General features: G+C 35.6%; 2 protein-coding genes across 3 annotated transcripts; one reads left to right on the forward strand and one right to left on the reverse strand.

Moving 5' to 3' along the window:
• Positions 1 to 1,424: 1,424 nt before the first annotated feature.
• On the reverse strand, positions 1,425 to 141,004 carry yip2 (yippee interacting protein 2). Its single transcript, XM_090410759.1, has 11 exons — positions 140,707 to 141,004; positions 108,958 to 108,998; positions 81,110 to 81,276; positions 72,121 to 72,252; positions 67,548 to 67,664; positions 58,960 to 59,107; positions 40,265 to 40,440; positions 23,104 to 23,206; positions 20,052 to 20,149; positions 8,944 to 9,098; positions 1,425 to 1,778 (listed from the first exon to the last, which is right to left on the reverse strand). The coding sequence occupies exons 2-11, from the start codon at positions 108,974 to 108,976 to the stop codon at positions 1,694 to 1,696; spliced, it is 1,200 nt and encodes a 399-aa protein (XP_090266885.1). The 5' UTR covers positions 108,977 to 108,998; positions 140,707 to 141,004; the 3' UTR covers positions 1,425 to 1,693.
• Positions 141,005 to 153,774: 12,770 nt separating this feature from the next.
• On the forward strand, positions 153,775 to 199,843 carry LOC150095198 (nuclear receptor-binding factor 2-like). Of its 2 annotated transcripts, none has more exons than XM_090409914.1 (3): positions 153,775 to 154,101; positions 182,905 to 182,989; positions 199,120 to 199,843. In XM_090409914.1, the coding sequence occupies exons 1-3, from the start codon at positions 154,072 to 154,074 to the stop codon at positions 199,800 to 199,802; spliced, it is 798 nt and encodes a 265-aa protein (XP_090266040.1). In that variant the 5' UTR covers positions 153,775 to 154,071; the 3' UTR covers positions 199,803 to 199,843. The 2 variants fall into 2 exon arrangements, with proteins under 2 accessions (XP_090266040.1, XP_090266041.1); XM_090409915.1 differs by lacking the exon at positions 153,775 to 154,101 and adding an exon at positions 154,473 to 154,549.
• Positions 199,844 to 218,882: the final 19,039 nt, after the last annotated feature.

Here is a 218,882-nt window from a genome sequence, read left to right on the forward strand (position 1 = left end):
AAGCTAGAGACTTGAGGGTTACTGTAGACAGAATTAAGTTGGGGCCACATTACTCCCACATTACAAGACTTTGGGACTGCATCAAGATAGGGTCATCTGGATTCAGACAAGATGAGAATTGAAAATATCCAAGTCTATGCATAATTACATATGTGACAACAGCTTGAAGAAATGTGGTCTTCGAATGTTGAGAAATAAATGTACAAGAGAAGATATGATAGAAACACACAAGTTAAAAAGTGAATATTACAGTATAGACAAGTGAAATATTATAGCTAATGGCAGGCAGAATGAAAACTCAAGGTCATCACATCCCTGAAAGCTGAGTAAGGATGTGGTTGGGAAGCATGCAAAATTTAAGTTCTGGTATGTGGAATGAACTAATAATGGATATCATGAGTGAATCTTAACTTTCAAAGAAGGATGTGATATGCATTGTGGAAGAGACCCTCCCTTCAATGAGTCCTTGGACTGGGAAAAGGCATCTACAATAATACAAAGAATAAGCCAAGCTGGCATTGTAGGGAACCAGTTAAATGTATATAAAATAACAAATTGGCTAAAACACTAAACTAGCAATAAGACCACATACAATTTTAACTTATGGATTTGAGAGTTGGTATAGAAATAGTTGATCAATACCAAAGGCCACAACTATGTCTGATATGTCTGAGAAAACCAGCAGAGTGAACAGATAGCACCAATGGCAGAATCATATTAAAAATGAAGATATTAGAAAGCAAACTTGGTGATGTTAGCATTCATGAATGGGTGAGCACAGTTAGCCTAAGGTAGTATATAGTATAGTAGTCACTTAAAACAGAAATACCCAGAAGCTGGGAAAAAAAACTAAATAGATTGTTGTAGTTAGCAGTGCCTTAGAAAAATGAACAAGCAACCATATTGGAAATCAAAGAAGAAATACCATAATAGCACTACATCCTATTTTTAAATTTTGTATTGACCATAATAAAGGATAACTGCTTGTTGGGGGGCTACATCTCACTCCTCCTCCTCACCACTCATGCAAAAACAACTTGCTTCCCCCTCTATAACAAAGACGTCTGACAGCAAATTGCATTACAGGAATTTGCCTGCACCATATAGCACATTTTTTCACTTGCAAAATAACATTGGGTTGGATCTAGGTTATTGTTTAGTAGCATCCCAACAACTCCCCTCATGCCATTAGTCAAGGAAAATACATTTTCATGCAGACTGAAACAAGGAAATTTGTTCTATATAATTTATAACCAATCTTAAGGGGAAAAAAAAAAAGTGGGCTTTGTGAAAGTATTCTCCATTATTATTTTATTTTCATTTATTTTCCCTCTGCAGCATATAGTTATGTATGCTGCTCTATTATAACTTTCATAAAATAGAATTGAAACATTATCTTAATAGCAAGAACTAATTCATTAAAATTATTCAGAAATTTTTTCTTTGCACTTTATTATAAAATTATGAAAATCAAATCTCACATTATTCAACATGAATAAAAAAAGATGGTTGGAAGCATAATTATATACCCAATTGAGCTGGTATAGTAACCTCATAGTTGCATGATTATGAATATTTTTCACAATTTAACAGTATTGCCAAAATCTTTGGTTCATGATTCCAATCACAGTATTTGTATTGTGAAGACAGAATTATGTTATAAAAAGATCTTTCACTATAAATATATCCTTTTTCATTTAATATTTTCAATCATCACGGCAATGCCTTGTCCTCCACCAATACAAGCTGAACCAATAGCATACTTTCCTTTTCTACTCCTGCAAAATAAATCCAATATTTAAAAAAAAAAAACATAAAAATGATTTTAAATAATTTCATTAACTCATTTATTATTAAATAAAATTTGCCCTTTCAACAAATAATGCCTATGATATTTCCCAACTACTACAATGGAGATACCTTTTGAAGTTATTCATTACCTTAATGCAGATAAGAAATAATTAAATTTCTTATTCAACTAACTATAAATGGTTATGCTATGTTCGAGGACAACGCTGTATATTCTAAATTAACTGTTATGATTTTAACTACCAATATATACTTTAAAATTGTATTAATACATTTTTATAAGCATTTTTGTATGCACAGTTGAAATATTACACTAAACAGGAATATTTACAGATGTAACAAGCACTAATTCACTGCGTACATTATAAGAAGTTGTCACTTTCTACAATAATATAAATAATTTGTCATATTTCAAAACATTAAGAATGTGATAAATTTGCTTTCCAGATGTATCAAAATTAATTTAATTAGGACTGTTTATTTGACAAAGTTAACATGAAACATACTATGTTGCATGAATTACAGTTTATATTTTATTTTTGCAACTTCTTACCTACATAAGGTTGTAAGCTTATAGCACATTAGTAGTAAGCCAAGTATTTTTGTTCTTTTTTTCTTGTTTTTTTCATAATCTTCAAACCCTACCTTTAAAAGACTAAACATCGAACACTTCAGGCCTCTACTAAGCAAGGAGATGGTCTCACATCAGGTTCATCTTCCATCAAGAGACAATCCCAAACTCCATGCTTACTGCAGGATTAATCTGCAGCCTGTTGATAGGGCAGATATGCTAACTGCTTGGCCAACAAGGCTGCCAAAATTTGTTTACCATGCAGTACTAAATGAATATTATTATTATTATTGCACAGGCACCTCCATAGAGTCCTAAGACTCATCATGGGAGACCCAAACCATTAGCACAATATCTATCATAATGTTAAGTATGTTTCACATTATGACAAAGCACTTAAAACTGACTTAGGCAACCCATTCCATTCATTCATCCTATTCTTATCAGCCAAATTTTGCAACCCACAAACCCTCAATCTATCCTCATAGGAAGCAAACCACTCACCATCTTGGTCACTTGCCTTTGGATCCTCTCCACTACTTTCTCATCCCCAAGAAATCCAGGTGACCAGACCGTATAGTAATCCAGATGTGGTCGTATCAAAGTTTTATAAAGTGGAATGATAACTCCCTTATCTCTGCTTGTTAGCGTGTTCTTCAATAACCAAGTAATCCTATGAGCTAGTTTAGTAATGTGCCCTCTAAACTTCAACTCTATATACTACTACTACCCCACTGAATCCCTGGTTTCATCAATTTCCCAGAGTACAGTTCCCTCAATGTAGTATACAGCTTGTAATCTTTGTATCCCAAAATGATTAACTTTACACTTTTTCACATTAAATGGACATCAATTGTGTTCTGCCCATACTATCAGCCTATTCAAATCATCCTACAAGCTCTCTACATCACCTTGATTAACTACCCAACTCTGCATCAGCAAACAACTGAATATCTCCATTCAGATCATTTCCTATATCATTTATGTACAAATTAAACAGCAGTGGTCCATGCACAGAGTCCTGCAGTATACCACTAGTCACCTGCCTTCTCCTGGATTCTGCTCCTCCATATACTACATTTTGGTATCATACATCCATGAGCCACACTTTTATAGGAATTTCCATATCACCAGTTTCATATTCATCTCCATTTGTTGCAGTTTGCATAACAGGTCCATGTAGTATCACATCAAATGCTTTTGCAAAATTCAGCACTATCATCATGTAGCCATTCCCTTTATCCAACTCGGCTCTCTCCGTATTATAAAAAGTTAACAGATTACTAATGCATGACCCACCCCTTCACAAAGCTATGCTGCCCCTTATAGTATCATTCTTATCCACCCATTCCTGAATTCTCATTTCCAGTACTTTTACCACCACTCCCGAAATATTGATTGGTCTATAATTTGCTACCACAGACTTAGATCCACCTTTATGCAAAGGAATTATTTTGTCCTCCTTCCACTCTCTTGGAACTTTGCTAGAGCTGAGTCTTCAATTAAACAACCTGGACAAAGGCATTGCCAGTTCCCCTGCACATTCTCTTAAAATGCAAGCCAATATCCCATCCAATCCCACAGCTGTATTTGCATCCAGATTCGACAATTCATAGTATTCTAATTCATCACCCTCTGTTCTCACATCAGTCCCTGTCACCTCTGCCATAACAATCCCACAGCTGTATTTGCATCCAGATTCAACAATTCATAGTATTCTAATTCATCACCCTCTGTTCTCACATCAGTCCCTGTCACCTCTGCCATAATTTCTTCTCTTGGATGATATACTCTTGCAAAATGGTCACTCAGTAATTCAACAATGTTGTCCACTTCTGTTACCTCTCTACCATCTGCACTCATTAAAGTTATTCTTCTTCCTGCTTGCCATATAAAGAAAAAAACACTTTGGAATTTCCTTTTGCCTCTTCAGCTAATCTCTTTTCATAATCTGATTTTGCCTTCCTTACCATGCTGGTCACCTTCCTGATTCTTGTACTGTTCATGAGTTAGTTGGTCATGTTTTTCCTTATATATTCTCCACAATTTTTTTTTTTTAGCTCATGTTTAATGATACTACTCAACCATCTAACTCCTACCCAATGTAACCTCCTGACCTTGTGATACCTTGTACACAGTGTGATATTGCTTCCTCCAGATCTCTTCACTATCCCTCCCCCCCATGTACTGTGAACATCCTTCCTTTGCAAATCTTTATGCCATGGTACTGCTTCAAGCTGCCTCCTAAGTGTATCATAATCACCTACCTTATAGTTCATATAAAGAATAAAATCTTTAATTAGATGAGCTAAGACTAATTGTTTGACTCATCAATTACAGGAACTCTCAAACATCAAACAATATATGAAATTAAATGGCTTCTCAGAAAGGACTACAAACCTAACCTAAACAACAAGGGAAACAGTAAATACAGTTCTAATCCCATACATTTCTGGTGCTTCAGAACCAATTTGCAGAATTCTAAAGAAATATGATTTAGTAGCTACTTTTATACCCATCAATAAACTCTTAACTTATTTCCCCTCTTCAAAAGATAAATGCTCTCTGATATATACCAAGTTCCCTGTGACTGCCATCTATACTACTTTAGACAAACTGGACACTCAATAGAAAAAAGATTACAAGAACATCAATTATATATTTCACACAGGAAATCTGATAAATCTGGATTAGCTCAACAAGTAGACACAGACAACATCACTGTCGATACAAATTTGAACATTTATTTAAGGAGAGTGTTGAAGCCTTGCTTCACCTCCCGAACTTGAATCGGAATGACTGCCCATCATTATCAAAAATATGGGAAGTGATTAGAATAACGCATCATTTCTTTTTTTTTAAATACTGTTATGATTAATCTTTTCCTCAGAACATAATGTTATTGGAAATATAACATCATGCAGCTCACTATAGGCAACTCGTATAGGTAAATATGACCTCCCCCAATAGCTTCTGCCTTAGTATCACCACTCTGGGTCTACCTCCCACTGATGAAACCTCAATAAAGGTTGAAACCGGTCTGGGTAGTGATCCTTCCCTTAATGCATAGCAGTATACATGTCTGCATGGAGATGTGTTTTGTATTATGGGAGATACTGAGACAAGGAGTGATGAGAGCTTGGTCCACCTTTGCTATGAGTTGCCAAGGGATGTACCACCTTACCTCAGTCGTGAAGATATTTTCACACTTGGATAAAGGATTTAAACTACATTTATTATAGTCTAACCAAGTGCAAAATAAACTTCCAAAAAAAAAAAATAGTTACAGACAGGTCTTCTGATCCAAGTAATTATCTGTAAGTGTATAAATTCCATTTCCTTCCTGCCATGCAATCTTTCCTCCTTCCAATCTATGTCTCCAAAGTTGAAACCCCCATAATAATTACTCCCCTTGCACTTGTTGTATTAAAAAGCCTTTAGGCTCTAAATTGAATGATGTATTTATTAAATATTTTACATGTTACAACTTGCAGTAGTGTCAAACAGTTTGTCTTTGCTCATTTTTCATCAGTCAGTTATTATGTGCTCAAAATTTATATTTCTAGCTATTGTGTTTTCAACTGATATAGCTGCAAGTGATGACAAATGGAAGACTAAATAATTTTTGATTGATTTTAATTTTGAGATAAATCTTTCTGCAGATGAAAGTGTTACCGGGTTAGTAATAATTTATAAGTTATCATGACATTAAGGTAAATTTCAGGTAATTTTTTTACTAATTATACATATTTTTATACAATAAGCCGTTTATTTATTTTTTTTTATTCAAACACTTTTTAATAACAAGAAAGCTGATAGAACGTAAGCAATATCAAAACCACTTTAAATTACTCTGATCTAAAGCTCACAAAAAAAAAATATTACACAGAATGAGAACTTCTAATGCTGATCACAAGAATATACACATATAAAGCAGTGGTCATTATTACTATTATTAGACACCTCTAGGGAGTCCAAAGACTCATTGAGGGAGGGCATCTACTCTACAACTATCTCCACAAACTACAGTGAACCACATCTACACTAACGCCATCTACTGCCCACCACCACTAGTATTTTCACAGACAATCACAAACACCCAAGCCCATGGGGGGATTCGGACCCGCAGCCTTTTGGCTGGAGAGCGGATACGCTAACCACTCGGCCAACCAGGCCAGCAATCTAGACAAGTGATTGGCAACACTAATGTCAGTGTGAGAGCTCTTATTACATCATCACTGTTGCATTATCCCAACTCTAACCACCATTACAGAAATCTCAATTTAAAAATGCCTGTGCATATGCTTGGTAAAAAAAAAAATTATTCAATTTAATGCAATGGGATTTGTGAATTTTTCATATCTAGGGGAAGTGGCCAAGTTCATGGATGTTCCAGTCAGAAAAGGTTATATGCTGAACTACAAAGCAGGAAATTATGACAACTGAGGAATTCTCTCTCATAGTATTTAGTACTAGATGGAAAGGATATCAGCAGTGCATGGGAAGCATTTAAAAAATACTAAACTGATGCAATATGGGAACGTGTCATTAGAATTTGAAGAATAAAAAGGATAAGAGTGAAATGGATGTCAAGCTTATTAATTAGAGAATCTTAATAAAAAGATGTGGAAAGAATACTGTGTGCATGAGGATGATGTCAGTTATGAAAATTATAAAGAGTAGGCCAAAAGAGTTAATTATTATACAGAAAGCTAAGTATTAAAAGAAACTGGCTTTGCAAGTTAAAGATAACCCAAAAGAATTCTATCGTGATGCTACAAGTAAAAGAATGAATGTGAAAGAATAACTACTGAATGTAGATGGTATGCTAGTGACAAATACGCACTCATTGAACTAATGAGTAAAAGCAATCAACCTGGTGCATGAAACACTGAGCTCATTGCTATCTCTTCACTCCATGATAAAATTCAGGTGTATGAGGATTTGCACAAACTAAATAAAAATTCAACAATAGGGATTGATGGGATATCAGCCTGGATGCTAAAAGAGGGTTTGGCTGAACTATCTCATTTGATTAAACTATATAATTTGAGTCTCAAAACAAGGAAGATTTTACAGGAGTGGAAAAGAATGTAGGATAGTTCCAATGCACAAGGATAGTGCAAATTTATGTATCTAAATATCGACCTATCAATATCTCTGGAATGGTGAAGATTCTGAAAAAGTTTGTAAGAACTCGCATGCAGAAATGGGTGGAGAGAGAGAGCGAGAGAGAATCTATACTTTACAATGAATAGCATGGGTTTACTAGGGGAAGGTAATGTGTGAGCAACTTTCTCACGTTTTATAATAATGTTATGGCTGAGTTAGATAAGGGGAATGGATATACCATGATACTTTCAGATTTCGCTAAGCTTTTTTCAGGATGCAACATGGACATCTCTTGAATATACTGGTGGATATGAGATTGAATTATAATATATTAGTGCAGATAAGAAGATGGCTGACTGACAGATCAAAAAAGTGGTGTATCTGCAAGATTTGAGGTAACCAGTGGTGTACTATAGGGATCAGTCTTTGGACCATTGTTATTCAATCTTTGCATTAATAACATTAGCAAGGATTTGACAGGTGACATGTTTGTTTGTTTGCTGATGATGATGCAAAGACATTCAAGGTAATCAGGAATGCAAATGATATGCAAGCAATTGCAGAATGATTTGAACAGGCTAGAATTGTGGTGAAACTGGCTATCAGTTCAATGTTAGTAAATATAAAGATATGTATTTTGGTGTAGCGAGATATCTAATGACATATTATATCGATGGGATTATTTGAGCTATCCTCACTGAATTGTATTTGACTGCAAATACAACTCAGCAAGGATAATTGCTATGTAAAGAACATTGGCATGTAAACATAAGTCAATTTTGCTTCTTTACAAGGCCTTGATACATTCTCACCTGGTATGCTGTTTACATGGCGATGGTGAGTGCAAAGTAAAGTGTTAGACATTAGGACTGTGGAATAGATTATCAGGATGGATTGAGAATTTGTGGACTGCAAACACTACCAAACAGGAGAAAGATGGTAATATGATCAAAATAAACTTCTGAAAGGATTACACAGAATACCAGTAGACTGAATCTATCATTTTATAAAGGATGGAGGAGAGGATAGGAGACATCCATAGAAGTGGAGAATGAATGCAGTCAAGAAGGGGGGGGCTAGATTTCTCTCTCAGATTGGTGCATGATTAAGGAGCGCTTATCTTTGGAGGTCGTGAGTGCAGATGATATGTGGAGTCTCTCTCTCTCTTATAATATAATATTCTATACCAAGTATGGGCCCTGTGCGACTGCACATTATACACCCATGAAGCTGACCCCATGTCTTGTAACTAATGACCAACCCAATCAAGTCAGAATCAACTAGAAAGTGTGTGAAGAATGATGCAGAAAATATTCTCTCAACTAAGAGCCAATGATGACATGACATATCACTTCCTTAAAAATATTTCTGTATTAAGATGAAATGTAACAAAATTATGTGTTAGAGAATTATAAATCAACATGTTAAAAAATAAATTCATAACTACACACCTCAATTCATACACTAAATTTGATGTAATACGAGCTCCAGAAGCACCAACAGGATGTCCCAAGGCTATAGCACCACCATTTACATTAGTTTTTTCAGGATTCAATTCAAGTTCTTTTTCCACAGCTAGAAACTGAGCAGCAAAAGCTTCATTTACCTGTGTTAAAAAAAACACAAATTCAAATATATATTAAATTATTTAAAACAAGTATGGAGGAGAAAAAAATATTTCTCCTATGTAGGTGCGTAAGTGAAATATTCGTTCCAAATTTAATGGATCAAAATCTACAACATAATAGTCTATCAAGATCTGTGTGTTAAAGCTTAGGTGCTGGGAGGGCATCATTGTATGAGATTTGTTTAATGGAGTAAGAACAGCACTGGGAAAGGATTGAAGATATTTTAATTCTTCCAGTATTTCATCTCAGTCACAGCAGAGACATCTGCAAGGAGTGCAAACTAACACTTGTAACACACACACACACACACACACAAAGGCAACACAGTAGTAAATGAAACATGGATATAACAAAAGATGTAAGTAAAATGGTGTTATATTCACAATCTTTCATTTAGCATTATGTTGCCTTTGTGTGTGCTATAAGTGTTAGTTTGTACTTTCCGAAGATACCTCTGTGACAGATGAAATATCGGAGAAATTAAAAGTTTGTTTCTCAATGCTGTTCATACTCCATTAAACCACCACCACCACCATAAAATTATCAAGATCTACAATATAAATAAAAAATTCAATGCCTAATGGTTTAAGAATTTGAAATGCTGAATGGAACATTCTCTATCGAACTGAAATTTAAAAATGGTAGGGTAAGTATATAACATGTTGGCATTTAAATCATCACAGCTTCTGATTTGCCTTTATATATTTCCAATGGCCTAAAATGTATATAGTCACACATCCTGCATATAGAGAGAATCTCTAACAATTCCCACAAAATTGTGCTGTGCCACTGTTCATACAGTGACATAGCTTCTCCTCTTAACCAACATTATATTGCTTTGGTCACTCAAATTTAATTATTCAAGACAACAAAGGACTATGGAATGTTGGTTAAAGGAAGAGGCTAAATGAATGTAAATAAACAGCAAAGTTTGGTGGATAACCAGAAAAGGGGTGATATGAGAGAGATATTTAAGTTAGCCAAGGGGATTTTATCAAATTAATACAGAGGAGATTATAAACTGTGCAATGTAAAGAACAGGCCATCCCTGGAAGTTGGTGAGTAAATTTGTTGCTAGGTGGAACTCTCATGATGAGCCTGACTCCATGTGATTTATTTTTATATTTAATTAGTATATAATGATTCAATCGCCATGAGGCCTATATAGACAAGTACTGAACCATCTTATCATAATTAATTCCTTATCTGTCCACTGCTGGATGATGATCTCCATTTTTATCCACATTTCTCTGTGGCCCAGAAGCTCCAGTCATTTCCCATTGAATGATGTAGTTCATCTCTCCACCTTGATGGTCTGCCAGGTCTTCTTGAACCTCTCGTACTTGCCATTCTATACAAATTTTTGTCCAGCAGTTGTCTCCCTGTCTTGCGATGTATCCTGCAATTTTTTTTTTTTTATTTATTTCTTTAATGATGTCTTTTAACCATGTTTTTTTTTCTTTCCCTGATATCTATGCTTTTTATTTTATCTATTCTTTTTATATATCTAACATTGATCTTTTCATGTTTCTCTGTAGCTCCTAATTTATTTTCCAGTCTTCTTGTGATGATCCAAGTTTTTGTTCCATATGTCATAGCTGGTATGATATATTGTTCATATACTTTTCTTTTTAGACAGATATGATTTCTTTAAACATTTTATTGTATTTTCCAAATTGTCTCCATCCTTGGTTTATTCTTTATTGCTATTGATTTTAATGTAATTATGTTAGTCAATTGTGCTCACTAGCCAGTTTGGACAGTTTATCAGCAGTACTTACTATTTTGGCTAAATAACCCCCCATCCCCTGGAAATGGCATATTTCTAAGATTTTAATTTAGGATAAACATTTTAGGCTGTGTGAGAGAGGGAAAATTAAATTCTATAATATGTATGAAAAGAGATTAATTTTCATGGAGGTTTACTTAAAATCCTAATAAGCACTGTATATTATATGAAGTTGTAAAAATATTACTGAGATGTGAAAAAAAAAAAAGAAAAAAAAAACTAAAAGAAGCAAACAGATTGGTAGATGGTTAACAAATACTAAGAAATACTACTTGCAGTGATTCTGCCTTCAAAAATACTAATAGGGAATAAAATGCTGAGAGCCAAATTTAAATTTAGTGGTGAATTCAATGATTTAAACTGATTTAGCATTAAAGATCATTGCACACTTATGAGATTGTCTTAGTTTAGACAAATCCATCTAAAAATATAGTTCACTAAAGTGTTAAATTTAAGAATGTGTACATTTTCTCTCAACCTAGTGGTTAGTGGGAGAGCAATGCTACTTTACTAGGGAATTATTATAGAACAAGGTGGTTTCCTGTTGCCTTCCCTGTCCAACAGTATTCTATGTCTGTAGATCTGTAGGACTGGTTTTTGCCTGTTTTTTTGTACCTCAAAACAGGCAAACACCAGTCCCACAGATCTACAATTTTTTTGTTCAATGCAGCCAAACGGCTCCATTGAACCAACTAAGCTATGAAGACTCTTTGAATTAAGAATATGAATCTATTATTTGATACAGTTAACCTACTTATCCAACCCATCTTATAATTTTAAGTAGATCTCACTATTCAGTTAAGTAAATGTAACAATGTATGTAACTTCTCATACTTTCCTTCAAAGTATTTTTAGTAAATATGCCCAATGATAGTGCTTTGATTATTATGTTGAGCTTTTTCCAATGGATTATTTTATATTAATGGTAAACCAACTCATACCGTAAGGAATGTTATATCTTTCACATGCATATGTTTGCCAGCTTATTTGTCTATTCTGCAGGAGGGGAAAAAAGGAAGGGGGGAAGGAGGAGAAATCTGTCCCTTCAACACAAGACCAGCTAATTCAAAGTAGAAAAGGCTTAGAAAATGTTCAGTTCCTGATAAGATTTGAACCCAGGGATTTTGGGTTAAAATGTTTCTTAAATGTGTAATGGTAAAGTATGGAGCAAAAACAGTACTGAATAACTACAACAATATATGTTATGGAGTAAATGAGTTTATTAACAAAGAAATATATTTTACGCATGATATGTACATACACAAATATCGGTGGAATCTTGGCTGAATAAAGCATCAACAGTATATTACATGCTCGAAATATGCACCTTGTCATTTAAGACAGATTTTGTAGTGCATGCGAAGGTTCTCTGTCATCTTGAAGAACATGTGGACATATTGTGTAATTTTATCCCTTAGTTCATCAAGGTTTGCAGGAGGGTCATGGTGGAATACCCATTCCTTTAGCATATCCCAAATGCAAGCATCAAGTGATGTGAGATCAGAAGAACGTGGAGTATGGGAATTATGTGTGCAGCATCCATGCAGTCAGTATTTGAACTGACTGCATGGATGCTGCATCAGATATATCCTTTATCACCCAACCCAACTTATCACTAATCTTCCACTAGTTCATCAGTCTCAATCAGAGGCAGCAAAGTTTTCCTCCCAAACACTCGGGTTTTTCATCTCACAAAACATGCAAACCAGTTATAGAACATAGGCAATTTATAAACATAACACATTGGCTACATAACTTTTGTTGCTCCAACCATATATCCAAGACCATAAGTTAAATAATGATGGCCCAAGTAGCACACTACTGGTCACCTTCATTCTCTTAGATTCTTCACCTCCATACATCTCTTTTGATACTTGTCAGCAAGCAACAACTTACCTATCTGCATCAACTTTATTTTGCACACCCATTTACCCTTTTGGTGTGTATGACAACAATGCAAGTTGAATTCAGCCAAATGGTTTGGCAAGGTCTAGAAGTATTGTGGCATATCAGTTATCTAATTCTGCTATCACTATTATAAAGCATGAGCAGTTTGCTAAAGCAAGATCTACCTTTAACAAACCCATGCTTCTCTAATCAGCCTCTCCAAACCTTGCTGACTATGTAGATGCTGATTAGTTTATAATTTGCTGCATCAGTCCTAGATTCACTCTTGTAGAGTGGAATTATTTTGCTCTCCTTCTACTCTTTAGTAATTGTACATGTGATCAGACTAACAACCAAGGGCATTGCTGCCTTCCACATTCCTTCAGCACTTGTGCTAATATCTTATCAAATCTAACTGCTGTATTCAAATCAAGCTCTTGTAATAGCTTTAATCCTCTTCTACATCTATTTTTGCCTTTGTCCCTTCAACATCCAGACAGCTAATCAGTTTGGGAATGCATACATTACTGAAGTGAACACTTAATTATTTCTAGTGGGCCGCTTGCTTTCCTGTCATCTGAATTCACTAATGATATCTTTCCATGATCATTTTTACTTGCTACAGAACAATAAAAAACTCTCAAATTTCCTTTGGGCTGTTTGACTAACTTCTTTTCATAATCAAGTTTGACTTTTCTCACCATAGTCATCACTCCTGATCTGCTTTTATACTGCTCCTGAGCCTCATCATTGCTTTATACATTATCAAATCCATAACTCTTTTTATTATTATTATTTTACAGCTTCTAATTTAAAGTATTATTCATTCATTTAACTTCCATCATTTATTCTCCTACCTCTGGGGATACAGACAGATATTGCCTCCATCAAACATCCTTTGACTACTTCCCATGCTCTGCTAATTCCTCTACCACACAGGTTTCACATGCCAAGGCACTTCAAGCCTTCTATAGTCACCTGCTTTATAATTCCAGATAGGCAGCTTCTCAGAGCTTCTATATGCATTGTCACTTCCAAGATAGACTGCATGTTCACTCCAACTGGAGACACAATGATCGATTCATTTAAATACAGATTCTCAGATGTGACTAAATTGAATGCTCTTGTGCCATGAGTCCCTTTCATTGTATACTGCTTAAGGTAGTTATCCCTCAGTAATTCTATACAGTCATGCAGCCCTGCTTTGATACAACCACTCAGACAACTAGTTTCCTAGCAGTTCTCATTCGCTAAACATTTTTTCCAAGCTCCTGACACCAAAAATTTAAGTTTAATCCATCATGCAAGTACAAATCCTTTTGAACATCAAAGTCATCTCATACATTAGCATACTGCACACCATTTCTTCTACACAACATACTTGCTAACTTATGCAATTGCAGCTTTCCTCCTCGACTAACTTCTGTCATACCATATGGCAGAATACTTTTCTTTCAATATGATTCATTCCATAATAAATTTAGTTTAATCCTTCATCCCAGTGAGAGCAAACAAAGTTTGCACCTGAAAATATCTTCAGGACTGAATATAGTGTTGTACTGTCTTACCTGGGTAAGTAGTACAACACCAAGGCAACTCATAGCAAAGGTGGAGCAAGCTACCAACACTCCTATCCCAGTATCTCCCATAATGCAAAACACAACTCTTTGTGGATATGTATACTGTTATGCATTAAGGGATTGGCCACTACCCAGACTAGTTTCGACCTTTATTGAGGTCTCTTCAGTGGGAGCCAGGCCCAGAGTTGGAGATACCAGGCAGAAGCAGTAGCAAGGTCATCTTTACCTATAGGAGTTGCCAAAAGGTTTGCCACCTTTTTTTATATTAAATTACTCTGGATTTAGAGAAAGATGTTGAAAGTTTATTTTTCACTAGGTTAGACTATAATAAATTTAGTTTAATCCTTTATCCCAGTGAGATATCCTTTATCTCACTGGGATAAAGGATTAAACTAAATTTATTATAGTCTAACCTAGTGAAAAATAAACTTTCAACATGATTCATTCCAACTGACACCATTACCTCATCCACTTATTCTACTTACAACCACTCAGACACATCAGAAGTCTTTGTATCTAGGAAACACTTGTTGCTCACTCATTCAGCATATCTCTCTCTCTCTCTCTCTCTCTCTCTCTCTATATATATATATATATATATATATATATATTGTGATGTATGGTAATTGTGATTAGAGACATGCTGGATGAGTGAGCAACAAAAAGATGCAAAGACTTGGTATAACGCCTTCCTTTATTTCATGTGTTTTGTTTGCTTTGGTACTTTTCTCATAGTTTTCTAAGCACTTTCGAAGTTCATTCAATTCCTGTGTATTATGAAGTACTGGTAAACAAAATTTCTAAACTCACACTACACTCTTCAGTTTAACCTCTCAATTTCATATCACTCATACTGCTATTACCATCTTGTTCTAACACCTCCATTCTTGCTTGCAGTAGCTGTAGCGCATTCTGCCTAACATGCATTGTAACTTGCCATGACATCTTGAATGTTTCCTCTGAGATTTTGTTCAAAGTTTGAGTTACCAACTCTGTTCATAATGCTCAAACTACAAGTGCAAGTATCATTCAACAGACAATTTGCTTCACAGACTACTAAACTTCTCCCTTTTATTTTTTATATTCATGCTTCAGTAAATCAGTTTCTTAATCCAAACTAATCTACAGATCAGCAAAATATCTATAATCTTTGCAATGGATTATTGAAATTATACAGGTATATAAATACATAAAAATTATATATGCACACTAAGTTAAGCTACTGCTGTAAAACTAGCCTAAGGTACATTTATAAAATGTACCTTAAGCTAGTTTTAAAAAAGCTCATGGCTTTGTTGTTAAATAGCTGTAACTTATGTAAATATGACTGAAATATTGCCAAGGATCTCTGCTACTATGTTTGTAGTGGATTATAGTGCAGAAAATATTATAGCTCTTGAACTAACATACTTTAAAGATAAGAGAATCAACCAGAATGTGATCAAGAATATTTTTCCATGTGCAAATGTAATATTTCATAGATTCAATACAAATACAGGGTGATCAAAATTAAAGTATTCCTGTTTAAGGCCTTGTGGAGCACCATCCAGTGATCCAAATGTTGTGAAACTTTGCAGGAATAACTCTTTCTTTTAAGGTTACATGGTGATCAGCATTCATATTTACGAATTTAGGGACACAAAACACACGTGTTGAAATAATTATTTTACTTATTATTAATAAAATAACACTTGATGTTTTGACCCCTGTATTGAGGTCATCATCGCCACCTACTCAGTTCTTCCAAAAGCCATCAATCTGAACTTGAAAGAGAAAAACAACTTCCATTTTTAGACATCTTAATCAAAAAACAAATTGATGGCAGTATAAATCTATTGGTGTACAGAAAACCGACCAATACAGGTCACTACCTACATTTCAACTCCTCTCACCACATCTCACATAAACTCAGCGTTGTACACATGTTAAAGAAAAGAGCGATTTGCATCACAACGGACAACAAGACCCTTCAAGATGAGTTAAAATTTATTTCCAACAATCTGTACTTGAACGGCTATCCAAGAAGACTAGTCAATAAAGTCCTTTTCTCTGAACCACCACAAAGAGAACAAGAAGATATTCAATATATAAAAACAATTGCAATTCCATTTGTAAGTGGCATCTCCAACAAGCTCGCCAATCTCCTCAAACAACACAAAATAAGAGTAACATTTAAACCAATAGAATCTATTCGTAAACTACTAAGATCTCCAAAAGCCAACCATCCTCTCTATAAATATGCTGGAGTTTACAATATTCCATGCTCATGTGGCTCTAGTTACATCGGACAGACTTCAAGAAGCCTCGAAATCAGGCAAAAGGAGCACATGGGCTATGTCAAAAACAACAGACAGGACATTTCTGGCCTATCGTCTCATTTCTCTGCAACTAACCATGTCATCGAGTGGGACAAAAGCTGTTCCCCTTACATAGTGGAAGATTACCATTCAAGAATTTTCAAAGAAGCAGCCACAGTCACCCGTTCTACTGTCAACCTTAACAGAAATCAAGGCCTAATACTCCCAGAGATATGGAAAACCCTAATCAGAACCTTAAAAACAGAAGAAATGAACTTTAACACAAACTACAGAAAGTCCCTCAGCAACAGCTAGCTGATCTTGTACACGCGATACGTGTTTCACTCACGTTCGATACTATTTTATTTGTAATTATTCTAGTCAGTTTTTTATTCTTGTCAGTTTTGCAGTTATGCATAATTCTGAGATTGTTTAAACCTATATGCGAGTGCCCTGAAGATGCCAACAGATAAGTGTGGCGAAACTAGTTGGTTCAGTTAATAAAATTGATCAACACTTGATCGGTAAACCAAATATTATTATTTACTAATTTATGATCAAGAAAATAACCTTCATGATTCAGTATGTATAGTAACAAATGCTTGTTTTTCCAGGAAAATCAGATACATTAATTAAACAAAAGTAAATAATCTGTTATACGATCTTTTAGTTCCTCAAAAATACAAACCATGAATCCAACAAGTCAAAATTAACTTTATAATAAAATGCAGAACAATAATAAGGAGGAACTCTTATCTTGGTCCTGTATTTCACATACCAAATAATCAAAGTATATATATCACCTTATAAACAAAGCCACACAACAAAAAGGCCTGATTTTGTTTTATGAGCTCTTAATTTTTGATGTGGTATAATGATCAAACAAGAGATTGAAAGCTATATAAGTGAGAACTCTAACCAACCGTGTTTGTATTACTAATGCAGCCTGTTAGATCTATGAAAAGTTCAGACACCTTCAGATATGTTAAAAACTAACATCTCCATATTTTCAATCCATTCCATGCCTGGAAAGTCATAACACTATAAAAGGGCAACTTAATGACAGCTTAAAATGTCACTATCATTACTGACTAATTCATGATAAAATATTCCAAATAACCTATGAAAGTACAGATATCTGTTAAAAAATTTGTTATGTGATTTAATTTTTTGGATTGCAAATATAGATTTAGCTTAACATCTTGAAATACGTTCAAATCACCGAAATTAATTTCAGTTAAAAAAATAATTTGACCATTTTTGAATCTCTGAAATAAATCTTTAAGTGCTTTTGCTTCTCACAGTAACATATTTTTCTACAGAAACAGCTTTCAGTCACCAATAGTGAAATAACATGTTGATGCATATCAGTGTGACTTCGACACTACATTAGTTTTATGTAATATACAACAATGCAAAAATTACCATATGCAACATCTAGAGTAATTTTTAATTCTCTATCAGGTTCATGCCATTTCAATTATTTGATTTGTTGTCTCTTTACAAAGATATATATGTGTATATCACAAAGATATACAGATATTTGACTTAGTAAAAAATTAAGTCAAATGCTTAATTAATTTTTTACTAAAACTATTTCATAACATTAATATAATGGAATATGAAAATTTGTAAGAATTTACACAAAACTTTTATAGCACAAATCTTTAAAAAAAGTGCCATGTGTTATTGGTAAAAAAACTGCAAACTTTAAATGAAATCTTATCACTGAGTATCTTAGTAAGAAATAAACCATTCAAATAGTATTGCCAAAACCCAGTAAGTCAACAACTACTTCCCTGCACTCCATACAAACACTTTGAAAGGATTATACTCTCTGGAATTTCTCCATAAATAGAAGCCATCTTCCCCATTGCACAGGCTGGATTTAGACATAGCAGAAGCTGTTGCAACCAGATCTTAGTTCTTACAATCCATAGAAACTAGATACCAAACAGGTTTAAAAACAGGTACTGCCTTAAGCTAAGGCAGTACACCTGTTTACCTGTATGGAAGAAAGATTTATTGTATAAAGCAGCTACAGCAATCAATTGCTAAAAAAACCTAAAATTACTAGAACAAATGCTCTCCAATAGGAAAATAAAGGTTCATCTGAATTTGCAAAAAAAAGCAGAACATTTATGCTGCAAGATGGGTTATTACAAGGCCTATCCTTGCCCCAGCTCTCTTCAACCTATACACAAGTGACATCCCTCCAACAGCTAGTCAAAAGTTTATCTATGCTGATGACAGCAATTGTCACCCAAGACCTTGAGGAAACACTGAGAAAAGATCTGAACTCACTACAAAAACCACTTTGAACACTTAGGAAATAACTGAGTGCTATCTTCTAACCCCAGTAAAACTATTGTTTGAGCTTTTCATCTAAATAACCACAAGGTTCATGGAAAACTAAAAAAATAAACTTCTACAACAGGACTTTAATCCATGAAAATAACCCTTGCTACCTTGGTGTCACACTTGACTGTAGTCTAACATACCAAAAACATTTGGAAAAAAACTAAGTTCAAGATATCATCCAGGAAGAATATCATAAATAAGCTCATGGACAACTTGAGATTGTAATGACCTGACCTTTAAAACAGCAGCTCTGGCTCTAGTCTTCCTGGTGGCAGAGTATTGTTTGCCAGTTTGGAGCCAAAGTCACTATACATCTCTGGTACATTAAGATCTACTCCTCTCCCATGGTTGCCTGTTCTTTCCCATATCACTCCTCCATGCTTCAGAAGAGAAGCCTCCATTAAAGAAATAAAATCAGAAATAATGTGAACCTTCCTATGCATCAAGATCTCTCTCCCCTCTAGCTCACCATCTTACACTCCAGATCTCCTATCTGGCTTGTGTAAATACCAGATAATGGTCCCCAGGACTGGTGGAGAAGATTCCGAAATGAACTACAAACAAATACCTTATCACAGATCCAACTATCTATCAAACCACCAGGATTCAATCTACCTCAACATCTCTGAAACTAGCTAAATAGATGTAGGATGGAACAGGCTGCTGTGTTCACTTATTACATCTATGGAGAATTTCAAAGTCACCCTTTTGTGTGTGTATGATGCTGTGCAGACTGCATCATATCACTGATAACTGCCCCACACACTTCTTCGCTGAAGGCTTCGAGAACTTGCATTTACTCTCAGATAGTGCCATCAGTTGGTTAACTGAACTGTCAATCTGTATAGAGTTTTGCTCACTAATTTCTTCTATTTCTGCCTATACACTAAATAAATAAACTGATCAAAGATGCAAAAGTAAATGCGATTCATCTTACACTAAAAGAATTTCAAGGTGATCCAAATTCAGATATAATATTGCAATTATGTTTTCTGACTAGTGTTAAAAGAAACTCACATCAACCAGGTCAACATCCTGCAGCTTAATGCCAGTGTTATTGCACAATTTCCTTATTGCATTAACAGGACCAATACCCATTATAGTTGGATCACATCCTAAAAAAATAAAAAATTAAACAGTCACATTTTTCTTTAAAATATATTCACTTTAAGTGAAATTATCAGAATTCTCACAATATATTTTCTCTAATGAAGCTTTCCTTATATAGTGTTTAATACTGTAAATTAGAGATTAAGATCAACTGGAATTAATTGGAATCCCTGGAGCAACTTAAGCTATGAGGAAAATTACGTGTTCTCTGGCTGGTTTGCATGTTTTGCAGGAATAAGGGTATATGAACAATTTATAAAATTCTATAACTCCTTATTTTCATTTATGAGAAAGAAAATTAGATATGCTAACTATAAAAAAAATAAAAAAAAATAAGTGAAAATAACCCCTCTCCTTAAAAAAAACGTCATTTCTCTGAAAAGAATATTCAGAGAATGCTATAAACATCAATTTCTTGATATGTACCTTCAAGGGTATACAAGATAATATGACAGTGTGGCTTGATTATGTTTGTATCATTACTAATCCTTTCTCTACAAATGTCCTCCAAATTAGTCTATCATTTTCAGAACTCCAATATTGTGACATCTTATATTTCTGTCATATATGGCACTTATGACTGCATCAATAGATCTGGTTCTTAAGTTAAAGATGCTGAGAAATTATGTTCTTGGTTTCGTCTAAGTATAAACAAAGTTTGCACATGAAATAACTTCACGACTGGGCTACTTGCATATAAGGCTAATGACTTCACACCAGTTGCCTTAATATCCTTCAAAAACTTTCAACAACTAAGCTCTAATCCAGAGTATTTCAGTAATATGGTGTAATTTTCCTTCTAACAGGTGTGCAGATGTATTAAAAGGAAATAAAATCTTTAAATAAAATAATCACAAAATATGAAAATGTAAGAATATGAATTTTTACTAAATTTACAAGTCTTTGGCCTACAATAATGGCTGCATAATCATACCAAGAAAGCCAAAGTGAAATTAAATGTCATGCGACTTACATCTTTTTTTTTTTTCTTATCATTCATTAATGTACTTATTTATAGATACTCACAGTGCTAAAAAATTAAATTCATTAATACTGCTAAATAATACTTTAAATTTTCAAACATTCTGATGTTAGATGAATTTCACTACACAGCGTAGGACTACTGCTCGGCCTAAAGTGGCTTGAAAAAATTCTATATTTGGTCTCTAGAAAAAATGGTTCCTGGATTCTAATCTACAACACTAAAATGTACTACAAGTTTCCAACCTTTCAGAAGTGGAACAGTCCTTCACAATCATCATCAGATGATGATTGTGAAGTAGCTGCTGGAATAGGGAATTTTCTCATTAAGATGGAAGAGGCTCTTTTGTTGAGCATATGAATGATGTCTAATTTTTGCGAAACATGGCAGTGAAGACAAATGGAGGTAATGATAGGTGTGGGTTTGCTTGTGGTATACATTGTGTGAAATCATTTTTAATGATTAGAGATTTTCAATCTTCACTATTTCTGAAGTAAATTTAATTTTCTGGTAGAATAAGTTGATTGAGGTAAAACTGTTTAAATCAGTGACTGTTTCCAGATGATAAAAATATCAATCTATCCCCACCAGACTGAATGTTTTTAAAGTTTGTTAACATTAGCAGAGTCTGCTCCACTTCCCTTAAAGGCCATAACAAACATCCTACAAACATCCTGAGGTTTACAGAATTCCCTGCTTGTGTGGTCTTTATATATAGGAAATATCTCAAGTAGTTCTGAGATAAGACAGAATATCTTTCTGCCTCACATCAGAGAAAACAACTCTAGCTTAGCTTTTTATTTTTTCCAAACACACACACACACACACACACACACACACACACAATGACATTGATTGGAACAAGAGCTCTATGCCCTACTGAGAAAGCAATTTCATCTCTCAGAAAATAAAATTTAAAAAAAAAAATCTATCATGGTATGCTTAATCAAAACACTAAGAAATGATCCTGTGTGACATTTGGAAATCTCTGATATATTCCATTCATTCATTGCTCTCTGAGCAAAAAAAATCAAGCTCTCACATCTTTAGATCCTTTCAGACATCAGATTTCAATTTTTCAGCAAATCACCTACAAACAATGCTGGACAACAGCTGACTTGTACCATTTCTCATGTTTCCATTATTTATATTGTAATGGTTCCTTATAAGCAATGCTCAGTTTACAGTCACTGATTTTAAGTCTATTTTTTTTTTCTGTATTTACCCAGAAGAAGAAGAAGCCACAAGTGACACAACTAGTAGTTTATTTTATTTACTATAGTTATTTTGAGACCATTAAAACCCAGTTTTCTCTACTATATAATACTGTACTCAGTTATTTGCAATATGTTAAAGATATATGCAAACATAAGGAAACTGCATACAAGTTTCAAAAAATTAATTAAATCATATACAGTTTAATTTCAATAACAAACGAGCTCCTCATTCTCATTTCTTTAAATAGGAAATTTTAATCATCCTGGAATTTCTGACATTACCATCTCAAAACTAACACTTACTGATATCACATGAAAGATTGGTTAGCCAGAAATTCTCTCTATAGAAATGTTTTAATGTGGAAACAGTTTCAGATAATGAAAAATACAACTAGGTTAGGGAGATAAGAGATTAGGAAATCTCTTTTAGCCCTTTGCTAGCCTAATAAATAGTTTTTTTGGAGGAACTGAATAGTCTAGTTAGCCTACATCATTAGTATCAAACCATCTTGTGATTTACTGCATTTTTTATATGATATAACTATAGTGTCATTCATTGATATATTACAAATAAATAGATATAACATTAAGAACCTCTTGTTCCCCATAAGCAAAAGTTATACCTGTAATACAGAACTATTAGAGCCAAAAAAAAGTAGAATGTTCTTCATGCTCATTCAAGTTATTTCTAGTTAAATTAAAAGTAAGCTGGATAACAAACAAAAAAATAAATAAATCCTTCATTGAGAATAAAGCTCACCAACATAACTATATCCAACAATTCTTGCTAATGGTGTTAGGCTATATTTTTTCACAGCATCCTCGCTAGCCAATATTACTGAGCCTGCACCATCACAAATACCCTGAAAAAAAAAAAATTGATATATATATATACATACACACACACACGCACACATATTTATATGCTCCCACCCATGATAGGTTTATCTGTAAACCTATAATACATTAGTACTGTGAGTGGGCTAAGGATTATTTTTTTTATTTTTTATTTTTTGTTTACATAATCTCATATTAGGCAATGAATTTCATCACCCACCTAAAGACGATCACAAACATCATGCCCACAGCAGGATTCGAACCCAAGACCCTGCTGGTTAGAGATCAAGCTAACCACTCAGTCAACCAGGCTGGCATATGTGTGTGTTTGTATACAGCTGCCAGCCTCTTTTATCTCATTATATATATATATATATATGTATATATATATATTAAAGATACCAAGAAATTTTATAAACTTGGTTTTAATCCTTTTTTCCCAAGTAAGCAAGCAAACCAAGTTTGCGCATGAAGTATTTTCAGGTCTGAAGCAACTCATGGTAAAGGTGGCATAAGCTCGAGTTGCCTCAGACTTGAAAATACTTCAGGCACAAACTTGGCTTGTTTGCGTACTTTGGAAAAAAAAAAAAAGGATTAAAACCAAGTATATAAAATTTCTTGGTATCTTTAACGTATAGTACACCCAAGGTAAAAAACTTTCTACATCTTTCTCTCATTCTGACATTTTTATTTAATAAGGTCAAAGAACCTTGTTGCAACTCGTATAGGTAAATATAAGTTCTGCATTACTTCAACCTTGGTATCACCACCTCTGGTTCTGGCTCCCACTGATGAGACCTAAATAAAGGTTGAAACCGGTCTGGGTAGTGATCCTACCCATAATACATGTCCATATGGATATATGCTTTGTATTATGGGATACTTAGGCAAGTGATCAGAGCTTATGCCACCTTTACCACAAGTTGCCTCAGACCTGAAAATACTTCAGGTGCAAACTTTGTTTGCTTACTTGGGAAAAAAAGGATTAAAACCAAGTATATAAAATTTCAAGGTAAAAAACTTTCTACATTAGAGAGAAATACACACACACATAGTTTTAAATATTGACACATATACCATATCACCGAATAGCATAAATATCTTAAATCATAATTATTTATATAATTAAATATCCTTAAATTAAATCATAAATTAAATATCCTTAAACCAGGATATTTAATTATCTTAAATATCCTGGTTAGTATATTTAAGATAACTGTCTAGCATAAAGACCACAGATAACACATGGAGATTAGTAACTGTAAAAAAAAATAATTCATTAGTTTAATATAGACATCTAGAAAAACTATCAAGAGATTCAGTGGAATTAATCCATATTCAGACAGCAACAATTTCACTTAATGAAATTAAGTGAAATTGTTGCTAATTTTACACTTAATGCAAAATTACTGGCTAGACACACATCCGAACTGAAGTTGTCATTCAGAAACTCTGATGTACCAGGAACATCAGTGTAATAAAAGCAGATAAAGAAATTGCTATATTACAGATGCATTGCTGATGCACATTTATCACAAATGAACTTACTAGATTAAACATAGTACACTCCCAATGGAACCAATCACTAGATCAAAGGCCTTGCAACAAGCTTGGGGGGGGGGGGGGAATCACTAAATGCCTAACTTCCAAACACATGCAAGTTCCTAGTTTATGTGGCTCCAAAAATACAGACACCTCTGTATTCAATTATGGATGCTAGAGACTCATCTACCTCTAATCTGCCCAAATATTTGAAGCAAAAAACCAATTTCTTCATCATTAAGAAAACAATATTTATTATTAATGGCATTTGAAAACCTGGACACTAGAAATCTATTCAACCAATGTTCCCAGAAATCATTTGTTTTTTGTAAAAAACTATTCCAACCTGAAACAATTATTGTTTCAGGTTGGAATATTGATACATACACGGTACTTTTTTTTTTAGTCTGAGAACGAATGAATGCTACAAGCAGAAGGCTTGGCAAGGAGCTTGTTACATTCTCCAATACTAGCCAACTTCTTTATGGAGGCTGATTAACATGCATGCTCTAGTTAACTACCAACTGAAACCAAAAATACTGATATTGTAGGCACCTCCATAGTCTGAAGACTTATCACATAAGACCCATATCTATCATACCTTTTTGAACCCATTAAACAGAAAAGCACTTAAAACTGGCTCTTGCAACCCATTCCATTCATTCATTGCTCTGTGAGCAAAAAATCAAGCTCTCACATCCTTACTAACCATTCTTACTCAACTTTAGGAATGACCTCTTGTTTTGCCCCTCTAACCAAGTGCTGAAACATTTCCCTTGCATCAATCTTATAAAATCCTTTAAGTAACTAAAAACTTTCTATCATATTCCCTCTTTTTCATCTATCAACCAACTTCTGCAACCCAAAAACCCTCAATCTATCCTCAGAGGGAGCATTCTACAGACCACTCACCAGCTTGGTCACCGACCTCTGGATCATCTCCACTACTTCCTCATCTCCAAAAAATCCATGTGACCAGAATTGAGGACAGCAATCCAGGTGTGGATGCATCAAGGCCTTATAAAGAGGCATGACAACTTCCTATCTCTTCTGGTTAGTGTGTTCTTTCAATAGCTAAATAATTTTATAAGCTACCTTGGCAACCTTAGAAATATGCTCTCTAAACTAACTATTTACTACCATCCCACAAATTCCTAGCTGCATCATTTGCTGGAATACAGTTCCATCAATGTGGTACACAGCATATACATTCTAAATTGCCTAAATTTACATTTCTCCACATTAAACTGATACCCATTATCTTTTGACCATACTGACCGACTATTTAAATCACCTTGCAAGCTCTCCATCACCTTGATTAACTATTACTCTAACCAATTTTGCATCGTCAGCAAATAACTAAATATTTTTCAGATTATTTCCTGTATATGTACAAATTAAAGAGTAGTGATCCTAGCACCAAATCTTGCAGTTCGCCACTAATCATATACTTTCTCCTGGATTCTATTTCTCCATATACCATTTTTTGGTATCTGTCCACCCTCATATTCATATAACCAGTGCCATATCCATCCCCATTTGTTCTAATTTGTGTAACAGAGTTCCATGTGGTATTCGATCAAATGCCTTTGCAAAATTGTGTAGCCTTTATCCAACTCAGTAGTCACTATTATAAAAAGTTAGTGAATTACTAAGGCATGACCAATCCTTCACAAAGTCATATTTCTCTCAGAGTACTATATTCTTATCTACCATTCCTGAAGTCACTCATTCACCACCTTTTTCAGTACTTTTATTCCCCACTCCTGAGATATTGGTCTATAATCTGCTATTGCAGTCTCAGAACCTTCCTTATACAAAGCAATTATTTTGCCTTCTTTCCACTCCCTCAGGACTCTGCCAGAGCTGAGACAAATTAAATAGCCTAGTCAGAGGCATTCTCTCTCACTGGGCTCTTTAAGTCGATCCTATGGATAAAGATATTTATCTGGAGAGGATCCATTGAACAACTAAAATTATTTTATGTAAATAGTCTACATCCTCGCATATATTTTTATGTCTTGTACACTCTTGTAAAACACAAGTTGATATCCCATCAAATCCCACAGCTGTATTTACATTGAGATTCTGCAATATCCTAAGAACTGCTAATTCATCCACCTCTGTTCCCGCATCAGTCCCTGTCAAGTGTCACATCAGTAACCTCATTTGGATAATTTTTATATATGTATGTTGCTCCCACCCCATGAGATATTTGCAAACCTATTGCACATTTTGTATCCTGGGTGGGATAAGGATTTTTTTTTTTCTATTTTTATCAATTTTTTAAAGTTATTTTTTACAGTCCAGAAACGTGGAACTTTTTTCAGACCTCCAATAAGTGGGGCAGTGGTCTCAACACTGGGCAATGAAATTCATCTCCCACCTAAAAGATCATCACAAACATTTATGCCCACAGTGGGATTCGAACCCATAGCCTGTTGATTGGAAAAACGGGTATGCTAACCACTCATCCAACCATGCCAGTCATTCGGTAACTCAACTATTTTATCTGCTTTTGTTGTCTATTTAGTCACCTTGTCACCATATTGCCTCACTATATTGATAAATATCTTTATTATCTGGATAGTGACTGAACAACAAAGAATTTGAGTTATGTAAGCAATCTATATGCTACCATTGCAAGTCAAAACTGGAAAATAACAGATCCTTTCCATTTTAAATATCCTCCTCAGGAGATCTTTGAGGAAAACAGTCATTTATTCCACGTACAGAAAGCCAATGTATATCACATTATTTCTGTTATTCCACCACATCCAGCAAAAATAAGGGCTCATAAAAATTCTACGAGAAAGGGGCATATATTTCAAGTAACACAGAGAAGAGAAACCAAGAATTTAATCATTTCAGTTCTAATCCTACCACAAAACAGACAAATACAAACTATAAAAAACATCCTACAATATCCTCCCTATGGAAACCTCTAATAATTAGAACTTAGATTAAGAAGTGGTATCCCTTCTTTATATTCAACACATGATGAATAAAACAGATATTAAGACCAGAGAATAGCTTTCATTCTTCTGCAAGATTAAAATTTTTAAATACACTGAAACTTCCCCCCCCCTCCCCAATCTGCACCTTAAAAAATCTAAAAAATTAAAAAAATCTGTTGCTCTTGCAGAATGTGCTATGTCAGACAAATAGGTCAATTTGCATATCATAAGACACATCTGGTCTTGATTTTCAACTATACAACAAATAAAGATCAAGTACTTTGCCGACAATTTTGTCAGGAAATTCAAAGAAGCTTCCAAAATGTTATAACTCAATGTAACACAAATTAAGGCATTATCATACAAGCTGGTCCTCGTTTATTAAAAATCTTAAGTATGTTGATTCTCAGACTTGAGACATATCTCTTGAAAATGATTTTAATCTTGTTAATGTAACTACTTAATTTACTTACATAATTAACTTGCAATTAACAAACCTCCAACAATTCTAAACTAAATGACAAGTTAGGAAATATATGCACAATACAACTTTGCAGGTAAGTTTGCAGTATTATGTTATTTTATTTTTTTTATGTTATTTAGCAAAAAATGAAACACAATACAAGATTTTTGCAGAATGTAATTAAAATCGCCAAAATCCTGGTTTTACTATCTTTAATCACTTTGCATGCAGTGAAGTTACCAGAACAGTAGAAAATGTATAGGTGAACTAACTACAAACTTTCAAGAAATGAACAATTTGTATTTATGAATATTGTATGAACAAACAAATGTTCATTTAACAAACACTGCCCTGAACTCCCATGTTGGGAATGTTTTATGATGTGTGAAGTTCATGGATATTTTACAATTTGCAACAGACAATGCTGAGCATATCTACATACTTTATTTTTTTAGTACCCCTGAACTGATTTCAATAGAAAAAATTAAAATGGAATATGAAAATGGTGAATTGCTTACTTCTGTTGGTCATGTTTGTAATGTCCAACAGAAGCAGCAATTTTAAAATAAATTTATGATTATACTAGCAATGCAATCATCTCTATTCGATCTGTAATTGTTTCTAAAAAATGAAATATCATCAATGGATTTTGGATCAGAATAGAAAAAAAAATTGATTTTGCTACACTGCAAAGGCATTAAATAGAACAAGTCTGCTACAAATAAATATACAAAGAATTTTTTAAAAAAAAAACAATTGAGCACATTTTAGAAAAAAATCAACTACTTTCAAAATTATGCATTTTTACTATTTTTCTATTAAGATCATTTTTAATGCAAAGATGGTAAAAATTTGTTAACGTATTCTGAAATCATTTCAGAACACATTAACAAATTTTTACCATCTTTGCATTAAAAATTATCTTAATAGAAAGATAGTAAAAATGCATAATTTTGAAAGTAGTTGATTTTTTTCTAAAATGTGCTGTATTCGTTTTTTAAAAAAATTTCTTTGTGTATACAGTGGTATCTTGCTAATCTGAACTTCTTTAGTCCGAACCCTCCAGTAATCCAAACTGTGGTTTGAAAGAAAAAAAAGTTTTATTTATTACGTATTATTATTTTGTGTACTAATTTTTTTAATTTAATAATTATTATTTTAACTATTTATTTATTTTATTATTATTACAATACAGTATAACTATGGTGATACACAAAAAGAGAAATTCAAAACATGCATAATTTGGTTAAAAATATAAACCCAGATGTTGAAATTTCACAAACAGATGTTACGGAATGGATTACAGGTAGAACTGAAAGTGAATTCTAAATCAATCAAATGCTGAAATTATAAATATGACACTACAGAATTAGAAGATGATGAATTAGAAGGTGATGACAATGATAAAGAACTCGAAGAAAAAAAAGTAAAACACGAAGAGGCAGTTACAGATTTGATATCTGTACAGAATGGGCTAAGCAGAATGATACGCCATTCCACAAAATTTTATTGCTAATGCAGCTCTGAGAAGAAGCATTCGAAAAAAAGTTTAGCTTCCAAGAGGCAAAAGAAAATCAGTGACTTTTTTACAAAGAAATAAAAAAGACTTTTTTGTGTGTGTTATTTTGAAAGTGATATTTTTTACACAAATTAAGTTACATACTGAACTATGCAATTAAATCAGAATCCTCAACAATACATACAAACTAAATTTTTTACTAAAATAAACTTGTGTACTGTATTTATTTTTTAAGTTTTACATTACAGTATAGCAGCTTTTTTTCTATCAGTCACTTCATTTATTTATAGAATTAAATTGATGTATCATTAGAATCTGATTATTTTTGTCTTAAACACTAGTTGTTGTCTCTTGGAAGAAAATTCACTAATCCAAACGAGCTCAGTTTTTATTTGTTTGGATTAGCGAGATACCACTGTATTTGGTTTAATCCTTTATCCAAGTGTAAGCAAACGAGGTCTCATCAGTGGGAGCCAGACCAAGAGGTGGTGATACTAAGAAGTAATGCAGAAGCCATATCGCCATATACCAGTTGCCAAAAGGTGTCAACACCTTATTATTAAGATTCTCTGGATTAGAGATAGTTGATGTAAGTTTTTTCACTTGGTTATGCTATATGTCTGCAAGGAGATGTGCTTTGCATTATGGGCGATACTAAGCCAAGTGATCAGAACTTACTCCACCTTTACCACGAGTTGCCCCAGTCCTGAAAATACTTCAGGCGCAAACTTTGTTTGCTTACACCTGGATAAATGATTAAACCAAATATATAATTGGCAGCATAGCCAAGTGAAAAAACTTCCATCAATTATCTCTAATCAGAGAATCGTAATAATAAGGTGTTGACACCTTTTGGCAACTGGTTTATGGTGATATGACTTCTGCATTACTTCCACCTTAATATCACCACCACTGGGTCTGCCTCCCACTGATGAGACCTCAATAAAGGTCGAAACCGGTCTGGGTAGTGGCCCTTCCCTTAATGCAAGGTGGAATAATCAGAACTTATACCACCTTTACCATGAGTTGCCCCAGTCCTGAAAATACTTCAGGCGCAAACTTTGTTTGCTTACACTTGGATAAAGGATTAAACCAAATCAGGGCTGGTTTTATCATTAGGCGAACCTAGGCAATCTAAGACTTCAGAGCTTATGTTTGTGTGAGTATGACAAAATATATATAGAGAGAGAGACAATGTATAGGGGCACCTAGATTTTCTTTGCCTAGGAGCATCAGATACTCTTGAACCAGCCCTGAACCAAATATATAATTGGTAGCATAACAAGTGAAAAAAAACTTCCATCAACACATTAACAAATTTAATAGCATAACAAATTTAATAGCATATCTTATGAAAAAAATAAATTCAACTTATGAACATTCAATCTTACAAATTTCCAAGAATGCGTTATGTTCACAACTTGGAGTTCACCTGTATTTTGTTTTTCACTTAACAAAAACTGAAAATGATTGCTCAGCAATTTTTTTCTCATTATCAGATTCCTGATATGAATCATCAAGGAGTGTGTGTGTGTGATACTGTAATAGTACTACATGATCATGTGACATTATTACAAATATTATATCAACAATTTGGAGAAAAACAAGCTCAGTTGAAGACCAAATGTTTTCAAGATCAGATTTTCACTTCATGACACAATTTGAAAAATCATGGAAAGATAACAAGGATCTGTAATTAAGTTTTGCAGATCAGGAAAAGCATACATGATACTTATATAAATATTTGGAAACAGAGAGCCTTATCACCAGTCAACAAAATCCTATATCAACCTCCTATGCAGCCAGATGAACATGATAAACAAGATTTCAAAGGGACACTATAATGAATTTAGTTTAATCCTTTATCCAATTGTGAGCAAACAAAGTTTGCACCTGAAAGTATCTTGAGGACTGGGGTAAGGTGGTGAACCACCAGGCGACTCCTTGCAAAGGTGGAGAAAGCTACCATCACTCCTATCTCAGTATCTCCCATAATGCAAAACACATCTCCTTGCAGATATGTCTAATGTTATGCATTAAGGGAAGGGCCACTACCCAGACTAGTTTCGACCTTTATTGAGGTCTCTTCAGTGGGAGCCAGGCCCAAGTGGAGATACCAGCCAGAAGCGTTAGCAATGTTATCTCTACCTATAGGAGTTGCCAAATGGTGTGCCACCTTTTGGGAGATTTTATGGGAGACATTATGGGAGATACTGAGATAGGAGTGTTGGTAGCTTGCTCCACCTTTGCAAGGAGTCACCCTGGTGGTGCACCACCTTACCCCAGTCCTGAAGATACTTTCAGGTGCAAACTTTGTTTGCTCACACTTGGATAAAGGATTAAACTAAATTTATTATATTCTAACCACATGAAAAATAAATTTTCAAAGGGGCACTAATTCTCCCATATATATATATATATATATATATATGGGAGAATTAGTGCCTCTTTGAATACACACACACACACACAGTCTGTCACAGACATAACTTTAGTAGATTTCACAATTACTACATCAACAAAGTATAAAGATTGTCTTATACCCTTATCCCCCCCCCCCACCAAAATCTGTCCATCTGCAACTTAAGAAGCCTAGCAACTATCAGACAGACAGGCAGGCAAGGCAAGACAATCAAGTCCCAACATCTCAAATATGCATAGACAACAAGAGAAAGCATAAATCGCACATATGGCAATGGATACCAAAAATCAAGTAATGTGGCAACATACTAAGATTATCCACATAGATTATATTTTCTACTCAAGACCATTCAAGAGTCAGTTAAAATAATAAAACACTCTCAACAGTGCTACAAGAAACAAGGCATGACCTCTCTCATTAAACAACGAACACACACACACACACACAGATGCCAGCAGTACACAGAATGCCAACAACCATCAAATGTCCACATAGTGTAAGCAAGCAATCTGCTGTTATTTTTCTTTTCAAACAGTTTTCCATGATTGATAAATGTTTGTAACCTAATTTTTGTATTTTATTCACCTTTTGTCTTCTGGTAATATGAAATACAGAATTTCACGAAGCTAGTCAAAGGCCCTTAAGAAATAACTTTAGTATCAATTGTTTCATGTGGTGAAAATATCAGACCACAATTGCATTATGTTCACTTCTCACATAAGTTTATGTACTGAAAAACATACATATCAGAGAGTACTAACATACTAACTGATGTCACCTCAGAATGAATCTCTGCTTTAAAATATCCTCAAATGCAATTTGTCAAAATAGTGACAGCCATTCAATGCAACAGGAACATATTCAACATAAAAACTGACATCTTCACTCATTCCACATAAGGGTTATGTTGGTTTAGCCACTTTAAGAACCTCACAAAATAATAGAAGCACATATCTTTTTTTTTTTATAACTCCTGCCCATGAAAGAGTAAGGATTTTATTTTATATTTTTATTTTTTTTACATAATCTGGAAACCCTGCTCTAGAGATCCAACACAGAAGTTATTTCCAGCCACTTCAGGCCTCCAATAGGCAGGGCAGCGATCTCACAGTGGGTAATTAAATTCATCTCTCACCTAAAGACAATCACAAACGTACATCATGCCCACAACCTGAGACCTATTAGTATATACAGCCAGCCTGGATGGCCACTTGACTAACCAGGTCTATATATTTTTTATATATATAAAGAATTGAATGACTAGACCCGAGATTTAAGTAAAAAGGTTTTAATATAAAAACACGACTAGTTTCGGCTTATAACAGCCTTCATCAGGTGACATTATAAAAGGAAGAAAAAAGAAAAAAACACTGAAACACAGAAACTTAAATAAACTATGAACATCATAGAGAGAGTCTCTATACATAATTGACACTAAATCATTGTGGTTGTATTTAAAGCTGTTCTTTCTTTAAAAAACAGCTTTAAATACAACCACAACAATTTAGTGTCAATTATGTATAGAGACTCTCTATGATGTTCATAGTTTATTTAAGCTTCAGTGTTTTTTCTTTCTTTTATAATGTCACCTGATGAAGGCTGTTACAAGCCGAAACTAGTTGTGTTTTTATATTAAAACCTTTTTACTTAAATCTTGGTTCTAGTCATTGAATTCTTTATAAAAATATGTGTGTTAACCGAGTTAATGATCATTCTTTCATATATATATATATATATATATATATATATATATAAATTATTTTAAATGACTGATACCAAGAGATAAAGAGATGACATGGTTTATTTAAAAAGACACTACTAGTTTCGTTGAATGGATCAACTTCTTCAGGTATCACAATCAAAGAAATATACAAAAAATAACACAGACTTAAAAATTGCATTAACAGTACTAGTCCAAAAAAACAATAGTACATTTTGAAAACAGTAATGTGAGCTTTAGTTCCAAATAAAAGTTGACTACGTGCTGTCACGAGTGCACCAGTATTGAACAGAGGCAATGTGTGCATCAGAAAGATTGAAACTTAGGGAGTTATTTATATGGGAAGAACTAAGGCAATTTCCCTGGATTCGACAATCTTTCTTTAAAGTTCATCATAGCACACTTGAAAGAAAGATTGTCGAGTCCAGAGAAATTGCATTAGATTCTTCCCATATCAATAATCCCTAAGTTTCAATCTTTCTGACACACACATTGCCTCTGTTCAATACTGGCGCACTCGTGACAGCACATAGTCAGCTTTTATTTGGAATTCAAGTTCGCATTACTGTTTTCAAAATGTACTATACTACTATTTTTTTGGACTAGTACTGTTAATGCAATTTTTAAGTCTGTGTTATTTTTTGTATATTTCTTTGATTGTGATACCTGAAGAAGTTGATCCATTCAACAAAACTAGTAGTGTCTTTTTAAATAAACCATGTCATCTCTTTATCTCTTGGTATCAATCATTTAAAATAATTTATAATATTTTCTACCGAGTAAAAATGAATGTTCAGAATATATATATATATATATATATATACCTACCAAGTTTTCAATACCACAGCGAAGATGCTGTTGTCCCAGAGATTTCCACTTATATCACACCTTAGTAACCTATTGTATGAACTTTGTTCCATGGGCTTGTTAAGGATTAAAGAATCTGAAAATCTTACTCTAGAGACTAAGCCTAGTGTTTTTTTTTTTCAAACCATTTCAAGCCTCTGGTAGGTGGGGTAATAGTCTCGCACTGAACAATATACACAGTCTACTACCTGAAGATTGTATCATCCCTGTCACAATGGTACTCAAACCTATAGGCTGTTGATTGAAAAGTGCAGTGATATTCACCCACCCAACCAGGCTGGCACTCCTTCAGTGTAGCAGAGCAACACAACAAATCATGTTGAACCATCTATTTCACTGCTATCGAAATATCAGTTAATCTTTTAGTAATGTTCATAACATAACAGTCATGTTTACTTTCTCATTTTAAACTCCTTACCTGATTAGACAAGATCAGGTAAAGGAAGGTGAAATATGATCAAGTCCCAGATTCTCAAACAAGATTTCAGATTTCTCTTTTTGGCCCAACTACTCTTTCCTCAACTGACAAAAACTCATTGTCACTTGCCTGCTGCTCCTCACAGCCTTCAAAAAACTTGGACAATCTTTTGCTCTGAAAATGTCACCTTTGGACTTATGCAACTGCAAACTTTGTGCAAATCAAAATCTTCCCAATCTTATAATACAGCAAAAAAACTCGTGATGCTATCAAGAAGAGCAATTTGTCTAACTGATATTAGCTAACTCCTTGTCTCTTAGGTCCACTGTCTCACAGGATCAAAGAGACTGAAATTTAGCCATCTTGTCCCATCACTGAATAAGAAAGCATGAACATCTTTTCAGGGAGGAAAAAAAAAGTGTAAAATTTCATTACAGTACCTCAACGAGATTATCTTTCACATAAAAGCACAATCATGAAAAACAAAAGACAATGAGACAGATACAAAGGTGGTCTGAAAAGTTCTCAGCCTCGATCATAGATGGCAACACTATCAGCAAGAGATTTTTTTTCCCCTAAGTTGGTACATCTGTCATAAGCATCCATGTGAAATTGAAAGTCATTCTATCAAGTAGTTTGTTTTATACAGCTGTTTGAAACAAAAGTGTTATCTATATCCCTTGAAATGGATAAAATTGAGTAATTGAGTAAAATCGTGCGATTAAAAAAAAATTCTTTGTAAAAGAAGGTTTAACGCCCAAAGAAATTCATTCGAAGTTCATAAAAGTTTATGGGCACTCTTCAACTTCGTTTTCAACAATTAAGAAATGGGCTACCGAGTTTAAACGTGGCCATACCAGCCCTGAAGATAATTCACGTGAAGGATGTCCAAAAAGTGTAACAACACCAGAAATCATTCAAGTGCACGATATGGTATTGGATGACCGGCAAGTCAAAGTGAGTCAAATTGCTGAGACTATAGGCATTTCAAAAGAACGTGTAGGATATATTTTGCATGTAGAATTGCATATGAAAAAGCTTTGCACAAGATGGGTGCCATGCTTGTTCTCAGCAGATCAAAAATACATTCACATGAAAATCTCTGAACAGCGCTTGGAGCATTTTAACAAGAATAAAACTGATTTTTGCATCAATTTATTACTATGGATGAGACTTGGATTCACCATTACACACCAGAATCCAAACAGCAGTCAAAACAGTGGACAGAAGCTAGTGACATCGGTGTTTTGAGATGCTAAAAGCATTTTTTTTATTAATTATCTGGAAAAGGATAAAACAATAACCAAGAAATATTATTCCGATCTTTTAACCAGACTAGACGAAAAAATTTATGAGAAAAAACCCAGTTTGCAAAAGAAAAAAAATCATCTTTCATCAGAACAATGCACCTGCTTTACAAAAGTGTTTTGGCAATGGGAAAATTAATGGATCTATACTATGAATTGTTCGAACATTAACCCTATTCCCTAGATTTGAATCCTTCTGACTTCTATTACTTCCCAAAACTGTAACTCTTCCTTCCTCGCTGGTCAGCGTTTCGATTCAAATCAAGAGATGATTGCAGCTGCATAGGGGTATTTTGCAGATCTTGCTGAGAACCACTATAGAGACGGGATAATGGTGCTGGAGCATCACTGGGATAAATGTATTAGTCGTAAGGGAGATTATGTTGAAAAATAAAAAATCATTTTGAAACTATAAATTTGTTTTTTCATTGTTAGGGTGAGACCTTTCAGACCACCATATCATAATCTTTAAAATAATAAGTCTTTCTAAAAACTTTATTCATCATCATATTCCTGACTTATACCCTCAAGGGGTGTACAGGATATGATAGTACTACATGAAACATTTACATCATTACTAACTTTCTATCTACAATTTTCCTCCAAATAAGTCTGTTACCTGTCAAGACTCCAAAATTATCAGATCTCATATTTCCATCTTCTAAGGCACTTTTTACTGTATCAATACACCTATATCTAGGTCTTCCTATGGGTCTTTTTCCTGCCAATCTGGCAGAGGACACTTGTTTTGCTAATCTTAACTCGCCCATTCTGTTTAATTGACCATATCACCTGAGATTAGCTCTGCTAACGTATTCCTGGATGCTGACAATGTCGTTCATTCCCAATATCCTCGTTTTTAATATGATGTTGCCATTGATGTCATCTGTTCACCCCTCTAATCTTTCTCAGGACTCTCATATGTGGTCTCTAGTCTTTGGTCAAGTGTTTTATTTCTAACCCAGCTCTCAGATCTATAAGTTAAAGTTGGTTTAAACACTGTCTTGTATACAGCTAATTTAGTGTTTTGAGTAATTTCTCTCTTATTTCATATAAATTTATTCAGTTGACTTCCTACCATACCAGCTTTATTGATTCTGTTGTCTATTTCCATATTTAATTTACTATCATCACTCAAAATTGTGCCTAAGTAACTGAAATGTTTTACTTGTTCTATAAATAATCCATTCATAATGCAGTTGATATTCTCAATGCTTCTGCCTATTTTCATTGCCTTTGTCTTGTTACTGCTGACATTCATAATATATCTTTTACAACAGTTATTCAATTTAGTCAGGGAATCTTGCAGACTTGTAGCAGATTTATTTAGAAGTATAACATCATCCTCATAAAGCAAAGAGCTGACATTAACATCTCTAATTTTGATATCAGGTTTAATACCACATTCCTTCATAATGTGATCCATATAAATAATGAATAGCAGAGTGGATAATGTACATCCTTGTCTGACACCAGATTTAACATTAAACCATCTTCCTGTACTTCCTTCAATTCTAACTGCTGACTTACAATTCAAATAAAGACTAAGTATTGCTTGATATAATGTCCCATTGACACCATATAACTGTAGCGTATTGAATAGCTTCTCTCTTGGCACCTTGTCATATGCCTTCTCCAAATCGACAAAACTTAAATACAGATCTTTGTTATATTCCCATGATTTCTCAACTATTTGTTGTAAAGTGAAAATCTGATCCTGACAGCATCCATTTGCTTGAATCCAGCTTGTTCTTCACCAAGCTTCTCTTTCACAATCCTTCTAAACCGTTTCTCAATTATACTTACATACATCTTACCAGGAACACTCAGTAGAGAAATATCTTTGTAATTCTCACATTCAGTTTTATTTCCCTTTATATATATGGGTACTACGAGAGCTCTACTCCAATCTGAAATTCGCCCCTCTGTCTAGGCCTTCTGAACTGTGCAGTGCAGCCACTGTAAGACATTTATACCTCCGTACTTGAGCAATTCTGGTCAAACATCATTTAGTCCTGCTGTCTTTCCACATTTTAAGCCTTTGATGGCTTTTTTTCTACTTCAACTATGGATATGCATTCCTGACTGTATGCCTGTTGAGTGTTTTTTTTACCACTGTGCTATCACTGCTTGTTTCATTTAGCAATTTTTCATGGTAATTACTCCATACTTCAAGGATATCTTTTTCTCCCGTTTTCATGTCATCTTTATCATCTCTAACTCCTTGTATAGCACTCTGAGCTTCTTCAACAACCTCCAGAATATTTTGTCACCTTCTTAATATTTATTTTCTATGTTCTTACCAAAGTCTCCCATGACTTTTGTTTAGCTTTCTTACATTTGTCTCTGTATTCTCTAAGAGCACAAGTTGACTTATTTGCCAGGAACTTTTGATACGTTTTCTTCTTTTCCTTCACTGCTTCTTTAACTTCCTGTGTCCACCATGGAGTTCTGATTTTTCTATCCTTGCAGACACCCTCACCACATGCCTCTCTGGCTGAATCAATCAGTGTTTTCTTCAGGGATTGCCACTGAATCTCCATGGTTTGGTTCCTGTTCTCGAACTCTTTCATTTTTTCTTGAATAATGTTTGTGTATTTTAGTCTACAGTTCACATCTGAGAGCTGCTCAACTTTTATTCGTTTTAAAACTTTTTTACATGTTCTTCTTTTTAATATGAAATTCAATTTTATCCTGCTCAATACTAAATAGTGATCACTTCAAATTTCAAATCCTCTGTACATTCTAGTGTCTTGCACCAGTAGGAAAACATAACCATCAACAATAACATAGTCAACGAGAATTTTCTTATTCCTTATCTCTTCTCTTCATGCAAATTTGTGCACATTTTTATGCTGGAACGTGGTGTTAGTAATAACCAGTCCATGTCCTGAGCAGAAATCCAACAGGTATTTGCCATTATTATTAGCTTTGCTATTTTCACAAAAATATTTTTTGGAAAATTTGGAATGTCTGATAATAATTTCCTACTTTATTAACTTTCTACTCTATTACTTTCTTAATGATGATGCTGATGAAATATTTTTGACAATAATGAAGTGGTATATCATTCTACTACTTTCTTCTGTGTCATTATAAAAACATGAGTGGCAGCTGGTCAACATCCAAACACAGTCCAACTACAAACTCACTGAATTAGTTCCTATTTTATTCTAACACACCTCTATTCTGTGAACATGCCTTTCTTTTTGTTTGCTTAGTGTTCTCTCAAAACTACAACCCTAACTGTGCGGGTTGTTTCACCCATTCCCTCTTTTTTTAGTTCTAGCTGACATGTCACGTAAATTGACAGACAGGTTCTGCAACCTTACATTTGTAGAATTGATCTAAAAAAACAGTAAGCAAAATTTAAAAAAAATGAAATTGTTTCTCAGAAACTTATGTAAAGCATGAACTGCAACTACAAACTTCCATTTTCTTTCTCTCAGAAGTTTTTTTTTTTTTTATGAAATAAAGCATGTCATTTTAATTCAATTTAAACAAACCTTCATGGAAGGCCTATACGAAAAACTCACTTATATTGAATTAATGGGTAATGGAGATAATAATCCAGTTGTCAAAGTTAATTCTTTCATTCTGATATTGGTACAGATGCAAATATTTAGTTTAATGGCCAATGCAAATGTAAAGTTTAAAATTACAAGAAACTTACTATAGTAAGCTTGTTTAATGTTTTCTTGTAATCTTTTATAGTTTGTAAAATTAAATTTGCTTCTGTTTGCATAGTTGTTAAGTAGCAAGCTTGTGATTACTTCACTAGCTTCCAATTAGCAATTATTTAATTTGAAGACCTTGTTATGGTAAAAAAGACCCCTTTATCTGTTAGGGATAAAAATAAATCAACTTACTGATGCATTACCAGCTGTAACAGTTCCACCTTTCTTGAAAACAGGAGGAAGTTTGGCAAGCTTTTCCAATGTTGTATCTGGTTTTGGATGTTCATCAACATTCAATATCTCTTCTTTCCCTTTTACCTTCACAGTCACAGGAACCATTTCAGATTTAAATTTTCCAGATGCATCAGCTGAAAAAAAGACAAATAGAAAAAATCCACCTGAATAATTATAATAAAAGTATAATTCATCTTAACTATGATTTAAATTGTTCTTTTCAATTTTAGTAAAGATATGAAATAGTAAATTTCGTCAAAATCTATCCATCCAATCAGAGAAAATCTAAATAGATAGACAAAAATACTGCTGACAGAATTATCATGAAAATCAAGCTTCGTTTCCAAAATTATTTTCCAGTTAAACTCATTGTAAAGTCGCTCATTATCTTAATAACATATAAACTCTATAGATTACACAGGGAGTTTCTACAAAGACAAGATGTGTGCGTGCAGTGGCACACTCAGGATTTAATCTTGGAGGGGGCCGAACGCTCAGGATTCAAACTTGGGAGGGGCAGGCGAGTTGAGTAGATGATTTGTGAATACACACTACGCATCCATACGGCCTATGACTGAGCATCTGCAGTGATCGCTAAATCATAAGTAGTATAGAAATAGAAGACATAAAACAATATAAATTTAAAAAAATTAATTTTAATTAAGAAAATATTTTTGGAAAATTTTCTAGTGTTTTTCCCTTTTCTTTGGGGGTACCCTTGCCCCCCCCCCTCTGGGTGCACATCTGTGTGCTCAAAAAAAGACTGAACTTTTGCTATAAAGACTTTATTGCTTATTTTACACCATTTTAAGCACTGTCCCCCTTCAAAGTAGTCTCTTCTACTGGTGATACACCGTTCCCAACATTTCTTCCATTCCTGGAATGCTTCCTGGAACACACTTTGTGATCGTGTGCAGTTCTCTTATCGCATTTTCCTGAATCTCCTCTATTGTTTACAGATGACATTCTTTTAAAGTGGTTTTAAGTTTGGGAAACAGGAAAAGTCTGCTGGGCTAAGTCTGGAGAATAAGGTGGATGGGGCATAATGGATGTCAGGCACATTGTTGTGGTGCAACATTCAAGTCTGGTTTTCCCACAATTCAGACCTCTTTCTGTGCACAGCATCCCTCAAACATGCTAAAACTTCCTGGTACAATTCTTTGTTTAGCATATGACCTGTGCTACAAATTCATAATAGACAATGCCTTTCCAATCAAAAAAAATTTTACCAAGTTTGCAACAAAATTTCACACACATTCTTCAAGCTCTTTCATTGTCACTTTGTCATTAATCCGACAAACAGCTTGTGCACGTGCTCACTTCAGTGGATGTAACTTGATGACTAATGCTCATAGCAGAACAGGGCAAATGGTAGTTTGTTGTCAAAACCTGCCACTAGGTGCACTCAGTAGCCGGTTGGTGCGCTATTTAAAAAGTTCAGTCTTTTTTTGAACATGCCTCGTAATGTTCCAGTTATTTAAAAAGTTCAGTATTTTTTTGATCATGCCTTGTATGGTCCAGTTTTAATAGTGTTCTAGTTTTGCTGAATTAATGGCTAAGTACTAAACATAGTGATTCATATCCATGTGTTTTGACAAATACAATTAATACAAATATGTTCCAGTTTTAATAGTGTTCTAGTTTTGCTGAACCCTTATGCAACTTAAAGAAAGTAGGAAGCAAGGTGGTGTACACCATGGAAGCATATCTTTTTGTAGTAAATTTTATCAATTTCCAGTGCTACTTAAACTCAGTATGAATTTCAAATGAAATTTAAATTCAATTTAAATGCAGCTTTGCATGCACATCCGCAATAAGAGTGGTTCATGATCTTGAAAATGGGACTGTGTTGGACAATAAAATGATGAGGCAGAATGCCTATATTAGAGACAATAACAATATCAAGTTCTGAAAAATCTAAGACATCACTGTAAGGAACTGGGCTTTGGAAAATTTAGTTTGTTTTCAGTTACAGTTTTTTGAATTGCTTCTACAATGATTCAGTTGAGTACTGTGTGCTTGTTACAGTTGTAATTTGTGCTCTGCAGATGCTGGGTAGGAAACCAGCAAAATGTCTAGTTCAATAAATTATTTTATTTTAATAATAAATTATATTTCTTCTCTTGGTGTTGTTTATACTATGAAGCATTATTATGAATAACCGACAACACCTAAACCTATATATACATAAAATTTCTAAGATACTGTGAATGATTTCCACAAAACATGGGCATCAATAGAAACATCTGGGACTTGACTACATACAGCTAATGTAGTATTCATTATTCTTTATGAGCATTTCTTCACCCAAGCTCTGCCAAAGTAATTCCTACACATTTTAGATATGGTTGATAAGCTTCCATATTCTCCAAATCGCAGTCCATTTTTGTTTTGTCGAATTATAACAAAAGGATATACTTCCAGAAACAATCCTCATTATTCATGCAAAAGCAGTGAAAAATGTGAGCAGCAATTGTGAAAATTTTCACAAGATAACAGACAGTGCTAGGTGCAAATGGTGCCCCAAATTTTTTTTTTCTTGGCCTGCTGTGTTAACAAACACAATTATGTATGTCATATATTTTGGTGATAATATACAATTAAAAAAACCGACAAGCTTTTTAGAAATATCCCAACTACATTTACTAATGAAATCAAAATCATTTGTTTTATGATAATCCCATCTATGAAAGATGCTTAATATGATATGTGAAATATAACCAGTATAATATAACTATAATAATAAAAACTTTTTTTCTACCTACTATGTTCTATGGCAGGGGTTGGCAAACTAGAGCCTGTAAGACTGATCCAGCCTGCCAGATATTTTGTATAGTCTGCAAGCTAAGGATGATTTTTTTTAAAATGATGATTTTTTGAATTTCATGACAGAATGATGAAATTGCTGTTTCAGGATCCATAATAGCATTCAGCTGACAACCATTCCAATTCTTTGCATATTCTCAAATGCCACTTTCGCACAACGTGTAGTTGTAACAATGACAGTAAGCTGCACTTTCATTGCTGTGCATTGCCACCATTGCTGCTTGCACTCACAGTGCTAACTCATGGGGTTTTGAGTACAATTCATTTCTTAGTCACATGTATCATGAGATTATGCTGGTGAATATTGGTATATATTTGTTTATATTCAAATTTAGTAGCTCAGAAAAGAAATTTTCAAAGATGAAATATGCAAAATCTCATTACAGATCAGCCTTACCTGATGAGCACTGCAATCGATTCTGATTACTGAAAACTAACTTTCAACTTCAATTAAGTATAATTATGTCTCATAAAAAAAAGAATTAAATACTGTTCACTAATTTCTACAAAATTTACTTGCACAATTATAATCACTGTGTACAATATTCTGTATTTTGTTAGAAAACAAAATTTACACAATTTTTATTATTATCTTATATGTAAATATGTGATATCTTCAATTTTATCTCTTGGTCCACGAAATCTAAAATATTTCGTATCTGGTCTTTTTCAGAAAAAGTTTGCCAACCTCTGATCTATGGCATACTTCATCAGGAACAGTTATCAATTTAAAAACATATATTAGCAGAATATTTCCTGACACAAGCTAACATTAATGGAATGGTTGTTAAATTGAGGGTTCATATCATATGGAGATATACCACACTTTAATGATGAGCTGTGCTGCATAATGTTTCATCATAACCTAGTTCCTTGAATTTTAGGTCTTTTATATAAGCCAGTCAAAGATGGTTTTAATAAGACTTTGATTTTTATTTTACTGCAGTACAATGTTTTAAATAATGGCTTCAACACATGCAAGAGAAAACTACTCGTGTTCATAGAAACAGCATTACCTGCTGTAACCATGTTTTTTGGGTAATTAAATTACCCAAAAAACATGGTTACAATATTTATGATAATAACACAATAATTGTCATAAATAATGAAAGTAATATAACTTCTATTTTTGATTAATATTTAGCTCTTTTTAGTGCGAGATGAAACATAATTAGGCAATGACAACAAACCTGAATTTGTAAATATTTTGAAATGGAGTGGACAGTGATATTTTCACTGGAAAAGCACTGGTATCCAAATTTAGTTGAACTACACAGTTTTACTAACATTCAAAGATAAAAATTCACTTTTTACTGTTTAGTACTTCATGGGTCTTCCTCTTGCTTTTATTACAGCTTGGCATAGGCAGAGCATTGACAAAATTAATTTCCTGATGGATGCAACTGTCTTCATAGTTCAATACCTTATAATGGTTACTTGGAGCTCCTGAAGTGTTTTTGGCTTCTTGTGTATTTCAGTCTCCATTTGGTACCACAAATTCTCAATGAGGTGTTGAGATCTGGACTGTTTCCTGGCCATGGTAGTCACTGAATCAAAAATTTATTGAGCTACTCATTAACCTACAACAAAAACTAAAGCTTTTTAGGTACTAAACTCAATTCATATGGTACATTTTAGGGTTATAATAGCATTACTTACACTTTTTACCCTATGACAAAGAGTCATCTTGAAAGATGCAGTTTGTCGTTAATGTAAAGTGGTCTCTGATAGTAGGTAGCAATTCTTCTAATTTTCTAGTACACTTGTGCATTCACTGAACCTTTTGTAAAATGCAAGCAACCAACACCATGGTATGACATGTAGTCTCAGATGATCTGAGAATTTGACATCAGACAGTCAGGGTGGAATTTTTCCCCTAATCATCTTTGAACTGTCTATCTGCCATTGGTGTCCTGCAGGTTAACTTTTTTTCGCATCAGAAAAAAAATTACTCTTTTTCCTCATCAGGGGTACATTTGGCATGCACTTTGCACCATTTTAACCAAGCCAATCATTTTTTTTTTGGTTAAAAAAGGCTTCTTTTTAGGGTGCCTGGCTATCAGTCCCTGTTGAATAAGTCTTCCCCTTGACAGTTACAGAGCTTGCCACAATTCCTGTTTGTTCTTCCCAATCCCATTTCAGTTCTCTAGATGATGATTTTTGAGGAAGAACCGCTTTAGGACTTGATCTTAGCATGGTGTAGACAGTGGCTTTCTTCCTGTCCCCTTCATTTCAGCAGATTCGGTTTCCTTCACCTTCGACAACAACCATACCACAGTAGATTGACTATGGAACATCCTTTTAACTATTTCATGAAAAGAATAGCCTTCTCTATTCAAAGTTTGAATCACACTTTTTCTGCAAAGTGTTAATTGCGCATAACTAGCCATAGTGATCTCAGCATGAAAATGCAAAAACTGGCTCTTGCTGTCTATTGTATAAAAAATTATGACACAATAGCAACAACTATTATATTACACAGAAATCCATAGGAATGATAGATTGTGCATGCTCAGTGTACACAAGGCTTATAATAATACCTATTTTTTTTGTGAAGGATGATAATGTGAAGAGACATGAATATATCTGCCTGTAAAGGATGGCTTCCTGTAAACAGTAAATTCAATAATACCAGCAGAGTTACGATGTATAAAAGTATCTACAAAAGGGGAAACTGTTGTTAGATTCACATTCACTAGTGAACTTGATGCATATAAACAACGAGTTAATTTTATCCAGAAATTTACGTAGTTCTGTTTCAGAGTGCGTCCATGCAAAGATGTCATCCACGAAACATAGCCAAATGTGATGTTGAGGAGAAGTGGGTATTAGAAATTGGATCCTCTAAATGCTTCATGAAATAATCAGCCAAAGTAGGTGATATTGGATTACCCATCACAGTACCTCAATCTGCTAAATAATTTATTATGCCAAGTAAAATAACTGGTATTGATAATAACTTGAATCATTTGAAGATGTCATCAGGGAAATCTACTTGTAAAATGTAGTTTGTTGAAGTGGTATATTTGTAAACAGTGGAACTACATCAAAGGAAACCATCATTTCAGATTCTTGAAGATGAAGATTTTTAATTTTTTCTTTGAAGTTAAAACTCTTTTTGATATAAGTGGTAGTTAGTTGTTCCAGTAAAGTTTCATAGACATCTTGAAAGATATTTTGCCAAATAATAAGTAGGAGATCCTATGCAGTCAACTATTGGACATAATGGATAACCAGATTTGTGTACTTTAGGAATGCCATAAAATACATGGGGGATGAGCATGATGAATCCACAACTTTTCAATAAGGAAAATGTTTGATCTCACAATTTATTCAATTTGTTTTGATGGCTTTGGGTAGGATCCGTCAGTTAAATTATAAGTAGATCTATCCTGCAATAAAAGTTGTTACCAATTCTTCTGCTTCTCCTTGAATGAAGCTCATGACATATTAAGCAAAATATATAGAAGTAATAATAAATTCTATTTAGTTTTAAATGTGTAAAGCTGTTATTTAAAACATTATACTATGTTTAACAGCATGTCTATTAAATGTCTGGTATTTTACTGAGGACTATTGTGGTTACACTGGATCTAGTGCATGTGGATAATAAATACCACAGATGGATGACAGATCCCTCTCCTGCTTCAAAAAAAAAAGTGGTCTCATATTAAACAATAAAAATTATCTACAATTATATTAATAAACTCCAATGCTGCAGTAAAATTCAAATCTACAGGTGTGTTGGTTGGAAATAGGCAACTATCCAGTCAGCCAACAAGGTGCCATTGCTAGAAATTGTTTTTAAAATGAAAATAGATGTATATGTTTTTAAGGCTTTCCAAGCACAACACCCTTCTCTGATATGGCTATTATGTTTCAATATTAATATCAGATATATCAGTTGCAATTCAAATGAAGACTCTTTTCACATGATCATCTTAGTGGGAAAGGTAGCTCCACTAATTGTAAACAATGAGTGGAGCTACCTTTAGCGGCACTGATTTGATTAGTGTAGCTAAAAGTTAACTGCTATGAAAACATTTGACTGCAACTAGACCATTACTAATCTAGGAAAAATAAAGGTTGTAAACATCCATCAATACTCACTTCTAATTGAGTGCTATGATCATCCACATTTGAAATGCAGCAAGATAATCAGATACAAACTGAAAAAGTAAAACTTACTACATGTATAAATTATAAACCCTCCATAAAATGAAAAATACCACCTCCTGTTTGCTAGTGTCTGAAGTACACAAATTCCCAATCTGTATCCTATCCTGATATCTTTAACACTCTCCTTTGCACTCTCTCTCCACTGTATCAGAATCACAATGGAAACCAAGAGACCAGACCTGTACACAATAGTCCAAGTGAGGTCTTATCAAAGCCTTCTAAAGAGGCAAAGTGACATCCTTATCTTTATATGTCAAAGTTTGTTTCAGCATTGCAATTATCTTTTAAGTTATATTTGCAATCTTTGCTACATGGCCCCCTGAACTTCAACTTCCCATCTAGTAATACTCCAAGGGCCCTAGCCTCAGTTTCTTCTAGCATAATTCCACTAATATAATACGACATTGGATATCTAATCACACCAAAGTGAATCACATTTATTAACACTGGACAGCCATTTTCACATGCCCACAATTTCAGCCTATTCAAATCATTCTGGAAGTACTGCATATCAGCTGCATTCCTGATTACCCTACCCATTTTTAAATCAGCAAATAGCTGTAAGTTGCCTGTCAAATCCTTCCCAATGTCATTATTGCGGAAATTGAATAACAACGGACCAATGACCGATACTTGTTATACACTACTGGTTACCTTAATTTTGCACTCACTCCCCCCCCCCGTCTATATCAGTTTTTGATATCTTGTCAATCAGCCATCTTCTCCACACTAATATTTTATAAAACAATCAAATTTACGCAGCAGTCTTCCATACTGTATTCCGTCAAAAGTCTATAGCAAAATCCAAAAGTATCATGGTGTATTCAAACTAACATATAGAATGCAAGTTGCTCAAACATGACCTTCCCTTAGTAAACCTATGCCACCATCGCAAAGTAGATTCTCTGTCAACCCATTCTGAATGCAAGGTGTAAATAACTTTTCCAAAATCTTCATCACCATTCCAGAGATACTAATAGGTTAACAGTTGAATATATCACTCTTTGCATCACCTTTATAATGCAATGGGATTACCATACATTCTCTCCACTCGTTGAAATCTTCTCCATTCTGAAATTCAGTTATGTAACCTGGCCAAAGGAATAGTTAATTCAGCTGGATACTCTTTTAGCATCCATGCTAAAAGGTATTCAAGCTAAACACTTTTTTAGTATCTGTGCTGTCCCATCAGTCCCTACTGCTAAATTTCTATTCAGTTTGTGCAACAGCTCTAGCACTTCCTCCTCATACATGAGTTTCTCAATCCTGTGCAGCACAATGTGGCATACACCAGATTGATAGCTTTTAGCAAAGTGGACACGCATTACTTGAGTGTCCACTTTATTGGTCATCTTTAACTTGCAGAGCTGGTTTCTCTTCATATTCAGACTTCACTTTACATACAACAATTGCGACTCTTCTGGATCACTCCTTATAATTTCATAATTAATATCTTTATGCACATGGTATTCCTTCCATATCATCCTTTTCTTATGAATCTGTTCCTTAATAAGATTACACATCCATTTCACTCTTACCTTATTTATTCCTTAAACTATAGCAGGGGTGTTCAACCAATCGATCGCGGAGCGATTTTTGGTCACTCTCTTGTATTCCTCCTTACTAACAAATTTAATTAAAACTGAAAACATAATATTTTATTTATCATTATTTTGTATTATTTTTAATTCGCTTTAAGTGTATTGCTATTGTTTATTTATTTTTCGTTAAAATTGTCAAATCAGTAATTTTCTTATAAGTCCAGGTAAATGAATTAATTTGGATCAGTGGAAGTCAAACAGAGAGCTGAATGAATATGATTATAAGCAAAGTGTAAAAACTCGATTGTAGCTTAAATATTCCAAAGCACATTACATCGATTTTTTGCTTAGGTTAAGTCCTATGAGAATATTGTAAAAAAATAAACTTTGTTGGTCTCAGTATAGTTTGTATTAGATGTTTTTGTAAATAACTCTTTTGAAGCTAACTATATATACTGCTTTAATAAGAATATGTTAGAGTGTTAAAAACAAAGGCAATGTTTTTGTCGCCGAACTGTACATGGCGGCATTAGAAAGATTGTTATTGAAACTTCTATGTATGAGAAAGGCTTGCAGGCTCTAAGTGTAAACATCTCTGAAGTCAGTCAGAAAGAGTTCAAACAACTTTCCGATGGACAGCAACTTACAATCAAAAGAAAGCGGAGGAGAACAAAAGGCGTGCCGAACTTGAAACTTAAGATGAAAGACTCATACCGATTCTTTGGGGGTTACCAAACTTCATGCGAGGTCTGAGAGGAGGCCTAATAAAAAGCGACTGCAGCAAGCAGAAGGGGTCCCGGTTTCAGAATTGCTGTCAGAGAGGAGGCCGCCCAGTCCAGAGTCGCCATCAGAGAGACTGCCCAGATCCACGTTGCTTGAGAGAGGAGTTTCCTGCTTCCAGAAAGCAGCTTCTCAGTTCTAGACCGCAGACAAGGTTTCAAATTGCCGAAAGGAAGAGTTCCAATTGCCAGAGAAAAGTTTCCAGGCCATGTTAATGTCAGATATTCACCAGTGTGTTGTGTTTTCGTTACAATTTGATGAATCAAACGACTTCACTGATATTGCTCAGTTAATGGTATTTATTCGCATGGTATTTCCAGATTATTCAAGTAAAGAAGAACTTTTGAAAATTATACCAGTATTGGGAAGGACTAGGAGAGAAGACATTTTTTAGGCATTTGATGAATTTGTGAAACAACACAAACTTCTGCTTTTAAAATTTGTGTCTATTACTAATGATTGTGCTCCTGCAACGATAGGTAATAAATCAGGCTTCATTTCATTAAGTAAAAACGATGACAAATACCCAGATTTTTTAACGACCACTGTATTATTCACCACCAAGTACCGTGTAGTAAAAGATTAAACATAAAAGATGTTTTGGATATTACATTTAAAATTGTAAATTCTGTTCGAGGAAAAGCCCTGCAATGGTGGTTATTTAAATTACAGGTAGATGATGATAGGGAACTTCTGTTGTACAATAATGTTCACTGGCTCAGCAGAAGTCAATTTTTAGAAAGATTTCTTGTATTAATTAACAATATAAAAAATTTTCTTGATGAAAAAGGAGATATTTATCCACAATTGAGTAATAAAAGATGGTTGTTACACTTATCATTTTTAGTAGATTTCTGTACGAAATTAAGCAATTTAAATTTAGAGTTACAAGGTAGAGATAAAAATTTAATTGACCTGTTAAGTCAATAAAAACTTTCCAACAATACTTATTTTTATTAAAGAAAAATATAAATAACCGCAAATTTAGACATCTCCCATATTTATTAAAAATTTTTGAACAAAATCAAGAAATGCTTCGCTATGATTTAAAAGAATTTATTCGTGAAATAGAATTAGTTGAGGAAGAAATAAATTCAAGATTTAAAGATTTTAATAAAACTGAAATGATTGTATCCTTTATCAATAATCCATTTCAAGAAAACTTGAACATCACAGAAATTTCAAATAAAATTAGTGGGCTGTTTGATATAAACCAAGCTGAAGTAGAACTTGACATAATAAACATTCAGAATAGTTTACATTTAAAATCAATAAACAATGAAGTCATTTGGAAGTATGCACATGAAAAATTCAGAATATTAACTGATATTGCGCAAAAAATTCTGTTGTGTTTCGGATCGATATACTTGTCAGAATCCGCTTTTTCAAATATGACCATCATAAAAAATCAATTAAGAAATCAAATTACAAATGATCATTTGGATGATTGTCTGCGATTGGCTACTTCTTCATATCACCTTGACTATGAAAATATTGCGAGGTCCAAACAATGCCAAATTTCACATTAACTTTTTTTTTTTTTTTTTTAATCAACCAGCATTTCCTGTAACTTGTGAGTTTGTAATCAATCTGTTGTTTTTTCTAACTTTGATTTTCCAAAATAGAGACTTAAATATTTTATTCCAATATATTTGTTTTTTTTTTTGTTGTATTAAAATATTTGTTGTATTAAAATAATTAAAAGTGATAAATATTTTAAATACACAAATAAAGTTTTTAGTTGTGTATTTTTTTTTTGTTGTTTATTTGTGCGTAATCAGATATCAGGTTGGGGGAATTATGATCTATATAAGAGAGTAGATCACCGAATAACTTTTATAGAAAAGTAGCTCGCATAGTAAAAAAAAAAAAAAAAGGTTGAACACCACTGAACTATAAGGACACATTCTAATATTAGATCATTTAAGTATTTTTTTTAAACACTTCTCATGCACTGTCAATATTCTTCCCACCCAACAACTGATACCATGGTGCAGAACACAGCATACTTGTCCAGGACTGCCATTCCTTGGAATTTTTCCCAAGATCTAGGGAATTTACCTCCTACCTAGGGATTTTTAATAAAAAAAACTCTCAAAATCTTGAGAAATTTGAACAAAAGTTTGAATTTTTATATTTTTGTTATATTTTACTATTATATTCATGATTTTTTTTTTTTTTTTTTTTTGATAAATCTGATAAAACCGTTTTTGCTCTGTTCTGGTTTTGTTTTCTCTTTCTTATCACACAGGTTTTACATTGTTACATACATATAGCGCAACCTCTTGCAGTGTTATCGTAGAGATCCTTGTGCTAGTACAGTGTTTGACAAATTGTTTAAATTATCAATATTTTTACTTATTTTCATATTTATGGTACTTCCAATCCAACCATATGGAGCCATCAAAGAAAAAAAAAACAAATATGGTATTCTCAAGCATTTAAAGAAGATTGGTTAAAATATTCTTAATTAAAAGATTGGCTGCAGCAAGGCATGAACAGCAAAGATATCAGTTAATATAAGTGTTGTAATATTACATTTAAAAACACAAACAAATCTGCACTAATAAAGCATAAAGATTCAGCCAAACATAAAAGTAATTATCAGTCTGCTATGTCGACAGCTGTTATTACTCAATTTCTTAATAAGAAAGCATCAACAGAGGATAAATAATTAGCTAGGAGTGAGTTAATAATTGCTAGCTTGTTTTCTGAGCATAACGTCCCATTTTCTCATGTTGATCATTTTGTAACAATTTGTAAATGCGCATTTCCGTATAACCAAATTGCTGGAAAGTTGGCAATGAAGAAAATTTAACTTTCTTATGTTATTCAGGATGGAATATCATTCCATGAAAAGTCTCAACTTACCGAAATATGCAAGAATCAAAAATTTTCAATTATAATAGATGAGAGTACAGATATCTCCATCACTCAAATCTTGGCTGTTGTTGTAAGATGTTTTGATACAGATAAAAAAGATGTAGCTGATGCATTACTAGATATTGTGTGTGCAGAGAACGTAAGTACTAAAAGTTTTTACAGTGCTGTCAAAACTCTTCTGCTGGATCATGGCATTCCCCTTAGCAATATCATTGGGTTTGGTGGTGATAACTGTTCCTCCATGATGGGCGTTAACAGTGGATTTCAGAAACTGTTGAAAGATGACGTCCCATCTGTTTTTGTGATGGGTTGGTTTGTCATTCATTTGCTCTATGCACTAGTCATGCGGTCAGTGTTTTACCCTCATACTTAGAAGCTTTTCTAAAGGATTGAACCTCCTACTTCTCCCTGTCCTTCAGTGCTAAACAGCAAAGAGATTTTGTACTCATTCAAGAAGCTGCTGATATAGCTACTAAAATTCTCAAACTTGCACAAACCAGGTAGCTGTCGAGGGAAAAAGTGGTATCAACAATTTTAGAAAACAGTATGATGAATTAGTTCTATACTTTCATCAAAATGAACAAGGACAGATAAAATTGACAATGCCAAAAATATTTATGATACACTTACTGACTTTGGAACCAGACCAATGCTTTTTTTCCTTCAGTATATTCTTGAAAAAGTAAATACACTTAATATAGATTTTCAATCAGAGTATTTCAGGTTACACCAACTATTCCTAAATGTATCAACAGAATATCTCAATTTACTTAGCTGCTTCATTAAAGATGAGATTTTAAGAACAGCTAAATTATCAGAAATTGATCCAAGAAACCAAAACAACTATAAAAATGTCAATGATATTTACTTCGGTGGTAGAGCAATAGCGCACTTAATTAGAAACCCTTTCGAAGATAACTCTATTTTGTTGAGATTTAAAAATGATTGTTCAAAGGTTCTTGTGGAACTTAGTTCGCAAATAAAGAAAAGATTTGTCTTCGAAGAAGACAGCATTGTTGTAAAATTATGAATCTTGGACCCAAAAGTTGCTAGTGACCCTAGCCAGTCACCATCTACCATTATTCCTCTGGTTGCTCAATTCCCCTCACTTGTTGATGATATTAGGTTTCGCTTAAAAGAGGAGAGTGTGAGGAATCGTTTTAGGGAGAGAGTGTTAGAGAGGATTTCGGATGGACTGGAAAGTGTACAAGATTGGTGGAAACATAATTCAAAAGTAATCCTGAGCTGTGCAATCGAGGTGCTTGGTGAGACATCTGGAAAGATTAGAGAGCAGAAGGAGGGTTGGTGGTGAAATAATGATGTACAAGTGGCAGTGACAGCTAAGAGGAAGGCCATGGCATATCAAGATCTGTATGATCAATTAGAAACAAAGGAAGGACAGAGAAAAATTTACCAACTAGCGAAATGTAGAAATAAAGCAGCAAAGGACATCTTACATGTGAGGCAGATCAAAGATGCTGAAGGAAGAGTATTATGGAGGGATGTGGACATAAGAAACAGATGGAAAATATACTTTGAGGGACTTTTGAATGAGGAAAATGCAAGGACTCACAGAGGAGATGGGCAGCCTTCTGAGGGGATGGTGCAGAACATCAGTAGAATGGAAGTGACGGAGGCCATGAAGAGGATGAGGAATAGCGGTGGGCCCCGACAGAATTCCAGTGGAGGCATGGAAGGCACTGGGAGAAGAGGGAATTGACCTGCTGTGGGACCTGTTCATGAAAGTTTGCCAACAGGAAAATATACCCGAGGAATGGAGGGAGAGTACTCTTGTTCCCATCTACAAGGGTAAAGGGGATGCACAAGACTGTAAAAATTACAGAGGAATAAAGTTGATGTCCCACACAATGAAGATCCTAGAAAGGGTTCTTGATGGTAGATTGAGGGAGGTGGTGGAGATTGCAAAGGAACAATTTGGCTTCATGCCTGGTAGATCAACAACAGATGCTATCTTTGGGTTACGACAGATGATGGAAAAATATCGAGAGAAACAAAGGGAGCTACATCTGGTATTTAATGATCTGGAGAAAGCATACGATAGAGTGCCAAGGCAAGAAGTCTGGAGGTGTCTGAGGGAGAAGAAGGTGCCGGAGAAATATGTCAGGTTGGTGCGGGAAATGTACAGAAATGTGAAGACAAGTGTTCGGACCTGTTTGGGACAGACAGAAAGTTTTCAAGTAACAGTTGGCTTGCATCAAGGGTCAGCATTAAGTCCATTTCTGTTTAATATTGTGATGGAGGTGGTACCAGAGGAGGTGAGAGAAGATGCACCTTGGACAATGTTGTATGCAGATGACATCTTGCTGTGTGTAGATTCAAGAGAAGAAGCGGAAACTAAACTGGAAAGGTGGAGAAAAGTACTGGAAGAGAGAGGTATGAGACTGAGCAGAAGTAAGACGGAGTATATGTGTTGTGCAGTGGGCAGTGGCCAGGAGACAGATCTGGAGCTGGAAGGAAATGTCATCAGGAAGGTGAGAGACTTTAGATACTTAGGTTCAACAGTGGAAGAAGATGGAGGAGCTGAGAAGGAAGTGGGATGCAGGATACAAGCGGGTTGGAGGAACTGGAGGGAGATGGCTGGAGTGTTATGCGATAAGAGGGTGCCGATCAATCTGAATGGCAAAATTTATAGGACAGTAGTGAGGCCAGCTATGACATATGCTATAGAAACTGTGGCCCTGAGGAAAAATAACATCAGCAGGATGGAAGTAGCAGAGATGAGAATGCTTAGGTGGATGTGCGGTGTGACCAGAAAGGATCATCTGAGAAATGACTATGTCAGGGGGAACAGTGAAAGTTACGAACTTAGGAGCAAAAATACAGGAGGCAAGGTTGAGATGGTTTGGTCATGTGATGAGGAGGGAGGACGAATATGTGGGAAGGGTCATGCAGATGGATGTGCAAGGAAGGCGGAAGCGTGGGCGGCCAAAGAAGAGATGGAGGGGGGTTGGTAGAAGAGGACTTGAAGATGAAGAACTTGGATGTGATGACAGCCCAAGACAGGAAGGTGTGGAGGAGACTCATAACAAACAGTGACCCCACTTAAGTGGGAGAAGCTGTAGAAGAAGAAGAATTAGGTTAAATCAAATAGATGATGAGTGGAGAAGTTATTGTCTCGTGGCATCAGATCTACCAATTCCTAAAGATATTGGCATTTTTCAATATTGGCATTCTGACATAAAAGATGGCATGAATAATAATAAATATGGTTTTACTGTCATATTTTATGACAAATCTTACTATTCTGCTGCATTCATCTCCATGCGTGGAGCGAATTTTCTCACAAGTGAATTGTATAAAAACAAAATTAGCTAATTCATCAAAAACAGAAACTGTGAGAGACAGAATCCTAGCAAAGCAGTGCTTAGCGAGACAAAATGCAACGTGTACTCTTTGGGAGCCACCAAAAACATTAATCAAGGAGTTGGAAAAGTCACACAGTTCATAATAGATATAAAAATAGACTTAATACTGCAACAAAGGGAAGGTGATCAATTACCAGAAGATATTGGCAAAGAAGAAGAGGGAGGAAATGTCAATTAAAGTAAGTTAAGCATGTATTCTTCATATAATATAAACTTATGATTTTTTTTTAAATGAAAGTATACTTTGTTACAGGAAAAGAGAAAGAGAATTAATAAAAAAAAAAATGAGCAAATTTTAGTCATTTTTCTGTTCAGTTAGTAGGTAACTATTTAAATGTCAATTTTTTGTATTTTATATTATGTTTTTAATTCATGTGTAATGTTTTAATTAAACCATGTAGAAATATAAATTAATAAAGGCATATTTAAGAGCATATTTTGGATGTTTTAAATGTTTTTAGTGTATACTTGGACGCATATTTTGCACTTTTTTTACGACCTAAAAATCTGAGCCCTAGTTATTACTACCTGGGAATTTTTCCCTAATCTCTGGAATTTTTGAGGTCTAATCTGGGGAATTTCGAAAAATGTGAGTGGCAGCCCTGTACTTGTCAAAGTTGGTCATAATTTCTTGCTTTGCAGTTCAGCACCAATCTTTTCTGAATAGAAAAATCATAAATGTAGCTACTTCCAAAGTCATTACTACATAATCACTGTCACCAAGAGGTGGCAGAATAGTCACATCTTTAACTGAAACGCCTTGTGACACTATCATGCAATCGGTCTTATGGTACTTGAGTCTCACAACAGCTCAGTAATTCAGTTTCATTCTTCTCATGAGATTTCACAGGCCCCTCAATCAATGTTTGGATAATTAAAGTTCCCCATTATGATTACCTGCATCTAACTCATCTTTATTTAGTGATACATTTCTTTGTCACTAGCAACTGATCCACTAGATCTGTAACAACATCCCACTATGTATTTGATCTTATTAGACTCCACTTCACACCAGATGGCTTTAGACTCACCGTGAAATGAAGAACTGTTACTAGTATTGCGGTCATGAATCTCAATTCTAACTGGATTCAAGTCATCCAATATCATTAGCAGCACACTACCTCCTCCATCTTATCTATGCTTCCTAAAAATGCTGTACCCTTTACACTTGATAGCAGTTATGTCTGCTTCTGATAGCCAGATCTCACTGATGTCTACAATCTGAGGTCCTAACATATTGACGGCAACAAACAAACCTTTGTTTCTAATACTCCTAGCATTCGTATTCAGACATGTTACCTGCACACTTTATTTGTATACTCTTATCTGTAGACTGTGAGATGTACTTGGCACAACTTGCAGATCTGTTCTTATCATGCCTTACTTATGCAGATTAATAAATCATGCCAATTAATATCATCTGCATAAAATGCTGAGATTAACATCGCAATTTTGATATCAGGTTTAATGTCATTTACCTGTATAATGTGATCTACATAGATGAGTTAGAGTGGAGATAACTTGCACATGTTTGATGTGTCCAAACTGAACACACAAAATTGTTCTCTCCTCATAATTTCAATGACACCCATCATTAATGCAGTTACATAGCATTGTTGCTCTGATACACAGATACTCACGTTTTGCTAAGTCCTTGTTAGGTCTCATAAAAATAAAATTTAAATTAATAAAATAATCATACCAATTAATATCATCCGCATAAAATGTTGAGATTAACATCGCAATTTTGATATCAGGTTTAATGTCACTAACCTGTATAATGTGATCTACATAGATGAGTTAGAGTGGAGATAACTTGATCCTTATCTCATATCTAATTTGACAAACCATCTTAGCTTCCTGTCCCCACTCCAAATCTACCTGCTAATTTACAGTGCAAATGTAGAATATGTCCTACTTGATATAATGTTCCAATTTTGCCATATATGATTGTTTTGAACAGTTTTTTTGGCACTTCATATACCTTTACCAAATCTATGATACAGCTATAAAAACAGAAGAGAAGTAAAAAATCTGATGTGTTGCAGTTAATATCATGAATTATGCACAAGGAGTTTGACAATCATTGCTGATATCTTGTGAGTGATGGTGCATGTTTGTGTAATAAGTTACTATACATTTTATGTATAGTTCAAGTACTACACACTATATCATCTTGAAAGAAAATACAGTGGCACCTCAGTTGTTGAACATAATTCGTTCCTAAAGGCTGTTCGGAAACCGATTTGTTTGAAACCATTAACAGTTTTCCCATAAGAATTAATGTAAAATGGATTACTCCAATGATTGCTTATTTAAACCTTTATAAGAGTACTTCATGCATAAAATCGCACACAAAAACAATGAAAATGCATAAAATCTTACACAAAAAGAATAAACACAATAAATAGATAAAATATAGACGAAAATTGATCACCTCTTTATTTTTGAGTATTGTACAGATTGTTGATTTCGCCATACCGAACTGCATAGCAAGATCCGAGACACAAATGTCATTTTCATGTTTGGATACGATTTCTTTTTTCACCTCTATCATGGTTCTAACAACTTTTCTTTTCACTTTGCTGCTATCACTATACTTCTTCGGTCCCATACTGGCTTATTTAATAATAATTTATTAAAAAAAACCAACAAAACACAAAGAAAATCTAAAAAAGGCACTGCAAATTCGGGCAGGTGTCTGCACTGAGCGGGGGCTATGGCGTAACGCTCTCCCGCCACAATCTCAGCCTGCGGAGCACGTGTTTGCTGGTTTACCTGTTCGGGAACAGAGATTCTGTTCGGAAACCAGAGCGTTTTTTCTTCGGAAAATATGTTTGGGAACCGATTTGTTCGAGATGAGAGTCGTTCGACAACCGAGATTCCACAGTACTCTGTTCTGGTGAACTTCTTTCAGGCTAGAGTTTATTTTTATCTGCAAAAATTCAGATGTCTTTAGGCAATGTTTTATTCTAATGTAGGTGTCTAGCGTGTCTAGCATAAATCATTTATTTTATCACATATATACTCTAGAAGAAAACGAATTTCAAAATGTTACCTGCTTTCCATCTTTTCTGAGATCTAAGAGCAAATTCATCACATTGTTCTCGTGTTATATTATACTTCTCTGCCAAATTTTCAGCAGTGATAGCCATGGGCATGTTAATATGTGAATCATGCAAGGAATTCCATAATGCACATTCTATCTGGAAACAAAGAACCATAAGCGTTTTTGATAAGTTACTTAATCTGCCACCAAATAACTAACACAAACATAGCAATAAACACTTTCTCTTAAAATGAATAGAAGCTAGAACTTGGCAGGGCTAAATTCTTGAAATACTGAAAAGAGTAAATAAATTTTTTTAATTTCCCTCCTCCTTCAGCCTCACTTCACATTGTTTTAGTTATACACTGTCTTCCTTATTCAACTCATTTGAACATGATTGTCGCTAGTGTCTGGGGTGTCATGATTGTTCGCTAAAGTAGAGTGTTGCTAGTGAATGCAGCAGTATGTTTGAGCTGTGTGTTATATGTGGCTTTTTATCATATAAATATTGTGACTGTTTGGTGAATTTAGTGTGCTTGTAAATGTAGCAATTTTTTGTTTTTTCCTTAGAAAATTAGTTTTATATTTTGTGTTTTAAGTGTATTTAGTGTTTTATAACATATCTTTAAGATATTACAGTAAATATAGTTTACAATGGTGTCAATAATGCACAAGAAATGTAATGTTAAGAAGAATGGCAAAGTCGAGAACAAGAAGGCTTGCACCAGGCTAAGGAAGTTAAAGCAGATTATTAGACACAAAATGTAGTAATTACAAAAAATGGAGCAGTGTTTGAATGAACATATGGAGGAAAAGAAATTAATCAGCAAAATAAGTAACAACAATGCACTGAATCACATAAGTTTATGAGTAATGAAAATCAGCTAAGTAACATGGATAAAAAAGAAGAAGAATATCTGGTATGGTGACTTTATCATAAACATGCTGTTGATGAGAGGGTTATAACGTTTAAGTTTTCCCAGAGCAAAAATTAAAAATATAGCACATGCAATTCAAAAACAGAAAAGAAAAGTGAACGAGATTGTGATTGTATCAGGTACTAATGACTTAACCAGCAATAAGTTCAGTATGAGAGAGAATATGAAAGGGTTGTTGGAAGAAGCAAGTGAAGAGTGAGAAAGTGAAAATTGTAAGTATATTACCTTGATATGATAAAAATGAATTACAAAGAAGGACCACAGAAGCAAACAATTCAATGCATAGATGTGGAAGAAATGGATGTGGATTTTTGGATGTGTGGAGTGAGTTTGAGGGAAGATTGGATTTGTATAAAAGGGATGGCCCCTATACTTCAATGCATTTGGCATCAGGAGTCTTGAAAAACTAATAATTGGTATAAGCCCTAACAGAGAGAGTCAGAGAAACTAAATTATAATGGGAGAAATGGTGAGAATCTATGTATAAGAGCAACAATGTTATGTGACTGTGTTAATGACAAGAATGGGTATTATCATGGAAGTGATTATGAGGAGAGAGAACAATTTCAATTTTGTGTTCATCCAGTTCAGACCCATCAAACGAGAGCAAAGATGTCTGCATATACGAGTCACTAGAGAAGAACAAAGACCTGAAAGTTGTCTGTGTCATGCAGAATACAGAAAAGAGAATACAAGAAAAAACATGCAGGTAGCTCATTATCAGTATTATTATTAGCAAATGTACAGGTTTATCAAAATAATGGGAACATTTGCAAATTTTTCAGAGAATTTTTTTTTATTGATAAGCTGTAGACCCACCTCGGGCTGTTAGAACACCATAAATTCGACAGGGAATAGACTGATACAGCGTCATATAATCTGCCCACAGGTGAGAGAATCATAGCTGGCAGAGTGGCAAGAAGAATCAATTCATTTCGAAGGGAAGAAAAGAATAAGGGATATACAAATTTATCAACACACAAAATCACGTGCTTTATACATAAAATTTTTCCAAGTGTTATACAAGCAAAATAGTTACCACTTTAAACTCTAGTATGTCCATAAAAGAAAAGCTAATTTTCTGACGTAATAATAAACACCCATCTCACAAAATGAATTGATTACCCTATTATTGGAATGGATTCTGCTTCTTCTGCCATGCACAGACATGTCAAAGGTTCTCTCATCTGTGGTTGAACTATACACAAGATAATGGAATTTGGGATCATTCTTATGTATAGTTCAACTGTAAAATCTCTTATGGTGAAACAAAAAGAAAAAATTATTTTCACCTATATTGATTTTACAAATCCGAAAAAACACCCCAACTCAACATCACCAGAGTTAAAGATCAGTGCTATCAACATAAGAAGCCTGAATGGAAAGAAATGGAGCTAGCTGAGGAATTGGATAAGTACCAGATCGACATACAAAAAACCAGAGACTGGTTATTACTAACACAATGTTCCAACATAAAAACATGCACAAATTTACATGGAAAGAAGAGGCAAGGAATAAGAAAAGTCTCTTTTCTCTTCTGTTGAAGGAAAATTAAAGGATTCAATCCTCTGAAAAAGGGAAGCTTTGTCAGTACTGACACAAAGTTGAAGTCTCATGATGACGGTAAAGCTTGTGATTAGAAAATCGCAGATAGCAATACAGTTTATTGTGTACATCTGTAATACTGTGGAGCAGAAAGCAAATGGAGAAACTGCTGCTCTATTCTCTCCAGACTAATCACCATGGCGAGCAAATCTACACAAATGGCCCTGAGTTCCTGGCGTCCCTTAAATGGGACAAGGGTGCAAATCTGGGCTCAAAATGGTCTAAAACTAGGAATTTGGAATGTCAGAACCCTGTACGAAGCAGGTAAGCTAAGAAATGCTATTCAGGAAATGAAAAGACTTGAAATTGAGATTTTAGGAATGAGTGACGTTAGGTGGCCAGGATCAGGCAAAACTCAAATTAATGACATGCCAATGTACCACTCTGAAAGTAGTGAAAACAACCATCAAAATGGAATTGGAATAATATTAAACAAAGATGCCAATAAGTCACTGTTGAGATTCATCCTTTACTCAGATAGGATGATGTTATTAAAACTAAAAGGTCAACCACTAGATATTAATCTTATACAGGTCTATGCAGTAGGGACTGATGACAAGAGTGATACCGAGATCAAAGAATTTTATGACCAATTAAAAGAACTAATGAAAAACACAAAAAAACATGATATTAATATCGTCATGGGTGATTTCAATGCTAAAGTTGGGAAAGGTAGAAGTGGAGATATAGTTGGCGAACAAGAAATGAGAGAGAGAGAGGAGACCGTCTTATTCAATTCTGCCAAGAAGAGGAGCTAATAGTCACAAATACGTGGTTTAAGCTACCATCCTGAAGGCTATATACTTGGCAATCACCACAAGATAATAATACAAATATAGTCAAAAACCAAATTGATTACTTACTAATTAATCAACTATTTCAAAGTTCCATAAAGAGCACAAAAACCTATCCTAGTGCGGATATTGCTTCTGATCATAATCTACTGGTGACAGTGTTAAAAATTAGACTGAAAGCTAATACTTCAGAAACATCAACAAAAAAAGGCTTAATTTAGGAAAGTTAAAAAAACCAGAGATAAGAAACAAATTGAGTCAAATCAAGAGATAGCACTTATCAAGAATGATGACGTCATGAGGTTTGATGAATCATGGGACAAATTAAAATCTGTCTTCATAGAGAAATGTATCAATACCTTGTATCCTGATAGAGCAGTAAAAAAGAAAGATTGGATAACTGACGAAATTCTCTCTCTCATGGATCAACGCAGATCATATAAAAATCACAGTCCAACAAAATATAAAGAGGTTCAAAAAATTATTAAAGGCAAGATCAAAGAAGCAAAAGAAATCTGGATGAATGAAAAATGTAGAGAGATTGAAATTCTACAAGAAAAGCATGACAGTTTTAATCTACACAAAAAGCTGAAAGAGACCTCAGGTATATTTAAGAAAAAACAACTATGTGTCCTTTGAAACAAAAAGGGAGAAATAATATCTGAAAAAGATGACAAAATACAAGAATAGGTGAAATATGTAGAAGAACTCTTTTTCTGATAACAGACAGAACCCAGAAAATACTTATGAACAGATGGACAGTCCATGTATTCTAAGATCAGAGGTAGAATGTGCGCTGAACTCAGCTAAAAATGGTAAAGCCTTAGGCCAGGATAGAATACCAGCAGAAATAGTAAAGTTATTAGACAGTGACAACATTAATATATTAGCAAAGCTGTTTAATAAGATCTACGATATGGGCATAATCCATAATCCCTCAAGACTGGTTACAGTCGACCTTCATCATACTATCTACAAAAGCAAATGCGAAAACTTGTAATGATTATAGAATGATCAGCCTAATGAGTCACGTTCTCAAAATGTTCCTAAAAATAATTAAAAAAAGAATATACAGAAAATGTGATACCCAGTTTGGCTTTAGAAACAGTTTGGGAACAAGAGAGGCTCTTTTCTGCTCTCAAATATTATTCCAAAAATGTATGGATCAAAACAAGGAAGTATTCATTTACTTCATTGACTTTGAGGAAGCATTTGATAAAGTCCAACATACTAAAATGATTGGACTATTAAAGAGAATTGGATTAGATAGTAAAGACATCAGGATCATTCAAAACTTATATTGGAACAAAAGGCATCCGTTCAAGTTGATGACATTATTACAGACTCCAATTAACATCAAACAAGGAGTAAGGCTGTCACCTCTTCTTTTTAACATATACTCAGAAGCCATATTTCAAAAAATCTTAAAAGGAAGAGAGGAAGGGATTAATGTAAATGGTGAAATCATCAGTAACATCCGACATGCTGATGACACAACTCTCCTGGCTGACAATATTCAGGCTCTTCAAAATCTTCTGGAACCAGTGAATGAAGAGAGTGAAAAAATGGGATTAAAAATAAATATCACCAAAACTAAATTCATGGTCATAAGCAAGAAACCAATTCTTAATTCATCACTTTATTTAAATGGGAAATGAATAGAAAGCATGACAAAGTTTAATCTCGGATGCTGGTTAAATGAAGAATGCAATCCAGAAATGGAAATAAAAGTTAGAATTGAAATGGCAAGAAAAAAGTTTCTCCTGATGAAATCAACGCTGCGTAATCGCAACTTAAACTTAGAGCTTAGAGTATGCATGATTAAATGCTATCTATGGTTTATACTGCTGTACGGTGCAGAAACTTGGACCTTGAAGACAACATCAATAAAAAAAACTTGAAGCCTTTGAGATGTGGTTATACAGACAAATGTTAAAAATCCCATGGACAGCAAAAACATCCAATCAGGAAGTACTGGAACAAATGGGGAAATCGCATGAACTTTTAGATACCATAAAAAAGAAGGAAAACTGCATATCTTGGTCACTTACTTTGTAATGAAAAATATAAAATACTTAAATTGCTTATAAAGGGGAAGATATATGGAAGAAGAGGACAAGGAAGATGAAGAAAATCTTGGCTGGCAGACATCAGACAGTGGACTGGCATGAGCTCTGAGGGAATGCTTAGAGTGGATGAGGATAGCTGAAAATTTGCCAAGGTGGTTGCCAACCTCCGATAGGAGATGGCACTACAAAAAAAGGCAAAAACTGGTGAGATCTTTTCTGAACAATAAATACAAAATGTTATATTCAGGCAATGACAATCAAGGAAAAGAAGGAGTAGTCATAGTATTCAACACTAAATACGAGGCTAATCTTCTTGAATGGCAGGCAGTCTCAAGTAGCGTGATGTGGGCAAATATGAGAATGGGGAATGGGACAATGAGACTTATTTGTGCCTATGGTCCCACAGAAGGTTCTACTAAGGTAGAAGTGGAGGAATTTTTTGGGGCTTTAGAAAAGGCAATTGACACAATGAAAAAGGAAAAGTTGGTCCTTGTTGGGGATCTAAATAGCAGAGTAGGAAATGATTGTCAGACATACAAAAATATTTTGGGAAAATTTGGAGAAAAGAGCAAAGCTAATAATAATGGCAAATACCTTTTGGATTTCTGCTTAGGACATGGACTGGTTATTACTAACACAATGTTCCAACATAAAAATGTGCACAAATTTACATGGAGAGTAGGGGCAAGGAATAAGAAAAGTCTTATTGACTATGTTATTATTGTTGATAGTGATGTTTTCTCGTTGGTACAGGAGACTAATGTTCATAGAATTTGAAATTGGAAGTGATCACCATTTTGTCTTGAGCAGCATAAAAGTGAATTTCATACTGAAAAGAAGAACATGTAAGAAAGTTTTAAAGTGAATAAAAGTTGAGCAGCTCTCAGATGTAAACTGTAGACTAAAATACACAAACATTATTCAAGAAAAAATGAAAGAGTTTGAGAACAGAAACCAAACCTTGGAGAGTCAGTGGCAAATCCTGAAGAAAACGTTGATTGATTGATTCAGCCAGAGAGGCATGTGGTGAGGTTGTCTGCAAGGGTAGAAAAATCAGAACCCCATGGTTGACACAGGAAGTTAAAAAGGCAGTGAAGGAAAAGAAGAAAGCATATCAAAAGGCAAGAATCAAGAGAAGTTAATGTAGCTAATGATTAAAGTTACTTGTGAAGTAGGATATCACAGCCAAATGGGTTGTACAACAGAAGGAATGAGGTTGAAGATATGACAGGACAAGGTGATCGAATGTATATAAGTGAGGATGTAATGGGTACGAATGGTATCCAGAGATATGAATTCATGTATAAAGTACCCAATAGTTATAATTATTTGTAGAAATTTATAATTATCCGACAAACTAAATATCCCCTAATTGTTTAGAGCAGTATATTTCAGAATCCAATCCCATATTCTCCAATTTTTGCAACAGTCCTCCATGCTGTATCCCATTAAAAGCCTTAGCAAATTCTAAAAGCATCATGGTATACCCATTTTTATTGTCTAATTCAACAGTAACATTATTAGAGAATGTGAGTAGGCTGCTCAAATATAACCTTCCCTTAGTAAACCCATGACATTCATTGAAGAAGTATAGATTCTCTGTCAACCTATTTCTGTATGCAAGCCCTAATCAACTTTTCCAAAAAGTTGATTAGGGCTTGCATATTCAACTACCAAAAAGTTGATAGTTGGATATATTACTCTTTGCACCACCCTTGTGCAATAGAATTACCATTCATTCTTTCCACTCTTGTGGAATCTTCGCTGTTCTGAGACTTAAATTATATAGACTGGTGAAAGGAATAGCCAGTTCCGCTAAACATTCTTTTAGCATCCTTGCTGATATTCCATCAGTCCATATTGCCAAATTATCACTGTTTGTGGAACAGTTTAGTTATTCCTCATACACGAGTTTCTTCATCCAATGAAGAGGTAGCAGTGAGCTCAATGTTGCATATGCCAGGTTGATAACTTTTAGCAAAATGAGCACTCAAGTCAATCTCTTCTGCCTAATAGACAAGCTTAGGTGTTGATTATTCTATGGCATTACAATCCCAAATGTATTAAATTATACACTATGGACAAAATACTGTTACACATGTTATCTTAAAATCAACTCCTATATAACTGTAATAATTCTTTTGTACAACATTAGAGGGTGTCAAAATAGGACTTTAAACCTTTTGTCCATTGCTTCACTTACTGTCATGTGTTAATTGTAGCGTGCTATGAAGATCTGATTTCACATAACACATTTTTTATAATTTATTTAGTTTAGTTTTGTAATATGATTCAAATATGTTATGAATCTCTTCTGCACTTATCTGCATTAAATTCTTTCATATTCATTCTTTCTTTTACTTAGAGCATAACAAAAGAATTCTTTTGAGTTGCCTTTGACTGCATATGAAAAGAAACTGGCTCTGCCAGTTTCTTTTCATATGTTTTCAGTTTCTTTTCAAAAGAAACTGGCTCTGCCAGTTTCTTTTGATGTGCAGAGTTAGCTTACCATACAGCACTTACAAAGAGCATGCACATGGTATTCCTTCTCCATCTTTTTCATGAATCTCTTACTTAATTAGATTACACATCCATTATACTCCTATCCTATTTATTCTTACTCTAGGGATACATTCTGATAATGCATTAAGTATTTTTTAAATGCTTCCCATGCACTGTGATATCATTCCCATCCAAAAAAAACAAGCATAATCCTCAGTTGGTCATTCACTTGGAAAGTGGATAAGTTTATGAATGCAACATTCATGAACTTATTTATTAATTACTATTTACATAAACTTATCCTCTCTCCATTCATCCATTCTTGCTCTAGGGATATATATCCCTAATGTATCTAGGGGCGGGTGGGCATCCATCTCACTCACACACTTGTCTCAAATTTTCTTTTTATGCATGTTATCTATTTTTTTTTTAAATGTTAAATTAGTTCAAATAGCATAATCTATATTGCAAACTACAAATTCTCTATAAAATGGCTCTAGTTTATTGTAAATAAACCAGTTTACCTGTAAAAAACAACAACCTCTGAAAATATGAAAATGAATAAACACTGAGCTCTTCTATCATCACATAAGTAGAATTCAAACTCAGGCACTGATGAAATCACTACCAATTAAACAGTGAGAAATTACTGAAATACTTTATTCATTAAAAAAAAAATTAAAATTTACCTTTGGTTCACTACCAAAACGTACTCCAAATCTTGTTTCCCTCATAATAAATGGAGCCTGGCTCATGTTTTCTGTTCCTGCAGTTACTACTACTTCAGCTTCCCACAGACAGATTTCCTAAGTGCAACAAAGAAAAAAAAAAATTAATAAAAAGAAAATATTTATGAGTAGAACAATTATCCAATCCATTGGTAAGATTATCATTTTCATAAAAATATTCTTTATTTTCTTTATCAAATAACTGACATATGTTGAACGTGTAAAGTATGCTACATAAATTCAACAGTCTATTCCTGAAATCACTTAACCATAATTCAGCTACATTTACAATAATACTTCCAAAGACAATTTACCTTATGATTAACCCAGAAATCAAAATAAATTGTAATATCCTGCTAACAGTCTTCTTGTTCTTCAAACCCTGCTCATTAAAGTACTTTTAAATGCTTGTAAGATAGCTGCTCTCTTATCCACAATGCCAGCTTATTATTTCCACATTCTGTAAAAAAAATCTTTCCTAAGCTCGCCAACATAATAGTTCCCTTATCCATTTAAGAAATGGATAAGAGAACAAACATTATGACTTTGTTAAGGGAAGTTTTACCTTTGCTTAACAAAGTCATACTGTTTGCATAGTTTCATACTAATATCCACCCATATCACTCCTTCACTTGTTTCTGCTGAATAATAATAAATTCATTTTATCATATTGTTTCATCCTTGAAATTAGCATTTACTCCAACACTGAAATAAAAAGGTTACTGAATATCCCCCGTTCTAGTACCACCCCATTTAATTAGATTTAAATCCATCAGCCATAAGATTTACTTTTGCATAAAAATTTATATTCAGAGACCACTTATTATCTATTATAATCTTAAGTCTTATATAAAAAATTAGAAAAAATTATAAAAAAAAAAAAAAAATTCCAAAATGAGCCCACTGGTCTCTTTTTCTTTTTGGTTTCTGTATGTTACTTGGTTAGAAACACTCTTAGTCTAACTGTAAAACTTATGAATCCCCTTGATGCATATGTGCAACTAGACAGCTCACCATGGCTGCCACACTGTGAATCTGTGAAATAAGTGATAATTTGTAATAAACCAATTTACCTGTGATTATATCACAAGGCTTCCACTGAATTTGAGAGCCCTGTAATATAATGACCAGTTTCTACAGCTCATAGATTTTATTGTACACTACAACAGCTACTAATCTGTCTACTGTATGTTCCTGTCTGTTTTGCAGACTGAACCATACAAATAATCAGCAGTAACAGTAAATACAAAAATCAGTTTTTTTTTTTTTCTCCCCCCATTTGTCAGTTTACAGTGTATAAGAGAAGATGCAATTAGTTTTCTTAAATGCTGAGAATGGAAATCAGCATGACAGATGCTAAGAATTCCCTATGAAAATTTCATGTATTATTCCTTTATTGCATTCCTTTACTTTACTCAAATATCCAAGAAAAAGAAACATTTATCTCTGAGAAAGCAGGAAGTCAAACTGCAATTTCAGAGTGGCTACTTTTGTCAACATTATTTTCATTAGTGGTACTGTTGAGACAATAGTAAATACTGGTATGGTAGTACTAAAATTTCAGATGGGAATTTTACATTTTCAATAATTAAAACATTAATATCAGCCAAGTAACTATTCTAAGCTGCCACCAATTTCTTGCTTGCTCAGTAGTGTTGATCAACTTTTTCACAATATGAATATTTTTTTAATCGTTTTTTTGTTTCAATGAAATAGGAAAAACAGTTGACATAACTTTGATGAATCAAAACTGGATGATGAGCAGTACTTAGTGTTATTCTGGAATTACAGATGATGCCAATATATTATGTCCGTTAACTGTCTGTGTGTATTCAGATTTTCTGTTTTGTAGAATGAAAAACTTGAGATTCTGAGGTGTTAGCAGTGTCAAAATGTCTATGAGGAAATACAACATAAACACAAACCATATGCCAAATTTTGTGAAAAACTTGAATGAGGCAACATATCTGCAAAGAAAATAACTCCTTTTGCAGTAAAGGTTGAAATGGAACCGAAGCAATGTAAGAAACAACTACATTCCAAACTTAGTCAAAAACTGAATGAGGCAACATCTGCAGAGAAAACAACTTCCTTTACAACTTGTTTTAATTCGACTAAGCTGAAATTCTCATAAGAGCTGAAGAAACAGCATTGTGAGACAATGCTGAGTTTGCAAAGGAAGTGATGACAGTCCTTATAACTAATTAAATTGTACATGTTTTGGTCATAAAGTATAAAGAAGAAGTGCCACTTCGTCCGATTGTGGATGGCAGGTCCTCCCCAACGTACCTATTGGCTAAGCACCTAGCGAATTTACTTAAAGGAAAAATTAGACAAACAGAGTCCTACTTAAAAAATTCTCAACACTTTGTAGACAAACTAAAAAACATAAAAATTACACAAACAGACATAATGGCCAGCCTAGATGTAGTGTCCTTGTTCACGAATGTACCAGTAGAAGAAGTAATGAACATTATCAAAGATCTCTTTCCTGCAGATATCACAAAGATGTTCAAGCATTGCCTACAATCAAATTTTTTCAAAGTTAACAACAAGATATACAAACAATTAGAAGGCCTAGCCATGGGCAGCCCTCTGTCGCCACTATGTGCAGACCTTTTCATGGAGAAATTTGAAGATGAAATATTCACCAGCATTACTCCTAAACCTTCTATATGGTGGAGATATGTGGATGACATCTTCATCATATGGAAAGACAACTTAGAAAGCCTACATATGTTTGTTAACAGAATCAATGCACTCCACAATAAAATAAAATTTACTCTAGAAAATAACGAACAGCTACACTTCTTGGACTTACTAGTAAAAAGACAAGGTAACAGTATCAAACTATCCATTTACAAAAAACCAACAGACACTGGAAGATATCTACATTACTCTTCTAACCATCATAGGTCAGAGAAACACAGCATCATCCACATGCTAAGAAATCGAGCTAGAAAAATTATCTCTGACGAGGAAGAAGTTCAAACAGAACTGTCTCAAATAGCTACAACTCTATCACAAAATGGTTATCCTAGACACATCATCAACAAATTTCTATACAAAGATAACCAACAAGAAAGAACAGTCGCCCAGCAAATCTCAACAGCAGTCATCCCCTTTATAGGTTCAACTTCCACAAAAATTGCAAGATTGTTAAAAACACATAACATCAGGGTTGTATTTAAACCAACAAATAGCATAAGACAGGTCCTAAGATCTAAAGACAGTGTGCCATTTTATAAATATCCAGGTGTGTATAATATTCCATGCACGTGCGGTCTTTCCTACATTGGACAGACTTCGAGAAGCCTGGAAATAAGACAGACAGAACATGTAGGTGATGTTAATCACAATAGAACGATCACCTCAGGATTGGCACATCACTTTTCAACTTCGAACCACACTATAGACTGGAATAACAGCTCCATGCCCTACGTAGACGAGGATTACAGACATTGAGTATTTAAAGAAGCGGCAGTTGTACTACGTACGGGAAGTAACCTAAACAGAAATCAAGGGGCTAATCTGAACGATACCTGGAAAAATCTAATTAACTCCCTCAGTTCAACAGAGCTACAGTACGCAAATAATCATATTACGCGTTTGCATGTAACGCGTGTTCATGATGCCGAGTAGTTATGTCACGCGAACGTGTCACCCAGCTACCTAACAGGTACTAACGGTTCTTTGTATTTTTAAACCTTTTTTGCATTTACCTTTTTTTGTACTATGCAAGCCTTGAGAAAGCTAGTCAGTTACTAGCGAAACTGGTAGACAATTTGTAAGAGCTTAAGTACATTATAAATATTTATTATGTAACAATAAAGATTTATTGTTACATAGACCATATATTTATGGTCTATGTAACAATAAATCTTTATTTTGTAGTCCTTATAACTCTCCATTTTTTTTTTTTTTGCTTGCTTGGGGTTGAACTCAGAACAGTATGAACAATAATATTCTAGATTTGGCTGAAATTGGTTAAATAATGAAATAAAGTATCTGCAGATGAAACACCTTCCCCACAATCTTAATTTTAGTTTGATTAAGCTGATTTTTCAGATCTCAATGTAAGAAAATGGTATATTTCAAATATGGTCAAAACTGGCTGCATGTGGAACATAGAAAATGAAGAAAAACAATGCAGTTATGGTGTTTTTCAATATTTTCAAAGTGTTCTCTAGTTAAATAAGTTATTTCATAAATCCTTGCTCACATATGGCACTGAAGGCTGTGCAAGCCCTCGTATGTGAAGCTGATATAAAAATAAATAAAGTTGAAGGAAAAAAAAAAGATTTAACCCTTCAAATCTGATAGGCTTCTTGCTAGATACTTTTATTGATTAAAAGTGGTGGACTGATAATATACACCTTAAAAATGGAATTACAGTATATCAAATTTTCAGCTTAATTATTCTTTTTTATTCCAGTACTTAGCTCAAGAGTTACTGCCATGGCCCTAGAGATAATTTAAAAAGATTATTAAGATAGTGATTCCAAAGTACATTCTCATTAAATAACATTCATACCTGAGATCCTGAAACTATTGACTGAAACCCTGAGCCACAAAGTCTGTTCACTGTAAGACATGGAGTACGATGTGGAACACCACACTGCAGAGCTGCATGACGAGAAATGTAGATTCCATCCTTGGCAGAAGACTGTAATTATTCAAAATAACTAATGCTGGTAAGAGTTGCCCATAAATTAAAATGACACTTGGTACTCACTGAATTATTATTATACGAGGGTGGTCTAAAAAGTTCTCTGGTTAACAATGAAAAAACGAATTTATAATTCCAAAATTATTTTTATTTTTCAACAATCTCCATTAAGACTAATACATTTATTCCAGCGATGCTCCAGCACCATTATCCCGTCAATGTAGTGGTTCTCAGTAAGATCTGCAAAATACCTGTCTACAGCTGCAATCACCTCTCGATTCAAAGAAAAATGCTGACCAGCAAGGAAGAGTTTTAGTTTTGGGAAGAGACAGAAGTCAGAGGGAGCAAAATCTGGGGAATAGGGTGGATGTTCCAACAATTCATAGTGCAGATCCCTTAATTTTCCCATTGTCAAAACACTTTTGTGGGAAGGTGAATTGTCCTGATGAAAGATGATTTTTTCTTCTGCAAACTGGGTCTTTTCTCATGAATTTTTTCGTCTAGTCTTGTTAAAAGATCAGAATAATATTCTCCAGTTATTGTTTTACCCTTTTCAAGATAATTAATAATTAATTGATAAAAATAATTAATTAATAACTAAAAATGCCTTTAGCATCCCAAACCACCGATGCCATGACCTTTCCTGCTGATGGAACCGACTTTGTCTTCTTTGGTGCTGAACAACCGACTTCTGTCCACTGTTTTGACTGCTGTTTGGATTCTGGTGTGTGTGTAATAGTGAATCCAAGTCTCATCCATAGTAATACACTGACACACAAAATCAGTTTTATTCTTGTTAAAATACTCTAAGCACTGTTCAGAGATTTTCATGCGAGTGCATTTTTGATTATAAATGTATAAAAATGTAACAACACCCAATTTCTGGTGTTGTTACACTTTTAGACGTCCTTCATGTGGATCATCTTCAAGGCTGGTATGGTCACGTTTAAACTCGGCAGCCCATTTCTTAATTGTCGAAAACAAAGGATAAGAGTGCCCATAAACTTTTATGAACTTTGAATGAATTTCTTTTGGTGTTAAATCTTCTTTTACAAAGAATTTTATAGCAGCACAATACTCAATTTTATCCATTTCAAGGGATACAGTCAACACTTTTGCTTTAGACAGCTGTATAAAACAAACTACTTGATAGAGAATGACTTGCAATTTCACATGGATGCTTATGACAGATGTATCAACTTAGAAAAAAAAAATCTTGCCGATAGTGTTGCCACCTATGGTCAAAGCCTAGATCTTTTCAGACCACCCTTGTACATCAGTCTACATGATTCGCTCTCTCTCTCTCACTCTACATATATATATATGATTAAGATTAAGACAAAGATTAATAACAGCTGAAATGAAGTTTGAGAAAAACTGCAAAGTATACTCTATTTGATCACAAAAGAAATTATGAAAGAATTAAATCAGGAATCAGTAAGAGAAAAAATTAAAAAATATAAACATAAATGGATGGATCACGTTGAAAGAATGAAAACAGAAAGATTACCAAAACAAGCCTTAAATTACAAACCATTAGGGAAAAAAAAAAAACAGGATGTCCTCTTAAGAATTCAACAATGACTTCTGAGTCCGGAACAGGCCACTCTAGGCCTCAATCCTCGACAGGCATGACGATGATGATGTATGCATGTATGTATAGTTTATAGTAACTGTTTATAATAATTAGTGATTTAGTTTTCTCAAAAAAAAAATTTATATATATATATATAATTTTTTTTTTTTTTTTTTTGAGAAAACTAAATCACTAATTATTATAAACAGTTACTATAAACACTTGAAAAAAAATGGGATGGCAAATTACTGACATATATTAGCTGCTGGGATCAAGCAGTATATTTTCCAGAATGTATTTCAAGGTATGAAAGATTAAATAATAATAATAATTAAAGAATTTTAATAAGGTTCAAAACTTAAAAGCATAAATAAGAAACTGTGCTGTTAGGCACACTTCTATTAAAATATCATTTGATCTTTCATTTTTTTTTTTTTTTCAGTGGCAATCCCATGAAAACAAGAGTAAAAATATATAGCATACTGTGTCATAGATATCTAGAAAAAATTGAAAAACATAAGGCAACCTTTGCTAACAAAAAATGGCAAACAGCATTAATAATAAGATGAAAAAAAATATAACTCCAATAAAAAAAATTTTAGCATTGATGTAAAATGAAAAGTGGATATGTTCTTAAATTCATAACCACAATAAAAAAATAAAATAAAATAAAATGAACTGAATATCACAAAATATTAAAGAGAAGAGGTTATAATTTACAAGAAATTATATTATCTTCAATTCATGCAATGATAAGTTCAGGTGGAATGCTTTCCATTCTTGTCAATACTTAGGCAAAATTACCTGCTCAGTATACAAAAAAGCAGTTATGACGTTATTAAAGAACTATGTGCAGAATCTTTTTTTGCAATTAAAAAAAAAAAAGTGCTAAGTTGAAAACAAAAAAAATTAAAATACAAATTTTAGCATGTTTGCCTCAAGCTCTAGACAAACTGTCATTTTTACTTTCCCAAGATGCTGGAGATGCAACGAATCATTACTTGTGCTTGTCATGTATTTATTTTTGTTTTCTAAAAATATTCCGGGTGAATAACACTCTGCTAACAATAGAGTTTCTGTCTCATGAATTCCCAAAAATTTTCAAATCTTTTTTTTTTTTTGTCTCAAGCCACAGGAAAAGCAGCTTGAGACATTTATAATTATGAAACAGAAAAGAATCAAATTTATTATAATTTTTATATTATTATAAAGTTAAATATTTATCAATTGCGATGAATTTGTCATTCCTCATTTTATACATTATTTGTGTTTCTTTAAAACATCATTTCTATGACTAATGACTATGAATTGAGTATAATGAAACAGCCACATGTAAATAGGCATTTTATTACACTTAACTGGTCCTAGTCTGTTCAAAGAATGATCATATCACTAGTCAATGGACTTTCATGCTATTGCTGAAGTTATTTTTCCTCTTTTAAATTTGGATCACACTGATAACTTGATAAGAGAATTTTTATCTTATCAAGTTAAATTTATAATTTTAATTATTATCCGACTTCCATGAAGTCGAAGTACTCATTGTGGGAGGTCTATACTCTCATGCCAAAAGATTGAGCCCTGCTTCTCAATTCCACTGCTCATTACCTTCCTTATACAGCTTCCATTGATGGCCTCTAGTTCTACCTTTGTCTTCGTATATTCTATGAAATATCTTCTCCGCATTAATCTGGTAACAACACCACCCTCCTCACCAACTTATGTCTCACTCATATCCCCCCTTCTTCTATTCACAAGGCTCTATAAGATGCATTTCTTCAACCTCTCCTCATATCCAATATTAACTTGATAAACTTTCTCTGGACCTCCACCAATATATCTTCATTCCCCTGAAAACCAGGTGACCATATCTGTGCATAGTAGTCCATATGTGGCTTGATCAAAACCTTATACAAGAGAACCATAACCTCTTTGCTTCTGTATGTCAATGTCCTCATTATTGTCATAATCCATTGAAATGTTCTTACAATTTTTAGCAATCCCCTTGGTCGCCATTGCTAAAAGTCTCTGCCCACCATCACTCCCACTCTCATCTCCTCCACCTCCTTCAAAATTTCTTCATTAATTGTATATTCTGCATCCCAACCTTGCATACCAAATTTCAAGACCTTGCACTTTGTAACATTAAACTGATAGTTCCACATCATTTGCCCACTCACATAGTCTATTCATAACCTTCTGCAAGGCCACAATGTCTGCTCTAATTCTTTTAGCCCTTCTCAACTTTGCATTATTGGCAAATAGCTGCACATCTCCAGTTAAGCCAGTCCCAATCTCATTAACATACAAGTCAAACAATAATAGTCCAAAAACAGATCCCTGTGGCACTACACTAGTGATCTTCCTCTTTTGGGATACTATTTCTCCAGATACAACCTGCTGATATTGTCCAACAGCTAATCCGTTATCCAACTTACTAGTTTGTTATCTAATCCCATCTGTTTCAGTTTAGCTACCAGCTTGTCACATGGCAGTCTATCAAAGGTCTTTGAAATATCCAAGTACACCACCATATATGCATCTCCCTTATCAAGAGAGTTTGTCGCCTTGTTGTAATATGTAAGCAGATTACTGAAACATTACTTCCTCCTAACAAATCCATAGTGACAATCAAAGAATACTGCCATTATCAACCCACTTCTGAAGATGATGCAGCAGCATTGTAACAAGTGTATAACACTTCATGGGAAATATGCAGAATAATGTGTAAGTTACATGGTTCTACCGCAATTCCTTCATGGTGATTATCACAACTTCTCAGCCCCTCCTCATATCTCTCATCTTTATAGACATGCTCATGTGACTGGCTGCAACTCATGTGATCACTTCATGGTCACTTTCTCCAACTGGGAAAAGATTAGACACTCCATTCACAATCACATCCTTTGACAATATAACTAGATCTAAGACTCTTAAACCTTGTGTGTGTGCCCTCCATTACATACTGCCTAAGACTGTTGTCTCTTAAGAACTCGAGAAATTCATTCTCCTTATTCCCTAATGCTATCTCTTCATTCCAATCAATGTTGCCATAGTTGAAATCACCCATACAGATCACCCTTTGCTTGCTCACTAAGCCAAGTTGCCTATACATTTCTTTATCTCCATCTTCTACATTCCCTGGCCTGTAGCAATACCCCCACCAAATCTCATTCTATCAACCTCCACTTCACACCATACTGCTTCAAAATCACTGCCATTTTTTTCTCCTTGTATACCTTGCATGGACATAATTCTCATGCTATCATCAGCAACATGCTCCTATCCCCCTTCTTGCCTTTCCCATCTTCACAAAAAACATCATATCCCTTCGTTTCTGTTCCTGTCAAGATGTCATTCTCATCCAACCATGTTTCACTTATTCCAACTATTTTTAGGCACATAAACTCAATCAATGCAACAATTTCATCTCTCTTATTTCTGCCATTCCTGCCATTTATAAATAAACATAATTCATTTCTTGGTCTACAGCCAGTAGTCCTGTTCATGCTGTCCACAATTTCTCTTCACCTGCTCTTGTCATCTCATCTTTGGCCCCACATAGTCTCCCAGATTCTAACTCCCCATGTATTCCTGGCCATTCCATTCCATATGTGCATTCATTACCACTTTCAGAATCCATTTCCCCTTACACTATATCCCCCTGACCTCTCTGGCCTAGTGGTTTGCGTACCCACTCTCCAACCAACAGGTCATTGGTTCGGATCCCACCGTAGCATGGATGTTTGTGATTGCCTTACCTTGTGTACTGCTATAACCTTTGATATGGCACAGTATGATCTTTGCTGTCCTTGCACCATTAAAACTATAAATCATCATCCTTTGGCCCACCCTGTCCAACTTGCTTTCCTGTTTTCACATTCTCTTCTCCATTCACAACCACATCAATCTCATCTAGTCCACTCTCTTGCTCATTCAAATCATCTTTGACTTCCACTGATATCTTGTTTACATCACTCATTACACTTCCCTCCAACAGCAACCTTCCCAAATGACTCACTCTAAAACCAGATGAAGTTCACTTTTATACTGCTCTATTTTCCCCTCAAACTCATCCCACATTTTCACAAACTGCAGTCCTTTCTCTTGACATATTTCCATTAACATTCTATTTAAGATATTCTCTCTGCCATGACTCATCATTGTCATACCTGGGCAATGCACAAAATCTCTTCTCACCACACTGTTGTCTTTCACTCTCCTGATATCATATCTCACGTTTTTCTTATGCCCAACCAACTCATTTGTCACAACCACCCACTCCCTTGCAAGCTTACTTCTCATATCTAGTGCCTCAATGACCCTGTTCATTCTCCCTCCTGGAAACATACCTTGTGCATCCTCTTATCCACACACCATTTATGACAATCTCAAATAGTGCTATTCTTGAGTCATTCTCTACTTCTTTCTCTCCACTATCCTTTTTATTTTTTCGCACTCTTCCATTCATATCCACCATATGTCTAATTTCATTCTGTACATGCCTCATTTCTTCAACTCTTGCATTCTGGCAATCACTCCCACTATTGCTTTGTCAGTCGACTTTCTTCCATTTCCATCACATTGTCATACCTGGGCAATGCACAAAATCTCTTCTCACCACACTGTTGTCTTTCACTCTCCTGATATCCAATCTCACGTTCTTCTTATGCCCAACCAAATCATTTGTCCCAACTACCCACTCCCTTGCAAGCTTACTTCATCAGCTCTTGCTTCATCAGTAAGGTACACTTCTGCTTCCATAATTACCGTATTTGCTGGCATATAGGACGCACCCCCTTTTTTGTAAACATTTTTTAGGAAAAAAAACTTTATCACTGAATATTATAATGAATTTACAGTATTTCAAATATAAAGTAATAAGTATGTCTACTTCCAACAAATACCTAATCTAACTAGAAAAGAGTACCCACCTTTTAATCATCAAGACCCAGAAATTCATCTCCAGAGCTAAATGAAGAGACTTGAAACCTCTTCTAAATCAGAATCTGAGTCCTCAATACAACAAATTGTCCTCTGTACCATCCAGTGCATTACTAATTCCACACTTCTTAAATGATTTAACCACTGTCTCAGTTTTCACAGCATCCCATGAAGCTTTGACCCACTCACAAACTTGCGAAATGCTAGGCCTCTTCGTTCTTCCTGATGACGTAACCTCAAAATCTGAAGACTGCATCCAGCTGTTCTACTTCTCCTTCATTAATCCCTTAAATGGTTTATTAATACACACATCTAAATGTTGAAGCTGACTAGTTAGACCTCCTGGAATTACAGCTAACTGAGTTTTGAGTTTATTATTAACATCGTCTGTTCTGTGAGAACGAAACTTGTCCCATACAAGCATGGCAGACTTCTTCAACAGTCAAGGTGTCTAGACCAAATTTTATCTATCCATAACTTCATTACTCCTCCATCCATCCAGCCTTTTGATTGAACATGTACAAACACTCCTTTAAGCAGTTTTTCTTTGGGTAGCGTCTTCCTTTTAAAAATCAATAGTGGCGGCAATTTTGTCCCATCAGCACAGCAGGATAAAACAACCGTGTAGTGAGTTTTTTTGTGCCCCGAAGTTTCAATAGTAACACTTTTAGTGACCTTGGAATCTACAGTTTTTTGAGGGCACATCAAAAGTCAGCACCTCGTCCATGTTTCCTATTTGCGCAAGTTCAAAATTTTCTCGTTTCCTTGCGTTAATGAAGAATCGATGAAATTCAATAATTTTTTCTTCATATTCAGCTGGCATATTTTGTGATATTTTTGTTTTAGTCCACATACATAGCTGATTGTATGTGGACTAAAACAAATGAATCTTGAATATCATGATGTTGATCCAGTAAAGTTGGCGATCCCTCTGTTAGTGGCCATCACTTTCGCTTGATGAATAATCATTTTTGTAGACACTGAAAGTCCCACTTTTCTGTGGTCTAAAATCCAAGTATTCAGTTCTGCCTTAAGTTCTGGCCATTTTGCAGTTCCACTTTGTAGATTAACCTGAGAGTGGTGTTTTTCCTCCTCAGTTAAACTGGAGAGAAAAACACCACTCTCCACTCCCAAAACCGGCTAACTTGGCAATGTCTGAGAAAGATCCTTAAGCTTTTCATGTTGGCGACAAGAATCAGACCCAGGACACTCCTTTCCCAGGCAAAATTATACTAAAATTAACTAAACTGACAAAATTATTAGATTTAGTATTACTTCCATGCCTCTATGGAATCTGAAAACTCATCATTGGAGGTTGAACAGTCGCAAACACAAAACTATGCCTCGACTTGAAGACATTCAGCATTGGATCAAATTCCCACCTCCTATAGTAACATATTCCACTCTTTCACCACCTGTTATTGAGTATAGGAGTATTGAGTATGAGGACAGAGAAGCCTGTCAGATATATGGGAATATATCTGACAGGCTTCTCTGTCCTCATACTCAATACTCCAGAGTCCTGAGACAGTTATTTTCACACATCCTGACATTGCTTTCCCTAACTTAGCATAATCAGTGCAGCAATTGAAAAAGCATTGTTCAATATATTCATGTGTGTATGCACTCTTTCTAATGTTTCCATATCAGTAATATAGCCAGTGCATATAGAAATCCAAATGTGACCTGATTAGTGCCATACTTATGAGGGTTATTCACATTATGGCAGCAATTTTCTGGGTAACCCTTGCAACTTTTGCAATATGTTCCTTGAACTTCCGTTTCCCATCTGCCAAGATCCCCAGATTCCTCACCTCCTCAAACCAAGTTTCTCTAATATGACGATAAACCTCATCCAGTCTTCTCTGGCAAAATGCATTTGACTTTATATTCAGCAACACTGAAGTGATGACATCCCCATTCTTCAGTGCAAAGTAGTAATCTATTCAAATCCTCTTGCAGCTTCACATCAGAACTTCCTGACATAGCTCTCCCTAATTTAGCATAATCAGTGAAGCAACTGAAAAATCAAAATTTAAATCAAATTCAGAAAAATAATTGCTTAAAATTAAGTGATGGCCTGATTGAGCTTTTTACTATAACACCAAGTTCTACATAATGCTAGATAGTGGAAAGCATGATGCTGCAGGTACACAATGATTATCGGATACTAATCGACCTGCAACTTGCATTTATCACAATAGCAGCCCCACTAGCCTAATTTATAGTAATTCCAATGTAAACAAAATTAAACACAAGAATTGTATAAGTGAATAATATAAGCATTTCAAATATCAATGAAAATTACAAAATATTTTCTATACAAAAACTTACTGGATCAACATTTCCTACTATAAATGAGTCAATCTGCTCAGGCTTCAGTTTGGCATCTTCTATAGCTGCTTTGCAAGCAATTGCTGCTAAGTTTGTTGATGAGACATCTTTAAGCTTACCACCAAATGTTCCAAAAGGAGTTCTTTTAGCACCCACAATGAAAACACCTACAGTAAGCATTGTTCAGCATATTAATCTATTCCCAATATCTAAAATATATTCAGAACTATTTTATTAAAAAAATAAAATCTGAATAAAATATTTAAATCCTAAGTTTCCAAAGATTAATATTACCAAAAAAGAATTCTGATTATCCACAGCTGCAAAAATTTTGCATAGAAAGATTTTTAGTTTATGATCAAATAGAAAACACATGAAAACTCTCAGTTAACTGAATGATTATAACCAACAGACATGGTGTACAAAGATAGCTTTAATTCTGCTTACAACAAACACTGAATACACATCCAATATGAAAAATCACTGAAATAGCCTCTACTAAAATCATAATGAGTATTTCATTCAAAACTAATTTCCTTCAAATTCATAACACTGCTTTATTGTACAAACACTAGAAAAAAAATAATTTGAACTTGCTAATTAATATTTTGCTGGATTTAAAACCAACATCTTCAAAGCACAAATCAGAAGAGTGATAAAACACATTACTCAATTACACTGCTAAAGAAACAGTTCACAACTTAATGGAAAGAGGGACTAATACCCTATCAAGTTGCAATCTAGGGTTAAGATTAAAAAAAGTCTTTTTCTTTCTTTCTTAATCCTCTCCTCTTCTACCTATTTATGGTGTCACGGTACGTTCTTGCAACCGCGATCGTACTCGAGGATAAAGTGGTTGGCCCTATGCCTCCTGGTGTGTCCTATGTCTGTATATGCATGTGTTCACGGGGCTGGTTTGCCTGTTCTGGGGGATGAAAAACCAGAGTTTCTGGGTGAAACCCCCCCCCCACCTCCGTATGAGACCAGCTAACTCACTTTTCATCGAAAGAGACCAGTTAAAGGTTCCTCATGTCACTAAAAAAGTTTTTTTTTTTAGTGACATGAAGTAATTAGGATAAATGTGGTCTTAGAATGACTGTTGCCCAGGTCTTTGGAAAACTAATGAAGCCATATTTCTTGAGGGATTTCTTTGGAATCAATATTGGTTTCATAGCCAATATTGATTCCAAAATATTTTGGAAAATACCATATTTTTCCTTGTATAAAATAACCCCCATGTATAAGATGAACCCTACCTTTCAAACCCAAAATTAAGAAATCAATATTTTAAACATCTCCACTGTCTGATCATACACTCAATGGGAGGAGATTCAAACTGTCTCGCTGAAGCTTTATTTCCATGTTCTGTTGCATAATTGATGAATTTTAACTTGAATTTTGAAGAATATGACAATTGTTTTTTTATTTTCGGACATTTATGGGCTAGTGCTCAAAATATTGTTAACGCATTAACTTATCCCGCCAACGAGTTGAACGTAATGAATGCTTTCAGAGTTCTGATTGGTTTATTCAGATTCAGCCATTAATGATGTCAATCGACAAAGTTAACAAAGACTAGTGATTGGCAGAAGCCTGTTCGCAGAGACAAGGTACTGGCAGTTTCGTCATGACAACAGCAGGTTTCTCATGTTACCCCATGTATAAAACAACCCCAATTTTTGGTCTAACAATTTTAGAAAAAAGTATCGTCTTATACATGGAAAAATACAGTAATTTGTAATCCAAAAGTCATCCAAAAATTTGGGAGGTGAAGACGTTTACAATGTATGATTGTAGTGTTTTCAACAGCTTTTCTCTTGAAACTTTGTCATATGTTTTGCACATGACAAGATGCCAAGAGAATTATGTAAATAGGACTTTATATCAAGTACTACATAGCCTATATTGGAAGTCAGCAGTTCAAATTAAAGGCGGTAGAGAAAGATAGTTTGATGTCAAATCAGGTGTGATACAAGGGTACACAATCTATATGGATCACATTATGAAGAAAATGTTGTATTAGACTGATATCACAATTGGAGATTTTAATCTCAGCTCTTTACTTGATGCAGATAAATGTTATACTCCTGAGTAAACACATACAAGTCTGGCGAATTCTCTAAACTGAATAACTGCTGTAATAAATTTAGTGTGAAAATAGCCGGCCTGGTTGGCCAAGCGGTTAGCGTATCTGCTCTCCAAACAAAAGGCTGCGGGTTCAAATCCCGCCGTGAGCATGAATGGTTGTGATTGTCTGTGAAAATACTAGTGGTGGTGGGAGGTAGATGGCATTCGTGTAGATGATGAAGGTAATTGAGATTCGTTGTAGTTGGTGGATTCAGTGGTGGAGAACAGAGTTGTACAGTAGGTGCCCTCATTTAATGAGTCTTTGGACTCTCTGGAGGTGTCATGTAATAATAATAATAATAAATCAGCAACAATTAAAGGCAGGAACATTGAAAACATCAACTGCATCCTGAATGGGAAACCTATAAAACAAGTGAAACATTTCAGCTATTTAGGCACAATTTTTTTTTTTTTTTTTAACAAAGATGGCAAATTAAATATGGAAATACAAAATATACATACAACTGAACTCTGAACTGTCATCAAGGAGAAATAAATAAACCAAAGAGGTAAACAAGTATATCCCTTATCTGCAACTCTAATATTTACTCAAATGAAATAATAAAAAATTGGACCCAAAACCCATCAAGGCATTAAACTATCCTCTAATGTGAATTACCACTAGACATTAGTACTCCTTTTGCTGATAGTAATTACAGATTCTGACAAAAATTATTCTCAATCTAAAAGAAACAGCCAAAGATTTTGGAAATATAATCTCAACAGAAAAATTAAAACCAGTGGCTTTTACAGAAGGAAAATAAGAAAATTTTAGACAAGTTAATTCTTTTACATATTTAGGATGCCTTGTTTCATATGAAGATGAAAAGGAAAATATGAAAATTGCAAAAATACTTAAAAATAACAAGTGTAATAAATTCTGTGCTTAAACTTAGCCTGGTACAAAAACAGACTGGACTAAAAGTTTATGATACATTAGCTTTGCCAATGTCACTATACGGATGTTTTAGACAATAAAACAAAAAAAAAATATAAACTAATAGCAGCCAAAATGAAATTTATGCAGAAAAAGAAAAATACACCCTATTTGAACATAAAAGAAATGAAGAAAGAATTAAACTACAAACAAATATTAGAGAAAATGCAGTGAGATGGAGCATGTTAAAAGAATGCAAATGGAAAGATTATCTAGACAAGTTCATCGTAAACCATCAGGAAAAAAAGACCAGGTCATCCAAGAAACTTGCTAATGACTTCTGAGGCTAAATGGAGAGAAATTAGTCAAACACTACAATAGCTGTACACAAGACAGGGTTCAACTCAATTTTAACTTATGGATTTGAGAGAGCTAGGTTATAAAACATGTGATCAAAGATTGGAGACCATAGAGAAATTTCTGAGAAAAATTAGAGGAGTGAGGGATGGCATCAATGGCAGCAGCATATTAAAAAAGATATTAGGTAGGAGGAATGGTAAAATTCAGCAATGTGTGAACATAACTAATCTGAGATGGTACAGTCACTTAAACAGAATGGTAGAGGAAAGGTTAGTAAAACAAGTATTGCAGGATGGCAGGAAAAGAATAGTGAAACATAAGATCTGATATTACTTTTGAGAAAAACTTCTGACATGAAATTAAGAATTATCAACACATTTTCACAAGTATATTTAATATATTGCCAGATATTTCAGTTTCAAGATGAGCTATCATCAGTGGCATGATAGAAAACAGTCTTTTACAAGGTAGAATACAAAAAAATTGATCATTCAAAATTAGAACGAGCCACGTGATGTTACATTGCTAATCATGACATTATTTCACTGAAGAAAAGAAAACATCAGGACAAATAAATTACTTGTATAAATTTATGATATTATACAAAAAAGTTAATTTATAAAAGATATCATTAGACAGATATATCTAGAAGGTATTAATTTAAAAAAAAATGTTATATGTGTTATTCGGATCAAACTTTCCCATATTTTTGACATGGATATGCACTCATTCTGGTTCAAGTTAGGGTGTTGAAGTAAGGCCTTAGCACTCTCTGAATAGGCATTCAAATTTATATTGACATCTGTGTAGAAGGCAAGTTTTGAACTAGAGAATGCTGTGGCTTGTCTCTATTCCATGTTGTGCCAATCCAGACTTATCGGATCAGTTGTGAAGAATATAAGATTGATGTTCTTGCATTCTTTTTTTCTATAGAGCAGTGTTTCTCAAACTTCAAATATCTGCGTACCCCTTCTTAAATTTTCATTATTACCAAGTACCCCTAATTAATTAAAAATAAATTAATTAATTAAAAATTAATAAATTAATTTAAAATATTAATTAAAATTAAATATCTATTTTATTTGAATTTATATGTTCATGTAAACAAAAAATATGATTTATTTTTAAATTTTGGTACTCTAGAGATGTTAGGCGACACACTCATCAATTTCATTTGATCCAGATGTAATATCAATGTTTTCTTGTTGCTTACAGCTACTTGTATTTGCTATATTGCTCTTTGGGGGGAGGGGGGGGGGTATGAATCCAATCTTTAACCAATGATCCATACGTAAGAATTTGAAAGCTAAAAAAAAAAAAAAAAAATACTGTATTTACTCGATTATATAACTAATTTTTTTCCCAAAATTAAAGCTAAAAAATCGTTTTGCGAGATACGTGCGGGAATTTTCGGAAACTAAAGTTTTCAGAAAAAAACTGTAAATATGAAAATGGTGCGACTTACCAAGAAGCTCCTACTTGCTATCGCTACTTTTGGCATCGAGAACAGTTTCTTTGTGTGCATCGTCAAAGTCATTCTACCCAAATAGTGTCATCTTCTTTCCCATTATTTCAAGCAAAAATTAGCAGTAATTTACAAGACTTGAGATACGTAGAGCAGCGAAGAACTGCATATGATTGTTGCAGTATTAACAAAAGATCGCGTGAACCAAAGATAAATTAGCATTTCAACAGTTGAGTTAAAATGCTAATTCCCTTCAACCGAATTCCATAATATCTGAAACACATTCACTATATATTTCTTAGTTTTAACACATTAACGACAGGGGTGGTGTCAAGCAAAACCATATGTTCCACCAGCAACATATGGTTTTGCTTGGTCTATATATAGAGCAGTTTCTATATAAAGCAGTTTCTGTTGGAGAGGGGATGTGATTCATTAGTTAGTGCCATTTTATCCCGGTTGTCTCTAATTGCACTGTTTGTTGAAAAATATAATGACTCCTTTAATTATGCATAGCCGAAAATTCCCACGTACCCCCTAACGACCTTTCGGTACCACACTTTGAGAAACACTGCTATAGAGCATCTGGTTTGCCCAAAGTAAAAAAAATGGCAGTCACATGGAACTTGGTATATACCAGGAAGAGACATAGTTAAGAGTTCATCTTTAAAAGATGGGAAATAGGCAGATATTTTATTAATAGTAATATAATTGGCTGTTAGATCATATTTCTTCAGAATTCTTGAAATTGATTCTGAAATTCCGAAGATATATGGGATTCGAACGCGACACACAGATATATTGAATCCTATAAGCTGAACCAAAACTTTGTTGTTTTGGTTTGTAGGATTCAAACATATGTGTAGTCCTTTCAGAGAAACCATTTAATTTCATGTAATGTTTGATAATAGAAAGTTCTTTCTGTAACTGATGGGGAGTTGAACAATTAGTTCTAGCTTGTCATATTAAACAATTTATGATTCCTGTCTTTTGAGAAGGATGATTAGCAGATTGTTTGAGAATGTAATATCCAGTAAAAGTGGATTTTCTGTAAACAGATGTTAAATTACCTGATGGTGAGCAGAAGAGAAGGATGTCTAAAAAGGATACTTTGTTATCTTTTTCAATTTCCATGGTGAGCTTGAAACGAGAGTGTAAAGTATTGATTTTGGCTAAAAAGGAAGGTAAGGAATCTCTGTTGTGAGTCTAAACTACGAAAATGTCGTCTATATATATATCTAACCTAGAATGAAGGTTGTGGGTAATATAATTGAAAAAAGGATGTCTTTTAAATGCTCCAAATAAAAGTTGGCTAGAGCAGAGGAAAGAGGACTTCCCATGACAGTTCCTTTAATTTGATTGTAGAATTTGTTTCGACACAAGAAATATCTGGAGTGCATTAGGAATCCAAATAATTTTATGATATCTTGTGGGAAGATGTCAGTAAGTAATTCTAAAGTCTCTTTGAGAGGTACATTTGTGAATAGAGATTCTACATCGAAGCACACCATAAGATCAGTAGGTTGTAAGGAGACATTTTTTAATTTATTTAAGGAATCGGAAGAGTTTTTCAAAAACGAGCAAGATTTGTATGATTTCAATAAGTTCACTAGATATTTGGCTATGTGGTAAGTAGGTGAATCAATATAGTCTACAATAGGTTGGAGAGGAATGTCTGTCTTTTGGATTTTTGGTAGACCATAGAACCTAGGAAGTCTTGCAAAATGAATTTTTAACCTTTCTATGTTGTCTGCATCTAAACTTATAACTTCATCTAGAAGGGAATTTAATTTATTCAGTTGCCTGTTAGTGGGATCATGATCCAGTTCTTGGTATGTTGAGCAATCTTGTAGTAAAAGAGAAATTTTTCTTTTGTAATTTGAACAATCCATAATTACTGTTGCTTTTCCCTTGTCTTCTTTAGTGATGACAAGGTGACTGTTGCTTCTTAGGGAATGTAAAGCTTTCTTTTCAGATGGAGATATGTTAGATGGGGGGGAAACTTGTCTTTAAGTAGTATGGATGTAAGGAGAGTATTAGCCTTTTCACTAGAGAGGTGAGATAAGTTCTGTTTAATGTTAAAAGGAAATTAAATATGGAATCTTTTTAGGGACTATAGCAAATTCATGTCCTTTTGAAAGGATAAGTGTTTCACAATCCATTAAAGGGCATCTGGACACGTTAATAATTCAATTATCTGGAACATGGAAAGTCTTGATTTGTCTAGCAACAAGGACATCGAATTTACTGTTTAAATGTGAATTTTGTTTATTAAATGAACATTGCAGAGAGCGTTTAGCCACATTAAAACCTGCAGGAAAGTTGGGGTCTAAATTTGCAGAGATAAAAGTTTGGAGATCAGCAACCTGGCGAATGTTATTAGCAAGATCATGATTACAGACAAAAGACAAGCTGGTGTTCCTTTAGATATTATGACTTCCAGGTGATTTAATGGTTTCCTTTATCTTAGCAAAGTTTGGAATAATCTGAAGGTTGCGGCATTTTTTTTTAGAAAAATAATCCTAGCTCATAGCTTAATTTGTAGTACAGAGAGTTTACCTAGTTTACTGGTCTTTTTGGTAAAGCTTTCCCCTGTAGGAACAGAATTTTACTTTTGAGAGAAACTTGACATGAAATTAAGAATTATCAACACATTTTCACAAGTATATTTAATATACTGCCAGATATTTCAGTTTGAAAATAACAAACTATCATCAGTCTTTTACAAGGTAGAATACAAACAATTGATCATTCAAAATTATAATGAGCTGTGTGATGTTACATTGCTAATTATGATATCATTTCACTCAAGAATGGTAAACATAAGAGGACAAAAGAAATTACCTGTATAAAATTACAATATCATACAAAAAACTTAATTTATAAAAGATATCATTAGATAGATGTAGTATCTAGAAGGTATTAATTTTAAAAAAAAATTAATGTTATTCAGATCAAACTTTTCCATATTTATGACATGGATATGCAGTCATTCCGGTTCAAGTTAGGGCACTGAAGCAAGGCCTCAGCACTCCCTTTGAAGGCATTCGAATTTATATCAACATCTGTGTAGAAGCTGAGTTTTAGACCAGAGAATGTTGTGGTTTGTCTCTATTCTGTGTTGCACCAATCCAGACATATCAGTTTGTTGTGAAGAATATAAGACTGATGTTCTTGTATACTTTTTTCTATAGAGCATCTGGTTTCTCCAAAATAAGAAAGATGGCAGTCACATGGAACTTGGTATACACCAAGAACTGGATCATGACCCGTTGTAAAACTCGATGATGCAGCTTGGAAATGCCAAAGCGCTTTACACTGATTTTTACAGAGGTCTAGTCCCATGAGAATATTACAAAAATAACCTTGTTTGTCTCTATATGTTTTATGCTAAATATTAATTATTGTAAATAACCCTATGGGAATTGACTGTACTTACTGCTTTAACAAAAATTCTAGAATGTCAAAAACAAAGGCAATACTTTGCCACTGGAACTTTGTATAATAGTTCTATGTAAGGGCATAAGAAAGTTGTTTACAATTTAAGTGTATGAGAAAGTTGCTTACAAGCTCTGCATATAAACACCTTCAAAGTCAGTGTCTAAGAGATCGGTAAGCTTCAGACAAGTTTCTGCTTCCTGACAAAATAGAATTAAAGGAGGTGCACAGAGGAGAAGAAAGAATAGGTCGGTCTTAACAGAAGATCAACGAGTCGTGCCGAATTCTTCGGGGGTTACAACCCTTGGTGCAAGGTTCCCGAAGAACTTGAAATAAAAAGGGAATGAGCCAAACATCGGAGTGCGGCAGTCAGAGGCAAGTGGCAGTTATCGAGGTCAGCAGGTAGAGTTTTCGTCATCAGCAGTTACAGGCAGAAATACCAGGAGTAGGATCCAGAGGACCAGATGTTATGGCAAGCCCATGCCAGAGGAGAAAAATGGGAATGAAAGTAACCTCCCTATCGTTTAATTAATGTACTTTGATATTAATGTAAATAAATGTGTTTTATTTATATGTTAATAGAGTGCCGCCTGATCATTTAATTCACAATGCACTGTTCCTAAATAAACTCGGACTTGTGAGTGGGAAACAACTAAGGCATTAAAAGTGTAGTTTAAATACTTGAGAACCACGACTGTTTATGTAAACTTTAGTGAAGGATATGCTAGTGAGAGAGATCAACCGGACGTGTTCTGAGTCTTATGCCGATATAGAAATACTGGTGGCACAGTCTTAACAAATAAATTTTCCAGTGTTCAAAGGCATACGACTAGCAAATACGAAAGGTGGATAAACATTGTACGCAATAGAATAAGTAAGAAAGGTTACGAAAGCAAAAGAACAAAAGCAAAAGAGCACTGATAAATAGAATAAAGATATTAGAATAATGCACATTAGACCTCATTCGTTACACCACTAACAGGCAACTGAACAAATTAAATTCCCTTCTAGATGAAGTTATAAGTTTAGATGCAGACAACATAGAAAGGTTAAAAATTCATTTTGCAAGACTTCCTAGGTTCTATGGTCTACCAAAAATCCAAAAGACAGACATTCCTATGCAACCTATTGTAGACTATATTGATTCACCTACTTACCACATAGCCAAATATCTAGCGAACTTATTGAAATCATATATAGACAAATCTTGCTCGTTTTTGAAAAACTCTTCTGATTTCTTAAATAAATTAAAAAATGTCTCCTTACAACCTACTGATCTTATGGTGTGCTTCGATGTAGAATCTCTATTCACAAATGTACCTCTCAAAGAGACTTTAGAATTACTTACTGACATCTTCCCACAAGATATCATAAAATTATTTGGATTCCTAATGCACTCCAGATATTTCTTGTGTCAAAACAAAAATTCTACAATCAAATAAAAGGAACTGTCATGGGAAGTCCTCTTTCCCCTGCTCTAGACAACTTTTATTTGGAACATTTAGAAGACATCCTTTTTTCAACTATATTACCCACAACCTTCATTCTAGGTTAGATATATAGATGACATTTTCGCAGTTTAGACTCACAACATCCTTACCTTCCTTTTTAGCTAAAATCAATATTTTACACTCTCGTTTCAGGTTCACCATCATCATCTTCTTCTTCTTCTGCAGCTTCTCCGCTTAAGTGAGGTCACTGTTGATGATGAGTCTCCCCCACATCCTCCTGTCTTGGGCTGTCACCACATCCAAGTTCTCCATCCTCAAGTCCTCTTCTACCAGCTCCCTCCATCTCTTCTTTGGCAACCCACGCTTCCTCCTTCCTTGCAAATCCATCCGCATGACCCTTCTTCCCACATATTCGTCCTCCCTCCTCATGACATGACCAAACCATCTCAACCTTGCCTCCTGTATCTTCGCTCCTAAATTCATAACTTTCACTGTTCCCCTTACATAGTCATTTCTCAGACGATCCTTTCTGGTCACACCGCACATCCACCTAAGCATTCTCATCTCTGCTACTTCCATCCTGCTGATGTTATTTTTCCTCAGGGCCACAGTCTCTATAGCATACGTCATAGCTGGCCTCACTACTGTCCCATAGATTTTGCCATTCAGATTGATCGGCACCCTCTTATCACGTAACACTCCAGCCATCTCCCTCCAGTTCCTCCAACTTGCTTGTATCCTGCATCCCACTTCCTTCTCAGCTCCTCCATCATCTTCCACTGTTGAACCTAAATATCTAAAGTCCCTCACCTTCCTGATGACATTTCCTTTCAGCTCCATCTCCTGGCCGCCACCCACTGTGCAACACATATACTCTGTCTTACTTCTGCTCAGTCTCATACCTCTCTCTCCTAGTACTTTTCTCCATCTTTCCAGTTTAGTTCACTCTTCTTCTCTTGAATCTGCACACAGCAAGATGTCATCTGCATACAACATTGTCCAAGGCACATCTTCTCTCACCTCCTCCATCACAATGTTAAACACAAACGGACTTAATGCTGACCCTTGATGCAAGCCAACTGTTACTTGAAAACTTTCTGTCTGTCCCAGACAGGTCTGAACACTTGTCTTCACATTTCTGTACATCTCCCGCACCAACCTGACATATTTTTCCGGAGCATTCTTCTCCCTCAGACACCTCCAGACTTCTTGCCTTGGCACTTTATCGTATGCTTTCTCCAGATCAATAAATGCCAGATGTAGCTCCCGTTGTTTCTCTCGAAACTTTTCCATCATCTGCCATAACCCAAAAATAGCATCTGTTGATCTACCAGGCATGAAGCCAAATTGTTCCTTTGCAATCTCCACCTCCTTCCTCAATCTACCATCAAGAACCCTTTCTAGGATTTTCATTGTGTGGGACATCAACTTTATTCCTCTGTAATTTTTACAGTCTTGTGCATCCCCTTTACTCTTGTAGATGGGGAAAAGAGTACTCTCTCCCTCCATTCCTCAGGTATATTTTCCTGTTGGCAAACTTTCATGAACAGGTCCCACAACAGTCAATTCCCTCTTCCCCCAGTGCCTTCCATGCTTCCCCTGGAATCCTGTCGGGGCCCACCGATTTTCCATTCCTCATCCTCTTCATGGCCTCTGTCACTTCCACTCTACTGATGTTCTGCACCATCCCCTCAGAAGGCTGCCCATCTTCTCTGTGAGTCCTTGCATTTTCCTCATTCAAAAGTCCCTCAAAGTATATTCTCCATCTGTTTCTTATGTCCACATCCCTCCATAATACTCTTCCTTCAGCTTCTTTGATCTGCCTCACATGCACGATGTCCTTTGCTGCTTTATTTCTACATTTCGCTAGTTGGTAAATTTTTCTCTGTCCTTCCTTTGTTTCTAATTGATCATACAGATCTTGATATGCATGGCCTTTGCCTGTGCCACAACTCTCTTGGCTTCTTGCTTTCTCTCTCTGTACACCTCTATATCCTCTTCCACTCTTGACTCATCCCACTTCTGCTTTGCCTTCCTCTTAGCTGTCACTGCCACTTACACATTATTATTCCACCACCAACACTCCTTCTGCTCTCTAATCTTTCTAGATGTCTCACCAAGCACCTCGATTGCACAGCTCAGGATTACTTTTGAATTATGTTTCCACCAATCTTGTACACCTTCCAGTCCATCCGAAATCCTCTCTAACACCCCTCCCTAAAACGATTCCTCACACTCTCTTCTTTTAAGCAAAACTTAAATGTCTTCATCCCATGGCTTCCAGACGTCTTCCTTTTGACATTGAATGACTGCATATCCATGTCAAAAATATGGGCAAGTTTGATCCGAATAACACATTAATTTTTTTTTTAATTAATACCTACTAGATACATCTCTCTAATGATATCTTTTATAAATTAACTTTTTCGTATGATATCGTAAGTTTATAGAGGTAATTTATTTCAGCCCTCTTATGTTTACCTTTCTTCAGTGAAATGATATCATGATTAAAGATGTAATATCACGCGGCTTGTTCTAATTTTGAATGATCAATTGTTTGTATTCTACTTTGTAAAATACAGTTTCCTATCAAGCCACTGATGATAGTTTGTTATTTTCAAATTGAAATATCTGGCAATATATTAAATATACTTTTCTTGTGAAAACGTGTTGATAATTCTTAATAAGATCTGATAATATTGAAATATTGATGGATAATACATTATTTTCAAGGAAAATTGTCAATAGGAAGTTAGTAATATAAACTTTTCATGTAGTACTATCATAATATCCTGTACACCCTCCCGTAGAGAACAAATTGCAAATCTGGTGACATTTCTTCAAGTTGGATGTACATCAATTTCAAAATATTGTAATTTTGAAGTACATCAAAATTACAATATTTCTCTTAGCTTCAGCTTATTCAACAATAAGATGCAAAGTTTATTTTCAAGAAATGGCCATGTGAATTCTCCCCCCCCGCCAAAAAAAAAAGAAAAGTGAAGACACCATTGCTTGTTGTTTAGCTTGTAGTAGTGGTTCTAGGTTTTGCCACCAGTAAGCATACCTCAGACCACCATCTTCATCACAACAGAAGTTCAGTATACAGTTAGGATATATAAATGATTCTAAACTCATTTGAAATTTTTTGGAAACTCCACAAACTTTGTGGAAGGGAGGTTTCTTGACGATGTCTTCAATAAACATACAAAATATCATTTCATGATAACTAAATACTTAAGGAATTGACAGCATACACTAAAAATATAAATTAAATCAACTTTAATATATACTTTCTGATATTTCGGCAACATCACATTGCCATCTTCATGGGAACTTAAGATAAAGACACGTGCACGCAAGCACTACATAACAGCAAATGAGAAATGAAGCGAGGAAGCTACCATTTTCCTAAAGTCCTGATGGTGCCCCCAGCAGGCCATATTAGGTGTTCTTTGGGCTGAAGTTCTTCTGATATATGTTTCCCAAATTTGGGGCAGCCTCATTGCATCCAAATTTGTTAAGGTTTGCCATGTTCTTAAGTGCTGAGCTGATTCAATGAATAGTCTATCATATTTGAACTTGCTGCAGTGTATCACTGTGGCTTTCTTCCACCTTATTCTGTGGCGATCCAAGCTAAATTTCCTCCCGATATCTTAGCCCTATTTCAGTTCACAATGAACTCAGGAAATTTCGTTTGGCAGGAAAAATTCTACAAACAGATAGAGGGGACAGCCATGGGTTCACCACTTTCCCCACCCTTGGCCAACTTCTTTATGGAGACTTTTGAAGAGAAAGCCTTAAACTCTGCCCCACAAAAACCTACCATATGGCTTCGCTACTTTGATGATGTGTTCACTATTTGGCCACATGGCCCAGATACACTCCTCTCCTTCTTAACACACTTAAACAACCAACACCCTAGAATCAAGTTCACCCTGGAAAAAGAGAAAAACAATAGCCTCCCCTTCCTAGACACACTAGTCACCTGCCAACCTGGACATTTGGTTTTCTCAGTTTATAGAAAACCCACCCATATAGGCAGATATATTCACCAACAATCCCACCCACCCCCTCACAACAATATGGAGTTATTAAGACACTATTCAACAGGGCAAAACTAATCTATTCAAATGACTAAGCCCTAACAACTACTGAACTAAATCACATCCTTAACACTTTCTCAGCCAATGGCTATCCCCCCACCCCAAAAAAAAATACTAAAACAAGTTATCCACAACTCTCCCCCCCCCCCGCTTCATAAAAAAAAATTACTCTAAATCCATCACCATTCTCTACATCCGAGGCACCTCGGAAAAAATCAACAAAATCCTAAAAAAAACATGACTTCACCTCGTTACAGACCATATACATAGTATACATGGTCTGCAAGCCCAGTATACTCTGGGCTTGCAGACCATGCTCTGGATACTCGCCACAAAATAAGGTGGAAGAAAGCCACAGTAATACACCGCAGCAAGTTCAAATATGAAAGACTATTCATGGAATCAGCCTCAGCCCTTAGGAACATGCCAAACCTTAACAAATTTGGATGCATGAAACTGTCCCAAATTTGGAAAACATATATCAGAAGAACTTCAGCCCAAAGGCCTAGAACACCTAATATAGCCTGCCAGGGGCACCATCAGGACTTTAGGAAAATGGTAGCTTCCTCGCTTTGTTTCTCATTTGCTGTTATGTAGTACTTGCGTGCACGTGTCTTTATCTTAAGTTCCCATGAAGATGGCAACATGACGTTGCTGAAATATCGGAAAGTATATATTAAAGTTGATTTGATTTATATTTTTAGTGTACACTGTCAATTCCTTAAGTATTTAGTTATCATGTATAACCAGCATATAAGCCTTTCTACAAGAATTAAAACATCGTTTCATTTGGAGATGGTTCGATCCCACATCACTGATATTTTCAACAACAGGAGAGTGACTAAGCACAATTTTTTTTTCTCCTGCCAATATTCACATCAACTATGTGATGGATGGGTGATGACCTAATTATACTTGGTGACATTTGCTCAGCCAGTTTTAAATATACGAATTTACATATTACAATATAGTTTGCTGCAGCTAAACTTGTCTTCAATGAACTTCTGCAGTTGATATACTTTCAGCCTAAAAAAAAAGAAATTAATTACTGTATTGTGTTCTCTGTTAATGCTTTCATCATAAATGTGTTCCCACAGCTAATTCATCAAGATAACCAATTGGTTGTTACATGCTAGCCTGGTGTCATATGGATATCGCTGCTTTACAACCAACATGCACTGAATCAGAATTCTTCTTTGGCACAAGTGCATATGAAAATCTTTAGGTAATGAATGATTTTCACTACCTAGTGTGAGAGATCATCCCCTTGCTTAGCTGAAGGCCAGCTGAGACTTGAACACTTAGAGATACTGTCATTCAAAAGGATTTCTGGATTGTCAAAGCCACATCCCATGAAGAGTCCTTAAAATGCTATAAGTTTCCAATTTACAAAAAATATTAATCAGCCTAATTCAAGTCCTTAAGTCTAGAACATTGGTTAGAGAAGTTATATTTAAGTTTTTTTCTGAATTCAATATTCAAAATTTTGAATTTACAGTTCCTAAAAGATTCTCTGATCCCAGATCAAAACATGAAAAAAGTGATCAAATTACCACTGACAAATTACCAAAGAATTTTCAAAATGCTGCATTTGTTCAAAATGCTTTCATTTCATAAAAATTTAATATTCAACACAAATCCACTCATGCATTCTACTCATAAGATGCACCATTCCCATGTTATGAGACTTCTGAGCTAGCATATTGTTTCGATTAAGTTTGGAAGAAATAACAACAGTTCAACTTGCAAACAAAAAGATAAAACTGAAAAAACTGGGAAGGATATCGACAGTGCATTGGAAGGATCTAAAAAAAATACTTAAATGGTGTGATATCAGAATGTGTCCCTAGAGTTCGAAGAATAAATATAGTATGAGTGAAATTATTATTATTATTCAGGCTTCCATAGAGTCAAAAGACTCATTATGGGAGGTCCTTCATAGGAAACAAAGTCTATCATACCACTCCTTGAACTCACTGACCATTCCTGCTCTCACCACTCTATTAGGCAATGCATTTCACGGTTTAACCACCTCCATGCAAACAAACGACTCCCCACCCTCTTACTCACAGCTTCCTTTCATAACTTCCAGGGGTGGCCCCCTTGTCATCGCTCCTTCCCAATTTTCACCAAGCGAAAGAACTCCCCAGTGTCAACCCTGTAACTATCTCTCAACAGTTTAAAAGTCTCAATCATATCACCTCTCCCATCTACCAAACTCTGCAGTCCACATTCCCAATGGACATGTTATCTAATTAAGCAAGAGATTTATAAGAAAAAGATGATGTGGAAAGAATATTGTGTGCATAAGATGATAACAGTTATGATAATTATAAGCAGCAAACAAAGTTTGCACCTGAAGTATTTTCAGGACTGGTGCAACTCGTGGTAAAGGTGGTATGACTTCACCTCACTTGCCTTAGTACTTCAGGCACAAACTTTCTTTGCTTACACTTGGATAAAGAATTAAACCAAGTATATAATTTTTTGGTATCTTTAATTTATAGTATAACCAAGTGGAAAAACTTTCAACAACTACTATCTCTAATCGAGAATATTATAACAATAAGGTGTGATACATTTTGGCACCTCTTATCTGAAAATATGACTTCTGCATTACTTCAACCTTGGTAAAAATATGACTTCTACATTACCTCAGCTCTGAGTCTGGATCCCACTGATGAGACCTCAATAAAGGTTGAAACTGGTCCAGGTAGTGACCTTTCCCATAATTTTTGTGGAAAGGCTTAGACATTGGTTATGCATTTTCACTATATAATTTAAGGAAATTACAACGTACTAGGATATACATTAAAATAAATTTTAATATATTTCTATATTTTGACAACGTCACGTTGCCATTTTCAAGAACTTAAGTACAAGACACGTGCATGCAGGCACAACAAAACAGTAAGTGAGGAAGAAGTAGGAAGCTATTATTTCTCCTAAAGTCCTGATTGTGCCCCTCTAGTGGGCAATGTTGGTATTCTTGGGCGATTGGGCTGAAGGTCTTCTGATGTGGGTTTCCCAAATTTGAGGAAGTCTCATGCAGCCAAATTTCTTGAGGTTTGGATCATTTCTTAGGGCTGAAGCTGATTCCATGAAAGGCCTTTCATATCTGTATTTGCTACAGTGTATTATCCTGGCTTTCTTCCACCGTATTCTATGGCAGGTATCCAGCACATGGTCAGCAAGACCAGAGTGGCTGTATTGGTGAAATTCAGCCCAATTTCCCATAATGCATAGCATTACATACTCAGGTGCAAACTTTGTTTGCTTACACTTGGATAAATGATTAAACCAAGTATATACCGTATTTTTCCATGTATAAGACGATACTTTTTTCTAAAATTTTTAGACCAAAAATTGGGGATCATCTGATGCCAAATAAAGACAATAGGTGCAAAAAGAGTAATTGTAATGGAAGACTAATTATCCAAACATCGAATAGGTAGTAATAAAATATCATGAGAAGAATGAAACTGCATCTATTAAACTGTCACGAGAATACTTCGTCAAGCAGTACGTAAGAGAAGGAACTCAAGGTGAAAGAGGCAAGAGATTCATAAGAAATGACAGATGTGGAAGGAATACCATGTGCATCAGGATGATGTCTGCTATGAAAATTATAAGCAGAAAGACAGAAGAGTCACAACTGTTGTACGGAGAGCTAAGTCTGAGCTATGAAAACAAACTGGCTCTGAAAGCTAAGGACAACCCTAGAGAAGTCTATCATTATGCTGCAAGTAAAAGAAAGAATGAATATGATAAAATAACTAATGAATGCAGATGGCATGAGGGTGACAGATGCAGAAGAGATCGTTAAACTAACGAGCATTCATTTTGCTAAAAGCTATCGAACCTGGTGTAACATTGAGCTCACTGCTATCTCTTCATTGGATGAAGAAACACAGGTGTATGAGGGGGAAGTATTAGAGCTGTTGCACAATCCGAATAAGAATTCAGCAATAGGGACTGATAGAATATCAAAACATGCTAAAAGAGTATTTGCTGAACTGGCCATTCATTTGACTATGCTATATAATTTGAGTCTCAGAATAGGGAAGATTTCACAGGAGTGGATAGATGTATGGTAATCCCATTGCACAAGGGTGGTTCAAAGACTGGCGTATCCAACTATCACCCAATCAGTATCTTAGGAGTGGTTGTGAAGATTTGGAAAAGATGGTTAGGGCTCACATTCAGAAATGGGTCGACGGAGAATCTCAACTTTGCAATGAACAGCATGTGTTTACTAAGGGAAGGTCACGTTTTAGCAACTTGCTCGCATTGTATAATGATGATGTTACCAGTGAATTAGACAATGGGGAAATAAATACACTATGATGCTTTTGGATTTTGCTGAGGCAAATGACAGAATACAGCATGGAAGATTGTTGCATAAATTGGAGAATATGGGATTGGATTATAAACTATTGGCATAGATAACAGGATAGCTGATTAACAGATATCAAAAATGTATTATGGGGAGGGATGATATCAGAATTGTGGAATATTGATTATGAAGATAGATTGAGAATTTGTAGGCTGCAAACACCAGCAAACAGGGGTGATTGAGACTTGCAAACATCTGAAAGGGTTAAAAGCTATACAGAATTTCAGGAGATGGAATTTTTCATTTTATAAAGAGTAGGGAAAGGATGCAAGGGTATCCATGGAACTTGAGAATGAATGCTGTCAAGTACGGAGTCAGGACTACATTTTTCTCTCGTAGAGTAGTGCGTTGAAATGGATTGCCATTGGATGTTGTGTGTGCAAGTGGCATGAATGAATTCAAGAACAAATATGATAGCTAGTGCAAACAGTATGACCTCCCTCAATGAGTTCCTATTTGCTTTTATTCATTCTTCATCCTTCCTTTAATTCTTCGTATCTGATCGTTTAATGCTATTTGCCAGATGAGTCTGCATATTCCATTATCTGTTTGATTTTCTTCATTTACTAAAAACTGTAACTAAGCAGCTAAGGCATATTTTGTTCTATAGATTCACAACATGCAGAACTTGATCAGTTAACAGTTCAAGTATATTTTTAAACTGGCTTGCTATCTCTGACTATAATCAAATGGTATAAAATCATATTCCCTAATGAGTCATCTTGCTAAAAAAAATTAAATCAGGAATTTTGTAGATATTTGCAGTAATATAGATATTTGCCAACCTTGTTAGTATGTGATTGTCTTCAGGTTGGAGATGAATTTCATCACCCAGTGTGTGACCAATGTCCTGCTTATTGGAGTGGATCGTGTAAAAGAATTTTCTATCTTTCCTTTACATACAAGAGAATACTTTATCTAAGCACGTATAATAACCCTAAAATCAATTTTTATCTCAAGCAACTCCGAATTACTCAGTCGTGGCGATTACTTCACTTATGTCACAGATGTTCGATTTCTTTTTATGAGACAGTGAATTGGCTAACAAAGATCAGGCAAGCTATTAACAAAACCAAACATATAATAAATTTAGTTTAATCCCTTATCCAAGTGTAAGCAAACAAAGTGCAACCATATACACTGAAGTATATGGTTGCACTGAAGACTGAGGCAACTCATGGTAAAGGTGGTTAAAGCTCTCATCACTACTTGTCTTAGTATCCCATACAAAGCACATCTCTCTCTGCAAGGAGAGATGTGCTTTCCCATAATGCAAAGCATATCTCTCCTTGCAGACATGTATATTGCTATGCATTAAGGGAAGGGCTACTACCTAGACTGGTTTTGACCATTATTGAGGTCTCGTCAGTGGGAGCCAGACCCACCTCTGGGTGGTACTAAGGTACTTCCACCTTAGTGATACTAAGGTGGAAGTAATGGAGAAATCATATTTAACTATATGAGTTCCAAAACGTGTCTCACCTTATTATTAAATTACTCTGGATTTAGAGAAAGATGTTGGTAATTTTTTTCACTTGGTTAGACTATAATAAATTTCGTTTAATCCTTTATCCAAGTGTAAGCAAACAAAGTTTGGGCCTGAAGTATCTTCAGGACTGAGGCAACTCGTGGTAAACGTGGACAACGCTCTCATCACAACTTGCCTTAGTATCTCATATTTACCTATCGTATAGGTAAATATGACTTCTCCATTACTTCCATCTTAGTATCGCAACCTCTGGGTCTGGCTCCCACTGACGAGACCTCAATAAAGGTCGAAACCGGTCTGGGTAGTGGTCCTTACCTTAATGCATAGCATTATACATGTCTGCAAGGAGATGTGCTTTGCATTATGGGAGATACTAAGACAAGTAGTGATGACGACTTTGTCCAATTTTACGAGTTGCCTCAGTCCTGAAGATACTTCAGGTGCAAACTTTGTTTGCTTATGCTTGGGTAAAGGATTCTTCTTCTTCTGCAGCTTCTTCCACTTAAGTGGGGTCACTGTTGATGATGAGTCTCCTCCACATCCTCCTCTCTTGAGCTGTCACCACATCCAAGTTCTCCATCCTCAAGTCCTCTTCTACCAGCTCCCTCCCTCTCTTCTTTGGCTACCCACGCTTCCTCATTCCTTGCAAATCAATCTGCATGACCCTCTTCCCACATATATGTCCTCCCTCCTCATGACATGACCAAACCATCTCAGCCTTGCCTCCTGTATCTTTGCTCCTAAGTTCGTAACTTTCACTGTTCCCCCTTACAATGTTCCCCCATTTCTCAGATGATCCTTTCTGGTCACACCGCACATCCACCTAAGCATTCTCATCTCTGCTACTTCCATCCTGCTGATGTTATTTTTCCTCAGGGCCAGAGTTTCTATAGCATACATCATAGCTGACCTCACTACTGTCCTATAGATTTTGCCTTTCAGATTGATCGGCACCCTCTTATCGCATAACACTCCAGCCATCTCCTTCCAGTTCCTCCAACTCGCTTGCATCCTGTATCTCACTTCCTTCTCAGCTCCTCCATCTTCTTCCACTGTTGAACCTAAGTATCTGAAGTCCCTCACCTTCCTGATGACATTTCCTTCCAGCTCCAGTAAAGGATAAAAGGATATCTTGGGTAAAAGATTAAACTAAATTTATTATAGTCTAACCAAGTGAAAAAACTTCCAACAAAAACCAAACATGTTTATTTTAATTTAGACAATTTATATACAAAAGTTATGAGACATATCACATGTCTGATTCTCCATACATTCATTAAAACAACTCTCCTAAAGCATTAGACAAAGCGATTATTTACACTCAACTTATTAGACACGTGGATAGACTTTAGCACACATAACCTTACTCTCATTATAAATAATAAAAGGCAAAATTATACTATACATGTTCTAAGCATTATATAACGCAAGCACTATTCAAGATTACAATATTCTATTACACACATTCAAACTGACTTTCAGCTTTCTGACCTCTTCAACACACATTTAAGTTAAACATGTCAACATCTATAATAAATTTAGTTTAATCCTTTATCCAAGTATGAGCAAACAAAGTTTGCACCTGAAAATATCTTCAGGACTGGGGTAAGGTAGTACAACATCGGGCAACTCGTAGCAAAGGTGGATCAAGCTAACATCACTCCTATCTCAGTATCTCCCATAATGCAAAACACATCTCCTTGCGGATACGTATAATGTTATGCATTAAGGGAATTCGAAACTAGTCTGCTACTACCGAGACTAGTTTCGACCTTTATTGAGATCTCTTCAGTGGGAGCCAGGCCCAGAAGTGGAGATACCAGGCAGAAGCAATGGTGAGGTCATCTTTACCTATAAGGAGTTGCCAAAAGGTGCCACCTTTTTATTAAATTACTCTGGATTTAGAGAAAGATGTTGAAAGTTTATTTTTCACTTGGTTAGACTATAATAAATTTAGTTTAATCCTTTATCCAAGTGTGAGCAAACAAGTGTGGGTGTTGTATTATCTTACCCTGGTCCTGAAGATATTTTCAGGTGCAAACTTTGTTTGCTCACATTTGGATAAAGGATTAAACTAAATTTATTATAGTCTAACAAATTGAAAAATAAACTTTCAACACTATTAACATGTATCGTCTGTACACACTATTTAGGCTATTAACATAAAGCGATTTACTTACAACCTCAATATTTCGTTATACAGTCCTGAATTCAAAAGGGTGAAGGGTGAATTCCGCTAGCTCCTTTCTTAAACTTGCGATCAGGCACTATTCGATGGTAGTCGTCTGGCAATTTCCTCCCTTGTAACAGCACTGCATTTTTTCGTCGATGTCAGTAACTGGATTGGCTGCAACAAATCAGCATGCACATGGATCGATACGCTCATCGAAGAATTTCACGGAAGGCTACCTTGAAATATGGCCTTTTCTACCAGCGAATTTCCCACGATCACCAGAACTACTGCTCGCGGGACCGCGACTCTTCCCCTCCTCAAAACGTTTGCCACGGGAACAAAAAATGAGAGAGAGAGAGAGAGAGCTTTCACCCCTCAATCTCCACCTTTTATATCATTTGCCATCTCTTGGCCTTCCTTTCGAAACTTCCCGGATTTACTGGAGGCTCCCTTACGTCACCCACGCTTACGTTAGGTTTAGGCGGTAAAACTCATAATCTGGTGACAATTGAGATTGTTGTTGACCTTCAGTTTACTAGCCTAATCCCATCTGATCTTTTTAGTTACAATTGCTTGTGGTTCTACATTCAGTTATTCTAACATTATATTACAAAATTTATTACATTACAGTACGTTACATACACTTTTAATTAAAAGTATTTTATGGCCTATGTAAAATCAATATAGGTGAAAAATATTTCTATTTTTCATCACAAGAGATTTTACAAAGGCCTATCCTTTCTCAAAAAAAAATCATACTTAAGGTTTATTTTTTATTTTTATTTTTTTACACCTTACCACCTTGCTCTCTGGAGATGAGCATGATTTATTTCAGTTTTCTAGTCTTTCCTTGATCTCAAGATGTATCGCATTTGACAGAAAATAGTCTCTATTTTCATCATTTAACTTATTTCTTCTCTCTCTTGGTATATGAGGGGAATTCCTAATTCTGACATCCTGGAAGTCATGAACCCCGATATGTTATGTTTAGGGATATGTTATTCCCTCCATCCAGGTTGTTGGCGCATCCTCTTTCATAATTCTTCCTCCGGTGTACAGGACTTCTCACTCCATCATTATTCTGCCTGGAGTCTCTCACACTCTGATCCCTAGAGCAGTCAGCATTTTTGCAGTAGGGATTTTTTTTTGTACAATCTCCATTACCTCTAGATTTATTTCGGATGGGATGTCTTCTTTCCCCCAGCACCCTTTCCAAGGAGTTGTAACAAGAGGTTGTAACAGTGCCTTGCCCCCAAAGTTAGATTTCTTTTGGCACAAGTGACAGGCGGACACATAAGTGGCAATGTTGCCTCTCATACATTTCCAAAGATGCCTGTCGCTTACTCGTTGCCATGTTCGACTAGATCCTTGATGTCCTACCAGGTCCGAGTCATGGAAGGTGTAAAGTACCCATGGTATCATGACTGCAGGGACAAGGATTTTGTCTTTCCACTTCCCTACAACGTCCTGTATGGACAACAATAATCCATCTCTATCAATGTGTAATATCTTGAGGAATAAATACTCTTCAGAAAGCGTTTCACCTCTCTTTATTCTATCATACACATCCTTCCACACAGGGTCCACTTTCTGAGCCTCAATAATAAGGGGTTTTATTATTGAGGAGGCTTATTCCTATTTCTCTCTATATCTGTCTTTGTCTTATTGACAAAGACAGTATTTTCCTCTCTCAGAGGGTTTTCTTCCTCTTGGTCCGAGTCTAAGGATCTTGACAAGTAGTCAGCAACTACATTTTTTTTCCAGGGATGTACTTCATGTCAATATTGTACTCCTGCAGCTTTAGTGTCCATCTAATGATTCTCTGGTTCTTATCTCTCATTGACGACAAGAAAGTTAGGGGTTGGTGGTCTGATCTCAGGACGATATGCTGCCCCGGTAGCAAATATTTAAGTTTTCTAAGGGAGAACACTATCGCTAATGCTTCCTTCTCAATGACAGAATAATTTATTTCTGAGGATGAACGCTTCCTACTGATAATAACTATTGGTCGGAAGTCATCCCCTTCTTTCTGCTCCAGCACAGAGGCTATGGTGTCATAAGAGGCATCAGCAGGGGAAAAACGTTTCCCCGAACCTAGGATAGGCAAGTACCGGAGACTTAGTCAGGGCAAGGTTTAAAGAATTATATGCACTCTGCTACTCATCTCCCCATCTAAACTTTATCCCTTTTTTTTTTTTCTGTTAACTTAACTATAAGTTCCATCAACGATGAACAATTCGGAATGAACTTCCTATAGAAGTTTATCATCCTGATATATCGACGAACTTGCCTTACAGTCCTTGGGACTCTGGCCTGACTTTATGACCCAAGTACTCTACCTCTCTCAGGAAGAAATGACACTTCTAGCATTTTAATAAGAGTTTTGCTCTGTCTAACTTTGTCAAGACACACACTAGAATCTCCTTGTGCATTGTTATATCCATTGAGTATATTAGCAGATCATCCTGAAAGCAGATTACTCCCTTCTCTAGTATGTCAGAAAGAACAATGTTCATTAGCGATTGGAAAGACATGGCGAAGTTTCTCTTGCTTTGAGGAAGTCTACAAAGTTGATATTTTTGCCACCTTATCGTAAAAGCAAAGTACTTCCTGTCTTCCTTTCTTAGGTGGATTTGAAAATAGCCTGAGTTTAGATGTAGTTTAGAAAAGTATTTAGCACCCTCTAGACCTATCAACAGCTCCTCAATTTTACATAGGGGAAAGTCTATTGGTTTTGTGACCTTGTTCATTTCCCTTAGATCCAACATGAATCTCAAACTCCCATTGGGCTTTTCCACTAATATAAATGGACTGTTCCATTGACAGTTTGATCTCTCAATGATCCCTGCCTTCTCATAGTCCTGCAATAGTTTCTGCAGTTGCTCCATGTGTTTCATGGGTGTTTTATACTGCTTCACATGGACAGGGGAAGTCTAGGTGATTTGGACAGCATGCTCAATTAGGTCTGTGCAGGACACAGAGGTGATTTCTTCTGTAAAGACCACTGGGAAGTGTTGGAAGACCATGGAGAAAAATTCCACCATTTCCTTCTTTTCATCCACTGAAGTGGCCAGGCTAGTGGCACTATTTAGCATGGTTTTCTTCCAATTGCAATTTTCCTTGTCGGATTTCATCACTTCAACCTCTAGAGTCTCACTCATTCCTCTTCTTTCCTGAGACCCTCCTTCCTCAGCATTAAGGCTCAGCTGGTGTTCTATCCCACAAAGAGAGATTGTGCCCTCAGCAAAGTTGCATGTGAACTGATATCTTTCCAAAAAATTGAGGCCTAGGATCACCTGATCGCTTGTATCCGAGGCTTCAGGAAGGACAATCAGCTCATGTGATAGACTTACAGGAAAGCAAGGTATAGTGAGAATTATATTTACTTTTGTTCAAGTGGAAAGCTCGGTCTTTGCTATCCCTGTTATTCTAATTGGACTTGCTAATTTTGTAATGTCATTCGAGTCTAGACTCTCTACTTTTGAATACAGTGTCCAAGAAATAACGGAAATGCAAGCTCCTGTATCAAATAGAACCTCACAGGGAAAATTTTCGATTTGGCTTTGCACAATTGTTAGGGGAATTTTAAGCCTTCTCTTTACCGGTGCCACACTTTGCAGTTTATATGATTCAAGCTCTTCTGCACAGGCATGAATTCCCGGCATCTCAGGGTGTGCAACAAGGTTAACGAGCATATGCTTCATTTCTGAACTAATTTCAACCATCTCCCCTTTAAATTTTCTATTTCTTGTCCTGTTCTCATCTCTCACTATTTTGTCAGAATAACTACCAGGGGTGCTTTTCATTCTATGCTTCTTTAACATGTCAGATATATGATCCAGTTTTTCCAGCACTCCTTTTTGATGAATCGCTACCTCTAATTTAATTAGGCTCCTTAACTGTTCAGGATTGACAAGTCCTTCAGATTTTAAAGTAGGGTCCTCAGTTAGACCTCTAGATCCAACGTAATTGGAATCCCCTTTATTCTTTGCATATTGGGACCAGGGTTTATAATTTTCTCCTCAGTCCTTAAGTTATCCTTAGAGGAACTGACTCGTTCCATAAGGCACACTTGTCTTAGGGGCAGAAGAATGATAAATTTCTCCCAGCCTCCTCTCCTTCTCTTTGGCCAATTTGTAACACTCATCCAGATTCTTGGCCTGCCTTTTGTATGCTACTTCTCTCAGTTCATTTCTTAAACCTGACTTAAATTACTGGAGTACCAACCAGTTCAGATGAGGCTTTTCATTATCTGACACTCCGAAGCCACTGGCTACATTTAATAACTTACTATAGAATTCCAACAAGCTCTCATTGCTCTCTTGTATGTATTTGCATAACCTCGACAGGGTTGGACTCACATTTCTAACCTTCGAAATATTAAGTTATCAATGAATCCTTAAATATATATTCCAAGGTATTTCAAAGTATGGGGGGGAAAATAAAGAAAATCCTCTGCTTTGCCGACCAGTTATGCCATAAGTTAAACAGAATCAACATCTATCGTCTATGCACACTATCTAGGCTATTAACATAAAGCAATTTACTTACAAGCTCAATATTTCATTGTACAGTTCTGAATCCAAAAGGATTAAAAGTGAATTCCACTGGTTCCTTTTTTAAACTTGCGATCAGGTACTATCCGACGTTAGTCATCTGGCAATTTCTTCCCTTGTAACAGCACTGCATTTTTTCATCAGTCAGTAACTGGATTGGCTGCGACAAATCAGCACACACGTGGATTGATACACTCGAAGAATTTCACGGAAGTCTACCTTGAAATACGGCCTTTTCTACCAGCGAATTCCCCATGATCTCCAGAATGCTCGCAGGACCGCGACTCTTCCCCTCCTCAAAAAGCTTGCCACAGGAACAAAAAATAAGATAGAGAGAGCTTTCACTCCTCATTCTCCGCCTTTTATATCATTTGCCGTCCCGTGGCCTTCCTTCCAAAACTTCTCGGATTTACTGGAGGCTCCCTTACGTCACCTATGCTTACGTTAGGTTTAGGCAGCATAAATATATAATCCGGTGACCTTGGAAACTGTTATCGACCTTCAGTTTACTAGCCTAATCATGTGTGATCTTTTTAGTTACAACTGCTTCTGGTTCTACATTCAGTTATTCTAACATTATATTACAAAATTTATTACATTACAGTGGGTTATATACACTTTTAATCATAAGTATTTTATGGCCCATGTAAAATCGATATAGGATACAAGAGATTTTACACTGTGTTTGATCTCTAGTCTAGAGTTCCCAGATTATACAAAAATAAAAATACAAAAAATTATAAAATTAATAAAAATCCTTTTAAATGTGATCTCACTCATGAAAGGTTGCAAATCTGAAAAAAGTAAAACTTTAGCATAATAAATTATACGTAAATGAAAAAAAACATTTCATCACAGATTATAGCTATTTCTTCCTTAACGCCTAAATAAATTGTTTAACATATATACCTACAAAGATGACACCTTTTAAAAAAAAGCCAATGACAACTGAGACCAATGGTTCCTCCACTATCAGATCACACCTGGTGTTCATCCACGGATGACAGTTTTTATTGCATTGTTTATATTTTATTATCAGAATGTATGTTTCAATGTCAATTAATACAAACTAAATTTTTCAGCAATTCCCAAATTAATTAATTGGCAGACAGAGAGAGATAAAACTAGGCGTCGAGTCAAAAACCGTCAATTAGCCACATTCATTATTGGATCCTGCCATCTGTTTCATTGGCATGACCCTATTGAAATATCATTCAAATTTAAAGATCCCAAACTGTAAATATTTCTTAGAATTTATTTCTATAAATAATATTCCAGGTTCTTTTTCTTTTTTTTTTTGGATGTCACAGCTGCTCTATACAACATAACATACAACTATTAAATATATACAGACACAAACACACACACACACACACAAAAAAAAAAATTTATAAACAAATACTAGCTCACCTCTTACAAGAGCTGCCATATCATATAAACTAAAGGACCACCTAAAAAAAATAATAATAATAATATATAAATGTTTAAATAACAGAATAATAGATTTACACGTGTATTTGAGATAATGCATACTTAAGAAATAATAACAAACCATTTCTGAAATCAAGTTGTGAAAAATTCTTAATGAAGCATTATAAAATTTAATAATGCTTCATTAGGCACTTGAATAATATCAAACTGTACTTTTATACAATTATAAGTCTACAAACATGATCTATATTTGGTCATGCTGTAATGAGGTGATTTTCAATATTCCATTCCAAACTCAAAACAAATTTTATCTTTTTTTTTTTTGGTCTTAGTTTCAATGACTAGGTGGAAAATATTTATTGGCAAAATGATTCAAAATAACAACTCCTCTCTTAATGAACAAAAATTAATGACTACTGGAATTAATTATGTATTAGAAGTGGCAAAAATGCACTAGACAGGAGTGATTCATATATAATGGTATGCTGTATTTAGATTTTACAAAGGCCTTTCACAGATTACCACATAAGTTGGTAATTAAACTGAAACCAATGGGGTAAAATATCAGTGTATCGGATTGGAGATTGGCTGTCTGATGCTCAGTCGATTGAGTATAGGTGAGCAGTATGCTGGATAGTAACAAGTAGCATGTCCTTTTTGGGGAAGCTACTGCTTAACTTGTATGCCAGATTAATGTTGCAAAGCTGAGGAGAACTATGATGAGTAGATTTTGTGGTGTTACACAGGAGGATTTCAATACTGAGTGAATGGGAAATGGCAGTTTTAAAATTTGGAAAGCTAGGATGGGATACATGAAGGTGGCTTAAAAAGTTCTCGGCCTCGACCATAAATGGCAATGCTGTCGGCAAGATTTATTTTTTCCAAGTTGGTACATCTGTCATAAGCATCCATCTGAAACGGCAAGTCATTCTATCAATTAGTTTGTTTTATACAGCTGTCTGAAGCAAAAGTGTTGTCTGTATCCTTGAAATGGATAAAATTGAGTATCATGCGGTTATAAAATTCTTTGTAAAAGAAGGTTTAATGGCAAAAGAAATTCATTCAAAGTTCATATAAGTTTATGGGCACTCTTCTCCTTCGTTTTGGACAATTAAGAAATGGGTTGCCGAGTTTAAACATGGCCTTACCAGCCTTGAAGATGATCCACATGAAGGACATTCAAAAAGTGTAACAACACCAGAAATCATTCATCAAGGGCATGCTATGGTATTGCATGACCAGCAAGCCAAAGTGCATGAAATTGCTGAGACTATAGGCATTTCAAAAGAACATATATTTTGCATGTAGAATTGCATATGAAAAAGCTTTGCGCAAGATGGGTGCGTGCTTGCTCGCAGCAGATCAAAAACACACTCGCATGAAAATCTCTGAACAGTTCTTAGAGCGTTTTAATAAGAATAATTTTATTGTTAAAATAAAATTTTAACAATAAAATAATGAGACTTGGACTCACCATTACACACCAGAATCCAAACAGCAGTCAAAACAGTGGACAGAAGTTGGTTGTTCAGCGCCAAAGAAGACAAAGTCGGTTTCATCAGTAGGAAATTACTATTATTATTATGACACCTCCAGGGAGTCCCAAGACTCATCGAGGGACGGCACCTACTCTACAACTCTGCCTCTGCTCTACAGTTCATTCTAACCGAAACTACACAAATGCCATCTATCTCCCACCACCACCACCACTAGTATTTCCACAGACAATTACAAACATCCATGCCCACAGCAGGATTCAAATCCGCAGCCTTTTGGCTGGAGAGCTGATACGCTAACCATTCGGCCAGCAAGGAAAGGTCATGGCATCGGTGTTCTGGGGTGATAAAGGCATTTTTTTTTTTATTAATTATCTTGAAAAGAGTAAAACAATAACCGGGAATATTATTCCAATCTTTTAAACCAGACCACACAAAAAAATTCGTGAGAAAAAAATCGGTTTGCAGAAGAAAAAAATCATCTTTCATCAGGACAATGCACCTGCCCTCAAAGGTGTTTTGGCAATAGGAAAATTAAGGGATCTGCACTATGAGTTGTTGGAACATCCACCCTATTCCCCAGATTTGGCTCCCTCTGACTTCTATCTCTTTTCAAAACTAAAACTCTTCTTCGCTGGTCAGCAATTTTCTTTGAATCAAGAGGTGATTGCAGCTGTAGAAGGGGGTATTTCACAGATCTTACTGAGAACCACTACAGGGATGGAATAATGGCACTGGAGCATCGCTGGAATAAATGTATTAGTCTTCAGGGGGATTATGTTGAAAAATAAAAATTATTTTTCAACATTATTATTAAAATACAATAATAAAAATAATAAAAATTAATAAAAATAAAAATAATAAAAATTTAAAAAAATAATAAAAATATTAAAAATTATTATTCTCTCAGGAGGGGGGTACCCTGTAATCCCTAGAGAGCACATCCCCTGGGTGGTAGATAAGGGAGTCCACCATGTGTGTGGGTGTACGTGCGTACATGCGTGTGTGTATGTATGGTGGGGTGGTCCGAATATACTTAATAAGGACTCGTGGACCAAAAGGGCCATAAGGGCAATCATCTTGATTGTAAGGGAAGTGGCACTCCCATGAATCCCTAGCTGGATCTATCCTCTCCTTCTCCTACTTTGAGGAAGATCCACTTACTTTAATCTTTCCTATAAGGCCTTATCAGCCAACTCTTCTTATTTTATGACCCTTATGCTATAGAGTACTCGAGGGCCATAGGGTCTTTTCATTTCTGACCTTACAACTATGCCCTCTCTATAATCCTTCTATAATCTACTCTCCCCCCCCCTTCAATATACCCTATTCCTCCGATGGGCTTAAATTCGGAAGAAGGCTAGTTCAGAAGCCTTAAGGTAGCAGCCCTACCACTGAACTATTCCATCGTCAGGCTAGTCCAATGATATGGAGAACATAATTCTACTTGTACGCTGACAGAAAAAGATAATCGGATTGAATCTATGGAAAACGAGCCCTGGAATGGAAATGGTAAAACAAAAATGGAAATGACAAAATATAATATACATAGCAAACTGGAATGTAAGAGGAATAGCATATAAAGAAATAGAATTAGACCAACTATTAAATGAAAGAAATTTTAAAATAGCAGTAATCACTGAAACAAAAATGAAATTAAAAGGAACTATGAGAACCGAAAATTTTAATGTGATATACAGGGGAGTCGACAGAGACCAAAGAGCACAAGCAGGAGTCGTGATTTGGATTAATAACTCCCTTTCAAAACAGTTAAAACATTATAAATTATGGAATGAAAGATTAATAGAAACTAGAATAAAAATAGATAGAGGCTATTTAACAATAATTGGTTTATATGCCCCAGAAGAAGGAAGAGAACAGAAAAATATTGATTTTTATAATCAGCTACAAAACATATATAATAAAATAAATAAAAACGATTACGTAATTTTAGTAGGAGACTTAAATGCAAGAACTGGAAACACGAAAATTAATAATAATATAGGAATACGTGGAGAACATACTCGAAACAGGAATGGTAAAAAATTGATTGACTTTGTAGTTTATAATAACCTAAAAATAATGAATTCCTTCTATAAACATAAAGACATACATAAATATACTTGGGCAGCAAGAGGATGGAAATCAATATTAGATTATTTTTATATTACATGAAGAGACATCAAAATTTTCACTAGATGTTACAGTTCACAGAGGATATGAAATAAGCAGTGACCACTTCCTTGTTAAAATAAAATTAAGATTACCACCGAAATGACTACAAGTAATAAGAACAGAAAGAAAGTTTGAAACATTTCTTTATAAAACTAGACTATTGAATGACACAAATGTACAATGGCTATATAAACAAAGAATTAACCAATATCTAGATAAAATAAAACAAAATGAAGAAATAGAATGGCTTAATATAAAAAACGATACTAAATGCAGCAGCAAATGAAAGTTTAGGAAAGACCAAGAAATACAATAAAAAGAAAAAACTGAAGATCTGGGATGATACAATCAAAGAAATAATCAAAAAGAATCCTATCACAAATGGTTAAGAAGTAAAAGATTAGAAGATGAAATAGAATATAAAAGAATAAGAGCCATAGCTAAAAGAGAAGTCAGAAAAAGACAGAGAATCATGGAACAAATTTGTTTCTAATTTAGAACATGAGTTATATAAAATAAGACCCAATGTATATAAGATTTTGAAACACCTCAATGCAGATACCAAAGAAAACAAAATTAAACACAGAATTGAAATTAGAAGAATTTCTAAATTACTACACAGAATTGTGGACAGACGAATATTTTAAAAAAGACAACTGGCAAACAATTAACGAAAATGAAAAGGAAATAACTAAAGAAGAATTAGAAATCAGCCTGAAAGAAACAAGAAACGGAAAATCACCTGGAGAAGATAAGCTAGGTTCAGAACTATATAAATACACAGGAACAAGATTCAGAGAAAGACTTATTATTTTTAAATAAAATTTATTCAACTGGTATTTCCCCAATAGAATGGAAAAAGCAATTGTGATTCAATGATTCAATAATAGAGGATTCAATGATTCGTAGAATAAAAACCGGAGATGTCTTTAAAGAATGTTGGCAGGGAGGTATGGTAGAGAGTATAACCAGAGCTGTAAAGAGAGGTGTAGTGTAGATGAAAGGGTTTTAATGGTAGGACAAATGATTTGGGAAAAAGCATAAATCGTGTGGTAAGTGATTTAAGGGAGATGTTAGAGATTGCTAGATTTAATTTTTTTATTATTATTATTATTATTATCCAGGTCTCCATTTAATCAAAACACTCATCGTGGGAGGTCGTTTTTAGAAACACAAAGTTTATCATACCACTCCTTAAACCCACTGACCGTTCCCGCTCCAACCACTCTCTCAGCAAGGCATTCCAAGGTTCAACGACCCTCCACACAAAGAAACCACTCATCACCCTCTTACGCGCAGCCTCCTTTTGTAACTTCCAGGGATGGCCCCTTGTCATCGCTCCTTCCCGCATTCCACCAAATGAAAGAACTCTCCAATGTCTACCCTGTAACTGCTTCTCAACAGTTTAAAAGGGTCGATCATATCACCTCTCCATCTATCCACCAAACTCTGCAGTCCACATTCCCTCAGTCGATCCTCATAACTAATAATGTACAGTCCTGAAACCATCTTTGTTATCCGCCTCTCTACTCTTTCCAGTCAATTTATCCCCTTCAAATCCTGAGAACCAAATCTGAGAACAATAGTCTAAGTGTGGTCTGATCAGGGTCTCATACAATGGAATGATAACTCTTATCTCTACAGGTCACCATCCTTCTCAGTATTGCAGCAATCCTCTGGGTTACCTTCATCACCTTTGCAATATGCTCCCTGAATTTCAGTTTTCTATCAATCATCACCCCCAGATCTCTTGTCTACCTACTTCCTCCAGTATAGCTCCTCTCATCGATGGATTCCAAACTTCAAGACTTTACATTTTGCTGCATTAAACTGACATCCTCATTCATTTGCCCATCTGTCTAGTTTATTCAAATCCTCTTGCAGGGCTGCCACATCTGCACTATTACTGATAACCCTTCCCAGCTCCACATCATCTACAAACAACTGAATGTCCCCTTGCAATCCATTGACAATATCATTGATATAAAGGTTGAACAATACAGGTCCCAGTACTGAACCCTGAGGAAAACCCCATTTGTAACCTTCTGCTTCCTTGATATTGCCCCACCATACACAGCTCTCTGATACCTATCAGTCAGCCAATCCTGAATCCATTCGACTAACCCTACATTTAAACCCATGTGCTGCAACTTAAATATCAGCTTATCATGTGGCACCCCTGTCAAACGCCTTTGCAAAATCCAAAAAAATGGCAGTATATGCCTTTCCCTTCATCAACTGCTCTTGTCACTTTATTATAAAAGGCAACCATATTACTAAAGCAAGAGCACCCCTTAACAAATCCATGTTGATTCTCAGATAACATTACCCTCATCTGCCCAACGCTGTATACAGTCCCCACTAATTTCTCCAAGACCTTAACAACTACTGATGACATACAAACAGGCCTATAATTAGACACTTCCAGTCTGTACCGCCACTATGCAATGGCACTATCTTACTTCCATTCCCTGGGTACCTTTCCTGCAGCCAGACTTTTATTGAAAAGCCAGGTCAACAGAGCTGTCAGTTCTTTAATACATTCTCTCAAAACCCATGGTGAAATATCATCCAGTCCAACAGCTTTACTGGTATCCAGAATACTCAGTATTTGGATCATACTATCCTCTTGCACCTCTAAACCTGCCCTATCCCTCTAGTATGAAAACTTTTTTATTGGAGTATTCCAGGGTGAAATACTCCAATAAAGTGCTCATTGAACAACTCCACTATGTCCTCTGCATCAGTCACTCTATTCCCATTTTTATTCCACAATGTCATTCTTCCACAATCGTTTCTCTGCCTACTGGCCACATAGCTAAAAATTTTCCTAGGATTTTCTTTGGATCTTAGTGCCAATCTCGTCTCATATTCCTATTCTGCCTTCCTCACCATTCTGGTCACTCTCCTGGCCTACATCTTATATTCTTCGTGTATCTGTCCTCCACCCCTCTCCTTATATCTCTTCCATAATCCCTTTTTCAACTGCAGTTCCTGTTTGATATCGTTTGTGCACTTTACACCAAATTGTGTCCACTTCTTCACCCGTGGAATACAGCTTACTATAGCTGCTAACAAATAAACTTTCACAATTTAAGAGTATTAAGATTATCAGTGTACTGCCCAGATATGATAGTCGAGAAATGAGAAGGAGGGCATTGATGATGAATGAAATGTTAGCTAGGATGTGTAGGAAAAGAGGGGGTGGGATATGTGAATACATGGGAGCAATTTTATGGAAGAAAATAATTATATGCTGAAGATGGTCTGCATTTGAATAAGTACAGGAGTAAGCTTTTACAGAAGTTACTGTTTAATGAACATATGGGAGTTTTAGACCAGGGAAAAGAGAGTTATTAGAAGAGGAGGGTGAGAGGATGGTTGTCAGAAATAATGACAGGAAAGTAGAGTTAGCTGTAAATAGTACTAAGGTCAATAATGACTGTGATATGGGGAATCATTGTACTCAGAATTTTAACGGTATTCAGAGTGGGCTAATTCACACACCGTGTGATTATGGGGGAAAAGGAGTATTGCAGTTTATGTATACTAATGCCTGAAGTATTTGGAATAAGTGTGAATTTTTTGTCATTACTTAGTTCTACTTGGCCAAAAATTATAGGAATTAGTGAGACTTGGTTAACTAAGAATGATTTAGTCATATGGATTGAATGTAAGGGATATAGTATCCTCAGAAAGGATAGAGAGGACAGAATGGGGGATGAGTTTTACTAATGACAGATGAAATGTTAAAGCCAAAAATGGTAGAAGTTCCTCAAGGTGACAGGCATGTAGATGATAGTTCATTTGAGGCTGTTTGGTGTGAGATAGAAATCAACAGGATGAAATATGTAATTGGTTGCTGCTATAATCCAAGGGGTATAAGGGAGAATATAGATGGTATGCATTATCAAATTAGTAAGATGAGTGAAGGTCGAGTAATTATTATGGGGGATTTTAACTTAGGGGACATAGATTGGGAGAAGGAATGGTCTCAAGGAACAAAGGAAATGTACATATAGTGTATACAGTTGTTAAGAGATATAACTACCTGAGACAGCATGTAATGGAAGGGACAAGAGATTCTAGAGTGTTAGATCTGGTCATAACATTGGAGAACATATCAATAAGTAATTTAATTACGCTGTCTCCACTTGGGAAAGCGATCATGTGGTCTTGACCTGGGAGATTGTAAGATGCAGTGGCGCACTCAGGGAGAGGTCCAAATGGCCTTGCCCTCCCCCTCCCAAAAAAAAGAAAAAAAACACTAGAAAATTTTCCAAAAATCTTTTCCTAATTAAAATTCATTCTTTTTTTAATTTATGTTGCGACGTGTCTTCTATTTCTATACTACTTATGAATTAGCAATCATTGCAGATGCTCAGTCATTGGTCATATGCGATGCGTAGTGTGTATTCTCAAATCTTCTATTCAACTCCCCCCCAAGATTAAATCCTGATGTGCCACTGGTAAGATGTGCTGAATATTCTGTTAAGAATGAGTATATGTGGAATTACAAGGCTGGTGATTATGACAAGCTGAGAATTCAGCTTTCAAAAGTGCTATGGCATGAGAATTTAAAGGGAGAGATGTTGATGGTGCATGGGAGATTATCTTGGAGTATTTAATTAAATACTCCATGATAGAGGAGGAATCAAGTAAGAATAAGATGGATGAATATTATTAAGCGAGAACTGCAGATAGAGAGAAAGCTGTGGTATAAAAGAAAAAGGTGATGAGCACCATGAGCAGTACAAGATACAGGCAAGAAGAGTAACCTGCATGGTAAGGAAGGCCTAAGCTAATTATGAGAGGAAGTTAGCTGATGAGTCCAAAAAAATCCTAAGGAGTTCTTTTGCTATGTGGCAAGTAAAAGCAGGAATAACTTTGGAAGGATGACTTTAAAAAGTGTTGATGGTAAAGAAATTACAGAAGCTAATCAAATAGTTGAGTTGCTTAGTCATCATTTTGCAAAAGCGTACCATCTTGGTTGTGATACTGCAGTGCTGAATGTGTCATTGACTGATAAGAGTCTAATGATAGAAGAATCTGAGGTGCTTAGTATATTACAGATCCTTAATGCTAACACTGCCATTGGCATATCGTCCCATGTTTTAAAGGAATGTGCAAGAGAATTAGCACCTCCCCTAACTTGGCTGTTTAATTTAAGCCTCAGTTCTGGTAAGTCCCAACTGAGTGGAAAATTATTCCACTACATAAGGGGGCTCCAGGACTGAGGAAGCAAATTATAGACCAATCAATATATTGGGAGTGGTGGTTAAGATTCTGGAAAAATTGATAAAAATTAGAATTCAGGACTGGGTGGACACCAATATGATACTTCATAAGGGGCAACATAGTTTTGTGAAAAGTAGATCTTGCCTTATCAATTTGCTCACTTTCTATAATGAAGTAACAATAGAGTTGGATAAAGGAAATCCTTTTACAGTGATCCTGGTGGACTTTGCAAAGGCATCTGACAAGATTCCGCATGGAACTCTTCTGCATACATTGGAGCAAATGGGTATGGATCGAGGCTAGTGGATAGATATCAAAGAGTGGTTTATGGTGGAGTGGAGTCCAGTAGAAGGCAGGTGAGTAGTGGTGTGCCTTAAGGCTCAGTCCTCTATTATTTAATTCATACATCAATGATATTGGGAATACTTTGAAAGGAGATATCCACTTGTTTGCTGATGATGCAAAACTGAGAAGAGCGATAGTTAATTCAGATGATGTGGATATCTCACAGAATGACTTAAATAGGCTGATGGTTTGGGCTAAACTAAATGGCTACCAGTTTAATGTGGCCAAGTGTAAGATGATGCACTTCAGAAGGATGAGATTGCATGTTGTTTACTATATTAATGGAACTGAACTACAAGAAGTTGATGAGGCTAAGGACTTGGGAGTTATTGTGGACAGAAAACTTAAGTTGAGAGCATATTGCAAAGGTTGCCAAAACTTCACATCAGATTACATGGTTATTGAAGAACACACTGACAAGCAGGGATAAGGAAGTGATTGGCCCACTTTATAAGGCATTAATAAGACCTCATTTGAACTATTGTGCACAGATCTGGTCACCTGGATTTCGTGGTGATGTGGAAACGGTGAAGAGGATTCAGAGGCGGGTTACTAAAATTGTTGCAGGCCTGTGGGATATCTCCTACGAGGATAGATTGAAGATCTGTGGGCTTCAAAAACTAGTTGATAGACGTAGGAGAGGAGATATGATAGAGACATATAAATTATTAAAAGAGTTTTATAGGCTTAAATAAAAGAGCCAATAGGCTTCACTTTGGCGATGTAACATTGTTTAAATTAAGGGGATATTAAATCCCACATTATTTCAGAACCTCAAAGATCGGAATCAAAGAGTTTCATGCCGAATATAGTAAACTATAAAAGTTTCGGTGGATGGTAGCGTAAGCTAAAGCACATAGTTCAACACTAAGGCAACTCGTTGCAAAGGTGGGTAAAGTTTTGATCACTATTCTTAGTATTACCCATAATGTAAACCAGGAGATGTGTTTTACATTATGGGTAATACTAAGAATAGTGATCAGAACTTTACCCACCTTTGCAACGATTGCCCTATGGTTTTATGGGATTGATACTGATAACTTTTTTTTAAGGCCAGTGCAGGAAAGGAGAGAATGAGGGGTCATCCCTGGAGATTGTGTAAGAATGTGGTTAACAAGGGTGTTAGGACTAGATATTTGCTTGGAGGGTTGTAAATGGGTGGAATGCATTGCCAGAGGTGGTTGTGAATGCTTCATCCGTGAATGAGTTTAAGGGGAGGTATGACAGGTTGTGTGAATAACGGTATGTCAATGTTGGGTCTCCTGCGATGAGTCTTTTGACTCTGTGGAGGCACCTTATATATAATAATAATATATAATAATATTTAGGATTATAACATCATCTATATTAAGAAATGAGATCAAAATCTATTTTGTTACTAGGTTGAATGCTTCTCTCCTTCAATGTTATTTTCCTTTTAAATGAACAGTCTGATGATGATAATTAAAAGATTTAGAATCACTTAAAATTTATCAAATACTTACAATTTTGGTTTTAATAAAACTATTTAAAAAAAAAATTGGCAAAACCAAATTATGTTTTACAATTGTGATAAATTATGTCACAATACAAGAATGCAATTAGAAAATGCCCCATTTTATGATTGCTTATAATTTTCCTTGTTTGTCTCCACTTTCTCAAATGTTAATTTAGTTTTCATGTTTATTTCACAAATTCCAAAATATAGATTTAATCCATTTCTTTTAAGTACTTTTATTCTACCAATTTTCTAATTTTATTTAAAAAATAAAAGTTTATATCATTTGTTCTTGTTGATAATGAAATATTTTAATTGCAATTACTATAAGGAAATGGTATATATGGTGAAAAAATACCAATTTATCCCATAATTACTGCTAATAACAGTAATGACTAAGATTTCAACAGACAATGTTGATTGTGTTTGAAGCAATCAAATCTAAAATCTACACCAGGTCAGCCAATAAAGTACAAAAGAAAATTTTTATGTCTGCTCTTGTACCTCATTGGCTGACGTGAATGCTAGCAAAAGAGAGAACTGCACGTTTGTAATCTAGAATAGCATATCACTTTATATTAATGAGGGAATGCTTAGCTCTAATACGTCTTCAGCCTTGCAAAAACTAATCAAAATTATTATCAACATCTGTTCTCCGTGGAGTCAGATTCATCGTGGGAGGTACAATATCACACACAAGCTCATCCAACCATACTTTAAAATGATTCAGTGTCTTCGTTCACAATACAAACAATGCATTCCACTCACCAATCACTCTCCATGCAAAGAACTTGCTCCTCCACTGCTCACACCAACCTTATCCAGTTTCCAGAAATGGCCTCTTGTTCTACTCCCCCCCTACCATTCTACGAAAGATTTCTTCCATGATAACCTGGTAACAATCCCTGACTGACTTATGTCTCAATCATATCTTCCCCCTTCCCTCCTTCTATTCACAAGGCTTTGCAATTTACATTTTTTCAATCTGTCTTCATATCCCACATTCCAAAGACCACTGACTACATTTGTGATTCTTCTCTGGACACTAACATATCCTCATCAAGAAAACCTGGTGACCAAATCTGTACACAATAATCCATATGAGGCCTGATCAAGGCCTTATACAATGGAATCATTACCTCTATTTCTGCACGTCAAGGTTCTCTGTATCACTGCAATTATCCAATGAGACTACACCAAAACTTGTCCTATGTGGCCCCTGAATTTCAGGTCCTTGTCCACTACCACTGCTAGAATCATCTCCTCTACCTCCTTTAAAGTTTCCCTACAAACTGTATACTTTCCATCCCATTTCTGCAACATCTTGGAACAATTTCCAGCCTCACAAACTGGTCTCCTCTAACCACACCAAACCTCGAATCCTTAGGTACTAAAACATTATCAAGTGGGATGACCTCAGGACCTACAACTCTTCCTTTCCATGGAGTGACTATTGCTTCCACTGTTCTGATCCAGACACTTTCACTGAACAAGTCACAAAAATCATCCACATTGGCATGAAGTTATTTGTCCCCCATTCCATCCAAACTTTTCAAGCCCTGGTTCAACAAAAGATGCATTAACGCAGTTGAAGAAAAAAAAATCAACTTACAGCAGGTGGCTTGAATTAAGAACCCAAGCTTCATACTCAGCATATGCAAAACCACACAATAAATGTAAAATAACTATCAGCATATCCAACTTCATAAAGACAGCAGAAAACTTGTCCAAACAGAAGCTGTGCCTTCTGGTCCACCACAAAAGCCATCACATGCAACTTCTGCTCACCTGCACTTCCATTTCTCTCCTATCCAGATAGCACCACTGTTACAGCACCCAAAGAAATGTTGCTCTCTTTGCATCACTCTTCTCCTTTAACTCCTGCATAGATGACAAAGATCACCTTCTTCTATGCCAGCAACCGAGCATCGTATGTCTCCCCATCATCTTTGGTCTTCATCTGGTCCCAACAGTATCTCTCTTGTTGTACTCAAACATTGTGCTCCAAAGCTAACACCACTCCTCTATCATCTCTTCAATCTTCTATATGTAGCTGGCACCTATCCCATCTCATGGAAGCAAGCATATATCATCCATTCCAAAAAAAGGGAGACAAAAGGCCTACTGACCAACTGCCATCACCTCAATCCTCTCCAAAATAATGGAGAAAGTTATCAATAGTCAACTTCTTTACTATCTAGAAGCTCACCAGTTAATCAGTGACCATGAGCATGGATTCTGCCAATCGTGATCACTGCTGATCTCTTAGTTTACATCACCCACCACTGGATATGTAGCATGGAAGGGTTTGGAGTGCACTCTGTCACCCTTGACAATTCCAGGGCTTCCGATCCTGCTTGATATCGAGCACTGCTTTGCAAACTATCATCCTTCAGTCTTATTATCAACCTCTGCAAATGAATAGCTAGCTTTCTCTGATTCTTCAATGCATATCATGGTGGATGGCACTCTCTTCAGGCCTAGTCACCAATGAAGGAGTGCATCAGGGTTCTGTTTTGTCACTGGCCCCTTTTCCTCTTATAGTTGGGGCAAAAGACACGAAGTGGTTTCAATATTTAATAACTCCTTTTTTTTTGTTTTAAATTTACAATACCACAGCATCATATACAGTACAGTGGAACCTCGGTTGTCGAACGCCTCTGTTCTTGAACATATTTTCCAAACAAAAACGTTCCGGTTTCCGTACAGAATTTCAGTTCCCAAACATGCAAATAGCAACCATGTTCTCCGCGTGCTGAACTGTAAAGCGTCAGTTTTGCGGCAGCCTTCGTTCAGTGCAGACACCTGCTCGAATTTGCAGTGGGTTTTCTTGATTTTCTTTGTGTTTTATTGTTTTTTTTCATAAATTATTATTAATTAAGCCACATGGGGCCACAGAAGAATAGTGATAGCAACAAAGTGAAAAGAAAAGTTGTTAGAACCACGATAGAGATGAAAAAAGAAATCATATCCAAACATGAAAATGGCGTTCAGGTCTTGGATCTTGTGCTATGCAGTTTGGTATGGCGAAATCAACGATCTGTACAATACTCAAAAATAAAGAGGCGATCAATTTTCGTCTATATTTTATCTATTTATTGTGTTTATTCTTTTTATGCAAGGTTTGCATTTTCGTTATGTTTGTATATGATCTTATGCACGAAGTACTGTTGTAAAGGTTAAATAAACAATCATCTGGGGTTCAGGAATGGATTAATTCATTTTCCATTAATTCTTATGGGAAAATGGTTTCAGTTTCCGAACAGCCTTCGGGAACGAATTAAGTTTGACAACCGAGGTTCCACTGTATACCGTATTTACTCAAATATAACTCGCACTTTTTTTCCACCCAAATTTAACTTAAAAAATCTGAGATATATGCAAGGATTATTGGAAACTAAAGTTTTTCGGGAAAACATGAAATTGACGTTTATAATTAAATTCTCGATATTCATTATAATTTATATTAGTAATATTAGCTCATATTAGTAATAAAATGAATGCATTTAAATTTTTATTATCAACATTATTTACGCAATGACACACTCACCATCATCACATAATATATTTAAATTTTTTAGCGACAATGCGTCTGCAATTAAATTGATTAGTTCTGGCAAAATCATATCCCAAGTTCTCAAATTCCAGTTGTACAACAGTTCTAATGATGGTCTCTTAATCTACCCCTGTGCAATCCAAGATTGAGAAGAAGTCAGTGCTCTCACTCCCACATTTCCTCTACTGTTTGCTTCCATCTCTACGCATATGATTGCTGTGGTATTAACAAAAGATCACTTGACTCAATGACAAAGGCAAGCCGACGATTATTCAGTTGAAATGCTGATCCTCTTCAACTGAATTCCAAAATATCTGAAACTACCATAACAACATTCACTAAATATTTCTTAAAGTTGTTAAACATTTTTCACGTGCAAACTATATGTGAAACTATTTAATTGCGTTTTTCATAAAGTAAAATCAGGGGTGCAAGATATACGCAAGGGCGAGTTATATTCGAGTAAATATGGTATATAGAAAATAAATTTACACTAGGCTTGAAAATCAAATCTTGTGAATGACGTCCAATTTCTGCTTCACACAAACGTGCCCTTTCTAAGGGATTTTTCATGACACCTCTTAGTTAGTGTTTCAGGTTCCAGTGCTCTGATTTTGGTCCAAATATTGTTCTTCAGCTGTTGGAGTGTCTGAGACTTGTTAACAAACTTTTTCTTTGAGATAGTCCCATAGGAAGAAATCAGGAGTGATCAGATTTGGAGAATGCAATGGCCAGCTAATGTTGCAACCGTGGGAAATTATTCTTCCCTCAAAAATTTGCCTGAGCAGTTGGATTGTGGCCCTTGCTGTGTGAGCTGTCTCTCCGTCCTGTTGGAACCACGTCATGTTTATTTTGAACTGCTGGAAGTAAGAAATTTTCGATGATGGGCCAATATTCATCTCCTGTAACATTGACAGGGTTCCCAACGTGGTCTTCGAAAAAGTAACGTCCGATCACTTCTTCTGACCCATAACAGACCATACACTTAAGGGGGTGAAATTCCCTTTGGTGAATTGCCCTAGGATTTTCTGAACTCCAAATCCTGCAATTTTGTTTGTTAATGAAGCCATTCAAATGAAAATGTGATTCATCTGACATTATCAGCTTGTGGATAAATTCGGGATCTCTTCTTGCTAATTCTTGAAATCTGACTGCATATTGAAATCTGTGGGTATAATCTGGTGGCTTCAGTTTTTGCACCAACTGGATTTTATACAGAAACAGGTTCAAGGTTTTCAGAATATGCCGGAGTGACATCTGAAAGACTCCAACCTGTCCAGACTGCCTTTGAGTTGATGTGCTCTGGTCTTCTGCAACACTCTCCTTTACAAGCTCAACTGTGGCTTCATTCCTAACTGAGCGCAGTCTGTCTGTTCGTGGAAGGTTGTTTACTGAACCCTGTTCCTCAAAACGACAAATCAAACGTCTAATCATTGATTCACTTGGAGAATCTCTCATGCCGTAATGGCAATGATATGCTCGTTGGGTCAGAATTATTGATCCTTGGTTTTGATAGTAAAATTTCACAATTTGTGTTCGGTGTTGGGTTGTGAATTTTTCTATGGTTAATCTCCAAGGTCTTCTTTATAAAATCTGTAAAGAAAAATAAAAAAGAATTAATTATAAAAAGTTATTAAAACTTCAGATCCCTTTGTGACTTTTGGCCCACATAAATGATCTACTCTCAATCGCTACAGATCCTATCCATAGCTTTGCTGATGATAAAAGAAAAGGGATCGTAATTGTATTAGATACTAACAACTTAACTAGCAATAAGTTCAGTATGAGCGGGGTTATGAAAGGATTGTTGGAAGAAGAGTAAAGAATGAGAAAGTGAAAATAGTAAGTATATTAACTAGATATGATAAAAATGAATTCAGAAGATCTATGATGGCAAATGATTCAATGCACAGGCTGTCTAGGGATGCAAGTTTTTCGATGTGTAGAATGAATTAAAAGGTAAGATTAGTTTGTATAAGAGAGACGACCTACACTTGAATGTGTCTCATATCAGGAATCTTGAAAAACTGATAATTAATATAAAACAACACAGAGTCAGAGAAACTAAATTATGATTGTCGGAACAGTAAGAATCTGTGTGTAAGAGCAACAATGTTATGTAAATGTTTTAATAATGGGAATAATCATTATCTTGGAAATCATTATGAGAAGAGAACAATTTTGATTGTGTTCTTCCAGTTTGGACCCAGCAAATGTGTGTGCAAAGATGTCTGCATAAATAAGTCACCAGATAAGAACAGAGATCTGCAAGTTATCCAAATATATCATGGAGACTAAGACAAGAGAATACAAAAACATATAGGTAGCTTATATATGTACAGGAATGATAGGAGTATAAGAAACCAAAAGCAGAGTTTATTCCTTGAACAATATGTTAGCACCTCAGATATCATCTGAGGTGTTAACATATTGTTAGCACCTCAGATATCATCTCCTGACTATCAGCAGGAGACGTACTAATTGGTATCAAATATAAAGAGTACAGTACTTTTAGGAAGGATACACAGAATAGGAGAGGAGAGGGCATGCTGCTAATGATATCAAATAACTTGAATCCAAATACGCGTAAAAAAAAAAATTGAATCCAAATAGTATTGAGACCTATGACTGTAATACTAGTAACTTTTTCATGTGGCAGTGAGTTTGAAGCCATCTGGTGTGAGGGAGAATCTAACAAGATCAAATACATAGTCAGGTGTTGATATAAAGCTGGTGGATTAGTTGCTAGTGACAAAGAAAGGTATTGCCAAATAAAGACAATAGGTGCAAAAAGAGTAATTGTAATGGAAGACTAATTATCCAAACATCGATTAGGTAGTAATAAAATATCATGAGAAGAATGAAACTGCATCTATTAAACTGTCACGAGAATACTTCGTCAAGCAGCACGTGAGAGAAGGAACTCAAGGTGAAAGAGGCAAAAGATTCATAAGAAATGACAGACGTGGAAGGAATACCATGTGCATCAGGATGTCCGCTATGAAAATTATAAGCAGAAAGACAGAAGAGTCACAACTGTTGTACGGAGAGCTAAGTCTGAGCTATGAAAACAAACTGGCTCTGAAAGCTAAGGACAACCCTAGAGAAGTCTATCATTATGCTGCAAGTAAAAGAAAGAATGAATATGATAAAATAACTAATGAATGCAGATGGCATGAGGGTGACAGATGCAGAAGAGATCGTTAAACTAATGAGCATCCATTTTTCTAAAAGCTATCGAACCTGGTGTAACATTGAGCTCACTGCTATCTCTTCATTGGATGAAGAAACACAGGGGGAATGTAAAATGAGGGGGAAGTATTAGAGCTGTTGCACAATCTGAATAAGAATTCAGCAATAAGAATATCAGTATCTTAGGAGTGGTTGTGAAGATTTGGAAAAGATGGTTAGGGCTCACATTCAGAAATGGGTACATAGAATCTCAACTTTGCAATGAACAGCATGTGTTTACTAAGGGAAGGTCATGTTTTAGCAACTTGATCACATTTTATAATAATGTTACCATTGAGGTAGACAAGGGGAATGGACACACCATGATACTTTTGGATTTTGCAAAGGCTTTTGACAGAATATAGCATTGAAGACTACTGCATAAATTGGATTATAAAATATTAGCGTGGATAAGAAGATGAAAAATTTAAGGTAACTAGTGGTGTACAAATATTGGTCCTTGGTCCACTGTTATTCAATCTCTACAATAATGACATTGAGAAGGATTTGATAGGTGACATAGCTATTTGCTGATGATGCAAAGATAGGTAGGGTAATCAGGAATGGTGCTGATATGCAGTACCTGCAGAATGATTTGAATAGGTTAGAATTGTAGGTATGGGAAAATGTCAGTAATGTACTTTGGTGTGATTACATCATATATTGGTGGGATTATGTTAGAAGAAACTGATAAGGTTCAGAGATCTTGAAGTGTTAGTAGATATTAAGTTGAAGTTCAAGGGCCATGTAGCCAAGAATGCAAATACAACTCTGAGGTTAACTGCAATGCTGAAACATACCTTGACGTAAAGATAAGTAATTTTGCTTCATTACACAGCCTTGGTAAGACCTGACTTCGACAAGTGTGTGCGGGTCTGGTCTTCTGGTTTCTGTGGTAATTCTGATAGTGGAGTGAGTACAGAGGAGTGTGGTAAAAATGATATCTGGATTGTGTAACACTGTTTATGAAGAAGATTGAGAATATGTTGACTGCAGACACCAGCAAGCAGGAGAAAGAGGGGTGATATGACTGAGATTGCAAAACTGATGAAAGAGTCACGTGAAAAATAAACTTTCAACATCTTTCTCTAAATCCAGAGTAATTTAATAAAAAGGTGGCACACCTTTTCGCAACTCCTATAGGTAGAAATGACCTCACCATTGCTTCTGCCTGGTATCTCCATGTCTATGTTGTTTTAAGGATACTTGCGACATAAGACTGAATGATATAATCACGTAATCACAAGAAAGATATTTATTTAACCAAATATTTCGGTCTGGAAATAGCAGACCATCGTGGTATTACAAGAACAGTTTAACGATCTATTGTTAGTATTCTAGCTTGTATTTTTTAAACTGTTCTTGTAATACCACCGACGATGGTCTGCTATTTCCAGACCGAAATATTTGGTTAAATAAATATCTTTCTTGTGATTACGTGATTATATCATTCATCTCCATGTCTAGGCCTGGTTCCCACTGAAGAGACCTCAATAAAGGTCGAAACTAGTCTGGGTAGTGGCCCTCCCCTTAATGCATAACATTATACATATCTGCAAGGAGATGTGTTTTGCATTATGGGAGATACAGATATGAGTGATGTTAGCTTGCTCCGCCTTTGCAATGAGTTGCCCGATGTTGTACCACCTTACCCCAGTCCTGAAGATACTTTCAGGTACAAACTTTGTTTGCTCACACTTGGATAAAGGATTAAACTAAATTTATTATAGTCTAAACAAGTGAAAAATAAGCTTTCAACATCTTTCTCTAAATCCAGAATAATTTAATAAAAAGGTGGCACACCTTTTTGGCAACTCCTATAGGTAGAGATGACCTTGCTATTGCTTCTGCCTGGTATCTCCACTCAGGCCTGGCTCCCACTGAAGAGACCTCAATAAAGGTCGAAACCAGTCTGGGTAGTGGCCCTCCCCTTAATGCATAACATTATACATATCTGCAAGGAGATGTGTTTTGCATTATGGGAGATACTGAGTAAGGAATGATGTTAGCTAGCTCCACCTTTGCAACGAGTTGCACTACCTTACTCCAGTCCTGAAGATACTTTCAGGCGCAAACTTTGTTTGTTCACACTCGGATAAAGGCTTAAACTAAATTTATTATAGTCATACAGAAGTTCAGTCGATGGAATTTTTCATTTTATGGAGGGTGGGGAAAGGAACCAGAGGGCATCCTTGGAAGCTGAGAATAAATGCCATCAAGAAAGGAGTGACATCTAGATTTTTCTCTTATAGAGTGGTGTGTGATTGGAATGTGGATTGCCATTGAATGTTGTGTGTGTGCAAGCAGTGTGAATGAATTCAAGAAGTATGACAGCTGGTGAGTGTGTGCACAGTATGTGGTCTCTCTTGAGTCCCTCTTAATAATAACACTTTCCATTCATCCTATTTCTTTGACAAACAATGTAGTTCTCAAACATCTCTTACATCAAGATCATTTGCAACCAGTGCCTTAAACACTGATCTCCATACTATCCTCCAGTAGAAATGGGTTTACATAAATATTGGTTTAGAAAAACTAGAGAAGTTATACAGAAGTTATTACAGTTGTGATGGTGTTGATCTTAATATGACTATCTCTTTGTAGTAGCTGTAGCCAATGCTCAAAAACTGTAGTGAAGATATTCAACTTCTGTGGCAAGTCTTGCATCACTAGAACAAATAGCACTGGCTCTAAGAGTATTATTATAGCTTCTTAAAAAAAAAAAAAAGAAGCCTCCCTACTTCCCCCCCTCCATCCTCAAATGCACAAAAGCAAAATATCACTATTCCATACATCCAGAATGCAGGCCAAAAAAGATACCCAAAATAAATTTCATACCATATTCAAACCACACCTCATATTGGAAACTCTCATCCACTCTCCTAGGACACCCTGTCCATAGCCGAGCAAGTTACAATCACTTGTAACTTGGCCTACTGTGAACAGATAAAATCAATTAGCATCTACCTCAGAGAACACAAGAAATATGTTTACCAGTCAATACTGGCAAACCATACTTTGGAGATCTCTTCACACAGGATTAGATGGGAAAACACCAGTGTGCCATACAGAAGTTGTTACAAGTTAGAGAGACAATTTTTAGAGTCAGCAATAGCTATAAAGCTTTCTCCTAAACTTAAACATTGGCACATCAACCTGCTAAAAATTTTAGAGGTAGCCATCTTAAGATTAATTCTAACATAACATAACGGTCAGTGAGTTTAAAGAGTGGTATGATAGACTTTGTGTTTCTCAGGGGGGGGACCTCCCCTCGATGAGTCGTGACAGACTTTATGTCTTAGGAAGGACCTCCCTCGATGAGTCTTTTGACTCCTTGGAGGCCTGAATAATAATAATAACTGTAATAACTTTTATACAACATTAGAGGGCCCCACATTAAGACTTTATATGGGGCCATTACAATTTGAACTTTTTCACTTACTCAATGTTGAATGTATATAACAAATACATGTGTTTTAATAATTAACCAGGTTTTGACTCTTAATTTTTTATTCATAAAAACAATGCTTTTTCAACATGTTTTGCTGTATATGGTTGACAGCACCTTTAAGATATTTAACACACACAAAAAAAAAAAAGTTTCCCATCAACCATTATTTCTATAAACTGAAAAAATACTGATTGATAGTTTGATCAAGTGTATCATTAGATACATCATGCCCAATCTATAGATTGTTGTGTAAACTCTGTATCTGATTGCTGGAATAGGAAAGGAAAGGTTGTGAATGTTACGTATACTAATTAATGACTTCCAGATGTCATGAAGTCCAAGTTCTTGGTTTCTATTTAGGGTGATAGGTAAGCAAATGACCTCAGAAGACTCCTCAAACAACCTAAAATGTATTTCTTCATCCCAAGTAAGTGAAGCCTGGTCCACAATAATACCATTCTACACACTTTATCCTGTTAACCCCAACTTCACCAGATAACCTCAATCTCACTGTTATATAGGCCATTATTATAATTGTTGCTTTCATTAGTTCCTATTCTAACTGGGCTCAAGTCATCAGACATCATTAATACTCTCTCCTCCCATTTCTATATTTTCTATCATTCCAAAAAATACTATACTCTTTATACCTGATGTGCAGCCCTGTGGAAATGGCATTTGCATTTATAGGCCTAGGCCACCTGAAGAAAGACTGCGCTAAGCTCGATTTTAGTTGCCAACCAGAAACTAAGCCATTCTTTGACTGGTTCCAGAATTAGCCAATCTCTGACATGATAAAGTTTTTTTTTTTTTTTTTTTTTTTTTTTCCCCCTCCAAGAAACTCAGCTTTTCCATCCCATAAACTCAAGAAAATTGACTGTAGAATCCATGTTATTTCAGATAATAACATTGTATTAGGGATGAGATTGTAGCAAGTATCAGCTGTACTCTTTCACCAGATGTCATTTAATATCACTGATAGTTTGGACCAGCTATCAGCGATTGACTATGGATCGAGACTGACTGCCCGTCTCCAAAAGTTATATAAGGTTAAATTGGCCTTCATCTACTCTCATTGAGAAATAAAAGGCTTTGCACCCCCTCTCGATTTCAGTTAAAAATCAAACTCTGAGAGTTAGGTTTCACTAATTCTTGTGTAGAGGCTTAAGTGCTGTGAGGACATTATGTTGGAGGTTTAATGGACTTTTTTACAGCACTCACAAAGAATTAAAATAGAATTTAATAATTCCTATATTTCGTCCTAGTCACTAGGACATCTACGGGGATTACAAAGACAATTAATGTAACATGCACACAAAAACTTACAATACTAAGCCCAACCACGTGGGTGACAATAAAGTCCTATCTAGGTGGAGCGCCCTCTACGGGCAGTTGTAGGTGGCCTGGAATGTAAGGTGGGACCTCTGGCGATGACTGTTTCCCAAATCTTCGGAAGCTTAATGCAACCGTATTTGTTAAGATTTGGTTGGTTTTTGAGAGCTGCTGCTGCTTCTAAGAAAAGTCTCTCTTTCTTGAATTTGCTGTGGTGGAGCATGGTGGTTTTTTTCCATGATACTCTGTGGGTGGTGTCCAAAACATGGTCAGCCAAGCCTGAATGGCCATAGTTGTGTTTAACGATGTACGACTTGTGTTCCTCTAGGCGGATGGATGCTGATCTGCCTGTCTGTCCAAAGTACGCAAGCTTACAGGAACAGGGTACTTTGTAAACTCCAGGCAGAGAGAGAGGAGGGAGCTGATCTTTCGTAGAACGGATAAGGGTAGCCAGTTTGCGGTAGGGCTTATATGCTGTGTGTAGGTTATACTTTTTTAGTATCTTAGTATCCGTGGCACTTCGGAAAAAATAGCTAAGATACTAAAAAAGTATAACCTACACACAGCATATAAGCCCTACCGCAAACTGGCTACCCTTATCCGTTCTACGAAAGATCAGCTCCCTCCTCTCTCTCTGCCTGGAGTTTACAAAGTACCCTGTTCCTGTAAGCTTGCGTACTTTGGACAGACAGGCAGATCAGCATCCATCCGCCTAGAGGAACACAAGTCGTACATCATTAAACACAACTATGGCCATTCAGGCTTGGCTGACCATGTTTTGGACACCACCCACAGAGTATCATGGAAAAAAACCACCATGCTCCACCACAGCAAATTCAAGAAAGAGAGACTTTTCTTAGAAGCAGCAGCAGCTCTCAAAAACCAACCAAATCTTAACAAATACGGTTGCATTAAGCTTCCGAAGATTTGGGAAACAGTCATCGCCAGAGGTCCCACCTTACATTCCAGGCCACCTACAACTGCCCGTAGAGGGCGCTCCACCTAGATAGGACTTTATTGTCACCCACGTGGTTGGGCTTAGTATTGTAAGTTTTTGTGTGCATGTTACATTAATTGTCTTTGTAATCCCCGTAGATATCCTAGTGACTAGGACGAAATATAGGAATTATTAAATTCTATTTTAATTCTTTGTGAGTGCTGTAAAAAAGTCCATTAAACCTCCAACATAAAGGTTTCACTAATGCCAACAATTTGCAAAATGTTTGCCAAAGCAACAAACTCAACCACTTTGTCTCTTATGCTTGTGGCATTTGTGTATCAATATAAATTACCTCCTGGCTTTTTTGTACACTTACAACTGCAGTCTGCTTGGCTCAATTGGGCAACTCTCTTTTCCATTCTAAGACCCACTCAAAATGTGCAAAGCATAGTGTAGCCCTTCAGCAAATTCATGGCCATGCACATTAACAATCGTATCACTATTCTGTCTGCACACCCTAACCATTCTCAGTGTTCCCTCCAAGATGATAAGCATCTCTGAAGCACAATTGGAAGAACAACGGTACGTTGCACCCTTCGATATTGGAAAAGGCCTAAGTTCGATTCTTGTTGTGAAAGGAGGAATCTTTATGGGATTTTTTCAATTGAAGGTGAGCTAGCCAATCCCACAGAGGTAGAAGGGGATTTTATCTCCTAGCAATTCAGGTTTTTCATCCCGTATACAGACAAATCGGCCTTCAGAACACACAAAATTTACAGACAAAAAATACTAGTGGTGGTGGGCAGTAGATGCCGTTGATGTAGATGATGATGATGGTAGTAACGGTTCAGTGTAGTTAGTGGATGAAGTGGTGGACACAGAGTGGTAGAGTAGGAGCCCTCCCTCAACGAGTCTTGGGACTCTTTGGAGGTGTCATGAAATAATAATTTACCTGACTCTCTGCATTAGGTCTCATTCCAATAAATAATTTCTCCAGGCACATAGTGCCAAATCAATTCAAGTGCAGACCTACAAACCTCTTATACAAGTCTTTTCTACCATCAAACTCACTCCACACATCCCAAAACACATTTCTCCTACATAGCCTATGCACTGAATCATTACTATCTTCTCGATAATAAATTAACCATTTTCATTTTCTCATTATTCTTTCCTGTGTCTTCCATCAAGCCTTTCATATTCTCTCTCATACCATATTTATTATACTATATTATTACTGGCCTGGTTGGCCGAGTAGTTAGCATATCCACTCTCCAACCAAATGACTGTAGGTTCGAATCCCATCATGGGCATCGATGTTTGTGATTGTCTGTGAAAATACTAGTGGTGATGGTGGGAAGTAGATGGCGTTGGTATAGATGATGATAGTTGTGGTTCATAACAGTTGGTGGATTGAGTGGTGGAGAGAGTTGTAGAGTAGCTACCCTCCCTCAATGAGTCTTTGGACTCCCTGGAGGTGTCACATAACAATAATAATATTATACTAGATAGAGAACGCTTGGCACTAAATCATTAGTGCAAAGCACTACTATCTCTATACAGGTATCCCTCGATTAACGCGGTTAATTAATCCCTTGATGCTACCATGTATATCAAAATCGCTTTAATCAAATCTAATAACCAATGGTAAAAATTACAATTCGTCCACGATCGATTACTGTATTAATAATTTGTTTTATATGGTATTCTTTTAGGAAAGATAAAAAATGAATGCAAAGTAAATGTTTAATAAATGCTTGTACCTATATTATTCACTGCAATTTTTTTTATCAAAAGAAGTTATCAAGAGTCGTTTGAACAGTTTTAGTTTTTTTTCTTATCGGCATAAATTCTACGATAACAAGCAAAATGACTCTTAGACCTCGGCAAACAAGCAATAAAACATAAAGAAAAAACACTGCAAATATAATACATGATGGTACAAATTAAGTGGATATTGAATCCAACATTATTTCAATATAGAAACTAGAAGAGTTTCGTGCCGAATATATAAAAACTAAAAGTTTCGGCGGATGCAAGCATAAGCAACCTTATGGGCAACTCGTAGTAAAGGTGGAGTACGCTCCAGATCACTTTCCTTAGTATTTTCCATAATGTAAAGCACATCTCCTAGAGGACATGCATGATAAATAAGCTTTTGCTCCATTTATCATACATTTGGCTCTATTTTTCAGTTACAATCTAGAAATTATTGAACAAAGAATAATAATAATAAAAAAACTAAACCATACTATACTGACATTGAAAGTCACGGAATCTCTCAGATACAATTTACTGTCAAATATCACAAACCTTTACATAACATGTTAAACCAAACTGAACAGCAAAAAACAGTGTGGAATATCACTCGTAACATATGAAAGCACAGTACGCATGACCTCCAAGCGATACACTGAATTGTGTAAGAATATTGATATTAAACATTTTGCATGTATCTGTCAGATCAGCTGAGAGCTCCGCAGAGTTAAAGGCGCGTTAATCAAAACTTTTGCTGTGTGTATCAAGGGATTGCCGCAATTAATTTCGCCGTGTTAATCAAATCCCGCATTAAGCAAAACCACGTTTAGCAAGAGATACCTGTACTTTTGTTTCTCTAGTGTGTCATATTCTTTAAAAGCTAAGCAATAAATATCTTTTTTATGATTTAGTATTTTTGTGTTGTAATACCATAAAAAAAGTCATGAAATGAAATATATGCAAGGAAAAAAAAACTTGTATTGAATGTTTCATAATGATAGAAGTTTGTTAAAGTGGTAATTTTCTTACTTTTTTTTTTATTCATTAAATAAAAATGATAAATGCAAGCAGGTGACTAATACGTTATTAACAGACTAAAGCTGCATTAGTTTCTATAATATTTTGATAGAAATTTAATTAAAATTAAGAATTAGATTAATGCAAATCAACTAGCTGTATAGATCTGTTCTCATGTGTTGAGTATATGTGTAACATTCTTGGCAGATCATAAATTGGAGCATTGTTAACACTGATTTGATTGGAATAATAGATAAAGCAACTAAGGCCATAAGGCTAGTATGTTTGTCAGTTGCATGTGTTCTTTGGCTGGCTTTCTGGATATTTTTATTGCATGAAGATTCCACCATGGCATGGATATATGTAAAAGCCTGCTCTGGATAAGCTTTAATAGCTCCATGAGTTTATAAGGCTTGTCTCAAAAAACAACTTTCAGAAAAAAAAAAAAAATTGCTATCCCTCCATACAGAAAAGACTAACTCCTTCAAATGAAAATCTTAAGGATCTTCACATCCTATATAGGATTCAAGTCATCTTTTCAACCAAATGATGTTGTCAGAACCAACTGAGTTAGCCGCCACGCAATATATAGTAAGACCTGCCATTCATTTATTCATATGGAATTCTCCCCCTTTTCTCCCCTGTCCCTTTTTTATTTTTTGATGGGTTGAGTCCCCCTCATGGAGGGGTTTTTGTTAAAATCCAAGTATTTATGACAAGATCTGTGTTCATAAGGCCAGTTTGCTTGTTCTGCAGGATGAAACACTAGAGTTTCCAGGTGAAAAAACCCTCTACCTCATTATGAGACTGACTAACTCATCTTTAGTCAAAAGATGACCAGATAAAGGTTCCTCACGTTATGGACAGGAATTGAACCCAGGTCTTTCCGACCAAAGAGCTTCATCTATACCCACTGAGCTATGGACCTGTTATTAAGCCTATGCAAACAGGGCATATGCTTAGGACAACAATTACCAAAGAACAAGGAACTACCTTTAAGCTTTTAAATTAGTTTTATTAATTATACTAAAGTCAACACAAATTCAAAAAAAATAATAATAATAAAATACAACTCTGAAAACATAGTTATATTTTTATTTTTTGCAATAAATAAAATTCCTTTTTAAAGTTTTTATTTATTTTATTTTCAGTATATAAGATAAGCATACATAATGAAATATTTCAAATTCTACTGCCAGGATAGAAACTGATATTTTTATTCAAAGAAACATCAAATTATTTGATGCATTATCTGGGTGAATAAAAGCCACTGCTCATTTACCAGTCTGAATCATATAGTATGCATGGATGTTTGTCAAATCCTGCCAAAGACAAGCTTATCTTCAAATACTTCAAAATATATATATCAATTTATTTGAATAAATACATTTAATTTTATGCTACAGAATGTTAGTCAAAAATTTTAAAAATACCTAACATTTTTTATTTAAGAGGATACAAAAACAAATAGCAAACTTATGTCCTACTATATAACTATCCACAATCAGTTTTAATGATATTAGTCATCTGCATAATTATGTGTCCTTAACTGACCTGAAAAAGCCTCAAAGTTAAAATCCAAGGCCTAAATTTCATTATCAATTTATCTGGCTAAAAGTACATACTTCAATATAACCTGATTTGAAAATGCACATTCATTTTCAAAGTTGCAAACAAAAGAGAATCCCAAGCAGTTTTTTTGATATGCTGCAAGTAAAAGAAAAAATGTATACAGCAGAATGATTTTAAGGAATGCCGATGGTAGGGAGGTAACTCTAATCTCTAATCAGTTGATATAGTGGAATTACTGAGTGAGCACTTTGCAAGAGTATATCATCAAGGTGGTGACATTGAAGGAAAACCAACAGCTTATACGGGAATTGTGGTGAATGAGGTGGAGATGAAGTCTATAACAGAACCTTAATGCGAATACATCTGTGGGATTGGGTGGTATACCAGCTCTTGTCGTATGTGAAGTGGCGAAAGAATTCTCAGTGCCCTTGACCATTTTGTTGAATTTGAGTCTCGGGTCTGCGTTAATCCCAAGGGGGTGGAAAGAGGGGAAAATAGTTCCACTGCATAAAGCAGGTTCCAAGATTAAGTTTTAACTTTTTATTGTATTAATTTTTTTTTTTTTTTTTTTTTTTTTTTTTTTTTTAGGAAAGTTATTGACCTTTTTAGTTATCTTACACCAGCTACTTAGGTGGCGCTTTTTGGAATTGTCAGTTAATGTTTAATTTTTGTGCCTAATTGTACTGAAGATGCCTGTGACACACGGGCGAAAATTATACCATTAAATAATTTTTCTACGTGAGTTTTTCCGTTATATTTTTATGTATAGGTTCCAAGATTGCTGTTGTAAATTACCAACCAATCAGTATATCAGGAACCGTTGTCAAGGTCTTGGAGAAAATAGTCAAGAGGAAAATACAGGATTGGATAGATGAAAATGGGATACTGTATGGGGGACAGCATGGTTTTGTGAAGGGTAGATCATGCCTCAGTAACTTGCTCACGTTCTATAACACAGGGACGGCTGAACTGGATAAGGGTAACTGGTTTACAGTGATTCTACTGGACCTTGCTAAGGCCTTTGACAGGATACCACATGGAATTTAATCAGTAAACTGCAGCATATGGGGATGGATGTAGGGTTGGTGAGATGGATAGGAGGGTGGTTGATGGAGAAATATCAGAGAGTGGTTTATTCAGAAGTAGAGTCCAAAAGACAGCCTGTGACTAGTGGTGTGTCTCAGAGTTCTGTTCTTGGACCCTACTGTTTAATTTATTCATTAACGATATAGGAAAGGATCTGAAAGGAACAGTTCATTTGTTCGCTGATAATGCAAAGTTGGTTAGGGCAATAATGAATGCAGATGATGTCAAAATTTTGCAGGATGATTTGGATAGATTCGAGGACTGGGCTAAGGAGAATGGATGCCAATTTAATGTGGCAAAGTGTAAGGTTATGCATTTTGGAGTGAAAATATTAGCAGCAGTATACCACATTGGTGGAACTGTCCTCCAGGAGATTGATGAGGCCAGGGATTTGGGAGTGTTGGTGGATAGGGAGTTGAAGTTTAGGGGAACACATTGCAAAAGTGGCTAAATCAGCTCATCAAATCACTTGGTTACCAAAGAATACTTTGACGAGCAGAGACAAGCAAGTTATTGTTCCTCTGTATCGAGCCTTGATAAGATCCCATCTTGACTACTGTGCTCAAATCTGGGCGCCAGGGTTTCTTCTTGATGGGGAGGAGGTGGAGAGGATCCAGAGGCAAGTGACCAAGATGATAGCAGGTCTATGGAATGAACCTTATGAGAACAGGTTGAAGATTTGTGGGTTGCAGAAATTGGTTGATAGGTGGAAAAGGGGTGATATGATTGAGACATTCAAATTACTGAAGAGTTTCTATAAGATTAATTCAGAGGATATTTTTCAGAACAGGACTGGTGGTGGGAGGACTAGGGGCAATCCATGGAAACTGAGCAAGGGTGTTAAAACTAGGTTTTTTACTTGGAGAGTGGTGAATGAGTGGAATAAGTTGCCAGAGTGTGTTGTGGGTGCCATGACTGTGATGAGTTCAAGGCAAAGTATGATAGATACTGTGTGAATGTTAAGTAGTTGTTTAGGGCTCCCTCGATGAGTCTAAGGACTCCTTGGAGTTGCCTGTAATAGTAATAATCATATTTTGAGACATTTACTTCAAAGTAGAAATCCAGTACTTATAATGCAATGGTTATATTTTTCAAAAAAAAAATATATATCTCCATGGGGATACTGAACAGTCGCCATAAATGATTTATCAAGAATAATTACACTTGTTTATTGCTACTAGTCATCTGCTTGCATTTCTAACTTCTATATAATGAAATAAACAGCAAGGAAAAAACTATCTGCATTGCCCTTTTTGAATTTTTTTTGCATTTGTTGGTTCTTTCACCCACATCCTGCATCACTTACATAATTTAAGAGCATGATGTTCTCAAGAATAACACCTACACATGCAGCAGTATATAATTGACTACAGCAATTTCCTCAAACCATTCATATACAGGATTAACATGGTAGTTTAAAGTCTCCGTAGCTTAGCTCAGTTGGTACAGACGAAGCCCTTTGGTCAGAAAGACCCGAGTTCGACTCCCCTCTATGACGTGAGGAACCTTTATCTGTCTCTTTCGACTAAAGGTGAGTTAGCTGGTTTCATATGGCGGTAGAGGGTTTTTTATCCCAGAAACTGGGGTTTCTCGTCTCACAGAACAAGCAAACCGGGCCTGTGAACACATATGGATCTATGGTCAAAAATACATACTTAGAAGTCCCTCATTGGAGGGCACAACATCCCCAGTCTTAAGGGGGGTGGAACCCTGCCACTTATTATGAAATCAGCTAATTCAGCTTTAAATGAAAAAAAATCCTTATAAAGTGTCTTCTAATACTGTCATGGGAACTGAAGTGTTTCCAACAGTTGAGACCACTCAAGTAAAAAGCTTACTTGAAACACTTAACACCCAAATGTGCCCATCATGTAGCACGACATTCACAAGACCACTTCTCACCATTTCACTGGTTCTGTGCCAAACAGCAACATGGATTCTTTCTTGTTTAATACTTATGGGCTAAATATAAAAATTTAGTGCATGAAGCTGTGTGGGAAATACTGCTTCAATCAGTATTTTTATTTTAAGTCTACCATGTCACATCCTGATCATGTTCCCAACTGTAGCTTTGTAAATGCTTAACTGCTGGCAAGCATTTTCTCCAACTGACATCAGATGTTCTGAAACACTGCAGTTTCTCCATGTCTGGCATACAAGAAAAAATTGACATATTACAGCCACAATTTTCTACAATTACTGTGATGACCATTGACTTTTGATATAATAATGCATGAACTTACACATTAATGGCCATTGTGCCAGCCACTCAATAAAGATCATGTCTGATCATATGTTTAACTTTTTTCGATAACTGAACGATAACATTTTTCCTAGGCAGCAGCATGTCTCCTGCTATATATCGAAAATAATTACGCCCATAGAGTCGCTTTTTTGTCGAAAGGATTGAAGTTTCTGAGGTGTCTCCTTAAAAATGAAATGAATATTAAAAATGAAAGATTACAGGCAAAAAATACTACTGGTGACGGTGGGCGATTGATGGCAAGTTGGATAAGTAGAGGAGACTATGAGTTGTGTGCCCTCCCACGATGAATCCAAGGATTTCTTGGAAGTGTCACGTAATAATAATACGGCAAGCATGACAGCTTTTTTTTTTTTTTTCTTTCTTACCGTGAAGTGAAATTTTTTTCCTTATAACTGACATGAAAAGTACAATTAATGCTAGAAGTACAAGACACATAATTTAAGAAGCCATGAAAAATCAATTATAAGTACGGAACAGACAATTCCCTTGGAAATTTCAACTTGTCTTTCGGCTTATTTGCTCGATTTTTTTAACACAAGTTCGAGAAGAATTGAGGCGTGGTTTCCAAAAACTCGACTCCATACTTCGAATTTTAAATCTCGATTTTTAGTTTATCGTTGAAAAGTGAATTAATTGTCTTATTTCTTTCTAATAGTCAGGGAGGAAAAGAATCCACTTAATTATGATTGTTATTCAAACAATTATCTTGCATCCTAAAGAAAAAAAAAAGAAAGAAACAATTTCCGCGTATGATCGACACATAATTAAATAAACTTAAGTCAACTGACCTCACACTCGTATAGACGGAACAGGAAAGCACTCCAGTCAAACACGTGAAATAAAAGCAGTACGAAAAAAATAAGGTGGCACTCTACATAATGAATTACTCTATTCGTTTTCAAGTTCATATCTTAAACCGAAAAGTAACAACTGTAGAAATGAAATTTCAATAGATTCTGGGGCAATTTTTCGATATTTTTTTACAATCACGGATCGTTAAAATTTAACTGAATAAAAAAATGAAAAAAAGTTTTCGTGATTTTTATCTCAATTTTTCCAGCCGTGATTGTTAAAAACTGACGATTCTGGAAATGAATCTCTATTCTTCCTTCCTCTTCCATAATATCAGACCTCCAGAAAAGAGATCTTATAAGCCTAGTAAAGAAAGAATACCATTATTAGCTGGATAACCAAAAGTATTTTTTTTTCTTTTTCTATCCTTTTTTTTTTTTTTTTAGGTATCTCATATTAGTCGACGTTTAGAACGGGCAAGTAGTTTTTTTTTTTTTTTCCTTTTTTCCTAGAAGAAAATTGTCATTTTTGTCCAACAACTTAAAAAAAAATCGACATTACAACTTCACTTTTTATGGATACCAGATGATAGCAGTTGCGTTCTTCACTATCATTACCGAAGTCTTGATCATTCGTAGTCCTGGACGGAGTAGGGAGAGCTGCGACCAATTTCTAAAATGTTAATTAAACCCCCGTTGAAGAATGAAAGGCACTAGAGGATATATTTTCATACCGATTATCAAGCGATATATTTTAAAGGATGCTCGGAAATATCCTTAATAGATTAAGGATATCTCAGAATTTTAAAATATAACAATCAGGAAACACAAAACTTGCATAAAGACTTCTCATGGAAAACTACTTTTTCACTTTAAACTGCTGTCTCACAACCATAGAAATGAATGCAAAATATTGCAGATTACATACATTAATATTATGCAGGCCGATTTGTATCCGTGACTAGTGAAAGTATGAGCTTCCGTAAAAAGTTTTGCATCATATTATTATTATTATTATTATTATTATTATTATTATTATTATTATTTTAACGGTGTCTCTATGGAGTCAAAAGACTCATCGCGGGGGACCCGACATTGACACACTAACCATTATTTACACAATACCTGTCATACCTCTCCTTAAATTCATTCACAGTTGAAGCATTCACAACCACCTCTGGCAAAGCATTCCACCCATTCACAACCCTCCAAGTAAAAAATCTAGTCCTAACACCCTTGTTAACCACACTCTTACACAATCTCCAGCGATGGCCCCTCGTTCTCTCACATCCTGCACTGGTCTTAAGAATATCATCCATATCAATCCTGTAAAATCCCTTTAACAATTTAAATACCTCTATCATATCTCCTCTCCTACGTCTATCAGCTAGTTTTTGGAGCCCACAGATCATCAATCTATCCTCATAGGGAACATCCCACAGACCTGCAACAATCTTTGTAACCTACCTCTGAATCCTCTCTACCAGTTCCGCATCACCAAGAAATCCTGGCGACCAGATCTGTGCACAATAGTTCAAATTCGGCCTTATTAATGCCTTATAGAGTAGAACAATAACTTCCCTATCCCTGCTTGTTAGTGCGTTCTTCAACAACCATGTAATTTGATGTGATGTTTTGGCAATCTTTGCAATATGTCCTTTAAACTTAAGTTCTCTGTCCACAATAACTCCCAAGTCTCTTGTCTCATCAACTTCCTGCAGTTCAGTTCCGTTAATATAGTAAACAGCATGCGATGTCATCCTCCCGAAGTGCATCACCTTACACTTAGACACGTTGAACTGACAGCCATTTACCTCAGTCCATACCGTCAGCCTATTTAAGTCATCCTGTAAAATATCCACATCGTTTGAATTGATTATCGCTCTTCCCAATTTTGCATCATCAGCAAACAAGTGAATATTTCCATTCAAGGTATTTTCAATATCATTGATGTACAAATTAAACAATAAAGGACCAACAACTGAGCCCTGAGGTACACCACTAGTCACTTGCCTTTTCTTGGACTCAGTTCCTCCATAAACCACTCTTTGATATCTGTCCACCAGCCATCCTTTAATCTAAATCACCATCTTCGGATTCAAACCCATTTGCTCTAATTTATGTAACAGAGTTCCATGTGGAATCCTGTCAAAAGCCTTTGCAAAGTCAAGCAGTATCACTGAGTAAGGATTTCCTTTATCCAACTCCACTGTTACTTTATTATAGAACGTAAGCAAATTACTTAGGCAAGACCTACCCTTCACAAACCCATGTTGCCCCTTATAAAGTATCATATTGCTGTCCACCCAGTCCTGAATTCTAATTTTAACTAATTTCTCCAAAATCTTAACCACCACTCCAGATATATTGATTGGTCTATAATTTGCAACCATAGTCTTAGAGCCTCCCTTGTGCAATGGAACTATTTTCCCCTCTTTCCACTCTATTGGCACTTTACCAGAACTGAGGCTTAAATTAAACATCCTGGTTAGAGGAGTTGCTAATTCTTTTGCACATTCTCGTAACACATGGGCCGATATGGCATCTAACCCAATGGCAGTATTAGCATTAAGGTTCTTTAATATATTAAGCACCTCAATCTCAGTCAATGGCACATATGACACTGCACTATCACTATGAAGATGGTACACTTTCGCGAAATAATCACTAAGCAACTCAACTATTTGATTAGCTTCAGTAATTTCCTTACCATCAACACTTTTTAAAGTAATCTTTCCATGGATATTCTTCCTTTTACTAGCCACATAGCGAAAGAACTCTTTAGGGTTTCTTTTGGATTCATCAACTAGCTTCCTCTCATAATTAGCTTTGGCTTTCCTTACCATACAGGTTACTCTCTTTACCTGTGCTTTATATTGCTCGTTGGAACGCTCATCACCTTTTTCTTTATACGTCTTCCACAACCTTTTCTTTATCTGCAACTCTGTTTAATAGTATTATTCATCCATTTTACTCCTACTTGATTTCTCCTTCTGACTCTGAGAATACAGTCTGATACAGCTTTCTTCAAATACTCCTTGAGAATCTCCCACGCACCATCAACATCTCTCCCCTTGAATTTCTCATGCCATAATACAGCTGAAAGCTGACTTCTCAGCTTGCCATAATCACCAGCCTTGTAATTCCACATATACCCATTCTTAATAAAATATTCACCACGTCTTTCAATCTCCCAGGTCAAGACCACATGATCGCTTTCCCCAAGTGGAGACATTGTAACTAAATTACTTATTGATATGTTCTCCGATGTTATGACCAGATCTAACACTCTATAATCTCTTGTCCCTTCCATCACATGCTGTCTCAGGTAATTATCTCTTAACAATTGTATAAACTCTATTTCCTTTGTTCCTTGTGACCATTCTTTCCCCCATTCTATGTCCCCAAAGTTAAAATCCCCCATAATAATTACTTGACCTTTACTCATCGTGCTAATTTGCCAATACATGCTATCTACATTCTCCCTTATTCCCCTTGGATTATAGCAACAACCAATTACATATTTCGCCTTGTTAATCTCTACAAGCTTTAATGTTTCGTCTATCAATAATAAAACCCCTCCCCGCCATTCTGTCATCTCTGTCCTTCCTGAAAATACTGTGCCCCCTTACATTCAATCCCAATAACTATATCATTCTTGTTTAACCAAGTTTCGCTAATTCCTATAATTTTTGGCCATGTTGTACTAAGTAATGACAAAAATTCTTCACATTTATTCCTAATACTTCGAGCATTAGTATACATAAACTGCAATGCTCCCTTCTTCCAATGTGTGCGAATTACCCCATTCTGTATACTGTTAACATTCTGCGAACAATTAATCCCAGTTTCACAACGATTAATGACCTTAGTACTATTTACAGCTGACTCTATCACCTGCCTCCCTAGCAAATCCCATTTCCCTGTTTATGACCATTTACTCTGTCCTTTATCTATAAATGTTCCAAATGTTCCAAGCTCCTAATCCATTTAAGTGCAAACCATCGCTCTTAAAATACTCCTTCCTTTTATCAAACTCATCCCAGACATTCATAAAATGAATATTCAGTTTCATTTCTTTGCAAAACCTTTTACAGAATCTGGACACCATTCCATTTACTATAATTGCTCTTCTGTTCATTTCATCACAATCAAATCGTGGTAGCACACTCATGATCTTTCCACTCTCACTCTTTGCATTCATTGCTGTCATTAAATTCTTCAAATCCCGTCTTACAGAAAATCTTTCGCTACGTAGATCATTCGTCCCTATAACTGCAATAATCTCACTCACTCTATCTTTCTGCAATTTCACAGCCCCAGTTATATCCTTAATCTTTGACCCTGGATAACATGCTTTAATTACTCTAGCATCCTTCACACCCTTAATTATAGAATTCCCATACAGCACAACATCTTTTTTGCTTCTTCTTAACTTGACATCGTTTACTCCCACTGATGCTTGTTTTTGTTCCTGAACCTCTCTCACATTCTTTAGTATATCACTCAGTAATCTCTATGTATCTATTTCTGCACTATTTATTCCATGAACATATTCACTTCTGTCATTCTCATACTTTGTCATTCTTAATCCCCCCATACTTCCTATTCCATAAAAAACATTAGAACATATTTGGAATTCTGAAAGATAGATTATACAATTTGGTCTGATCAAAATTATAAAATATATTACAGTCATTTAAAAATGTCCATTCATTTGTTTCAGGAGAACTTGCACAACACAGTCTACTCCACATGCTTCTATCAGATACATTGGGATATGGCTGTATAAAACATATATGTTCCCTATGTGACTGATGGTAGCTAACTGCGAAGTCTTGATGATCACTTAAACTTGGGATATTAGTCAAACCAGATTTATCATCATATATTATATTAAAACTTCTGCGATCATACGAGTCACTTAATACAGGCAAAACATTTGATATATTAGAAGATGTGGAATGAACTGCACATACTTTCGTTTCTACCTTGACATCAGATTCAAGAGGGGATACTATAGAAACACAAGATGATAAAGATGTTAAGTAATCTGGATTGACATCCCTAGCAACCACAGAAGAAAAATGGCTGACTCAGATGACATACCCAAGATTGTGACTGGCAGGTGAGAATCAACCGTAGCATCAGAAACCGACAACACACCGGTATGCACATATTCATCTGAATTGATGAAAGGACCATCATCACCGCTAAAGACCGTGACTGGAAGGCGAGAATCAACTGCAGCATCAGAAACCGACAACACACCGGTATGCACACATTCACCTGTATTGATGAAAGGACTGTTGTCATCATTACCCAAGGTTGTGAATGGTAGGTGAGAATCAACTGTAGCATCAGACACTACACCCATATGCACACTTTCACCTGACAGTTGGCCCTCAGCAACCAAGTGAACAATGATCGGTTTCCCTGCTTCGTGACGATCATAATCTAAAGCTCTCTGCTGTATGTCTTCCAAGGAATCATTGTACTTATTAGCAACTTCCAAAAAATCTTTCATTTTTAGGAACTCTGCAGATTTTAACAATAATGGAAGCATATCCCATGAAATATTAATTTCACCATGGTACATATATTGGATCATCAACCTTAAGTCGTTGAACTTCATGTCATTTAATGTCACAACAGGATGACTACTTGAGTTCTCTAAAAATAAGCTGTACAGAAGAGTGCTGCTTGCAGATAGTACTATTTTGTGAGCCTTAAAGGTCATTCCTTCACACGATAATGTTACATCCACCAAACTTTCACTAGCAAGTAATTTATTAAAAACAGATAATATATTAGGTGTGTGATTGTGCCCTTTCAAACAAATTGTCTGTGATCTTGTTATCATATTGAATTCTGAAAAGTTTAAAATAAAATACTCATATTAAACAACATTAAACAATACCTAAGAAAATTTACATACGTTGCTTGAAATAATTATCTCAGTATTATACAGATTTCATTTAACCTCCAGTATATATGCTCAGAGAATGGCAGTATTAGGCTTAACAGCACGAACGCGATCACTATAAATATCATTCTCAAAATGTTTCATCAAACACGTCATTATATAAATAACCAAAAATATCTAACACAAGGATTTACATACGTAGCTACAAAGAAGGTTTAACAGCCATAAGCTGTCACAATAGTGAGATTAGGCTTAGCTGCAACGATGCATAATCACACAATCTGATACCAAATGCAAACCAATTATCAAAGGTGGTTCAACCAACCTAGAGATTTTTATTATTTAAAAAGGAATAAACCTATCGTTTACGACATTCATGAATTTTCGCACTTATGGACACCTATAATAACTGATCTCCAAATGGAGTAAGTGAAGTTCCTGTAGCCATGATTAACTTTTGAAGACTACTGTACAACTTCGATCCTTCAACCTTCACTGATCATGAACTTAAGATATTAAAGTACCAAGGCATTCTGGAGAGAGAGAGAGAGTATAGCAAAGAACTGCAGTCATCTTATTCGCCTAAATCAACAGTGTTATTGTTAGTAAAAGCGTAAATTCTTTTGTAGATTTTCGATATTATTATTATTATTATTATTATTATTATTATTATTAATATGTTATTAATATTATTAATATCAACTGATTCAGTTACCTCCCTACCATCGGCATTCTTTAAAATCATTCTGCCATGTACATTTTTCCTTTTACTTGCTACATATCTAAAAAACTGTTTAGGATTCTCTTTAGCCTGCATGGCCAATGTTCTTTCGTAATCCCTTTTTGCTGTTCTTGCCACACTCGTTACTCTTCTGGCCTGGGCTTTATACCGTTCATGTGCCTGCCGGTCACCTTTCTCCTTAAATTCCCTCCATAGTTGTTTCTTTTTTTGCAGCTCAAGCTTAATGGTGTTATTCATCCATTTAACTCCTACTTGATTTATTATTCGGACTCTAGGTATACAGTTAGCCATTGCTTCATGCATACACTTCTTAACTACCTCCCATGCACTATCGACTTCTAGTCCCTGCAGTTGTACATGCCATGGCACTGAACCAATCAAACTCCTAAGCTTGTCATACTTTCCAGCCCGATAATTCCACATGTACCCTGTCTTAATTGAAAATTCTACACCTTTAGCAACCTCCCAAGTCAAGACCCTATGATCACTCTCACCGATTGGTGGAAATGTGGTCATATTTGTTACAGCCAAATCCTCAGATGTAATAACTAGGTCAAGCACTCTCTGACCCCTAGTATTTTCCATTACATGCTGTCGCAGATAGTTTTCCCTTAATAACCGCATAAAATCCAATTCCTTCCTCCCGTGTGTCCTCTCCTCACTCCAATCATTGCGACCATAGTTGAAATCTCACATAGTAATCACCCTCATTTCACTCATTTCTTCTATTTGCTTGTGCATACTGTCACCACCATCTTTTCCATCACCTGGTCTATAGCAGCACCCAATTGCATATTTAGTTCTGCTAGCCACACTCTCACACCAAATGGCCTCAAATGTGCTCTTTTCTCTATCCTGCAATTCAACTTCTATTCTCCTTGGCTGCAGCTCATCAGCTATCATCAACAATACTCCTCCCCCCATTTTATTCTCTCTGCCATTATTGAACACACTATACCCATGACATTCAATCCCACTAGCTATATCATCTACAGTCAGCTATGTTTCACTAATACCAATAACCTGTGGTCTGGAAGTGCCAACCAAGGCCAAAAACTCTTCCTTCTTGTTCCTAATACTCTTCCTAATAATAAGTATAATAAAATTATACTTATTGTATACAGTACAAAGCTTTTATAAATATGAATATGCAAATTTTAACTAGATAAATATTTGTCGATAACACTTTTATATGCATGAGCAGAAATGTGCATACAATACAATACAATACAATACAATAAACAATACAGAAATATAGCACGAATTCAATAATAAAAAAAATAATAATAATAATACATTTTTATATAAATATCCATAAAAAAAAAAAATTATTATTATCAACAGGTCTCCGTGGGAATCATCATGGCAGGACCCACGCTCATATGCACAACTCATTGTTCCTCCACACTCATTGTCCCTGCAATCACCATGCTCACGCAATGCATTCCAATCACCCACCACTCTCCATACAAAATATCTATTCCTCACCTCCTTGCTTGCACCCACCTTATACAGCTTCCAGGAATGGCCTCTCATTCTCCCCTGTCTACAGATAATCTGTGAAAAATCTCATCCACGCAAATCTCGTAATTACCCCTTACTAGCTTATATGTATCGATCATGTCTCCCATCTTCCTTCTATCCACTAGACTCTGTAATTTGCATTCTCTCAATATGTCCTCATATTACACATTCCAGAGACCAAAAATCAACTCCGTCAATCGTCTGTGGACCCTCTCCAACATCTCATTATCCTTTTGAAAACATTTTCTTCTCGTCAAGGATTAAGTGCCTGTCCACCACAACCTCCTGACTTCTCGACACTCTTGCACATTTAGACAGTCTATTTGGGTACTCTTGCAAAGTTACATCTGCTCTACTTCTCATGACTCTCCCCAACTTTGCATCATCTGCAAACATCTATATATCCCCATATTAGGCCTTTCCAATGTCATTTACATACAAATTAAACAATAATGGCCCCTGGGGCAGACAACTAGTGATATATCTCTTCTAGGATATCACTCCCTCATACACAACCTACTGATACCTTTCGGACAGCCAGTCTCCAATCCAATGAATGAATGTACCCTCTAATCCTATGCTGTTCCCATTTAACTACTAGTTTGTCATGTGGCAATCTATCGAAAGGTATATGCCGTTAAAAACCGTATTTCACAATAACACTACAGGCACCTATCAAGGAAATAATTCAAAAATGAGAATATTAGAAATCTTCCAATCACTCTCAACTTTGTGTGCATTTTTTATGTTTTTCTTATAAAATAAGGAAAAATTGAGAGCATTTCGATTTCGATTCACTCAGCTTACACATTCTTGAACTGCACTCTTTTGGAAAAAAAATGGTATTCGAAAATCGCTGTCAGTAGAGGAATCTTCATGTGAACAAATTGTAAGTAAATTAACCAATCTCAATGAGCCTGTGTAACTCAGTGGATGTGGCATATGCATACCACGGCGCTTGCCCGCACGAAGGAAGACTTGATTTCCAGTCTAGTTGTCGACTAGAAGAAATTTTTCTAAGCCTTTTTTCGACCGCTTCCCTAGTTAGTCGATCTCTGGCTAGGACAAGCGGGTTTTTTCTCCTGAAAACTCGGGTTTTTCCTCCCGTAAACTCAAGAAAATCGACCGTAGCACCCACATTATTTCAGACATTAAATACGAGTGCGGCACTTGTTGAGCCGTCACTCTTCACTGCTTGCCGCTTAATTAGTGATAGCCTTCGGCCAGCTATCTCTGATGGGGTACCAGTGGAGATTGAACTGCCCACTCAGTCTCCAAAAGCTAGATAGGGCCATAAACGGCCACGCCCACAACCTATATATACGGGAATAAAAAGGCGTTAGCTGATTGATTTAACCAATCTCGTACACAGGTAGAAGGGTTTATCCCCTCTTGGAAATTTTTCTTTCTTCTTCTTCTTCAGGGAAGCATGCAGTTCATCAAAATATATTGGCAATTGGTGTTATTATTATTTTTTTAATATCGCCGTACCACATGAATCACCTTTTCCCGTCTTTAATTTTAAGAAATATCACGTTTAATGGTCTGAAATATTTGCTCAACTGCCTTATTTTAGGTTTTATTTCTGGGAAAATTTCTATTACTCCTTTAAGAAAATATTACTAATTTTATGGTATTTAGCCAATATTTATCTATATAAAACTTCAGTAATGCCCTAGAACCGAGTAAAAACCCAATGGCATTATAAAAACGGGAACTGCCTTATTTTATATTATCTAACTTTCAGATACTGATGTTAAAACTAATTTGGCATGTTCCTGTCTGGGGGGGGGGGGGGTAAATGAATGAGTGAGTTGAGTAAATGAAGTTATGCTACTCCACAAAAAGTCTCCAGGTTTATAATCGCCCTACACACGCGAATAATGAGAAGTTTTTATTAAGTGTTTCTAGTATTTATTGCTTTCTAAAATAATTTAAATAAATAAATCAGCTAATGCCTTTTATTCCCTTATAGGAAGTAAGCAAGACCTTTATACCCTATCTTTTGGAGACTGAGTGGACAGTTTAATCTCCACCGGTAGCCAATTAGAGATAACTGGCCCATATCTATCGCTAATTATAGACAGCCACCGATGAAGAGGCTGGCAAACAAGTGCTGCCATCTCTTGGTACCAAACCCTAACAGGATATGTTATTCTCTGAAGTAATGTCGGTATAGTATTACCACCGATGCGAGATCCTTCGACACTTCTGTGCATGTCAACAGAAGGAGAATCCATTCCGATAATAGGATAATCAATCTATTGTGGGATGAGTTGTTTATTATTACACGTTGGAAAATTAACTTCTCTTTTATGATTACTGTAATTTTTAAAGTGGTAACTATTTTGCTTGCATAACAGGGAAAATTTTACCTATAGAGCATGATTTCGCGTGTTGTTGAGTAATTCGCTCATTGCCTTATTTCTTTCTGCCCTTCAACATGAATTGACTTTTCTTGGCAGTCTGCCAACGACAGCGCTCCCTTCTGTGATCGGACTATATAGTATGCCCACTGTTTGTAGGTCTCTCCTTGGCATTTTGCCAAGAATATTCGATTCATGCTGAAGGGGAGAAAGAAATGAAGGATGTACGAATTGGGCGCCAACATGCAAAATCAGGCGCTTTCTTGTCTGTCGCTCTACTAGTAGTAACTTGATTTTTGTTGTTGCTTTTTTGCATTATTTTTTTATTATTAACTTGTGAGATGGAGCCAGTACAGTCAACAAGTTCTGTTGTTAAACGTTTCAGTAGCTCTTCCAAAAGAATATTGAATAATGTGCTGACATTCTGTGGTATAATATTCGTAGGGAATCAAAAGGTGAAGGTAAGCCAAAATTTAAATCTCTTAAAAAAAAGGGCCAGAGAAAGAAAACTATCGAAACCGTAGCTTTGAATGATTTTGATGTAGACGTTATAAGAACTATTTACGAATTTTACGTGGTCGAGAAAAGAGTGCCAACTGCTCCGAAATTGATTCCTGTGCTTAAAGAAAAAATTAATTTTCCTTGGAAAAGAAAAACTCTAAGAAAAATACTTCATGAAATCGGATTTTGTTTTAAAAAGTCCCAGAATAAAAGGAAACTTATCATGGAGCGAAGTGACATTGCTTTATCTAGAACAGAGTATTTGAGAGTAATAAGACGTTTCAGGGAGGAGAAAAGACCGATTGTGTATCTAGATGAAACTTGGATTGATAGTAATTTAACTTATGGAAAAGGTTGGCAGTTCTAAAGAAAAATGTGGAGTGCTACAAACCGGAAATGTCTCGTGGCGCATAATACTTTTGTGTGTGGGTGGAGAATGGGTTTTTTACCGAATTCAAACTTACTATACGAAGACAAGTTCTGGAGATTACCATGGGCAAATGAATTCTACGATCTTCGAAAAGTGGGCAGAAGAAAAGCTGATTTCAAACCTTCCTACAAATGCTGTTGTTATAATTGGTAAAGCTTCATATCACTCTATTCGAGTAAGCAAAGTTCCAAATTGGTTTAATAAGAAGCAAGTTCTTATGGATTGGCTCTCTGCAAATAACATTTCTCATTTCCCAGATACGCGAAAAATTGAATTGCTTAATTTGGTCAAAAGAAACTCCCCGACAGCTAAACTACTTAAATTCGACACGATGCTCAAAGAGCATGAATTTCTAGCTTTGAGGCTACCACCATATCATTGCGATATTAATGCTATTGAGTATGTTTGTGTAGAAGTAAAAAGTTTCATTCGCTATCGCAACGTAACTGGGGATATTGACAATGGATATTCCGAAACTTTTTATGCTTTCAGAACAGTATTACAGTTGAAAACTGGGGAAAATATTGCTCTCATGTCACCTCCTTGGAAAATATGTATTGGGACAGAGATGGAATTATCGAAGAATTATGCCAACCTTTGGTGATCAGTTTAAGTGAAAGTGATGATGATTCGGACACCGATTCAGATGACTCTGAAAATTAAAAGGATTTGATGATGGTATTTTTTTAACCGATTAATTATTTAGATAAATAATTAAATAATTAATCGGTTTAGGACTTTAAAGTGTCTCAGTTCTCTCAACTGCAAGTTTAGACTATCTAAGTTCATTTGAAAAAAATTCTGTTTTTCTGTATAATTATTTTTATTTTATAGAAAACTTTCTTAAAAATAAACTTAGTTAAATTTTTGTTTTTGCTATACCTGTTTTAATTTTAACTCTACATACATTTTTCCAACTGTTATACAAGCAAAATAGTCACACTTTAAAAACAGCAATGTTCTTAAAACAAAAGCTAAATTTTCCGACCTGTAATAATAAACAAACCCATCCCAGTAGACCGGTTGATTACCCTATTATCAGAATGGATTCTCCTTTTTTTTTTGACATGCACAGAAGTGTCGAAGGATCTCTAATCGGTAGGCGAACTATATACTACACAGAACCTCTACTATAAGGCTCTAAACGCCATCTACTGCCCACAACCATTACCACCACAGCTAGTATTTTTTGTCTGTACATTGCGTGTGTTCTGAAGGGCCGATTTGTCTGTATGCGGGATGAAAAACCCGAGTTTCCGGGAGAAAAAACCTGCAACATCCGTATGAGATCGGCTAACTCACCTTCAATTGAAAAATACTATATAAAAATTCCTCCCGTTATGACGAGAATCGAACTTAGGCCTTTTTCTAATCGAAGGGCGCATCTTATCGTCGTTCTTCCAATTGCGCTACGGAGGCAAGTCATGGAAGGGAATTAAACCCAGGTCTTTCTCAACAAAGGGCTTCGTCTATACCGACTGATTAACGATGTTCTAATTGGACGATAAACCCTCACAAAGTACATCTGTTCCAATTTTTTTATCTCCTGCATTCATTTAAGTTATCCTTCCATAATCATACTTCTTTAATTGTCATAATAGCAAAATAAATCTGGAATTGCTTTTGGCCTCCTTGGATAATTCCCTTTCGTGATTGGATTTTGCCTTTTTAATGTTGATCCCTTTCCTCATGCTTTATACTACTGCTCATGAACTTACTAATCTCCTTTCTCTTATTATTTCCTCTGCAACATTCAATGAGATAAATAATTTTCAATACATTGTCGGATATTACTGCCATGAGACTACTTTTCCCCTATTTATAATCAACGCCCTCTATAGAGCATTTTGTATCTATTACATATATAAATATAATGAGCGATATGGATGGGCCTTTGAATTTGGTAAGTTTTTATAAATAAATGTTTGAGAAATTTTATTGAAAAAAAATTATAATAACAGCTGTTTTGATTCCATGAAATTAAGTTTTAGAGACTACGTTAAATGAAAATTAAATATATTTTTGCACAGAAAGGTAAGTTAATTAGTAAATCTCAATATGGTACTTCGGCATTCAAAATAGGAAAACGTTTAGGAAAAATAATATATATCGCTGGACTGTATATTTGAAAAGTCAGAACTAATAGCAAAAACAAATTCTCATATCAATATTTGCAGTTTCAACTTAGAGAGGTATACAGATGTTTTAACGTGAAATGTGCCCAGTGATATTCGCTATATTATTATTACGGGCAACTCCAAGGTGTCCTTAGCAAAAATCTCTCGATAAGTCTAAGGACTTATCGAGAGAGGCCCTAATATCATGGCAAGAACAACTATTCGACATTATTAGTAAGTAAAACGGGGGAGAGGGGTTGATGTAAATTATATAACAATAAATTAATATGAATCCATATTTTATATGTATGTATGTAAATATGTTGTCTTATAAACACAATCTGGAAGGAAAAAAAACGGTTAGTTACCGAAAATCATGGTTTGCAATAAATACATTGAATGCTGCCTTTTGTGTTTCAGCACTGATGAGGCACTGAAAACACGTATTTGTAAAATACTTGTTTTCAGTGGAGATTTAATGGGGACCTGAGAGAGAAAGCTCATGGTGTTGACAGTAGTGCCTGAAAGCAAGCATTCCATGTGTTAACTTTGAAAATATGATCCAGGTGGTAAGAATGCAGAAGGGGAAAGTGGAAGGGATTTTTGAGTCATAACCAAAATAATTTTAGGATGAAAGAAAATATCATTGAATACCATGCAAAATGGAAACTGTGGGTGTGCCACCAATGTACAATTAAAATATGATATGTTGTGGGGATGGTTTCTGCTTGTGTTGCATAAGAATGTGTTGGGTGAGAGTATAAGAAGAATCATTTAGCATGTTAATCTTTTGAAGGAAGTGTGATGGGAGCCAAGACTTGTATCGTCAGGTTGGTCTGCACTTACACTTGAATGAGTGATTCAGAACTGGACATTTTGATAGTGCATTAATATATATAGTGTGTGTGTGTGATATGTGGGAGTTGCATTCCTGAGAATCATTGTGTATGCTGAAAATATATGAAACAGAAGGCTTATAACATGGAATAATAGAGGTTGTGTTCCCAGATAAGCAAGATTCCGATATTTCAAGATTAATTTAACAGAAATACACCTATTTTTAGTACATATTAAGGCATAAGAGTAGTAAATAAAATATTCAGTATGTATAAAACAAATGACTGTTAAAGTACTTCATTCTCAAGATTAGTACATCATGCAACTGTTCTGAAAAATATTTGCTGAAAATATGTTCTTACATTTGTGTTCCATCAGTGACTGTGGGTTTACTGAGAGATAAACCATGAGAAGTCTTATTTTGTAGTCTGGAAGCATGTGTAACAGTCTTTGGTGGTTTTAAAATAGGCAGTCTTCTGTTTGTTGGATATGTAGGCATGACTGGGTATATGCTTCCAAAGCAGGCCAGTTTCATCTAGGTTAAACACCTGCTTCAGTGTTTAACTTTATCTGTAAAGAGATCATGAATTTCTTCAGCAGCAACATGATTTGCAGCTTCACCAGTCATGTTGAGATTGTGGAGAATGCATAATGTTCTTATATCGGTTGAACCACCCACAACTTGTAGCAAAAGGTGCTGGCTGCTTTTCATCTTTTGTCAAATCTTATTTACAGATAAATTCAGTACCACATAGATGTTTTAGGTGGGAGATGAATTTCATTGCATGGTATGAGACTACCACCCTGTTTATTGGAAACTTCAAAGAAAGGTCTCTAGAGCAGGGTTTCCAGACTATGTCTTCTTCTTATTGTGCTATCTTCTATCGAAGGTCAGCGACCATCTTGGCGAACAAACTGCGCTCTTGTGTTAATCTGAGCAGTTGTGCACTGCTCTTTCCTGTCCACGTCTTGATGTTGTCAAACCAGGATATTCTTTTTCTTCCTCTAGTTCCTTTGCCATCAATTCTTCCTACCAAAATAGTTTGTAGAAGTTGGTATTTGCTGTTTCTCATGATGTGTCCAAGATATGATGTTTTTCGTTTCTTGATTCCAGACTATGTAAAAATGCTATATATAAAATCAATAAAAAAAATAAAATTCTTATCCTGCCCACAGTACAAATGTACTATAGGTTTGCAGAAAGAAACCTTTCATGAGTGGGAGCTAAGTAAGCTTTGTGTTATGGAGCAAGAAATCATGCTACGTCTTCTACCAAGAAGATGTGCAAGTGTGGTGGATGCTCGGTGAACATCTCTTACCAGAGTGCATAATCCCAACTATGAAATTCAGAGGTGATGGTATGGACCTGTTTTTTCTGGCTTGACTTCTGTTTGTTGTACCAAACAGAAGTCAAAATAGTTCAATGTATCAAACATTGAACTCTGAGAGGAATCTGATCATTCTAGGCAATGCATTGCTTCCTACTTCATGGCATTTCTACAGAACTGACCATTGTCTCTTTCAGCAAGATTATGCACCATGTCATAAGGCTGCTGCTGTAACTGCGTAGTTTGTGGATGTGAAAGTAACCAGATCTGACTGGCCTCCACAGAGCTCTGATGTCAACCCTGTTGAACATAGGTGAGGTCAAGGGACATCTTTCACAAAAAAATTCAGGACCTCATTACATACCTATAGGAAGAATGGTCCAAGATTCTCATTGATTTGCTATTGTACGCTTCTGGAAAGTATGCCCTGCAGGCTTGTTGCAGTGAAAGGAGGTCCCACATCTTATTTAGATTGGTGCCATGGCTGTTTGTTCCTTGCACCGTGGTGTCCATTGACTTCTTTCCAAGCAATGTGTGTATCAGTGGCATATATTTAGTGTGTGCAGTGCACACCCACAGAATAACAATATCACTGATATTATATTTGTGCATTTATTCTTGTTAAAAACTCCCCTAATTGTTTCCTGGCTTCATGAAGAAGACACTTTGACATGTAAACATTGCATCATATTTGCATTAATAGACCGGGTGTGCGGTCACAAACACGGACACCTTTTTGAGCCCTTTGAACACGCATGGTGCAGTGAGCCAAATTCTTAGTGTTCCAGTGGTTTTAAACCACCTAAAAGGCAAGGTGTGTGCTGAGACAATAGCACCCAGAAATCAGTGGCTGTAGTTGGTTGTGTCAGCCAATCCCATGGAATGTTGTCATCTGTCGTGAGTTGCTGTTTTTGTTTTCTGAGTTTCATCTGTTTTTCATGTATGAAGTGTGAACTGGTGTGTTTAGGACACTGATATAGACAACTAATTTTTCTATAAATAATTTATAACTTTTTTTGCCCATATTTAAAATGGGAAAGGGTGTTGACAATCTACTGAATGTCCCGTTTTTCTCCTAGTGCTTTTGCAGATTATATGATTATAGTCAAAGGAGGTTGGAACTTATAGATAAATAAAATGAGTTATTTCAGCCTTTCTTTTGGTTCAATCTGAAAAACAATTTCCCCAGTGATTTTTCCAATTTCTGTGTGTATTATTATATGGCTGTATTTAAAAATTGTATCAAAATTCAAATTATTCATGTCTCACTCTAGTATTTCCTAATGATCTAATCTCGCAACAAAATGTAAACCTTTTGTGCTTCTCACAAATGGTGCACGTGAAGCATAGCTGTTGTTCATTTGACCATTATTTTTTCCATATTTAAAATTATATTCATTGATAAATTAAAATATTCAAAGTTATCCTACAATTAATTGCATTTGACCAATTAAAATTAGCATTAATGTGATATGCACTCTTAACTTTCATTAAAAAAAAAAAGGCAATCATACAGTCAAATTGACATGAATTTTGTTGTGTGGTTACATAAGCCACAGCACACCCAACCTAAATGGACACATCTCAGATCACTTGTATCAGTCATCATTATCATATCATCCACATTGTTGCTTTGCCTTATGGATATAGACACACTCTGTTTTTGCTCTAGGCAAGCAGTCCTCTGACATTCTGCACACCATAAATCATTAAATCTCCATATATCACCTTCTCTCAGATCCATTCATTCATTCTTTGCTCATCTGTATCTCTTGCTCTCCCACTTATCTACCTTCCTCTCATCTCTTCCCCTTAGCTACGTACTCTGCAGACTTTCTCTCATTCTCTCTTACCCTGGTTCACCTATTCTCTCTTTATTAATTCCATAGCTCTCTCTCTCACTTTTGTTCATCTCACATCAGTCAGCCTTTCATTTCTCTTCCTTAACATGAGTCAACTCACCATATTGATTGCAGCTTTTATTAATAGTTATTCATTGTATTGGAGCATCAGTGTCCTGCAAAATTAAGACAGAACAAATTTCTGAGCATCATTACAAAAGTATTCTCAAATATTCTTATTCAAATTTATTGAACTGAAATAGATAGCCATAGTACAGTATTGCAGTAACAAAGCCATAGCTGCTTTAAGACTTTTTATGTGAAACTTTCCCACTTATAATTATAAGTGGGAAAAGGAAATCTAAAGTTTTTTTTACTAAACAGTAAAAACTAGTGTATCTGTTTTTAATTCAGTCATAAACAATAAAACTTTTTTTTTTATTGTAATCTTTTATCAATGTGGTCTGTTTAAAATGCATATTGGTATTAAACCAAGGTTATATCAATTTATGTATAATGTTAAATTGTTTCATTACATCAAATAATGCCTGTTAAGGATCTGTTTAATGTTTTTTCCACCAATACAATAATTCTCTTTGAAATGCATTACATATGTATTCCAAATATTTAGAATGCATTAAATATTTTCAGCATGTATTATCTTCACTTTGAGGTGTTGCTGTACTGCTGTTTTTTTCTGATAAATTCAGCTTTCATTATTCATAAAGTCCCGTTTGATAATACATCTCCCTAATGGTATGGTTTCTTTCACAGCATATAAAAAATCTACTTCCACAGCCAGATACATTTATAAACATTCTGATCCTTTTCCGGACAATATGGTAAGTGTGCCACTAAACTCTGCTCTAACCAGCTCTCCTTCAAAGCTGAATTTAACATATTTGGTGCACTATTTTTCCAACAGAATTAATAAAATTCAGACTTCCTCACAATATACAAATTATAATACTATTTTTTATTGTTATTTTTTTAAGATCCCATAATCTAGCAAGTATCCTTGGTTTTCTTGGTTTTCCGAGCTGGCCAATTTGCCTTTTGCAGGGATGAAAATCCTGAGTTTCCAGAAAGGGTAACTCTGTCAATTCTGTATGGGAGTATCACTTTTGGTAATATTATTACTGTTTTCTGTATCTCAGGCACCAGAGAAAATATAGCTAGAACTTTAAAGAAATGCAGCTCTGAGAAGTTTTCAAACTTTCTCTTTATATGTTCTCTCAAAGATTAACCTCCTCTCCATACGTATACATTTTCTTATATCTATATATAATTGGCCTTTTATAGACATACTAAACTGTCTAGAAAAACATCATAAAATACTGCTTATATTGAAATGCAGGATATTATTGGATCAACCATATTTTATAATCAAATAAACAAAAAACTTAAATTTCAAAATTTACCAGCACTTATGAGAATGTAGCCTTTTCACTACTGAAGACATGGACTCTGCCTATGAGTCCATTTATTTGCCATAAGATGCATTATTATGGTATTAGGAGAGAGTTTTTGTTCTCTCAAGATTTCTACCTGTTTCTTTGAAGATAAGCAATTCAAAGCAGTTATCAGACCCGTGAAACTGAATCTAAGCATTAATAAAAGGCAAATGTATGGGCAGGTAGAATCCATGTCTTGTGAGTAGCGGGCGGGGCATGGTTCTTAAGTTCATTTTTAAGAAACTAAATTTTTATCATAAAAAAATTCCTAGAATGATTAATATTAAAATAAGGCCAGATACACCAAATAAAAATTTAAAAAAAATTGTATATTGCTGCCTCTTTGATCAGCCGGCTGTTTACAATTTTGCAGCAAGAGCAGGCTAAATGCTTGCCTGCAGAATGTTGTCTACTGCAGTCTATCTAAAGTGAATGAAACGGTGAAAGGTTTTATATGCAGAAACGAATTTTCGTACAAAACATTTATTGCTAGTTAACCAGTCGTGGTATGAATTTCATTCAGTAGGCTACTGACAATGGCACAGTGCAGACTATTACTTCATCTCTGTGTCGTGTTGTGTAATAATTTCTTGTGGGTATAAAATAGAAATGGAATCAAAAATTTTAAAAAAAAAGTTATCTGGTGCACAAAATCGTAAGCGTCATGCTGCGAGAGAAACAGATATTAAGAAACAAACTGGGGCTCTTAATAAATTTGGTAAAATATTAAAATGTTCTGATGCAGATTGTAACCAACTCGATACATCAGAAATCAGTTGAAGAACTGTGCACATCATCCAGTTTGCGTGAAAGTACTATTGAACAAGATAACAAGACACATGATTTAAGGGAAAAACAGTTAGAAGATTTAGTTGTAGTTGACCATCAAACTAACACATTGTTAGTCTCTGTAAATTTAGAAGATCCAGGTGAATGGAGAAATATTGATGAAAAATTAAGAGTTGTTTTAATTGAAATGGAGCCTGTTCCAAAGAAAAGTATAATATATCCCAGAGATACATATGGTCGTAAATTTGGCAACACATATTTTAATAGAAAAATGGAAAACGGGGAGCTCGTGCCAAGAACATGGCCCATTTATTCCAAAACTTTAAATTCTGTTTTTTGCTTTTGTTGCAAAATTTTCACACTTACTGAATCAAGTAGTCTTGTAGAAGGTTATAACGATTGGAGAAATGCAAGTACAACTTTGCGTAGGCATGAGACTAGTTTAAATCACATGAAAAATTTCTTAAAATGGAAGGAACTAGATAAAAATTTTAAAAACAATACTACTATTGATTGCAAGACTCAAAGTATGTATGAAATGGAAAAGAAACATTCAAAGAGTGTTTTAGAACTCTTGATTAAAATGATAAAATTCCTTGGTAGCCAAAATTTAGCTTTTCGCGGATCATCCGATAAATTATACGAAAGGAATAACGACTAATTTTTTAAAATTAGTCGAATTGTTTGCGAAGTTTGATCCTGTGAAAATCATGTTGAAAGGCTACAATGAAACAGAGTACACTATTTGAGTAAAGACAGAATCAAAATGAAATATTGGAAACTTTAAGTAACGCAATTTATTATCAATTCGAAAATCTAAATATTATTCCATAATTTTAGACTGCACACCTGATGCAAGTAAAACAGAACAAATGACCATTATTATTCGCTTTGTTTCCTGTGACAATGGAATTGTCAAGATCAGGGAAAATGTTTTAGGTTTGCAGATATATCAGATTCCACAGGACATTGCATAACTAGTGGAACAACTGGAAAAATTGAACATTCCCATTGAAGACATGCAAGGTCAAGGGTATGACAATGGGGCAAATATGAAAGGGAAAAAATATGGGCTCCAAAATTTTCTTTTGAACAAAAATCCTCTAGCTTTTTATGTGCCATGTGCTGCTCATACTCTAAATTTAATCATGTTGGAGGCTTAATGGATTTTTTACAACACTCAAAAAGAATTAAAATAGAATTTAATACTTCCTATATTTCGTCCTAGTCACTAGGACATCTACGGGGATTACAAAAACAATTAATGTAACATGCACACAAATATCATACAATACTAAGCCCAACCATGTGGGTGACACTAAAGTCCTATCTAGGTGGAACGCCCTCTAAGGGTGGTAGTAGGTGGCCTGGAATGTAAGGTGGGACCTCTGGTGATGAGTGTTTCCCAAATCTTCGGAAGCTTAATGCAACCATATTTATTAAGACTTGGTTTGTTTCTGAGAGCTGCTGCTTCTTTTAAGAAAAGTCTCTCTTTCTTGAATTTGCTGTTGTGGAGCATGGTGGTTTTCTTCCATGATATCGTGTGGGTGGTATGAAAAGTTTGCAACAAAAGCAAAAAAAACGGAATTTAAAGTTTTGGAATAAATGACCCATGTTCTTGGCACGAGTCCCCGTTTTCCATTTTTCTATTAAAATATGTGTTGCCAAATTTACAACCATATGTATCTCTGAGATATATTATACTTTTCTTTGGAACAGGCCCCATTTCAATTAAAACAACTCTTAATTTTTCATCAATATTTCCTCATTCACCTGGATCTTCTAAATTTACAGAGACTAACAATGTGTTAGTTTCATGGTAACTACAACTAACTCTTCTCCTAGCTTTTTACGTGCCATGTGCTGCACCACCCACAGGGTATCATGGAAGAAAACCACCATGCTCCACCACAGCAAATTCAAGAAAGAGAGACGTTAGAAGCAGCAGCTCTCAGAAACCAACCAAATCTTAATAAATACGGTTGCATTAAGCTTCTGAAGATTTGGGAAACACTCATCACCAGAGGTCTCACCTTGCATTCCAGGCCACCTACTACCGCCCTTAGAGGGCGCTCCACCTAGATAGGACTTTAGTGTCACCCACGTGGTTGGGCTTAGTATTATATGATATTTGTGTGCATGTTAAATTAATTGTTTTTGTAATCCCCGTAGATGTCCTAGTGACTAGGACGAAATATAGGAAGTATTAAATTCTATTTTAATTCTTTTTGAGTGTTGTAAAAAATCCATTAAGCCTTCAACATGATGTCTTCACAGCACTTAAGCCTCTACACACGAATTCTAAATTTAATCATTAGCGATGCAGATACAATTAGTTTCGTTGCAATTATTCAAGAAATATACAATTTCTTTTCATTCTCTTACAAATGTTGGGCAGTCCTTTTAAAGTTAGTAAAAAAATTAACATTGAAACAGCCATCGGAAACGCGATGGGAAAGTAAAATTAATGCAATCCGCCCTCTACGATATCAGTTAGGAGAACTTTACGATGCACTTTATGAAATTTTAATAAAGAAACTCGGCATGAAGGCAAACATTATGTGCTAAAATAAAGAACTACAAATTTATTTGCTCTCTTATAACTTTACTTAACAGAATAAACCCTGTGAGTAAAATGCTTCAAGACAAAAATATGAACATTACGCTTGCTTTAGAATCTATCGAAAACTTAAAAATATTCTTACAAGAGTATCGATCAGATACAAATTTTAAAGAAGTTCTAAAAGCGGCAAAAGAACTGAGCGAAGAGGTGGATGGAGAACAAGAATTTAAAAATGGTACGGAAGTTCGAAGACAAAAGAAGACACGACAATTTGACTAGGAGCATCATGACAAAACGCCACAATCGCCAGAAGATAAATTTAGAGTGAATGTGTTTTATAAACTTTTAGACGTTGCAATGTGTTCATTAATAGAGCGTTTTGAACAACTAAAAACATATGATAATTGCAATTTCTTGCATAGATTACTACAAATTAATAACGAAGATTTACGAAAAAATTGTGACGATTTAGAGATTCGAAGGATGGTGACAATAAAGACGTAAATGCAATAGAACTATATGACGAGTTATGTGCTTTCTGGGATATTTTTCAGAAAGATAATTTAAATATTCAAAACCATTTCGATATTCTTAATTTTATTGTGTCCAATAATTTATCTTTTCCTAACTTTTCAATTGCTTTAAGAATGCTATTAACCTTACCTATTAGTGTAGCGAGCGGTGAACGTTCCTTTTCCAAGTTGAAATTGATTAAAACCTACTTAAGAACAAGTATGTCACAAAAAAGCTTGTTAGTTTGGCATTAATAGCTATTGAAAATGATATATGTGTGGAATTAGACATTAAGATCATTATTTCTAATTTTGTGAATATGAAATCAAGAGCCCTAAAATTTTAATTTAAAAAATTTCAAATATATTTATGTAAATTAATTTATTTTCTGTTATTCTGTAAAGATGTTATTTTTTGAATACTTATATTAAATGTTCTAATTATTTCTGAATTCTTTTCTTATTTTCTCTTCTATCTTGAGTTTCTTTTATTTTCCTAAAAGGTAGTTCCACTTCTAAAAAAATTTTTTAATAATTTTTATAAGTTACTAAGAATTTAGTAACTTGTAAAATGCAAGAATTTTTTAAACTTTAGTTCAAATTTTAACTTTAATTAAAATTCATTTTAATTTTGTTAACTATTCGGGTCAGTGAGAAGACTATAATCCCTGTATCATTATATTCAACGATTAAAGTGAAGTGGCTTTATCAAAATTTGCTTTAACTTTTGAGAATTTTTTGAATATTCGGGTTTTTAACGATTATCCTGCCTAGTCAACACCCCCGGTTTGTTACATTTAGCGAACCAACGTGTGGCTGTTCTGTCAAAATTTATTTATGAAATTTCAAATAATTAAAATTTTTATTATCATAAAAGAACCACACGCTTCCGGATCGGTACAAGGGCGCTTAGATAGAAATTGCATGTGTGCGGCAAAGACCCTAGCGCCAGTTCTGAGTGCAAACCAAGGTAATTGTGATGTTGAAGGTTATGTTCTCATTAGTTCTCTGGTAAATTTCAAAACTTAAGTTTCTTTCTGTGTTTGACTATAAAATATAGATGGATCCATATTATTCTCCATTTCAATATCTTACTTGTGCCAAAATGAAACTTTTTGGCACTGTACCTCAGGATGCACTGCTATAACTGTGGTCAGTTTGATCTAGCAAACTGTCAGACATTACTCACAGAATCAAATGGTAGAAACTGTGCTTCATCACAGCAAGCTTGACTTAATAAATATGGATCTGTTAAGCTTCCCTTAAATGTGAGAAACAGTAATTTGAAGGCCTTCCTCATAACAAACCAGTGCTACTGACTAGCATCCACAGAGGCCACCTTTCCTTTGATTTTAAGCTCTAATTATTTCCACTTTTTTGGTATACCTGTATGCAAGTAATAGTTTTATATTATACCGCCAATGTCTCTGCAACGACATAAAATATTGGACTTGTTAAAAACCATCATTTGATTTCATTCCTCTGTATTATTTTAAGTTTTCAACCAAGCTTTAATTAGCATTTAAACATGATACACATAAGCTTCAACAAGATAGTTCCATTGAATTATTATCATAAAATAAAACCTCCATCCATCATCTTCACCAAAAAATAAGAGATTGCTTACTCTCAAACAACATGTGCTATTCAGCCAGTTAAAAATTTATAAACAAACCTTCCCATAGAACAATAACTATAGAATAACACATATGCCACAGTAAATAACTTTTTTGTTATGTAAATATTTTGTCTTATGCATCATAAGACATCATCAGTACAACTAACGAACGACAATAGGAATTGAATTCAAAAATGGTAGGGCCCATGCTTAAATTAGAATCCCTCTATGTATATGATATGAAATATTTACATAATAAAGTTATTTACCAAGATATAGGTGGATTGATACGGTCCAAAGTGCCTTAGACGATAGAAATATAAGATCTGATAATGTTGGAGTCTTGACAAGTAACAGACTGATTTGGAGGAAAATTGTAGATAGGAAATTAATGATGTAAATTTATCGTGTAGTGCTATCATATCCTGTACACCCCTTGAGGGTACATAGCAGGAATTTGATGATGATGATAAAGTTATTTACTGGCATACTTGTTATTCTATAGTTATGGATACTCCCACAGATTTCAATAACATAAGAACAGTAGTTTTTTCTAGAATGCACAACCACCATACTGCTATACAAATATGTGTGTATGTATATATATATAATTTTGTATATAAACCTTAGAATTCAAGAAGCTATACAAGACTTGTCCAGAGTAGGTGTTTACAAATATTCTTGCCCTTGTGTAGCATTTAAACTCGCAACTCTTACAGTAAACAAGCGGTATCTTTTCACCATCTGAATTGTTGAAGCATCATAAAACTGCCTCTTGACTTCAAAAAAAGTAATGCTCTTCTCTCCTCCCTCAAAAATTTAATCTTCTTCAGCAGTGCAGCCTTTGATGCACATTGCTTTACACCATAGGTTCACAAACTTTTACGGGCCACCGCCCACTTTTTGGCACTTTTGTAGCCCCCCCACAAGTGAATCCCCAAAAGAGTATAGTGATACTTTTCACCAGAAGATTGGCAACTCCCAAGGGAGACCTTTATCTATTCAACACCAAAATCCCCTGGCAAACAGAAACAAAATATCTCGGGGTAATTCTAGACCATAGATTCACAAACTTTTTCAGGCCACCGCCCACTTTGCAAGACATAAATTTTGTAATGCCCCTATTATATAAATTATATAAAATTGGGTTTATTTTTGTACAAATCAATTACAAAAGTAATTTTATGTTTTAGTTATATTTTGAAATGAAATATAACTGACTGACCTGCAGAGGGAGATAGATGAGCTGAAAGAGGAGGTGGAATCTCTTGTGAATAAGAGCAGAAGCATGAAAGATAAGATTAGGAGAATGGAAGAGAGAAATGCAAGGTGATTCAGAGTAGGGGAGAGAGAGAGAATTTTGGGAGTATGAGTGAGAAGTATGGGGGTGCTAGCAGACGAGAGGATGGAAACAGTAGGAGAGACAGAATGAGAGAGAGATGGAAGTGCTAGAAGAGGAGAAAATAGAAACAGTAGGAGAGAGGGAATCAGAGAGAGAGAGATGTATGGGAATACTAGAAGACGAGAGGATGGAAACAGTAGGAGAGACGAAATGAGAGAGGAATATGGAAGTGCTAGAAGAGGAGGGAATGGAAACAGTAGGAGAGAGAGAGAGAGAGAGGTATGGGAATGCTAGAAGAGAGAATAGCAGTAGAGGAGAGGCAATGAGAGAGACCTATGGGAATGAAAGAAGAGGAGAGAATGGAAACCATAGGAGAGAGGAAATGGTAAGTGGTATAATGTACGGGGACTCAATGACCCGTGGTGTTCAAGATAGGATGCGTGAGGAGTGTTTGCCAGGAGGAACAATAAAAAGGTGGCTATGGCAATTAAGAGAGGTGAAATGGTGGATGAGATTATTGTGGTGGTAGGAACAAATGACTTGAGTGGTAATGTAAGTCGGGCAGCGAGAGAGATGAGATTTTTGCTTGAGACTGTACGGAAGAAGACTGAGAGAGGAAAAATAGTGTTGCCTAGTTATGATAATGATGAGCTGAGCAGAAGAGCGGTGATATTGAATGGCATAATAGCGAGAATGTGTGACAAGAGAGGACTGGTATGTGTGGATGCTTGGAGTGCATTTGAGGAAAGAGAGGAATTGTATGCGAGAGACCGTTTACATTTGAATGAGGAAGGACGTAGGCATGTGGAGAGATTGCAGTTCTGAACGAGTCAGTGTGTCCCAGGGAGGATGATAGCAGGGGGTGGCCTCTTGTGGGAATGGATACTTGGGAGAAGAGAGACAATGTCAGGTAACACTGAGCCCAGTGGAGTCTAGAAGGGATAATGCTGGGTATAGAAACAATGGCATTTATATGCTTTATACTAATGCCAGGAGTATCTGGAATAAGGCAGAGGAATTGGTGGTGCAGATAGCATTAGCCTGGCCAAACATTATTGGGATCACTGAGACGTGGTTGACAGAAGAGTATATAATAACAGGAATAGAAGTCGCTGGGTATAGCATTTTTCGTCAGGATAGGAGGGGAAAGTGTGGTGGTGGGATACTGCTTATGATAGTAATGACCTATGTCCTCTAAGAGTGGAGACTTTGGAAGGAAGTGAGACAAATGATTTTGAGAGCGTATGATGTGAGGTAGAGGTAGGCAAGACAGGATATTTAGTGGGATGTTGCTACAGACTCAGGAGCACAGAGGATGGGGACCAGGAGATGTTTAGGCAGCTAAGTTTGGCAAGTGCAAGAAGAATGATTTGATTTGTTATGGGAGATTTTAACTACAGTAGTATAAATTGGAGAGAGGAAGATACATGTAGCAATAGGGAAATGGAATTTCTAGATTTCTTGAGGGACAAATGTCTTAGGCAACATGTAAGAGAGAGAACAAGAGTTTTGGATTTGGTTATAGCATCTGAAGAGTTGATAATAACAGAGTTGACATCTCTCCCACCAGTTGGAGAGAGTGACCATATGGTTTTAACTTGGAAAATGAATAGACATGCAGGAGTATCAAAGAGACGGGAACTTATGTGGAATTATAATGCAGGTGATTATAATAGTCTTAGATGTCAACTTCAGGAAGTTTCATGGAGGGAGGAATTGGGAGGCCGGCATATCATTAGTGCGTGGGAAATTATGAAAGAATATTTGTTAGCAGCAATGGTAACTTGTATATCAAGAGTGAACAAGAGGATACAATTTGGAGTAAAGTTGATGACACACAATATTAAACAGGAATTGCATGCAAAAAAGAGACTGTGGAAGAGATATAAGAGACAGGTGAAGAGAAGATGCATGAAGAGTATAAGACACAGGCCAGAAGAGTGACTAGTGTGGTAAGGAAGATGAAACTGGAATATGAGAGGAGATTGGTCCTAAGATCCAAAGAAAATCCTAGGGAATTTTTTAGCTATGTGGCCAGTAGAAGGATAAATGACTGTGGAAGAATGATATTGTGGGATAAAAATGGGAATAGAGTGACTGATGCAGAGGACATGGTGGAATTGTTCAATGAACACTTTATTGGAGTATTTCATCCTAGAGATGTCAGTTTTAATGCTAGAGGGATAGGGCTGGTTCAAGGTTTAGAGGTACAGGAGGAGAGTGTGTTTCAAATACTGAGTACTCTGGATGTCAGTAAAGCTTCGGGACTGGATGATATTTCACCACGAGTTTTGAGAGAATGTGCTAGAGAACTGACAGTGCTTTTAACCTGGCTTTTCAATGAAAGTCTGGCTTCGGCAAAGGTGCCCAGGGAATGGAAGGAAGGTAAAATAGTGGCATTGCATAAGGGCGGTAGCAGACTGGAAGTGTCTAATTATAGGCCAGTTTGTGTGTCATCAGTAGTTAAGATCTCGGAGAAAGTAGTGAAGGACTGTATACAGCATTGGGCAGATGAGGGTAATGTTATCTGTGAAAGTCAACATGGATTTGTGAAAGGGTGCTCTTATTTTAGCAATATGCTAGCCTTTTATAATAAAGTTACAAGAACATTAAATGAGGGAAAGGCATATACTGCAATTTTCTTAGACTTAGCAAAGGCATTTGACAGGGTGCCACATGATAAGCTGATATTTAAGTTGTAGCACATGGGCCTGGATGTTAGATTGGTCAACTGGATTCAGGATTGGCTCTCTGATAGGTATCAGAGAGTTGTGTATGGTGGAGCAATTTCAAGGAGGCAGAGGGTTACAAGTGACGTCCAACAGGGCTCAGTACTAGGACCTATATTGTTTAACCTTTATATCAATGACGTTGCAAGTGGATATTCAGTTGTTTGCGGATGATGCAAAGCTGGGAATGATTATTAGTAATAGTGCAGATGTGGTAGCCCTGCAAGAGGATTTGAATATGCTTGATGGATGGGCAAATGAATGGGGGTGTCAGTTTAATGCAGCAAAATGTAAGGTGTTGAGGTTTGGGAAACGTCGATGGGACACTGCATACTCTGTGGGAGGAGTTATACTGGAGAAAGTAGGAGAGACAAGAGATCTGGGGTTGATGATTGATAGAAACTTGAAGTTTATTGCAAACTTCAAGTTCTAACTTGACTTATTGCAAAGGTGGTGAAGGTAACACAGAGGATTGCTGCAATTATGAGGAGGACACTGACCTGCAGAGATAAGAGGGTTATCATTCCGTTGTATAAGTCTCTGATCAGACCACACTTGGACTATTGTTCTCAGATTTGGTCCCCAGGATTTGAAGGGGATAAATTAACTGTGGAAAGGATACAAAGACGGATGATAAAGATGGTTTCAGGACTGTACAATGTTCGTTATGAGGATCGGCTGAGGGAATGTGAACTGCAGAGTTTGGTGGATAAAAGGAGAGGTGATATGATTGAGACTTAAACTGTTAAGAGGTGGTTACAGGGTTGACACTAGGGAGTTCTTTCGCTTTGTTGAACAGCGGGAAGGAGTCATGACAAGAGGCCATCCCTGAAGTTATGAAAGGAAACTGTGAGCAAGAGGGTGAAGAGTGGTTTCTTTGCATGGAGGGTGGTTGAACCGTGGAATGCATTGCCTGATGGAGTGGTGAGAGCGAGAACTGTCAATGAGTTTAAGGAGTGGTATGATAGACTTTGTGTTTCTTAGGGTGGGACCTCCCCTCGATGAGTCTTGACAGATTTTATGTTCTTAGGAAGGACCTCCCACAATGGGTCTTTGGCCTCCATCGAGGCCTGAATAATAATAATAACGAATATATTTGCTACTGTAAACATAACCTATTATACACACACATATATACATGCTCTATTTTCTCATTGACATAGAAAATTGACATCTATTTCTATCTGACATGGTAAATTTTCAAATGATTAAATAATTGAAATAAAAAAACTATAGCATTGCAATAGTTTAAAACGAATGTACTTTGCCTCCACCTAATGACATTAGAAATTGTACTGTTACATCAGACTGCACCCAGAGTGAGACATTGATAAATAGATCATTTGGCCAATGAATTTATTTTTATCCCACCCACCCCACTTCATTCATGTACTCCTGTAAGAAAATGAGCTTTATGCTCATTTTCTTACAGGAGTACATGAATGAAGGGTTTCATTCATGTACTCCTGAATCCAAGGGTTTCATTCATTTTCTTTTTTTTTCCTCTCTCTAGAGCGGTGTGTGTGTGTGTATCTGTATCTGGTATATTAACTCGGAATTGGGATGTGTTCATATTTTTATGAACTGACTTAGATCCGAGAGTTAGAACAATTAAATTTATTCACAACGCAACGTGTTTCATCGGAAGGCCGACTTCTTCAGGCATTAAGAAACACAGAAAGCAAATAAAAAACACTATAAAGAAACATTGTGTCACTGAAATTAGACTAGTATAAACTACAGTTAACTATAAACTGGAGCTACAGTCAGTGTTAAAGTTCTATTGTTAGCCATCTGTGCACATGTGACTTCACGAGTGCGCCAGAATCTGATAGCAGAGTTGAATGAGTCCAGTAAATTGTAACTAAGGTTACTGTTTATATGATGAGGGTCCATAGCAATTTCCTTAGACTTGACTATGTGGCGTTCTACCTTATCATCGATATATGAAGGTTTGAAGTTGTTTTCCAGTTTATCTCATGTTGGCGGCCTTCATTATTTGTATTTACTGAAAACAGGACATGGCTTGACAGGGCATCGCTAGTTCTTTTGTAGGCAATGTCTCTCTGGTGTTCTTCGAGATGTAGGAGGATGGATTTCTCAGTCTGGCCATAGTATGGCTTACCACAGTCTCACGTAATTTTGTACAATGAAGAAGAACACCAGAGAGAACATGCCTACAAAAGAACTAGAACAAGTTCCCTGTCAAGCCATGTCCTGTTTTCAGTAAACTCAAATAATGAAGGCCACCAACATGAGACTGGACAACAACTTCAAACCTTCATATATGCCATAACGAGGTAGAATACCGCATAGTCGAGTCTAAAGAAATTGTTATGGACCCTCATCATATAAACAGTAATCTTAGTTACAATTTACTGGACTCATTCAATTCTGGTGCACTCGTGAAGTCACATGCACACAGATGGCTAACAATAGAATTTTAACACGGACTGTAGCTCCAGTTCAAAGTTAACTAGTTTATACTAGTCGAATTTCAGTGACACAATGTTTCTTTATAGTGTGTTTTATTTGCTTTCTGTGTTTCTTAATGCCTGAAGAAGTCGGCCTTCTGACGAAACATGTTGCGTTGTGAATAAATTTAATTGTTTGTTCTAACTCTCGGATCTAAGTCTGTTTATAAAATAAATATATAATTTTTTTTTTTTTTTTTTTTTTTTAGTGGTATAAGTAGGTGGTTGTGTAGATAAATACAATTGCAATGCATACGTTACATTACTTTTCGGTGGTGATAATTTTCATTATTATTATTAAATGACACCTCCAGGGAGTTCAAAGACTCATCGAGGGAGGGTACCAACTCTACAGCTCATTCCACCAATGCCATCTACCACTAACCACCACTAATATTTCCACAGACAATTACAAATATCCATGGCGGGATTCGAACCCACGCTCTTTTGGCTGGAGAGCGGATACACTAACCACTCGGCCAACCAGGCTGGCATTGTAGAGAGATGAGTAAGAAATTGTATGATAGTGTGTGCTGTTTTGAACCTACAAACACCCGTTCTTATTCTTGTTGGAGCAGAACCCCTGCTGAAGATAAAGATTATGCTAGTATCATACTAGTAATAGATTTGCTAAAATTTTTATTTTAAGTGTAATAAAATATTGATGCAAAATCAAAAAAAATCACAGAAGGCTGTTTGAATTTATAACCGCGCCAGCTTTTCCCTGCTACAAGAACAAATTACTGTGATGCGCGTTCTCCTAGCTGACCCAAACAAGGCTATTCGTGCGCTAGAGGAGGAGCTTTCCAACACGCTGAATCACGACTTGGACAATTCTATATGACATCTCGTGCACTTCTGCAAATAAAGAATTTGAGAAAACAAGGAGTCGACACAACAAGAAATTTGATAACCTGAAAAAGAACTCTACCTCCAAACCAAAACTACTACTCAACACTGTAGTCAACCTTTCTTCTATGGATTTGAAGCCTGAGACACTCAACATTTTACACGTGGCCACAATTTCGCCATTGCTCTGAGAATAATACCGGCTGATGAAATAACGATCCAGATTGAACATGGTATCTGCCACGTTCAACCTTCCAAACCACATCGCCAACAATATTAGACTGGATGTAGCTTCTGTTCTCACCAAAGCAAGACCACTAAAAACCAACATATCCAATAGTGAATACAAAACTCTATAGGAAATGAAGAAAAACAAAGAAATAGTAATTACCAAAGTGGATAAGGGAAACGCCACTTTGGTTCTAAACCATACTGACTACACAGGTATGCTTAATTCTTTATTATTAGATCGGGCTACCTACCTCTCCCTATTGAACATAATCTCACAAATCAGAAAACTCCATAGGCTCCTTAAGAAGGTCACTTCTTGGCTTGTGGAAGTTACCAACAAATTAAAACCTTTTTTAATCTAGACCCTCCCATATATATGGATTTCCAAAAATACATAAACAAAACGTGCCATTATGTCCCATAGTGGATGGGATTGATTCCCCATTAATTCACTATAGTGGCAACACACCATCACACACACAAAAAAACTCGGCCCACTTCAAGCCAGTATAGAAAATGTTACTCCAACATACTGATGAAAAAAAAAAAAAAAAAAAAAAACTTGTTCGTCTTCATCTTTGAAAAATCTGCTAGTTTTTTTTTATTTACTTATGTTATGTTTTGTCCCTTATCTAATCTTAATCCTTGGTAGTACTTCAAACTTATGGCTGCTACTAACATATTGCTCGAGTGTGCGAAACTCTGATAACAAAGACAGTGCCTCAGACTAGAACCAAATTCTTTGTTAGATTACTAGTGCTCAATCTGATTAAAAATTTTGGAAATTTATTTGTTTAAGCTACGCCACCAAAATTTACAGAATAAGAGAATTTTTCTTTATTCATGATTAAAACATTCAGTATGGCACACAATCCTTAATTCTCTATCTTATTCTTATATTATAAACATGTTTCTCACTTTGCAGTTGTGACTATATCAAAATATATATGCATAGGCTCTGTTTATGAGCAGTGCATTGAATTTAGTGATCAGGCAAGTTATTTGTTTGACAAGAAAAGAATTTATTCATTACTAAGAAAAAGAGATATACAGGGTGTTCGGGATAAATTTGACAGTTTTGTAAGGAAAAAGAAAATCTTCTTTGTATCTATTAAATTTAATGAATTGACAAAAAAACATTACAGGCAGAGTTAACTACAATACTATCAACAAGATTTACTCAAAATAACCACCATTAGCATCGATCACAGCTTCAATTCTGCTTCGGAACCTCGAACAAGCTGATGCTACAGTCTCCCTGGGAAGGGCCGCAAAAACTGTTTTAATTTTATCCATTAACTGGGCTTTTGTATTACTGGAAGTGCGATTGGTGTCTTTTTCAACTGCGCCCCATACAAAATAATCCATGGGGTTAAGGTCTGGGGAGTTTGGAGGCCAAACATTTGGACTGGTGAAGTCGTAGAAATTTTCAGACAACCATTTTTGACTTTTCCCAGAGGTGTGGCAAGGGGCCGAATCCTGCTGCCATACATACGGCCTACCATTGGCTACCCTTGTTATCTAGGGCTTGACTACAGTTAGCAACTCCACGAACAAAGCCCGAATTCCAATGCCAGGGTTCTTCAACACCTGTTCCTGCAGATTTGCGAGGAATTCTGCTGTACGAACGCAATCAGATTGTCTGCTAGGGATCTTTCTTCTTGCTACATCCTCGTAGTCACCATTGCAAGTCTCTAGTTCATGCCTGATTGTTTTTACTGTATTCAGGGAGCATTGGGCAGCAGTCGTAATATCCTTATTTTGATGGCGGGCACGAATCATCATGATACAAGTTATTCTCTTCCATGATTCAGGTGGGTTCCAGCTATCCATCCTTTCTGACATCTTGTATATGAATGAAGAAGGGTCCAAACTTTTAAATGAAGAGAAGTGTGTGTTAATACATGTAACTTACGGAAAAATATAATTAATTATAAATATGTCAAATTTATCCCGAACACCCTGTACAATTGTCATTCAATAAATTCAACTGAGTCTAGCATATGGGGTCTATTAAGCAACTCGATATAACATATACACTCCTATCCCTTAACTAATCTTGAACTTTTTCAGGGACCACATGCCTAGAAACTTACCCCTTAAAACTCAGGTTCAGGAATTATCTATTAACATCAGATTCTAGTATTACACTATAACTTAGCCATGATCTCTATCACAGAGTAATTGATCTCATCTAATGGTATAGTTCCTAAAGTCCTGCATTATTACATAAAGTACAATTCCAGTTAATTTTCATTCACCATCATAAAATTTACTAATTTTCTTCCTACTAGACAAATGGAAAGCTCTTGGTAGCGAAGTCGGGATCTCTCTGGCTTTTACTTGCGAACATCTTTTGAATTCCTATGGCTCGTAATTTCACATCAGTTTCTTCCTAGACTAGTTTCTTTTGCTGCTACGCTCCTCTGGCCTTTGCTTCTTGTAGGTCTGGGAATACGGTCAAGATTCATTGCCTACAATCCTTGCGAAGCTCAGCTGCCGTTGTCCGACCTCGTATTTCTGCATAATCTCCTCGCGTTGCATTGACTTCATTGCCATACGGAGTCCTAAATCTGACTTCAGAATTCTACTTGACCACATAACTGCATTCGGACACTCCACTCCCGACCGTACTGGAACTTCGACTCTCCGGAAACAACAGGGGAAAAACCCTCTTTTAGCTTTGTCAACTTCTATATATTCGGCTCCGATGACCTCCCCACTCTTACGTCATCATCCACTCTGCACCCGATACCGTTGCATTTCGACAGGAAACCCCTTCGCAACATTGACCTTTGCGTTGGTGTTAGCCTCAGGTCATGAATTAATCCTCTTATTTTGTCTGGAACTTTAGCTTGACCTTGGTATACTTATGCACAATTCACTACATATACAATTTCTATTTTTCTCATACAAAACACATGTCCCACTCAAGGAAACCTTAGAGCTCATCCAAGCCAAATTTCCTCCCAATATCGCAGCCCTATTTCATTCACAATGAACTCTGACTATTTTGTTTGGCAGGGAAAATTCTACAGACAAATAGAGGGGACGGCCATGGGTTCACCACTCTCCCTATCCCTGGCCAACTTCTTTATGGAGACTTAGCCTTAAGAGAAATCCTTAAACTCTGCCCAACAAGAACCTTATGTGGTTTTGCTATGTTGATGATGTGTTAACTCTTTGGCCATCAGCTCAGATACACTTCTCTCCTACTTAAAACATCCAGAATCAAGTTCACCTTGGTAAAACAGGATAGCAACAGCCTCCCTTTCCTAGATGCACTAATCACTCACCAGCCTGATGGAACCTTGGTTTTCTCAGTTTATAGAAAACCCACCTATACAGGCAGGTACATTCACCAACAATCTCCCTCCCACAACAATATGGTGTTAAGACACTACATAACAGGGCTAAACTAATCTGTTCAAACGACAATTCCCTAACCACTGAACTAAATCGCATCCTTAACACATTCTCAGCCAATAGTTACAACCCCCAAAAAATACTAAAACCAGTAAACTACAACTCCCCCTCTCCCCTGTCACAATAAAGATTACTCAAAATCAATCACTATTCTTTACATCTGGAGCTCCTGAAAAAATAACCAAAATCCTAAAAAAATATGACCTGACCTACAAACCATATAGAAAATTGGCATCCCTTATCCACTCAACAAAAGACCAACCACTTCTCCTAGACCTACCTGGTATTTATCAGGTCCCTTGCAGCTGTAAGCTGCCCTATTTTGGCCAAACAGGCAGGACAACGAATATTAGAATTTCAGAATACAAGGACTACATCCGGTTTCGCCAGATACAGCCACTCAGGGCTTGTAGACCATGCTCTGGATACTCTCCACTGAATACGTTGGAAGAAAGTCACAGTAATACACTGCAGCAAGCCTAACTTTGAAAGACTATTCATAGAATCGCCCTCAGCCCTGGGGGGGGACATGCCAAACCTCAACAAATTTGGATGCATGAGACTGTCCCAAATTTGGGAGACGTACATCATGAGAACATGAGCCCACTGGCCAAGAATGCCTAATATAGCCTGCTAGGGGGCACCATCAGGACTTTAGGAAAAACAATAGTAGTCTCTCTCTTCGATCTCATTTGCTGTGTTTAGTGCCTGCGTGCATGTGTCTTAGTCTTAAGTTCCCATGAAGATGGTAATGTGACATTGCCGAAATACAGAAAGTATATATTAAAGTTTATTTTAATTTATATTCCAGTTTACGTTGTGAATTCCTTAAGTAATTTAATAAAAAAAAAAATCACTTAAGAATGCAGATTAAAAATATTGTGGTTGATAATATTATTATTATTATTAAACAAGACCTCATGGAGTCAAAGACTCATCTAGGAGGTCCTTTTATCTCACACACATCTCATCATACCGGTTCTTAAACACATTCAAACTCCTTGCAGACACCACACTCTCAGGCAAGGCATTCCAATTATTCACAACTCTGCACGAAAAAAACCTGTCACTCACACCCTCTTTATACAGTTTCCAGGCATGACCTCTGGTTCTCCCCTGATCTCCCACTATTCTCTGTAGAACTTCTCCACCATTGATCCTATAACAACCCCTTACCAACTTGTAGGTCTCTATCATATCTCCCCTCTTCCTTCTCTCCACTAGACTCTGCAAATTACATCTTTTCAATCTTTCCTCATACTCGACATTCCAGAGGTCAGAAAACTACCTTAGTCAGTCGCCTTTGGACCCTTTCCAACATCTCTTCATCCTTCTGAAAACCAGGTGACCAAATCTGGGCACAATAGTCCATGTGTGGCCTAATCAAAGCCTTATACAATGGAACAAGAATCTCCCTACTTCTACACGTCAGTGTCCTCCTCATCATTCCCAGAAGTCTTTGTGTTGTCTTCACAATTTTGGCGATGTGTCCCCTAAATTTTAGATCCTTATCCACTATCACTCCCAGATCTCTTATTTCCTCTACTTCCAACAATATATTCTCACCAAGCATAAATTCTGCATCCCATCTTTGTTTTCCAAATTTTAAAACCTTACATTTTGTAACATTGAACTCACATCCCCATTTGCTTGCCCAATCACTCAATTTATTCAAGTCTTCTTGCAAGACCACAACATCTTCACTACTCTTTATGGTTCGTCCCAACTTTGCATCATCTGCAAACAACTGAATATCTCCATCCAAATCTTTGCCAATATCATTAATATACAAGTTAAATAGTAATGGCCCTAAAACAGATCCCTGAGGCACTTCACTAGTGACTTTCCTTTTCCTGGATATTGCACCCCCATACACAACTTGTTGATACCTATCAGATAGCCAGTCTCCAATCCAATGCACTAATCTAATATCCAACCCCATCTGCTCTAGTTTGACTGTCAACTTATCATGAGGTACTCTATCAAAAGCTTTTGCAAAATTCAAATATATTACTGTGTATCCTTCTCCTCTGTCCAAGGAAGCAGTCACTTTATTGTAATAAGTAAGTAGATTACTAAAACACGACCTCCCTTTAGCAAATCCATGCTGTCCATCAAAGATTATACCATTGTTGTCAACCCAACTCTGGATCCAAGTTCTCACAAGCTTCTCCAACAACTTAACCACAACACCTGACACACAGATAGGCCTATAGTTTGATTCACCTCCTTTATGAAGTGGCACAATCTTGCCCTCCTTCCACTCTTTAGGGACTTGACCAAGTGCAAGACTCGTATTAAAAAAATATGTCAAGGCAGGTGTCAACTCTCTGGCACATTCCTTCAGAATACGCGGTGATATATTATCAAGTCCCACAGCCTTATTTACATCTAGTTTACTCAACTCCCCAAACACCTCTTCCCCACTTACAGTCAGTCTCTCCTCCCCATCATCAACTGCTCTTAATCTCTCCATGAAGTTACATTCACAAGATTGAAAGATCTTTATGAACTGTTCATTAAGTATCTCCACCACACATTCTGCAACAGCTGTCTTTATACCATTTCCTCCAATCAGTGTCATCCTTCCATAATCATTCTTTCTTTTGCTGGCTACATATCGAAAGAACTCCCTAGGATTCTTTTTAGCTTCATTAGCTAACTGCTGTTCATACCTCTCTTTAGCTACTCTCACCAACCAAGTCACTCTCCTTGCCTGGTCTTTGTAGAACTCATGAAATTGGTTACTTCCACTTCTCTTATGCTGCCTCCACAATGCCCTTTTTCTCTGTATTGCATGCTTAATCTCTTTATTCATCCATCTCACACCTAACTTATTTAACCTTCTCACCCATGGTATACATTTAGACATTGCGTCCACTAAATATTTTTTGAAAATCCCCCAAGCTGCATTGATCTCTTTTCCAGCTAACTCCTCATTCCATGCTACACCTGCAAGCTGTCTCCTGAGCTCTTCATAATCACCCCCCTTGTAGTTCCACATATACCCTTTTTTCACTGGGGTCCTTGCACTGCTGGCAACCACCCAAGTAATCACCTCATGGTTACTTTCACCAATTGGTGGATGATTTGATACCTCTTGTGCCCTCTGTTACATACTGTCTGAGGTAGTTATCCCTCAAAAACTCAAGAAACTCATTTTCTTTACTTCCAGTTGCTATCTCTTCATTCCAGTCTATATTGCCATAATTAAAATCACCCTTTTCTTATTTGCTTGGCTTATTTGACTATACATTTCACTATCACCACCATCCACATTACCAGGTCTATAACAACATCCCACCAAGTATTTGATTCTATTCACCTCTATCTCACACCATACTGCCTCAAAACCACTGGCCCCATTTCCCTCTTGCATCTCTACCTTGTATGGACATAACTCTTTCTCTATCATCGATAGCACTCCCCCTCCCTTTTTACCCCTTCTATCCTCACAAAACACATCATACCTTTCCATCTCTATTCCTGTCAGGATGTCATCCTCATCTAACCATGTCTCACTTATTCCGACAGTCTCTGGGTGCACAGATGCAATTAGTGCAACCATTTCATCCGCCTTGTTTCTTATACTTCTAGCATTGGTATACAAACACAACAACTCATTTCTGGATTTACAGCTAGTTCCACTGATACCACTCACTCGATGTGATCTGTCCATGCTGGACTGGGGCCATTTCCCTTTCTGCTTCTTCATTTTAGAACCCTTTGCAATTCCATCTGTTTCCTTTTGATCCCTGATCATCCCATTACTTTCCTGCCTACACATTCTCTCACCTCCTCTTGGAGCATCCACCTTTCTCACGCTGTGTATCCCTGTCCACCCTGAGCCTCGCCGTTTCCCTGCTCCTCTTGCACACCCATTCTCTCATTTTCTATACTCATACCACTCACTTCCACATTCATTTCCACTCCTTCAATCTCTCCTGTCTTACTCTCCTGCTCTTCCACATCACTCCCCTCTCGATCTGATTCATTCTCTCTATTCACTTCTCTACCTTCCAGCAGCAGTCTCTCCAAGCGACTCGCACCATAACCACTCAAATGCAGTCCATCGCTCCCATACAGCTCACTTCGTATCTCAAACTCATTCCACACATTATATCACTTAATATCACTATTAAGCATGTTGAAAACTTATCAGTGGGATGATTTTTTTTTAGTTGTGTACAAATAATCTTTTAAAAAAATCAAGGTGCAGCATTAAAATTTTCACGAGTAAATTTATTGCAGTGTTAAATAGGGTATATATCATGTAGTTAAACCTTAGGGATTAAACAACCATTTCAAATAAAATCTTTAATAAATATTTTCTCTAGAAATGTTTTTAAACTTGAAGCATGATTGGTGACAAATTAAGGGATATCCATTTCTCACTAAATAGACAAACTGGTGACATTTGTATTAGAAATCTTTATAGTTTTCAAATGGCAGTTATAGGTTATGGAACTTTTTTCATATTGTGCAGCTGCCTAAAATCAGAATCTGATTTTATGCACCAGAATGTTCACTTATAAGTTAAACATGAGTTTCAGATATTTTGGTTTGTAAGAGCACTTATGACATACTCTTTAGAGATATATTGTCTTTTTAGTGATGTACTAATTGCAACTCATTCAAAAAAAAAGTTTTTGTAAGCTTCATAAGCTATTGCTACACCACTTTAGCTCTTAAAGCTTCCTCTCACAAACATCATAAGCAGGGCTCGACAAATTATTTAAAATCCTATTCACCCAAAACCCCATATTGTTTTAATGGTGTGTTTGAATAAGTCAGTAGGAGTTCCATAAAGGGATTAGTGATTCTGTATTGTTGTTTGGAAAACATTTTCTTTGTGTGAGAGCATTCTAAGAAGTCGATAAATAATAACAGTAAAACTAGCATTGGTTTTTGGAAAATGTAATTTGTTTCATTCGTTTTTTGTAGAATAGTAATTTACATTATGCATATTCTGCTATATGTTCTTAACATTCAAAATTCTTTTGTTTAGAAAAATATTTCTTGTAAAATAAAAAATAAAAAAAATGCCCTCTGTTGTCTAGTCTGCAACTACTTACCAGCTGGCAAAATCAATTTACCATGGGCAAGCATATTTGTTGCACTCAGATCATCAACACTCCAGTTTATGATGACCTGATGATTATGCTAATCCTTCAGTTGAAAAGACCTAGTCTAGATTTCCTCTAATCTATGATGTGAGGAATCTTTATAACAGTGGTGGCCTGTGAAAATTTTAAGTGGGGATGCTGCATATAAAAATTAAAAAATTCTTTTTTTTTTTTTTTTAAATCAGTAACCAATTTATTAATAAATAAATTTACATATTAAAAAATTGCTTTATTAAAAATATTTCACCCTCACCATGAACACACACCAATAATAAAAGTTTCGTATCTCACAGAAATAACACTCGCATTCATACATTTTATCTGTAGCAACACTGCTCAAACAAGCAGTGTCTGATTCACTTGTTACATGCAATGCAACAAGTGCAAACGAATATTGCAAGTCTAGCTACAATTGGCCAAATGCGATAATTCCAACATTGCATTAGATCGCAGTGCATTTATTTCGTGTAATGATAATTGAAAAAATATAATTCTTTTCATATTTTCAACAGTGACACTCTTCATAATTCAACCTTGTATATAATAAATCTTATTTTAACAGAATAAAATAAGATTTACAAAAAAATTTCGCCGTCATCCCAAACACACACCAATAATAAAAGTTTCGTATCTCACAGAAATAATGCGCTCAAGCATACAATTTATCTATAGCGACGCTGCTGAAACGAGCAGTGTTGGATTCGCATTGTTACATGCAATGACAAGCGCAAACAAATATTGGCGAGTCTAGCTGCAATTGGCCGAATGTGATAATTCTGACACTGTGTTAGATCGCAATGCATTTGCTTTGTAATCTAAAGCGTTAAAGAGCCAAGAGGCTATTCTTCCGGCAGCATAAATTAAGTTAAGGGGATAATAATATATCTCCTTAACTTAATCTAAAGCGTTAATCGAACAAATCCAATTATTAACTATTCAGTCAATGTCAAAACATAAGCTGTAACTTTTAACATGTTGTATTGCATTTATATAATGCTGTAAGCATAGGTATTATTTATAAACGCAAACAAAATTTAATTTTCTCGTTTTTTCCTTGTGGGTGTCGCAGTGTTTATGTACAAGCCATCATTGCTTTATAAGCACTCTTTAACTGAATATGATTTGCCTAGTCTTATACAAAGGCAACAAGGTTCTTTATTCTACAGGCACACAAGCTAAGGTGCACACACAACATAATACTGGTTTCACAGCTTTAGGTCTCAAGTACTCACTGCTTTGGCCATAATTCCAACCACTTACACAAACATTAATTTTGCCTGCTTGGTGAAAAATAATGTTATTTTCCTTTCTTAAAGATATAGAGAAGATTAGTAAAGCATATCTGTAAAATAGTGTGTAGTCATGTTGGATTAATGTTTTTTGAAATCAAGAAAGTCCTAATTTAATAATTAGAGTATGCTTGTTTTAAGAATTGATTTCACATAAATTTCAGAATTTTTCATTTTCTAGGCACATCAACAGCAGCGAAAAGCAGAAACATTTTTCAGAACTGGACAATTTGATAAATCAGTGGCATGTCATCAGAGAGCAGCAGGTAAAGCAGTGATTTTTATGTTTATTTGTATTTATACTGAAAAGCAGGCAAAGGCTTGGTACATATCAGTATCATACAGATATGATTTATGACCTCTCTGTGTTTACTGGGCATTGTATTGCATTTATACAATGCTGTATATAATTTTATATAAATTGTTATTTATATTTATAAACGCAAACAAAATTTAAATTTCTCATTTTATCCTTCGGGGTGCTGCAGTCTACCCTTTCCTCTTTTTCCAGGAACTTTACCTTCTATTACTGTTCTGAGAAGTCCCCCTTCTATCCTTTCTATGTGTCCAAAATATTTCAACTTTCTTCTGTCAATATTCCTAAGGAGTCTTAAAGTTCTACTGATCTTTTTTTTAACACCCATTCATTTGTATGCCTTTCAGTATATGATATCCTCAACAGCCTTCTGTAACACCACATCTCAAAAGCAGATATCTGTTTCTTATCAGACTTCTTTAGGTTCCAGGTCTTACATCCATAAGTCGCTGTTGGAAAAACAACTGCATCCAAAATCCTCAACTTTGTTCCCATGGAGATAGATCCATCCTTTCAGATTTTAGACGGGTCTCTGACTGTTGTTTTAGCCATTTCTAACCTTTTTCTGATGTCTTTTGAACAGCAATTCTTCAAATTAATAATGGATCCCAGGTGCTCAAACTTGCTGACTTCCTCAATTCTTTCTCCATTAAGGTACACTTGTTTCTCAAGAGCTTCTGTTTGTGTTTCCTTTGAGAACCATAATCTTTGTCTTGCTAGGATTGAGTTGAAGTTCTCTGTTATTACTGATCTTCTTAACTTTGTTAAGAATTAGTCCTAGTTCTTCCATGTCATTAAAAAGGAATACTGTATCATCAGTATACCTCAGATTACTGATCAATCTACGTCCCATCCTAATTCCTGTCCTGAGCTCATCCAATGCTTCATGCATGATGTGCTCTGCATATATACTAAACAAGTGAAGAGAAAGTAAACATCCTTGCCTAACTCCTTTTTCAACTTGAAGCCAGTCAGTCAATCCAACACCTGTTCTTACCGTGGCTTCTTGCTCGCTATACAAGTTGGCTATCAACCTGATAGTGCGCTGGGGAAAACCCATTCTTTTCATTACTTCCCACAGTTTCACATGCTCAACACAGTCAAAAGCTTTAGAGTAGTCTAAGAAACACATTACCATAGGGAGTCTGAATTTTTTATATTTTTCTATGATCTGCCTGAAGCAAAGGATCTGATCTCTGGTGCCCTTACCTTTCCTAAAACTTGCTTATTCCTTTTTGGGCATCTCTGCATGATCTTCAATAAAATTTTGCTTGCATGAGATATTAAACTAATAGTTCTATAATTCTTGCACGCCTTCATATCACCTTTCTTATGTAGCGGTATGAAAACCCATTTCTTCCAGTCTAGGCCATGATCCTGTCTCCCATATCCTTGTAATCAATCTATGAAACACTCTTATCCCTCCATCCCCTGTGTCCTTAATTAACTCTGCTGGGATTCCATCTGCACCTGGGTCCTTATAGCAGTTAAGCTACTTAACTGCTCCTTCAACTTCATGCCTAAGTGGAGGAGGTTCTAAATTAAATATTTTCCTGGTGAGAGGGCTCCACATTTTCTTTATCCACTTTGCTGTACAGTTCCTCACAGTATTCTTTCCATCTGTTTTTGATTTCCAACTATTCTGTTAATAATGCTCCATTCCTGTCTTTGATGACATTCAATTTAGGCTTAAACTTGTGCTTTAAGTCACGAACTAAATAAAACATCCTTTTATAATTGTGCCTCCTCATCTGGAGCTCTATTTTTTCACATTTATTAGTATAGAACTTTTCCTTGTCCTGCTTGATGGCTCTTCTGATTTCTCTATGTAATCTCTTGTATTCTTCAGTCCCTGTGTCTCTGTGTTTTTTCCAACTGCCTTCTTTTGATTAGTTCCCATGTTGAATCTGATATCCATGGGTCTCTTGGTTTTCTTATTGGGCCAAGATACATCTTCGCTGTATCCTGTATTATCATCTTGACTCCTTCCCAAAGCATTTCTGGTTTGTTCTCCTCATTGGTCTCCAAAAAATCATCCAACCAAGTTGATGTTTCTTCTGTGAATCCACTAGGAATTACTCTAACATCAAATCTAGATGTGCCTGTCCTGGAAGTTTTTGAAGTCTTAGTTTTACTGTGGCTCTTACTAGCTGATGGTCTGTGCCACAATCTGCTCTAGGACAAGTATGCATATCAGAGATGCTTGTCTTCCACTGCTGGAGAGCCAAGATGTAATCAATCTGTTGCCTTGACCTATCAATGTTAGATGTCCAAGTATAGGTCCATTTTGGATGTTTCTAGAAGCAGGTATTGGTAATGTTAGATCCTGAATGGAGAGCTTTACAAGTAAATTCTTTATTCAGGATTTAACACAATAACTACTACTAATTAAGGAGATATCTGCACATCAGCTAATAATTATGAAGTATTGTTTTATGTTTTGTAATAATGTGTAGTCCATGTAGTTAGAGTTATTCCTGCATAACTGAAATGAGAAGCAGAGAATTTTATGTCAAAATAGTAACAATTGTGTAAGGGAATTTTTAAGTTATTTGTAATTCCCAAGTAAGCTGTCTAGTACATTGCGAAATTCTGAGAAAAATTATAAGTAGTAATCCGGAATAATCGCGTATAATCTGTACGAGTCGAGCATAGCGATGGAGGCTATACCCACATGGAAAAATGACGTCAGAGTGGCTACCTAGAATAATGTAACCTGAGGTTATGGAGAATGTAGGATCACCCAAGGGGCATGAATGATGGGGTTCGGGGGTGAAAACTACATCGAATAGAGGGCACCCGAATAGGGCGAATAAAAGACGAAACACTCCGTTTTAGGAGACCTTTTGATCTTTGGGTGCCGGATTCGAGTTTTAGGGGGAGTTTGTTGGAGGATTCGTGAGAGAGCGGTGGGTCGACTACGGTAATGACGGACGCAGGTTCTTTTCTTGAGAATGCTTGAAGATTTTCAAGCAGAGCTGATTGCGATATGACGGCCTGTGTGGAATTGAGCCTTAGCAGAATGTCCCATTGGAGAAAGTTTCCTGCGGAGCGGTAGACAGCATGCAACAGTCGGAAACGATTAGAAGAAAAAGCATAGTACATCGCCAGGCGCAAAGACGGCCGAAGAATATGCAGTAAGGTAATCTAGACCTACATGAAATGGCAGCATGAAATCTGAAAAGATCCGGTAATGTAAAAGTTTTCGTTCTATGTTAAGATTCGTTTAGAAGAACAAGAAATTTGTGTGCATTGTAACTAAAGGACTAGTAGAGAACTTTTAATGAGAATTTGACTGAAGTAATTAAGCCCTTGTGGAACAAAGAGTTGTTAATAGGCAGTAATTTGTGAATGGCTAGACTTGCTTAAATGAAATTTAGAATTAAGATAATTATTGATAGAGTATTAATGAAAGTGTTCAATGCGTATTCTGTGAATAACTTGTGAAAGGAATTATATAGTAGTAGTATTATGCTTAAACCTAATCTTATCCTTTCATAATTGAAGGATTTAACTTGCTCTGATTCATTGTGATTTAGTATAACCCTTAACTTAGAGTGAATTTTGATCCATTGTGTATTTTAACTTACATAGCTGTAAATGTTTTGTTTTTCCAATAAACATGTTTTGTACCTTATACCTGAGTTTGTCTGATTACAAATTCAAACCACCACTTATGAAATAGAACCTTTTTGGCAGGAAGGAATTTAGATATAATTGCTTAAGTGAGATTCGGTCTACGACTGCTAACTGAATCTGCACGGCACTAGTGTGAGATAAAATAACTGTGTATCCCTTTAGAATTTAGAAATATTTTCCTGAACAAGAGTCTCTTCTGTTATAGGATATTGGCTGGTGCAGCAAAATATAAATTTTGCCAATATCTGAAGAGGATATAGATCTAAATTAATATCTTAAGGGCACGACAGTAGATTAGAAGGAGAGTTATTATAGAGGTAGAATTACGATATAACAATAGAGCAGCTGGTAGGATTTTGATTGTATAAGGTTTTAAGTAAGCAAAAGGATAGATTCAAGAAACAGTAAAGTAATGTATGATAAGATTAAACTGACTATTTAACAAATAGAAATTACAATTTAACAGTAATAACTAATCTGTTAGCACGTGTGAAATAACCAGTGATGAAAGATTGTTGGGCAATTTCCAACAATATTTCATCACTGGTGTTACATTCACCCAGACCAAACATGCCATACTCCGGCCTGACTCTTATATTCTTTCCCACTTTTGCATTAAGTCCCCTAAGATGTAAAGTATGTCTCTCCACGGTAGGCAGTCTAAGTTTTCATAGAATTTCTCACTCTCTTCTTCAGGCCTATCCGTGTGGGGTGCATAAACTACCGCAATTGATACATTGGTAGGCTGAGCCTTATGTCTAATAGAAAGTATCCTATCATTAATGGAGTTATAACCAAAAAGGCTTATTGCCGGAGCTGTCTTCAGTATCATAGCTACCCCATGATGTTTTGAGTCACCACCTGAGTAAATACCGTATATATTGGCGTATAAGACAAGGCTTAAATTTTTGGCTATTTTTAGGTTTTAAGCTTATGTTGGTTGTATAAGACAATCCCCCAATTTCTTCTTGTATTAATGCAACATTAGATATTATTGTTATGTGTGCGTGTCTGTTATTTTTTTTTCATAGCATAGGTTTAGTATTTAGTAGAATTACTCTAATTCAAAGTGATTAGTCCCAATTTTAATTAATTATTAATTTTGTATTATTTTTTAAATTTTAGAATTATTAAAATTTTAGAAATATTAAAATCATGGAACCAGCAACAAAACGAAGAAAGTATGAAGCTCAATTTAAAATAAGGGTAATTGAAATGGCAAAGCAAACTAATAACTGTGTTGCTGCAAGAAAGTTTGACATAACTGAGAATATGGCAAGAGAATGGAGGAAGGAAGAAGATATTTTTTAAAAATTGCCAAAGAAAAAATGTGTGATGAGAACAGGGGTCACCTGATGGCTGCAACTGGAAAATCGCATTGCAGAATGGTTTTTTTTTTTTGTTACAAGAATCAAGAAATATGATTAGAGCATATGCACTAAAATGTTTAAGATTGAATCCGGATGAAAGTATAGAATTTCAAGCTATTTCAGGATGGTGTAATCGTTTTTATGAACAGACAAAATCTGGTAATACAACAGAAATGAAAATTGCTCAAAAACTACCAGCAGATCTTGATCACAAACTTACCAGTTTCCATAAATTTATTATTCAGTTGAGACAAGAACATAAATTTCTATCGTCAAATATTGGAAATATGGATGAAACTCTGGAAAAATAACTGCATTGATATGATAAGCAATAAAACAGTGGAGTCTAAAGTACAGGTCATGAAAAAACAAGGTTTACGGTTGTGTTGTCATGTTTGGCTGATGGAACCAAGTTAAAACCAGTTATCATCTTCAAACATAAAATAAATTTTATGTTTGAAGATGATAAAAACATAAAACCTAAGATAAAATTTCCTTAGGTGTTTTTGTACATTTTCACGAAAAAGGATAAATGGACGAAAATAGTATGAAATTATGAATAAATAATGTGTGGAACATGCGACCAGGCGGTATAATGAAGAAACGCAGTTTATTAGCATGGGATATGTTTCGTTGTCATTTAACTGAGAATACTAAATCTTCTAGAAAAAAATGCACAAAAATTGCTGTTATACCAGGTGGTTTAACTTCTATATTGCAACCACTAGACGTCTGCTTGAACAAACCATTTAAAGATCACATGCAAGGAGAGTAGAATAATTAGATGTTGACTGGTGAAAAATCATTTACAAATGGCGTATCTATGCGCGCTGCATCATCACTTGATATGTTGTTCAATTTTGTGATCGAAGCATGGAATAAAGTAAAAGTAGAGACTGTAATAAAATCATTTAAAAAGTGTGGTATCTCTAATCTTATGGATGGTGCAGAAGATGATCTGTTGTGGGACACTGACGATGAAAACGAAATCAATTCACCGGATTCGAACTGGGATCCATATGACGATCATTTAAACCATGAATCTGAAGAACTATTTTCAACAGATGATGAAGGAGGTTAACATGAAAATTGAGATTAATAATTATTATTTGTTTTTTAAGACTTGCATCTATTGTAATATTTTAAATAAATTTATGTAATAAAAAATTAATCTGTTGAAAACTGCCTATTTTCTTATATAACGATGTATTGTAACTACTTAAATGTTCATCCAAGAAATTAAGCTTCCCTTTTTATACTCACCATATAAGACGACCATGATTTAGAGGGGTTTTTTGTAGTATTTGAGTGTCGTCTTATACAGTAACTAGCTTACCATCCTGTCTTTTGAAGTGAACTTCTACATTGCATCTGGTCTCTAATTCCCAGGATGTCAATTTTATACCTATCCATCTCTTTACAGACAGTCTCAAGAGTACCCATATGTAGACCCCGAATATTCCATGTGCCTATGTGAAATAATTCCCTTCTAAAATTAATCTTATACCTTCTGTGTTTCTCATTCACGGTATCACTAACTTTTGATTGAGACTAATATACTTGGGGGTGTAAGGTATGGGTAGTAGGGGTAGCACCTCTGTCTGCTCAGCAGTCGCATCAAATATTTGGTGGCGGGATGGAATTGGTCCCCACTGCTCATGCCAACTCTCACTTATGGCTCCAAGTAGCTGGTAGAGTGCACCAACAGCCATACCCTGGGACTGTACCTCGACATACAAAACTAAGTGAGGGTTTTGGCATTTTATGCTGTAGCGAAGGAGAGTGTCTCCACCTTGTTGCACTTGAAGACTGGAATGGCTGAGTTAGCAGATGGTCAAAATTTAATTTGACAATGGTCATGAAGGCATGACAGCAAACTATGTGACATAGCCAGGCACACTCAGAGACAAAACAGAGATGTGGGTCACCATGGAAGAGACATCAACCTCACCATGTAACCGTGTGTAGTAAACCATGAAACAGAGAACTATGTTGGATTTAAGCATTTAGAGACTAGATTTAATCGGATTTAAGATTTAGAGACAAGGTTGGACCCTCTGCAACTTTAGTCTCTTGGAAACATTACAGGGAAGAAGAGAAAGAAACTCAGGAACCTGAGATGGATACTATGAAAATGGCATATAAAGAAGACTTTAACTTTCCAGAGAAGGTATCTCCTGATCCTTCACGTCTGAAAACCAAGAATCTTCTCTTAAGGCTTTCAACTTGGAATGTAAGGACCTTATATGAAGCTAACCTTATACAAGAACTTGAAACAATGAAAATAGACATTGCTGGTATCAGTGAAGTCAATTGGACTAATAGGAAAAATAAACAGAAAGAGACATTTAATTATATACTCATGTGGAGACAGTCATAGGAATGGAGTAGCATTTGTACTAAAAAATAAGATTGTGCAATCCTTACTTGGATTTTGGCCCATAAGTGACAGGATTGCATTAAAAATTGCAGCTCAACCTTTTAATATTTTTATTGTCCAAATGTGCACAAATTCACATGGAGAGAAGTGGCAAGGAATAAGAAAAGTCTCATTGACTATGTTATTGTCGATAGTGATGTTTTCTCCCTGGTATAGGACTCTAAAGTGTACAGAGGATTTGAAATTGGAAGTGATCACTATTTAGTCTTGAACAGGATGAAATTGAATTTCATATTGAAAAGAATAACATGTAAGAAAGTTTTAAAGCGAATAAAAGTTGAGTAGCTCTGAGGTGTGAACTGTAGACTAAAAACAAAAAAGAGTATTGAAGAAAAAATGAAAGAGTTTGAGAACAGGAACCAAACCTTGAAGATCTTATGCTCATAGAGAATACAGAGACAAATGTAAGAAAGCTAAACACTGTATAAAACTAGCTAAACATAAGTCATGGGAGGACTCTGGCAAGAACATAGAAAATAAATATTAAGAAGGTGGCAAAATATTCTGGAGGTTGTTGAAGCTTTGGAATGGAGGAAAGAGTGCTGTAAAAGGAGTTAGCGATGATAAAGGTGACATGAAAATGAGAGAAAAAGATATCCTTGAAGTATGGAGTAATTAGTTTGAAAAACTGCTAAATGAAACAAGCACTGTTGACAGCACAGTGGTAAAAAAACACTGACCTGGCATGCAGTCAGGAATACATATCCGTACTTGAAGTAAAAAAAGCCATCAAAAGCCTGAAATGTGGAAAGGCAGCAGGAGTAAATGATATTCAACCAGAAATGCTCATGTATGGAGGTATGAAAATCTTACAGTGGCTGCACTGCATAGTTCAGAAGGCCTGGACGGATGAACGAATTCCCGATGATTGGAGTAGAGGTCTCATAGTATCGTTCGCCCACCGATCAGAGATCCTTTGACACTTCTGCACATCTCAGAAAAAGGAGAATCCATTCCGATAATAGGGTAATCAACTGTATTGTGGGATGAGTTGTTTATTATTACCGGTCAGAAAATTAACTTCTCTTTTATGATTATTGTAGTTAACTATGTTGCTTGTATAACAATAGGAAAATTTTACCTATAAAGCACGTGATTTCGTGAGTTGCCGACCAATTCAGACGTCTTTCATTTCTTTCTCCCCATCACCATGAATCGACTATTCTTGGAAAGACTCCAAGCAGGGACCTACAAACGGTGGGCGAACTATACTCATATATAAAAAGGGAAATTAAACTGAATGTGAGAATTACAGAGGTATTTCCCTACTGAGTGTTCCTGGTAAGATATATGCAAGTATACTTGAGAAACGGTTGAGAAGAATTGTGGAAGAAAAGCTTGGTGAAGAACAAGCTGGATTCAGGTTAAATAGAGTCTGTCAGAATCAGATTTTCACTTTACGACAGATAGTGGAGAAATCATGGGAATATAACAAACATCTGTATTTAAGTTTTGTCGATTTGGAAAAGGCATATGACAAAGTGCCAAGAGAGAAGCTATTCAATACGCTACAGTTATGTGGTGTCAATGGGGCATTATATCAAGCAATACATATCCGTACTTGATATGTATTGCTTGATACAACTCAAATAAAGACTCAAGTAGTCTTTATTTGAGTTGTAAGTCAGCAGTTAGAATTGAAGGAAGTACAGGAAGATGGTTTAATGTTGTGAGAGAAGGATGTACATTATCCCCCTCTGTTATTCATTATCTATATGGATCACATTATGAAGGAAAGTGGTATTAAACATGATATCAAAATTGGAGATGTTAATGTCTGGTCTTTGCTTTATGCGGATGATGTTATACCTCTAAATAAATCCGCTACAAGTCTGCAAGATTCACTGACTAAATTGAATAAATGTTGTAACAGATATGGTATGAAGGTCAGCAATAAAAAGACAAAGGCAATGAAAATAGGTAGAATCATTGAAAATGTCAACTGTGTTGTGAATGGAGAACCTGTAGAACAAGTAAAACATTTCAGCTACTTAGGCACGATTTTTAGTGAAGATGGTAAATTAAATATAGAAATAGACAACAGAATCAACAAAGCTGGTATGGTAGGAAGTCAATTGAATAAATTCATATGGAATAAGAGAGAAATTAGTTGGAACACTAAATTAGCTGTATACAAGACAGTGTTCAAACCAGTTTTAACTTATGGATCTGAGAGCTGGGTCAGAAGTTAAACACTTGACCAAAGACTAGAGATATGATATGAGAATCCTGAGAAAGATTAGAGATGTGAACAGATGGCAATATCATATTAAATACGAGGATATTGGGAAAGAACTTGATGTTGTCAGCATCCAGGAATACGTTAGCAGAGCTAATCAGGTGGTATGGTCACTTAAACAGAATGGGTGAGGAAAGATTAGCAAAACAAGTGTTCTCTGCCAGATTGGCAGGAAAACGACCCAGAGGAAGATCAAGATATAGGTGGATTGATATGGTACAAAGTGACTTAGACGATAGAAATATAAGATCTGATATTGTTGTAGTCTTGACAAGTAACAGACTGATCTGGAGGAAAATTGTAGATAGGAAGTTAGTAATGATGTAAATTTTTCATGTTGTACTATCATATCCTGTACACCCCTTGAGGGTACATGGCAGGAATTTGATGATGAGGAACTGTACTTCGTTTCAAATTATTTAGTTCTCTTCAGAGGTCAGGTTGAAACATCTTTTTAATTTTGTTTGGAGTAAACCATGATATAACCGGTACAAATTTTAAGCCATCATAATGCTATAATGTAAATCATTTACTTGCATACCTCCCCCCAATAACCTGAGCAGCTTTTCTCTTGCCATCTTGTCATATGCCTTTATCCAGATCTATATAACTTAAATTATAGATTCATGTTATATTCTCATGATTTCTCAACAATTTGTCCTAAAGTATAAATCTGATCCTACAGCCTCTATTTGGCCTGAATCCAGCTTATTCTTCCCCAAGCTCCCCTTTCACAAATTTTCTTAGCTGTTTTTCAAGAATACTTGCATAAATGAACACTCATTTGGGAAATTCCTCTCATTCATTTCATTTTCTGTTTTTTATAGATGAGTACTCTCGGGGAGGACCCTGTATCTCCTAGAGAGTGCGTCCCCTGGGTGGCGGATAGGGGAACCCACCATGTGTGTGTATGGTGTGGTGGTCCGAATATGTTGAATAAGGACACGTGGACCAACAGGGCAATCATCTTGATTGTAAGGGAAGTGGCACTCCCATGGACCCCGAGCTGGATCTATCCTGCTCTTCTACTTTGAGGAAGATCCACTTACTTTAATCTTTCCTATAAGGCCTTATCAGTCAACTCTTCTTATTTTATGACAGTTATGCTATTAGAGTACTCGAGGGCCATAGGGTCTTTTCATTTCTGACCTTACAACTATGCCCTCTCTATAAACCTTACTATAATTCTTCTGTAATCTACTTTCCCTCTTCAATACACCTTATTCCTCCTATGGATTTAAATTCAGAAGAAGGCCAGTTCACAAACCTTAAGGTAACAGCCCTACCACTGAACTATTCCATCGTCAGACTAGTCCCCTGAAATGGAGAACATAATTCTACTTGTAAGCTGACAGAAAAAGATAATCAAATTGAATCTATTGAAAATGACCCTGGAATGGAAAATGTAAAATAAAAATGGAAACGACAAAATGTAATGCACATAGCAAATTGGAATGTAAGAGGAATAGCATCTAAAGAAATAGAATTAGACCAACTATTAAATGAAAGAAATTTTAAAATAGCAGTAATCACTGAAACAAAAAAGAAATTAAAAGGAACTATGAGAACTGAAAATTTTAATGTGATATACAGTGGAGTTGACAGAGACCAAAGAGCACAAGCAGGAGTTATGATTTGGATCCATAACTCCCTTTCAAAACAGTTAAAACATTATAAATTGTGGCATGAAAGAATAATAGAAGCTAGAATAAAAATAGACAGAGGCTATTTAACAATAATTGGTTTATATGCCCCAGAAGAAGGAAGAAAACAAGATAATATTGATTTTTATAATCGGCTACAAAACATATTTAATAAAATAAATAAAAACAATTACATAATTTTAGCAGGAGACTTAAATGCAAGAACTGGAAACATGAAAATTAATAATAATATAGGAATACATGGAGAACATACTCTAAATAGGAATGGTAAAAAATTGATCGACTTTGTAGTTATAACTGATTGACTTTGTAGTAATAACCTAAAAATAATGAATTCCTTCTATAAACATAAAGACATACATAAATATACTTGGGCAGTAAGAGGATGGAAATCAATATTAGATTATTTTATATTAAGTGAAAAGACATCAAAATTTTCACTAGATGTTACAGTTCACAGAGGATATGAAATAAGCAGTGACCACTTCCTTGTTAAAAGAAAATTAAGATTACCACCTAAATGGCTACAAGTAATAAGAACAGCAAGAAAATTTGAAACATTTTGTTTATAAAAGTATACTATTGAATGACACAAATGTACAATGGCTATATGAACAAAGAATTAACCAATATATAGATAAAATAAAACAAAATGAAGAAATAGAATGGCTTAATATAAAAATGATACTAAATACAGCACCAAATTAAAGCTCAGGAAAGACCAAAAAAATTCAATAAAAGGAAAAAACTGAAGATCTGGGATGGTATAAGAAAAAAAGCCTATCACAAATGGTTAAGCTGTAAAAGATTAGAAGATGAAATAGAATATAAAAGAATAAGAGCCATAGCTAAAAGAAGTCGGAATAAGACATGGGGAATCATGGAGCAAATTTGTTTCTAATTTAGACTATTTGTATAAAATAAGACCCAATGTATAAGATTTTGAAACACTTGAATGTAGTTACCAAAGAAAACATAAAATTAAACACCGAATTGAAATTAGAAGAATTTCTAAATTTCTACACAGAATTGTGGACAGACAAATATTTTAAAAAAGACAACTGGCAAACAGTTAATGAAAAGGAAATAACTAAAGAAGAATTATATATCAGCCTGAAAGAAACAAACAGAAAATCAACTGGCAAAGATAAGCTAGGTTCAGATCTATATAAATACGCTGGAACAAGATTCAAAGATACTCTTATTATTTTTAAATAAAATTTATTCAACTGGTCTCTCCCTAATAGAATGGAAAAAAGCAATCGTGATTCCTATCTTTAAAAAAGGTAATAGAGACGACCCTAAAAACTATAGAGGTATCAGTATACTAAATTCCTGTTACAAAATATATAACAATCTTAAATAGCAAACTAATGAAATATTCCGAAAACTTTATTTTAGAAGTACAGAATGGATTTAGAAAAGAACAATCATGTATAGACCCAGCCTTTTGCCTAAAATTGATAATAGAGAAAAGAAGAGAATACAATTTAGAAACACATATTGCATTTGTTGACTTTGAAAAAGCATTTGAAAAAGTTAAAAGAAACATATTAAAAGAAATACAAATACCAAATAATATCCTAAAAGCTATCATATACGAGAGAGATAAACCAAGTGGTCCGACAGGGATGTCCCCTCTTAGCAACTCTTTTTAATATTTACTTAAATGTAATAATAATAAAATAGAATAAAAATTTACATCAAGGAATTCAACTTTCTTCCTATAGTGACTTAAACACTCCTTTTTGCCGACAACCAAATAATAATTACAAATTCTGAAGATAACTTACACAAAGCTATTTTAGATCTAAATAAGATAGCCAAAGATTATGGTATGATAATATCAACAGAAAAATCAATTTAAAGGACAAGATCTGGCTAGAACTAAAATAGTAATATCCTAGTTGACGTAATTTCCTTAAATTATTTAGTAAAAACTAGATAACCAATGTCTAAGCCTTTCCACGAGAATTAGTAATAGATAACAAGATCTTAGAACAGGTGAATTCATTTAACTACCTAGGATGTATGATCACATATGAAAATGATATAAACGTAAAAATCGCAAAATATTTAAAAATAACAGGTGTAATTAACTCTATATTTAAACCAAACCTAGTTCGAAAACAAACCAGACTAAAAGTATACAATACATTAGCCCTACCGGTCTTAATGTATGGAAGCGAAATCTGGACAATAAGACAAAGATTAACAACAGCAGAAATGAAGTTTATGAGAAAAACTGCAAAATACACCCTATTTGATCACAAAAGAAATGAAGAAATTACGAAAGAATTAAACCAAGAACCAGTAATAGAAAAATATAAACATAAATGGATGGAACACATTCAAAGAATGAAAACAGAAAGATTACCAAAACAAGCCATTAGGGAAAAGAAAACCAAAATGTCCTCTTTAAACGATGACTTCTAATGCCGGAACAGGCCATGCTAGGCCTAAATCCTTGATACGCATGATGATGAGTACTATAAAAGTACTCCAATCATTGGGAATTCAACCCTCTGGCTAGGCTGTTTGAATTATACAGTGTATCCACTGTAAAACTTTTATACCTTCATGTTTGAGCATTTCTACTGGAATATCATTCAAGTAGAAATTCTGCTTCACCTGCCTTTCTGCATTTTAGTTTTTGATGGATTTTCCACTTCAGGTATTGATGTCTATTCCTGATTACATTCCTGTTAGGTGTTTTCTGCATCTGTTTCATTTAGCAATCTTTCAAAATAATTATTCCAGGCATCTAGAATATCTTTATCTTCAGTTTTCATGTCACCTTTTATCATCTGAGTCCTTTTACAGTACCCTTTCCTCTGTTTCTAAGCTTTTCAATAGCCTCCTGAATATTTTGCCAACTTCCTGATATTTATTTTCTGTTTTCTTAACAAACTCCTCACATGAACTTTTTTTATAGAAGATATTAAAAACGAGGATATTAGGAAAGAACTTGACATTGTCAACATCCAGGAATGTGTTAGCAGAGTTAATTAAACAGAATGGGCGAAGAAAGATTTACAAAACAAGTGTTCTCTGCCAGGTTGGCAGCAAAACGACCCAGAAGAAGACCAAGATGTAGGTGGATTGATATGGTACAAAGTGCCTTAGACGATAGAAATATGATATTTGATAATGTTGGGGTCTTGACAAGTAACCGACTGATTTGGAGGAAAATTGTAGATAGGAAGTTAGTAATGATGTAATTTTTTTCATGTAGTATTGTCATATCCTATACACCCCTTGAAGGTACATGGCAGGAATTTGATGATGATCTGTAATATCTTTTTTTTTTTTTTTTTCCAAAAGAGATCTCACTTTATTTCCCCTTTTGACAAAACACAAATCTCCCAACATAATCTGGTTTCTCTCATGGCAATCTCAGCCATAGCCTGTTCATCTTCCAGAAAAACTAGTATTCTTTTCCACTGAAACACCATTTTTCTGTACAGTTGCTAACACCAAGTTCCAAATCCACCCACTTGGAATACTGCTTACATTTGTGAGTGCTACACCAAAAACCTCATTAAGAATGCTTAATGCCATCCAGAAGTGGAGCTGATTAGACATCTATGAGAAAGAGCACCTGCACATATTTGCAGTCTCTTTCTCATAGATGTTGTATTTTATGCCTTTTTGGGCAGTATTGGACAGTATTTTCTGTTCAAGTGAATTATTTGTTTCTTCCAAGACTGTAAAAACACAAGCATCTGTTTATATATGTTCTTTGAAATAGACTACATCCTTCAATGTTATAGAAATGTCAGCAGATTTCTTTCCCATTGAACCTCTCAACCACACACAGCACACTGATTTTTTAATAGTCTCCTCTAATTATAGCAAATTTCTGGAAGTTCCAACTAAATCATAAGTGCAGTGCTGTTCTAAAGGAAAGTTGCTAATAGCAAAGGATCCACTGTAACAAACTATTTCTGTAGTCTCTGGAAGTTTGTTATAATGAATCAACTATATTATAGGTTTAGCAACATTTTTGTTTGTGGGGGTGACAACACACAATGTTGGTGTAGGTTGAGATTGAGTCTAATTCATTAAAGGTCATCTCACAAGCAAGCATCATTAATACATTACAATTTTATAATATACAAAGGTGGAGATAAATATTTTTAAAAAATTTAATAGCTTCCAAAAAGCTTCAGAGATTGTAAAGTAGCCCCTTTAATGTAAATGTTAAAAATACTTATGTTCTGAAGGTATTAAGATATATTATCCTGTTGAATCCTTTCAGAGCATCATTATGTCAGCAGTGAATTGAGTAGCACATCCTGCTCTGTAACATAGGCCTGCTTTTTTGAGGAAAACTTTACTCCTACCAATCAGGTGAAACTTAGAAATCTTTCAACTTGTGAATGTTTTGCTTCAAGTAGTAATGAAGTTTATGCTTCAAATATTCAAGATGAATTCATAATGAGCAAAACTTTCCAATATCATTTAACATTTTCGTGCCTTATTTCTCTTTATATATTATTTACATTTATTAGATTATGATATGTAGTTTAAATAGCAGAATCAAATTACTATTTAATAATTTGATTTACTCAAGATACTATTTAGTTTAAATTTGTAACATAACCATGCTTTATTAAAAGACATTATGAATATATGCAAGTAAATTAAAACTTGACAGCTATATATATATATATATATAAAAAGAATTCACTATTCCATTTTTTTTTTGTTCTCTCTCTCTCTTAGAACTCTTGGTTGATGCTATGACTTTGGCTCACTGTGCCAAAATTAAAGAATCCCTTGAACTACAGCATCACTACAATGTGAGACAGCAAGCAGTTGTGAAACATAAACAAAAGTATTTAGAAGCACTGCAGAAAGCCCAAGAAAATGCAAAACAGAATAAAGACACTGATAATATAGCACTGGCTGGGAACAGTAGTAGTATTCAGACAGAAGAAATACGCCAAGCCATTTATCGTACATTAAATGAGCAAGACTCACTGCTACAAATTCTTCTTCAGAATCACATAAATATGAAATCAGAAAATTTTACAGAGAGTATTCCAATGTCACACTCTTTGGATAGCATTATAAGAGGAGGAGTAAAAAATCCTAAAGATGACAAAACTAGAATTGAAGAACTGAATGTTATTAATCAGGACTTGAAAAACCTTGTGTACCTACTTTTCACAGAATTGGAAGAGCAGAGGCGAAAAAATCTCAATCTTCAGCATCATGTTGAGGAATTGGAAAGAAAATTAAAAATATTAGAATCTCATCACATTCATGCAACAGTCATTAATTCTAGTTCTCCATATGTATTTTCTCCTGTTAGTGAACTCAGTCCAGGAGATAGTATCCGTGAATTACCTGCTTTAGCTCCTTTAGAATTGCCAAATGTGGATTTTGGTTCTCTAGAAATTTAATGATTATTTATTAAAGCTGAAACTGTTTTGATCTACAAAAATGTTTTCTTAATGAAAAAAAAAAAGTACAACAAATGAAACCAAGTGAAGAAACATTAATGTAAAGTAGATGCAAACTCTATTCTTGGTCGATTGGTAGAGCCTCTGCTACTAATGGCTCACGAAAAAAGTTGAGCAAGTTTGAGTGCGGTTAGTAGTTGGAAGGGATAATCGTTCGATGCTGTTGGCATACTCTCCCTCGATGAGTCTTTGGACTCCCTGGAGGTGTCATATAATAATAATTTAGACTACCGAATATTTCACACTCAAATTGTAAACGATTGTATAACTAGAGGTTAATTCCTCTAGAAATTTGAAATCAAAAACCTATACACAGAAAGTGTAGCTATTTTATAATGATATGAAAGAATTTGCGCAGCTATTTTAATTCGGACATTTCGTATAACTGTTTAAGTTTCATTTTTAATTGGGTTTAAATACTTGAACACTTGTAACCGATTTATTTAAGGGAATAATGTAATCTGCACAGAACTACGTAAGATCCCCTATTCAGATTATATCACTTTCCTTAATGATTTGTATAGATTATAAATAACAGTGTAGATGTTTATATGTGCTTCACTCAACACCAAAAGAAAAGTTATTGAACTAATATTTTGCTGGATTTTTAACCAGCATCTTCAGAGCATAAATTACAATCATGATAAAACACAGTTAAGTTATTGCAAAAGCAGTTCATATTATAACAGGAAAGGAACTAATGTTCTGTCAAGCTGGGGGGGCCAGCTAAATGTGAAGTTAAAACAGAAAGTCATTCTAAGATCACATTTAGCATGATGTCTCCAAGATGATTGATTAATGTAGGCATATTATGAGGATGAAGTTGCTAGCTGGATATGTGGTTTGAAAGTGTTCTGAAGATTATATTTTTGAACTTTAGCTGTCTTTTTGGATATACTCTGGATATAGAAATGGGTGTAGTTTTGGTATATTGGTTGTGAGAGGGAAAACAGTACTTGCACTTTATTTAATTTATAAAAGTTATAGCTATTTGCTAAAAAGGTACCAGAGTTCAGTTGCAAGAGTAGTTATTTGAGCAAATAGTCTAGCTATGTGCAACTGTATTGAGGATGGTTTGCTGTTGGGAAGGAAAACAGTTACTTGCATAAGTATCTTCCATGTGTGTTTGGTTTTACTATAAATGGACAGGGATAATGAACCATTTAGTGGTTGTCCTCCCTTTATAGACACATTAGTTATGCAATTTTTTTTTTTTTAGTTAAAATGTATTTTTGGATGTTGGTAGTTTAATTTAAATCCACTAAAATATATATGTAATATATTGTAGGTGATGGGGGACCAAATAACAAACACATCAGCTACATAGCATAGCCAGACTTGTGTATAGCTGTATTGAGCACTTGGTTTTAAGTTATATATAATTTGACTAGAGGGGGCAACTCATTGCAGTCCCATCCAGCTGTATGTTTTCCTTAGCATGAAAATAACTTGATGCATGGAATTTGAATAATTCAAATATATTGGTAGCTTAATGAGGTCAAGAGTTTGTCAGCAGTGCACTGAAGTAATATCAAAGTTGACTATGATAAATCTTTTAGGTTAAGGTTTTAAAGTGAATAGAAATTTTAATGGACAGAAAATTGCCCATTAGAGTGAGAGGTGATTTTGCTGACTGTGTTTGGAAGTTTTGTAGGTGAGCTGTCTCTGTTATCAACTGTTGGATGAAGGAAGTATTGGGTTTATGAATTTTTGCAGACCTATATATCACAGGTGGTGTTATCCAATTCCTACAAAGACATCTTTTTATAGGACATTACACAAGTTGTGTTTTGTGTTCCTAAGTTTTTGGCTAGGAATCCAGTGAAATATTATCATGAAGCACTGTTTTCAATAACCAGTAACATCTGCATCTATGTAAACAGCATAGATAATAAATGACCTCACTTTACACTTGATTTAACATGAAACCTGTATTTTATGCTTAAGTGAGTGTTGAAGTTCATGCTAAGGTTGTTTGAAAAAAAAATAAGTTAAACACATTTTTTTAGAAAAACTCACCTTTATTTCCCAACATAGTCTCCATCGAGGTCTACACATTTGGTCCAGTGAGTTTCCAATTTTTTCATCCCATCTAAAAAGTAGGATTTCTGAAATTGTGCAAAATAGTCATTGAGAGCCTTGATGACATCCTTGTCATAAAAGTGTCATTGATGCCTTTATGACAAGTACCGTTTGTCATTGCAATTTGACAAGCAAATAGTCAAATTTTTTCCCACTGAGCCAAATTTTTAAGTTTGGGAACAAGAAGTCACACGGACTAAGTCTGGAAAATACGGTGGATGTGGAACCAGTTTGAACCTCAATTCATGCAATTTTGCCATTGCAGTGGTCTATGTGTGGGACAGTGCATTGTCTTGATGAAAGAGCACTTTTTATGCGCTAATCTTGGCTGTTTTTTCTTCAGTTCTTTTTTTAAACAGTCCAACAATGATGCATGATAGATCCCTGTTATTGTCTTACCCCTTTTCCAAATAGTCAAGCATGATAATTCCTTGGAAATCTCAAAAGTGGCCATCACCTTCCCAGCTGACAAAACGGTCTTCACTTTATTTTGGTGCTCTTTCACTGGGCATTGTCCACTGTTTTGACTGCTGCTTGGACTCGGGTGTAGTAGTGGATCTAAGTTTCGTCTACAGTCACAAATTGATGCAAAAAATCCTGCGAATTGCAATTAAACATCACCAAACACTGTGTTAAAATGTCTTTTCGCATGCATTTTGATCGACAGTCAACAATTGTGCGCACAGCTTTTTCATGCAGGATATTATATCTCAGCAATCGCACGCGCTTTCACTTGGCCATCTTCCATAACGATACCATGGATTTTGTCAATCATTTCCTTTGTACTTACTTCAGTTGGGCATCCAGAGTGTGGTTCATCTTTGATGGACTTGCGACAACGTTTAAACTCATTTATCAAAAAATAAATAGTCTTTAATGCTGGTGCATAGTCCCCATGAACTGCATCTAACTTAGCTTTTATCTGCCATCCACTTCTTCAAGTAAAAGTGTTTTATCACTGCATGAAACTAGTTTTTCTCAATTTTTATGAAAAATGTGAACACAGTGGTTTTAAATGTTTGCGAAACGAGTCGTATTTGGCTAAAATTTTGCCAGGGGGCATAAAAAAAGATTATACGTACTGACACTGGTAAATGAACGAATTGTCACAGTCTATTGAAAATGTACCAAACTTTTTTCAAACAATCCTTGTATTTGGTTTAACTGAATGAAGAGAGTACATAAGTATGAATTAAATTATGCTTTAATGATCTCAGTAAATGGCTTAAAAAATGAAGCAGATACTTGGATTATTTAAGCAATAGACTATCAAGTTTTCATCAATTATACCAACCTGTATTAAGTCTAAAGTCGAACTTTGTTTGCTAAAAAAAAGTCATCCATGTGTACAAGCATGCCAGTTTAATCTTTTTACAAATGCAACCATTAGTTCACTTCAAATGGAACTTTCCTATATTCTCAACCATAGGGCTTTGGTGCATTTTTTCTGATATTTCAAAGTTCAACATAAAGAATTTGCAAAAAGCATGAATAAACATCTAAAGAAATTTAACAGGATTTCCAATTCTAGTTCCCAGTCGCACATTCAGCTTTCCAGAAACCTTAATAATGTAGCCATTAGTATCCTCATCAGCCACAAATTTTCAGTAGAGCTAGGAAGTGTCTATATTGGCACTTCATTATGTATGGGATGTGGTGTCCAACTTGTTTCTATTACCAATAACATGAGGTTCAACATAACATTTTTACATGAAATTTCTTCATTTGCCCACTCTGCTCTCAATATGAAGTATGGTTAAAATAGGTAAATAATAGTTAAGCAGTATAATGTAAACACTATGCTCTGTGTAGTTTTTTTTTAAATAAAATCATTACAAGAGAAGGGTAATGCCACTGTTATCAATAATAATAAATACAACAGAAAAATTAACATTTTGCCATCGACCATCCTACTTAAGGCCTCTAGACTATGATCTACTGCCAAATCCCAGATTGCTCAAAATGTATCATCCTGGCATCTTGAATTAACTAAACTAAAAATTAACCTAAACTGAAACCTTTTAGTTCTCTTCAGATATATTGATTACCTAAATCATTAAACCAAACTTTCCAACTTAATAGTAGACCAGTTTTTGTTCCTCATTCATATTAGCATCATCATTTTTATAGATACTTATACTGCTTACACATTTATAAAAAATAATTTTCTTCAAAAATTGATATATTTTATCCAATGTAACATGGACGTCATCACCAGGGAGAAAAACTGGTAACTATTGTACATTCAAAACTTGAATCATTGAAATGAATTATGTAGCATGTGCTTACTGGTTTGTGTCTCGGTTTCAGCTGAGTTTAAAGGAACAATTATAAAAGTTTTTGTAGATTAAAAAAAATTAGGAACAGTTAATAGAAACATGGAGATTGGCCAAAGAATTCTATCTACTCAATAGAATGAGAAGCAAGGCTGCACTTGATGGATTTTAAAAATACAATAGTCATGTTCTTAGATTCTAATCAGAGTGGTCAGTCTGTTGAATGTAGCAAAGATGACATTGAACTGGACATTTGATAGGCACCTGATAAGGAGAAAGGTGGTAATATATATTTTGGGGTAAGAAAGAAGATTGTTTCTGAGCTGGTTTGAAGGAAGTATATAAACTAAATTTGTAAAGAATCTATGCTATTTGTTCAGAGGTTTCTTCAAGGTAAAGTATTGAAATTCTTTTCATATCGGATTGTAGTTTAGTATTTCCACTTGCTGATCTACACACATGGATTTGAATACTACTGGGACATTGGTATATGTGAATGTGGTTGATATTTGTTCTTAATATGTGAGATGAGAAGTGAATTATATTACACTAAAATTTAATAATTGTGTCTTTAAAAAATAAAAATAAAATGAATTTACAACGTAAATTTTTCTTTAAAAAATGTTTCAAAACTTTTATAGGATGAGAAAGTCAACATTTTGGAAAGAAACCCTTCATATGAGATAGGTTTATTTGCCGCTATACAGAAAGCTTCATTAATAATTCACTTTTATACTGTGATGGGAATTTAAGTCATTCCTCCTCCTCTTCTCCCTCAAAAAAAGGGCATTATTCTTTGTTATGCCACATAGGATGTATCCAGAACTACAGTGGTGAGGCTTGGGATTTATAAACCTTCAGTAGAAAAGAATGCAGAACATTTAGTTTGATTCTTATATGGATCTCTTCTTCTTCTTCTGCAGCTTCTCCCACTTAAGTGGGGTCACTGTTTCTTATGAGTCTCCTCCACACCTTCCTGTCTTGGGCTGTCACCACATCCAAGTTCTTCATCTTCAAGTCCTCTTCTACCAGCTCCCTCCATCTCTTCTTTGGCCGCCCACGCTTCCGCCTTCCTTGCACATCCATCTGCATGACCCTTCTTCCCACATATTCGTCCTCCCTCCTCATCACATGACCAAACCATCTCAACCTTGCCTCCTGTATTTTCGCTCCTAAGTTCGTAACTTTCACTGTTCCCCTGACATAGTCATTTCTCAGATGATCCTTTCTGGTCACACCGCACATCCACCTAAGCATTCTCATCTCTGCTACTTCCATCCTGCTAATGTTATTTTTCCTCAGGGCCACAGTTTCTATAGCATATGTCATAGCTGGCCTCACTACTGTCCTATAAATTTTGCCTTTCAGATTGATCGGCACCCTCTTATCACATAACACTCCAGCCATCTCCCTCCAGTTCCTCCAACCTGCTTGTATCCTGCATCCCACTTCCTTCTCACCTCCTCCATCTTCTTCCACTGTCGAACCTAAGTATCTAAAGTCTCTCACCTTCCTGATGACATTTCCTTCCAGCTCCAGGTCTGTCTCCTGGCCACCGCCCACTGCGCAACACATATACTCTGTCTTACTTCTGCTCAGTCTCATACCTCTCTCTTCCAGTACTTTTCTCCATCTTTCCAGTTTGATTCTTTGATTCTTATATGGATATTGTTGATTAATCTTTTGGCATTTTTTTTTTCAAATGCAAAGCTTAACATTTTTTACACAATTTGGTTTCCAATATACATAATGAGAAGTATTCTTTGAGCTTCTGCACCCTGTATTAATGTTTTTTACCAGTTGCTGTTTTTGCATTTGGTTTCCACTTTCTTGCTAACTCTACTATTCTTTTGGAATCCATTCTATTAATATATTCATTCCAATTTTTTTTTCTTTATTTATTCATTTTGTTTATGGGTTGTAATTGGCATTCTTTTTAAATCTGTTCCTTTTTTTTTCCTATTCTGTCAGATTTTGTTATTATTAATTTAAAAAAACAGCATGTGAAATGGAAACATTACCAGGGAGACAAGGATCATGAAAGTAGGCCATTCTTTACTAACACCAGCTGTCATATCTTATCTTGGATTCATTTGCACCAAAGGCCCTTGCCACTTCAGCAGGCAAATTACTCCACTCACTCATCCACTGCAATGTGAAGGGGGGGGGGAACCCTCTCACTGCTTTCTTGACTGCATACAAACTTAACTTCCATGAACTTCCCCTTGTTCTCTCCCCACCTTTCACATAAAAAATTTCAACTGATATTTTATAGCACTTAGAGATGTTTGTAGACTTCTATCATGTTACCACTCTTTCTTCTGTCCATTAGTGTCTTCGGTCCACATACTCTGAATTTGTCCTCATAATCCATAGAGAGTGACCATATGGTTTTGACTTGTGAGGTAGAGTTGGGCAAGACAGGATATTTAGTGGGGTGTTGCTACAGACCCAGGAGCACAGAGGGTGGGGATCAGAAAATATTTACATAGTTGAGTTTGGCAAGTGCAACAAGAATGATTGTTGGGGAGAGGAAGATGCATGTAGCATTAAGGGAATGGAATTTCTAGAATTCTTGAGGAACAAATGTCTTAGGCAACATGTAAGAGAGAGAACAAGAGTTTTGGGTTAGGTTATAGCATCAGAAGAGTTGATAACCGAGATGACATCTCTCTCACCAGTTGGAGAGAGTGACCATATGGTTTTTTACTTGGAAAATGAATAGATATGCAGGAGTATCAGAGACAGGAACGTATGTGGAATTATAACGCAGGTGATAATAATAGTCTAAGACGTCAACTTCGGGAAGTTTCATGGAGGGAGGAATTGGAAGGCTGCATATCATTAGTGTGTGGGAAATTATGAAAGAATATTTGTTAGCAGCAATGGCAAGTTGTATATCAGGAGTGAACAAGAGGACACAATTTGGAGTAAAGTGGATGACAAACAGGAATTGCATGCGAAAAAGAGGCTATGGAAGAGATATAAGGAGACAGGTGAAGAGAAGATGCATGAAGAGTATAAGACACAGGCCAGAAGAGTTTTGACTAGTGTGGTAAGGAAGATGAAACTGGAATATGAGAGGAGATTGGCCCTAAGATCCAAAGAAAATCCTAGGGAATTTTTTAGCTATGTGGCCAGTAGGAGAAATGACTGTGGAAGAATGATATTGTGGGATAAAAATGGGAATAGAGTGACTGATGCAGAGGATATGGTGGAATTGTTCAATGAGCACTTTATTGGAGTATTTCATCCTAAAGATGTCAGTTTTAATGCTAGAGGAATTGGGCAGGTTTAGAGGTACAGGAGGAGAGTGAGTTTCAAATACTGAGTACTCTGGGTGTCAGTAAAGCTGTGGGACTGGATGGTATTTCATCACCAGTTTTGAAAATATTTTTAGTGCATTGGGTAGATGAGGATAATGTTATCTGTGAGAGTCGACATGGATTTGTGAAGGGGTACACTTGTTTTAGCAATATGGTAGCCTTTTATGACAAAGTTTACAAGAGCATTAGATGAGGGAAAGGCATATACTGCCATTTTCTTAGGCTTAGCGAAGGCATTTGACAGGGTGCCACATGATAAGCTGATATTTAGATTGCAGCACATGGGTCTGGATGTGAGATTGGTCAACTAGATTCAGGATTGGCTGTCCGATAGGTATCAAAGTTGTGTATGGTGGGCAGTTTCAAGGAAGCAATGGGGTCCCAGTGCTCAGTACTTTGACTTATATTGTTTAACCTTTATATCACTGACATTGTCAGTTGTTTGCAAGGGGATATTCAGTTGTTTGCAGATGATGCGAAGCTGGGAAGGATTATTAGTAATAGTCCAGATGCAGCAGCCCTGCAAGAGGATTTGAATAAGCTAGATAGATGGGCAAATGAATGGGGGTGTCGGTTTAATTCAGCAAAATGTAAGGTGTTGAGGTTTGGGAAACGTGAATGGGACACTGCATACTCTATGGGAGGAGTTATATTGGAGGAAGTAGGGAAGACAAGAGATTTGTGGTTGATGATTGATAGAAACCTGAAATTTAGGGGACTGCAAAGGTGGTGAAGGTAATGCAGAGGATTGCTGTAATAATGAGAAAGATGCTGACCTGCAGAGATAAAAACAGTTATCATTCCGTTGTATAAGACTCTGATCAGACCACACTTTGACTGTTCTCAGATTTGGTCCCCAGGATAGGAAGGGGATAAATTAACTGTGGAAAGGATACAAAGACAGATGGTTTCAGGACTGTACAATGTTAGTTATGAGGATCGGCTGAGGAAATGTTCACTGCAGAGTTTGGTGGATAGAAGGAGAGGTAATATGATTGAGACTTTTAAACTTGAGAGGTGGCTACAGGGTTGACACTGGGGAGTTCTTTCGCTTGGTTGAACAGCAGGAAGGGGTGATGACAAGAGGCCGTCCCTGGAAGTTATGAAAGGAATCTGAGCAAGAGGGTGAGGAGTGGTTTCTTTGCATGGAGGGTGGTTGAACCATGGAATGCATTGCCTGATGGAGTAGTGAGAGCAAGAACGGTCAACGAGTTTAAAAAGTAGTATGATAGACTTTCTTAGGAAAGACCTCCCACGATGAGTCTTGACTCCATGGAGGCCTGAATAATAATCTACATTCCATAATCCCTGTGTCATCTTGGGTGGGAAAGTCATGTATAAATTGAACAGCAATGGTCAAAGAACTGATCTGTGGTACACCACCAGTCACTTTAAATCTGGCAGATTTGCATCTCCCTCATATACCACTTTCTGATATGAGTCAGCCCACTTATCCAATCAATAGTTTATATTCCAATTCCGTATTCTCCAGTTTCTGCAACAGCTTTAGTATCCTAAAGTAAAATACTATCTAAGTGTAATCATTCTCTTTACCCAACTCATCTCCAACATTACTATAAAATATGAGCAAATTGCTCAGACATGACTTCTTTAGTAAACCCATGTTCCATGGAAAATAAAGCTCGTCTCTCAACCCGTTTCTGTATGCAAGTTCTTACGAACTTCTTTAAAATCTTAACCACAACTTCAGAGATACTGATAAATGGTGCAGTGGTTTTCAAGTTATGCAAATGAGTTTCAAATTATAAAAATAATTCAAGGACCCAGCCAGTTCTGCTGAACATTTCCTTGGCAAATCTGCTGATATCCCATCTGTCTCTGTTACCAAATACCCATGTTGTTCAACTACTTCAGACCTCTGCCCTTCTGTCTCTTCATCCAGTATTTTGGTAGCCGTGTGGTGCACAAGACTGTCGAAATACAGGATGAAGAGACAGATCTTAGAGAAGTGAGCACTGATCGTTATATTTGAATCTCATCTGCTTCTGACCAAGGATATATCTGCATTCAATAAAGGTCATCTTCCATATCCATTCGTTCTTTTCTTCCAGCATAATATTTGTGTGTGTGGGGGGGGGGGGGGCTTTAGCCTGCACAACGGATTTTCTTTTCTTGTACACCTATTTAGCATTTCATATATAAAATATAACTCTCTGGCCAGCACTTTATATATTTCATAACTTCTCTCACACCTTTATTCTCATGATATCTCCATCTTTTTGATCTCTTGCTTAATAAAGTTGCACATTATCCATTTCACTCCCATGCTGAAATCCCATTCAGATTCTGCATCTTTTCAGTAACTGATATAATAGGATGGAAAATAGTATTTCGTTTTTTTTTTCATAATTTCCAGCTTGGTAATTCAGCATGTAACCTGGCCTAATTGGAAGATCAATATAATTTGATTCTCCCCTAGAAACATGACATGATTGCTGTCACCAGCTGGTGACATAACAATCACGATCTTCTGACGCTGTGATCAAATCTAACACTTTGACCTCAAGTTCCTTTCATGTGCTGCTTAAGGAAGTTGTTTTGCAACAGCTCAAAGCTCAATAAATTCTTATGAGATTTTGCTTTTACCCAATCAGTATTTGGATAATTTAAGTCATCCGTAATGATTACTCATTTAATAACCATCAGGACAATTTGGCTAGCATTTTTAGCAGCTGAACTACTAGGTGTGGAGAATCCTCGCACCACATTTCTTCCTGTTAGTTTTTACTTGTTCCTAGCTAGCATTCGCTGTTATACGGGACTATTACGCTTATTGCTTTCATGATTTTTTGTATTAACTGGACTCAAATCATCTGATATAGTTAGTATCCATCCTCCTCAACACTGTATCTTTCTTCTGCCCTTCCCCATTACATTCGATTCCAGTTGCCACGACTAATAGCCAGGTTTCACTGATTCCAATAATCCTACGATAAAACTTATTCACGAAGGCAATAAACTCGATTCCTTTTGTTCTCTTGGCAAATTAAGAATATATAAATCGGATAACTTGATTTATATATTCTTAATTTGGTTAGATCTTTATTTTTTCATGTTTTTGAATTTTATTACTTTTTTCCATTAAGTTCCGATTTCTTTAGAGCCTCTAGCTCAATCGGTACAGACAAAGTTGAGTTGGAAGAATTCGAATTCTTCCAACTCAAATTCGAATTCTTCCAACTCAATTCGAATTCTTCCTGTATTCGAATCCCATCTAGGATGTGACAAATCGTTTGAGGGCATTTCAGCTGAAGGCGAGTTAAGACAGTTTACAGAGGTGGAAAATATTTTTCCTCTCGGAAACTCGTGTTTCATCCCATGAAACTGGCAAACCAGCCTCAAGGACATACACGCATGTTTACAGACAATCCTTAGCAGAATGGCAAGGATAACTTAGTGAATTTCAATGTTAATAACTGCATAAAAGTTTCTACTTCACTCCATCTTGCTTTTGATGACGTTAATAATATTTTCTTTCAATATCATTCCCACCTTGGGTGGGAAAGTCAGCTCAAGAAGAGGGATTGACTTGCACATCGAACTTATCTGTGTATAACTATATCAATAGCCACTTCCAGCCTCTAAAAACTGAGTCTTCTTTTTCAATCTTGTTCAACTTATAAACACTGCAAATCTGAAATCCGACCAACCTTGAGAGTATTGTTTTGGGATGGTAAACTCAGAACCTCCCTAAGAATTATTGGTTGTTTAGAGAAGAGGATGAGCCACATAACTCATTATTGGCGAGAGAATTACCTCTCTGCATTCAGTCACATACACACGCTTCTCTTTCAAGATCGTTCCTTTTTTTATTTTTATAGGTACTTTTATGGGCGTTGACTGAACTGGCCACATTATTCCTCTGATTTCATATGTAATTTCACTAGGAGCCATTGTTCAGCATTCAACTACAAACGTAATGAAGGAATTCATCCTCCTTCATTCCATCTACCTCTGTTTGGAACAGAATTTCCCAATATGTAGAATCCCCAGTTTTTGCAAGAAACATGTTAATAGAGTACTTTTCTCATTAATCCCTCCCACACATGACATTGTCTTGTGACTTCTCTTGTGGATGTGTGTAAAATATTACCGAATATATATATAGAAAACATTCGGAAGAGTCTGCCTAGTTCAGCCGCAGTTCATTTAGACAAATCTTTTTGGTTGAAAAAGACGTGTTCGAATCCTGTCTAAGACGCGAAGAACATTTATCGTGGCTCCAATCACATACCTCAAAATTGGCAAACCTGCTAGAGAAGGTTTCTAGAAACCAAGTTAAAGTTACTTAGCCATAACAGACCATTGAGCTTAACACGAAAAAGGGAAGATGGGATAAAACTTTCAGTAGTAGTTTCATGTACTTACTGTTAGAAATATGTATTTGGATAACTGGATTTTTTATTTATTTTTTCAAATTTTTGTTAATGGTACTGAGTTAATTTATTGTATTTATCCTTTCATAAGTGTGCGAGATACATGTATTTAGACGTAAGTGAAACATTTCATTAAATTGGATATACTGTATATTGCTAGTATGGTACCTATTATTATTCGCGATACCTCCGAGGACTCATCGCGGGAGGACACCTAGTGTATAGCTCTGTCTCCACCCTACCGAACCTCCACTACCAATCAGCGCTATCTACCGCCCACCACCACAAGTATCTTTTGTCTGTAAATTGCGTGTGTTCTGAAGGGCCGATTTGTTTGTATGCGGGATGAATAACCCGTTTCCGGGAGAAAAAACCCTGCTACCGCCGTATGAGATGGGCTAACTCACCTTCAGTTGAATAAGTTCATATAAAGATTCCTCCCGTCACGACGGGAATCGAACTTAGGCCTATTCCAATCGAAGGGCGCAATGTACCGTCGTTCTTCCAATTGCGCTACGGAGGCATAATGCTTAGCAGAACAATGGCGAGCTAAATTTATGAAATGTATTCGTTGCAAAAGTTGAAAGAGAGAGTGTATAATAAAGGCTTTGAAAGTGAATGCGGAGAGAATAAATTACGTGATAATAAAATAGAGAGCATTTTGATACAAGACTGGAAAATGTAAATATTGGTGATAAGACTGAAAGTGCACCGGGAAAAGTTCAGAATAATGTAGAAGAACTGAATATAGAAATTGTGCGATTGCGTGTAGTCCTTTGCATGATAAAGCTCGAGAGTGAACGGCTGCAAAAAACAGCAAAAGATTAGTCGAACTGAAAACGGAATCAACAAGCGATCCGAGCCAAAAAGAAAATTGTAAGAATGAGCGTAAGCAAATGATTATTTACGGCGATTATATAAGGGCAGTTCTTCATGAAAGCGCTATAAATTCTTGTTTTCCTGGTGCGGAAATAAATATTAATGATGCTGTCGAGAATGCAGACTGGAAAACAGTGGGCTGAGAGGTGAGAAAAGTTGTATGAGTGTGGATGTGAAAGAAGCAAAAAGAAGATCGAGAGGGTGGAGGTTGCGAGTCTGCTGTGATGGAGCGCGTTGATTATAGCTAAGGAATTGAATACGCAGGTTGTGCAGAAAGTTGAGTTTGTGGACGGAAAGGTTTGTACAGTTTTGATGGGTTGCCCTTAAATGTATTCTGAGTTAGTGTTTGGAGAAAACTGTTCACTGAGAGGGTGGTAGTACAAAGTCAGGAAAACTGAAGAATTGAGGGCAGATGCAGACGTGTGTGTGAAGGCATCGTTAAGGGATCAGCGTGTGAATGAACAAAAAATGCGAAATCTAGTCTCGGGCAACAATATCGAATAGGGTAATCAATTCAGAATGCAAAAGAGCTGGTCATCTGCTGCAATCCTCTTGCTAGAGGATGCTACCGGACGATGACGACTACTTTTACAGTGATATAATTGCTTTAATAATATACGGAAGTTATAATACCAGTAATAAGTATTATAATTTTTTTAGCTTTCAGATTCTTAAGTATGGATCATTTGTTAAAGACGATTTATAAAACGCGCAAAAGAGAGCAATATAGCAAATACAAGTGGCTGTAAGCAACAAGGAAACGTTGATGTTGCATCAAATGAAATTGATAAGGGTGAGTCGTCTGATTTCTCTAAAGAATAGGCTGACGATATTTCCTTGGGACAAAAACGTGACATTGGTATGGTATAAACAGGACGGGGCTTATGTAATATTCTGTATTCATGAAAAACACGATAAAAAAAGTTTTAATACATATACGTATTGCACTTACATTATTCTTCAGTGACAGAACCCATACAAAAATTTAGGTAGACGTAGAGGGGGGGGGGGGGGGGGCTGTATTTCACCGGTCGTACCATGAATTTTTCCGATGGTGTTTTAGGCAGCAAATTTCGGTCTTTCAACAACTTATCGTAAAACTTCTCACACTCCATGACACAATTTTGTCTTACAACTAACATAGCCCTCATTGTCCCAACACTTAATCTAGATTTTTCCTTTGACCACACACTGTTTATAACAGAAAATATTTCTTGAAGACAAACTACGATAATACAAAAGTCTTAAAAGTCTAGGCGTTTTTCGCTCATTCCAGAAAAAAATCTGTGCCTATCAGATACAAGGAATGTTCTCTTTATTCCATGTATCCAACTGCCTCACAATTATAGATTCTTATGAGGGTCCACTGATCGAATACACGAGTTTCTTCTGTTTCTCTGCGTTTATTAGTTCCTCGTTCAGACTGTGCTATATTTCTTTCCATTCAGGTGCCTTTTTAGTAGTACCCCCATGAACTTCTCAGTGTTTCCTAAACTGCCCTTCCAGTTGTTGGCGTATTCTAAGCTGGTTTTATAGAAATTCTCAACTACCTCAAAAAACTTAGCCTCATTAATTTCTCCTTAATCTACTAACTTTATCAGTTGTTCTTTGACATCAGTAGTTACAAACACTTCACTTTCTCTGGACTCTAAATTGTTTACAAGACTTTCACTGTTTTCATGGCTACTTCTGTAGCTTTTTCAATTAAGTTAATGTATGTTTGGGACATAAACACTTGATGTCTTGCAAATGACAATCACAATTTCAAATAGGGATCTTCAAACAATTTTCGCAACATAACAGGGCATTTTTTTCTTGAGAAAGAAAATAAGAACGAAACGTTCTTAAAATTCTGTCAATTGATGCACCCAAGGGCAAAAATCTTGTATTTCTATGCTCTAACAATTTAACGTAATTGTTTCCTGCAAAGTCACAAAAGTTTTTCAGTTCTTCAACTCTGTGTATATATATTGAAGTATTTGTATACTTTCACTGCAAAACATTTAATCTCAATTAGTAAACAGTCGACAGCAGCAGAATACTCCGCGTCTGAGAGCGTAAGTGTTGCCAACATGTATTTTTTTTTTCACTCTGAATAAATCACTGCAGATATATGGATATTTAGTATCGAACAATGCGACTCCATGGTTATACAAATCACTGGTATGCGTGATATTGATATATGATTATAGGTTATGAATAATAATAATTTATGATTGACCAATATTAAAGTATATATTTATAGTTTATTAAAAACGGGACAAAACTGACATTTTTATTTAAAACAACGGGACGGCTGGGAAATATGAAAAAAAAAAAAAACGGTACGTATGGTCAGTCTACTAAAGAGCCAACTAGGAAGAAAGATGAAAAAACTAGGTACGATATGAATTACTTGAAATGTGGATTTTCATAGACAGGAAATGAAGAGGAACCTATTCCATTATGTGTCATTTGTGATGAAACTTCAAAAAATAAAAACATGAACCCATCTAATTGAAATTGCCATTTTGAATCGAAACATAATGAATGCAACGACAAACCTGTAGAATTTTTTTCAAAAAAATAAAAATCTCGCATCCATTAGTCGCTGTTGGAAAAACAACTGCATCCAAAATCCTCAACTTTGTTCCCATGGAGATAGATCCATCCTTCCAGATTTTAGACAGGTCTCTGACTGTTGTTTTAGCCATTCCTAACCTTTTTCTGACATCTTCTGAACAGCAATTCTTCACATACCTGGCAGATATATTTACTGTATTAAATAAATAATCTTAATTTGTCTTTACAAGGCAAGGAAATTTCTATATTTCGTGTCCAAGAAAGTGAGCGCCATATTGGCAAAGATGAAATTATAACTAAAGGGGTAAGAAATGGAGAATTTGACGCGTTTCCATCTCCATGAAACGCTCGCAAGTTCAAATGAACAAACTGATGTGAAAATTACTATCATGCAGCATTTACAAATGAATCTAGAAAAGTATTTCCCTAAGTTGGACATTAATATTGAGTGGATAAGATACCCTTTCAATACCAACAAATCTTTGTCAAAGGGTCTGTCGCCAATAGAAAAACTTTTAGAACTAGCTTCTGATGGTTTCCTAAAAAATAAATACAACGAGAATACGTTATCATCATTTTGGCTACAAATTCAGAAAATGAATTTCCTGAATTAACAGAAAGCTCTAAAGGTTCGTTTTTCCATTTCCAAGTTCATATCTTTGCGAAGTTGGATTTTCGTCCCTTGTAGATATTAAGACAAGAGGAACCGCATTATAGATGCCGAACCACATCTGAGATTGAAAATATATAATCATAGAGCCAAATTTTATCCCACCATAAGCAATTTCACTTCTCTCATTGATGATAAATTATTTAATTAAGTAAGAATTTATAGTATCTTTATGAATTTTGTTCTATTAAAAAAAATTTTTTTTTGTTTACATGTACATCTACAATGAAATATACTTTTTTTATTTATTTATTATTATTTTGATAAGGGGGTACTTGATGATAATGAAAATTTAAGAAGGGATACACGGATATATGCATTAAGAGATAATTGATTGAAGCAGAATAGATGGAGGAGACTTTGGGTATGAAAGTGTTGGATCTAGTAATAGGGTCAGAAGACTTGCACCGAGATAGTCAAGGGATATCTGGAGTAAGCAATATCACGTTGCATACCCTAGTCAGGAAGGCGATTTAGGTAGGAGTTAGATGGATGAGTATTATTATTAAGCATGAGCTGCAGAGGGTATTATAAGGAGAAAAGCGACTCATGAAGAGTAGGAGAATCAGGAACGACAGGTGACCAACATGTTAAGGAAAACAAAATCAGATTATGAGAAGAAATTAGACTAAAGGAAATCCCAAAGATTTTTTCGTTGTCTGGCAAGGAGGACGAATGAGTTTGGAAGGATAATTTTAATGTGTAGAGGTAACAGAGGCAGACGAAATTATTGAGCTACTGTGACCAATTTGCAAGGGTATACATCCAAGCGAGGGTATTGTGACACGGATTCATGTGAGAACGGAGGTTGATGAACTGGACTTAGGATATTGCAGAATCTGAATGCAAATACAGCTGTTGGATTGGATGGGATATCATCTCGCATTTTAAGAGAGTTGGTAAAGTCCCAAGAAGTAGGTCAAAATAATTCCTTTGCATAAAGTTGGATCTAAGTCTGTGGTAGCAAATTCTAGACCAATTAGTATCTTAGGAGTAGTAAAAGTACTGGAAAAGAGAATTCAGAAATAGGAAGATAACAATATGATACTCTATGAGGGGCAGATCATGTCTTAGTAATCTATTAACTTTTTATTATAATAAGGTGATAGCCGAGTTGGATAAAAGGAATAGCTACACAATGATACTGCTGGATTTTGCAAAGACGTTTGTCAGGATACCACATGGAACAATTCCCAGTGACATCCTGGAAGAATGATAGGAGGGTGTTGGCATCAACAAGTCTTCGATGGAGAGGAACGGGGAAGGCCGATAACCAAAAATTGTTTTTAAAAAGAATGAGAATTATTAGTTTTATCGGTCTCCTTTAATACACCGTTCTGCTGTTATCAATAATCCACATGGTTATGATTTGTTGCCTAGAAGAGCTAAGATTCAGCCAAGAATGAAAAAGGGTCCGTCTTATTAATTCTCATCAACAAAGCATTACCATGTCCTGTAAATAATGGAACACGACGGCTAAGTTTTTCAATTGTAGAAAAGGCGTTGTGAAGGGTTTTTTTTTTTAATCAGATATTTTTATCGTTATTCGCGTGGTAATCTAGTTGTCACATAATTTTTGTTTCTAATAATGCTTAAGCACTATTATATTTGTTTGGTCTTCCGCTTATAATCATGGTATGCTAACAACACTGCTCCAAGTACGGTTTAGTGAAATTTCTATTTGGGTCTTTAGTTAAAAAAAATTGAGCCATTTTTGATGACGAAACCATGCCAAATTATATCTTACTAACTCTCTGAATGAATTAACTTTAGCTTATGTTTCCGATACATAAGTCATAAATTCAAGAAGCGTGCCTGTGTTCAATGGAAAACGAAAATTTCCTAATTACATTTAACATGTCAAAATCGCTTTCTAAATGCGTCTGAGTTCTGTTGTGTCATTAATTTTTTTTTCTCTTTTTCACGAGAGATAATTTTAAATTATGAAAATCCCGGGAAATGTTGAATTATTGTGCTGTTGTTTGTCAACCTCTACAATGCAAGAACCATCTAAAAATTGAAGTTTAGAAACCAACCAGATTCTTCTAAACTATTTAACAAACTTGATTGATGAATGTGGCAAGATTTGATGCCGTCGAGAGCGAAATAATAGTGCAATACGCAACTAAAATCATTTTCAGTTATTATGCTTTCCACGTCCGTTTTCGAAGTCTTGTCCCAGCCACTTCGTAGTTGGATTCGACAAAAAAAAGTATTTATTTAAAATTTCCAATACTTGTAGGATACGTCTCTTAAAAAGAAAAATAGTTGTGGAACTTATTGAAGTGTGAATTTTCAATGAGAGTAGGGTATCTACTCAGAATTTGATTCGTTATGCCGCTAGATCATAAGAAGTCGCTTGGAATAGTTTCGTTCAAAAAGAAGTCACTCGAAGACTTCTATTCCTGATGTTAGTTTCAGTTTCATGACTTAAGTATTTTGATGCAGTTCCACTAAATGAATATTCTCCATTACTAAACACATTTCGTCACGTGGTCCCAGACGCTTTAAGTACAGCCCTAGCGCTGCTTTTTTTATTAACTGGATATTGATTGCCATAATTGTAGATGTTAAATCAATTTTTAAAAAGTCGCATTCCTGACATATACATCTCGTTGTGGAACCACATCCGAACAAATGTGAAAAACATTTATTCAATAAATGCATTTTCCATAACACAGATTTCCAGTAGGTGGCATGAAAAGTACAAAAACTTTAAAATTATAATCTCACGCCATCCCGTATTCTAATTTAAAGAACGCAGTCGTTTCCTCGTCTGTTAAAATCTTTGACCTTGAGCGGATTTCACTTGATCAACTCCATCGATC

The sequence above is a fragment of the Typopeltis vanoorti genome, chromosome 20, assembly GCF_054136105.1.
Source record: "Typopeltis vanoorti isolate ZY-2024b chromosome 20, IOZ_Tvanoo_1.0, whole genome shotgun sequence".
NCBI classification, from domain to species: Eukaryota; Metazoa; Arthropoda; class Arachnida; order Uropygi; family Thelyphonidae; genus Typopeltis; species Typopeltis vanoorti.

Excerpts from the sequence above, each read along its gene's own strand:
- LOC150095198 (XM_090409914.1), top strand. The coding sequence starts at position 154,072 with ATGAGCGATATGGATGGGCCTTTGAATTTG. Across the intron at positions 154,102-182,904 it reads TGGATGGGCCTTTGAATTTG|GCACATCAACAGCAGCGAAA; the intron begins GTAAGTTTTTAT and ends TTCATTTTCTAG. Across the intron at positions 182,990-199,119 it reads ATGTCATCAGAGAGCAGCAG|AACTCTTGGTTGATGCTATG; the intron begins GTAAAGCAGTGA and ends TCTCTCTCTTAG.
- yip2 (XM_090410759.1), bottom strand. Across the intron at positions 72,253-81,109 it reads TAGTAGGAAATGTTGATCCA|TCTTCTGCCAAGGATGGAAT; the intron begins GTAAGTTTTTGT and ends GAATAATTACAG. Across the intron at positions 59,108-67,547 it reads GTTTTGGTAGTGAACCAAAG|ATAGAATGTGCATTATGGAA; the intron begins GTAAATTTTAAT and ends CTTTGTTTCCAG.